This window comes from Zootoca vivipara, chromosome 1 (assembly GCF_965207765.1).
Source record: "Zootoca vivipara chromosome 1, rZooViv2.hap1.1, whole genome shotgun sequence".
In the NCBI taxonomy this organism is placed as follows: domain Eukaryota; kingdom Metazoa; phylum Chordata; class Lepidosauria; order Squamata; family Lacertidae; genus Zootoca; species Zootoca vivipara.
Genome location: NC_142582.1, coordinates 29,658,090 through 29,893,296, shown reverse-complemented (window position 1 = coordinate 29,893,296; position 235,207 = coordinate 29,658,090). Strand labels below are relative to the sequence as shown.

At 41.3% G+C, this 235,207-nt stretch overlaps 2 protein-coding genes across 30 annotated transcripts; one reads left to right on the top strand and one right to left on the bottom strand.

Annotated features, from left to right (window-relative positions):
- Window positions 1–830: 830 nt before the first annotated feature.
- Window positions 831–112,506, bottom strand: CCDC148 (coiled-coil domain containing 148). 4 transcript variants are annotated; one of them, XM_035132036.3, is made up of 15 exons: window positions 112,285–112,506; window positions 77,775–77,837; window positions 76,694–76,815; window positions 71,500–71,603; window positions 70,018–70,091; window positions 68,754–68,908; window positions 68,272–68,367; window positions 67,995–68,176; window positions 52,551–52,689; window positions 49,487–49,693; window positions 34,054–34,194; window positions 28,210–28,328; window positions 16,413–16,530; window positions 2,805–2,945; window positions 831–1,988 (listed from the first exon to the last, which is right to left on the bottom strand). In XM_035132036.3, the coding sequence occupies exons 2-15, from the start codon at window positions 77,827–77,829 to the stop codon at window positions 1,836–1,838; spliced, it is 1,806 nt and encodes a 601-aa protein (XP_034987927.1). In that variant the 5' UTR covers window positions 77,830–77,837; window positions 112,285–112,506; the 3' UTR covers window positions 831–1,835. The 4 variants fall into 4 exon arrangements, with proteins under 4 accessions (XP_034987927.1, XP_034987916.1, XP_060136019.1 ...); XM_035132025.3 differs by lacking the exon at window positions 112,285–112,506 and adding an exon at window positions 111,521–111,610; XM_060280036.2 differs by lacking the exon at window positions 112,285–112,506 and adding an exon at window positions 107,981–108,550.
- On the top strand, window positions 111,790–214,448 carry PKP4 (plakophilin 4). 26 transcript variants are annotated; one of them, XM_060280025.2, is made up of 22 exons: window positions 111,790–112,006; window positions 142,981–143,111; window positions 159,959–160,071; window positions 174,211–174,245; window positions 177,519–177,650; window positions 177,755–177,945; window positions 179,107–179,665; window positions 184,815–185,006; window positions 186,326–186,545; window positions 186,802–186,934; window positions 187,822–188,035; window positions 195,637–195,820; window positions 199,824–199,941; window positions 200,454–200,645; window positions 200,793–200,966; window positions 203,376–203,526; window positions 206,329–206,524; window positions 208,515–208,599; window positions 208,730–208,847; window positions 209,758–209,889; window positions 210,600–210,673; window positions 213,051–214,448. In XM_060280025.2, the coding sequence occupies exons 2-22, from the start codon at window positions 142,986–142,988 to the stop codon at window positions 213,297–213,299; spliced, it is 3,588 nt and encodes a 1,195-aa protein (XP_060136008.1). In that variant the 5' UTR covers window positions 111,790–112,006; window positions 142,981–142,985; the 3' UTR covers window positions 213,300–214,448. The 26 variants fall into 26 exon arrangements, with proteins under 26 accessions (XP_060136008.1, XP_088508025.1, XP_088508017.1 ...); XM_088651899.1 differs by having other exon boundaries at window positions 177,594–177,644; window positions 179,347–179,665; window positions 209,758–209,856; window positions 213,051–213,950; XM_088651891.1 differs by having other exon boundaries at window positions 177,594–177,644; window positions 179,347–179,665; window positions 213,051–213,950.
- The last annotated feature ends 20,759 nt before the right edge of the window (window positions 214,449–235,207 follow it).

The following is a 235,207-nucleotide window of genomic DNA, read 5'->3' as shown; positions in this document are numbered from 1 at the left end:
AAGCACTGAGAAAGCTTAAGGTTCATGAAATTATACCCAGGACCATAAGAGCTGTGTGTTTATAAAAGTGTGTGTGTGTGGAATGGGGGTATTTTTCTCTGCAGGCTCGATAACTCTAACAGAGAAGCTTCCTTCTCACGGTAGAGTTCTTCCCAAAATTCCCCGTAGGGCTTTTCTATACAGTGGAGAACTAGCAAGTCAGAAAATGACTGAGAACAACTGAGTTAAATGGCATGATGTTGACCAGGACTTGGCTGTCAGCACAAACCAGGACAAATTGTGTTCAGTCATCAAGTCTGTTTAACTATGATTAAGCCCTGCTGGGACCTGCAGGGCTGTGCCTCTCAGCTACAATTGAATCCTCTGAGAAAATGGTAGTGCTGGGACTGACATTTGAAATGTGCCTGCACTGAGCTCTACAATTTATTTTTCCAGTCCCTTAAGTGAGGCTGCAAAATTTAGAAACACTGCATCAAAAAGATAGCTGTCACACAGAACCTTATAAAATACATTGTTGCATGGCATGTGTGTGTGTGTGTGTGTGTGTGTGTGTGTGTGTGTGTGTGTCTACATACACACACAAACACACAACTTGCCAAGACAGAACCTGCATCCAGTTCTTAATCCCACAAATAAATTGTTTGAACTGTGGCTAATTGGCAGGCTACAGATTTTATGCACCTTGTTTACATATCTTTCATATGCATGCTGCATAAGGTCTGGGAATGCTTTTAGTGTTATAAAATGAAATGAATTATCAAGTTCACTTTCATCTAGCAGAACAAACAGGGTTCTTTGCTGTGCCATAATAAAGACCCCCATAGCTGAAATGTTCTATCTAATTTTGTAATTTATTCTCAAGGGCTAATTTGCAAAATGAAATTGTTTGGATGATTGGTTTGCAGTAAACATGATGAATCAAATTGTCTGCCACAAGTGGAGTATAAGCTTATATTTCCATTTATAATAATAATCAAGCGAGAATAGGGCATATTGATAAAACTAGAATAGTCTCTCTCTTTTTGAAAAAAATAAAAAATCAAGTTATTCAACATGATGTGGGATACTACTGAGCGGGTGCTGCAAACCATTTTAGATTTTATGTGCAAAGTTTAATAAGCAAGCAAACCCAATCTGGAGGAAATATGCCTCAATAAAGACCTACCAGTAACTACATTTTGCTGTCCCTGTATTGTGGAATGTTCTACATGCAAGATGAAAAAGGACATAGCATTTGCATCTCCATAGATTCCTATTGGCTGGAAAGTTACTTCAAGGATAAAGGAGACATATGGTCAAAGGCAGTCAAAGGCTGCATACAGATGTATAACCCAGACTTTTCTGGTTCAAGTCCAACACTCTACTCCAGGAGTAGCCAATGTGCTACTCTCCAGATATTGTTGGACTTTCACTTCCATTGTCCTTGACTGACATGTGGTCCATTATCATGTGGCAGGTTCCATGTTGGCTACTCCGACTCTACTTCCTATCCCCGAAGCAAATAATTCTGTGGATTCCTACGTGGATGTGTCTCCAGCAGTTTTGCTTTGCAGATTTTCATCTAAAAGGATGATTTCACCTGAAATAATTAGACTTGAAGCTTCAGTAAACTGTGTTGCTAAGAATGTGCTGTTAGCAGAGCAGTGCTCAAGATTGTGGGGGAGTGTTAAAATGGTCTAATGAGCACTTCTTGGCAACACATTTTCACCAACGTGACTCAGCCACAATAACAGAACCCTTCACAACTTAGTATCCAACTTATTTCCTGAATTAAAATAGTTTATTCAAGATTCTTAATAGACTATTCCAAAAGATTCTGAATCTCTGATTAGTGCCTAGTTGTACATTTTAAAGACTACGGACTCCATGTCTTTCCTTGGAAGTTTGGGCGGAGGGATTTTAGGCAAAAGCTGTTGAGCGTAAAGTGTTTTATGTAGTCCAGCTTCTCGGAGAGCTAGCTCCACACGAACCCGGGTGTCGGAAATGATCTGTTAAAAAAGGGGAAAAAGAGGATGTTTGTATATATGAATCTGTAGGTACAGATTTTGAGCGAGTCATCTTGAAAGGAGCAGCTTTAATTCCATTGCCGTTTATTAAAAAGGCAACATATAACATACTAGCCTATCTGGTATTAGCCAAATGTGTATGGATAGTTTTGGATTACAGAAACATATACAACAGAATCTCCATATGACACATATGCCCAGATACTTCTGGGGAGTAGGGCGTGCATCTATTGAACAGCTATTGAACACAAAGGTCCCGAATATAGTGCATGGTAACATGCATTCAACTGTAGGTGCAAATTCAGGGCAGTTAAATCCCAAATCTGCCTTCCAATATCTTATTACAATGTTGTAATGTGCCTGTGTAGACAAATGTACATCTTCTAAGATGGCTGCTGCAGACTAAAAATATTGCAGCAGGCAGGCAACAATGGTGGTCAGAAGGAACTGGTAACAGGGCAAAAAGTCAGCAAGAGCCACAGTAGAGAAAGGTAGTACAGAAAAGTGCCTCCTTGATTTGAATTCGGGTGTTCAGACATCCTTAAACAAACACAAGACTCCAAGCACAGCTTAAATGCAGCTCTAGGGCTGAGCAAATCTGGCCTCATGCAAATGGGTTGACATTCTACCCTCTAACCCAATGAAGACTCCTAAAAATGGGGGGGGGGTCTTTATGTTTCAGATACCTATCTCCCACCTCCAGTGGTTTCCCATACAAAGCATAATTACTCCCTGCATTTAACCTTTTTGCTGTTGGTGTGGATGCGCGCATACACATCAGGCAGGATGGGCAACTACCTGGTCATTAGTGAATGTATGCAACTCAAACAGAGGCTTTAGCAGAACAAATTCTTCTTCTGTTCCAATGCCCATCCGAGCTTTAGATGCCACTGTGTCGGCCATCATTCTTGCAGGGTCAAACTCTGCAACAACAGCAACCTAAGAGAGATGTGGAAATTGTCAGCAGTGCAAATATTTTGTGCGACCCAACCTTAAGATCACACCTTCCTGTTTCCATGCAGTAGGTCCAGCAGACAAAGGACGCACCATTTGATCTTTTTCATCCTTCTTTCCATCTAGTTAGGAAGGTATGTGTGAGGGACAGGGGATATCGCGAAGTCCCTCCCCTCCTGAGTTCAAGCCCGTCCCCGAGCAAAGGGGAAAGCAGGGAGAGTTCCGATTCCAGTGGGGAAGCAGGAAGTCGTGTCCGAGGCTCAGGCAAGGTAGAGGAGCCAGGGTCCCAGGTGGGACAGGAAGGGGCAAGCAAGGGGGGAAGACCCATCCCCCCAACTCCAGAATTACGCAGGAAGAGGAGGGGCAAGAGGATGGGTCTGCCAAAGCTTTTGTGTTGGAGAAAGACGCGCCAAAAGCCATTAGGAGGTTCTGAAACCGACTGACCACATCACTCCGTGTAAATAGCAATGACTTGAGCACTGTAAATACGCAGCACCAATAAAAGAATAAAATGCAGAGCTGCGTGGCGTCGTTACTCTGAAGTAGTCCACTCCGGCCACCGTGACAGCAACCTCCTAATCATTTTTGGGCTACTTTGGAGTTGCCGGGATGAGCGTGTCAGAGGCGGAGAAGTGGCGGCAGATCGCGGAGCAAGCCCAGCTAGAACTGCAGCAGCTGTCGCTGCAGGCGCAGGGAGAATTGAAGGCAGCTAAAGAGGAGACTAAGAAGGTCCAGGACGACCGGCTACAACTTGCGGAACAGGTGAGAGAGCTTCAGGAAAAAGAGCAGCAATTAAGGGCGGTGGCGGTAGACCTCCAAAACAAGCTGGATGCAGAGAAAAACAAGGCGGGAGGGGCACCCCAAGTCCAAGTGCTGCCAGGAAGGAGAGCTGGGACCCTAGTTAGCAAGTTCAATGGAGACCCGAAGGAATTTCAAGGCTTTGAGACTGAGATTGTGTATGCTCTTGAGCTGCACCACGATGAGTTCCCTGATGATGAGCACAGAGTAGCGTTTATTGTGGAGCACCTTACCGGGGCAGCCAGGGAGTGGCTAAGACCGTTAATTGCAACAAGGAATCCTTGCATGAAGAATGTCAAACTATTTCTAGAAGGTTTGAAAACGATGTATTCGTCCGATAGTCATATGGACCAGACTAAGGAGGAACTTCATAATTTACGCCAAGGAAATATGACAGTTCGCGCGTATTGGGCGAAATTCACCATGCTGGTGCACAGATTGGGGTGGGAACTGGGGTCCCCCCCAATGCAAGCGGCGTTCTACTTGGGGTTGCATGAGGAGGTGAAGGATGAGCTCTCGAGAGGTCCAAAGCCCAGTGATATGGATCAGCTGAGCAAAGCGGCTCTGGCGGTGGGGGTGAGACAGGAATCCCGGTGGAGCGACAAACAAGCAACGCGCGCAAAGCGGGCTTGGTTCCCACGGTCGCAGGAGAAACCACTCCCCCAACAACCCTTTCAAGCCACGCCTGGGGCCAGCCAGGACCAGGAACCCATGCAGATTGATAGCGCGCGCGCGCGGGCTTTTCAAACCCCAGCGGCGCCAAGACGCAAGGAGGGAAAGGGCGGGAATTGCTTTCTCTGCAACTCCCCCCAGCATCTCGTCAGAGACTGCCCACATCGCAGGGAGTGGCAAGGAAGGGCGGGAACGGTGGTGCCCTCCCCCACTGACGCAGCACCACAGCAGGGAAACGGGAAAGCCTGGCTGCAGGAGACAAGGGGCAGCAGCCAGGCACAGTCAGCAGACAACAGCCCCAGCCCACCCACCCGCACAGAGAGGAGCAGAGCCAGCCCACCCCTCCCAGAGCAGGAGTGGTTCTAGAAGTCACGCTAACGCTCCCTAATGGCTATCCCCTGACAGTCCTTGCCTTAATTGACAGTGGTGCCTCAGCGAACTTCTTCTCGAGAAACTTTGCAGAAGAGCACCAGATCCAGCTTCTGCAGCTGGATTTTCCCCTTCACGTGGCAACCATTGACGGCAGAGAGCTGCTGGGGGGGGCCATCACTCATCAAACCCCCCCCATGAGAATGACGGTGGGAAGGCACTCAGAGACACTGGCATTCAACGTCACCACCATCTCAGACCCCCCCATCGTCTTGGGCATGAGCTGGCTGGCGCGCCACGACCCCTCCATCAGTTGGCACCAGAGATGCATCACTTTTGGATCGGACTTTTGCCTGGAACATTGCATGCAGCACCAACCAGGGGAGGGGCCTCCGATAGCCACGGTGGCCACCATGCACGTCAAAGGGGGTGAGGCGATACCCAAGCCGTACTGGGACCTGCAGGAGGTCTTCAGCGAAGCGGAGTCCGACCACCTACCCCCACACAGGCCTTTTGACTGCCAGATCAACCTGGTGCCAGGGGCAACTATACCCCCAGCCAAGCTGTACGCCATGTCAGACCAGGAACTGGAGGATCTGCGCGCTTTCATCGACAAGAACCTCAAGCGGGGGTTCATCAGAGAAAGCAAGGCAGCAGGGGGCAGCCCGGTCTTCTGGGTGGACAAGAAAGACACGCAACAGCGCCGCCTGGTGGTGGATTTTAGACGGCTGAATTCGGTGACAGAGCCAGTGGCTTTCCCCATGCCCAGAGTGGATGATCTCCTGACAGCAGCACGCAGGGGCAAGATTTTCACCAAGCTAGACCTGAGGGGGGCGTACAACTTGATCAGGATCCGGGAAGGCGATGAGTGGAAGACCACGATGTTCACGCCTCTCGGCTCTTTTGAATATCTGGTGATGCCCTTCGGTTTGCAAGGGGGCTCAGCATGCTTCCAGGCCTTCATGCACCACGTCCTGGGGTCCCTCCTCTTCAAGAACTGCCTGGTCTTTCTGGATGACATCCTTATCTATTCCAATGACCCAGTGCAGCATGTGAAAGATGTCAGGGAAGTGTTGCAGCGCCTGAAGGAGAACCACCTGTATGTGAAGCTGGAGAAGTGCAAGTTTCACACCAAGGAGGTGGACTTCCTGGGCTACAAGCTGTCAGACAAGGGGCTGGCGATGGACAAGGACAAGGTGCAGGCCATCCTGGACTGGCACAGCCCCAGGACGCGCAAAGATGCCCAACGCCTACTAGGCTTCGCCAACTTCTACAGGAAGTTCATCAAGAACTTCTCTCGCGTTACGGCTCCCATCACTGACTGCCTGAGAGGCAAGCAGAAGTTCAGGTGGACACCAGAGGCGCAAGCAGCGTTCGAAAGCCTCAAGAGGGTGTTCGCCTCGGACCAGAACCTGTTCCACGTGGTCCAGGACGCGCCCCTACGCATTGAGACAGATGCTTCTGAGAAAGCTGTGGGCGCCATTTTGTTGCAACTGGACACCAACAGGGAGTGGAGACCCTGTGCCTTCTTCTCCAGGAAGTTGACACAGCCCGAGCGCAACTACACCGTGTTTGACAAAGAACTTCTTGCGATCCACGCTGCGTTCAAACATTGGAGACACTTCCTGGTGGGCGCCAAGCACCCCATCCAGGTGTGCACAGACCACAAGAACCTGGAGTTCTGGAGAACTGCCAGGGTGCTCAACCAGCGGCAGATACGGTGGGCAGAGTTCTTCTCGAACTTCAACTTCTCCATACACTACATCCCGGGAGAGCAGAACGTCAGGGCGGATGCCCTCTCCCGCAAGCCAGAGTACATGGAGGAGGAGGAGCCACCAGCCCCAAGGCACATTTTCCCCCCGTCGGCATGGTCCTGCGGAGCAGCAGTGGTGAGCGAGGCAGAACTCACAGCACTGACGGCAGCGGATGACTTTGCCAACCGCATCTTCAGAGAACTGAGAGGGGGGAGGGAGCAGGCAAAAGACTTTGCAGAACGCAGAGGGCTGCTTTTCTACAAGGGGGCACTGTACCTGCCCACCACCCAGCTCAGACGTACGGTCCTCAAACAGATGCACGACAACCCAACGGCGGGGCATTTTGGAAGGGACAAGACCACTCACCTAGTCATGAGACACTTCTGGTGGCCAGGGGTGAGGGAAGATGTTCGAGACTATGTACGGGGCTGTGACACCTGCCAGCGGGCAAAGGTGGTCAGAGCAGCGCCACCAGGGTTGCTGGAGCCCTTAGCCACGCCACACAGGCCGTGGGAAGTGCTGTCCATGGACTTCATCACAGATCTGCCTTCTTCCCGGGGTAAGACCGCAGTGTTGGTGGTGGTGGACCTCATGTCCAAAATGTGCCACTTTATACCGTGTGCCAGGGCAGTCTCTGCAGAAGAGACAGCCAAACTGTTTGTTGATCACGTTTTCAGACTGCATGGATTACCTTTAAGGGTTATTTCGGATCGTGGCCGCCAATTTGTTTCCAGGTTCTGGCGGCGGCTCATGAACCTCCTGCAGGTGGAGGTCAGCTTGTCGACGGCTAGACACCCGCAGACCAACGGACAAGCGGAGAGGGTCAACGCCATTCTGCAGCAGTACCTGAGATGCTACGTCAGCCAGAGGCAAACGGACTGGGTGGATCGCCTGCCACTAGCAGAATTTGCCTACAACAATGCAGTGCACGTCTCCACAGGGGTGTCGCCCTTTAAGGCCAATTACGGGCGCGACCTCAGATCTTTCCCAGAGAGGGAGGGGGAGGAGGAGGAGGAGGGCCCACAGGCTGAGGATTGGGCAGAGGAACTGGAGACGGTGCACCAGCAGCTCAGAGAACACTTGGAGAGGGCCAAGGAAGCGTACAAAAAGGGGGCAGATCGCCACAGGCGACTAGGGGAGGTCATCAGGGTGGGGGACAAGGTGTGGTTGTCCTCGGAGGGCCTTCCCACCAGAGGGAGGTGCAAAAAGCTGGCACCCAAAAGGCTGGGCCCCTTCACGGTCACGCAACAGGTCAACCCGGTGGCATACAGGCTGGCACTGCCAGAGGACATGAGGGTGCATCCAGTGTTTCATAGATCGCTGCTGTCGCCGTACAGGGAAAGCAGCAGGCTCCGAGACAGCGAACAAACCCCCGAGGGAGGGGGGGAGAGGGAAGGCAGGGAGCAACTCAATGAGGCCACGGCCATCCTGGATTCAAGGTGGGGGGTGGGGGGACTGGAGTACCTCATGGCATGGGAGGATGCTCCACCGTCCCAGAATGAATGGGTCCCAGCCACTCAGATACAGGAGGAATTCTTGGTGGAAGAATTTCACGCCCTCTTTCCCCACAGACCCAAGCCCTGGCACATGGAAAGGGAGGGGGAGGAGGAGGAGGCACGGGAGAGCAGCTCACCATGGCGCTGGGAAGCGGAGTTTGAGGAACCAGAGGATGAGGTATGGGTGTCACCGAGATCCACCCAGTCAGAGGAAGGAGCAGATTGGCAGAACGTTTTTACCCCCACCAGCTCTGACGCCACGGACTTTTTGGGATTCCCGTCCGCCCAGGCGGAAGGGGGGGGCTCGCAGGACTGGGGGGAGGTATTCACACCAACGGGCTCGGAGAGCACTGAGTTCTTAGGCTTCCAGTCGTCACCGACACATGGGGGGGGCCTGGGGAGGGGTGAAGGAGAGCTTGGGAGGGGGGTGGATGTGAGGGACAGGGGATATCGCGAAGTCCCTCCCCTCCTGAGTTCAAGCCCGTCCCCGAGCAAAGGGGAAAGCAGGGAGAGTTCCGATTCCAGTGGGGAAGCAGGAAGTCGTGTCCGAGGCTCAGGCAAGGTAGAGGAGCCAGGGTCCCAGGTGGGACAGGAAGGGGCAAGCAAGGGGGGAAGACCCATCCCCCCAACTCCAGAATTACGCAGGAAGAGGAGGGGCAAGAGGATGGGTCTGCCAAAGCTTTTGTGTTGGAGAAAGACGCGCCAAAAGCCATTAGGAGGTTCTGAAACCGACTGACCACATCACTCCGTGTAAATAGCAATGACTTGAGCACTGTAAATACGCAGCACCAATAAAAGAATAAAATGCAGAGCTGCGTGGCGTCGTTACTCTGAAGTAGTCCACTCCGGCCACCGTGACAGTATGCAAGAAAACATGTTAAAGCAGAAAAGGAGGAAGACGGTATGTTTGAAGAATGAAAGTTATGGAATTGATAAGGAAGTTCTTTCTTCTAGAAATGTCATTGCTTGTCAGAATAAATCAACCAATGATTTCATACCTACAATGTTCAAGTGTCCCCAAAGCCACATCCAGTTGGTCCAGAAGAATACCATACTTGAGGGTACTGAAAGCTGCTAAGCGGCCCAGAAACACAAACAGGAACAAACCCTTCCTGTTCAACTACCTAGTGTAGATAGTCTTCCTGGGTCAACAAGGCTATCTCAGTCCTGAATATGTGCTGGAAACCAAACTGAAATGCATATAGGTAATAAGTATTATCCAGAAACCTTTGCAGTTGAGGAACTACCACACTCATAAGCACCTTATCCTAAAAAAGAGACTAGCTGGAAATTATCCAGCACAGTGAGATATAAAGGGATTTAACAAGGGCTTTTATATAGAGATCCCATCATGACTAGCATTAAACCCACTGGAACTTCATTCTCTTTCAAGGAAGCATTTACCCCATATTGTACCTATTAGCCAGGCCTCCTCTGGCTACACCTTTAGGTGCCTGGAGGAGCAAGAATGAAGCACAGAAGTGATTGGCTTTACTCCTCCACTCCCTCGCACCACACAAATTGCAAATTATACATAAAAAGCAGCTGGTAATAAAACTATCATCACTGTAGCATCTGTGGGATAACGAGACTCATATAACCAACATGCTTAAGTGTAATTAATGCATGAAGGGGTTGAGATCATAAGAGTAAGCTGTCCTGCCAGGCTTAGCATGGGTTACTCCCCCTCACCTTGGGAGGAACGTATTGTTGTACCTTAGTCTACTTGATGAACTCAGTGGATGAAGAGGCTAAGTTGGTTGCTGCAGCTTAGCCACATGGCTCTCACAAGCCATTCTTGTGTTCCTATACCAATAATTTAGGAACTTTTACCACTTTGGAACTAAACTAAGTTTTATTGCGACTTTACTGACTGGTGTATGGAAAAGCACACGAACCTGACCTTTGGAGACTTTGCAAATAAATGAATTTTTAACTTACTAAACATGTGGTATTTTCCTACACTGGGGGAAGAGGGAAGTTTTGGGACTCACAAGGGCATATTTTTAAAGGTCTAACAGCCTGTATTTCCACACTTTACTTTGCTGCATATTTTGTGATTTTAAATCTCTGTTGAGGTTCTCTCAAGAAAGATTACGGTACTTGCCCCAAGCTTGGATCTTGACATCCAAGGAATTCTCCTTTTATACCTATTTTTTCCTTGAACCAATAGCATCATGGCTGGAATGGATGGAAGCAATATTATATGCAAAGTACTATTTTGATCATGAAATAGGGGGACACCGATTGTACCACTTGGTGATATGCCATTTTTATGACTTTCTATTGGGGAGGGGTGGGGTTATGTTGCTCCCCTCCACAGATTTAAATAACAGAAGGACGTCACAAGGCTGAGTGTGCCACCTTTGCCACTGCTGAACCCAGTGGCCACAATCTTCCATAATCCATGCACTCAAGAGTGTGTTAGAAATGGCTCTATGTGCATATTGATGTACTCGCATAGCTTTCCTCCATGTGAGGTGGGATCCTGGACCACTCCTCGTGTGTAAGAGGACTATGAACACACATTGGCCAGACATATCAGTGGTAGAGACCAGAGGCAGATTTCTGGCAGCGTGACCGGTTCAGTTACACTGGGCATGGAGCCTTAAGAATGCCATAACTGTTAATTAGAATGGAGCTTGAGAGGCAGGGAACACCAAATTTTGGCATCGCACAGGGCGCAGCTGAAATTTGAGACCCCCAATGCCCACCAACTGCAGGAACAAGGCTAGTCCACACAGTCCCATGAGGCCATCAAGTCTTATTTCAGTGCACTGAAATAGTTTTCTGAACCTTCTCTGTAGTGATGGCCCTTTGGCCATTCTGGAAAAAGACGCCTTTGAACTAATTGAACTAATGAAATAATGTAACATAAAGGAAGCCTCATATATCAAACACAAAGAAAAAAAAATCCAAAACTAGCTAGGCAAGCTTTTAAGAGCCAGCTCTTGCAGATTCAGTCACATAGCCGGGATTTGTCCATCCAAAATGGCTTCCGGCTGGAATTTCTGGAAGTTGCTTAAAATTAACTGCACCCACTGGAAAAACTCAATCCTTATTTTGGGTCAACCCACATAGCCATTTCAACTGTGGGGTCTACCAAGAACTGATACTAGCTGTTCTTTATGTGTCCTTGGCATTCCAAAGTAAACATGATTATATAGCAAACATGATGATATAGCAAAACGTAGCTTCCTTTACCTCAGATGGTTCATCTATTCAGATATTTCAGTTATTCATACAACACTAAGGGTGAACAGGGAGCAGCTTTCTGTAAAAGCCCTTTTATCGAATAAAAGTGAACAGGAAAGCAGACTGATGGCAGCTGATAACTTCCCTTTTATGTATGGGTTTTATTTGATGAGTCACTTTAGAGGTTCATAGGATTGAGCATTCACCACAGGAAGGCTGGGGGAAAAGCTAACAAGCAGACTGGCTTAACTCTTTAGCTAAGGCAGCCTTTACCAATCTGCTGTCTTCCTTATGTTTTGAACTACAACTCCCATAAGCCCCAGCCAGCGTGGTGGCATTGGGTGGGGCTGGTGGGAGTTGTGATTCATAGCATCTGGCGGACACCAAGTTGGCAAAGGCCAAGCTAAGGTTTTGCCCATTTCATATCCCTTCCTTCCACATTTATCTTTTTTTATGTTCCTTGGACGCAGAACTAAAGAAATTCTGAATATTAAACGGCAGATAAGCACCTGAAATAAAAGCACCAGAAGGCTTGCATGATTCTCGCTCAGTGCTGCCATACAAACTCACTTCTGCAGCACAAGTCTGCAACAAATTATTGTTTGTTTGCTAGTTTAAAAACGACTTGTTCCCTTTGCATTGTATCCCAAACACTCCTGCAATAATGCCACATCTGAAAGGAGCTACACTGAATATAGAGTAATTTAAAAGATGAGTTGTGGATCTTTTATATGCCTCTGGAACCTGAAAAATAACCTTTTACAAAATCACACCACTTGAGAGGGGTCTTTTATAGTTGCTGTGTGGAGACTAACATCATATAATTTCAACATGCAAACTGACCCTGGATTTGCCAGCCTCAAAACACCAGCTCTGCCTTTCTCCTCAAGATGCACTATGCACCAAATTGCTGAGACAGTTTTTACGCTGCAGAATGTGTTGTCATTCAGTATATGTAGACATAGGCTAATGGTGTTTTTTTGGGGTGGGGGTGGGGGACCCAGCAAGAGCCCTGAGTATAAATCAATCTGAAGTAGAGCACGGTTGCTGACATATCTAATCAAGTGACTAATGCAAGAAAAAACACTGAGGAGCAAGCCAGGGAGCAGCTTGGATGTGGCTTTTTCTTCCGGAAACAGATCCTGTTTGTATCAGTTTGAAGTCGCAGATAAGAGGATGGCATCATGGGGACCAAAACATAGATCAATACTGTAAAGCCTGCCAATTGCAAGGGGACAATGAACAGCAAAGGCACAATTCAGTTGTGACGAAAACTGCAAGTCAATTAACCGGTGAGAATAATAACTGCAGGTTTAAAATGTGGGTTCTTATTGAAGTAGTGTCTTGTGAAAGGATGCTTAGCAGGAAAAGAATTCATTTAAAATTGTCTGTGGTGGTTGTTTCTTTTTATCTAAGCGATGCAGTCAACCTTAAAGCAATTTGTTATGTTTTCGTGAGATATACTGTAGTTTTGTTATACTGCAAATGACCATAATTTTTCCATCTATAAGACGCCCCCATGTATTGTAGTGTTGGGGGGGGACTCCAAATGTATAAGACGCCCCCCTATTTGGGGGGACTCCAAATTAAGAAAACACCCCCTCATCACTACGCATGTATAAGACGAGCCCCAATTTTAAACCTTTTTTTTGGGGTTAAAAAAAACCCTAGGAAAAATACACGGAAAAATATGGTAATTTTAAAAACAAGGGAATGAACACACTATTAGACAAATGGTTCTGTTGGACCACTAGCTTATTGACCAGTGTAACTGATCTAGCACAAGAAGACCCTCCCCGCAACCCTCTGATCTGGCCCTAGAACCCAAGATTCTTCCTAGTACTGCTGCACCTGCAGAAGCCATAGTTGCTGCTGTGCCTGCACATATTCCCTGCCCAAGCATAGTTCAGATGTGCCCTGCAAAATTTTAATAACATGCTCAGAATGGAGGCTAAGCAGTTATCTATTTGGAGGGCAGGACTGCTGTCAGTTCTACCCATGGGATCCCCACAGGGCCTTAGCCAGGACACTCTTTGCCTCCTGGCAAAAAATGGCACTCATAAACTACAACTAGATCAGTATTTAATCAACCACATCCTACGACTTCAAAAGGCAAACCTCATTGGGGGGCGGGGCAGGAATCAAAACCACGCCAATGCTTTTGGCAAATTAACATTTTGCAGCAACTCGCTTGGTGAGTTTCCCCCTACGAGTGGGCTAGGGCCTGATGAATAAACACCTTCCAAAACAAAGAAACAGTGTAATATTTTAAAAAGTGAAAGGCAATTTCAAGCCAAAGCCCATTGATTTCCCACCCTGCCCTGCACAAGACATATTGCAGACCTGGGACAATGTGGTGACTCCAGCTGAAAATAGAAATTGAGTCATGATCTGAAAGGAGTAACACCAAGAAACACATTTACAGTCCAGCAAATTCATAAAAAGGCTGGGGGAAAACCAAACGAGATCTACTTTAACTTGTTTGAAAAAAGATCAGAAAAAATACTCCTGACAAATACAAAAAGAATGCAGTCATCTTAGGTCAGGAAAGAAGAAACTAGGCACTGCATGCTGTTATACACTCAAATGGCTGGAATGAATCTTAACTTCTCCATCCAGCTTTTGAAATATTACAGGGAGGTGGACTTTGTCTGGCTTATTTACAAAAACATTTGTGGTCAAAACAGCAGTCAATGAGCCTGGCCTATTCAGCTCAAAGTAATTTAAGCGGCCAACACTTTCCCAGGTGTAAGTACCCGTAAGTTCACATATAAAAGCGGGATTTATAATAGCTTTGTTACTGATTTATGCTTGTTGAGTTCAGCCTCCATAACTATCTGGTCCACAGTCATATAAACAGGTATGCTGGACCAAGCTCTCTGTATCCCCAGCTGTATGTTATGTTCAACACAGAAATTGTAGTACATTTTCCTGCATCTTCTCGCTTGGTTCACAGTCACAAGTGAAGTGGCAGGCAACTTCCGTCTATTACTAGGCAGTCTCCTACCAATCAGCAACATTATTTTGGTTTCATTTCAATGCACGCCTCCTTGAGAGTAAGTTCCACTGACCGCAGTGGAATTTACTTCTAAGTAAACATTAAGAGAATTGTGCTCTCGGGCATTTAATTCTGGCACAGTTCAAGTAACTGGGTTTACTGGAAGAATGAGAGGAACATGTTTCTTGCAGAGAAGTTAAGCTTCCTACCAGTTATCCTCCTTTTTCAGAAAGTATAAATGCTGCCAAACCAAAATATTAAATTCAAGAACTAACCAAAACTATTAATTGTGTGTTTTAATGCCATTTGCATCTCCACACATCATTCAAGCACTCTGTAGTGACTACAACAAGCTTTCAAACTGTTGGGGTGGAGACTCATTCTGGTTTGAAGTCTCAGCAGTTGCAGAGCAGCACCTGCAACTACAAATGCTCTAGGTGGAAAACCATGCCAAAGGAAATCCTGGGGAACATGTCTGAATTATGCTGGTGACAGCTGAGAGCTAGTACGGCAGTTTAGTATCCGAAGGATGAATAAAATCCATGATGTCAGACTTCCATTTTAGGTGAGAAGAGGGGACGATGCAGAAGTTAATAGGAAATCACAAAATTATTTCCCACCCATACAAATGGTTACGTTAAAAATGACATAATGATGCAAGAATATTGAAAGGCTGGACTAATCTGTGCTGCTGAAAGTTTATGGACATTTTAAAGTTACCTTTCAGCCTTCATTCCTTTTTCCCCACTTTCAACACTGTAAGACTTGCTCCATTAGATAAGATAGATAGATGGACCATAGCTGCCAAGTTATCCCTTTTTTAAAGGGATTTTCCCTTATGCTGAATAGGCTTCCTCGCGAGAAAAGGGAAAACTTGGCAGCTATGAGATGGACACCTGCTATGTTCTCAGACACGTCTCCTCGCTATGTGCCCATATGCCCAACCCCAATTCAATTTCAGACCCAGGTGAGGGGAAATGATTAAAGCCCTCTACCAACCCATTCAAGGCTCCCAATCCATATAAGGGCCCCTTCACTGGCGATTTGTGTAAAAAATTCCTGGCACTTAAAGGCATAGATACAGAGATAATCTGGATTGGTTGAAGGTAGGAGAACATGGTGCAAAACATTCCCTGTCCATTTTATCAAGGTACCATAATTTTTTGTGTAAAGGTAAAGGGTAAAGGGACCCCTGACCCCTGACCATTAGGTCCAGTCGTGACCGACTCTGGGGTTGCGCGCTCATCTCGCATTATTGGCCGAGGGAGCCGGCATATAGCTTCCAGGTCATGTGGCCAGCATGACAAAGCCACTTCTGGCAAACCAGAGCAGCACACGGAAACGCCGTTTACCTTCCCGCTGTAGCGGTTCCTATTTATCTACTTGCATTTTGACGTGTTTTCGAACTGCTAGGTTGGCAGGAGCTGGGACCAAGGAACGGGAGCTCACCCCGTCACAGGGATTCAAACCGCTGACCTTCTGATCAGCAAGCCCTAGGCTCAGTGGTTTAACCCACAGCGCCACCTGGGTCTTTATTTTGGGGGACTCAAAATTAAGAAAATGGGGGGAGATTGCCCCCATGTATAAGACTACCTCCCCCTTTTAACATTATTTTTTAGCAGAAAAACCCTAGTCTTGTACACAGAAAAGTATGGTACTTTCCACTTAGTGGGTAGATACTTATCTACTGCTGCTCTTTCTCATATTAACAAAAAGAAACTGAAAATGTGGGGTGATCATAGTGTGTGGAAATTATCTTCTAGAAAAGCCTATTAGACCCAAAACACATGGTGGAGGGGGGCACACTATGGGTGGAATTCACCTAGCAGACCTCATCAACAGGCTGCCTGAATGACCTGTGGGAACCCCCAGAACAGTACATGGGGTAAGGGTAAGGGGTATCATTCTATCTGGCAAATTGTTCTGCTTGCACAGATGCAATGTCTGTAATGGTGCAGTGCTGAATTCTACCCCAAGACTATTTTTAGATTTCACTGATAACAGCTTCTGCTGCATGCATTAATCTAGCAATGATCATGCACAGATACAAACCAAACAGCGAGTGATGAAACTAAGGTAAAAAGATTGAGAAGCCCCTTTTTCATGTCTTGAGAGACTGCTATTTCAAATTACACATAAAAAGACTCAGGTTATACAATTTAAAAGATACCTGTTGCCTGAGAGCATCAAGACGTCTCTTCCTTTCTTCTTCTTCATGGGCTTCTTTGAGTATTGCTTCTCTTTTCTCCATCAAGCGCTCTTCCAAAAGCTTTTGTCTAAACTGAACTCTTTGAACAGGAAAACATGAAGTCAATGATCTGTCTTCTAATACTATTTAATAGTTTTATGTGGGAACGGATTGGGGGGGGAAATTTAATTCAGTTCACATTTAAAGGAGAACATATCAAATCTGCACTTTTCGAAACAATATGAGAAGCAAAATATGAGCAGGCATCCTTCAAACTTGAATTTTGCGATGTAGTTCTCCAACTAAATCATGTTCACAAGGGGCAATTGCTTGCAAAAATTTGTACATTAGTCAAAACTGAAAACAAAAATATGTGTATTAGGAGAATTGCATACTAAAGTGCTGATGAATTTCTATGACAATTTTTTTTATAAAAAAAATGCTCCAGAAATGGAGAGGAATGAATTTAAGATTTAAAAAATGAGAAATTGGAAGAACCAAGGTTGACAGATCCTTCCAGATCCCTAATTAGGAACAATTAAAATCTTATTCAGAAGCAACAATTGAATCAATACTTTTCTTAGATTTGGGTGTGTAGAGTGAGTGTTCTAAATTTGGTAAAAGGTTCAAAATCACATATGGATGCCGACAATCCCAGATAAATTGTGTGAATGTCAAAATAAATAGCTGATTATTCTATTTGGGCAGCTTTCAACAATTACAGATATAGTTCTTAGTTTCTGAAGTGATTAGTATTCATTGACCTTGCATCACTGTACTAAATTCACTAAGAAGAGCTGAAAGAATGACGGCTGCATCTTCTCAATATTTTTCACATTCTTAATAGCCATTCTTATTGTTTTCTGTTGTAATCTACTTTGTTAGCAATGTCCTGTTTGGAAATGAATCTTGAGACTGATGGAAGTAATGTTAGAAGGATTTTTTTTCAAGATTAACTCTTGACATCTGTAGATCATTACAAAAGCAAGAAACTGACTGTGTACAGATGATTGCTTTTCAGATACATGGATGCAATATTTGGACACCTATCATAGACTGAGGGCTGGCTCATAGCAATAATGTGGTTACAGGTAGGTAGCCGTGTTGGTCTGGATTGAAGTAAAATAAAAAAATTCCTTCAGTAGCACCTTAAAGACCAACTAAGTTTTTATTTTGGTATGAGCTTTCGTGTGCATGCACACTTCTTCAGATACCGTGTTTCCCCCTTTTTAAGACACCGTCTTATTACTTTTTTTTCTCAAAAAACCACAGGGTGGCTTATTTTTGGTGGGATGTCTTACTGGTACCGGTATTTTTATTACGAGTCTGAGGGAAGGGAGGTGTGTGCGTCCCTGGTGCAGCCCTCTCTCCCCGGCCCTGGGATGTTCGCGAAGGGCTGCTCTCTCTCTCCTCCAAGGTGGGGACTCACTTAATAGCAATCTGCTACACTGGAGCTTCTTAAATCTAAACCAGTATAATGGAATCTATCTGTGTGATACAGTCCTAGCAGTAGCCTATACCTAAAGCAAGTAAGGATCTCTACCAGCCAGCTGCCCAAGACTGCAAGACTGTCTGAAGTTCCAACAACATAGCACTTTGCAGTGCTATCACTGATAGCAAAGAAGCTACCTGCTGAGAACAAAGAAGCCAGCTAAGCAGCAATTAAGATTGCTGACTTGGTAAATGGTAGCAATTGAGAAGCAATTGAGCCAGCGAGGTGAGGAAGCACGTGTTGTTAGGACCGGCAGTTTAACTTTTGTGTAAAGCAGCGTTTAGCAGCTCCTTTTAGCAGCTCGCAAACAGCGAAGGAAAAAGTCCTTAATAAATAAATAAAAGTCCCCAAGGCAAGGACTGCGATCCAGACTACTTACAAATCCTTAAAGGGGCAGCTCCACAGACAACCAAGCAGCATAAGGTAGAAAGAAAACTGCAGCAGGATTTTTAAAAGGCTGCTTTATGCCCGGTAAAAGCAATGAGACAACAATCAGACACGGGAGATTCCCGTTAAGAGGAAATCAACGTGCATTGAATGGAAGAGAATTTAGGGAAAGGTGGGGGGAAGCGAGAGGTGGGCTGTGTGTGTGTGTGTGTGTGTGTGTGTGTGTGTGAGAGAGAGAGAGAGAGAGAGAGAGAGAGAGAGACACGCAGGGGGGGGGGAGAGAGACAGACGTGCGCACGGAGGTCTCTCCCTAAAAGGGAAAACAGCCTTTGCATTCTTCAATCGCCCCTCTTTTCTTCCTCGTGCCTTCATCTCCTCCCCACCCCACTTTTCTCCCCTTCACCAAGTAGAGCTTACACAGCTTGGCTAAAAAAATTATTTTTGGATCTTTTTATTTAAAAAAATGCTCTCAGAAACGGGGAAGGGAAATCACAAGGCTTCGGCAGCCAGCAGCTACGGCTGTTCGGTGCATTTTTACAAGCTTTTAAAGGAAATACGTGTCTGTGGAGCGACAGCAAAATGGGGAGAGATTTTTAAGGGGGGAGTTGGCTGGCAGGAGGGGGGTTATTGCTAGTGGGTGAAGGGTCTATCAGTATGTCTTATTTTCGGGGTATGGCTTGTATCGCGCAATTGCTTAGAAATCCTGCTATGGCTTATATAATGACTACGTCTTAAAAAAGGGGAAACACGGTACCATTCTTCAGATACCTGAAGAAGTGTGCATGCACACGAAAGCTCATACCAAAATAAAAACTTAGTTGGTCTTTAAGGTGCTACTGAAGCAATAATGTGGACCAAGTTGTAATCTGATGAAATGGGAGAGCATCTCTGGGCCCCCAGAAGTACAGGATTGTGTGACAAAAGTTGCCAGAAGTTCATGGTTGCGTAACGGGGAGACAAGACACAAGGGCAATCTGAGGACTGCAAACATGTCAGTTGTGTAGGTATGCCTTATACACCTGGAGGAACATCATAATGGCATTGCTTAGCACACTTTTTCGTATGGTCTACAAAGGTTTTCTTATACCCTGAAATAATGTTGTTCCTTCTGCTTCAAAGAAATCTCCCAGTGTGAGAGTGAAGCATAATTAGACCTTTCCTTCCCCCCATGCCAGTTTTAACTAAGTATTATGGTTAAGTAACATTAAAAAAATAAATACCAAGTTGAATAATGAGCTTAGTTTACTGGTTTCAGTATTGCCACCTTTTGAGGCACTGAGAATACACATTCATGTAATTTCCGATAAGCATAATTTCATTAAAATGGCTTACAGATTGTGTCTCATACATATTTAACAGAAAATTTTGGGACCATGTTTATTGTAAGAGCTTTAAAATATCATTATGGACATGTTTATAATATGTACAATATTTCACTAAGAAAGCTCTTCCCTATTTTGACTCAAATAAATATTCATAGAGGTACAGCAAAAGGGAAACGCTGATATCAGTCAAAGAGAAAATGAGAGATTCAAGAAAGCTTTTCCATTGCCATCGCTGATCATTCTGCTTCTGTGGGATGTTCGAGAATTTGGATCAAATGATTAAGACTCCAGTTTTGCATACCTACCTTAATGTATCTCAATCAATTACTGCTGGTTGGGTAACCTTTTCTGTTGAGGGCTATATCTCCTCAACAGAAATACAGAAATGCATGCTGGTAATAGGTAATGCTGAAACCAGCAGTGGGCTGGGGCAGAGCCAAAAAGTGGGCAGAGGCAAGAAGAGTCTGCCATCACTGAGCAGAGACTATGTGGAAGCTGTATAGTCCATTAGGGCAAGCTAAACACCTCTCTATCAACCTCAGTCTTGATTCCTCCAAACCCACCTTCTTGCTTTTTAACAGCCCTTGTAGAAATCAGCAGGGAGGAGGTTAGGAGCAAAAGTAACATTAGTTAGCCCTACCTGCCAATGACTCTAGCTCCACCTACTGCTGACCTCCTTGCCTTTCACTCCACCAGTCCCAATGGGCACCAGCCAACATTGCGAGGAAAGGAAGATCAGAGACTCTTACTAGCAAGAGACAGAAGGAATGGCGAGGCAGCAGCTGCTAGAGTTTGCACCACATATGTGTGCAGCTGCCAAACTGGGTAAGAGTGCCCAGCATGAGCAATGATGTCAGTTTCCATTGCTGCCTCATATCTCCTACATATATGAAATCCATTCCACCACTGCTCAATAACAGTGGTGACTTCTTCCTGCCCCTCGCGTACCACCTTACCAGCTGCTGCTAAGTTCAGCCTCTGCTCCTACCTAATACGATTCATTGTTTCCGAAACTAGATTTTGAAAAATAACCTATTAAACACGTCTGCAATCTCCCCAAAGCAATACATGGGATTACTTAGAACTGTAGTCAATAGTGCCTATTTATGGCTTCTAACACTTTCCTATACTCTTCAATTTGTTAAGAATGTTTGGCAAGTGCATACATCAAAAGGCTGGCGCTTGATGTGATACTATAAGCTGCAGCAATGAAAGAGACTTTGATTTTCTTTGCCCAGAGAGCACTCCCCAGACACAAGGAACAGGGCATTTAGTGCATATACTGCATACTACACTACCATTTACCAGCACAGAAATGTTATGCTTCCTAAGCAGATACCACTATCCCAGATATCATAGCCATCCTACTTACAGAATCAACAGTAACCACTTCCTCTGTGCAATCAGGTAACATTATGAATGCAAGGATAGGTTGACACAAGTCCATTTTGCGTGGAGGATACTCTAATTTGTGAACAAGCCACAGAACTTGATTCAACAGGATTAGATTAGAAAAACCTACTACTGCAACAACCACTTACCATTAGGGTTTTTTTTAATGCAGTTTTATTCTGTATATTCAGGTCCTTTTCAGTTTGAACACCTATCTGCCATTGGCTCATTACTTCTTTATTAGGTAAAAGTTATCTAGGCCATAGCAACATTCTTTATCCAATTTTATAACACTTCTTAGAACTTGTGTGTGTGTGTGTGTGTGTGTGTGTGTGTGTGTGTTAAACCCATAAAAGCAGCAACAGGTGGCTCAAAATATGATTGGAGGAGCAGAGCTGTGGGAGGTCTTTAACCGCATCTCTTATGTATTTCTTCATCTAAAATTGTACATACCCACAGATGTTGTCCGTCCTTCTCAGAGAAATAATTCCCTTGCAGAACTAACAGTAGCTTCTCCACCCCACCCTACCATTGCTTAAGTAAAAACAAAATCCCTAGGAAATCCGATTATTGATCTTCCCAACAACATATCTTGCATGACAGGCTGTTGCCATGCATAGCATAATAAATATTTTAAAATATTATGGATTGAATTTTTAACGTAATTGATTTGGTAAATTAAAGATTACAGGACCGTTTGTACTTCTGTCGTAGAGAAAAAGAAGATCACAACTAAGATATATCCAAAGCACTGATTCAAACCTTGTAACTTGATCTGTGAATATATCATTTCTCACAAACACAAACGCTCAGACTCAGTGAGATCAGGCAGCTACTTGTTCCCTATCTGATTTACAGCCAGCCAGCTGACTAGGGTTGCATAACAATGGAATAATCACTTTAAATCATCATGCTTTCTACTGGTCCTAAGTCACAGTAACTTCTTGCGCACCTTAGACACAACTGAACATTTAGTTATGGAAAATAAAAGTTATATCTCACTTTCTTAAACCTGGCTATTAAATGCCAGCCCAAACAGGGTATTCTTACAGGTATTTGGGGTAAGACTTTGAGGGGACCCTTGGGGGAGAGTGGCTGGGGAGACTCAGCCAGATGGGTGGGGTACAAATAAATTATTATTATTATTATTATTATTATTATTATTATTATTACTGTCAGGTTCTCAATTTTTAAAGGGAAATTCCCTTATGCTGAATAGCCTTCCTCGCGAGAAAAGGGAAAACTTGACAGCTATGTTATCCATACATAGTGGACCCATACATAGCGACCCAGGTGGCGCTGTGGTTAAACCACTGAGCCTAGGGCTTGCCAATCAGAAGGTTGGCGGTTCGAATCCCTGTGACGGGGTGAGCTCCCGTTGCTTGGTCCCAGCTCCTGCCAACCTAGCAGTTCGAAAGCATGTCAAAATGCAAGTAGATAAATAGGAACCGCTACAGCGGGAAGGTAAACGGCGTTTCCATGTGCTGCTCTGGTTTGCCAGAAGCGGCTTTGTCATGCTGGCCACATTACCTGGAAACTATACGCCGGCTCCCTCGGCCAATAATGCGAGATGAGCGCGCAACCCCAGAGTCGGTCACGACTGGACCTAATGGTCAGGGGTCCCTTTACCTTTACCTATGTTATTATTCTCACAATTGTGGGCAGCCCTTGAGATGACCACTCAAATTGGTGCATGCTTGATATAGTTCAAGCACTCATGGGCAACTTCAAAGTCAATGATGGAACAAAGAAAAGAAATAAACTTTCGCCTACATCACACTCACACTGGTATAGGTTTTATGGGTCAAAACTGGCACCTGGAATTGTGTCTAGAAGACAGCATGGAAGCACTGAGGCACTAGTGAGATGTTCTCTTTGCATATTATCCAGCTGAAGAAACATTTCACAATGGAAGTGTCTGGGCAAATGTCATGGGTTTGTCTAGCTCACCACTGCCAATACTAACTGGAAGAGGTTCGCCAAGGTTTCAGGCAGGAGTCTTCCCCCCCACACACCTCAAGATCAACCAGGGATTGATCCTGTGATCTTTTGCATGCAAAACAGTCTCTATGACAAAGCTATGGCCCTTCCTCAAAGTCCATGGTGCACACATAAAGGGCTGGAAGAGATCTTCTTCTTCTTCTTCTTCTTCTCTTCTTCTTCTTCTTCTTCGGCAATCACTCATAGCCGAGTAAGATTGTCTTCCATAAACACGGTTTTAACAATGAGTCCGTAAGTGACAGTGGAGGCCAATTCTGGATCCACACATCCTTCCACAGTGGGGACATTGGTTTCTGGGCGGGAGTTGATCATGGTGTGGATTTGCCAAGTGTGCCTTCCTCTTAAGCATGTTTCTCCCTTGCATCCTGAGTTTGAGTGTCTTCAAAGCCCATGACACCTTTGGGAAAGGCTGTTCTCCAACTGGAGCGCTCACAGGCCAGTGTTTCCCAGTTGTCAGTATTTATACTACTTTTTAAGATTTGCCTTGAGACAGTCTTTAAACCTCTAACTGCCTAGGTAGGTGAAGTGCTCGACATTTTCCAACGTTACACCATTGAGTTGGATTTGTGGTGCTGCAGAGGGGTTATTTTGTACTTGTTGGTGCAGCACTTTGGTTTTTTGGATGTTGAAGATACCCAAGCTTTTTGTTAGCTTCTGCAGAGATATTTAGGATGGTTTGGAGGTCATCCTCTGAGTGTGCGCACACTACGTTGTCATCAGCATACTGAAGCTCTATGACGGAAGTTACGGTAACCTTACTCTTTGCTTTCAGCCTGCTCAGATTGAAGAGCTTTCCATCTGTTCGATATATGATTTCTACTCCAGTGGGGAGTTTACCTTCGACAAAGTGTAGGATCATAGCAATGAAAATAATGAATAGCGTTGGGGCAATAACACACCACTGTTTAACACCTGATCCCACTTTGAGAGCCATTGTTATCGGCGATTGTTGCTGTCATATGTATATGACTAAGGCTTTTGACACTGTAAATCATAATGCCCTGTGATCTGTCCTTCTGAAAATTGGCTGCCCAGATAAATTTGTAAACATCATTCGGCTTGAAGAGAGGCAGGGTCCTGACTCACTTGTGCAGGGTATCAAGAAGGTAACAAACAATGAGAGCTTCCCCACTGCTTAGGAGGGGAAATGGCATGGGAAGTTCAACCTGCCCATAAACTGCTGTGGAAATTAAGAGTGGAATTCAATGCTGTGCTGTTCTATATGCTCTTATTTACTGAAGAAGATATATGACTATATGACTAATGGATGCTTGGCCCAGACTGAATAGAATGGGTGAGAGCCAGTTCTCAAAATATGGAAATTTGTTGCAATCACACAAACTTACTGATCAAGAAACACTTTAAGGTTGAAAACATGAAAAACTAGCCGTGGTTGAACACCATCTGTTATTATTATTTCTACCCACCACCACTGATTTACTTTTATTTTGCTGTACAGCCAGAAAAAAGGCTTCCAATAAAGCTTATAGCTGACACTGATAAGACGGTCCCTGTCCTTGGGTTTATAATCTAAAAAGAAAAGAGGATTGGAAGGTGGGAGGGAGGGAAGTAAAAAAAAAAAAACCAACCCAAATAGGCACTATTTGTTATGTTACGGAGTTCCTGTAACAACCAGCTGGAATGGAAAGAATTCAAGGAGAGGAGTAGTCTCAAGTTGATGGTCTTTCAGGAGAACTGATGGAGAGGACCTACAGTCCCATTTCTTTCCTTTTTCTGTAGCCAGATGGAGTGATCGTTACAAGATCAAACAACCAGCAGTACCCTCCATCCTGTCAGGGTGTAACTTCAGTCACTTATCTTCACCTGGTTCCCCACTATGGCCAGAAGCTGCAAGCTAGAGCCTTATGAAATAAGGAAGCAGAAGTGGCTGTCACTAGCACATTGATTCCTCTGAAAGACAAACCTCTGCACAATATTGCCTATTCTGGCAGCTTCAGGCAGAAGGCAAGACTGGACTTGCAGCAGTCCATAAGAGCAGTCTTATTCAGGCTTGCCAGGTCTTGCAGCTAAGTTGCCAACACTTCATCAGCAGGCCATCGTTGTTCCTATGAATCTAAAGGTGAACCGGTGCAGTCTCGGTTTCATAGTCAGATCAAAATTCAGATAGGAAAGTCTATAGAAAACTGATCTGGACAGTAAGAAGCTAGAAGTTCCACTCAATAGACTTCTCTAAAAATGAAAGGCTTGAAACAGGAAATCACATTAAATATATATGGTATAGTGTATATGGGGTATAGTTAGTGTGATGGCATGGGTCCCACAATTACAACATAACCCTGTCCTGGACCCTTCCCACCCAGTGCTAATAAGCCGGGATAACAAGGACCCAGCTGCTCCAAATGGTATCCTGCCAGACCTGAAGAACAAGGAATTTTCTTTATCCAATGGATTCCTCATTGATTATTTGCATCATTAATGTTATTAACTGCAAACAGGACTTAGTCTTAAGCAACATTAATCTAACTTTGTGATATTAACAATCTTATGAGTGAGTTCAATGGGATTTACTCCCAGATAAGTATGCATAGGATCACAGCCTAGATCCTAGCCCAGAGATAATGCCGACATAGCCTTGCTTTGGCTTATGGGTGGACAGAGAGCAAATCCTTTTAACTGAATCTCACATTCCATTTCCTAACTTATGCGATGGAGTTCCAAAATGGGGAGTTGGCTCTTGGCTTATACTTTCATACATGTACTTTCAAAATGAAATGCAGGTGGGAGAGGAGCTTGTTTTCAATATGGCCTGTGTTTCTTTTGCAATTCCCAAATAATTAGCTTTCAAAATTCCGTAGGAAATCTCCTACAAAGTATCTCATTATATCTTCAAGGCTAGGTTTCATTTTGAAGCTGTGTGGATACTGCACATTCCCCCAGAAACCTGACAAAAGCATAGTTCTGGGTTAAATTCACAGAATTTGTTAATTTAGGGTGCCCATGAAGAGCTTATATGGGGACTGTAGGTACCAAGTGCTGAATTCACATCCATCTCTCATCTAACACTTAAAATACGAATATGAACCAAATCCTCAGATCATGGAAATGTGTGCTTTCCATGTCAGGAGGGAAATGCTTTGACAAGTGAATACTTTAAGCAGAACTGATGCCTCAGAGTAAAGGTTATATAATGTATGGAGCTCAAAGGCAGATCAATGAAGATAAGTTGCCCTGAAGATTCAACATACTTCAAATTTGGAGCTTGGAAGAACTGCAGGTGAATTCTGCAGGTGAATTGCTGAGGGGAAAGTGAATCAAATCTGTCACACTTTTAAAAAAAGAAGAGAGAAAGAGAAAAACAAATAACAGGAATGAAAAGATGAGAGAGAGAGAAAGAGAAAGGTAGAGACTTCAAGAAAAAATAGTTTTAAATAGGTATGAAAGGGGCAAATTGGCATTAGAATAATGTACAGAACAGGCCCTTCCCAACATCATTTATATTGTGAAATCATGATTATTTGTGCTCATGATGCTATCAGGGAAGTCATACACAATCCCGCTTTCAATACTGTCTGTGCCTGCAAAAATTTGAGGTGGTTATGCTGCTTCATATCCTGCAAATTCTTTTTGAAATCTCGAAGGGCAGCTAGAAGGTGATGGTGCGGCGGCAGCCAGGGGAAGCTGTATGTTGCAACACTCAGGTGTGGTGGACACCAATGAAAATTAATGTAGACTGGCTGCCCTGGGTGTGTTAGGAAAGGGGAGCAGCAAACCTAAGAGCGCCTCCTTATGCTATCTACTCAGAAGTAGATACGAGTTCAATCACCACATAGGTGGGTAGAGGATTGCAGGCTTCAACACCATTCACAACCCATAAATGCCTCCTTGTTGTAACCTGCTTAAATTACAGCAATTTAACATATTTATATTAATCAATGACATTAATTTTCAGACACTGATCCCAGCCTGAAGCTTTTGAGCTCTGGATCATTAAGCAAGTATTTCATTCAATTGAAGGGATTACTGAAGACATCTTTTCCCATTCAACATCTAAGTATGAACTGCTGCCATCGCTGTGGTTCTTGGTTTTTATTTTATTTTATGATCACTACAGAAAACATTTAGGCAGCGTGCCTGACCCTTTATTGGCCTTGGGCAAAACCTGCAGATAAAAGTCTCTCAATCCCCAAATGGATTGACAGCCGCAATGAAGGGAAAAAACCACAAGGCATAGTAGTCTAAAGAAAGGGTGAATTATTTCTATAACAAGCAGCTCAGCAAGATGCAACAGAGGAAAGAGGTGGGTTACTATCCAGCATTGCCTTCCAAATAGAGACATTTAATGTTCCTTGCTTGCTGTAAGAATTGTAATAATAAAAAAGAGTTTCAGAAAAGGAGTTAGGCCGCCTTATCAGAGCCACAGGGAAGCTGCAGGGTATCCCTTCCTTTGAATGGAAGCTGACAGAATTTGAAGGCTGATCTCTGCATAGCCTACAATCATGCGGATGCTGTGAGCCAAAAGCTACAGGATAGTTATTGCGGAGAAAAAAGTCTCCTGATTCTGAAGAGAGCTATTGCCAGTTTTCATACTTAGAAAAGGCACTAGAATAGAGGTATGTAACCTGTGGCCACCCCAGATGTCATTGGAACCTGAGAGTCCCCCAACTAGCACATGCAGTGCTTAGAGATCATGAGAGTTGTACTCCAACGATCTCTGGAGAGCCACCTCTGGGCCAGATGAAGCAATGGTCTAATGCATTCACAGGAGGGCAGGAAAAACAAATCAAAATATAAATCATTGCATGGAAAATATGCATGATGGTTGTTTACTTCACAGGAATCCCTACATCACGAGAAGACCTAGCACTGAATTGTCTCAAGTTCATAGCAACAGAAGAAGGGGAAAGTACAAAAGCGAAGAACTACTAACATCACTGCCCTGAGCCCCATTGAGTTCAGGAGAGGTTACCCCCAGGTAAACGTGTATTGGGATGAAAACTAAAAGTCTTTATATTGGGGAGCCATACTAAATAAAAATAATAACAGTTTTAAAAGAAAAAAAAATCAGTAAATAAAACTAAAAAGGATTGCTTTGAGGTTCTTGTTTTTAACAATCCAGCAGTGTATAAATTTAATGAAATAAACAAAACAAAACAAGAATTTTAAAAATTGCTCTCCAACTATGAGTTAATAATCCACATGAGGATTCTGTTTATAACTTTACCTTTTCTTATCTTTAATGACTTGTTGGGCCAATAATTTCTTGAATTCTGCCAAACGCAGAAGATCTTTTGCTTCCAGTTCCTTCCACCTGCGCTGCTTTTCAGCCCAGTACCTTTTCACCTAAGTTTTGAAAGAACACAAAAGGAAATTTGAAAAGGAGGAGGCTTCTATCACTGTGAAAAGGCAATTTTGGTTTCAATAATAACAGTTTTATTTGCCCATAGCAAGATAGCAATTTAAGTGTCCATTCCACATTCTCAAACAGAAGTGGGGGAAACTGGCTTGAGGAATTGCTAGGTCTGGCAGTGTTTGCTATAGCATTCTGCTCTTCCATCCTTTTTTAGGGGCAGGCATTACAGATGGCTTTATCCCTGCAAACATCAAGAAGGAAGCAGGTTATCTTTGATCTAAGTGTTTCACTCCACACATTCAGAAAAGAGCAATATTTAAATAGCAGTAAAACACCTGGAGGTATACCTGCTAGATATGAACATGTGAATGAAAGAGACAAGAAAAGGCAACAAATGCAATGATGGTCCATTTTTGCTTCTCTCTCTCTCTCTCTCTCTCTCTCACACACACACACACACACACACCAGAATAATTGGAAGCAGTTGTCAAAGGAAGCAGAATAAGAAAAACTTGCAGCATTTGAACTATTTGATCAAAACTAGCACCAATGAAAGCAAGAGTCAGTACTATAATATGAGAAGATATATAGAAAACAACTCTACCATATTTCATAGCTGGTAATTTGGCTGTGATGTTTATAGAATGACATTCAACAACTATGGATGTTTGCTCTGAGCAAAGGCTAATTAATAGGACAAGTGCCGCCTCTGCTGTGAAAAAAAAATAAATCAGTCTACACAGAGATAAACCAAAGCTTAATTAAATTGAAAGAACCGATTTTTCTCTTGAATAAACTCAAAGGGGAGGGGGTGGCCAATTTTCCCTGCTCTTTAAAACTCTTCATTTCTATGAAGCAAAGAAATAGCAATCACCCCAAACTTTGTTTCTCCACCTCTGGACTGCCATGGTCTCAATTAAAATACAATTATTAAACAACAATGTGGTGCATTTTCCACATATTTAAATGAAAGCAATACAAAAGTACAGGCCAAATTATAGGATATTAGGTGTTCCTGGGTCAGTGTATTACTTTGGATTTTAGAGGAGGAATTGGCTTCTCTGAGAAGGCAATAGTTGGAAAGTATTGGATTCCTGGAAGCAATGCTTCTTTTAGTGTACATTGTCCACTTGAATGCCCCACCACATCTGTTCACTAATTCACACGTTTTTCAGTGGGTTGGGAGATTTTTCCTTTTAGACTGATGTGGTCAATGGTGCTACACAGAGATGTGTGTTTGTAACCTTGATCTGAATGATAGCACACCTGTGAGCTTTTGCTAATTTGAATAATTGAAGGTAGAGTTTGCTTACTGTAATGTGATTGGGTAATTGACTATTTTGAATTCTGTACTTAAGCTACCCAAATGGTTCATGGGTGTGGTTGTGGTGGTGTATTGTGAAATGAGAGGAAAGGAGTAGAGGAGTGTGTTGTATATAATTGTAAATAAAAGCAAGCAAAGATACTGAAGACGACTTTGTTATTTCGTCGACCCTGCCGCTGTTGCCACTCAGTTGGTGCGTATTTTGCCCAACAGTATTTAGGGTAAAATGAGGATAGATTAATTTTATGATTGTGGAATATGAATTGTAAAGGCTGTTCCCAATTGAAGTTCAGTGAGCAATTTCAACTGATGTCAAGAGATTATTGCATCTGTGTGACTCAACTCTTGGACAAGTGATAACAGCAGAGCTCAGTGCCTCCTCCAATTGATTTTAGTTTTGTGAAGCCAAGAGGTCCTCAACGCTTGTCTGACAGCTGGTCTACATGACCAAAATATACTGATGTGGTACAGTTTTCCTGTAAGACGTGAACTACCGATCCAGACTCTGCACGTGGAAAATGCACCAAAACCCTAAAATGTATTTTATATAATTGACTCTGTACAGTCATACCTCGGTTTAAGTATGCTTCGGTTTGAATACTTTCAGTTTAAGTACTCCACGGAACTGTCTGGAACGGATTAATCCACTTTCCATTACTTTCAATGGGAAAGTTCTCTTCAGGTTAAGTACGCTTCAGGTTAAGTACTCCATGGACCCGTCTGGAACGGATTAATCTACTTTCCATTACTTTCAATGGGAAAGTTTGCTTCAGGTTAAGTACAGATTTCCAGAACCAATTGTGTACTTAAACCGAGGTACCACTGTATTTTGATTCTTTGTATATCGTATTGTTGTTTTATTGCTATGGCCGATGGCTGACGCAAATAAAGATTCATTCATTCATGGAAAATGGGAATGACAAGGTGAATTGGCAGAAAAATGGGGTCTTCTCAAGTAATTATTACCAGGAAGAAATTGCAACTTTGTCAGAATCCTGGGTTCTCGCATAAGGTAAAGGTAAAGGACCCCTTTATATATATGCATGCATTTAATATTCTTAAGAGAAGCAAAACTGTGATTAACTCAAAAAGCATATGATTTACAATATTTACCCTGTAAAAGGAACGGAAGATGCATCATTCAGTGAAAATTAAGATGGCAAATATACATCAATAATTTACAGCCAACAAAATTAATAGCTTCATTAAAGAACACACACACACACACACAAATGAATCCAAATGAATGTGTTAAATGTCTAGGGTGAATTTTAAGTACATAAATAATTCCTTGGTTTTTCCTAGTGTTTTACGAGATCCTAAACAACATGAACATCTCTATCATGTCCATTTTACTGTGAGCCCAGTGGTTGGAGGACTTACTGTAACTATATATTCTGAGGGTTTTCAAAGTCACACTGACTTACACTAGATGGCAGTCTCCACTCTAACTGGGTATCTACTAAATCTACTGGGCTGATTAAATAAAAGTAGGATAAAATGCTGGCCTCAGCATTTCCTTGATGTGGAAGTCAGAGTGCTATCTTACACCATTCTTATGGGTTGATAGGTCCTGTGGCAAGCCTCTGGTGCTAACCTACATTTCAGAGCTGCACATCTCACTAGATTTAAATCTTATCCAGCACCCCATGAGTTTTGTCGCCACTTTCAAATGAAAGCAGGAGACAGTCAACCTCCTTGCAATTATTGATCTCTTTGTTGTTGTTGTTTAGTCGTTTAGTCGTGTCCGACTCTTCGTGACCCCATGGACCATAGCACGCCAGGCACTCCTGTCTTGCACTGCCTCCCGCAGTTTGGTCAAACTCATGTTCGTAGCTTCGAGAACACTGTCCAATCATCTTGTCCTCTGTCGTCCCCTTCTCCTAGTGCCCTCAATCTTTCCCAACATCTTTCAATCTTTCCCAACATTGATCTCTACAAAACTCATGAATCCACAACCTTGTTTGGGAGCTCTGCGTAACATCTTCAGAGTCATGGAGCATTTAAATTATATTTCTTTGCCTCTTTAAATCCTTCTAAGACAGCTATCTTCAGTGAATTAATTCCAGTGAAGCCACTGGAACTACCCAGAACTAGTGGCTTGACGAGCAAATTCAGATGCTATTTTGTACAATTACAGCTTGCATAAGGAAACCTAGCTTGCAGCATTGTTTTTGCTTGTCAAAGTGTTTACTGTTACAATTGCTTCCAAAGCTATCACTTTAAATGCACTTATTTCAATAGATCAAGTCAAATTTATCAGGAAAGCATTTCCTGAAATGATGATAGTTTCAGCAGATTAGCATTTACCAAACAGGGTTGAAATCTAATATAGATTAATTTTAAGTATCATTTTATTTAAGCTATTTTATAGGCATATTAGGATGATAGCAGCAACTCGGTATCTCTGATTACTACCACAGTTGTGCTAAATATCACTGGACATGTTTATGCCTTATAATAAATTCTGTCCTATTGTATTAATTACCTTGTTTTATGCTATATTATCCAAGATATAAATCACGCTCTCTCATAAAATGTTGGTAGGGTCAACAGTCTTTTTGGAATAAACCTGAATAATAATAAAACTCTGGTCAGCATTATATATATTACTACTCCAAACTGTAGCAGCACACCAGCTGTATGTAGCAACATACCCTATTGGTTTGTAATAGATTTTTATGCATTTTTATTGGGTCTACTTAGTTTTCCAAAATGATACATTCTAGACATAATCTGAAAGCATTTTGTGGTACCCTAATATGGTTTGCTGACTTATGGAGTTGTTGCTGTTGACATCGGTTTGTCTCAAAAGACAATGGAGTGTGCTTCCAGAGGTGAAGTCAAACCGCTGGAGAATCACTGCACCTGCTGTGGCTGTTGAGACCAGTAACTCATAACTGCTGCCTCTTGTGTCATTTTTCCTGTGTTAACAGCACTAAAGTGACCTCTATGGAGGTCCTGGGATGCCCAGACGACAAGACCCCCCCCCTTCATTGCTGATGTGGTCCAAATGAAAGCAGAGCAATAGATTTGGCGATCTGGAACCAGCTTGGTTGCAGGAGTTGCTGGAAGGATCTCGTAAAACACTAGTAATAGTAATAGTAATAGTAGTAATGGTTGTAGTAGTAGCAGCAGGGTGCAGGGTGGGGGAGGAAATAGAGCAAAACAAAGATATCCCAGAATGCACACACAAAAGTGCTTGTCCAATGCCTTTGGATCCTAGCCAGGGGAAAATCATATTTAAAGTTCTGTTTGCTAATATACTCTGCCTCTAAAACAGTGGATTTAGAAATGTAAATAAAATAACAGGAGACAACCCTTGCTAGTCTTCCTCTTGTCACATATTTCAAAATGCCTAAAACAAATGAGCTTTACTGAATGGGGGCAACACTTTCCTGCGAAATAATTAGATTCGTCTTGCTTTTCCTCGATAGCCGAATACATTTGTGCAGGAACAAATCATTTGCATGCAGCAAAATGCAGGAGTGATAACATTCATGCAGACCTCGGGAATAGTGATAAAGGTGCTTCTTGTCTGAATGCAGTTACTCTTTTTATTTGTATAAAACACCTGAATAGTACAAGATTGAGCTCTATGTTTTGCCTACTTGTGTTGCTTATGAGGAACTAGGAAGGAAATACATTAAGCTGTACGGTTAAAACCTGGAAAGCTAAGCTAAAGGGCTGCTATTACAAAGTTGTCCCTTTTTAAAAGGTTGCTCCCCCCCCTAATGAACAGGATACTGCTTTGTGAAAACAACTTTTACTTAGTAGCTACAATGCTGAAAATGGAATGCAGTTAAGAAGCAGAACATATACTTCCTATGGTACTCCCCCCTTTTCTCTCTCCTTCCCCAATGTTCAGCAAAATGAATGCTAATTCAGATATACGGAGTAATATCCACTTTTCTTTTCTTCTCTCCCTTATTACAGGCATTGGGCATCAGGCCCGCTGTTCACTGAAGCTGTCTCTGTGATGCTCCAATTGCAGTGTGCAGACATTACATTGTGATGCTTATTTGGTGCATTGCAGCATACCTTGCTGCAGCACTGGGAACCACAGTGGTCTTTGCCACATTAGCTCCTGACAGCAAAATCTGCCAGACATTATTTCCTCCCTGTGACAGTGTAGGAGACACATGCATATGCCTGGAACTGTGCTATTAATAAGAATGGCAATTAAACAAACTTGGTATGATCACAGTAAAAATGGCATGGAGTTTTCAAGCTACAACAAGCCCTGGCAGATCTCCACTAAGCACTCATTAATCTCTGTAATAATGTTAGGGACTGTTTACAAGGGTATAAAGTATCAAGATCAATTAACGCTTTAAATGTATTTAACCGTTTAACACACGCCACATACACACACCGCACACTTTGCATACTTTTTCTTTGTCCTCTGCTCTCTGAAGCATTTCTTTTTCCTTGTGATACTTTTCCTTTTCCTCTTCTTCTTCCTTTCTCCTGGCAGCGATAGCAGCTTCCAGTTGGGAAGCCTCTTCCTGCTGTACACGCCACTGGAGGACCTAAACAAAGATGGGAGATTATGTTCCAGTTCAGTTAACAATAGGTTAAAAAACAGTAACACCCAAGACAGCAGTTTTCTTTTTCTTTTTTTAAAAAATGAATTGGCTTCAGCAATAGCAAATGGCAAGCACTAGGAAATGAAGAGGAAGAGGAGTAGAGTCAACATTTGTTTATTTATTTGATTCTATCCCATCATTTGATCCAAGGTGGCTCTCACAAAATAATACAACAAAGCAGCTTGTGGGCTCCTTCTAACTCCCCTGACGCATAACATTGCTTCAAAGTCCTTCTCTGCCTGGGATGGAGAGGGGAGGATTGGGGCATGATACTTAATGGAGTAAAGGCTTCCTCCTATCAAACCTGACCATTGGCCATGCTGGCTGGGACTGATGGGAGCTGGAGTTCAAAATCATCTGGAGGACCACAGGTTCTCCATCTCTGGTTTAGGGAAATAAGCTAACCTTCAACTGTGGTATGAAGTTGGCTTGTTTCCCTGTACTGTGGTTATGATTAGCTACAGTTTAGGATTTGGATGTAATGCTAAACTGCGGTTAGTTGAAAACAGGAGCAAAAGTTTGAAATCCCTTCATGGCAGATGAGAAGAGGTTTAGTGTTACATCTGAAGCTGGTCAGTGTTGCATCTTGAAACAATAAAAAAGCATGCAAAACCAAAAAGTGTTGGGAGTACACAACAAGAAAGCCTTCCTTTCAAATCTCCTTCAGCTGAGCAAACAAGAATCTGCCTCTAGCCCAAAGTCATATTCATATGCAGGGGTTTAAATTGGTACATGATGCAAATGTAAGACCTTCCTTGAATAGAATACACATTCCAATTTCTCTACTGCGTTCTGTCCTTCCTGTAACATTCATATGCAACACAAATGTGGACTTGTATTCTCATTCTTTGTAAAGTGCCGCACACGTGGATAGTGCTATATTGTTGGCATCCGTCTGTCTCAAGACTCTATGGAGTGTGCCCGTGGGGTGAAGTTAAACTGCTGAAGAATCACAGCGCCTGCTGCGGCTGCTGTAACTCGTAACTGCTGCCTCCTAGTGGCGTAGCGTGCGGGGACTGGGGAAGCCATCATCCTGGGTGCATTTTCAGGAGAGGGGGGCGACCAGGTGCCCCCACAACATGATCCCATTGGAGCCTGGCTCTGGTATGCGAGGGAGCTGATGAGGCATGTTTCCTTGCATCCAGCTGCAGCTCTGCTCCCAGGTCAGGTCTGACCCAGGGGTGGAGTAGAGAAGAGTCGGCAGCAGAGAGCTGCTGCCCCTCTCCTTGGCTGGGCTGCAGCATGCACAGCTCTGCTGCAGCAGAGAGAGGCTGCGATGCGCGCCATGAGCAGTCGCAGCTACTACATACCCAGGTCAAGCCTGATCTGGGGGAGGAGAGCGGCTGCAGAAACGCAAGGCGCCCAGCTGCGGCTACTCCATCTTTGGGTCAAGTCTGACCTGGGGGTGGAGAGAGGCTGTGGCCGTGAGGAAGCTACTGCTTCCTCGTGGCCGGCCCAGCAGCTCTGGCGGAGAGAGGAGAGTGGGTGGCAACATTGCTGCTCACTCTCCTGTACTGGGGTGCATGAGTGAGCCCCCGCACTGCTTTGCGAGGTGAACCGCAGCAGGCTCCTTCCCGTTCTACAATTCAGACATGTAATCAAGACCCAAAACTGAAAAGCCAAGTGTCCTTAGGAAACAACCTACCCATTCAATCAATAAAACTATATTTAATTAAAAGCATGTAGGTATTTAATCCTCCAATTTTGTTTAGTACACCTTTTACTCTAGTCCCCACGACCCTGTTTTAACAATAAAATGCCAACTGAAAACGTAAATAGGCTCATAGAAGGTATGAATCCTTCTTTGTGTTTATTTACTGTTTATAGCTCTGAGTAAATAATATGGAAAATAAGCTGAAGGTCATCAGCAGGATCCTTCATGCAGAACCACCTCTCCGCTAACTTGTAAGATTCAGAGGCAAGCTGCCAGAAACCACTGATAGGAATTTTGCATACCACTTCCCTGGCCCAAAAAGTTCCTTTGAGGTACACAGAAGCTTAAGACTGCATTGTAATAAGCTTCCTGCCTGCCTTCAAGGACTTCCTTAAGCGCTCCAAAAATGTGCACACAGAGCTAACACCTCCGTTGAGCTGAATGGGGAAGCCAGGCGTGTGCAGGAGGGCTATGCACATACCACAAGGTACTCCATACTGTTGGAGAAATCAGATTCTATATTCTGTCATTCCTCCCAATGTTTTATGTTTGGATACATTGAAAGAAGATTCGCCTAACTGTTTTTCTGTCATGGTAATTATTTTCAAGCATCCTTGGCAGTGATCCTCATGCAGCTCTCTCTGCTGAACCGTTAGACATATATTTAGATCAATTTACAGAAGAGCTGTTGTGTAGTTTTTTTAAAGGGTTTATAAAAATGAGATACATGTGGCCTTCCGCCTGTGGAAAAGCACTGTTGAAAAAAATCTACAATAGCTGCTTAGTTACTGTGCAACAAAACTGTACCAGAGGCTAGGCTGTAATTTTTGGAATATATTAAGTTCTTAAACAACTTAGGTAGTAATAAGCAATGACATATTAACATAAATAATCATTAGATAGAATTAGTACACTACTAAAAAAAAAACCCTTCACCTATTCCAAATAATTTCCGTTTCTAAAATTGGGAAGTATTATTTATTCCATTTGATTATGCACTGCATACTAATCATTCACCAGCAAAATAGATTACTGAATGTAACGCCTGCCAATCACAAACTCCCAGAGGAGTAAAGGAATCGAAGAACGCTACAGCAAGACAGATCTTTATTACAATGCGGAGGTTGTAATGGAAACTACACTATAGACAGAGAAATTGCTGCTAAGGATCAATAATCTTTGAAGTTTATTTATAAAAGTATCTTATCTCTTATCACACACCCATGCAGTGTGCATTTACATTCGACCAATGATATACAAACATAGGCATTGTGCAATGTCCAAAGGTAAAGTTTTAAAAGATCAGAGGTTATTTTAAAAGAAAGTTAATAGTATGGGAAACAGCCCTACTAGAAAAATTAACCAATAAGTTGAAACTGACACAGGGACAAATAGAAGAAGACGGCTTTACCCTAGTATGGTTCCCCTTTATCACATACACAGCCCAACAAGACAATGACAAAAATCCAACAACAGCATATGAATCAATATGGTTAACCTGACCCAAAACACTCACCCACCCCACTCACACACAAAACAAAGACCACCACAGCCAACCACAAAGGAACAACCATATCCTAGGCCAACCCCAACATCTCTCACCATCAAAGGAACACAAGTGAAAAGCAGAGAACCTACACAAGCGACGCTGACAAACCCCCCTTATTAAGCTTAATAGAACACTTATTAAGCAAAATAGAAATAGAATAGAAACATTTGTCACTCAACCCCACACCCCACACCCTCCCCCCATCTACTTTCCTTCCCCTCTCCTCACCAATGTCTCAACAAATGAAACTGATTTGTAAAAATGCTAAGAGAGACATTGTATATATCTTTGTAAACCAAGAAAACCCTTAATACAAAAAAAATTAAAGAAAGTTTTTTTTTAATCAGATATGTATACATTAAATCTCCCAGCTTCATTCACAACCCAGTTAAAAATCAACAGAAATGCAGCCCGGTTCTATTCATATTTATTGGGAAGTTAAGTCCCACTGCGTTTAGAATGACAGAGTCCTGAGTGTGTGTGTAGAACCTGGCAGCAAGCCCAAGTACACTTACCAGGAAGGAAGTCCCCCTGAATTTAGTGGGAATCATTTTCAAGTAAACATGCTTAGAATCAAGCTCCAAATCAGCTTATGGGCATTATGGATAAGATTACTACTATTGTGCTGTCTCAATAATTCTTCTATGAAATACTTTGTACAGTATTGCCAGAATTCAGGCACGTAATACAGAGCAGCAAGGTATGCGCTTGAGCGATTTAATGCGCATACAACCCACTTGGGCACAATATAGATTATGATTGTTGGTTGAAACTGTGGAATCAAACGTTAAAATTTACTGCATGTACCGCACTGAAAGAGAATATTTGGAAGATGATATATAGATGGTATTTAACTCCAGTGAAATTATCTAAAATGTATAGAATGAACAATAGAATGTGCTGGAAATGCAAGGAGAGGGAAGGAGATTTTTATCATATGTGGTGGAAGTGCGATAAGGTTAAAGAATTTTGGGAAATGATATATAATGAATTGAAGAAAATCTTTAAATACACTTTTCCCAAAAAACCTGAATTATTTTTGTTAGGAATGATAGGTCAAGAAATTAAAAGAGAAGATAATGTATTATTTTTGTATGCAACAACAGCGGCCAGGACTTTATTAGCCCAAAAATGGAAGACACAGGACTTACCGACGATTGGAGAGTGGCAGACAAAAATGATGGACTATGCAGAACTAGCGAGACTTACTAGCGGGATCCGGAACCAGGGGGAAGCAAAGTTCCTAAAAGACTGGAGTAAATATGTGGACTACCGGGTATATGGAAAAGAACTGTAGAAGCTTAAAAACTCTTGCAGGGTTGAAGTAAATCCTGCGAATTGAATCTAAGGGGAAGAAACAAAGAAACTGCGAGATAAGCTTTGATTAGAAAACCTAATGAGGGGAGGGAGGGAAGTCAAAACAGAGGAATGCATGTTAATGTGTCATTTTGTTATTTGTAAGTTTGGTTGGATGTTTAAATGTGTATTAATTGGAAAATTTAATAAAATGTTATAAAAAAAAGCGCATACAACCCACTAAGGAAGCCCTTGCGCTATCCTGCATTTCGTATTTCTGAGGTTCATGAGAATACAATAACCTGTATGTAGGCAGCAAAAATCATTAGGAAAATGAAGCCATTGTATAAAGTGTAGAGGCTTTCCATGAGAAATGTCAGCACAAGGGAATAAGTGGCTAGAAGTAGTTTTGCTGTTTTTTCTGCCAAGGAGATACCGGTATTGTAATCACCTATTTAAAGCAGATCATCTGCAATGACGTGTGGAATGATAATAATGAAGGAACCAGGATCAAGTGCTATCATTACAGGGAAACGCAGCAGCACAAGCAACAAAATGTGTCAGAATTTCATTACGAGATCCTATTTTCAAGGACAGCTATAATACCCTGATGTTTTTCTAAGTCTCTCTCAGTATAGATTTTTAATACAAATCTTTTGCTTTCTGGGTTTCTAAACAGAATTTGATATTAAAGCAGCTAGTTCAGCCATTTGTAACCTTGAAAAAGCAAGCAAACTCCGGCTTCCATTCAGTCCTGGAATGTGTAAGCAAACATCAATGTACAGTCTTTTTATGCAAACATCTCCAGAACAAACACAATGTGCAGTGCTCTTTAGCTGAACTTTGAGGATGCAGCAACAACAGTTAAAAAAAAGGACATGAACGGAACACAGAGGAACATATACAAGGTGTGACCGGAAAGTTCGGTGAATGATCACAGAAATCGGACAGTGAGAAATATTCGAACATACATACCTTACAGGCCTTCAAAGTAGGCCCCCTCAGATGCAATGCACCATTGACAACCTTCACAGAACTGTTGGAAACTTCTGGAGAAGTCCTCTTTTCGTACTGCTTTCAGTTCTCTCGTCACAGCAGCTTGGACATGTGAAATGTTAGAAAATCTGTGCCCTTTCAGTGCATATTTCACTTTTGGAAAAAGAAAGAAATCTGGTGGGGCCAGACCGGGAGAATATGGAGGGTGGGACAACTTGGTCACCTCAGTAATGATTTCACACGGAATATGCAATCCTTCCGCCAACATTCGGACAGACAAACACTGATCCTGCATCAATAACTCACAAACTCTGTCGACATGAGCTGCCGTTCTGCTAGTCAACGGTCTGCCAGACCGAGGGTCATCTTCGATGGTTTGCCGCCCTTCACGGAAATGCTTAAACCACTCATACACTGTCTTTCGAGTTACAGCTTCATCTCCATACACAATTGTGAGCATTTTGTGGGTTTCCGATGCTGATTTACCCAATTTTAAACAGAATTTCATATTATATTGACTCTCTGCTCATTTTCAATCACAATGCACTGCACTATAAACAGTTACTAAATGCTACCTTGTGAATGTAGGTCTGTCAACAAATGCCGAGACACGTGCACATATGTTAGCTGAGATATGGACGAATGCCTCCCATGTGTCTCCACAAATCTGGCAGTTCCCATTATCACGTACAGGTGTGATTCACCCTACTTTCCGGTCACACCTTGTACATCAGCCAATGAGAGCTCTGGATGGCAAGACTGACGCCATGACAAGCTCCTGGCCACTATCAAAGATGAAGTCTACCTACTGGCCAGACCAAAGGGAGGCACCTAGAGATGGAAGGAAATGTTATACTCAAAAAAGGCTGGCAAAACCATACCCATGCACTCCATGCATTTGTGGGTACCTTTGTATCTACAAGGTTTGACTTTGTGTCTTGCCAACCATCTCACAGCACTGCACTTTTCCTGTTTGTGAAAAACATTCCTTTTCAATTTAAGGTATATGCTCCCAAATACATGCAGAATATTGAATCAACTCAACTGTTAAGAAAAACTGAATAGATTGTCTAATAAGTCATTTCCCCAGTCCAAATTCCATGAGTTCCAAATATATTCATTTTCTTTCCCTAGTTTGTGACAAAAATCAAGTTTGCTGCCAAGATTTCTCCCTTCTTCTCCGCCCCAACTGAATAATTTTTTTTAAAAAAAAACCCCTCTTATTGATACAGGTTCTTATCATAAACAGCATGATTCGTCTTCTAAAAACGCACTTGCTCGTGAAGAATAGAGCCACAATTCTATGGGAACTGAATGTAATCAGAAAACCTGGTTCTGATGATAGCAAAAATGCATCTTACATTTTAAAGCCTTTAGGGTTAAGGGGAGCTGGCTGAGTATGTGGAGGTCTTTTAGCATACCTTGCTGCCATTGAACAAAAATGATTTAGTCAAGCCAGGAGACAAAGGGCTGTGGTGGCAAGATAATAAGAGTAATAATGATACAGAGTGTAATTGTAGTGCTAGAATTGTAATATTACATCTTTATAATTACAATTATGCTTCTCTGGGAAGCAAAATATCACAGGCTGGCAGAGGTTATGCAAGAAATGAAAGCCTGAGTGCTTTCTTCTAATTTTGAGGAATGATTAAATAAAGTTTCAAAAGCTGAAGTCCTTGGACTTTGCATTCGCAACTGGAGAGGAATTTCACAGCTGAAGTAGAAATATCCTCCTTCAACATATATGACGGGAGGAAGGAATATCAGGAGTCGTGGGCTCAGCAGCACAGATGGCCCCCCTGAAAGATGAAACGGCCAGACTGGAGATGTCACAGCATGATTGGAGTGGCAGAAACCTGACACTAGCCCTAACTCCTTTCTGAAATCCACCTGGTGCAACCCTTGTATTCATTTCCTCACCAGATTAAAACCTGGTTATTTACTCAAACTTTTAGTAAATGCTAACCTATCAAGTTTAGGTTTGCAATGACAGCTGTTCACATTTTAAGCTTATTTACTGTGTTATTATTTTATGTGTTTCTAGTTTGTAGCTGGACTTTTTACTTTAATTATTGGTGTATCGTTCCCTGAAATCTTTGGGTAGAAGGTGGGTTATACTGTAGATATTCTAATAAATTAGAGAACATTTCCATAATCAGTTTTCTGAAAGCTGTTAACCTTACTAGTAAAATGAACGCTCAAAGTGGAATGTGTATACAGTAAATACACATACTGTATGTACATATTGCTAAGGTGAACATTCCATTAGTGCAAGGAGTTCTTCTTGGACCATGGTGTGTTCTCCCGCTATGCACCCTCTAAATCTGTTCTCTGTCCCACTATGTACATATATGTACATGCACATACCCCCACCATGGTATGGACTGCAAGTTTTTACTCTTTCTGGTGCAGTATCAGGAAATGGGCTTTACTGTGTAAACATTAAGCGTGCTGTTTCAGTATTAAACAATCCTGATTGTTAAGCTAATATTAAAGCAGTAGGGAAACTGGCTCCCCCACAGCCTGTTTCACAAATGAGATCACATTTTAGCAAGGCGGTGACTGCCAGGAGCAATAAGCTTTGAATGCCAGTTGTAATTAAAAACTTTACTTTCAAATATATTTCACAGTTTATACTTGGTGAAAGGAGGATTTGCAGACTGCACACAGATTGCTTTGCTACACATAGGGGATACTTCTTCATAGTCAGTTAATTATCTGACTAGTGTACACTGCAAGGATGCAAAGTGCACTAAGCATGACTAATTAAGGCAACAAATTGTATGTTATGGCCCAAAAATTTTCATCCCTTTCCAGTTGTGAACAGAAATTGCCCCTATCGTCCATATGCACAATGAAATAAAAATGCTGTTACACCAATGAGGAAAATGAGTTCAGAAAGATTAGTTTCCTCCTTTGTGCTGTGACTCTGATGAGCAGAGATAATATGGAAAAACGGTGGAATTACACTACTCCAGAAATGTGACTGCTCACCAACTTTCTCATAGCAGGTGAAGTTAACCTTCCTCTACTCATGGTCCATCTAGATCACAGGCCGAAAGTATGATTTACAGGCCAGTTAACACGCCTCCTCTGTAATCAACTCCTTTCCCCTATGCATTGCAAGTGAGTCATCTGAACCAAACGCATAAGATACGCTTTTCAAAGTTTCCATTTCACCAAAGCAGAGACTGCTGCCAGTAACCGATGGGGAGAGGACTGAGGCGGCAAGGGGTTGCTGCAGTGTGTGTGCAGCGGCAGAGCCAATCTGACGCTTTTGCCATTGCACCAACACCACATCAACCTTCTTCTCAGTTACCAGCAGTGACCGCAGCACTGGAATGCCAGGCAAGCAATGCCACCTCACCCCACCAGCTGCTAATGTCCTTCAAAACTTCCTCTGGCCCTCTCACTACAAAGAAGGATGACCCCCCCCTTCCCTCACCCATGACTTAACAGTCTGTTGGTCACCTTTACTCAGCATGCAGGGAATTGCTGGCACTGGGCAAACTGTGGCGTTGAGGTTCATCTGAAAGTGGACAGGGTCACAAGTAGTCCTTGGCTAACCATTAGATAAATGTTAATCTTTAGTTGAGGGCAGTTTTTTTAAAAAAAAATTACCTAAACATTTTATTTTATATTCCACAATTCAACAATAACAATTCTAAAAGCCGTTCAAAATAATAAAAATGCAGATGATATTGCCTTCATAAAAGAATCAAAACTATTATTGATTGGATGAAGCTAATATACCATTTATTCCCATGGGACTAAAAAGGGACCAATGTCATCTGGATCTAAGTCTATAACTCTGAAATAAGCTTAGGTATTCCACAAACAAGCTTATTTCTTAGTATTAAAGGAACTTAGCACAAGAAAATGCAACACAGGATAATTTTAGACAACAGCCAGATTGTGTCCACTGAAGTAGTCTAGTTTTTGAGTCTTTACATTAACTTTTCCTTACCAAATAGTAAATATTTGCCTGTTGCAAAGATAATTATTTGTCCTTGACATGTTTACAACTCCTCTAAACAGGCGACCACAAACCACAAGCCTCTCTCCATATCATAAAAACCAAATGCATCTGCACACAAATGTAAACCTGATAATGGCTTCTCTTGTTTACAATGAAAGTTCAGAGCCAAATGTATACTGTACATATTTGTTGAAAGGGGGCAGCCCCAGAGGCTCTTGACATCTAAATATCATATAAATTTTGTCTCATCTGTAAGCCTTAGTCTATTCTGTGCTTTAACATACGCAGGAAGAAGTGGGTCACAAATCAATCACCATCCATTTAATATTTTTCAAAAGAGTCAAATGAGATTATGTCTGCCTCCAGCAAACACAGTACAGGGACTATGGTCAATATGCTTTAACGTTCAGCTGATGGTTAAAGCTGGGGCACAACTAGATTTTAGAGCTAGGATTTTCTAATCCAATGGCAAATGTGGTTTAAAATCCCTCTTACTTTTAGCTTTTCCTAGAAGTAATACAAATCAAGAGACTACTGTTGTTCAACATGAGCCGGCCTAGAAGAAGAGACCTTTGTCTGAGATCCCTTATCAAGTCCCTTTGCAATCCAAAGCAAGGTGAGAGGTGATGGGGTACATGCAGAAAAAAGGCCCTTGTCTTTGGAATACCCTCTCCAGGGAAGATAGCCTGGAGCAAACTCCCGTTGCCTTTGACTTGTCTCTTCCAAGAGGTCTTTTAATCTTGCTTGGCTCTGGCTTTAAATGCCCTTATGCTGAAACCTCACCCTCTTTGGTGGCCATGAAACCAGAAGAGTTATTTCTGCAAGTTTTTTTTGGGGGGGGGGAAGGAATGGGGTTCACAAATTGTTTTGAGGGCAGGGTTGCCACACCAGGCAACTCATTTAAAAAAAGGGAAAGGAAAGGATGGGGACCCAAGCACACACTCTTTTCTACTCTTGCATTCTAGGAAAAAGTGCCGCCAGAGATCCCACCTGCTGAAGGTAACTACCGTACAGCAGGGTTTCCTTCACTCTCCTTCTCATAAAAAACGGCAGCCAGCAGCAGCTTGTAGCACAGAGATAGTGGGTAGGTAGGGGGGTCATCTATGTTTGTTCTGCTGCTTTTTATGTTGATATTTGTTCTGGTTTTATGTTTGCCTGCTATCTGCTATGGGGATCTTATGAAGGGTAGGATAGAAATGTATAAATACATAAATAAAAAGCAGCTTGTTCTACCTTCAAGAAGATGATTTGCTTTTAATTGGGTTTTTAAAGGTCTGCATATAATTAATAGTATTTTAAAAGTCACCTACTGGATAACAACCAATTAGGAATAAAAATATGCTGCTCATTCTCGGGCTAGTTATATACAGTATTCACATGGTGTATGTGGACATTTTGCAATCAGCAACACGTCACAGGTAAACGCCTCCATTATTTCAGAGCTACACCACTGCCTTGCTTGTACTATTTGTGAAGTGTCTTAATCTATTATGTGTAAAGTCTAATACAATCAACATGAAATAAATATGCATTTTGCTATTTCTTAAAGTACCAGTAAGATCTGATTCCATGTTAAGCATTACTTACACGTTCCCATTTGGTTGAAATAGAAAGGAAAAATATTTGTCCTTTAGGCATTACCCGTCTATGTAGTGCAACTATAAGAAATCTGGGTTTCTTTTTTCGCCTTCCAATATAATTAGAAGCGGAGAACAATAAGAAATAACAAGAGACCACAGGAGAGAATTGAGGAGCAAAAGAACAGAAGCAATGGGATAGAATAAGGGAGAAAGTGGTAATGAGAGATTTCTATAATTAAGCCAGTTCATTTACCATAGTTCTTTTTTTAATGTAAACTATAACTTGGAACAAAAAAGAGAGTATAAAGCTGAGACTTAATACAGAAAGTTGGCCTTTCAAACATGCAAGTTGAAAAGGATTTTTCTTGTGAGACATGTATATGGTTCTCCTAGGTATATGCATGTGCAGGTGAATGAACATAACTTTAAAAATATTCCTAAGAAGAAATCACTTGCTAGAAAAATGGATGTAAAAATGGATGTTAAGATTTTGCATTTTACCAAGCAAAGGGTGGGATTCAACTAAGTTGTTGCATTGTACAATGGGACTTCCTGCCTATCCTTCCCCTGCATGCCCCCTAAATCTGGTCTGGAAGGTTGGAGGAACTCCCGAAGTAGGTTTAAGGGGGAACAGAAGAGGGGAACCGAGGCAGAGGGAGAAGAGAGAAGGGGGGGGAGTCCCATTGTGCAAGTCAACTACCGGTATGTTCCCACACATATATGCCATAGTGCTACACTGAATTCCACTCCAAGATTCTACTGCTCTTAACTTTGCCCCCACAGACCCTGTCATATTTCAATCATCATGTATCTGTCATCTCCACCACCCCTGACTATCGACCACCCCAGGGTTGCAATTGTAATATTTATTTATAAAAGAATAAAATGGTGTGTGTGTGTGTGTGTGTGAGAGAGAGAGAGAGAGAGAGAGAGAGAGAGAGAGAGAGAGACGGTGCGCAAGCGGTGCCCATATGGACTGCATGTGCCTCGGCCGCTCTACAGCTGGGGGAAGGCAAGGACCATCTTGTCACCCCCCCCCAGAGTGGAACCCGGACCGGACTGTCCCCTCCGCAGGCTGTTCTTAAGAAAGCTGTAGCATCCTGGTGGAAATCACAATAGCGCTCAGAAAAGCCACACTCTCTAGTCTTCAGTGTGTGGTGGTGGATGGTAGTAATTGTGGAAGAAACTTTACTCTTTCATAAGGCCCAAGCTATTTCTCTCTTACCAAAAACAGCATGAACTAAGTTCTGAGCAGCCCTTCAGATCAGAGGACAGATTGGAGTGTACACAGCCACTATCTTGTTGGCAGATGAAGTAATGGGATAGGGTTGGCTGCCTCTCACAGATTCAACTCTGTGGCTGAAGGAGAGAACAAGGCAATGTTTTTGTTTGCCAGCACTGGAGTGGGGAAGAAGGTTGACTTGCTCCCTACAGTTACAGACCCAACAACAACAACAACAACAACAGGGAAGACAGACAGTAACATCCCAATTTCGTAAAGACTGAATGCGCTTAGGAATGAAAGGGTTACCCAATCCTTACTATGAAGCTGAGCCCTGAAGTTCTTCCGGCTCATTGACAGAACACATCCAGATGTAACAAAATACATTTTAAAAATGTTTCATAGACAAGATTAAAAGGAGTGGGGGAGAGATCAAGGAGTTTATAAGCAGAAGGGGCATCATATGGGCTGAATCAGGAGGTGACTTTGGCAAGGAAGATGTTTTTCAGATCCTGGGAGCAGGAGGCACTAAGAGAGAGTCTTTACAGGAATACCACAATGTTCTCAGGGAGAGAGACAGTTTCTGACAACATGAGTATCTCAACAATTCTATTCTCATTTGCCTTCCTACTTGCCAAATGTGTTGGTTTTGGGGAAACTGCCATATTGCACAATATAACAGATAGTTTGTTTATAAAGATATCCCAGTTTCCCATTGGTGCAATCCAGAAGAAAGCTGCCATATGGTTCTGTTGATTTACCCTATTCGGCTTCCCAAGATGCTCCAAGGATTTGTCCTTGGAGGAATTCAGTTTCATTTTAAACCTCTTGCTGATTTTGATGGAATTAAAAATTCATCCAATAATTTGTTCATGTTAAAATCAATTAAAATGTTCCTTTTTCAAACTTTATTCACTCTTTCACAATCCATGCTCTGTGGGGCAAAGCATGGGTATATAGCAACACAATCTCTTATTATTAATTGTTTATTATGAATTGTTCTACAACAAGTGTAAGGAATCAGTGGCCCTCCTGATGCTGCTGAACCCCAGCTCCTATCATCCCCAGCTAGCATGGCCAATGGGCAGGCATACTGGGAATGGCAGTTCAACAGAATCTGGGAGGCCACAGGTTTCCCATCTCTGTTTTATGAGTTATTATTCCATCTTGGTCTTTGCCTGCCATCACTTTGCCAATCATCTTCAACCCCTCTAGTGCCGAGCTTGTGCGGTAGTGTGCCTGCCAGTTTGGAAACAAAACAGGACCATCCAAAGGCAAGTTAGTGGTTTCTACTTTCTCCGGAGACCAAGTATGAGTGTTCCAGGTTTTGCCCTCACTAGACCCCCATTCTCTCCAATCAGGTTTTGACCCAATCTGCACAATTGCCTAGAGGAAAAGCACAAGGGAAGTACAATATGCTGCTCCATCTCCTCATTCTTGTCATTGCTAGCAAGTTCAAAGAGGCTGCAGAGCTTTGCCAGCCAAGTTCAGGGAACACACATCTCCCTTGCTTCAAAGGGTTGGGAGTTTCCCTGAGCTGTGTCCTATCTTAGCTCACTGGAGACTCTTTTTAGAGTGGGGTGGGGAGCCATTAGGGCTTTCAAATAGTTCTGATATGGATTAAAAAGAAGGAAATTTTGAGGAGCAGTTGGAAACATACTGATAGAGAGACCAGGAAAGGGGGCAAGGAAATGAAGGGAATGTATTATTTTCCACCCCTCCCTCTCAATTCCTTGCAGGGTCCACACCTTCCTATGTGTAAGATGTATAGGGAAATCATTAAGTTTTCATCACATTTTCTTCTGCCATGGAACCGAAAGGTAGTGTAAACGTGTTTCTTCCCATGGGGTCTTATCCAGGTACTGGACAGATCCAGGGCTGCTTACCTTCAGCCAGGTGAAGTGCCTTCAAACCTTGCCCTGGATCCTTTCATTATCAATTTTATTATAGCAGTAACCAAATTAGTAGACACTCTGATGATGTATTGAAAACACATCATTCAGATGAATGCAGGCGAAATGTCAATAAATCAGAACAAAAGCACCCAGGAATTTTGGCAGAGCGGAAGATGTTTATTGCTAACTATCGATTCTGGCTAATCGCGCAGTTGGCAATTGCTAGACTCCCCTTCTTCTAGACATAGGTCAGATTTTCCAAATTAATGTTTGTGTCAAACATTTTTACATTTCATTTCTCTTTTCATTACTTGTCACCAACTTTACTGCTCTGACTATTTGTTCTCTATGGTTATTTCAGTTCTTCACAGGGAGTGTGGAGACAGGAACTACCTTTTGTGACGACATCTTTGCTTCTTTTGGAAGACTACAAGGCAGCCATGGTTCGGCTAAAATCGGGGTGGGTGGGAAATCCCGCCTATTCTGTCACTGGGCCATTTTTTCATCTATCAATTAAACAATTTCTAGGACAGGCACACATCAAATATAATATCCTTTTTTCTCATTACACCTGATTTTAGCTAAAAGGCAGAGAAACCTTTTCTCCCATTGAAACCTTCAGGCATGCCTGTTACTAGGGGGACTTAGCCAACACTATGCCAATATACGAACACAGGACATGATAAATGAAATTAGCAAAAGGAAAACCCATTTATGCGCATGATTCCATAGGCGTGAGTGCAGTTGAAGCAAAACAGATCCATTAATATAATGCCTCAGGAGCAGAAAAGAAATTAAAAACAAATTGTACACAAATGTTCTAAGAAAAACAAATCAAGATGCACCCCCACCCCCCAATGCTCAAGAGGGATGCAATAAAAAAAGTGCAGCCCTGAAGAATAGCTAGACTAGTAACTATGAGTGTGGAGTAATCTATCTCCATTTTAAGAGGTGGGGGGGGGAGTCCATATTATAGCTGCTGCAACGTTTTTTCCTCAAGCAAATATTGAACAATCCAGGATACAGGCAACATAAATGTAATTGGCGGTTGTATAATAGTCTACCTTTTCTTTGAGATCCGCACATATTTCCTGTTGTTTTCTTCTATTATTAGCCAACATAATTTCTGTCTCATGAGCAGCACAAGCTTCTGCGAGAGTCATTACTGCCTTCAGTAAAAAAGCTTTCCTAGCCTCGACCCAGTTGAACATCAAAGCTCTCCACTGATTCCTAGTAAAATGGTAGTGGTCCCAAGCTCTTTCGTGAGCAACCTAGAAATAATAATAAAGGGAAGTCAGGATTATTTTCACCCATATGAAGTAAATCTTTATTCTGAGGTAACTTCAAATAATCATTACAAATGAAAGTATTAGAAGCAAAAATGAAAATTATCTGTGCCCCCGCCATTGAAAACAGCAGAGTACCCTGTCAGGAGTTTCAAGTGCTTGTAGGACTGGCTGATTTGGGCTCGCCAGGGCTGTGCTAAGGAAACTAGCAGCCCAAAGATACGTTTAATAAAAGGTTCCATTCTCAGGTTGGCAAAGGGATGAGAAAAGAGCTACGCACAGAGAACGGAGAGAAAGAATCACCAAAAGACCTCACAATAGGCACTTCTTCTCTTCCCAGAGTAATCTCAGGGATCAATACAATTAGTCGTAAAAAAAAACCTATAAACACAAACTGTGTCACTTTGTAAGAGGAAAAAGCTCAGGCAAAATGCAGCAACAATGTAATGTGACAGCAACTGGTTCGGGAGTAAAAGAGGCCTTAGATGGCAATGAAATTCTCTTGGATTGTCTTGAAGGGGAGGCATTACGTGAACATTTCATTGTTCAGAAATGATTTGATGCTGTTGTGATTTGCTATGAGCTCACAGAGAGAGTTAGGATATAAATCAAAGTCCATACACATAAATTAAGTACCACCTATAATTACAAGGGTCGTAAAATAGCATTGCTGATAGAAATGGAGTCTTATTCTACAATTAAGTCATATTATAAATCATTAATGAAACAAATGGCTATTATGCTGGGCAATTCATATTTCTAAATTTGCTAAAATTCCACTAGACCTGGGTTGGGGAAACCGTGGTTCTTCAGGTGCTGAACTACAAATCCCATCAGCCCTGTCCATTGGCTATGCTGCTTGGGCCTGAAGGAGAGCCACAAGTTCCCTATTCCTGTAACATATGATGGTTAAGATCTATAGTGCCAGGCAGAGAGCAGGATGTTCAAAGGATTCCTTTCTGATTGCAAGCCCCTGTGCTCCTCCTCATCCTGGAAGTTGGGTGATGCAATGCAAGGATCTGCAGATGGACAAGGACAGTGTGGAAGTCCCAATGCATATGGGGAAGTTGTATAGCCAGCATAACAGGAAGGGGAAAGCTAGGGGAGCCTGTTTATCCCCTTCCTTGAACTTCCTTGCAAGTAGGCACGTTGCATCTTAAAACTATCCAGTAGTCATTACCATCACCACCCCTCTCAACACTTACAGCCCCCAGGTGGGAAGGAATCCTGGGCAAGTACTAAAGGAAGTACTAAAAAAAGGACCTCAAGATCACACTGGGTTCCCTTTGCCCTCCTTGGGGGTGCAGGAAACTTGCTTTTATCCACCAAGTTCCCTCTCTGTTTACAAGGGCTAGCTAGTTATTAGAATCCCACCCCAAGTATCTTCTCAATATCTTAAATATTACAAGTAGTCCACCTTCACATGAAGCCAGCAGCACTGCCCTGCGTGGGCCCTGTTTCATTAAACGTTACTTCTTTGTCATTTTTAATTTGCAGAGAATGTTACATCAATACCTATTCAGCAAAAGGGGCGTGTGTGTGTACTGAGATCCATGCGTGCAAATTCATCATCTTATATGACAAGGACAAATCATGCCTGCAAATTATATCACAAAAGTTGTGGGAAATGGCTACACATGCAATTAAAATCAAAAGGAAAAGAGACGCAGAGGATGCTGAAGATGCTTTTAAGATGGGGTATCATCTGGTCTACGGCCAGAAAAGGCAACCAGAACAGGCCCACTGCTGACTCATTGGATCCCAGACTTTGAGTACACAAGCTTCTTCAGATCCTAGTTCAACAAAGAATCTTGAATTCTTGGATTATTACAACAACCTTGCAACGCCTTCATTCATTCCTTCAATTTCATTCATATATATATATATATATATATATATATATATATATATATGGTATTCATAATTTTGAAAGATTATGGGTGGTCACTGTACACGGGAAATTAGGACTCTCTCTGTAGATTGCAAAATATTTACAGCAACAATCCAATATACCAGTACTAACATGGTTAAATAGCCATTATGTGACTTTATATTGGCTGCCACATTTTATGCTACCAGAATGGCAGTTGCTTTCTAGTATATATAGGCTATTTTTATCAGACATATACAGAAATCCACCTCCACAGAAAACATGCTAAACCAAACACTCATTACAATACTGAACTAAGTTGCAAGACGATTTGAGCATGTAACATCAATCTTGGCGTGACTGCACAGGCTGCCAAATTGGTTCCTGGGCCCTATTCAAAGTGCTGGTTTTGACCTATAAAGTCTTAAATTGTTCAGGACCACAATACCTCAAGGACCACCTCTCCTCATATGAACCAAACCCGGACCCTGAATTTATCATCTGAGGTCCATCTTCGTGTAACTTCTCTATGAGACGTCCAAAGGGTGACAACACGAGAACGGGCCTTTTCTGCCGTGGCTCCCCCGCTTGTGGAATGCTCTCCCCAGAGAGGCCCGCTTGGTGCCTTCATTACACATATTTAGGGGCCTGGCAAAAACTTTCCTCTATAACCAGGTCTTGGCCTTTAACCCTCTGTGGTCTTTCAGAAGTGGGATGTTTTTAATGTTGTGAACTGCCCTGAGATCTATGGATAAGGGTGGTATGCAAATTAAATAAATAAATAAGTGTGTGTGTGTGTGTGTGTGTGTGTGTGTGTGTATACTTCTCTTTCCTTTTGGTTTTAATGCATCTATGTGGGGTGTTTATTGTATGGTTGGTTGGAAGTTGCTATGGGTTGCCCTGGGCAAGATTATGCTAACAAATTTAATAAATAATAATAATAACAACTAAACGATCAGTGCTACCACTTACGAGATCTTCCCTAGACTTGTGAGGGAGATGTTTCTGCAGCATATCCAAGTAAAGAGTTCTTCTGCCTTGCATGTCACGAGGGTACTGACTAATGATCACCTGATAAACCCAAAGATCTTCTTCACTCCACTGGAAATTGCTGTGAATTAGAAGAGAACGAAATCAAGCACAATCTGAACCTGAATGCTATTATGTCAGTACACTTCAGTGTGAAGTGACTGGTACAAATGCATTCTGGACTGGGACATGGATCTTTGTAAGTGAAACATACTTAACATTTCAAGAGCAGTGGTGAAAATCTGAAAGCAGGTCCCGCTCCGCTCAATACAAGCATAGCTTTATCTGTTCTGGGGGGACAGTTCTGCAAGTATTTCATGTGGTGGTTTGAAAAATTAGATGTGGGGAGTGCCTATTGGTTAGTGCCTCTGTTATCACCAACACCCATCCTTCCTCCCCCAACCCTTGTGCAGTTTAATTTTTAAAGGAGATGATGAATAACCCACCTGAAGCATGTGGGGAGCGACAAGACCCAAAGCTGTGCCAGTGTGACAAAGCTTGCCCCACACACTATGGCCTCTGTTAAGTAACATCAAAACAAGAGGGGTTCTTTTAGCACTGTGATCTGGGCTTCCTTATTTTTTAAGGATCACAGAAATATAATCTCTCAACAGTGCTTACTATTCAACCATAAAAGCGGAGTTCAACAACAAAACAAACTTCCATGGCCAAACTGCCCTAACACATACTAGCTCAGAGGAAAACAAGCACTGATATAACAAAGGAAACAGCCTGCAGCCAAATAAAACAAAGAATGCTGTATCTAGGAAGGCCTCTGGATACAGAGAGCATCCGCTTTCCCCTGCCATTCCAGGAATTATTGCAAGAGTTACACCCCTTGCAATAGTCACATTTTCAAATAACTCTGTTGCATAAAAGCAAGCAGGAACAGCAAAACAAAATGGAACACACAGCATGAAGAACATTGGCTTCATTTTTATTAAACCTGTCCAATCTTTAGAGACATTTGCTTTTTTTCCCGTCAACTTTTAATTTTTGAGTCAGTGCACAGAAGCAGATTACCCAGTGCAACTGCCCCACCTCTGGCATCATTCCATACCCCTAGGGGTGACTGGAACTTATAGACAGAATGTAGACCTGATTCATATGGTTTTTAAATCGATTATAAAAACTAAGGATATACAAGATCAGGTGTTTGAGTACTGAACTCTATGTATAAGTCCTATTTGCACTTTCCACTTAACATGTGATTTCAAGAAAAGCCCAGAGGAAGAGCCATCTGGGCACAATCCTGCTCATAAACCATGCACAGCCTCCACACAATTTGAGGCAGGCTTGATTAAAGTGATCAGGTTTTACTAGAACCTTCCTAGTCTGCTGATGGAAGACGAATGCACATTCCAAGCAATTTCCCAGAACCTCTTGCTATGACAGTCTATTCTTCAATCCGGAAGAAAACACCAATGGAATGAATGGTTTACTTCCACTAAAAGCCATTTCAGATCAGGGTGTAAGTTATGCTCCCAGTTTTCACACAGCGTCTCATCTTAGTCCACCCTATATTTGTAACTGCAGACCACAAAATTCTAGCTTGCATACTATCTATTGGTGATATCTTCTTACTTCTCATTGGAAGAAGTCTAGATTTGGACCATTTTACAATGACTGCTCTCCCCAAAGCCACTTCCTCTTTCATTTCCAACTTCTGCTTCTGGAAATCAGTAATCCTTATAATAGTGGGAGCCATCATTTACAGAAAGTGAAAAGATTTTCAGCAAGGAAGAAAAATATTTTTGAGCTGGAAAGCTGAAGTAGGCACAAAATGAAGGACTTCAAATCCAGCCACAGCATGCAAGTTATGCACAGTCTGATCCTATGCACGATTGGTCAAAACGAAGTCCAGCTGTGTTCAATGAGACTTATTTTGAGGCAAGCACAGAGAGGACTGCAGCCTGGGGTTATAACACAGAAGCATAAAGATGCGAAGACAGCATTCAGATTAAATGTAAAACAATGGGGCAAACATAACACAAGGGTGCAATTATGATGGTAGGAAGGTTGCCAGAACAGTGTACAGTTTATATGAATCACTCTATATAACATAAAACTTATATATATGAGTTTATTTAACAAAAACCTAACAAAAACTTAAGCTTTGTTTCATATTAGAAAAGAAGCACTTAAAAATATATAGGTCCTTATGCAGGCCGACAACCTATGTCACAGTTCAATTAAAGCAACAGCAGCGGGCACATACCGTGTTTCTCATATTATAAGACATGTCTTATATTTATTTTTTCCCTCAAAAAACACACTATGGCTTATTTTCAAGGGGTGTCTTATTTTTTTCCTCCTCCTCCTGCCGCGGCCCACATTGCTGCTGCGCCTATCACTATGTCTTATTTTTGGGGTATGGCTTATATTCCTTGAATGCTTAAAATCCTGCTATGGCTTAATTTATGGGTATGTCTTAAAATATGAGAAACAGGGTATTATGCTGATACTGTGCGGTTAATGGGGTCACAGATACCCAAGGGTTACGGATAACTTTCCTCCACTTGCCTTTAATTGTTCTCTACATTAGGGACTTTATGGGCCTTTTCAGGCACTGTGCTAACCTCTCGTTTAGCATTATGTGAAGAAGCTTTGGGCCTGCAGGCTCCCCACTCCTTTAATACAGCTGCAAAGGGAGATTGGAACTTTTCACTTCTGCTTTGAAACTAACCAGGCACCTGTATGTACAAGCTCAGGGAACTCTGAAGGTGGGGAGGTGGTAGATTGGGATATACTGGTAAAAAACAAATTTCTTTGCTCAGAAGCACCTGGGTACTTGATTCTAAGTGTACAGAAGACACCCACGCCTTTTCTAGTTCCTGGCTCTGACTGGTGGATCTCAAGATTCTAGTAAAAAACCAAGGATGAAGTCCGGTTTGTGAACAAGATAGTCCCATACCGGTAAATCCTAGCTTGATCCTGGTTTGTTTGAACTAACCAGTGTTTCTCAAAGTTCAGATGTAACAGGAACCCCAGGGTTGTTTAAAAGCACAAGTGAAAGCTTCCAATCTCTTCCTTACAGTTGCACAGGGACAGGGAAAGCACATGACCCCAAGGCATAGCTGTCAAGTTCTCCCCTTTTTAAAGGGAAATTCCCTTATGCTGAATAGGTTTCCACGCGAGAAAAGGGAAAAATTGACAGCTATGCCCCAAGGCTCATTTTGTTTATGCATACAGTGCTAAACCAGGGGTATGCAACCTAAGGCCCATGGGCCGGATTCGGCCCAATCACCTTCTCAATCCAGCCCATGGACGGTCCGGGAATCAGCATGTTTTTATATGAGTAGAATGTGTCCTTTTATTTAAAATGCATCTCTAGGTTATTTGTGGGACCTGCCTGGTGTTTTTACATGAGTAGAATGTGTGCTTTTTATTTAAAATGCATCTCTGGGTTATTTGTGGGGCATAGGAATTCATTCATTTATTCCCCCCAAAATATAGTCCGGCCCACCACATGGTCTGAGGGATGGTGGACTGGCCCACAGCTGAAAAAGGTTGCTGACCCCTGTGCTAAACCATGTGTTAGTGTCTGAACTGGCCTTACATTGTGTAGCTCTGGGTCCAGCTGTATTCTTTTTGTGGGCCTGAAGGGTTCAACATGTTCTCTGCTTCATCCAGACATCTAAAGAGTCTTATTGAGAGCTGAATTACAAAAAATAGTCTCATCACCTTTCTAGCATATAGCAGAATATCTAACCCAGATTAATTTCTACAATGTGCAATGAAAAATATTCAAAATCTTTTAAGATAATGTGAATTTCTGATCTGTTGGATATTGAATTTGGAGAAGTCACAACTGTAACTTTTTAAAGAACATACACCAGTGCCTCGATAAGGTAAAAAGTAAAGGACCCCTGGACGGCTAAATCCAGTCAAATGTGACTATGGGGTGCAGTGCTCATGTCGCTTTCAGCCCGAGGGAGCCGGCATTTGTCCACAGACAGCTTTCCAGATCATGTGGCCAGCATGACTAAACTGCTACTGGCAAATGGAGGACTGTGACAAGTGCTACAGTCCACAGAAACACTGTTTACCTCCCCGCCGCAGCGGTACCTATTTATCTACTTGCACTGGTATGCTTTTGAACTGCTAGGTTGGCAGAAGCTGGGGGAAAGCAACAAGAACTCACCCCGTCACGTGGATTCAAACTGCCGACCTTCTAATTGGCAAGCTGAAATGGCTCAGTGGTTTAGATCACAGCACCACCCGCATCCCCAGTGCCTAGACAGCCACAGCACTGTAGTACATCATGAGAGGATGATGTAATATAAATGAAAATAAATTATCCCTAGGATCATTTCTATCCTAAGGTACTTTTTACAATCCTTTTTTTATTTTAAGCTAGGTATTTGATGTCTGGATTTTGTCTGGGAACAAAATAAAAGAAAAAAAAGTAAGGAAAGGCTGTTCTTCATTACTGATCCAGCAAAAAGGATTTGATAACAAATTATCTTCCAAATATTAAGTATTAGATGGTGCTCAGACATAAGACAACAACACGTACAATGATTGAGAAACTGTATGTCCTTATAGCCTATTGTCTTGGCATTTGTTTATAATGACTAGAATGCATGCTCTGATTAGAACCATTTTTTTCTCCAGAGGTTTCCATTAAAGAGAAAATGTGTGATCCTCCCTCCCCTTTCCAGCATGCACAGCACTTCTCTGTCTCTGACCTTATGAGTGCATCATTGTTGGTAAGATGCACAGCTTTCCCTTTGTAAAGGTTTGGCAAGTCATTGCTGCTGTCACCTCGGCCCTCAGTCTACACAGTTGTCTGCTGTGTTTGCTACCAATGGGCAATGTAAGAATGCAGTGGTGGCTTATTTGTTTTCTGCTTTGCAAAAGTAATGCCACGTTGATGAAGAAGTTCTTTCTTTCTTTCTTTCTTTCTTTCTTTCTTTCTTTCTTTCTTTCTTTCTTTCTTTCTTTTTGAGAACCATCAAATGAAACACCAGAGAAAGTGGGAAGGCCACAAAAGAAGTCAGTCAATTAGAACACAAAGGTGACGCCATTGGAGCAGAGCAGCCTTTAAAGAATAAAAATAGAGTTTCTGTTTTCTGTTCAGAGAGCCATCAAAAGACATACACTTAAGTTCAGCTCCCTTCAGTCTAGATTCGTTTTCTTCACAAAGTATTCAATACACAGAGAGACCAAATAGAACAGGCCATAGGCCAGGGCTAACTTCAAGACAACAAAATACAATCCATCCAAAAGACAGGCTAAAACCAGTTCCTACAGAACTCAAGACATTTTAAGGACTAGAACCACAGTTCCATGCCCCCAATAAGGCCTGCCTTCAACAACAGGAAAGAGGGGTACATAAGATAAAAGGTAAAGGGACCCCTGACCATTAGGTCCAGTCGTGACCGACTCTGGGGTTGCGCGCTCATCTCGCATTATTGGCCGAGGGAGCCGGCGTATAGCTTCCAGGTCATGTGGCCAGCATGACAAAGCCGCTTCTGGCAAACCAGAGCAGCACATGGAAACGCCGTTTACCTTCCCGCTGTAGCGGTTCCTATTTATCTACTTGCATTTTGACGTGCTTTCGAACTGCTAGGTTGGCAGGAGCTGGGACCAAGCAACGGGAGCTCACCCCGTCACAGGGATTCGAACCGCCGACCTTCTGATCAGCAAGCCCTAGGCTCAGTGGTTTAACCACAGCGCCACCTGGGTCCCTATCTAGACAGTGTATCATTAGCCAAGGAACTAACCAGAGCACACTTATTCAGAGGGAATACAAGGAACCACAACAAAGGCAGGACACTCAAAAGATCCAGGGAAGAGAAAGCAAAGTACTTGTCTACTATGAAAACTGACTAACAATGCCATCCTAACCCCTGATTAGCACACTGCTGGAGGTGAGAGGAGTATCCTTCCATTGAACTTCACTGGGCTCCATTCTGAGAAGCCCCTGCTATGCCTACTGAAAGTACACGTGGTTGAGAAGCCACCACCAGGATTTCCACCAGCTGTAGTCTGCACAGGACCCCAAAATGGGGCATTACAGAAGGAGGGTGGAGCAGAGCCAGCCATTGATCTGCTGTATCCAAAGCTGCTCTGTTCTGCTTGAGAAGCTAGATCTGGGCCCTTTGTTGAACCAGTTTAAAGAAGGGGGCGAACCGCCATCTTCCATGTTGGCTGGTCTGAGTGGTAAGGCTTCAGATGCAATAGTGGCCTTGCTCTGTTGAGTGACATGTATCTAACTCTGGAATCACTAATATTGATGTCCCAAATGCAAGCGCTTGTTTTCAGTTTTCAGCCTTCAAAATTGCAATTCTTCAAATTTTGCAATGTAGTTCTCCACTCAAGTAATGTACAGAAAAATGCATACAGTGGTACCTCAGGTTACAAACGCTTCAGGTTACAAACTCCGCTAACCCAGAAATAGTACCTCAGGTTAAGAACTTTGCTTCAGGATGAGAACAGAAATCGTGGCATGGCAGCAGCAGGAGGCCCCATTAGCTAAAGTGGTACCTCAGGTTAAGAACAGTTTCAGGTTAAGAATGGACCTCCGGAACAAATCAAGTTCTTAACCACAGATACCACTGTATATTAAAGTGTGCATAGACATGCATATATCAGTGGATAGGCATACAAAATGTGTTATGTAGAGAAAATATAAATATATGGGGAAATATGCTTTGTGTGTATTATACCAAATTACATACAAAATGTGCACATTAGGAGAAATTTGTACTAAAATGCTGACAAATTTTCATGAGAACTTTAAAAAATGCTAACTTATGCAGAAAGGTGGAGGAATGAACTTAAGATTGGAAATGAGAGAAACTGAAATTGAGAGACTGGCCCAAACCTAGTGGTGATAGAACATATTTGACATCCCTAAGTCTAATTTTTAAATAAAGTCTAAAAATATTAAAAATAGAATAAACATACAAATGTCAGGTGCACAGCTTTTTAAAATACTTGGAAAATCAAAGCTCACATTCAAGAGTAGCCGAAAGGAATAGGAAAATATTCTGCTATGGCAGTTTTCACATACTCTCACTTTAAAACTGAACGTATCAACCTAAAGGGCAGGCCTAATGGCTCTCCAAAGCGAGAGGCTTTACAGGAGCTTCTTTTCAGATCATAATACCAGAAAGCAATATATCTTCCTGGACATAAAGTGCACCGAGAATCATAGCAGTTTCTTTAATTACATTTTAATATATCAAGTGACAGTATTAATTGGGAGCAGATTTAGTGTCAACGCTGAAATGTAATTTGGATCCATACACAATTATAGCTCATCATAATTTTTTTTTAAAGCATGCATCTCAAACCACTGCCAACCCTTTGTTGTCCTCATTGGTTTTAGAGGTTTTCTATTCCAGGGAGTCGTTTGCATAGCCATTGAATGGTGCAGATTGTTATCATTTTTTCAGTATTTGTTATCTAGCCTAAAGCATAGGTCTACTCTTAATGGTGTTGGAGCAGGCTGAGTATTACACCTGAGAAAAGAATCTTTTTGGCCATCCACCCCCTCTTCTCATCCTTGCTGGAGAGGGGACATGTCAGGATGAAGGTTGGTGGTGACTTTCACCAGGGCTTCCTCAAACCTGGTACAGGCCTCAACAAGTGATGTAAGTAGTGAAACAGTTCAGTCTGAAACTAGGTTCTCCACATCCAACCTAGATCACATTACAAAGCTAAACACAGTACTCCCAGACACTTGCTAAAGGAAAACTTGCTATTCTCCTCTGCAAAGGCCTTCAAGCCTGCTTTAAACATACAGTGGTACCTCTACTTACGAATTTAATGTGTTCCAAACGCACATTTGTAAGTAGAAAAAAAATTGTAAGTCGAATCCCATAGGAATGCATTGGGAGAAAAAAATCGTAAGTAGAAAAAATCCTATCTAAAAATTCGTAAGTAGAAAAAATCCTATCTAAACCGCATCCAAGATGGCGGACGGAGCTCCATTCGTAAGTAGAAACATTTGTAAGTAGAGTTATTCGTAAGTAGAGGTACTACTGTATCATGGATGCACACACACACTCCTCCCCCACTGATTTTTCCTTACAAGCGCCCCTCATCCTTTACCATCTTGGCAAATACAGGTTTGGGAGCTCACTTTCGCCACATAACAAGCAGTTCTGCCTAGGGATAGGTAGATGGGTAAGTCCAGTCCATGTTGCTTCCCATGTGTCCATTCACAAGTCCAATCTGTTCCCTTTTCATATTAATCTGAATTCTTTTCTCTCTTTCTTAAAAACACACATTTAGTTGGTATTTTCTTGCATTTGCTGAATTACAACCAACATCATTCCTGGTCATTGGACATGCCTGCTGGGGCTTATGGGAGTTACCATTCAGAAACATCTGGGAGTTCTCCACTCTCAGCTTATTTGGTAGCCTTGCACAACTTATTGTTTCTCGGTCACTACCCTGAGCTGCTTGGCTAAGGGGAAAGATCCAAAAGAAAGAAATGTAGTGTGAAGCTACATTTTAGTAGTGTTAGTAGGGCATTCTTTTCACATCCATCTTTAGGAAACCTATGCCTTGTTTATAAAAGCTGAGCTTCTATATGCTGACTGCAAACTGTCCTGAATCAGGCTAATCCCCATTAAGAATCAAAACGAGAAAGTGCTACCTTAAATAACATGATCTACGTACACACATTGGGAGTTAACCAAAACACCACCACACCAAAAATGTGTTTCAAATATGAAACTTGGCACTTACTTAGAACATAGCTCTCATTTTTCCATTACGGAAAAAAATAATCTACCACCATTATTTGGTTTCAGAACTGAAGCTTGGCAGTGTGCCTATACACAAACACCCGCAGGCAGCTGCTTTATATTTCCTCTGAATCAGATTTACCCCAAGCTAATCCATGGCTTTACACCCTCTAAAGAACATAAAAACCTCCTATGGGAAGTGACCCTCCCCAGACTGTAATCCCCTGCTACCCTCTATAATAGGTAGGACAATGTAAATTTGATGAACCGTTTCAATGAATTTGCAGCCAGACAAACTGCAACAATAACTCCAACTGAGATGTCAGCTTCCCCATATGTCAACCGTGTCATTGTTGATTGCTGTACCAGAAACAGCTAGTTATTGAGCTGGTACAGTAGAATTCCTTGACACAGCCCTGAGTTCAAAGTACTTTAGAAGAGGTATGAATAATTTGGAAGCATCTTAGCTACCAGAGACATCATTTATTACGATGATTTTTTTTTTTCAGAACAGTGATGTCAACAGTGGGCTGATTAAAATGATCATACCTCAGCTAAATAAGCACTGATATGAATGTGCCTAATGAGGGGCATGTTGCCCCCTTTGCTCCTCCTTTTGTGATGGAAGTAAACAAACCAGGATTTTTTCCCCCATTAACTATTGTTTCTCATTTCGTTGGAACCAGCTTTGGAACCAGCCAGGATATTAAGCTATGGCTTGAAGTTGACTTCATATTCCAGTTTGTTTGGAAGCCATTAACCATAGTTTCCTGGTTTGGGAAAATGGGAAACTATAGTTAATGGCAAGTTTCTGGGCTTGTTTGCATGCTCAGACCAAAAGAAGAACAAGAGGCTGTGTGTGCAGCCAAAAGGCTCATTCCTATCTCAGCATATTAAGCCAAGATATGATCATCCAAACACAGCCATCTGTTGACATAGGTTAGTTGCCAACGAAAATTTGGCTTCAAGAGCATAGTCAGTAGCATACTACAAAATTTTTGGTCTTATCCTATGCTCGGCTGTATCTCATCGTTTTGCCCTGGCATTATGATCTAGGCCTACTCTGCTTTGGAGGAAGAGCAGCTGCAGCAGCACTATTGCAATAATGCTGTGAAGAAGCCCTAGCAGAAGGGACTTACATGGTTTGGAAAATTCATGGGAAGAAGTGGGGGCAGGGCTGGGCAAGGACTTTGTAGAAAAACGTCAATTGCTGCCCCCCAAAACCACATGCCCAGCACTCTTTTGTGTGTGTGTGCATGTTCCCCAATCCAGAAAAGAGAAATTGTTATCTTTTCTGCCTGCAAGGTTTAGTGATGCACTATGTCTATTACTTACATTTGGTGTAAATGCAGGATGTTTGATCAAATTGCAAGCCTAGAGGTACCAGAAGATAGCACACCTCGGGGGTTTTATCACCCCAAAGGTTTTATTATATTTTTACTACCATGGGGACACCAGTTGCGTTTTCTCCTCCAAGGCATGAAAATGTCTTCAGCCTTCTGTACTGTAGTAAAATGACAAGAGCCCTTCATTTTTGATATTTTGTGTAATCGGCAACACAGTCCTCTCTGAAAATCAAAGGACATCTCTTGTGGACAGAATGGAGAATCTAAGTAGTCACCCACCCTAAGACCTAAATTTTTAAAAGTCTAAAATGCTATTTAGTCCTACTCAAGCTTTTGTTCTCAGGGTTAAATAATCAAGCTAAAGGGAAAAGAAATTATGAGTATGTGAACCCTGCCCTGAAACCTGACATTCAACCCCTGGATGGTTAAGTCCAGTCAAAGGTGACTATGGGGTGCAGTGCTCATCTTGCTTTTCAGGCTGAGGGAGCTGGCGTTTGTCCACAGACAGCTTTCCAGGTCATGTGGCCAGCATGACTAAACCACTTCTGGCACAACAGAACACTGTGAGAGCACGAAAACGCCGTTTGTCTCCCTGTCTTCCTATTTATCTACTTGCACTGGTATGATTTTGAACTGCTAGGTTGGCAGGAGCTGGGACAGAGCAACGAGAGCTAACCCTGCTGCATGGATTTGAACTGCCAACCTTCTGATTGGCTCAGTGGTTTTGACCACAGCACCACCCGCATCATCCCCATCATCACTCACTGATTTCCTAAATCATGTCTGGAAGTTACACAGGGAGAGCAAATTTCCCTCTGCAGTCACATTCCATCTCATGGAAGGCAACAGAGATAGTGAGAGGGGGCAAAGCTAGTAACCCCCACTCTTACCCTCCCTCCCTTAATCCAGGGAGGACTGTGTTGCACATTATAAGCAGCAGCAAAAATGGTGTGTGGGTGTGTGTATGCTGAAGTTTCAACTTTTTGCCTCTTATTGTAATGGGTGAAGCACCTCTGTCTCCTACACAGTTTTATTCTATTAGGATCTTTTAAAAATACTAATGAAATCACAGTTGAGTGGCTTTTCCACCAGATTAGACTTGGTGCTTTTTATGTCTGACACAGCTTCTCTCTGATTGCAACAGCATCAATTACTCTAAGTAGAATATCATACTCCTTAGCACTATATACTGCTGGTCTTAATGTTATTATCATTACTATTTTGCATTGATATCCATGCAAAACATCTACCAAAATTGCCATCCTATTTACTTTAAAATATATCCTGTCAATTTCAGCTGAACTTCCTCTATTTCAATTGAGGCAGCAATCCTATTCTCACTTACTTGGGGGGTAAGACCCACTGGAATAGACATGTATAGGTTTGCACTGCAAGGCTGTAATCCTAAATATACTTTCCCCTTCATGCCAAGTGAGACTTATTTCCAAGTAATGTACAGGACTGCACTTTTTAATATTCTATTATGTGATGCAATACATAACAGTGCTTTTGTTGTTGTCGTCACAGTACTTAAAAAAGGAGTACACCCAGTGCTTTTTTCAGGGGGTACTCAATGGTACACCTCTTTTGATGTTGATAAAAAGTGTGGCACTTGCTTTATGGTGAGTACCGACACCTATTTTTCTTTTTAAAAAGCACTGAATACACCCCCCAAATCCATCCACTGTATTTGGTATTGGTTTTTTCCCCACTTCTGAAGAAAAATACAGTATGTACTGGAAACCCAGCCAGATGGGAGGGGTATAAATACCGTAATAAAGTAATAGTAGTAGTAGTAGCAGCAGCAGCAGCAGCAGCAGCAGCGGTAGTAGCTGTTTAGAATTCCTATAAAAAACCCAAGTCAGACTGGAGATCTTCAGGAGCTGCTTTTGCAAGTTAAGCTAATCTATGATGACTTCATAATCAGATACTGTAGATACGGTTTTAATTTTGTTTGGCGCTTAACAACTTCCTATGCTTGCTCAAAATCTTCATAAGTTTGTTTTGTTTTGTTTTGTTTTAAGGTTTACTCTGGCTTTTACAAGATGTATGGCTGGGAGACAAAACCTATATGAAACAATTTTTTCGGGAAAATATTTAACATGATAGGTATAAGGCATATTTTAAAAACCCATGAAGCGAACTTTGCCCTGTGTCTGGTGTTTCTTTTCCTTTTTCCACAGCTCCTGTTCACTAACATTTGAAGCAAAGATCTCCCCAATTCCCAAAATATATTTCTTTTTCTTGCGGCAGCTTTCCTTCTGGCAACTTTCAACAGTGACAGAAGCAATGGAATTTCTACATGAAAGCTATAGTGATGTTTTTCCATTGTGTGGATAGCGCAATTAGTAGCTACATGGCACTGGACTTCATGGCATCTGAGTAGAGTCAATTAGTTTTCTGTGCGCTTTTGGTTCCTGTTTGAGAGAGACAATATTGGTTTTGTTGAGCTTCTTAACTGGTGCATCCTCTAAGTCAGCAGTGGGGAAATCTGTGATCTTCCAGATGCTGCAGGCCCACTCTTCCTCACCAGGCCTCCCAAACTGCTTCTTCTTATGCAGTGTGTGTGTGTGTGTGTGTGTGTGTGTGTGTGTGTGTGTGTGTGTCACAGAGAGATAGAGGTAGAACAGAGGGTGTTGTGACTGCAATACGGTGAGCCTGGGGATGGGGGGACCTAGCAGTGAAGCTCAGAAGGAGAAAACCAGGCATGGAGGCATCCAGGGGGAGGAAACTGAAATGAATGAAACCAAAAATGAACAGAATTATGAAAAGGGGAAAGAATTTTTTTTAAAGTAAAGAGAGGGACAGGCCACTACAAGTGATCAGATCTAACTTGTGCTGATGGAGGGAGTCAAAACAGAGATGGGAGTGAAGTGTGTGTGTGTGTGTGTGTGTGTGTGTGTGTGTGTGTACGCACGTTGTGCAGTTCTGCAATGTTGTGCACTTTGCCAATGTTTAACTCTGATCCACTAGCATACAGTCCCTGGCCGATTATCCTGGAAGAAATGGGACTCTTAGCAAAAGAAAGTTTTCCCTGCCCTTGCTCTAAGCCTTCCATGACACCAGGAACATTCACAACCCAGTCCTCTGCTTCACCGTGCAGTGACAGCACGTGAAGTGACATAATGGTTCCAGCACTTATACACAAGGAAACAATGCCTTCCCTTGTTGCGTTTCTGGGATGTGACAGTAACAAGCATGCCGTTTTTTACATCCCGGTTTTGTGTGTGATACTGTACAGCCAAGGCGTCATTTGTAGGAAAGAAATTTACAGTGGAATTACAGAGGTTAAGGAAGGGATGTGAAAGCATACAAAGAGGGTAAGCACATGAAGCTGTCTTACACAGGCAGACCACTAGTTCACCAGCCTTCCCCAATCTAATACATTCCAGAGATTATGACCTACAACTCACACCACCCCAGCCAATGTGGCTAGCAGTCAGGGATTATGGTAACTGTACTCCAAAATATTTAGAGGGCACCATGTTGGAGAAGTCTGGTTGATTCCAAAGGTTTGTGAGTTTTTAAAGTCTGATTACATAAAAGAACAAACCAGAGGCCATATATACATGATTTTGAGGTCAAGCATTATGACTGTGATGGAAGATGTCAAGCATATTACATTGATTGAACACACCAAATATTTAGATAATAAACTGAAAGGGCTTGAACATTTATTGCCATATCATGAAGAAATATTGGAATGTCCTAGGCACTTATTTGAAGACTAAGTGTTCTTCTTAGGACCCTTTTATGGATACAGCCAAGCAGAAATTGTTAATGTCACAATTGCCCTCTTGTCTAAGTGGATATAAAATGCTTTAGTACACAAAAGGCACATGGGATGCATGACCAGAGGCTTTGGTGATGCTCCTAAGGTAGTATAAAGACTCATTTTAGGTGCAAGCCAGCATGCTTTAATTGTTCCAGCAGTCAACTGGTATGCATGTAGGCTATGAAAAAGAACATATTAGAAAACGGGATTTCAAGCTGTTAATTCAATTCATTCTTCATGTTAAAAGGTAAAGGGACCCCTGACCATTAGGTCCAGTCGTGACCGACTCTGGGGTTGCGCGCTCATCTCTCATTATTGGCCGAGGGAGCCGGCGTATAGCTTCCAGGTCATGTGGCCAGCATGACAAAGCCGCTTCTGGCAAACCAGAGCAGCACATGGAAACGCCGTTTACCTTCCCGCTGTAGCGGTTCCTATTTATCTACTTGCATTTTGACGTGCTTTCGAACTGCTAGGTTGGCAGGAGCTGGGACCAAGCAACGGGAGCTCACCCCGTCACAGGGATTCGAACCGCCGACCTTCTGATCAGCAAGCCCTAGGCTCAGTGGTTTAACCACAGCGCCACCTGGGTCCCATTCTTCATGTTGGGGATTATCAAATGCCACCATTCAAAAGGCCACAGAAGTAGTCCTGTTTGTACAACATCAATATAAAAATGTACTCGCAGTTCATATTTGTATTCCAGAAATAGGAGACTGGGGTAGTAGAAATGACAAACTTGCCTAATATTAAAAAGTTATTTGAACTATTATGGTTCAAGTCCCTGAATTTGTGACAGCAACTAAGTCACACTACATTGGATTAGGCTTTTTCCATCATGCCTGCCTCTCTGCATATAAACACAGGATCGTAAAACTGAGAAGACTGCACTTCTTAGTGCAAAGATGCAAAGGTGTAGATTTAATAGTTGTACAGTGGTACCTCGCTAGATGAATGCCTCGCGCAATGAAAAACTCGCTAGACGAAAGCGTCTTGCAATGTTTTTGGTGACTCGCAAGACAAAGTTTTCAATGGCCGCACTTCGCAAGACAAAGTTTTTCGGCGGTCTTTTTTTGTTTTTGTTTTGCCGCGGCAACCCGCGCTTAGCAAGACGAAATTATCGCTAGATGAAGCGACTCGCGCCACGAATTAATTTCGTCTTGCGAGGCACCACTGTATGAGCAACTGATGCAGATTTCTACAAGTAAAATAGTAATAATAATAATTTCAGTATGAATTAGCATATTTACAAAAGCGGGTGTGGAATGAAAGCATTGCATTCATAGCAAACACAAAGGGATTTATCACAGACCATACTTCTGGTGATTTAACCCTCTTGAATATTTCGCTTATTGTTTGAGACAAGGCATTTTAGAAAGAGACAGTTCTCTCAGCTGTGCAAACAGTTACTGACTATTTAATCCCCTAGAGCTGGGCAGAAAGTCAACTATGCATTGTGTTGAACAAAAGAAAAGTAATGTAAATGCGACCCCCCTATCAGAAGACTTCAATACCCAAACCTTTTGCCTAGCCCTTGAAGAAACACAACATCAGATTCTATTACCTTGATATGACTTTTAAGTCTTGATCAATCTCTTGGAACTTCAACCAATATTCATCTGCCAGTTTGTGAAATTCTGTCAACACTGAAGCCTTCAAATCAGGATACGGGCATTCCAAGGCCAATAACTGTGGTGGAATCTCGCAAAAAAGTGCAGGCCTCTCTTCTGAAGAACATGCCAATGCCTACAATAAAAATCAGAAGTCATTAACCAGTAAATTTGGTAGAGTTCTTGTTCATGCAATAAAATTCAAACAAATGAATGTCTTCATATTCTTACTTCATTGGTGCATTCTTCAAGCTCTCGTTCCAAAGCTTCTTTCTCCAGGTTAAGTTTTTTCAAAACTACTTTCTGTTGTTCCTTCACAAATGCAACCTGATTTTGTGAAATATTGTGATATAAAAGCATCATTGTGGCTGGCATTTCTCACTACTTCATACATTCCATTTTTATTCTCCCACCAACCCACTTCAATAAGCTCAGGAAGCTTCTCCCCACCAGCTTTATCTTCACCGTGAGGATCTGCCTCACTTGCCATGCAGATCAGGCTGTGTGTGTTTATATGACTGGCCCAAGGTCAGCTACTGAGCTTTCTGGCAGTGTGGGGATCTGAAGCTGGCCCTCCCAAGGCCCCAGGCCAACACTCTAGCCACCATCCAGACTGGCTCTCCCCAATGGCATAATTCTGTTTAACAGGTTCTGCATTCCTATCTGCAGAACAAGAAAATATGGACATAGGTGACACAAGCAAACAAACAAACCTGTTCCAACACTGCATCTGGGTTAAATTGATATTCTGGGCTTTGGTGGTTGGCCTGCCATTCCAACAGGCGGTACCTTAAATCTTCCCTAAGCTGCCAAATAGGTTGTACTGTGTTTGCTTGGAATGTTTCCAGATCCTTTGACAACTGATACTCTACAATAAATTAAATACAAATTAGGAATGTTGCTTGTGTTTAAGACAATTAATTATTTGTGTGCCTTTTCCAGCAAATTAATTATCTTAATTAAAAAACAACAACAGGCTTGTCAAATAATAAAACAGAGTGAGCACAGTATTCCTGCCTATCCATCTCCTTTTGGTAATCCTGCGGATGGCCATTGGAGGAGGACTCCATCACTCAAAGCTTGTCCAAGTCTCTGTTTGCCACACCGCTTTTCCCCAGGAAAAACAATGGCTGACTGATGAATTGAACCAAATGGCAATTGGGTTTTTTGCAGATTGCTGCTTGTTCTGATTCAGTGGTAAAGAGAGTGTTTTCCAGGGGCATGCTGTGGGGTAAACACAAAACTACTCGGACCCATGCACGGCTGCCGACTTCCAACCCACCAAAGCGAAAGAAATAGCTTGTGTGCACACGCAAGCGTCATTTCCGGTGTACTTCCGGGTCGGAGGAGGCTTCTGCACATGCACACAAGCTATTTCCGGTGCTTTCCAGGTTGGGAGTGTGCCAGAAATAGCGTTTGTGCATGCGCATGGGCACGCACAGCCGCGCGCTCCCCCACCCTCCGGCCCGCCACACAATTGGCGCGGCGGGCATCCGGCCCAAAGCCGGGTACGTTTGGGGACCCCTGCTTTAGTGAGATTTCTGGATTGTAGGAGGTTGGACTAGATAACCCTCAGGATCCCTTCCAACTCTATAATTCTATGATTCTATGAGAAACAGCACTAGAGATGTAGTTTCCCTTAGTTTTTGGCTCGCCTACCCTCTCAACTCCACAGTTATGAGTAACCCAGCCAGATGGGCAGGGTATTAATAATAATAATAATAATTTGTTGTTGTTATTATTATTATTATTATTATTATTATTAAAAAAGACATCTCATCACAGCCAGGGTTTGTTTTCTTCTGTCCAAGCAAAAGCACCCAGGATGACAAACTGAATGGGTTTGGAGGTGACAAAACCTTCCATCTCATAATATTAAGTTACATTATTCATGTGCAATTTTACTTTGAATCCATCAGCATATAAATATTTATAAAGACCTGGCTTAATCAAGAAATAATATGAGAAAGTACTTACTGAAGCCCCACAAGTCCAAAAGCCATTCACTTCCTTCATCAAAGAAGTTTTGTAGTTCAGATTCTAGTTTTTTCCTAAAATGAAGAATTTTGGTTCAGACAGACTCATTTCCTGCATATCCACAGACCAAACAGAAGAAAAAAAGCCAAGGCCAGTCATTCACTTAAATGCAACTTCAAGAAAGTGAACTGAAATATTCACCAATGGATTCCCAGGAACTAGAATAGTATTTCTCAAGTGAAACAGTTCATTTAGTCCACCTAAAATGTTTTCAGTACACTATTTCCAGTGCCAATACCACTTTTTGTACACTGTATCCACCCCCAAAGTTCTCTTTCTCCCTTATTCTTTGAATTGTTTTGGGGTGGGGGCTGATTTATTTCTAGGCCTTATGCCTTCGCCTTACGCCTTGGCCATAATGCTTCTTCTGTATTCACTCCCCATTTTGCTATGCCTTTCGTACACCAGAATCCTGGTACAAAATGCAACAAACCCATATTTGACTCAATCTGGGCCCCTATTGCCAGGTGCACATCTATATTTCATCCTAGTATCTAACTCCTAACTTCTCACATCTAGTATCTTCACTTGTCCTGTATCAACTACCCAGCTTCAACCTCCTGGCTGAAATGGAAGAACATTACCACCTTCTCGCATCCTCTAGCGCCTCCTTTCTTGCCTCGGTACTGAATCAGACCATCCAAAGATTCAATCTAGGTTGTGAAAAGCCTTGTCTGTGCTCAAGTTCCCTTACATGACTTATCAAAAGATGTGTAGGAGCAGTTATAGGACTGAAATGTCAAGGATCCTGTCTCTCTCCTGAACAATATGTTTTGGGAGCAATACAATCTTCTGGCTTATGTTCACTTTCTAGGCTTTTCTGCTCCCCGTCCCACCATAAATCAGTTTTGTTCTCTAGAAGTCTCTTCAGGTGGGAAATCTATCTATAGCCTACTACTATGAACTGCAAGAAGTCTCACTTCCTAGTTCTCAGAATGACCTCGGCCAGCCCAATCTGCTGCTGCAATTTCCAGCACCAACCTGTGCTCAAGTCCATTCTCATATACTGGTGACCCTGTCCTTCGGAAGCATAACATGCTACCCAGGTCCCTCCTTCTCCAAAAGTCATTTCCACTTTTCTGGCTCCTCACAATATCACAGGAACATCGCTGTGGTTGCAGCATTCTATTGCTCTCAATAGTGGTAGACTATTTGCTACAGCAGCCATCCTGTCTCCGTACGCCAATATGTGGTGTCAATCCATTTACTGTCCAGAAGTGGTATGCAAATCAGATCTTCCATCTCCCCTCCCCTACTAATTCTGACATGACAAGATATTTCCATTTGGTATGTTTTCAGAAGGCTAAAATTCACCAACCATTATATGCTCAATTATCTTTTAACAGATACCTGTTAAGCTATGCCTGCTGCACCTTAGCCTTGTACTATCAATTTCTGAATTGCTTGATCAAACTTCCTTACCGGCTTCTATGCAGTCTTTTGTGCTCTGGCCACCACGCTTGGTTATGCCGCTTCTGCAGCATTTGTTCTTTGTTGATTTTTGAAGCGTGTTCAGTCTTTTTAATCTAGGTAGAATTTTTTTATTTAAATATAAGTATAATAAATTTATAATTTTATATAAATATAATATGAGTTCTGCGGCCCTCTAAAATTGTTTCTTCAAAGACAAGGCTCTGGTTGCTCCTGTAGGTCAATGGCTCATGAATAATCAGAACCACAGTTAAATTAAAAGGAAATTTGTTCTAGAAACAAAGGCCATTTATACACTGCCCCACTCTACCTCATGCTGTACCAGCTGCTGCTCTCAGCTTTGCAAATCCAGCCACCAGCTGCCATTCAAGTGTAACACAAAACTCACAAATGTTAGTAATCTAGTCCACTATTTATGTGTAGAAACCAAGAAAGTAATAAGTTACCTGTTCACTCACCACCAATTTATGTTTATTTCAAAGAAAGCCAAAATATTATTTTTAAAGTGCCTATAAATATACCAACACGGTATGTCTTCCAACCAAACACCTAGAACAGTGTAACAAAACAAAACCCAGCAAGTAACCAATAACTAAGCGGTCATGGGTTATAACAGCCTTATCCAACCTTGAGCATTCCAAAGGTTTTGGACTACAGCTCCCATCATCCCTGACTATTGGTCATGATGCCTGGGGCTGATGGGAGTTTTAAGGTCAACATCATCTTTGGGCACCAGGTTGGGGAAAGCTGGCTTAAATATTTCCAGCTTTTCTTTTGGCTCAAATCAAATCAAAACTATAAATCGGGATCCCATCTATAAATTTGCACTTTGACATTTACTGCATGTTAATGGTATAAGTGTGGTTCTGCTGTTTAAACCAAAACCACTGCTTATAATTATTATTATCTAGTTATCTGTTTTATTCCTCTCTTCCTTGGAAATTTATTTTTTGATATTTTATTATATTATGCCAGCTCCTTTCCCCTTGGAAACATCATGTGGAAGCATGTTACTCGGGAAATATGTGGTAATGCATTTGGCATTCAGACCTGTCTATGGGGTGGGAAGCACCATGTAGAGATTGTGCAAAGCTCCCCAAACCATTGCCTTCTACCCAGGAACTTCCTGCAGTGCTGATTTGGCAATTCAGCTATAAAGCAGAAACACAACTCCTCTGCTGGGATCTTTGTGTCCATGCTAAAAGTATGTTCTGCTTTGGCACAAGGATTCTCAGTGTGCTGACGCTGCTGATCTTTCATGCAGACTGTAATGTCTCTGTCTGTAGAGCCGGCAGGGAGGGGATCAGTGACAACTTGCAAGGGAAACAGCGTGAACTGGCATGAGTACTAGAGCTAATTGCAGCAGCCATTGGGAGATGCTTATGGGGACAGCGAAAACACATCCAGTCCTGCACGATATATGCACTTTACAGCTTAAGTAACAAACAGAGCATCTGCAGAAATGACACATTCCAGTTCCAACAAAAGTAGTGTGATGTCATTATTTTCCCCATGGGGGGAAATATTTAGAGCTCTCCATTATCACTGCGACTTGACTATTGCTCTCTCTCTTTTCTATTGCTCTCTCTCTCTTTTCTATACTTCCATGGTTGCTTTAAAATGACACACTCCTTAAAAAAACAACCAGGCACATTTCCCCCCCTACAGCATATGATCCTAGGACTAGCATTATTGTCCTCACACTGGCTGACTAGATGCCTATGGGAAATTCACAAGCAGGATTTGAGGGCAATAATTCTCTTCCACTCGTGATTCATGGCAACTCTTACTCAGAGGTATACAATCTTGGGACACAGTTACATGACTGGCAAAGGCCAAGAACTATGAATGGAAACAGGAAAATACTGTACAATTTGAAGTGTGTCCCTCACCATAGCTCATTCTCTCATCCCACTGGCTAATGCAGAAGAAAAACAGAAAGGCCTAGAAATATGGGGGTATTCTTAAAAAGCCTTCCTAAAGAAGCAGGTATCTGGACACAAATGTTGCCTCTAGCTCCTTCTTTTCTTGCATGTATGAATCAAAAATAATATGTACTTTGCCCCTGCAAGCACAAAACCAACAGAGCCAGCAAATTAAAGTTTCCAGGAAATGGCTTTAGCACACTTACAAAAAAACAAACAGCACTGATGGGGTCAGCGCCATGAAGCACGGTTGCCCATGACGTGCCAGAGACATTTTGGGAGAGACACCATGTGTTTGTTTACTTATTTCAAAAAGCTTTTGATAAAGCCCCTCACCAAAAACTCCAGAGTAAGCTTAGCAGCCATAAAATAAGCGGACAGTTACAGATTAAAGAACAGAAAGCAGAGAATGGTAATAATTTGTCAGTTCTCACAATGGAAGGCCTCTGCTTTTTAACTTGTTCATACATTATCTGGAGTTGGGGCAAGAATTGAGGTGGCCATCTTTGCTAGTGTAAGAGTAGCAAGAACAAAAAAATTGTGAGGATCTCCAAAAGGATCTCTTCATACTGAGTGAATGGGTATTATACTCAATCGAAACAAGTGAAAAGTGATTCAGATGGGGGCAAAAAATCCTAACTTCATATACACACTTCTGTGGTCTGAAGTGGCAGTGACTGACCAGGGAAGAGATTTTGGAATCATGGCAGATCATCCAATGAAAATGTCAGCCAGTGTGCAGCAGCTGTGAAAATGGCACATTCCATAGTAGGGATCAGTAGGAAAGGGATTGAAAATAAAACTGCCAATATCATAATACTGTTATACAAACATATTGTGCAGTTGGAATACTGTTTACAGTTCTGGTTGCCACACTTCAGAAAGGCTTTTGCAGATCTAGAAAAAGTTCAGAAATCAGAATGGTTCTGAGGCAGAAACAAATCAGCAACTGGGGCTTAGTTTACAATAACAGTGAGCAGGTGTAAAAGATTATGCATCATGTGCAGAAAATGGACAGAGGAAGTTTTTCTCCCTCTCTCATAGTATGAGAACCAGGGGACAACTAATGAAGCTGAATGGTGCAAAATTCAGAACAGGCAAAAGAGTACTTTTTCACAAAGCACATGGAATATTCCCCCACCAGTTGTAGTGATAACCACCAATTTAGATGGCTTAAAAATATGTTTAGACAAAGTCACAGAAGAGAATGCTATTGATAGCTACTAGCTATGAACAGTGTTCGAACCTCTCATTGTTCTAGGTGCAGCTTGCGACAACGAATTTCATTAGCGAGAGCAGTTTCTGAGCTCTGGGTGCAGTACTGTGCCTAAGATTTCAGATTAAAACTGCAGAGTGGAAGGAAAGGAGGACCTTTTTCTGCCTCCCCACTTCCAGCTACTCTCTGAAGACTGGAGAGGAGACCCACTTAAGAATATTGGTGGGGTGGGCAGGGGAAGGAACAGACCATGTGAAAAACGAACATAATGTTTTAGCTGCAGTTCATTCACTTTCAGCTTTGCATTCTTGTTATTTAAAAAAAAACACCGTCTAGACATTCCGTTGTTGTGCCCATAACCTAGGTTTAAGGTGCAATTTAGCTCCTAGCTTTTATATCTCAGTTTCTAACACTGGCTATGAAACCTATGTACTGCCTTCAGTATCAGAGTAAGTTTGACTCTATATACCGCTTGCTGAGGAACACAAGTGGGGAGAGGGCTGTTGCACTCAGGTCCTGTTTGCAGTCTTCCCATAAGTAGCTGGTTGACCAGCTTGTGAACAGGATGCTGGGCTAGGTGGGACTCTTCTTATGTTCATATTTCTATCAATTATTTTTACTCTACGACTCAAAAAGTCTTTTCCTGCTCTAACAGCTAACACAGCACCCTCTTAGCAAGCGGGAAGAACCACCTAACTGTAACCCACACATTTTCAAAACCATTGGCATACTCTTAAAAAAAAAGCCACAATTTTGCTGCAGCATATGAAGTCCCTGGGCCAGCCAAGCAGCTCCAGTCTGCAGATTCCCTCTTTCCTAAACCATTCCCAGCACCTACACAGATGTTTGAATGTATTTTGTGCTGTATTGGGACCACCAAAACTGTTGCTATGATGGGATGGTCCTAACATCGGAGGTGTGAGAGTATCTGCTGTGCTTGTAAGACTGTCAGACTTACACTGGCAACCTTGAACCACATTTTTATGTGGCCAGATACCCGGGTACTACGATGGTGACTCACTATTGGGGTAGGGAATGGAAAACCTGTGAGGGATGGAGAATGGAGCAGTGTACCCTGCAAAAGTTCATGGCCAGCTGACAGAAATCCTGAACAGAAGCACTGCACCCTGCAACCATTTGTTGCAGGTCCCACCTGTATGGAAAATACTACAGAATAAAATCAGCTAACAGGGAAATTCTGTACACGTTGACTCAGAACCAAGCCATTTTGAGTTCAACAGAGCTTCCTCCCAAGTTAAGTGTATATAAGATTGCCATCTAAATGTAATGTTTGTGTTCAAAGCAACTCATGAGAACACTGTTCATTTTTCCTTCGGCTATTTGTTCTATTTATAAGAATGATGGTGAATAATTTCACCACCCTAGCCATTATGCTCTGCTGTTGCTACAGTTTAATACAAGGCAGGATCCCATAAGGATGGGAATGTATCTGGTCTGTCAAGGCCTTTCCCCCTGCCCAAGCCTTGTGGGCTACCACCACTTATTAATCGGCTTTGTAAAACCAGTCAAAAAACAGTTTTGCAATTTGCTACTTCCCTGATCACCCAGGGAGAGTAGCAACTGTTCCCAGGTGAGCTGCTGGGTGACAAAATACCCCTCATGCTATTATAGAGCCTTAGATCTAGCCCCCATAGCATTGGGCTTAGCAGCTCTTTGCTAGTATTAAGAGACAGAAACCCTTTCATAGCAGAAGACAACAATGACTAAATCTGTACTATTGCAGCTTTAGATTTAGCACTAAGCCAAACCATAAACACAATGTGTGGCTGCTCAAATCATGTCCACCTCACTCCTGTAAACTAGCCATGAGAGGTAAACTTGGTCCCTTTGCAGTTAGCCATTTAACAGTTAATTCTGCTACCCAATATCTAGCCATCATTATTCACTTTATATATTTTTTCAGTACCTTTACTTATGGACAGCAGAATCTCCTTGTGCATACATCAACCACCAGCTCCTATGACACTTTCCCCCTCAACATCTAAAGTTGCATTCTACATCCATCAGAAATCACAACACTTACCTTTAACAGGATGTTAGCAGATTCCAATTTCTTGGCTTCAGTCATTGCAAGTAGCTGCTCGTAGTCAACAGGTTTATACTTGGAACTCTTAAGGCCATTTTTCATACGAACCACCAAACCTTCTAGTTTAAGCATAAAACAATTCAAACATAAATAAAGTCTCCAGCCGTTATGTGTTTTGAAACACAATGAGAACAAAAGAACTTTCTTTTTTAAAAAACAAAGTTACTCCATTGCAATTATAACAAAACATGAATAGGAAAGACAACACATGACACTTTTTGTTTTTTTCTGAAAAATACAAATAAATATTTCATGCAAGCCACTGTCTCAGTGACCCAATACTTGAACTGAAGTGCCAGGCCTGTGAAGCTAGAGAAATATCAACACTCACCTAAGGAATGAACTGTTACATATTATAGTTCATATACATCTATATCAGTTCAAGGCTTGCAGGCTCAGTATGGACCTCTGCTTGCATGAGGGGAAAACCTAACAGCCATTTGGGTCACTTAGACAGTGGCTTGCATACTTAACTATCTGTTAATTAGAATGTAAAGAATATAGGAAGCTGCCTTATGCTGAATCAGATCTTTGGTCCATCAAGCTCACTACTGTTTACACTGACTAGCAATGACTTTTCCGGATTTCAGGTATGGTTCTCTCCCAACCCTACTTGTAGATGCTGGGGATGGAACCTGGGACCTTCTGCATGCAAAGCAGATGCTGTACACCTAAACTATGGTCCTTCCACTGCTAAACGTTGCAAGAACAGGACTCCTGCCAAACCCCATGATGCCTCTGTTCATCACAGAGAGAAAGAGAGACTGACTGCTGCCACTGTGGGAAGCAAGTATCCACCCACAAAAGTAGAAACAACTTAATCAAGCAATGTCAGATAAGTTTCCTATAAACCAGAGCACAGAATTATAGGATAAATCTCATAAACCATGGACTCCACATAAACTCTATGTAATACCGGTAATCTCTGTGTAACTACTACAGCTGACTAATACTGAGCAAGGCAAGCTGTGACACAAACAATGGAAATGGAACATTGAAATGGATTTTTAAAGTCTACCTATATCGCTACTCCTGGGAGAGGTAGTAAATCCTCGAAGGGCCCTTCCACTCATCTTAACACCTGTTGAACAAAAAGCAAATTATTTATAAGACTGGGAAAATACTTTAGAAAGAGAGAGTCACATTCAAGTGTTTTTTGTATAGGGGCTTCTTTGTCTAGTGCGTTCCCTGTTCATAAAATTCCACTTTGCTCATCATATGAAATGGATTCTAAGGACAAGTAACAAGTATTACAGCAGCCATGTATATATTTTTTAAGGATAAAGCTTATAAAAGTCCAATCAAAGGTAATATTATACTTGCATAATAAAGAGCTGTTTGTTTTAAAATGACTTTCAGTTTGATTCTACTAATATTTCCCGGGCCACAACTCCCACTGAATCCAGAAAGCCATACAGTGGTGCCTCGCTAGACGAAATTAATTTGTTCCACGGGTCTTTTCTTATAGCGAAAAATTCATCTAGCGAATCCCATAGGAATGCATTGAAATTTTTTTGAAATTTTTTTTGCCCATAGGAACGCATTAATTGAATTTCAATGCATTCCTATGGGAAACCGCGATTCGCTAGACGAATTTTTCGTAAAACGCATTCGTCTAGCGAGGTAACCTCTGCTCAAAAAATCCTTTCGTTAAGCAGAAATTTCGTTAAGCAGGGCATTTGTTAAGCGAGGCACCACTGTACTCCCAAGTACATGTGCATACATTCACAACCCTAGTAGCCATGTGGGAATCAAATACTGTGAAGCACAGTAATTTGCACTGATGTTACAATCCAATGCTAAATAAAAGCTACTTATAAAGCTACTTGCACTTGCAAGGAAGCAAGAATGTAAACAAAAGTTTCTCATATCTCATGCTACTAAGGCTATACCACCAACCAGAGACTACTTTCTGCTTGTGGATTTATGAATCTGGGTTTTCTTCAGCTGGATGTGTAGGCGAAACATTGGGTCAAATAATGGTCTGGATGAGGGCTAATAAACTGATCCTTAATCCAGACCAAACAGATACACACCTGGTCAGGAGAGATATTGATGTAACTGAGATTAAGCTGGTTTTGAATGAGGGAGCACTCCTCTTGAAAATCAGTTTGGGAGTGCTCCCGAATCTGGCTTTGCCTCTGGATGTCCAGAGAGTAGCTGTGGCCAAGGGTGTCTATGCAGCTTAGGCTGGTTATTTACCAGCTATTCCCATTCCTAAGAAGATAGATCTAGCCAGAATAACTCATTCATTCACTACACCCAGGTTGTATTACTACACCCTGCCTTTGAAGAGTCTTCAGAACCTTCAGTTTGTACAAAATGCAGCAGCAATGATGCTGGTAGGCATTTGACCATGGGAACATATTGGTCCTCTTCTGTAACAATTTGTTTGCGGATACAATTTTAAGTACTAAAGATTAACCTGTGAAGCCCTATAGGAAATGCATCAGGACTACCTGGAGACAGTCTTCCTGTCTACCAGCCTATTCACTCCCTGAGTTTTACCAGAGAACCCCATCACCAAGTCCTGCCCGGGGCTTAGGCACAATTGGCTGGAACAAGAGAGAGGGCATCCTCAGATTGTGGAATGCGTTATCCCTTGGGCCCCCTTTCTTACTCCCTCTCAACCTATTAGTTTAAAATTCCAGGATATGGCAAGCGTGTAGAAGAGTCAGGCAGACCTTTGTTTTATGTGCCAAGTCCATTTCCATTTTTATGATCTTTTGTTTTTAATTGTTGTAGCTATCCTCAAGCAATGCAAACATAATGGAATGGTGGGGTGTATAACGGTATTTCCTAAAATAAACCATACATTCACTTGTCCATGATTAACTGAAATCAGTGGGGCTTACTGCACTACAGGACTGTATGTACTATAAATGCCATACATTTTGGAACTGAAACTTGAATCAATGCATTTAAAGAGTATGGTCACAATAAACCCCAAACATGTTTGTTTTTTTGCAATTATCTAAATTGCTGGCTTTTGTACATAATATTCTCTAATAACTACCTCTGATCCCACCTAGCTTTAAAAAAAAAATCTCACGTAGATAGTGCCAATGTAAAACAAAGAGAAAGTGACAACTCTCCCACATGCTACAAGTAAAACCCTTATTTGCTAACAGCAAGCCTGCCAACTCCCCTAAAAGGAACAAGATCATATCTCATCTGCATTTGCTAATATATTTAAATAAGCTTTATAGCAAATTCCTCATTGCCAAGGATAGAGACCGAACTAAAATTAATTAGCTGGATTTAGAAAAAAATAATCTTTGGTTAGGCTGGTTTAAAGCTGGCCAGATGGCAAACGGGACCCATTATAATTCTGCAAGTTTAAAGGTTGAGCCAATGAAACAGATGTTCTGTGCTGCTCTATTGTAGGTCATCCTTTATATGCTAATAAGAATATTCAAATATAAAATCTGTGCAATAATTAAATCTTAACTCTACTCAAAACCAACTTTAAATCCCATTTGGATGGGAAAGAGCACAAAGCGACCTCAGAATTCCTTAGAAAGATTAGATGTGAAACGTGTCACACACTCGTGTCTTTCTGCTAGTTTGTCTTTCTTTGCTAGTTGGCAAGCTCCTCACCGACAATGTAACAATAGATGGCTTGCTGTTGACTTGTGTAGATACATTATCCAGTCCTTAGCTGGCGGCAGGAAGAGGAAATTCCAACAGGAAACCTTAAAGGAGTGCTCCCTCACCTGAGTGTTGACCATATTCAGAGTAATTTTTAAAATACCTTGATTGTCACTAAGCATTGCACAAGTATTTTGTGTAAAGAATATGGGTTTTGCTTTCACAGAGAGCTGTGTCGGAGTACAGTGGTACCTCGGTTTACAAACACAATTGGTTCTGGAAGTCTGTACTTAACCTGAAGCGAACTTTCCCATTGAAAGTAATGGAAAGTGGATTAATCTGTTCCAGACGGGTCCGTGGAGTACTCAACCTGAAGCGTACTTAACCCAAGGTATGAGTGTAATTGGTTCCGGAAGTCTGTACTTAACCTGAAGCATACTTAACCTGAAGTGAACTTTCCCATTGAAAGTAATGGAAAGTGGATTAATCCATTCCAGACAGGTCCGAAGAGTACTTAAACTGAAAATACTCAAGCCGAGGCGTACTTAAACCGAGGTATGACTGTAACCTCTATGCTTACAGCAGCATGGGTAGCTGAGTGACAGGCCTGTGATTCAACAATTCAGACATGAAAAGCGGTTCACACTCTTATTAAGTCATGTGACAAAACCAATGGGCAGTATAAATGAAGTTGTTCCATTTGCAAAATGACTTGTGGCTGGTGGCTGCGCAACAGAACTTTCCCTCCCTTGCCTCCTCAGCACACTCCCTGAAGGTGTTCTAGGGATTTTGCCAAGTCTGCCGAGCAGATTGGGGGGGGGGGCATGGGGAAGCGCAGGAAGAGAGAAAGTAGGGGGAGGTCTATGAGCATAAGGACTTCTGTTTGTGCAATGGAACTACTCTGACAGATCCTGGTGAACACTTTCAATGGTTTTTAAAGTCCCTATTAGCAGGGCTTTTTTCACCAGAACTCAGTTCTAGCACCTCTCAGAGGAGCACCATTACGTCATAAGAGAACAAGGGAGGTGTTCATGGTGAGCACCTCTTTTTCTAGATAAATAGCACTGCCTATTAGGAACAAGTTCTCATTATATCAGAGCATCAAACCAGAACTACATGATATGGAGGGTTCATAGATGCTACTAGAAGCACTAGCCCCTGTCTACGTTCCTTCCTTTGTAACATATAATACTGCATAACACATGGCATGACAGCACCACTGAGAGTTCACCCACGAAAAGCTGCAACCACTGAGAAAGTTGAAAGAGAAACAAGCAGCGTAATGTCACCATGTCGGGAATTCGGACAGGACAGAGGAAGTAGTACTACAGGGTGTTGTTTCTGGCAGAAGCCAACATAAAAGGAAAATACTGTATGACTAAAACATGGTCTTTCACTGTGAGCTGCAATCATGATACAGTGCTGTAAGACAAATAAGATAAATAAAGCTGTTTAAGAGGACCATCACTGAAATGCAGCTGGCAAATTTAATTTGGAATTTTGTAAGCATGTGCTTGTGATTCTATATGTAGTATATGTCTGTATAATTCTGGCTGGATTAAAGAATAAATATGCAATACAATGGAACCTCGGTTTTCAAATGTAATCCATTCCGGAAGACCATTTGACTTCTGAAACATTTGAAAACCAAGGCGCAAAGGGCGGTCTGCAAATTTACAGAGAAAATTGAGAAAAATACAGTGGTACCTCAGCGGAAGCCGTTCAACTTCTGAGGTGCGTTTGAAAATGGAAGCATTTACTTCTGGGTTTTTGGCATTTGAGTTCCGATACGTTAGTCAACGGAGACGTTCGAAAACCGAGGTACCACTGTATAGGAAATAGAATACTACAAGTGGGACTTGCAACATAAAGTGACAGTGTGGTGTGGTCCTGCTTATGATTCCAACTGCCAAGCCATGCCTTCTGTCAGGATATTTCCGTTTAGTTCCTTCAACCCAGTTTTGCCACGTATTTCCCTGCCCCTCCTATAAGATACAATCAACATTCTGGGGCCAAGGAACATGCTTAGTTTGCACTTATCTATTTTTAGATTTTTGCCCTCATAGAACTCTTCGATTTTTTTCTACTTCTGAAAACACTGGGTTTCCCCCAAGCATGCTGACACCTCCCTTTTGCTTCTCATTGGTCCCATTTTGGTTACATAGCCATCAAAACTCAGCATCTCCATTTCCACTTACTGCACAAGGGCTGTCAACCTAGCACCCATGAAGGCCTTCATAGGTACACCTAGTGGCCCCAGACTCTGAGCTTTACTTTTTTTAAAAAAGTCTCTAACTCTATAAAGGTAAAAAAGGTAAAGAACGCCTGGACGGTTAAGTTCAGTCAAAGGCGACTATGGGGTTGCAGCACTCATCTTGCTTTCAGGCGGAGGGAGCCAGCGTTTGTCCATACACAGCTTTCCGGGTCATGTGGCCAGCATGACTAAACTGCTTCTGGAGCAACGGAACACCGTGACGGAAACCAGAGCGCACAGAAATGCTGTTTACCTTCCTGCCACACCATTATCTATTTATCTACTTGCACTGGTGTGCTTTCGAACTGCGAGGTTGGCAGGAGCTGGGACAGAGCAATGGGAGCTCACCCCGTTGCGGGGATTTGAACCACTGACCTTCTGATCGGCAAGCCCAAGAGGCTCAGTCGTTTAGACCACGGCACCACCCGCGTCCCGCATTATTCTATAAAGTTATTCTATGATTCTATGAAGCGAAATGTACTCTTCTAAGTAATTTATGTGAAATAAGCCAGTATGGTTGCTCCTTCCTGTCTGTGTTTTTAGCCAATATGTGAAATGAGAGCCATGACTGATGAGAGAGTTATTTGGACACGAGACAATGGGTCTCCCTCGCCTTTAATGCATTTTTCCTGCTTCTGTCTTATTTTCTGGGCAAAAATTAAACAGGTTAAGACTTTTCTCACATTGTTATGGGGAAAGTTTTACCATGACTGCACTCTCTCTCGTTTTGCAGTATGCCCTACTCCACCAATGGCTGCCATTTTGTGTCATGTCACACTCCCAGCACTCCCTCATCATTCAAAAGGGCCCTCTGGCATATGTGATCTCTAGAGAGAGAAAAGTTTAATTGCTGGATTTTAATTAGTGTATGGAAGTGAGAGCTGGACCATAAAGAAGGCTGATCGCCGAAGAATTGATGCTTTTGAATTATGATGATGGAGTCCCATGGACTGCAAGAAGATCAAAACAATCCATTCTTAAGGAAATCAGCTCTGAGTGCTCACTGGAAGGACAGATCCTGAAGCTGAGGCTCCAATACTTTGGCCACCTTATGAGAAGAGAAGACTCCCGGGAAAAGACCCTGATGTTGGGAAATATTGAGGGCACAAGGAGAAGGGGACGACAGAGGACGAGATGGTTGGACAGTGTTCTCGAAGCTACTAACATGAGTCTGACCAAACTGCGGGAGGCAGTGAAAGACAGGAGTGTCTGGCGTGCTCCGGTCCATGGGGTCACAAAGAGTCGGACACGACTAAACAACAAAAATTAGTGCTATCATAATACATTTTGTATTTCAATGATCAGCGAAAACAATTTTGTTTCAAACTTTGGCTGCTGACTTTGAATTTAGTTATTTCAACCCATGTGTGTACGTGCAGCTTTAAACACCGTATGTATACATATTGGAACCCCGATTGGACCAGAGTTACCACGGATGTACATCTGGGTATGCCAATCCTCATTTTACTTATTTGCTGGAGGAAACAGCAGAACAGAAGAACAGAACTGGAGTGCATGCAGCAGATACGTTTGTCACAATAAATGTGGAACTGAGCAAATACTTTCAGGAATTCACCTAAAACATTTTCCTTCCACAAAACAGTTCTTGGTACTGACAGTGAATGGGTTTTCCCCATAAACTTGTGACAGTAATAACGTCCATATGAATTTTAGTTTTTTCCAATTAAGCAACTTGGAGTGGCTTATGGCAAAGCCAACCAAATACAACAATAATTCACACAGTCTCTCAATATATAACATATAAACCCATTTTTAATAATAAGCCTCCTCACCCTCCACTATAACACGTATAATCTTAATTGTAATTACAGCCATATAAGCATGGGATCATGTTTATAAATGACTTCTGTGCTTTGGGAAATGTCACCTTTTATTTTGTAATTTATCTCAAAGCTTGAAGAGACCTTTCCACACATAATGATTAACTTAACTGAGATGTTTAGAACATAAAGAATCTCCCTGATTTCTTATGAAAGAAACAAAGTTCCAGCACGTTTTACTTCTTTAGGTATTTTAAACCCATTGTAAAGAGTTAATTTATACCCAGTTCACCAACAGGACTGAATTCTCTGTTTTAGTCTCAACATGTTTGGTAATAGCTTTAAAGTACCTTTTGGCCCAGCATTAACATACTTTGTTCTTAAACTGTACTTATCTCTCTTCTTTGCAAGATATACTTGAAAGACCATTTTGCTCATAGTCCTAGTAATTTCTCCATTTATGGTACCAAATGTATTTTGCAATTTAATCCTTAAGCAATTCCTTGTAAAGCCCACACTGGCCACAACTTCATTGCAAAGAGTACTTCAGAGGAATTAACTTCTGGTCTGATACAATCTTAAGTAATGATGATTTCATTTAGAATTCACTAGCCTTAGCAAAGAGGCTATAATCATTATCACCAGAGTTCTATCCTACAGAAAACTCAAAACTGAATGAAATTTCATACTTAGCTTCTTTGGTTAGGTTAATCAGTATTAGAATTATTGGCTCTCGTTTTGGATTTTTAATAGACTACTGAAAATCTCACTGCTATACGAAAATGGTAGAAATAAAGGTCCGCTAACAAAAATCTGATCCATTGTTATTATGATATAAATTTGTACGAAAACTTGTTACCAATGCAATGAAAAAGTGCAATACAATCTCTTCTGAAATGCTAACAAGTTCTTACCTACCAAATGTATTTGTTAGGCTACCTTTACATATTAAATCTATCAGTATTTTCTCATATCACTTTAGTTAGGTACCTCATAATACACTATCCTGTTCATTTGCAATCAAGAGTGGGGAAAAAGATGGATTTTCATTGTATGCTTAGCATGATTTAGAGGTGACTGTAGTGCCTAGGAGAAGCTTTCAGATTCAAATCTAGTGCTGCAGGAGTTCTGAGCCAAATCCCTCTGACTCAAACAGTTGTCATAGGGCAAACAGAGGTTAAGCGAGCTCTCCTCTGACGCCAAGTCAGAGTAACAAGACACTTGTTAAAAATGCAGTAAAATGGCTACATTTTACATTAAGTAAAAATGAATATAATAGTGGAAATAACTTTAAAATGCATTATAGCAGGATAATGTGGTTGCAAAATGTGTTACAGCAGTCAAAACTACATACAAAAATGTGTTTACTAGTACATTTTTACCCCAAAAGGCATAAGAATTTTCTTGAGAATTTTTAAAAAAGAAAAATCATTTTTTGGTAGGAATGTGGAATTTAAGACTGGGAAAATGAGATGACAAGAGAACTGAAATTGACAGATTCTTCCATTCCTAGTAGGCTCAGGATGCTGGGAGTATCACACAAATACTTGAACTTATGGTGCAGTAGCTTATAAGGCATGAACATGGGGTTTAAAAATAAAAACCCGGTTTTAAAAAGGAACCTGTCCTATGAATAAGGCGCCCAGTTACCTCACATTCTGTTGTCTTAAAAGAAACCGAGTTCATGCAATCCAGACGGAAATGTGCAATTAAGCACTCACAGGTCAGAAAAGAAGCTAAATTTAAAAGAGACCAACAATCCACATACGCTTATATGTATAATATATGCATGGCGATGGCATTGTTGTAATTATTACTTTTCCCCTCAGAAACGACAGCCATAAAACAGCAGGGCAGGACACTGTGCTGCACATTGTCACTCTTGCATAAATTACAGCAACCTCATAAGCAGGGTCGGATATTAGACTGGCATACTGTACTACACATGAGTAACTTCACATGCGTGACCAAGTCCAATTAGCTAAAAGAAGATCGCCTCCGCTGAAAAAGACAAGCTGAGCAGTGAGTGGGCTACTTCATAGTTTTTTTTGGAGGGGGGGGGGTTTGCTTCAGTCTCTAAGCAATAAAACCCAACATTTAAAGAATAAATAAGACTCATTCAAAGCTTTCTCCAGCTACATCTAACAGACGAAAAGGAAGCAAGACCACTTATACAGTGCCCTAGATCAGGAATGAAGTAGGCATAAATGTAACACTTCAGTTGAACCTATGGCCAATGTTGCTATAAAGTAAAAAAGTAGCTGCAGATGTTGGCCTCCCAGCGGATACTCAAAAACAGGTGAGGTAGGTGGAGGGAAGTAAGTGTGGGAAATGTGACTGTGAATGTGTAGAGATCCCATGCATTGCTCTCAGCTGTGTTGTTATCTTTATGCTTAGAAACAAGAGGTTTTTACCTAATATGAAAGCTGTGACCTTAATAAGGACCTTGGGAGTGAGTCCCGTCTTTCCATCAGTCGAGTTTGCAGCAACAGGCACTGGAAACGACACAAAATAAGGGATAAAGCTGGTTTTACTTTCCATTCAGAAATTAAAACCTCCCAATAAAAACAACCTGGGTTTTACACAGGTTGAAGGCGAAAATGGAAGATGCAGGGGAAGGAAGGGGAGATTCCTATTTATTGTTTTACTGTGGAATCACAATCTCTGCAACAGAAACAGCTGCTTTCCTTTCTTTTTTTTTAAATTTATTTTTATTAAAGGTTTTCTCAGTTTACAAAGACATGGGCAGTGTCTCTCATAGCATTTTTACAGATCAGTTTCAATTGTTGAGACATTGGGGAGGAAAAGGGGGAGAGCGGTAGATAAGGGAAGGGGGTGGGGTAGTGTGACAATGTTTCTAGTTTACTTAAAGTGTGTTGGGGGGGGTTGTCAGCATCGGTTGTGCAGGTTCTTTGTTGTGCATTTGTTTTCCTTTGATGGTGAGAGTTGTTGGGGTTGGCCTAGGATATAGTTTTCTTTTGTGGTTGGCTGTGGTGGTCTGTTTTATGTGAGTAGGGTGGGTGGGTCAGGTTAGCCATATTGATTTGTATGCTGTTGGTGGATTTCTGTCGTTGTCTTGTTGCGCTGTGTATGTGATAAAGGGGAACCATACTGGGGTGAAGCCGTCTTCTTCTATTTGACCCCGTGTCAATTTCAACTTATTGGTTAATTTTTCTAATAGGGCTATTTCCCATACCGTCTGGTACCATTGGTCCATGTTTACTCCTGCCAGGTCTTTCCAGTGTCTGGTTATGGTGTTTCTGGTAGCTGAGAGTAAGTGGGTTATGAGTTCTTTGTGATGTAGGTGGGCATTATTGTCCTGGAAGATGTTTAGCAAGGCCAGTTCTGGGGTAAGTTCTAATGTTTGTTGGGTTATTTTACCTACTTCTCTTACGGTTGTTCTCCAGAATTGTTGGGCTTTGGGGCATTCCCACCACATGTGGAAATATGTGCCTGTTGATGTGCATCCTCTCCAGCATTTTGATGAGGTTCCTGGGCGTATTAGTGCTAGTTTTCGTGGTGTTAGGTACCACCTGTAGATGGTTTTCAGAGTGAGTTCTTTCCTTTTTGCTGATATGGATTTAAATGGGGGTGTAGACCACATTCTGGTCCATTGAGTGGGGTTGATTTCATAGCCTATATCTTCTTCCCATTGTTTTTTTATTGCGTCTGGGGAGTTTGTGGAATTTTGGAGCAGTATTTTATATATTGCAGATACCATCCCTTTGCCGTGACCCTTTGTCGTTAGAAGGAGGTTTTCAAAAGGTGTCAGGGGTCTTGTTGCTGCTGATTTTATTACTGGCTTGTTTAAGAGGGCATGTAATTGGTGTTGTGCTAACCAGGGTATTTGGGTGTCTTCTAGTTTATCCTGTATTTCTCGTGTTGTCAGAGGTATGTTATTTTTATAGAAGTCTGTTAGGCGATATAGGCCTTTGGTTTGCCAAGTTTTAGTTTGGATGTTTTGTGCTGCCTGGTGGAATAATGGATGGTAGACCAGGGGTAGTAGTGGGGATGTGGTTGGGGTTAGTTTGTCCGTTTCTGTTTTCCATGCTTTGAACATGGTTTGTGTGTACCTATTAAGTGTTGTGGGGATCCTTCTTAGTTTGTTTGGGAGGAATGGGTATGCTGTGGTGCTGATATTCTCAATTGTGTCTCTCTCTAAGTGTATCCATTGTTTTGTCTCATCTTCCAGTATATACGGGATTATATGTCGTATTTGATTGGCCCTGTAATATGTTTCTATGTTAGGGATTCCCCATCCTCCTTGTGAGGTGGGGAGGTGCAGGTATTTGGTGCTTATTCTTGGTTTTTTATGTGAGAAGATGAAGGACTGCAGTTTTCTCTGCCATCTGCGGAGTTGAATTGGGGGGATCCAGACTGGGAGGGTTTGGAATAAGTAGGTTAATTTTGGGAGGGTGATCATTTTGATCATTGCTATTTTATCTGAGAGGGTGAAATTCATGTTGTCCCATCTCTTCAGGTCTTTGTTTATTTGTCGCCACAAGGGTTTATAGTTGTGTAGGTATAATTTGTTGAGATTTTTGGTTATTTGTACCCCTAGGTATCTGAACTTGGTGTGGCAGAGTTTTATTTTGGTGATATTAGTGAGTTCTTTCTGGGTGTGGGGAGGAGTGTTGAAGCACATGGCTTCTGATTTCGCAAAGTTTACTCGCAGGCCTGACACCGTTGCGAATGTGTTGAGTAGCTGCTTTCCTTTCTAAGGAAAAGTAGCAGTACTTAAAGCATGCTTTTTTAAAAAAAAAAGGGGGGGGTAGTCAATGCGCTTTATAGCTTGACCCATAGTAGACTGGCAATTGTGCGAGAAATAATTTTCCCCCTTTGTCTTAATCTGGGATGTTATCTCAACAAAAGTTTCCGTGCAGGTGTGGGTGGGTGCGCATGCGTACACACACACACACAATATTTAGATCAGTATAAACTGTAATATTGACCTAACCAGAGAAACCCCTGGAAGCTCCAGAGAAAAAGCCAAACTATATAATCAGCAAAGTGTAGCATGCAGCTCTTACTGAACTATACCACTTCAGATTCACAGCCGAACACTTCACTTCTGTTTTAATATGATGGGTTTCGTTGTTATAGGTGGATTGCTCTAGTGCTATCCTAAGACATTCTGAGAACAGAAACACTGAAAAGGTGGGGTGCAAATTCATGAATAAAGAGCACAATATTCTGCACATATTGTATGTGGGAGAAGGTTTCAAGCCAGGGAGGGTTTTTTTTTTTAAGTATATACAGTGGGACCTTGGTTTAAGAACAGCTTAGTTTATGAACAACTTGGATTAAGAACGCTCCAAACCCAGAAGTAGGTGTTTTGGTTTATGAACTTTGCCTTGGAATAAGAACATGTTCCGCTTCCTGTTGACTGTGTTCCATTTGTAAATTGAGTCCCCCCGCTGCTATGGGAAAGCACGCCTTGGCTTAAGAACGCTTTGGTTTAAGAATGGACTTCCGGAATGGATTAAGTTCGTAAACCAAGGTACCACTGTATACACAACTCTCCCCCCTCACCTGATGTGTGGAGTGTTATAGCGCAGCAAGATTTGTATTATGTGATTCTGCTGGCTGTTTAGCCATGCAATTTTCTAAATCACGATTTGCTGACAATTTGCCACTATCATACAATTATTGGGGGGAGGGGCGGTCTGGCAGTATCATCATAAGCAATTCTCTTAGTGAGTGATGAATAGATCTGCATATTGCAAATGCATCTCTACTTCAAAATGTCAAAACACTTTTAATATACTTTTATTCACTTAATCCCAGGCTTCCTTTTTACAAGATCCAGGGAGAATAGACATTTTAGCTCGCTGCAAGAAAGAAAAAAAGTATAAGCATGTCTCATGGCACTTTAAAGACTAATATAGTGTGCCATCAGCTTTCATGGGTCAGAGCTTATACTACAATATTGACAATCCGCATTTCAGGGCAGTGAAAAGTTTCAAGGGGCAGCACATCCTGGGTGTGTAAAATATATATTTTACAAGCAGAGCATAGTAGAAACAAATATATACTCCTACAACAGATCACATATTCACTACCTCTGAACCAGAGTGCCAGAAACAGCTCCAATGCTTAACAGTATCCAACCTAGGGTGACGCACATCTCCAGACTACGTCCCTCAATTTCATTCCCCCTAAAGTCAAACTTGGCTATAAACTGTTTCACTGTGTCCCCCACCAGCAGCTCTGGGGGGCATCACATTCAAAAGGCTAGAAACAAAAAAGAAACATTGAAGTTCTTTTGTCAAATCCCTAATCCCCACCAGACAATATTTTAGCAAAACCAAAGTGACAGACTCATTCATCATAATCAGAGATGGGCTGAGCTCAAAACAAGTTATCTGTTAGCCTTTAAAGAGCTGCAAAACACTTAGTTGTTTTTGCTTGTCAGAACAAACCTGAGGTGGAGGCAAAATGGTTGTAAATGCAGCTTAGCATGCCAATTGTCTTCAGCAATTTTGGAATTATTGTTTAAGATTAAGGTATACTGGCACCCCAGCCCTACCCCTTCCTTTGCCTACAGCAAAACTGGTGCTTTGTCACATCTTTTAGCTAAATGCAACATTAAAACTTCACTAAAGTATTAAAGCATTAAATGATTCTCCAAAGAAGCGTTAACAAACAGTTTGTCCTTGACTCCTATTTAATCTTCAATAATGAGAAAGTGTAACATAACAAATGGTGAACAAAGCAAAATCAATTTGATTTCTATTTTCAGGTTGATACACATCTAAAAAAAGAATACTGTGATGGTGTTCAGAGTCCCAGCTTGAAGGCTTCATTTCAAACTCAAGGGGTGGAAGCAACTTATAATAAAAATGTCACCCATTTAGATAATGAGTCTCCCTGTAACCCAGCATAAGTGAACTTCTGGTCCAAGAGGCTGATCCAGCTAACTCAGGCTTTTCAAAAGGCCCACCAGCCCCTAAACCAATTTACTAGTGCCATCAATGATGGTATCAGCACAGAGGAGCAGATCAGAGCATTCAGGAAACAGCAAGAAACACTCCAAGCTGTTCTGATGTTCCCTCAAGTGCTAGCAAAAGCCAAATACTTAGGAAGCATGACAGCAGACTTGAATGGTCCTTCCTGTTTCCTGAGAATGCCTATTTCCTGAGTTGAGAGGTTTAAACCTCTCTCTATCCAGCCCAATGCCATGATGGGAAGGATACCCAGCACCCAACTCCTGCTCTTCTAGTGATCCACAAATCAGCAAAGAAGTGGGAGGAGCTTCTGTATGTCATGTGGTGTGTGTGTGTGTGTGTGCGTGCTGAAATGCATCCCTTAGAGGGCAATGAAGCATTCGGACCAATGTACATTAGCTGCTCCTGCTGCAACCCAATGCAGAATCTAGAATTTGAATGCAGATCTGAAAAGAGTCCACCTTCCACATTCTGAAAGGTTTATTAGAGGGCGTGTTCTGAAGAACTTGAGAAAGAGTAAAATAGTAAAGGGACAGCTAAAATTATTTGGGATTAACTACTCACTTTTCTCTTAACTAGTCACTCTCCTAATAACTATTTATATACCTGACACTGCCTCTTTTAGGCCTTCGGAGTATAATAATTCTTTCTAGGTAGCTGAGGGAGAAAAAGAATCTAGGGAATTGATAGCCACCTGGGAAGGACAGCTTACAAATACAAAGGATAAAAATAAAACCAGACACCGAACAGGAGAACACAGAAACGTATGTGCTGCCAAATTAACCATATTGATTCTCATTGTGACCATGTTTTTTCTAGGGACAGTAAGAATATTGCTCCCTCACAGCTGAATTTATTTAGGGTGTGTTATTATTTTATTTCATCTATTTAATATATGTTTATCCTGCCTTTCTACTGTATGTGTACAATGTGGCTTACAGCAGAGAAATTTTAAAAACAAAACATTAAAATAATTATAGATTTATTTTAAAAAAACATACAAAACTTTAAGTAGCCACAGTTATTTAAAAAGTCATGAAACTAGCAGATGGTGATAACATCAGAGAGAAGCTCAGAAAAATAAAATAGTATTTGCCTGGATAAAAAACTAGGAAGGTCTGTGAGTATGTCTAGGGAAGGCGTTCCAGAAAAAGCATGCTATCACAGGAAAGGCTCTGTCCCACCCAGACTGTTTGTTGCCAGCCTAGCTGTGCATGTGGAGGCAGGTGAAAAATCTTCCGAAGAATACATAAGTGACCAGCCAGGTTCGCCTGGAACAAGGTATCTTTATAGATTTAGAACTTTATAGGGGAAGAAACTCCAACACCTGGAAACAAATTGGAAGCCAATGCAAATCCTTGGATAAACTAGTCACTATGTCTCATGTCACTTGAAGTTTCCAAACCTTTTCCAGAGACAGCCCCACATATAATGAATTCATGATTACTGTAACCAGTACATGGGTAGTAATGATGAAGTCATCCTTTTCCAAGAAAGGGCAGAGCTCCTGTACCAGGCAAAATTAGTAAGAAGGCACTTTTTGCAACAGGTGCCCCTCAGGCAACCATTATAAAGGCTGAACCTAAAAGTACCTTGAGCATATTGCACCCATAGCATTCTTGAATTAATATCAGCACCTGTGTGTCTGTGTGTAATAATGTTTTTGTCCGAGTTGGCATGTGTCCTCATCTTTTTAATATATAGACATTTCCTGCTGGTTATACAAGTGCAAACTTGTACAGGCTTTCTGAAAGTGTGTGTGCTTGCTGCTAAACTATGCTAAAAATCCATTGCTATTTTTCATTCTTTAGTCTTTCCAGCTCAATCCTAATCATAGATTATCAGAAAGATGACCCCCTGATTTCAATAGGTCATACTAAAAAGTAGGCCTTAAATGGGTCTTAAGGTGAGGTCATGACACATTTATGGTGGCTACGTTTTTAAAAGGTATGGTTTGTTTGTTTTTAATAGCTGGAATCAACAATACTATTTGGGAGTATATTCTCATGATATATGGAGAATATACATAAAGATGCAAAAGGCACATATAACTCAAATACGCAATGAACTGTTTACTTTCAAACTATGGATGGAATTTAACATGACACTATTCTGAATGTTCCATTTGTGCAAGCCTAACAACTTGCTAGACAGAATGACCCTTGCCTCTGCCGCCTTCTGCGCCCTGTTTTGCGTGTCCTCCAAATTCTACCTGTGGTGCAATGGATTAATGCATCAGGTTGGTGGTTCGAGCCCACCCAGGGACAGCTGTAGGCAGGATCCCTGTACTGCAGGGGGTTGGATTAAAAGACCCTTGGAGTCCCTTCCAACTCTACAGTTCTCTATTATTCAAATCTGAGCCATTTGGGGGGGGTTGTATGTGGAAAACCCTGTTGTGCAATAGAATGAATAGGTTGAATTTTGCCCTATAATTTTGGCATGTGGGGGTGGTACAGCCTTATCTTCAATTGCTCCTTGAACATTCCCTACAGGATACTGTTGCCAATATTGAGTTCTTCGGATTAAACCAAGTATAAATGAATTAATTCATATCTGTAATCTGAAGTAAGAACTACTAAAGTGTTTTGCTGTTTTCTAAAACTTACTAGGCCAGCTTGCTGGAAGGTTGTGGAAGAAGAGATGAGGAAAAACAAAAACAGAAGCAGCACAGCTCTTGGTCAAAACTTAAGCACAGTGTTTAACCTTCAGTTCCTTTTGGTTCCAAATGCACTAAAGGCAGAAGGCTGAACTGGGCTAAACTGGATGGATTCTGTCAGGGGATTGTTGCAGCTACTCCCGAGTAAAGACGCTCCAGTCCGTTCTGTCTTTAAGGGTTTTATTGTGCATACTGTTTACAGTGCAGAGCTAGCAGAAAACATGACCTCCTAGTCACTCGCAGAATCCGGCAATGGCGCTCTTCTGCTCCTGGGCCAGCATAATAGCTTGGGCACCCTGAAACGCCGCCCTCTAAACCTGTGTTTGGGCGCGCGCCTCAATTTGGGCGCCGGAAGTAGCTGTGTTCCCTCTTCCACTTGTTGGCCAGAGCAGTGCAGGGGCTCTGATACCTCGCTGAGCCTTCCCTCCTCCCTTCCGCTTCCTCCTGACCCGCTGCTACCGCTCTCGCTGGGCAAAGTGCTGGTCAGGATGATGGGGGGAGGCTCCCTGTAGGGAGTCCCCCTGACAGATTCCTTATAGGGTTTTAAAATTATGCAACACACTTTGCCTGTGAGCATGATCAAGCAATCTCTGAAATAAAAAAGGAATATTTCACATTAGCTTGTGGGGGTGAGGACGGGATCAGATTACCCAGTTTCAATCACTGTATGCCAGATTTCCATGGCAATACATTAAAGTAAAGAGTGACCTCACTGCAAGTTGTCTCTACGACTGAATAATATGCCATTCTAAAATATCACTTTAGGGCTAAACAGGAATTAAACTGGGTTGGGAATAGAAGGCAAGTAGTTTTTAATATCCTTTAATATAATGTTTAATTTGATAGCTTATTATACTTAACAGAAAATGAAAAGAGTATATAATATTAAAAGTGTAATTTGTAAAGGAGGGGTGATACTAATCCTAATACAGTATCACATTAATTTAATACTGTGCATCTTGTAAAGTTGCAAGCCACTGCTACTATGAATCTCATCTATGTAGTACTGTACTGTATGGCCATTATTAGACCACTTGACCAACTACTTAGTAGGTCAGCACCACATCTTCACCCTATTGTTTACTCACAAGCATTTGATGTTGCATGGTGAGCAGTAACTTTTTCATAGGGCCTGAGGAAAAATAGATCCAGTAGATTAAAATGAATTCTCTTGCATTTGCATGATTCTACATGTCCCCCCCTCCATAACAACAGTATCAAAATACTTTGGCAGACTGCGCAATAAAAATCAAAGATCCCATGCATGCAAACACCACAAAAACATTTATCCAAGGCATGAATCCTCATGGACACAGGATGGCCATAAAAAGGAAAACAAAACTACCAACAAATTGCAGAGCATATATGTGGACAAAGAGATGAACTGTGACATGATTGGGATGTGAGAATCCATAGCAGAAATTATGATAATTCATACAAATCCGTGTTTTTGTACCATGGCAGGGCTGAAAACACCAGATCTGGGATTTTGACAGTCAAGTCAATGGAGACAGATGTGATCTGTGATTTGATGGTGTGCATCGGGAAATGAATAAATTTCCAGAGGATGTTTTACTGGATCCAAGATGTGTGTGTACATGCAACCCTCCCCTCTCTTTCAGACACTCCATTCTTCCTGTCACAAACCACTTCATTTTCCTCCCCCCTCCACTTTCTCCACTTGAGAGAATCTCTCTTCTCACTTCCTCTTTCACCTCTACATGATTTACAAGGCTCAGAGTGGCAGCTCAGTTGGGTATCGATCATGCCTTGAGAATCACATAGATCTGAAGGAGGTAATAGGCAGTTGCTCTTTCAACTCCAAAAGGGGAGAGAGTTCTCATTCTCACCACCTCATGAGAAAGGAAGTAGTGTGTGGTGGTTGGATCTCATGAAGATACCGATAAGTGCTCAAGGATGCCAAGAAGCACCAACAACCCCAGGGAGATACCATCAGGACCATATACCACTCAACAAGCATCATCTTAACTGGCTACAAGTCTGGTCCCAATTCAATGTAAGGTTTTCAACCATTAGACTTAATGGAGTAGATCTCACTGTCTTAGGAAACATCTCTTCCCATTTGATTTCGTATGCCTATTGGGGTCAGCGGGAGAGACTGTGCTGTAAATCCCCATACCAAATGAGGCATAACTATGATCAGACATAGCACATAAGAACAGTAACATAAGCACTGCTTCGTAGTCACATACATTCACCAGTCTTTTCCATCTGAGGAACACTGCATTGTCTCTCATTTTTTAAAGCAGAAAACCACTATTAAAACCTTTAATATGAAGCTGTGTCAAAAAGCTCTATTTTCTTTTGAATTTTTTTTAATTGGTAGCATTTGCTTAGCTTCTTACTAAATATAGGTTTATGCTAGCTATTAAAATAGAGTATAACTTTGCTATGCAATTAAATGGCAACATTATTAAGCTTATTTTTAATCCTTCAAAGACTAAATTTCATATTAGTTGGACATCTATACAAAATTCAAAAGAAACAAAGCCCACTAGTGTTCTTCCTAGTTTAGATGATTATTGAAAAGGTTTGTTGCTTAACATTTCTGCATTACACTTAAGACATCCTGTGCTGTCTGTTCCTTTTGTTCTGGTTTAAGGGTCTGTTAATTGGTCTACCCATTCAAATAATGGAAATGTAAATATATGGATGCAGTGCTCTTGCTATGTTAATTTAAAAGATAATAGTACTGTATAAGCACAGGATGCTGTGAGCAAGGACCAAAACAAGACATCACTCATATGCTTTAAAAATGTACTTCTATCTATTGAACCACCTACATAAGGCCAGGTTTAGGTGCAGAACCATTATACAGTACACTTCTACTGAAGCTCAGATACATACTCCAGTATCAAAACATTTATCATAGAAGTCCTTGTGGAGGATAAGGCTTTCCATGGCCACTAGTCATATTCATAACTGCAAGATTATCTCCAGGAGCAGAAGCAGTTGCTGAAGACCATTGTGTGGGAATAGGTTATTACACTCATACTCTGCTTGTGGGTTTCCCATAAGCTTCAGCTTGTCCACTGTGCAAACAGAATGCTGGACTAGACTGGCCTTTGGACTGATCTAACAGAGGTATTTTTAGGCTCTTATGTCCTGAATCTGACATTTATAGCTTTCAAATATCGGAAGCTGCCCTTTGGTCTCTACTCATGTTTACTTTTGAATTCAATAGAATCTAACACAATGTAGAATTACGACATCCAGTCAGCATTTAAATCCAACCAACTTAATATTTATGGAATTCTTTCAGACAGTATGAATAAGAATTAGTTCATCTCTTTTATGAAATAATAGCACATTATTATGAAATTGGAGGTTCTCACATGGTTTCTCCAGCAAATATCTGTATGGTTCCTTTAGCAAAAAGGAGCACATTTGAAATAAGTAGCTTTTGGTGCAATGAAATTTGAAACAGCCCCCCCCCATTTTTTTTTTAAAAAAGTCTAAATGTCCATTGATAAGAGGAAAGGTTTGAAAGGGAGTATGTGAAAGCAGGAACTGAAGTCACCCATGTCTGCCAAGCTAACTTGAATCAAGCAATTCAGCTGGGGTTTTGTCTTTTTTACAAAACCCCTATACAAACCATTTCTGCTGACCAAATGCATGCATTTCAGAGTTAGACAGTAGCAGACAGTAAGCTTGTCCTTTTCAAAGGGCTTAATTCAGAAAAAGAGAGGAGAAGGATTTTAATTTCAGGCTGCAATACAGTGCACCTTTACTTGGGAGCAACCCCCACTGAACATAAATGGCATAGGACTAGAATGTCTTTTCTTTGGTATTATATATGTATCCTCAAAGAGGAAGAGGCAATCAATAAACCAGCGTTTCTCAACCGCTGTTCCGCGGCACACTAGAGTGCCGCGAGATGCTGGCTGGTGTGCCGCGACGTGCGGCGACGAGAAGGGCGATTTGCATTGTCACGTGCCTGGCGGCCGCCAATATTCAGCACTAACCTGCCAGAAAGCAATATTTCTCCTCCTCTTTCCCAAAGCTCAGTGCAAACGAGCCTGGCAGCCGCCAATACGCAGCGCTGACCCGCCGGAAAGCAGTATTTGGCAAGTGTTTCTTACAGTCATAATTATAATATAGGGCGGCACAGAGTTAAATTTTTTAACTTTTTAAATGGTGGTGTGCCTCGTGATTTTTTTCACGGAACAAGTGTGCCGTGGCCCAAAAAAGGTTGAGAAACACTGCAATAAACAACCTCAGAGCTGCAAGCAGGGTACTTGACCCTTGCTCTTAATCAGATGGACCAACCATGAAGTCAACCTTCAGGGAATTGATCACACCTCGTAACATACTCCCAAAACAGAGTATAAGTTCCCAACTATCAGTTGCTGGAGCAACACAAGAAGCTTTCTCTACTTCTTTGGCCAAGGGACTGTACAGTTATGTACCATCCTATGCACTTTGTGAAGTGTGATTGAAATCTGTGCCAAAACTCTGACCACCAATCATGTATTGTGTCTGTCAGATGCTTGTTTTTGCAGTTCCAGACAGGCAGGGGCAGGAATGACATCCTGCTGTACAAGTGTGCTGAAACTCTGTAAGCTTGCCATAATGTAATTTGGTGCCTTTCATTCAGTTTGGGGTGGGAGGGGGGGGTCACAACAGGCGTAGTCTTAGTGCAAAAAGGGGAAGCTCAACAGCAAGACTCATCAAGTAAAGATAAATGGCTTTTTGCCAAGATATTGAATTTTTGCAGTGGTAATTTTCACAGCTTTCTCCACCAGTAGAATTCAGTTTGGCCAACCTGTTAGCTCCACTTCCTAGTCAGAAAGCAAAAGCACTGATCCCAGTGATATCTATAATGCTGATCACCCACATGTGGATCTTTCTCACACTCTTTACACCACTGAAAATTTAACTGCCTTTTCAAAAGAAAGCTAACCAAGTTTTGGCTTGTTTTGTTTCCAATATATGTAACCTGACCTTCAGCTGACTGATTCCAAACATAACTTTCTTTGTTCCCTATTGCAGAGAGGAGGCACTTTCCAATAATGGTAGGGTGAACAACTATCATTCTTCTGCATTGGCATCCATCAGATAAAATGATTAAATCTACATCAGTCACTAAATGTAAAAGAAATAAAGTCACTGTAACACAAGCCTGCTGTAGAAGTGCAATGCTTCTTGCATGACAAAGAGTCCCTTGACTGTGCCTCAGAATTTGTTTTTGATAAATGGAAAGCAATGCCAAGATGTTTATCTAGCAGCAGCAAGACTATTACCCAGTGCCAATATAATATTCTGCTAACATCATCTGTTAAATTCTATTATCTGTTACAGACTCTCATTTTGGCCCTAAGTGCTTTGGCTAAGATTCTAAGCAAACTTGTATGGAAATAAATTCCATCTATGTCAGTAGGACCAACATCTATGCAGCCAGCAGTAAAAACAGGTTTTCCCATAGTGATCTCCTGTAGATCCATAATCTCCTGTGCAACCAAAACCAATACACAAAGAAAGATAAGGGGGTCTTCTCCCTTTTTTATCTTGCCATGATAGTGGTGGTGCATCACCACACACATACACCATACACTCCATAGTCTGACAGGTGATTTTTGGGTCTGTGTCCCTGGCAGGAGCTGGTTTCACCAACCCTGATGTACAGACGCCACTCCACTGTGATAAACTTCAGGGTTTTGACGAGTAAAAAATAATAATAATTCAATTCTTCCTAAAACTCAGTGGAGCAGAACCAGGTGCATCTGCCCACATTTACTTTATGCAAGATTGGTGGCAATTAATAGAATAGTTGGAAGATGCACATTTTACATACATATAGCCAAGCATATAAAAGAGTGCATACATACAGGATGTTTTTATCCTGTGATTGTTATGAAAATAATTTACTAGACTGAGCAGTGGAGCAGGAAGGAAGTAGTTTTGTATTTTTGTTAAATATATAGAGAAGCAAAGAAGCATATTGGATGTTGCATTATTTTCAGGGAGATACGGGTGAAGTCTAAATCAGGAAGAGCGATTTGGGGGGGGGGGACTGATCCAAACGTTCAGCCTACTATTCAGAGACATCATTCTGCAGAGAGGAAAAAGAATTACAACCATTTTGCCATTCAGTGCAGTAAAGCCAGTGCCTTCAATATTAAGAGAGCGAGCAGCATAGTTCCATTATGAAACAAAAAGAAGACATGTATCTAAATTAAGACAAAATACTACTGAAGCATCTATGCAATGCATTGCTAGGAAATAGTTTTATCTAGACACAGGATTATTTATATATATTTGTGTCATAGTCACAATATTATATTTCGTATCATTTATTTTTCCGTACATTTAGTACTAAAGGCCTTCCCCAAATATATTATTTCTTCAGCACAAATATGCCTGTATTGTATAGGAAGGAGAGGGAGAGATGAGCCGAGGATACATTTAGGAGATGTTAAGATGGAGAAGAGAAAATTAAAAGAGCATAATTGGGAATAGGAACATTATCACACAGAGCCCTTCAGAACAAGACTACCTTGATTCTGCAGTGGCGCTTAATTAGCAACAGTTTGCAACTAGAGGGAAATTAGTACTCGGCATAGTTTAACTCAGTCCTGATTGTGCAAATAGTAGATATTTTAGATGCTCAAGTGGTTTACTTTTTCAAAAGTGGTTTTTCTATGTTGCAGCATTTGATTGGAGGCAAGCAGAGATGCTCTCTGTCTCCTTGCAACAGTGAAGCCCACTTAATGGCTGCGTTCAGGGCCAAACTGGAAGATACAATTACTGTCATGTGTGAATGCATTTCATATATGCTTTAAAGAAATAATAGCAGAGGGGGGCAGGGGGCAAACCTGATCAGGATTGGGAAAGGGGCATGTGAAAAGAGGTGGGGGTGGGGGCTAAACATTTTCCCTGCACCTTGGTCCTAATTTCCAAGCTGTTATTTGTCACAAGAGGAAAGCTACCATTGTCACCAATGCCAGCTTCATCCCCAAGGCAAATAGTTGTTTGAGGGGCAATTTTTTCATCAGGACCATGATGTGGGAGAAATAGCTACCGTAATCCTTCCCCATGTACCAAGGTTCCAATCAGTTTCCTAATGTGCTATTTAATTTTTTTTTAAAGAAACAGACTTGTGGAGAACATCTACATGTCTAGTTTGGTCCTTAGACCAGGCATAGGCAAACTCAGCCCTCCAGGTGTTTTGGGACTACAATTCCCATGATCCCTAGCTAACAGGACCAGTGGTCAGGGATGATGGGAACTGTAGTCCCAAAACATATGGAGGGCTGAGTTTGCTTATGCCAGCCTTAGGCAATCCATTAAACTCTGGTTTGGAAGATCAGAATGACTTGTGGGCTTTCTTGGATGCAGCAGCACTGGTTTGCAGTGTTCCAATTCTAATTTGGACAGAAAGCACTAACCATAGTTTTGGGTACCATAACAAATTCCACCACAAAACAGCAAACTATGCAAAAAACACTCATTTCCAATTATCCAAACTATAGGAGCTGGGGCTTTAGTTACTGGTTCTTTTTTCCTTCCACTGATAAATACCACTACTTTGCTCTTTTTTAAAAAAGAAAAAAGAAGAAGGGATTGGAGTAGGAATTGACTGCGGGATCATTCATCACTAATGCAATGCCATATCTAAACAAACCAGTTAGTGACAGGAGCCCACAAGAAAGCAGCTTTGCAGGGAACCTTTGCTGAAAAGGACTTCCTCATAAGTAAACATTATAGAAGGCTCTGTCGTCATATAACAAACATTATTAAGTGCTGCATGGACTCATCATTTTAATTCTACTGCTGGCTGATTACAGAAAAACACTGTCGCAACAGTGCTAAAAGGTCCTAGTGTAAAAACCACTGAATTCAACTGTTTTGTGGTTGAAACGAAAAAGCAGATCAGGCTCTAATTGTAGATCTCTCTGGGTGATTACTGACTCCAAGTTGTTTAGCAACAAAATTAATTATTTACACATACACAATTATTCTGTTGAAATGAAGAAGAAAACCAGTAGTGGTGCAGGGGTGGGCAATCAAGAGTGGATTTTTGTATGGAAGAAATGTGAGCCCAGTTAAATTCTGGCACTCAAGACTTATTTAGCTCAGAATTCTTTCATTCTAAGGGGATATTTTGCACCTGGTTCTGGTCAGTGGATCTTGGGGTCCTAGTAAAAACCAAAGCAAACCTCAAGTCTGCCAAACCCTGAACTAGAGGAAACAAATAAAGTTTACATTGCAACGTTCTTTCTGCATGCATGGTGTATACATACAGATTTGTATCTCCAAGGCATGCAGGATCTCAGATTTTCAGCTCCTTTCTTATATGGCTCACCTCCTTAGTATTCTATTAATATTCTCAGTGTACCTTTGAGGCACAGCATTAACAGGCAGGTAGGCTGCTTGGTAGGCACATTAATTGCCATCAGAAAGGGTTGCTGTGGACTGTGATTGTTATAATGCTTATCTCCTGCTGCTGATTGAAGCTGGCAATAATGTTAAGTAAGAATTACTTTTCTTGGATCTGAGATGAGAATTAAGAGTTTGATTCCTGCCACCTCCATAAATACACCCACCTTTGGGTGCAGCTGGAAACCTGCATTGTGAAACTGTTGATCTTTAAACTAAAATATGCAGCATCACTAAAAACAGCCTCTTTAGTACCGAACGATTGGCACGCAACCAACATAACTTCAAGTTAAAAAAACTAGATCCAGGAAATTATAGACCTGTCAGCCTAAATTCTGTTTTGTCGGAGTTGATGAAAAGCATTATTAAGACTAGAAGTGGAATCTTATACATATCTCCTCAAAAATAAATCCCATGGAATTTACTCGCAGAAAAGGGGGTGCTGGAGCATATCTAAAACAAACTGGGGGAGGCTTTTATCTCATTCAAAGCAATCACTGCAAGGCAGGAAGGATAGTAGATAGTTGAGGTAGCCCCAACTTGAGCAATACCGGGTATATCATGTGCAGTTATATGTGCTGTTACCTGTGGGTTGCAGGGGTGGGATACTCAGACCTCCACACCCCAATAGATTCAGCTCTCGGGTGAACGCTTGGCAGAGCAAGTTTGTTCATGAATAGCTTCCCTTTTATTAGAAGTAAGGTGACACACACAAAATACAGACATCTCGCAGCAGGGCAGAGCAGCTTATAAACATTTCCTTCCCCTCCAGCGTACGTATACAGAGACATACAACAAACGAGACACACCCAAAAGGACTCAGTCACCTCAGGCAAGTAGCTGAGGTTTCATTACAGGCCCTTTCAAGCAGGGACGAGGAACCTGTGGCTCCATCTTCTATCAGCCCCAGCCAGCATGGCCAATGGTCAGGAGCGATGGGAGTTGGGATTCAGCAGAATCGGGAGGTGCAGACTCCACACCCCTGCCTTAAAGATAGTGCCATGAAAGTTGCACGCCACCTCGAATCTCTGCCGAGTGGTAGCAAGATTGTAGGGGGTTCCAGGTGCTCACCCAGGGTTATTTGTCTGTTGCAGGGTGGATAAAAATCGATGATTTTTTTAAAAAAATCAAAAAAAATCGGATTTTTTTGATTTAAATCAGATTTTTTTTATTTAAATCGATTTTTTTGATTTAAATTGGATTTTTTTAATAAAATGCTTTTTGAGGAAAACATATTACCATCCAAAGGTTATTCCATCATGAAATAAAGATTAGTTTTTTAATTTTGTAGTATAAGGTTGTATATGTTTAATTTTGGGGGTAAATAAATTCCATTAATCCATTCACAATGTCATGCTCTTCCAGAGGTTTTTGTAAGATTATTGGGCAGTTTCTCTGCCTACAAGATATTATCACAGGTGCTTGGTTTACTTTTGCAGTTCTCAAAACTGAATTTGACTCAACAGAGATCACATGCCTCTTCTTCACAGCAAAAATGTTATAACATGAACAGAGTTGAGAAAAAGACCTTAATCCTATTGTTCTACAAACCTATGAATACAGAAGCAACCCCTTCAGTGCTAAGTTTCAAGAAGTTCAGTGAATAGAATAGAAACAATATTTTTCTGATTGTTTGGAGTGGACAGTATTTAAGTTTTTCATGTGTAGGCTGGGCTGACAGTCTAAGTTTCTTAAAATATATATATTTTGTTTTTGTTTAGCCAAATTAGTTAACAAACATGGATGTTTGTTTAAGCAAATAACATTTGCTGAAATGTTATTGTTTCAGTTGAATAAATCTATTTAAATTGTTATTATTAAGGTAATGATTATTTTTCTCCTTCCTAAGTACAACAGTAAAGTTGTCCAAATATGAATGATTAACCTATTAAACTGGGGATAAAAAAACTAATATGAAAAGTTGTTATTCTAGAAATCTTCATCTACTTGCATATTAAAGTTATACCAGCAAGAATTAGTCTTTATGATTTAAATCAACTATGATTTAAATCAAGCCTTACTGACTAGTGATTTAAATCGTGATTTAAATCGTGATTTAAATCAGTTTGATTTAAATCAAATCCACCCTGGTCTGTTGGGGAAATTGAGGCATGGAGGAAGCTAGTGTCTTTAAGAAATATGGTTTATTTCACACATATTTACACCTAACGCCTTCATTGGAGAGGGTGCAGAACATTATATGTGAAGAGTGTCTCTCACTGCTACTCTCATAGCGTCAGCAAGCTCAGATCAAAAGCAGCAATCAATCATGGCTCACTGTCTCAGTGGACTCCTTCAGCCAGCACCGCATAGAGTTCTACCTACTTTTTGTTCCCAGAACACTTTTATATTTCAAAAAGGAAATATATTTCTGTGACATCACGCCTCCCTTCCTGCCATCATCCTGGCAACCTCCCAAATCTCCTGTCTCTGTCCACTCCTCAGAGCAGGGCATGGATAACTTTTTGCATTGTCAATTGCCCTTAAGGGCCCAGTACCTGGCTTCCCATTATTTCTCAATGGCTCTGCATTTAGCTAGCCCAGTCTGGTTGGTTTGCACATAAGGTAACCTATGAATTTCTTTTTTGGCACAGGTCTGCAGCTTGCATTTCCCCCTCATATGCCAACTATTATCTAAATACTACAGTTTATTAATGTCTACCATTCACTAACAGACTCTGGTACCCTAGATTTATCACATTATTCCCTTCTTATACATTCAATATACCCCTGTGTGAAATATTAAACCTCCCAACCTATTTTGACAGGCATAAAACAGAATTGCAAGGCATTGTAGCACTATAGTAGTAAGGTGGCTTGGGGGCTACAGGCAGCCAGCTGCTCAACGAACCAACCCGCAACTGAACAGATTACAGCATTGGTGGAGAACTCTTATGCATGGCATACATGTTTATTCATAAATGCAAGAACCACCTTTTCCTTCATCTTGCTCCTTTTATCCTGATGGAGACATTAGCCCCAGCGCCTGTCTCTCCCCAGCTGTGTGCCCTTTTCTGAATCTGCTTATCAATCTTGTCACACACCCCAATACACAACCCATTTTCAATCTAACCCAGATGACAGTATACTGTATAGGAAAAGCAGTGAGCCAGTGTGCAGTTAGGTGGCCAGAGCACATATGATGCCCTGATCTACTTGGAGAACAGTAGGATTAGAGGAGAAAGATCAGGAAAAAATTTAAGTGCATAGAGGCTAAGTTGTAAACAAATACAAGATGTGAGACAGTAGACATCCATTTGCTGCGTACATGATATGGAAGTTATAGTGGACACCCTAAAGGACAATTTCTATGCTTTTTGGTGCATTAGGCAGTGTAAGTGCCTCAACTTCTCTTAGATGGAAGGCCTTTTTTTACCCTACTTAATAACAGGAACTTAGGTGCGTGCACAAAAAATGTTAACTTTATTAGCGCTCTAAAAAAAATAGTTTTTATATTTCACTTTAATATACATGTGGTTTTTATGCCTGGTTTTTTAACATTATTAGATTGTCTATGGATCAGGAAGTGTACTAGGCATACAATATAAAGGTAAAGGGACCCCTGACCATTAGGTCCAGTCATGACCGACTCTGGGATTGCGCGCTCATCTCGCATTATTGGCCGAGGGAGCCGGCGTATAGCTTCCAGGTCATGTGGCCAGCATGACAAAGCCACTTCTGGCAAACCAGAGCAGCACATGGAAATGCCGTTTACCTTCCCGCTGTAGCGGTTTCTATTTATCTACTTGCATTTTGACGTGCTTTCGAACTGCTAGGTTGGCAGGAGCTGGGACCAAGCAACGGGAGCTCACCCCGTCACAGGGATTCGAACCGCAAACCTTCTGATCAGCAAGCCCTAGGCTCAGTGGTTTAACCACAGCGCCACCTGGGTCCCAGGCATACAATATAGTCCATTACTATTATCCCTACATGTTGCCCTGTGAGAGAATACTAAAGCTGAGACAAAGTGGTGTATAACAACCACAGAATGCAATCAAATGTTATCACAGGCTTCAAATCAAAAGACCACAGCAGAGATCTCAAAGCGATGAGCAACAGATCATTAGAGAAAGTGAGCCATACCAAAGTCTACAATTCCAAGTGAAATTGAGGCAGCTCCTCTCTCATAAAAATGTACACATGCACTAGCACATCCCATGCAAGCAACCTGTATAGCATCTCTCCCTTCCCACTTACTGTCTTCCACTGCAGCTGTCTTCTCACTCTGGAGACAGCCTTTTTTTCTTTTTTCTTTTGGGAAGCAGCTTCCATCTGGGAAGTGTCAGTCTGACAATTAGCATGTGCTGAGTAACTTGCTCTTAAATTAAATGACTGACTAAACTGGGAACTTTGAAGCCTCACAACTTCAGGAAAACTGAATGGATTTTCATCAAGTCAATGATTCCAGTGTAGTTCTTGAAGTTTAGATATCATTTAAGGAATATATATATATATATATATATATGTACAAAAAAGTGGTAAGAAATAGTATCTTGATACCCAAAAGTGTGCATTTTAAACCTGGCCATTCTTCATCATAATTTCCTGAAGTATGACCAGAGAACAGATTTTCCCTTGCCAATGTAGCATACTGATTTGATGATGGAACAGAATTTTATAATGATGCTGGAAAAACCTGCTGCTTGTTATGCACCCACTCCCACAGATGTAAGAGAGCTACATGTCATATAGCACCTATGCACATCAGAATTCAAATATTTGTAATGGAAAATGTATGAAGGTAAGGCTACTATGCCAGGATGCACAGATGATCTTGCTCACATAACACACTTTCAACCATGTACCCACTTGGATGCCATTATTATTATTATTATTATTACCCATTCTTCACTCTAAGGTCCCAGAATTTCACAGCTGCTTACTTTTAATTCTGCTGATTGTATTCATTTTATTGTTCAGTTTTTTGATGCAGTTTTAATTTGTGACTATGAAATTCTGGATATACAGAAGTATATAAATATTTTAAAATAAGTAAATAATAAATAAGTCTGAACAAAGCCTATGAGAACTTAAATAAAGCAGCAACAGTAAAACTAACTACATCTATTGCCTTGTTTATTTGTTTTTATTTGTGGGGTAGAACATCTTCCAAAACAGAACTTTTCCCCCAGTGCTTTTTCTTCCCTGCGGAAAATTTTCCTACCCATAACTTCATTAGTAACAGTGAATGGATGCCAACTGCAAATACAGTACTAAGCAAGTAAAGTAAGCATGCTAAATTAGATTACTCTCTTGGGCACTAGAAAAATCTCTGATGCAAACTGAAAATTATACTATGCAAATTACCCCAGTTCAAAAATTTTCAGGAAACCTACATCACTGACCACCACAGAAAAATTACAAGGGTCGAGAAATGTCCATCTGTTGAACATGCTAACATTTGGAACAAGAAACTGTTGAGTTACAGTCCAAATCTTACTCTTTATTTGCTAAGAAATACAGTGAAGAAGTGGCTGTTTTATCACAACCCACCAACCCAAATTCATTCTGTTCTTATTTTTAAATCAAACTGCAAAATTATGAACACCTTACACACATTTATACAGAATTTTCATTGATTTAAAACAAACTTACTTCCATGAGGAAATACTGTATGTTCATTCCACTTGAACTCTGGCATGCATTCAAAAGAAATATCTGTTACAATTTAATTTAGAAGTTTAAACATTTTTGAACTTTCCATAAGCTTTTTTGAAACAACTATGGAATATTCTGCAATATACTGACAGATAACTGCCCATTGCAAACTGGCATAGGATCTTTAGAAGTGACTGTATGCTGCCTTGGTTATTATATCCATACTTTTACATAAAAGTTAGCTTAGCTTCACACCCAAAAGAAGATGTTTCTAATCATGTAACAAGCTTTTATTTGTGTGCAATAGCATCAGCCCAGGGCATGAGCACAATAGTGTATTATACAAAAATTGGACTCAATCCAGAAGTGGTTACACATTAAAGCTGTAATTAGGCCTGAAGGTCTTTAGCTGGAAGTTTACGATGTAACATCAGCAGCACTAAATGAAATTATAGCCAACCAACAAAATTGAGGATGGAGACCCAGGGGAGGCGGGAAGGGAGGAATCCTATCACATTAACACTCTTATCCTAAAATCATTACTTGCAAGCTAGTCCAATTTATTTCAATAGGACTTAGTTCCATATAATATGTTTAGGGCTGGGTATTAGATGCGGAGTCCACTATAAAAATTTCACTGCAATAGTCTGAGTCGCCTACCATAGTTATGAATGGAAAAAGTGATAACCATGTGAAACTTTTCTACAGTTATCAAACACATACTAGAACATTAATCAGCTATAAAGCCAAGCTCCGTATTCTGAGAACAGGAAACCAATCCATGCTTTTTGTATATTGCATCTTTAAACAAACCCCAAATATACTGGTAGTTCTTTTTTCTTAATCACCTACAGCATAATATTTCAGAAACTCTTAGAAATGGATATGCCACAGAAAGTGAAGCTTCAGAGTTCCTACATTATCAAATTCCATTTTGCTCCTAGATGGTCTTGTGGTATGTAATCTTAAAGACTGTCAGCGATCCAGGAACTGATTTTTGTTGTTGTTGTTCTGTTCTTGCCCTCATAAACTGTGAGAGAAAAGTTTCAGAAGCTGTGTTTAGTGTTAAAGTAGCCATTTGGAATGTCTCCTAAGGAAAATTACAGAGCAGTCCTACACTTCCATTATGCCTGGGGTGGTATATATGCCTCTACGCCTGCAAAACGATGACCACATTCTTATACATGATTAGCCCAGGTGTGAAGAGGAACACACATAAAGTACAAAAACATTTTTTTAACGAAGACCAGCAGGCATCCATCATCACTGGAAACACCACCAGTGTCTAACAATCATGTCCACATGCAGAGGGATGCAATGAACTCACCTCTGGGACATGCTCCCAGCACACACACATCCCACCACAACATACAGAATGATACCAAAGCAAACACAATCCATCAGCACGGGCAACAACATTGGCAAAGCTAGGCTCCAGGGATCCCTACAGATTACATCTTAAATCCGCTTGTAGTACAGTACTCACAACCACTGTTTTGGAGTACAAAACGCAAAGTGGAAGGGGGAAAAAACCTTCAGCACCCACACAGCTCCCAGGATAGGATGTCTCCAGAAGGCACACAGAGCACTCCTGGGACAAAGGTTCAAGGGCCACCCAGGAAAGGGGAAAAAAATATTTTGCCAACCATATAAGAGGATGAGCCAGGACATGCTGAAGTCAATGGGGATATTTTTTATTTTATTTTTTGCACCATCAAAAGGAGTGTGGTCATGGACTGAAGGATTATAGAATATGGCGTAAACATTCTCCTGTCCTCTGCCACCTAACCTCTGCCCATGACTCTACTCCAGATCAGCTATTCTGCCGATGTCTTCAATGGTGGATTGGCTCCACCAGCAGCATGTTCAACTGGTGTTTCTGTGGTATTCAGTCAGCAGATCTATCATGGCAGCAGTATGTTGGTCATCCTCCAGTGTGGAAGGACTTTCACCAAATCACACAACCCCAGATCTCAAGTACAGGATTGCACCCTTATTTAGGGCTGCCATACACCTGGAATGGAATTTCAAAGGCAGAAGTGACGTCCGGGGGGAATATCCGGAAGGCGGCGGTATGTTCTGAATTGAAAAACTGTTCAACAACTTTGGGGTTTGTCTAAAAAAAACTCAACAACTTTTGAGGCGTCATGAAATATGGCAACCCTACTCATTGGCAGTTTCTTACAATAGCATCTTACTCTCTTCCAACTTTTCAGTATCAGCGCTGATCACAGCTGCAACACAAATCTGAAGTTCTAAAGGCACTTTTATCAAATATTTAGGCAGGCAGGTGCCTGGGATTCTTCCAGCCTGTAGTGGTTAGTGCATAACAATTACATTACTGCAGGAGAAAGGCATAAGTGCCAAGTTAAAACCCTGTGCCATAAACACACAGTGTAGCTGCCAACATTCCAGAAATGAGAAGCAGGACATTATTGTATACTTGTAACACACCCTATTCTGACACTAGCTCTCCTCCCTATTGCACATTGCTGAAGGCTCTTTCTTGACTCCTGCATTTCCATTTTTAAAGCTTGTGAATGTTTAATGTTTAATCTCACAATGGATGTGGTTCTATTTAGTATACCGTAGCTGTACCTCAATCACAACTAGCAACAACTAGCATCTCAATAGGATTGAAGGGAAGAATCATCAGGAGGATTGAAAGAAAGCAGTACACTGGCATTTTGTATTTAGACAATCAAGAAAGAATCAGCATTGCTGCAGTCTGGAGGCAATCATATGATTTAAAAACAAAGAGGATGTTATATGAGAATAATAACTGCTCTATAACAACTACTATATATTTTGGGAAGTTGTTTGTTCACGATACATTTAGACATTTCTTAAGATAGATAACACGCTGGTTCCTGAGTTCAAGGAGCAGATTTTAGTCTATGTTTTTATACAAATGGATGTCATTTTGAATCAAGATGGCAGACTGAAGCTTTCAAAACTGCACTGATTTTTTTGGTTTCTTGGAATTCTCGAGAAACACTGGGTATGAAGCTGCTAGTGTTATCCTAGGTTCCCCTGTTCGGTCAACATGGCCTCAAAGGGAACAGAAGCTATGTCAGTTGTGGTGGAGTGTAGTAATTTCCCCTCCCACTGGAGTCAAGGAGAAGGAAAATGAAAAAACCTCCTACCCTGCCCCACTGTCACCACAACTATGAAGGCAGTGGTTTCTCCACCATGGAATATTCTGCACCACTAATATTGGTTTTACACCCTACTCACTTATTAGCTTTAGAGATGAGAAGACGGTAACTTTAAAAACAGCATTGTATGAATGTGGAGCCATTTCTGGCGGGAAATGAGGAGCCCACACGTGCGTGTGTTTGCGCGCGCGCGCAGAAAGAACAACGCAAAGGTTGCCACCCTATGATAATGTCTTGAGGGCAAGCCCCACAGTGGCCATAGGATCCGCCTACGGCGTTTACTCCTTCCTCTTCCAGGTTTTTTTTTTTAATCACATAATAATTCCACTTCCACTCCCACTCCCACCACCCCGGGAAGTCCCAACATCTCTATACACACCCAACGGCCGCCCCTCCCCTGCAAAACGCCCGCCTGGCCTGAAGGAACCGCAGCCTTCCCTTCTTCCACTCCGCTGGGTCTCCTCACAGCATCAGTAACCTTAGCAACCTCAGGCCTCCCCTCCATTGGCCGGTTTGACGCGAGCCGGCGGCCAATGGCGACCCCTCCCGAGGCTCTCTGCTCCAATCGGGGCGAGGCGCAGGGCAGGGCGCCTTGTTGACGTCTAGCTCCGAGAAGGGAGGAGGAGAAGCGAAGGGGCGGGAAGAAGCGGGAGCAGAGAGCCTGCGAGGAGGGAGGAGGAGGAGGAGGAAGAGGAGGAGGAGGTCTCCTCTGTGCTGCTCGGCGGTGGCACATTAGCACCACGATCATGGACACCCCGGGGTAGGGGCCCTTCCCGGCGGGGTGGCTGCGGCCCCTCCGCGCAAGCAGAGACCCAGCGCCGGCGGGGCGCCCCCTTCCCAGCCCAGCCCGCTCCGTCTGAACGCGGTGAGTGGAGGTATCTCAGCCGCTCTGTCTCCGAGGGAGGGAGGGAGGGAGGGAGGGAGGGAAGGCAGCTCAGTATCCAGGGCTGCGGCGGGTGAAGGAAAAGAGGGGCACAGAAACCTGTGTTGGGGTGGGGGGAATCTTCCTGGGTTGGAGGAAGGGACCAAGGAAGGAAATCTCCACTCCCCCGGACCTTTCCCCCCAACCACCTTCCCCTTGTTCTTCTTAAGCTTCTTTCAAAACTCTCCCTCCTTCGCCTCTTCCCTTGGCTCCTGGCTTACCTGCTTCCTCTCCAGCCTGCCTGAGCTCAGATCTCCTGCTCGAAAATTGTTTTGCTCTGCTCTTTTTTTGCCTCCTGCTCGCCTCTTCCTTCCCATCTTACTCTATCCCCTTCACGAAGATCTGCTTTTTGTTTTTTTATTTTCCCCCTCCCAGCACCCCCCTCTCTTACACACACACCAGATTTGCCAAGCTCCATAATTAGTCCCTCCCTTGGTAAAAATGTGTTTCCTCTGCTTCGTTTGGCTCTGCTTAAACTGCCTATCCCTTCCTTGCTTATTCAGCCCCTTTAACGTCCTTAAAAACATCGCTACTCAGTTTTTCTCCTTTCCGTCATCGCCTTCTCCAAAGATCCACTCATTTACCCTCTAAGTAACCTTTCCCGTTGGTTCTCATCCTTTCCCTCTAAACACCTCTGCCCTGCTTGTGATTCCATCCTAAAACATGAGTCTTTCGATTACTCTTCCCTCCTCCTCTCCCCAGAGTGTCCTCCCCCCCATCAGTTTCCCTTCCTTCTCAACCGGCTCCACCTAAATATCCTGCTTTCTCATGTTAACAACTTCCCTTATAGAAATTCCTTCCTCTTTATTACTGATCTCCTTTGCCCTTCCTTGCATAATTAGGCTTCCCATGAATCTACCTTCCTGTATGGTATCTCCGCCCTCAAATACCTATCCCCATCAAGTGTCTTGCTTAATCTCAGTTTTACCCCTTTGCCCTGATAATGTTTTCCCCCTCCAGTATCGCAAAATATCCCCTAAAAACACTCTCAATACATTAGTATTCCCTTTTCTTAACCTCATTTCTTGCTTTCTAAACCTTTGCATTTCCCTCATTAATAGATGATCATTTCCTTAAATAGCTTCCCTTTTTAGTTCTGGCCTCTTCTCAAAGTGAACGTCCTCTGGTTCCTATAAAGCTTTTTATACTCTATTTTACCAGTAATACTGCTTTTCAGTATTCCCCCCCCCTGTACTTTTTCATTCACTGAGCCCCAGTAAAACCCCACGCCCTTGTCTGCCTGAGTTTAAGCCCCTTCAATCCTCCTCTGCCTTTTGCATGTCCTTTAAACCCTTAAATTCCCTGCCCATTCCTTCATCTTTGCTGGAATTCCCCATGTTCTCTTGGTATAAATTTCTTCCTGTTTCTTTAGCCTATTGTATTTAAAAGCGGGGAGGGACAACAATGTCCTATCCCCTTCCTCTTGTTTCCCTGGTTAACCAGCTGCTTTCAACCCCCCCCCCCTTTTCTCTTCCTGGCCCTCTAAATCCTTCCCTCTTAACCTGCAGTCTCCCCTCACTCGACCTCGCCCCCATCTTGTATTTTCTCCCATTTGCTTGTTAGAGCCACATGCAACCAGGCTCGAGGAATGTCTGTGGCGTTCCTGCTTTCTCTTTATCTCTCTTTCTCTTTGCCCTGGGTTTCCTCAGTAGGGGACCCCCAACTACCGGTACTGTCCCTCTGCAGTCACTCTGTAGGGAGAGGGAGGGAGGGGGCAGCGGCAGCGACTGCTTGGTTTTGGCTGCATGTTTGAGGAGTGCGACAGACGGTGGTGGTGTGTGGACGGAAGCTGCTGGCGCTCTGGGCGAATGAGAAGGCAGGTGTGTGCCTGTGTGTGGGAGGGGGACACGTTGTTTGTTCCTGGAGCTTTTAGATAGTGCAGGAATGCATGGAATGCCTCGGAAGCCCGCTGCAACAGATCGCTTCTTGCCCAGCTCTCTGAACAGCCAAAGGTCACTGGACCATCTCTTGAACAGCAAAAAAAGAAAAAGCCCCGTTCTTGCCGCCTTGCTGCAGAGAGAGGAGAAGAAGCAGTAGCTGTACTGCATGCTTTAAGCATGGCATCACACAGGATCAGAGTCTAGTCAGATTCCTCCCCTTGAAGGCTACTTTTGATGGCCCTTCTAATGACTGTTGGTTTGACCTATCCCTGTTGAGCAAGGCAAGAGCTTGCCTTACCCCCTCTCTTTCAAACGTATTTTGTGCCAAGTTATGATTCAGACGTCATTCCGTTCAGTACTGTAGCATTTTGGTACATGACTCAAAGCAGAGCTATGGAAACTGAGGGAAGCCCTGCAGAAAACCAGGTGAGGACCAGAGGGAAAAATGTATTAAAGCTGTGTGGCATTATAAGAAGAATTTTACAACATATTCCACCCCCCTCCCCCCTCCCCATTCTATTCAGTGTGTGAAACTATAATCTAGAGATGTTTTCATATGGAGCATTGGAGGGATAACTGTTTCTTATCAATAGTGAGCTTCATTTACACCCCTATAATGTCGATCAGATTAAAGAACAGAGAGGCAAGTGTTTTACTAGAGATGGGGCAGAGAGGACTGTCTGGTACTGTTAAATTACTGGGCGTGTCAATTACCATTTGGAACAACACAGAATGGCAGCAGGACATAACAATTGCCAGCATGTCTTTCCCCAGATTTATGTCTCGTACCATGTATTAGGTCTATTCATCTATTGAAGCTGCCAAAACCGTTTAACTTGATATTTGTGAGGAGGGGGCTTGGGCTGGTGCAGGGGTGGGGGTGGGGAAGGGAGACAAAACAACATGTTGAAAAGTTTGGAGCACAATGGTTCGGCCATAGGTAAAAGGGAATAATGTGCATGTCTGAACACGATCTAAAAGTAGTTGTTTTCTGTTTCATTTTTCCTCTTCTGCCAGATGAAAAGAAATAATTATTATCCTTAGGTTAAGAAGAAATTGTAGTGGTAGCTGCCAAAGCAAGTCCCAGAGCATTTCACATAGTTGGCTGTTCTGACATGTTTGGGGCAGTTCTTCGAAATAGGAGATGGTGGTTTGGCTATTACTTTTAATTGAAAGTTGCCTGCACAAGAGCATTTTAAAAACTGTAATATACCTTGCTTCAAAACAGATATTGCTGTTGCCCTGATGAAGTGCTTTATATTCAAAGGCGTCAGCCGTCTTGTATGCTGAATGCTATTTTATGAGTGTTGATGTGTGCTTTTTTAACTGTAAAACATACTTTTGAGTTTCAGTGAAATTTAAAACATACACACACACACACACACACACACACCTCTGATGTATTTATTGTAAGCAGCATCCTGTGCATCCTGACTGTCACTTGTTCTGTCCTCACTACTGCTCTGTATTGAGCCCATTAAATACAGCAATGTGTACAGTCAAAACTGGAGTGTTCTTGGGAGATTCCTAGGCACCTAATGCTTTATACATCTTGCATTGACATTGTGCTTCTGAAGGATTGCTTGAATTACCATGTTTGGATGGAGCTTTGTAATTGTTACATAGAATTAATGTGGACCAAATGACAGCACAGTTTTCCTTTCTGAATAAAGGAAGTTGGGTGATATTAAAATAGGATAAAATGCATTTTGAAGATTTCTTATGCAACAGTAATTACCAGTATACTTAAGCACTGTAACTGCTTGATAAATACCTATATTCGTATCCCTCACTCCCAAATGATATTGGCTGCTCGGAACTTCCTTTACTCATTCTCTGGTGGTTCAACAATTTCAGAGCCTGCAAATTTCAAGCTCCCTCCCAAACTTGCTCATCTGCAACCATTCCTAGAATCATCAGAACCCGCTATGTCTCCACCCATTCTCACTGTCTGATTTTGGCACTAGAGTAGCCTCAAATTCTTTCCCCCACCCCTTCCACCTCAGTGCTTTGGTGACACCAGCTGTTTTCTCACAACTACAAGCTTTACCTTTTCTAGATATTACTCCTTTTGCCACCAACCTATTTCCCAGCTATAGAGGATATTTCACCAGGGTGTTTCTTTTTAAATGGCAATCTCTCTCTTTTGTTTAGGTACTGTGTTTCAGATAATAAAGTGAATCCCTGATCTTATGACATATAAAGTATAGCATCTCCTCAAGAATGATTGAATGAAGTGATTTCATATTGTAAGAGCAATCCAATAAGATGTTTTCTGTACTGAGGTGAAACACATTCTGAGGGAATTGCAGTAGAAGTCTGGTGTGAGAAGCCATTCTCTTTATTTTAAATGTCTTAATTATCACAATAGATCTTCATACTTGCAGTATAGGCTTAATAAACCCAATAGGATCACTAAGGTTTTTGTCCTGCCTGGAAATCCTTGTTCACATATTCTGAGTGTAGTGCAACCAGCTATTGAATCAAAGGGCAAAAGTGTTCATGGGGTGAAGGAGCAGGTGGAGGGGGGGGAGTTAGGAGATTGGAGAGGACAAAACAGAATATAAACAACCTCTTACCAGTATTACAGTACTTTTAAAAAGATAGCTGTGCTACCTGGATTATTTGTAATGCAGTAAGCCTGTGATTTATGCACATTTAAAATTAGCTTGGGGAAGTCCTACCTGCCATTGAACTCAATGTGCTTTAGCTTTAGGTGCAATTCCTGGAACGTAACCCCTGTAAATTGTGGGATTGCTGTATTGATTTTTTTTTAAGATTATATACAGGATACTGAAATAACCGCTGTGCCATTTTAAAAAAAATACATTTTCATATGTAGACAGGTTGATCCAATGCATTTTTACTAGGTGGTCTAATGCAAGTATAGGGATTCTTACTCATCTCTGCAGAATCTTGACCTCATTTTCAGCCTCAGGAAAAATAAGGCAAATCATGTCAATAGCTAGATTTGCCCTACATCATACATTTGTAGACTTGCTGCTCAAGAGTGGCCTTTCTGGAGATACATGCAGTGACGGCTGTTCCTTCAAGACTGAGATATATGATCTACATCTACACCTCCAGCTTGGACACTTGGCAACAGGTTGCAATAGCTTCCCAAGAACAGTTGTGATGTGGCTAACAACTTCAACCAATTATTAGTAATAAATAAATGTTTAGCGCCCTTTCCAGCATACTTGTGGAACCATCTTAAGGCCTGCCCAAAAGCCATGGAAGGTGGAAGTGGGGATGGGAGAACATCTGCATTTTTTCTCTGGCTTCAGAGGCACAGAGTGGATTCATGCCAGTGTTTCTAGCCTGGTGCAGGCAGCCACAGTATAATGTGCATTCCATTCCTGGGAGCCAAGGACTGGGCTGTTTCCACTGAATTTGGTGACAAATAGGGATGGATGGGGCAGAGGGAGACAGAAATGGAACAAAAATAGAGGCTAAAGAAATGGGAGGAAAAAAGCAGTAACAGCTAAGGGTACAGAAAAATCTGTACTGGTGCAGAGAGGGAAAGGGGATAAAATTGGATATTGATAGACGTATAGGGTGGTGAAAGAAGAGAGAAATAGGTGAGAGTTGGTACAGTACTTCAGATAAATCTATGGAATGGGGAAATGGGTGCAGAGGGAAAAGGAGAGTTTAGCTTGAGAAGTGGGGATACAGAGGCACCAGAGAAATAGGGGTATGCAGAGATCTTTAAGTAAGCCACAGACTTTGGTTTGTGACAGCTTGTGTTACTTTACAAACTGAGAACCACCAGTTAGTGTGTCCTCCTTTCATGCTGATGTGCAGCGTGTAATGGACCAAAACAATGCATAGATTAATTTTCAAATTTTGGTTCTTGGCAGGGCAGTTTTCTTCAGAAGCAGTTAAAAATCCAGCCACTGACAAGAGCTTCTCCTCCTGAACTGCATTAATATTATTTATGATTAATAATAATCTATAATTAATAGCATTTTCTATTCAGGGATGGCCTCAGCTAAAATTCTGCACAAGGAGTGCTGTTTTCAGTCATTTGAGGCCCTTGGCACATGCTTGGTTTGTCTGTCAGCAAATACAGTAGCCAGCAGAGGATGGGGACAACAGAAATGAGGGTGCACAGGTACCTGGGATAATACAGGATGTTTGCTATGGAAAAAGAGTAGGTAGCTGAGAAATGGGGCTTTAGGGAACCCTCTAGACCAGGCATCCCCAAACTGCGGCCCTCCAGGTGTTTTGGCCTACAACTCCCATGATCCCTAGCTAACAGGACCAGTGGTTGGGGAAGATGGGAATTGTAGTCCAAAACATCTGGAGGGCCGAAGTTTGGGGATGCCTGCTCTAGACAACAGGGGGGGAAACTGGTTGCTGAGAGTGGGGACACAGAACTGGTGGTGAGAGAGAGCATGGAAAGGAGGCTGAGTTCTTAGCTCTTCAGAGAGATGTGTAGCTGTGTAAAGAAAGGAGAAAGCAGGCTGTGAGACACAGAGAAAATTAGGGTGTAAGGGAAAAATAACTTTAAGAAGCTATATATACATGTTGGAATAACAGCCCTTTAAGCTTTTCAGTGGTTAATGCAGTGATACAGTCCTCTTAGAAAGGGAAATATAACTTTGCCCTGAAGGTAATATGAATTGTGTACTTCTGTACCAGAGGGATGTTCTAAGGCAGCTACTGTATGTTGACAGTGTTAAATTGAAAATATCTTTTAAAAATAATTACGTCTTTTGAGGACTGTATAACACATACATACCGCTTTGTTATAGTGGAAAGCTTTAACCACCTAACACAGGGTAAGGAACTTGTGCCCCCCCCCCCGAAGTTGCTGAACTGCAGCTCCCATCATCCCTGAACATTGGCCCTAACGCTTGGTGATGATGGCAGCTGTACCCTCCAGATGGTTTAGCCTACTAGCTTGGGGAAGATTGGTCTAGATCAGGCATCCCCAAACTTTAGCCCTCCAGATGATTTGGACTACAATTCCCATCTTCCCCGACCACTGGTCCTCTTAGCTAGGGATCATGGGAGTTGTAGGCCAAAACATCTGGAGGGCTAAAGTTTGGGGGTGCCTGGTCTAGATCCTGACCAAGAAACGGCCATTTGTTACTGTACCTTTGTGGCATGGCAGCCCTAAGGGAAAAATAGGTCAAGAATATATCTGTTATTCCAGATATTGCCTTGAATTAACCAGCCAATTACATGGCCACAGGTTTCTAGCTCTTTTGGATTGTTGCCAGCAAGGTGGAATACCAGACAAATATGAGAAACTTTCATTGGATGTCTGAGTAGTTCCTTCTGTATACAGTGGTACCTCGGTTGTCAAATTTAATCCATTCCAGAAGACTGTTCGACTTCCGAAACGTTCGACAACCGAGGCACAATGGACAGTTGGCAAATTCCATTGAGAAAATGGAGAAATGCGCCTTGGAAGTGCTTTCGAAAACGGAAGCATTCACTTCCAGGTTTTTAGCATTTGAAAACAGAAATGTTCAGCTTCCGAAGCGTTCAGCAACTGAGGTACCACTGTATATAAATAATGTCTGTAACTGGCAATGCAGTAATATGCCTCCTCCTTAATAAATCCCATTGTGTTAAATGGGACTTATTCACAAACAAGAAGGTATCGGATTGTGGCATCTGACTTCTATTTTTGACAGTGTTTTAGCTGTTGAGTTGGAAAACCCTTAACAATAGAAGCAGTTACCCTAGCCAGCGAATAACTGGCAGACATTTTGGCAATTTCATAGTCCAAATTCTAACTTCTTCCTCTGGTTACGCTTGGAGTTGGTTCTTATGCCATCCTGGGGGAGTGTTTGTCACTTTCATGTAGTGAATTTTCACACAGCTTCAATAATCCATGTAATAATAAAATCATTGGGAGGGGGGAGGGAACGGCTTCTCACCACAACAGTGCCACTTCTCCCAAGGCTCTGTACAATTTCAGCATTACCTAAGTTATTGGTGTAGCATGGGAGCTACGGTATCTTGCAGGAACAAGCATATCACTAAAGCAACGTAAGAGTTATCCCTATGTCTGCTGTCCTGTGCAGAATGTTTACATTACAAAGACTGAAGGATCATAAATTCTAGATCAGGTAATATTACTCTGATTACATAGCAAAGCATTCGTGACATTCATATGTGCACTCGTGGTTGCTGTACTATCTCAAATTTTCGTTTTTATTGGACAAATTGTGTGTATGCACTACTGAAATGAGATACCTAAGTTTAGAGTTGCATAGAAGGCTTTTTCATGTTTGACTAATAAGGGCAGATCCGATATAGTAACCCTTGTAAAATGTAGACTGAAATTGTGTTTACATACAGTTGAGAAGTTTGTTGGAAATTTTTTTTGGTAAATCTAACACACAAGCTTCATAAAACAAGCTTTATTGAAATAAGAGGGAAGTGGCTCAGGAAGTGTCAATTCTAAGTTCACTACCCCCTTTTCAGCAACTGGTCCCATTGCCACTGAAATGATCTTCCTTCCAGTCCCAGTTGAGAATTAGTATTTACATTTTGCTGCTAAGAATATTTTGTAGCCATCAGTAGAACTTTTGTTCTCCTCTCCTCTGAATACATAGGGGTTGTGTGGTTATCCAAAGCTTGAAGTAAATGTCTATGTGCATGCGCACACACATACAGTAATGAAATAATACTTGTATGGATTAGCTGCATAGTTTCTTCTAAAAATATCAAGTAACTTTCCCTCTAAAATTTAAGTGATTTCCTCAGAAAAGCTTTGACAACTTTGAATACTATCTGTGGGCCAAACTACACAAGAACCAAGAGATCTTCTAGATCACTTGACATTGTAATTTCCTTTTTTACAGCAGGCTGGGGTGCATGGATCTGATTTTGGTGATCAGAGCAATGGTACTGAGGGATGAGTATTTAACCTTGCTCTGTTTCCCCCTGCACAGTGTTAGCAGTTTCAGGGTAGGAGATGGAAGGGAAAACCCTATGAGCAGAAGGGTTTAGAAACCTCCTTAGTGCTGCTGCTTTGATCAGAACCAGAAACTCCCACAGCTACAAAGTAAAAATGCCATGCGATCCCATCACTGATTTCCTGTATCTTACGAAATTTAGCCATAACAATCCAATTGATTATAATTATGTTTCAAGTAAATAGGAGTATGACTGCAGCCTTGCTTTCTTGGTACAGGTTATGAATGTATAATGAACTTTTATGACCAGCTCTGTAGGATGACTTTTCTGAAATTAAAGAAAAATGTACGGTATTTTGTCAATCCAGTTTTAGGAATAGCTTTGGGGTTTTTTCAGGTTAGAGTTTTGTTTGTTGTTCTTGGAGCAAATATATTTTTCTAGGTTCATTGATTTAGTAAGAAGTTGTTTGCAGATAAAAAATATAGAATTCTGCCTGCAGCCAAATTTGGTTAAGCTGACTACAAGTTGAAGAATCTATTTTTATCTAATTCAGCCAAATTTGACTTAAGTGAAAAATGGTTCTACATCGGTGGTAACATCCTAGGATCATACCGTCTTTGCTAGGCAGGACACTCTGGTCTGCTTGACAGAACAGTTCAATAGTAGAAGGGAAGGACAAATAAAATTTGCCAGCCATAAGTGTTGCCAATGGCATACTCTGGGTCAGTCAAGAAATTCACCATGGGGCTTTGCCAGACTAGCATCTCTAATCTCTTAACCATGGTTAAATTACTGGGCATATGGCACAAGACCATAAACTTCCACCATTGCCAATCTCCTTTCTGATGTGAATTTCCTATGCCATTTTTAACCATGGTTAAGCATGACACAAGCAGTTAACAGTAACTTGGGTTCCCTCTTAACCCAAGTTTTTAGCCATGATTAACATAAAATCCAAAGTAGTGTTAACTACTGTTGTCATGCTTAGCTTTTGTTGACATTAGTGTTAATATCAACCTAGAAATTAGTTAGAACTTAGAACCTGCGGAAGACTTGTGCCATGTAGGGGAGAAACTTGCTTACAATGTCTTAACTGTAGGTAAAACTCAGTGTTACATCTGTACAAGCTGTATGTCTTAAAATACATCTGTTTGAGGTCACTGAGGATTTTCTTGTTTATTGAACTCTCCAAAAGAATGACAGTGCTACGGTACTTACGGTATTCCTAATAGTCTAGAATACTTTGCATTTTCATATATGTTCTCTGCAATAATTAACCAATTGCTGCTTTCTTTGTTCAAAAAAGGCAGCAGTTCTTTGAGAGGCTGGTAGTATTTGTCCAGATGTCAAGTGAAAAAAGCTATGACTGAAGCAGTTGACCTTCTGCCTCCACCTCTATGCTCATGCATTAACTAACATTTAAAAGTTGTGCTTGACATAAACACTGAATCTTTGCTGCCAATTCCTGGCTCAACTGCCTTCCCAAACAGAGCCCTCATATAACAAAATGCTCTAAATGCTACAACCAAGAAGTGGCCTGATTGCCAGTGACTCCTAGCTTTTCCTCAGTTTTTAATATGCATATAATTTTGATGGCTGTGCAAGTTGACAACCTCAGGATAATACTGATAATATGAAAGACTTAAAGTGTTAGGAAACACTTTCTAGACTACGTGTATGCTTTTTGTCTTTTGCAGGCATCATATTGCAGACTTTCTAAATATGACTTCAGAACGGTGTTAGAAAGTCAGATATATAAGCTAGGGGCTAAATGGCTCCTTGCAGTTTACAAAACGGAATGCCTAATTGCCATTTTTGGGCAAGACGGTCCTAAAGTCTTATTTTTCAAATGAAGGAAAGACTGTGATTGTTTATCAGATTGTTTATCGGTTAAACATCTGGCTAGTGACAACCTTGAGCTAGGTTAAGAATGTTGGGAACTTAAAGAAGAAAAGTCTCTTGATCCAGGGAAAGTCCACAAATATAGTGGCCTATTCCTGCCTCTTTTTCTTAATGGTGAACGGACCATTCATAACCTAAGAATATTCTTCACAACTGTGAGCAGGGCAGTGGGGTGGGGTAAGTAAAGACAAGCTACAACAATTGACTATAATGTTGTTCACTGCTCCTGCTCAGGCTGCAGTGCACACACACACACAAAATAGTTATTGAAATTCATTCTGATTGTGCAGATAAAATATAACCGATATAATTCTACAGGATGTGGTATCAGTGCGTGAAAATAGCCCAGATCCAATGATCCTCAGGCATGTACCTCCAATTGGTGAATATGTCAGGCGCCATCTTTGCACCAGAGCATCTTTGCATGGTCGCAAGTGGCCAATAGCCAGGTGCAAAATGTGCCCGGTGCCTGGCTAATTTTGAACACTGCTTCAGAATTAACAAGGCCTAGAAGAGCACTTGGAGCAGTTTTGATGAAAGCTGAGATTCCTAGGAATGAGAGAGAGTAACTGCAAACCACACTTGCACTAGTATAGTCCTGGCTATCAAACTGAGTGCTCTATGTTAGAAGACTCACTTTGTCTTAAAGTTTAAGTCTCTCATTCTAAGCCTACTGGCTTGTAAATCCCATTACATTTCTAGGTAAATGTGTCGAAGGTGTATTACAATTCTCAGTGCAAGTAAGAAAACCTATTAAGAGAGCATTGGAGGTAGGTGCTTATGTTGGAAAGGACACACTTCTATGGTTGATTGGTATGAGGCCTCTTAAACGTTTTCAGAAAAAGACAGAGTGTTTTAAGTTCCATTGAATCTAATAGTGCAATCTTGTGTGTGCTTGCTCAGCAGTCAGTCTCACCAAGTTGAATGGGACTTACTATGTAGTGTTCATGGAATTGCAGCCCAAGTAGGTTCTGTCTGTAAATCTAGCTTATAAAACTAACAATGCCACTTCAGAGCATTATTGAAGATAGGAACTAAGTATAACCTCTCTACAGCAAGCCTTCCTAGCAGTCATGGAGACAACACTGTTCCCTATACTGTAACTGCTTTTGTTTTTGTTTTCTTTATTACATATGTTCATCTTTTTAGATAATTAAGATTCTTTGGATTATAATTCTTAAGTGGGTTCTGTTTCATACTGAGGTTTTGTTTGTACTTAACCTGTATAGATGTGATGCTTAGTAACGGATTTTGCAGTTCTGCTGCTGTATTTAGAGAGAGCCTGGTTGCTTAGTTACCTTTTTTTTCTTATGTGGAAAGCCGCCCAACAACAAAAATATAGATTCGGTTACAACTGTAAGTACTCAATATTTATCTGTATCACAAAAGTACCCTGGGATATCACATGCATTTTTCTAGCACCAGGTATTAGCTAGACATGTACTAAATGGCAGTCTTGTATTGCAATTTAAAAGGCAAGTTTTAGCTGATTGTAGAGAGAGGATACCAATATATGTGAGGGTGAGAGTACCACAGATAGAATGAAACGTTTCAAAGGTGATTTAAAAAACTTGTGAAATGCTTCATTTTGGTTACCTAAAGGTAAAGGGAACCCTGACCATTAGCTCCAGTTGCAGAAGACTCTGGGGTTCCGGTGCTCATCTCGCTTTATGGGCCGAGGGAGCCAGCGTACAGCTTCCGGGTCATGTGGCCAGCATGACTAAGCCGCTTCTGGCGAACCAGAGCAGCGCATGGAAACACCGTTTACCTTCCCGCCAGAGTGGTACCTATTTATCTACTTGCACTTTCACATGCTTTCGAACTGCTAGGTTGGCAGGAGCAGGGACCGAGCAACGGGAGCTCACCCCATCGCTGCAATTTGAACCGCTGACCTTCTGATTGGCAAGCCCTAGGCTCTGTGGTTTAACCCACAGCGCCACCCGCTACCTAGTTGCCAGCAATATAGATGTTACAGATCCAATAGAGCCTGTCCATTTGCCAGTCCAGGGAGTATGACTTGCCAATATAAGACAATAGTCATTTATCAGTCTAGATTATGTTCTGTATTTCTTAGTGAGCCTTTAATTTTACCGTGTTAAGAGTCTGAATAGCTATTACAAACCAGAGCATTCTACTCCTGTGATTTAGTGTGTTGTGTAAATTATCTTTTTCATTGTTCCCATGATATGAAACATACCAGACTGGATGTTAATTTTATTAGCAGAATTTCCACACTGAGCTGTAACAAAACTATACAGTACTACCACTGAATGTGTAGCTAAAAGAGCGTATTAAAATAGATTGCTTTTTGAGTTCTTTTACATGATAGCTTCTAAAATGTACTTTTCCATATTTTTTACCAATATTGATTAACTTCGATAAATAAATTGCAAATCTTGAATAATGTGTGCTTCAGTTCCATAAATCAGGAGTTGCCAACCTGTGGCCCATGAAGGCCTTCATTGGTACCTTGTTTTAAGTCTCTCGCCCTCCTAGAAGGAAAGTTACAAAGCAAAATGTGCAGGTACCCTTCTAAGCAATTTCTGTGAAAAAAATCAGCCTCTTGGAGCTTTCTACCAGTGTTTTTAGTCAATGAATGAAGTCAGAGCTGTGATTGATGAGTTGAGGGAGTTTTTTGGACACCAGGCGATAGAAATCCTCAGGGTTGTGAAGTTTGCTATTTTGTCCTCCTTTTCCTACCTCGATCTTATTTGCTGATCCTTGGAATCTCTGTAGTTTGTCCTTCCTTTTCCTTAGCACATTTCTTCTGTGGTAGGCTCTTCTGAAATCAGGCAGTTACTAGAATTCACAGAAAATAAGTGGGGGCAGATGTTAAAGAATTCCCCACAAAGGGCAAATATCAAAACTTTGCAAAGAGGCATCTTTCCTGATGTTCAGGAGCTAAAGACCAGGCAGTCATTAAAAATTCACTGTCTAGTTAACTTGCAGTACAATAGTATATTTGTCTACTCAGAAGTAAGTCCCTGTGTTTAATGGGGCTTACTCCTAAGTGGCTGGGGAAACCCAGCCAGATGGGCGGGGTATAAATAATAAAATTATTATTACTATTATTGTTGTTAGTGGGTGCAAGATGTCAGCATAGAGTTGTATTGGGAATAAAAGGGTTAATGGCTATATGGCAGGGTGGGCAGAAATTCAACAGAATTGCATAAGCTTTTTCTGTTATGGAAATGCAATTATGGGGAAAGCTTCACCATGACAGATCTCTTCTCTAATTTTGTGTTATGTCATGCCTCTTACGACAGCCATGTTGTGACTGGTGCACACAACACTCTTAAAATTAAAAATGTGCCCACTGGTCCAAAATGGTTGATGACCCTTGCCATACATAGAGACAGACCAGTTTTTTCAACAAGTTTTGTTCTCTTTTTTTTTTGTAGAAAGCTAGTCTATATAGGTAGTCACAAGTATGTCCTCGGTTTCTGCAAATCAATGCTAGTTCTGTGAGCATAGACAAGCTCACCCACGAATATAATGGAAGACTAATTAACAACTTCTCTGTAGGTTGAAGTTCTAGTGTTTCCCAAACTCAGCAGACCAGGCATGGCCAAACCTGGCCCGCCAGCTGTTTTGGGACTACACTTCCCATCATCCCTGACCACTGGGCCTGTTAGCTCAGGATGATGGGAGTTGTAGTCCCAAAACAGCTGGAGGGCCAAGTTTGGCCATGCCTGCAGTAGACAGGACTGACTACTGCCAACTGCTATTAAACAAAAATCTGGTTGTGTCCCCCATTCTTACGAGGATTCACTGAGTAAAATTTTTCAAAGCATCTTTATATTATGCATAGTAAGTGTATTAATCGGAGAAAATAAGATTAATAATGACTATTTATTATTTAGTTCTGTGCCCAACTACCATAGAAAGAAAAGTTGCATTGTTAAACCATATTTATTCCTAATTTTTGTTTGGTGGGAATGAACCTGTTGAATTGGGCTGCAGCCCCCACTTCATTAGAGTGAATTCAGGAAGAAAGGAAAGGATGGTATTTAAGGACACATATTGCTTCCCTCTTAGATTTGATGCTAATGTTTGTTAACTTACACAGCAAGTGAGCTATAAGGGGCTAAATCTTCAGAGGAACAAGGATGTCCTATTTCTAAAACAGATCATAATCAATGTGTAATGAAGCATAATATATCAAACCTTGCTACCCCCTTCCCCCGCCCAAAAGCAAACATTAGATTGTGAATATATCATGTTGTACAAAAGAATTCTAATGGACAACTTAATTTTCCCTGGCTGTAAAAATGAATCTGATACTAAATTAAATCCAAACATCTTGCGTGTTTTGCTTCGGTAGTTTAAGATAGAAGTTATTTTGAGTTATTCTTGAGTACCTAGTAACACTTGGAAAGTATGATAAATTAATACCACTCGGGTATTATAATAAAAAACAATATTAGATTTTCAACTTTAGTCTGCAGTTTTAAGATCTCATGCGAGGTTTTGTTTTTTTCCATTAATATAAAAGTGCAGACTCCTTACTTGTCTGATTGTTCTTATTGTAATAATTCTAATCATAACAGTAAAGAGAGAAAAACAAATCTTTATGCAATTATCACCAGAATTTGTTTCATACGTTGCATATTATTTTGCTCAGGCAGATAATAGTGATAAGACTACAACAGATCATGACAAAAATAATAAATATTTTCTCCTTATTACTCCCGACAATAAGGGAGTGTGTTATGTACATTATTTCAGTATGTATTTTTTTTAAGTGCTCCATTTTTCACAATTGTCTACCTGTCTTCCTTCTCTGACTCTTATTACGTTTGTGAGTCTGGTCACATGCTCAAGTTCTCACAAGCCATTCACTCAATGGAGAAAATATTATTATTAATTCTATTCATTACCTGCTAGTTTACATTTGCTGAAAACTGCACAGTGAAGCTGCCCGATACATCTCTGTGCGGAGGGTGTCCCACAACTTGGGAACTGCCACAGAGAATGCCTTTTCTCAGGCCAGCCCCCCTCCCCACTGAAAACTCTGAATGGAGTGGAACACCCAAGAGGTCTCCCTCTGCTGATCTTGGTACCCACGTGGAAGATCTGTAGGGAAGGAGGCAGTCTTTCGGGTATTTAGGGCTTAAGTTGTTTTAGGGTGTTGAACACTAACAGGAGCACCTTGAATTGGGCCCGGAAACAAACCGGCAAGCACTGCAGCTGTTCTAAAACAAGGGTTATATAATATCTAAATAGATCTCCAGCCAGTAACCTGGTTGCTGCATTTTAGATCAATTGAAGTTTCTGAGTCCTTCAAGGGCAGTTCCACATACAATAATACAATCTGAAGGTTTGGGTCAGCATGGAGTGCCTTGGTTCTGTCCAAAGGGGTCCTTCAATGATGAACCAGCCAGAACTGCGAAAAGGTACTTGTAGCCACCTGAGCCTCTATTGACAGTATTGAATCCAGGCTGATGACCTGATGTTTCCAGGGGAGTATGGCCTCAACCAGAACAGGCCTTCTTCCCACCTCCTCAACATGGGAACTCTGGACACACAACGTAATTTAGCTGTTCCATCAGGAGCTTATAACCATATAGGCTGCAGTCAGTAAATGAATAATAATTTCAAATTCTCAAACAAAACTGGGTTTGACGTAACATAATTAAAAACTGGGTCATGGTGGTATCATATAATCCTATTGAGGCCAGCTAGAGTCATAGGCTAGAGTAATTGAATACAAAGTCCTATAGCATGTGCAGAGAACTTTGGGGGAGGGGGGTGATTTGTGCTACCACTGTTGCAGGCCTTACACTTAGAAAAGGGTGTTGGGGCAACCACTCCTCTTTTTTGCCTTTGTGCTAGACTTTTTGCAGAGGATGCTAGTAGTGCCTGCCAGTGCCTAGCTAAGGATAAGCTACGGAAAAGGATACCGTAGTTTTTACACACAAAAACACACACTGTGTTCTGTACATTTCCTGGAGGAAGTACTGTACATTTTCCTCTCCCTGAGCATGCCTTCCCTAAACTTATTTGCAATTCACATAAAGCAAGTGGAACGTATGTTCCAGGAAATATAGTTCTTCTTATGAGAACAAGAGAGCTAATATTTTAAACAATATTTTAATATTATAAAGGGGTGGGGAAAGCTGTACCTTTTTTTAAAAAAGAGTACATTACAGCTCAGAGGGGAAGACGTGAAAGGAAGGGAGATAGTAACTTCTATAATTTATGAACAGTCTTTTGTGCCTACACTGATAAAATTGCTACCACCTACACAAGAAGACAGGAAATCACTGATCATATGAAAGCAGCTGTATAGTCTAGTCTTATTGTGACTAAGGCAGTAGAAGTGCCCAACCTACATTCTCTTATTACATGGAAGTACAGAAATAGTTTCATCATACTATCTTCAATACTCTCTTCTCTTTCTGATTTCTAATGGGAATATTACCATAGAACTTGCTGTCCAGCTTCCTTTCCTTTTTTCTCTTCCCTCCCTGCCTTTCTCAAACTTAAGTACCCACTGCTAGAAGCTTGGGGCCATAGGAAGGCATGAATAAATTTTCATGTTATTTCCCCACGTTTCTCAGAGTGTACATCACAGTGAAAACCTAATTTCAAGGTGGAGGTGGTGGCGTAGGAAGAGGCAGAAGTGACAGGGTTTGAAAGGGAAGCTGAAGAGTTCAGTAATCAATTGAAGCTGTATGCATGTGGTGAGACAGCATGTGGATTTTGGATTATCAGGACAGGGGTGCTCAGTTAGGTTTCTATATGAGGTGCTGTATAGCAGTTCAAGAAAGACAGAGGGCCTTCTTGGTAGTGGCGCCCAACCTGTGGACTGCCTTCCAATCACATGTCAAGAAGATAAATAACTATACAAGTTTTAGAAGACACCTGAAGGCAGCCCTGTATTTTTTATGTTTTAAATGTTTGATGTTTTATTATGCTTTTATATTTGTTGGAAGCCACCCAGTCAGATGGGCAGGGTATTATTATTATTATTATTATTATTATTATTATTAAGAAAGGGGAAATATGACTTCATAAAAAAGAAAATTTTTACCTTATAGCATAGTATTTGATCCTACAAAGCACAATCCTGATATTCTTCATCGTAGCATCATTACTTTCACTGCTCATGTAAAATGGGTCCTCAGCACCTATTTTCCCCCCTAGTCATTAATCTATGACAGGGGTCAGCAAACTTTCAGCAGGGGGCCGGTCCACTGTCCCTTAGACCTTGTGGGGGGCCGGACTATATATATTTTTTGGAGGGGAGGGAATGAACAAATTCCTATGCCCCACAAATAACTCAGAGATGCATTTTAAATAAAAGCACACATTCTACTCATGTAAATACCTGCTGATTCCCGAACTGTCCGCAGGCCAGATTTAGAAGGCGATTGGGCTGGATCCGGTCCCCGGGCCTTAGTTTGCCTACCCATGAACTAGCAGTGGTGTCCAAACTTTTTTCAAAGAGGGCCAGATTTGATGAAGTGAAGGGTCATGAGGGCCGACCAAAGTGTTTAACCTTTTTTAAGGATTGAAGTTGTTGAGGTTTTTTAAGGATTTTACCCCAGCAAATAAACTGCTGCAGGAGCCGAATTTAACCGACTGACGGGCCGAATTAGGCCCCCAAAATGGACTGCAGAAACATACAAAGCTTGCTAATGCAAGAGCAGTAGTACTTGAGTCACAAGTTCCCATGTGTCTTTTTCCTAGCATGTTCATGTGGTTCCTGCTGCAGATGTGTGTACCTTAGGAGGAGCAGATGTTCTTTCTCAGCTTTCGTTAATGTAGTTACTCAGTATGCTAATAATTGCTTAAGGTATGCTCTTAAAAGTGTGTTTTAATCCCTTCTTGTGTACTTGTTCTCCTACCCTGTAATGTGCTTTCTTGCCACTCGTTTACTCGTCAGACCAAAATCCATTATACAGTGGAACAGCGACATTTACTTAGAGCCACAGGTGAATGGATGTTTGTCACTGCATAATTTTATCTGTTACTTAGCTTCTATTTAGAGCATGCAGTAGTAAGCAGTAAATTGCATCCACCTGAGCATGAGTCAAAAATATTCTATGTGCATTCCAGCTGCAAAAGGCTGTTCCTTCAGTTTAGTATTTGGGCTGAGCTTGTTATCTAAAATCACTTCCTTTCAAAAAAGAAAATTGTCATTTTTAATATGTATCACGAAAATCCTGATCCAGAGGTTTTGCACTTGTGTAATTTATGGTTTGTAGCGATGCACTATCTTTATTTTTAAAAACAACATTGCAATAGATACATTTATTTTTTTCACAATTTACTAGCACTATAAATCACTTCAGCAATGAATTAGAGAAAGTACAATAATCAGAACAAGCAGGCTATAATTATCACATGTCAACTCAACTACCAATGTTATATGGAACAAATGAAGGTGAAATTTTCTTACTAAAACAAGCCTCAGTGAGCCTTTAGGGCATGCAGGGCCTTACATCACCCCTTGCCAGAAAGTGCTCTCTTTTTTCTTTTCTAACTATTCATGCATTGCAGAATGTGAATGTGCTAAGCTGAAAGTCACCTTTCTGATTAGTCCATAGGGGCACTTAAAAAAAATAGTAATGCTATGGGGACGGAAAGACATTTCATGTAGGCTGTACATTTTGGCCTACATCTTAACTAGAAGACATGCTCTTGAGAGCTTGCCAATAGACAGAAACTTGCTTAATACCGGTAGTAATAGTAATTTAGCCACTTTGTACTCTCTTTGTACAAGAGAGTATAATTAATGCACTTCATGTATGTTGCTATTTTAAAAAATGGTTCAGTTTAAAACAGTGATCTTCTGTGAACAGTTTTAAGCTATGATAGAATATTATTATTATTTATTGAACTTATAACAGAATAACAGAAATGTAGAGTTGGAAGGGACCATAGGGGTCATCTAGTCCAGGGGTCAGCAAATGTTTTCAGCAGGGGGCTGGTCCACTGTCCCTCAGACCTTGTGGGGGGGAGGACTATATTTTGGGGGGGGAATGCCCCACAAATAACCCAGAGATCCATTTTAAATAAAAACACACATTCTACTCATGTAAAAACACGCTGATTCCCAGACCATCCATGGGCCGGATTTAGAAGGAGATTGGGCCGGATCCAGCCCCCTAGACTTAGTTTGCCTACCCATGATCTAGTCCAACCCTCAGTGATGCAGTAGCCTTTTGCCCTTCATGGGACTTGAACCCACAACCCTGAGGTTAACAGTCTCATGCTTTGCTGACTGATGCTTTAAACAAAACACAGCTCACAACATCTAGCACATTTTCCAGCTGCTAGCTTTATGTTGCAGTCTTATGCACGCTTATTAGGGAGTAAGCCCCATTGAACTGCTTCCCAGAACACCTCCACCCAACCACTTGGCTCAGTGGCCATGCTTCAAATGCAAGTGAGAACACTTTTAAAATGGCAGAAGCAGTAAGACAAATTAAGATTTTGAGATAAATATTTGAGAGAGGCAAAAAGCAATCACATTTATGACATCATTGAAAGCTGTTTTAACGTCTGCCATCTAATCTGCATGGCAGAAGTAGATCCCTTCCAAATTCAGAGGAAGGTTTGCATGTGGAGTAGGTTCTCCAACAGCAGAAGACAGGACTGAAATGCAGCCAGATAAATCATTTGCATTTCCTTATTGAGGATATGAATGGATGAAACACAATTAAAAACGGAAAAGTAAAGCAGATGCTTCCCTTAGTCAAGCCTATTGAGTCACAGGTTTGTATTCTGCTGCAACATTTAGCGCTCATGTGGCCTATGAAAGTAGAAATCAATTGCAGTTATTCTGCATTGGAGGATTAGTCTCCCCTACTCTACTTCTTGCCAACAAAGGTCCGTATAGTTAAAGCTATGGTTTTCCCAGTAGTGATGTATGGAAGTGAGAGCTGGACCATCAAGAAAGCTGATCACCGAAGAATTGATGCTTTTGAATTATGGTGCTGAAGGAGACTCTTGAGAGTCCCATGGACTGCAAGAAGATCAAACCTGTCCATTCTTAAGGAAATCAGCCCTGAGTGCTCACTGGAAGGACAGATCCTGAGCTGAGGCTCCAATACTTTGGCCACCTCATGAGAAGAGAAGACTCCCTGGAAAAGACCCTGATGTTGGGAAAGATGGAGGGCGCAAGGAGAAGGGGATGACAGAGGACGAGATGGCTGGACAGTGTTCTTGAAGCTACAAACATGAGTCTGACCAAACTGTGGGAGGCAGTGGAAGACAGGAGTGCCTGGCGTGCTCTGGTCCATGGGGTCACGAAGAGTCGGACACGACTAAACGACTAAACAACAACACTTTACTTCTGTACTGTATAAGGCATAATGAGGCCATTTCCTTTCTGAATATCCATTTTTTAAATGACTTAAAGTGCATAGACTAAGGATAGCATTTCAAATTAAGCAGTAAGCTGAATTAAGACAGTTTTCAAATGGGTATCTGAAAATGTGAGCCCAAAGCAATGCTTTCTAAAGAATCTATAACGACTGAGATGATATCATGGTCATCTTGTTGTGTCACAGCTTGTTGTAGCTGTCTGGTGAAAGATTGTTACCAAGACACTTGTGACAAAGAAGAAGGTTGTTCATATCTTGCCTGAAAGTCTTGATCGACATCAAATCAAGTTAGTACTTGCTGTGGTTGGGACAACAATAACACCACCACCTTGTTTGGAAAGAAGTTCTCAGCAAAGGGTCTTCTTTCCAGGTTTATTTTTTTCAGGGACATAGCTAGCTTCCTCTCATTAGTACTATGCCTGTGGAAGTACTAGACTAGAGGAGGCTACTAGAAGCAGTAGCTTTCCCGGATACTGCTGTGCAGGCCAAAGAACTTTTGATATGCTGTTCCTTATTATTAAGAATGTTTAGTGCTCTCAAATAATTAATCCATAGACAAAGGAAGTGGTCTTCTGACTTGGGTTGGGAAGCTTCACACTACCAGGTGGGTATTGTATAGGTCCACCCGCTGGAAGAGGCAGAAAATGGCATCCTTTCCCCAGATTTGGGCTTCTCCCCTTCCTGTAGAGTGCAGTCCCATTTTTTGCCTTGCTTGAAGTTGAACGTAATTTTCAACGGCTGCTCTGGCTCAGCAAAATTAAAGTAGGGGAAAAAACAGCACACTGCATTCAAAGTAGTAGAGTAGAGGGCACTTAGCATGCTTTTTTGTGGCTAACCGCTTAAATAAAATATAGCACTATCTTCTCTCACTGGTTACATTTAGACATAAAAATAATGCATTAAAACCACTCTGGGATTGGCACATCTGTTGGAGCTCCGGATTTTCAGAATGGCTGGGAGGTGTCAGCTCAAGGATGCGTAAAGTTATTCTGGTTATGGAAGGGAACACTTTTTCATGGATATGCATGTTTTTGGCTAAGCCTGTGGTTTTAATTTTGGTATTCCAAGTGTGGAAAATCTAGAGAGTCCAGCCAAGATGGCGGCGGTAGTGGAAGCACCGTTCGAGCTTCGCATCAGTATTGTATTATTTTACTAGTGTTTTATTATCCTTTTAATCGAAAGAAGGACTGACAGCTGAAGAAAACCTGCAGCTGAGTGAGTAGAACTCCCTAAAGGAACATAACAAGGCTAAGATAAACTCCCGGGAGAAAAACCAAATTGCTAACCTGATAAGGGTCTGGCAAGGCCTTGGGAGCTACTCCCTTTCTGCTGAGACCGACTCACGGAGGGCCCTACGATAAACTCCGAAGGTGGTGAGGAAGAGCTGTGGCTACGGCTTCAGCCAGTGAAATTTATTGCTCCATTCTACCTCCCCCGGCCCCCCTTGTATGGCCCCCCTTGCCGGCTGTTAACATCTAAAGACTCCGAAGATTCTAAATCTACTAGGCCGTGTGTGCGGGGAAGCTAGAGGGCACAATTCGGAGGAACAAAGAGTGCTTCCCACTCTCGCTGTTGAAGTATCCCCTCCCTAGTACAACTGCAACTGTGAGCAAAAAACCCACAGAAGAGCTGATAGTCTTTCGTCTTGGCAAGAATTTTTTACATGCAGCATTTTATATATTTTATTGTTGACGCCGGCTCCAACGATAAAAAATTGTGGATTGACGTCGTTTTAGTTTCTGTGTGTGTGTGTGCAACTAAGCACGCTTTTAGAAGGAAAGTTTATGGGGATGGAGTGGAGGCTGTGAACCCATTAGCCTACCGTTCCAGCAAGCTGTGAAAGATTGCCTCATTTGTTATCTTCCTATTTCAAAGGCATTGATAAACTCCTTGTAAGCCCCAGTTCTACAGCTCCTCCCCTCGGTGATTTTTAATTCTTATTTTAAAGGAATTGGCTTTTAACTCTTGCTAGCTATGGGTCATGGGAAACGTTTGAGAGAACTTGAAGAACCTTTGTTGCTCCCAAAACCAAAATTAAAAAGGACTGACAGACACCTGGGGAAAAGAGGGAATGACCAAATAGACCACCATGCCGGGGTGGAAACCTACAATCGCTTCCTCCCGCTAGAAGGCCTTGAACTATCCCCTACAGCGATGGTCCAGTGTTCCTCCAAATCAAAGACCCAATCGAACTCTCCGAGTAAAGGGAACAAAACCCCTCTGAAAGGAGGAACAGCCCCTGACCTGATGGATTGCCCTAGATGCGAACAGCTACACTTGGTTATTCAAACTCTCCACTATATTTTCAAAAAAATGGATGAGATATCTCTCCAATTATCAAATCTCCAGAAAGTGGAAAAATCTGACTTAAAAACATCCGAACTAAAAACATTTCAAAACTCGTCCATCGTTAAAAAGTCTTCGGCTCTCCATCCCCTCTTAGTTAAAACGGAGGCGAGAAAACACAAATATCACCTTAATCCTCAATTAAATAAACAAGCACTAGTCCTACAACCTAAGAAAATCTGCCTTTTCACCCGGGCTGAAACAGGAAAATGGCTCAGCTTAGAAGGGGCTAAAGAATGCCTCAGTAAAATCCTAAAGATCAAGAACCAACAAATAGACATACATGCGGTCCTGCCCCTGGTACAGCAGGACGGCTTCCTCAAGGTGATTTTGGCTTTTCATTCGCCAAAGATCCCCTCCATCATCGTACGTCGGAAAAAGGACCTGATTATGGCTGGCATTATTCCAACGAGGGTGTTTGTGGATAAAATGATCAAACCCTTATTATGCAGAGTAGCTGATGGCACGCCCCAAAGTACAGACTGCCCTGACACACTTGATAAAGATGCCGCTTTACATCTTCCCCATCCAATTTCAACACCCCCTTGTCCACTTAATGAACCTTCACCTGTACCTGATATCCTACAAACTTCCTTGGACGAAAGCGCGCTCATCATTTCTTTTGGCGAACTCCCGTGGGATGAACAAGTAGAAACAATTCAAAGACTCGATGCGCTTAAATCGCAGCTTTTACGTGTCCATGATAAAGTAAAGGTCAAAAATAAGCTGATTCCATCATCGTCGACAGAAGCAGAGGACCTCCTTCAATTCAGCCCCGTGCCTAAATCCAAATGTCTTCAGCAGGCTCTATCGCGCCGGGCAACATCGACACTATGCCCTGATCTGCATGACGGACCCTCAACATCAGCCTTAATAAATTTTGACCCACTCCCCCCGACGGACTCAGCGAAGGACGAAGTCTTGGCCCCCCAGCAAGAGCTAAATTCCACCTCGACACACTCATCCATGCCGACCTTAGAATCCTCACCCTCTCCGGATAGAACAACACCCAACCAGCAAATGAGACCTCGAAGAAACCTTTCCATAATATCTGATCCTATAGTTGACCCCCGACCACCTCAACCACTATGGGAAGGAATTCCCTTAGTACAAGATATGAGGTCGGATCTGATTGAAGACCCGATGGGTCGTATAAACAAAATTATCCAAATTCCAAATGACAATTCTAATAGAGATCCTGTCTTTGCCGATTTAACCTCCATCTCCTTGAGTAATGCTCCTCTACGCTCTCCAACTTCTTCAGAATCACAGACTATTTTAGGACAAGGAGCTACCTCTAGCGGAACAAGCATGCCAACTTTACAGCCAAACCGTCCTAATACGGTTACCACTTTGGGATGCCCATCTCTGTCATCCTCCCAAAGTAAAATAACAGATTTTTTTGCAACTGCAACTCCCTCCACTAAAGAACCTCTCTTGTATCCGAATTGACTGCTAAATAGCCGGACTAGAAAATCCCCCCTGGCATTTTTATGTTGGAATATTGCAGGATGGAGGGGGAAAAAATTAGATCCTGAATTTTTGAAGTTTATAAATTTATTTCAGATAATACTCCTGCAAGAAACCTGGGAAGAGGAGGCAATTGATATAAATGGCTACGATCTCATTTCACTCCCAGCCTGCCCCTCCCTTAAAGGCGGACGCCCTAGAGGCGGTTTGTTGATTGCCATTTCTCTTAAATTGCAGGCCAAATTTACACTTGTCCAGTCACTACCCCCTTATGCCATCACAGGCCTGATTTCCGGGGGGGGGGGGAATTTGAGTTACTAATTACAAATGTTTATCTCCCTCCTGGAGGCCAAATAGCGGACCTCCATTCTAAATGGGAAATGCTTGAAGAGCACTTAATTCTTTGTTACACCAAGTACCCAAATACACCTTCAGTACTGGGAGGTGATTTTAATGCTCGTACGGCTGCAAACTGGGAGGCATTGAGTAAGGCTAAGTGGTGGGTTACTCCTGGCCACCAAAATCTGGATCTATCCCTCTATGTACAGAGGCGGTCAAAAGATAACAGAGTGAATGAAGCGGGTGTCCTTTTATACCAAATGATAATTCGTTTAAATCTAATCATTTTAAATGGTAACTGCCCTCCGGATATCCCCGGTGAATTCACCCACCTGAGCGCATTTACAAACAGTGTGCTAGATTACTTCATAGTTTCCAAAGACTTACTTTCAAATCCTTTTTATTTTAAAATAGAAAATGTCCAACTGAGTGACCACCTCCCGTTGGTTGCCAAACTTTCAATGGATTGGCACCCGGTAGAGGCTACACATCCCACACATATAGGATTAAATGCTGCAGCACAAGTGAAAGGAATAAAATGGTCTCCAACTCAGGCCCAAAAATATATGGAACTTTTCCAAAAAGAGATAGTTCAATCTCACATTGCCTCAAATCTAGACTCATATGGACATGACAAAATCATTAATGTATTTTCTTTGTTTATGGAAGATCTCACATCCTTCTTCACAGTACCGGCCCACCGAGTTAACCGGACCCAATACAAGACTGGTGCTCCCTGGTTTAACTCGCAATGCAAACAAGCTAGACAGCACCTCTGCACTATCTACAATGAGTATAAACTCTCTGGCGCCCTAGTATTACCCCCGAATTATCAACAAGCCAAAACTGCATACAAGCAGGCTCAGAAAATAGCCAAGCGTAAGTGGCAGCAAAATCGCTGGCAAGCGCTAATAGTCGCCTCCAGATCCCAAAACTCACAACAGTTCTGGCACCTCATTAATAGAAGATCTAAAAAGTACCCCTTAACAGTCATCCCTGCCCGTTTGGGAACTATTTTTAAGGAAATATTTTGCGCTAACAGAAACCAAGACCTATACGTTTGATGATCTGTTTGAACACCTCCCTATTTGGCCTGCCACTGAGCCGGATGAAATTTTGGATTTAATCGCTAAACTTAAGATCGGCAAAGCCCCCGGGCCCGATCTGGTCCCGGCGGAAGCCATAAAACTCCATCCTGCTTGGTGGGCAAAAATCCTTGCTATTACTTTTGATGCCATCAACGCAACTGGACTTGTACCCAAAACATGGAAGGATGCAATTATAATTCCAATTTACAAAAAAGGTTCCCCAGCTGATCCGGGGAACTATAGAAACATCAGTCTTTTGTCAATAATTGGGAAAATATATGCACGCTTCCTGTTAACCAGACTTGTCCAATGGTCTGACGAAAAACAACTGATAGGCCCTGAACAAGCAGGATTTAGACCAAATCACTCAACTACCGATCATGTATTAGTTTTGTACCATCTAGCTCAAAAATATACTTTTCCAACTCGAGGTCAACTTTGCGCGGCCTTTATAGATCTCAAAGCCGCGTTTGATAGTATTCCCAGAAGGCTACTTTGGGAAAAATTGGCACGCTGGGGAATTGATAGGAGGTTATTATGGCTAATGATTCAACTTCACGAAGGGTCGGCTGCCAGGGTGAGAATAACCCCTGCCGGCGACCTCACAAATACTGTACCCATCAACAGAGGAGTCCGGCAAGGGTGTATCTTAGCCCCTCTTCTTTTCAATTAATTCATTAGCGATATGAGGGCACCCTTAGCTGAATCCCAAATAACCATCCACGCCCCACGCCTTGCAAACTACCGCTGCCCACTATTACTTTACGCAGACGATGCAGTTCTCCTCTCTTTTTCGAGAATTGGCCTTAGGAGGGCACTCAAAATTTTTGCTTCATATTGTAAATCCAATTTTCTCACCATAAACCAATCTAAATCCAAAGTTTTAATTTTTTCCAAAAGTCGAAAATCATATAAGTGGGAACTAGACGGGAAACCTATCGAACAGGTTTTTAAATTTCAATACCTAGGAGTTTATCTCCAACACAATATGGGCTGGAAAGCACATATTGCATATACCCTAAATAAGGCCAAAGCCCTTTCTTTCGCGCTTTTGCGCTTTTTCTTCTCTGACGGGGCTCTCCACGTTCCATCCGCCTTGAAGGTATTTAACAACAAAGTGATCGCGACAATGACCTATGCCGCCCCACTATGGGGGGCCGCAGTAAATTTAAGGCCTTTGGAGGTAATCCAAAATCAATTCATGAGACGTCTATTAAAACTGCCTCAGTGTGTCAGTAATTCAGCCATTCGCTTAGAATTAAAAATCTCCTCTCTAGAAACTATTTTCTGGAGGCGTATTCTATGCTATTGGCTGTCTCTGTGGTACAGGCTTCCGAATCGTTATCTGATCCAATGTCTTTGGCGAGACGAGTTTCCTAGTCCCTGGGCAAAAACGATCCATACTAAAATTGTGTCCTATGGACTGTCCCCTTCGGACTTGTTGAAACTAGACCTTGCCACAGCTAAAAGAACCCTCAAGCAAAAACTAGAGGAGATGGACCTCCAGCAAAATGTCATAATGGGAAGTGGTTCCTGTTCACCATCGAACCTCGGCATAGTGCCCTCCCCGCAGATTCCATCTTATTTGACATCCCTATCAGTCGCAGCCCATAGGTTTGCCTTTATTAAGGCAAGATTTAATGTCTTTCCTTCCAATGTTGTGAATAATAGGTTCTCGAAAGGCCAGAGTTCAGTTCTGTGTGCATGTGACAACAGATCCATTGAATCCCTCCATCATATATTATTCTGTTGCCCCTTGCACATGGTCCCTCGGACCAGATTTTTATCCCCCTTAATATCTGAAACTTTGGATAAGACTTCGGAATCCCAGTTAACATATCTGTTACAGGATAATGAGCCAAGTAGATCACTCCTTGTAGCTAGATACCTGATTGCAGTTCTATCCTACAAGAGGAAAAATGGGTTACTTTATGATTATTGATTTTTTGCCCTAATGTTTGATCTATAGTGGTGACCAGATGATCTAAGTGATATTTTTTACCTTGTAATTGTAATTTTATAATATTTATAGGGATAGGATTTTTATGAATGGAATTGATTTTGTTTACTTTTGTTTTGTTTTGTTCTGTTGTACGATGTACATTGTTTTGTGTTGATATCTTGATATGGGCCTATGGCCGTAATAATAAAAGTATTGTGGAAAATCTATTGTGTCCCAAACAGGGAATGATTATGTCAAAAGCTTTGAATCAGTTTTCTGCAAAGGGTCTGAACAGCAAAGCACCAACGCTTCCAACAGGCTTAGCATCAAAAGATGCATACATGTAGTCCTTAAAATGGCAAATAAAATTTATTGTTGAAAAGTACAGAATTAAATTAGCAGTTCCTGCATTTGGTTCTTAAAGTTAGCTGCTGTTATTCAAGGCATTCTCATAATACTGTCCTTTTGTTCCTGAAAATATTCATTCAGTACTTTATACTCGTCAAAAGGCAAACAAAATTTACGGATCATTAAGAACTACATTTAAACTAATAGGTTTATATAGCAGAAATGATTCAAACATACATTGTGTACCTTATGCTGGTCATGTCACTACTTTGCGCAAGCTGCGTAACCTTACTGGGGAAAGTATGAAGAAAGGTAGCAAATGTTAATTGACTTGTTGAATGCCTTCCATAAAAAGGCATACTAAACAGATGAAGACTGGGAGCTTGGAAAATACATACCTTGGGGCATATGATAAAATATGGTATTTAGAAGTAATCCAAATGCTCTTACAGGCTTACAAGTCACCACTTGCCTGGTAGTCTGTGGAAACAAACTCTTATGGGCAGTGAAGGGGTTTGTTGCTTTTTTTGTAAATAGTGTGTTGTGATTTCTTTTTGGACTATTGACATGTAAAAGAGGTGCATATGGTTTAGATGTAGCGGTTAATTGCATTTGTGAACAGCGTTTGAAATTAGCCAGGCGCCCAGTCACATTTTGCGACTTGGCAACCGGCCTTTTTTGACTGGATGGAGATGTCCAGGTGCCACGCTTGGCACCCAGTCGTGCTCCCCTGTGGATTGCCTGCTTCACCCCGTAGCAAAAAGAATGTGTGTGTGTGTGTTGCTGGTCTGGTAGCAGGGCAGCAGCAAAAAACAAAGTGCCTTGACATTTTGTTTTGGCACCCACAAACTAGGTCCCAGGAGCCACATGGCTCCTAGCATTCCTATCCCAGTTTCTAACACTACTGTACTTACAAGACTAATGTGTTGCAAAACGTATCTGCAACATATTTGATCACATGGTGATCAAATGCGCAAAATGTGAAATGTGGTTCTTATTTGGAAGGAAGGTTCCCCCATTCTACTTCCTTTCTTCGCCAAACCTTTATCAGGCGTTACAAATTTTTGTTGTTTAGTCGTGTCCGACTCTTCGTGACCCCATGGACCATAGCACGCCAGGCACTCCTGTCTTCCACTGCCTCCCACAGTTTGGTCAGACACATGTTGGTAGCTTCGAGAACACTGTCCAACCATCTCGTCCTCTGTCGTCCGCTTCTCCTTGTGCCCTCAATCTTTCCCAACATCAGGGTCTTTTCCAGGAAGTCTTCTCTTCTCATGCGGTGGCCAAAGTACTGGAGCCTCAGCTTCAGGATCTGTCCTTCCAGTGAGCACTTGGGGCTGATTTCCTTAAGAACGGATAGGTTTGATCTTCTTGCCGTCCATGGGACTCTCAAGAGTCTCCTCCAGCACCATAATTCAAGACCATCATAAAACATCCATATATAAAATTTTAAGGTATATACAAATAAACAGCCATCTAAGAATATGTAATAACGAGGATTTTCATTGGAATTTCTTCCCGCTAAATAGTGCCATTCACCACTCTTAAGAGATACTATTGATAACAGCTCAGCCACCTTTACAGATACTTCCGGGTTAATGTCAGACAGATAGAATGGTGCAATGAAAATATCAGATTCTATTTCTGTGTGAGGAGTTTTGTAATAAAAAAAAACCTTGTAAAAAAACTTGCTTGAAAAGTAAAGCAAGTAGGGATCTTCTTACAGTGATCCCTCATCTCCTGTCTACTTTCCTTTTTTGTGTGGTTCATAGAATCATACAATTGTAGAGTTGAAAGGGACCCGAGGGTCATCTACTCCAGCCCCCTGCTCTATGATGTCTACACATGATAATCCCAAAACATAGCTGGCAGACTGCCTGGGTATGTCCATACGAAACAGATACTGTACTCCTGGTGTCATTAAAAACATCACAAGTAGTTGATATGCACTGGGTTAGCAGAATGGATTCATAGTCTCAGGTAAGTACTATATCAGCCACTCTAAAAGTAGATGGCAGAGAAGTATTTCTGACATAGCTGAGATACAGATTTTAATGGGGAAATCATTTTAACAATTATTACCATGTTACTGGTTATTTGGCCATTTTTACAGCTGCATTTTCTAAAATGTTTTGTTATGTATGTAACTTTCCTGTTTGTCTTTAAAGAAGAGGTATACTTAAGGGTAGAACATTATTTTCAAGACCACATCTTTCCTGTAAGCAGCTCTCCCTAGCTCTTTGATATTACTTTAGGGGAGAAGCGTATGCTTGAGGTGAGAAGTATCTCCCAGAAATTTTAGGCATATGTAATGCTTTAGTGCACAAGCGGCGATGAATGAATTGAACAGATAACCATCCAATGTCAAACTGATTTTTTTCCCCAGACAATATGCCAGCTCCTGAGCAGACATCTTTGGAAGAAGGACTGCAACAGACCACCCAGGAATCTTCTACAAGTCCGGGCATGGAGACAGAGGCTACTGCCACCACTATTCTAGCTTCTGTAAAAGAACAGGTATTGGGTGTTTTTTTTAAAGAAATCTGTATATATATATCTGAAGCTTCGTATATGGGTGGGTTTGAGTTTCCCAAGCCCAGATATTAAATATTAAGCACTCTGGGCTGTCTTGCTGCCACTTCGAGATATAATGGTTGCTTCCTCTTTTTTTCAGGCTGAGCAACATTTCGCTTTGTCCCATTGCAGGGTGGATTTGATTTAAATCAAGTCGATTTAAATCTTGATTTAAATCACTAGTCAGTAAGACTTGATTTAAATCATATATTTTTTACAGAAAGTCTCATTCTTGCTGGTATAATCTTAATATTTACAACCAGAGGAACGTTTCAATTTTGGAATAATAAATTTTCAGATTAGTTTTTACAGTTATATCAAAAATTACTGATTTGGTTATACTATTAGAAATACATAGACAGATAATTATGAAATTATGATGAGGTTAAATAAGTTAACTGTTTATATTTGGACAACTTTTCTGCTGTACTTTATTGGAAGGAGGAAAAATAATCATTTCCTTAATAACAATTTTAAACAAATTATTTAACTAAAACAATAACATTATAGCATATGTATCCATGTTTGTTAACTGATGTGGTTAAATGGGTTTGTTTGTTTTTTAAAAAAACAACCTTAGACTGAGTTTTAGCGCACATGAAAAACTTAAAACAAATCCTTATTTCCTGATGAATAGCCTTTGGACTATAATGTAAATTAAATAGAAAACTATATTTAGGGGGGGGGGAATCCTCCGAAAGCATTTTATTTTAAAAATCCGATTTAAATTTTAAAAAATCAATTAAAAAATATTTTAAAACAAAAATCATTTATTTTTATTCACCCATGTCCCACTGTAATAAATTTCACTGGGAAATATTTTGTACGGTAGTAGTAGCAGCAGACTGTGTTGGGCATTGACACAGGAGATTCAGGTTGAGACTCCCAATAAAGCTTTCAAGTTTGCTTGATGACCTTGGGTGAGGCTCAGGCCAACTGAAGTGTTGTCATGAAAGATAATTGGAAAGTACTTTGCATCATAGCTGCCAAGTTCTCCCTTTTTTTAAGGGAAATTCCCTTATGCTGAATAGGCTTCCTCGCGAGAAAAGGGAAAACTTGGCAGCTATGCTTTCAATACTGTAAATTCCTATACAAATGATTTCATATGATGCTTGAGTGGTACTTGACAATGCCTAGTCAAAAAAAGAAAAACCGGGGGGGGGAGGATAGTGGAGTCCAGGGACAATGAAATGTAGTATTGCTGTTGTAATATGAACTATCTCAAGGTTCCGCTCCATTCTTCTGAATGAAACGTCTCTTTCTGAGAATGAACGACTCCACATTGAACCAGCTCAAACATAGTCATAGTATAGTGGTTATTGTTGGGCTAGGACCTAGGTTAGGGTGAAAGGCCTATCTGACGGGCTACTGTGAAGATATGATGAAGCAGGAGACCCATTATATGCTACCTTGAACTACTTGGAGGAAAAGCAGGATATGAACATGGTATAGGAATAAAATAATATACATCCCTAAGGACCAAGTCAGGATAGGAACCTGCAAACGTATTTGCAGACATACATCTACATATAAGAGGAAGTCTCCTTTCTGCACTGAGAAGTAAACTTTTATACCTTTTATGTATATCTGCAAAGCCTTGATGAGTACGATTTGCTTATGGGAGCCTCATTTCCTTAACGGATATTAAAGCTTTTTGAGCCAGAAGTCATCGTTCAAGTGATGTGATTTGCTATCGGAACAAGAGTATTGTTGTCATCTAGTTTCTCAGTCTTTGGCACAGAACAGGCGTGAAGCACCTTCGGCCTAGGGGCTGGATGTGGCCCTCCAGGCCTTTGTATCAGGTCCTCAGGGCTCTGTCCAGGCTCTGCCCCTCCCCAAGCCACACCCCTTTCCAGTCCTGCTCCACACTCCCCTGAGAATGCTTTTGTATGCCAGGACTGTTTCCTTGAACTGTGATCATGCCTCTTGCTTGCATGGCTGGAGTGATGAGTGGGGTGCTTCTCTATGTAGAAAAAGCTGGTTTCTGCATGACTGGACTGTAGTCTACTGAGCAGTTGTATTACAGTCCTCTAGCCCTTCCTACAATGCCATATGCTGCCCCCCAAAGGTTGCTGAGCCGGGAATGTGGCCCTTTGGCTGAAGAAGGTTCCCCATCCTATGACGGTGCTGTGTGTTTGTGTTTTCATGTAACCCTCCCCCCAAAATTAAATATCGTTCAGCATTACTGCAGTTGATATACCAGAAGTTATCTAGTTATTAATGTATCAAAGCTGCAGTGAGTTTCCCCCCCAAATATATTTATTGGTTTTATAAAACTGAGAAAGAAAGAAAAAACATATAAAACAAAAAAGTACAAAAATACAAAAAAATCACATAAAACACAAAATTACAAAATAGAAAAAGAAAAACAACAACCATATTTATCATTCATGTATCCTAACATTGTTGACTTCCTTAAGTCCCTCCTTTCTGCTTTTCATTGTATATCATCCTTAGTAATTTCTATATCATGATATATGATATGACAAAGCTGCAGTGAGTTTTAACAATGTCATGTAGAACTTGGTTTCATTATCCTTACAGACTCCCGCTGCCTGCAGCTGAGAGTCACACCATTCACAAAAGAAGTGAGTTTGCATTAGAGTTTCAGTGTAAAGCATGTTGAAATTCCCATGAGGTGCTATAAACCACAAGGAGAGATTTAGAAATACTTTATAAAATCAAAAAGAATGTTTAGAATAGTTTGGCAGAACTTATTTGGAGAAGTCAGAAGGATTCTTACTTTGTGTCCTGCTTTTACAACGGAGGAAAGCCGCCAGGGCTTTTGGAAATATTGATGAGGATGATAAAGCATGTCAGGATGACGCTAGAGAGCATGCCAGTAAATCCAAGCACAATGTGAGGTGGTGTCAGCAGGACTTGACAATCATGCAAGGATCCTGAAGTTTATAATATCTTCCTATTACACATGAAAACTTGAGTGAAAAAGCCTTATTTCCTTGTCATTCTGAAACAAACCTGCTAGTCAGACTTCCCTGTAAGAAGATAGTGGAACACATAATAGAACCTCCTAGGTGCTTACAGATTAGTTGACAATTGATTTTCAGTCATCAGTAGTTATGTATAAGGGGTAATTATGACAGAGCAATATGGTTTTCTTTCATGCTAATGCATTCTGGAAGGCAGGAATGCAGTTAATGTATTTATTATCTGCAAGGCTTTTGACCTAGTTGAATATGACATGGCCATAAGAACGTTTGAGGAATGTGCAGTAGAAAAGAAACTTCCATATGATGGACATGCAGTTGATTGTAAAAAGGCATTATGGAAGATTGTGATATTTATTAGTTACTATTATACCAAACCCTTCCTCTAAAGAGCTTTGAAGTGGCTTAAATGTATGACTCTCAAGATTCCTAATCTGCAGTAAAACTTTACAACATCTGGTAGTGTTAAGGGTGAAAAGTTCAGTAATCATCTTAGTATCTTGAATGGCCTACATGCTACACCAACTATTCTTATTTGTGTTATAATGGCATGCCTGAACATGCCTTTTATGACACTGCTTAATGCAGGAATGGTGATGATCAGCGCTACCTTTTCTTACCTGTGTCTCACAATAATGTATTAGAATCACTTCGTGACTTCCCCTTCCCTTTGGTACAATTTCTTTGTATGTCTAGTTATGGCAAGTCCGGTTTTCCCAGGTTTCACTAAATCCTTGCGCCATATTATTATTTGTATAGAACATAGATGGGCAACTGTTTTGCCCTGAAGGACCGAATGGATTGGTGGGTGAATGGTCAGGGTCACATCCTAGAAGCATGACTGGAGGCAATAGAGCATAGCTTCAACCTCTTCTCCTCAATTGCTGGATCAGATGAAAGATCTGGGAGCAGGATGGTTGCCTTCCATGTGCATCAGGATGTAAGTTGCATTGCGTTGCCTTGGTGAGAAAAAGCAACCAATAAATTAAATAAACAATAATGGTGATAATAATAATAATAATAATAATAATAATAATAATAATAATAATAATAATAATAAGGCCTAGGACAACAGCAGGTCCCCCTCACCATCCTGACCTGATGGTTCCTAGGTGCTGGCAGTAATGGTTCTCCAAAAGTGCCTTTGACCTTGGCCTCCTCCCGCTGTCTGGCATCACTGCAGCTCCCCGGCATGACTCACTGTTCAGGTAATGATCTCTTCACTTCCCTCCATCGCCATTGCCTCTATTGGTCTTCAATGTGCATTCTCCCCCTCCTAGCATCTTGTGAGCATGTGCCCTAGAAAGATGTGGCAGACCCACAGAGCCCTTAGTTGCTGGGCAGAGACTCACCACCTGGTTCTTGGCTTCATTGGTTCCAGGTGCTGGCCTGTCTTTTAATTGGCTTCAGGTAGTGGTGGAGTCATGTGCTTTCAATCCTGAGGACCCCCAGTAGCCTCTAGGTCAGGCATCCCCAAACTTCGGCCCTCCAGATGTTTTGGACTACAATCCCCATCATCCCTGACCACTGGTCCTGTTAGCTAGGGATCGTGGGAGTTGTAGGCCAAAACATCTGGAGGGCCGCAGTTTGGGGATGCCTGCTCTAGGTTCTCCTTGTCCTGCCAGTCCTAGCGCCCCCTGCCACACCGTGACATTCAGCCCCTTATGAAATGGGAGCATACTTTTATGCCAGCCAGCGAGCATGTAACATTGCTTTTCCCTCATATGCCCCCTAAGGCCCGCCCTACTCTAGAAGACACAAGGCCTTCACCTCCTTGTACTGGGGAAGTAACAGAGGGAAATTTAGCAGTGGGTTGACACAAGTGTGGTTGGTAGAGAAAGCAGTCTTTCAATGATAGGGAAAAATCATCAGCTAGGAATATCTGGACCTGCTGACGTGTGTTGTATAACAGAACAGATTTCACAGTAAAAGCAAGCACCACCACTGCCTCTTGTTGATATCGGAGCACCATCATTACCACTCGTTAGTAAGGAACTTGAAGGTGCAGACTAGATTGGTATTTAATTCCTAAATGTCACATCCTTGCTGGATACTTTTCCTTGATGTGCAAAATATTGCAGACTATTGATTTTTGACACTCAAATGTACCCCACTTTGGCTACGATCCTAGCTTCACTTATCTGGGAGCAAGTCCCATTGAATCAAATAGGACTGACTTCAGAATAGACATAGTTAGGATCGTGCTGTTGGTCATGTTCAACCTGATCCTATTAATGTTAACTTGGAAGTAAATCACTCCATTCACTCAGTAGGGCTCTTCCCACATAGGTGTGCATAATCCACATGTCTATTCAGAAACAAGTCCCATTGAATTCAATACCACTTATTCCCTGGATTAGATTGCAGCCTAAGATATAAAACAATTGCTTCTTATTAACCTGTTGAGAGGAGCCTATTGGGTTCACCAGGAGCAGTGTAATTGCTTTGAAAAGTGTTTAGGTAATTGAAAGTACTGGTAGATACTGGCTATTATTGAATACGATTTTTTAAAGATTAGTGTTAAAACCTGTCCTTGGTATAGAGCAGGCTTCCTCAACCTTGGCCCTCCAGATGTTTTGAGACTGCAATTCCAATCATCCCTGACCACTGGTCCTGCTAGCTAGGGATCATGGGAGTTGTAGGCCAAAAACATCTGAAGGGCCGAGGTTGAGGAAGCCTGGTATAAAGACTATCATCTTGAATAAATGTATTTTAACTGAGTTACTGGGAAGTGGAACTCTTCTCCATTTATAATGCAAGTTTCAAAATAGTAGCCAGTAGTCCCAGATTGTGCACTTGAGGCACATGAGTGAGTTAAAAAGATAAATGGGGATCCTTGTCGCTTCCTTGGAAGGGAAAGAATCAAGGGCATTAAGAAATTGCTTGCAGTTTTTGAATATTCAGTCTTCTATTGAGATTGCTATGCCAGTGTTGGTAATTAAACACTCTTCCTGTATGGCAGAGAGCCCAGAGCTGAATGTTTTCCAATATAATTATGTACTTCAGCTCAAACTGAGGCTTCAGTGTTGTTTGTGCTTGCCTCTTGAACTTCCCTTTATTGCAGTTAATAATTCTTATTTACAGTGGACTTCTATTTGCAAAATAATTAAGGCTGCCACACCTTAACTATTTAAACCAACTTTAAAGGTGTTTATGTCAATTTTTTTTTTGAAAAAATCTAAGCACAGTTGTTGTTGTTTTAAAATGAGTATGGTCGAGCAGGGAGAATGGAGATGCAAACTGAACATGAGAATAAAATTCTAAAATAAGACTTGGAATTGCTTCAGGGTAGATCTATGAAATCCACCTTTCTCTTGCCACACAATAAGCCTAGCTCTTGTCTTAATCAAAGTGAGCTTATAGGAGAGGGGCTTAAAGCAATATATTGTTTGGTTTGGTTTGTTTGTTTACCTTGAATGTAATAAGGCTGTCAACCGGCATGCAACAGGATAACTACAAAAAATAATTCCAGAATAAAAGCCAGGTTTAGCCAGTGAAAGGAGAAACAAAAGTCCTGTGGCATCATAAAGACTGAGAATGTCATTATGGTATGAATTTTCATGAAGCAGTTGTCTTACTTTATAAGATGCATGAAGACAATGGCAAATAATGTTTATACACACACCCATACCCACTACTCGTTCCTAATGGACATGGATGACGGTTTAACTATTTTGGCTTTGTATTTAAATTAGTATATTTTTGTATGAAAAACTTGCACCTCTTATGAGCAGGAAAGTTGATATAGCCGCAATAATGACTTTCAGGGTTATAATTTTGTTTTTTTGAAATAGACAGCTAGGAATTGCTGCTGGGAATGAAATTATAGATCTGTGGGATGACTGCTTCTATGCATATGTAAATACTACGGTATCAGCAAATGAGCTGTTGAATTGGCAAGCTGAAATGAATGATGCCTGTTGGGGCATTGTGTTCCTGTTTATCATAAAGGAAAAGCTTTGCTCTGACTATAGCAGCTTATTCTGAATGCAAAAACAAAAAAAACCAATACATCTTTTTTCAAGGTTTTTTTGGCACTGAAGAAAAATTCCAGCCTCCTCTGATTCATTCTCATTCTTTCTGTGTGGGGGCGGGGGTGCGTATGTAGAAAGGTATTGTGAGTGTACTGAGTTGCTAGCTCTGTAGCTTCACGAACAATGACTATCAAGTTTTTTTCCCCTGATGACTTTGATGCATCTTTACTAGACTACTATTGATGGGAAAAGGCCGGTTGCTTATTAAATACTTCCTGTTGATATTGTAGGACAGATTCATATTCAGGACTGGAGGAGAGAGCCTGCAGCAGGTTCCAGGCTGTGATCTCAAAAGAATGGTACCAGACCATTATCATTTCTCATTATGTACCCTACACAACTACCTCTTCGTAAAAAATAATTGTAAATCAAACTTAACTTCATGAACCAATATCAGGGTATTAATATTAACACACTACTATTAATGTATTGATTAGGTTTTGGTTATGCTTGCTATAATTAATGAAAAATAGCTCAATATTGATTGGAGTGCTTGATATAAAGTTCTATAGAATTTTGAATAATTTTTTTAAAAAACTTTTGCATTATGGCCACCATAATGTGTAAACTGGTCCATGTTTGGTGGGTGTCAACAGCTGAGTCACGGGTTGCTTTGCTTATTTTGCTTAGCTCCATTGAAAGCACTCTTCTGACTAGGGAGCACTGATATAGAATTCCCTGGTATTGGCTGTTTCCCAAGCAAGAGATCCTTTTTGTTTTGGTGCCTCGAGACAAATTTCATAGTGTTGTGATGGTGTATATAGGTGTATATAAACAAATACAGCTAGGAGAAAAGTAGTATACCGAACACGCAGTTATTTAAATATTGATCCAGGTAACGGCTCTGAACAAAATGGCGCTTGTAGCCATTCCACAGACTGTCTCAGTAGGGAGAGATGAGAAGCAGGGCTCATTCCATCAGCTTTGCCGAAAGACCAGCTCTCTGAGGCACCTCCTTTCCCTGAACTGTCACTATTAAGAAAAAGAGGTGGGAATAGGTTGATATATATGTGAACTATCCCTGGATAAAGTAACTTTTCTTTTTTAAGTTCTCAACATTCTTAACCTAGCTCAAAGTTATCATCTGAAAATGTCAGATGTTTAACTGATAATCAATTGAAAAATAGGACTTCAGGGCCCTCTTGCCCCAAAATGGCAACTAAGCATTCTGTTTTGGCAAATGCAACCTTGGTTTAAGGAGCCATGTCTCCAGACTAATCATGATAGCAGCATGGCAGGGAAAAAAAGGACTGGGGAGGAGGAAAATGGCTGCAAGCTCATCTCCTAGGGCCTGCGTATTAGCACTAGGCCAAAGTTTCGCTTAGTGTGATGTGCAAAGAACACCATAGTTTTATAAAACTATTTCAACAAACAATAGTTATAATGAACCATGGTTTGTCTTCGTTAGGGTGTCAAAACAAGCAGGGGCTAATTTGAACAGAAGAACAATTGGCAAACTCTGGTAATCCCTACCAATTCTAATCCCATGGAATGTGCCCTCAAAGATGTACAAACTGTTTTTAATTTATATAAGGAATTGGTCAAATAAACTTCGTTAGAGATCCCTTGGCCCCACCCCCCCCATAAAACTGGTAACTTTCCTTGGGAAATTAAATATTCACAAAATACCATACTTTTCTGTGTATAAGGCTAGGTTTTTTTACTCTAAAATAATGTTTAAAAATGGGGGTCGTCTTATACACGGAGGTCATCTTCCCCCATTTTCATAAATTTGAGTCTCCAAAAATAGGGGTCGTGTTATACGGGTGTGTGTGTGTTATACACGAAAAAATACGGTATGTTAATAAATAGATCTAGCAAACCTGCTTAGAGGCATCTGCAGAAAGTTGCCCCTGACCTTTGTCAGTCTCAGTTAAAAGGAAAGAATTCCAAACTATTATTGAAGTTTCCTTCTGTTGGTAAGAGAGACGAATACTCAGTCTATTGATATTTGGAATCATATGAATTAGATTAGCCCCCTTCAAAATTGTAACAAAGATCAGATTATATTGGACAAACAGGCCAAACCCTACGCCAAAGGATAAATGGACATAAATCCGACATCAGGAATCACAAGACAGAGAAACCAGTAGGAGAACACTTCAATCTCCTAGGACATTCTATACAAGATCTCAAAGCAGCTGTTTTATTACAGGAAAATTTCAGAAACAGACTGGAAAGGGAAGTTGCTGAATTGCAACTAATTAACAAGCTGAAAACCATGGAGCCACCTGGAATGAACAGAGACATAGGATTCTTATCTCCTTATACATGATCAAGCTTTCCTTAGCACCTCAGCCCTTGCTCCCCCCCAAGACCAATTGCAGTCATTAACAGTCGTTAAGTCATCAACAGGTTTACCACTTGTATCAGCCCATCACCCATTCCCATCACCCCCACCCCCCACCCTCTGAATATACATAAGGGTCTGGTTACTTCTGTTTCAGTGTATCTGATGAAGTGTGCATGCACACGAAAGCTCATACCAAAATAAAAACTTAGTTGGTCCTTAAGGTGCTACTGAAGGAATTTTTTTATTTTGTTTTGACTCAGAGCAACACTGCTACCTACCTGTAACCAGATTATAAGTGTAATTGTACAGGTCAGAAGAACAGTAGAAGTGTATTTTTTAAGACATTGCAGACTTCCTAGATCAATCTGAGTACTTGGTGATTTCCTCTTGGAGTATAGCAGGATGAGCAAATAAGAAGAAGAGGCTATCGATCTTGAATTTATTTCCTATCTGAAACCATTTGACTTATTTTGCTTACCAGAAACTTGGCTTATAAATATTTATACTGCCCATCTGTGAGGTTTTAGGATACTGCCTCTCTCAGCTTTTAAAGTATGCAAGTGTAGTTGTGGGAGAGACTGTTCTCATTTCTGCAGATATTCAGATGTACTGTACACAAAATACTTAAAAAATTAACAAATAATGGGCATAAATAAACTGTTAGGGAAAAATACTTCAAGGATTTATTGATTTCCCTTAAATCAATAAATCACCAAGTCAAGAATGTTTTGAGCAAGTACTATTGTATATTGAGAAAGCATACAAAGACCAGATATTTTGTTGTTTGGGGATGTTAATGTGTAGGGATAATGAATGAATGAGTAACCACAATCCTTTTAGTACAAATGATACAAATTTATTAGGGGAACCTCAACCCTGGGGTCTGAATGTGACCCTCCAGTCCCCTCTGTCTGGCCCTTGTGACTCTCTACAGGACACAACTCTTGCTGATCCTGCCCCTTGCCCTCCTGGAGTACTTCTCATGAGTAGAATGTGCCCTTGGACCATGATGATACCTTTTATTTGCCTGGATGGAGACTACAGGTGTGAATAGAAACCTATAGGCATCTGTTACATTGCTTAGATCAGGCATCCCCAAACTGCGGCCCTCCAGATGTTGTGGCCTACAACTCCCATGATCCCTAGCTAAGAGGACCAGTGGTAAGGGATGATGGGAATTGTAGTACATTACATCTGAAGGGCCGAAGTTTGGGGATACCTGGCTTAGGTGGATAAAACAAAAACCAATTTTGTATATTTCTCCAACAATGCGAGCCGAGTTGACTACATTCTTGTTTTGTTCAACGTTGTTTCTGAGGTAAAAAATTTAAGGGTCAAGTTCCTAGTGATCATCTTTCACAGAGGCACTGACGTGGGCTTCAGATTGATGTCACTCGCCCCATCATGTGTGCGCAATGTGATATGACATCATGCGTGTGCCACTTGCCCGCTGCCACCCACTGCTTTGCCTCTACTAGCTCTCTGGCACTGCCACAGAGACTGGGCCGGGGCCTCCATTGGAGCCCGCTGTGGCCATGGATATGTCCTGTGGAGCTGGTGCTTATGTTGCACCATGTGACATCACACACGCGGCACGTTGGGTTGCCTGGCTGGGCACCCACAATGGAAATTTTGTGGATGCTAAGAGATAACGCCCCCCCCCCGACTGAGATGGTGCCCATTATCTTTGCAACAAGGAGCAGCAACACGTGAGCTCCCATTGCTGTGTCCCAGCTCCTGCCAACCTAGCAGTTCAAAAGCACGCCAGTGCGAGTAGATAAATAGGTACTGCTGCGGTGGGAAGGTAAATGGCATTTCCGTGCACTGTCACAGTGTCCTGCTGCTCCAGTAGCACTTTAGTCACACTGGCTGCATGACCCAGAAAACTGTCTTTGGACAAACTCATAGTCAAATTTTACTGGACTTAACCATCCGGCGTCCTTTACCTTTATATTGAAGAAAGGTATCCTGCATGGTTATTGTCTGTGCAAGGTGATGGGTTTAAGAGATGACTTTATAAATAATGGCCCATTTAACCTGGCATATTGAACCATACCTGTGATTTCGTGTGAATGAGCAGCATGCTAGTGCACACTGCTCAAAAGTTTGCACTTTGCCCCTTTCCTGTTCCTGCTGCATCGGGGAGGAACCAGACTAGGGAGGTTCTGGTTTGTCATTATGTACAAACCTGGGCCTATGACTTGTTTCTCTCCAAATAAACTGTTTTTTTGTTTCTGTTTGTGGTTTGTATGGAGAAAAACAAACCATGAACCCAGGTTTGCATGCAATAACATCCTGCGTGACGTGGGAGATGTGAGACATGGTATTTTGAGCAGTGTGCACCAACACATGAAGGGGGTTGTGGGAGGATTTTTGTGTGGACAAATGCTCATGTATATCCAGATTTAATAAACTGAGATCATCTGAACAACAGCCATACTGGTTACTTGCAGAAAGAGGTCCATCACACTCTTGAATGTTATGAGCTTGACCTGTAAATATTTATGCCAACATACTGTAGCAAGCAACATTTGTCTGGGTATAATTATTCTAAGTGTACGTTAGTGAAAAGACTTTACAAACCCATTTAACTCTAATTTGCTTCCTTCAGTAGCACCTTAAAGACCAACTAAGTTTTTATTTTGGTATGAGCTTTCGTGTGTATGCACACTTCTTCAGATACAGATACAGTGTGCATGCACACGAAAGCTCATACCAAAATAAAAACTTAGTTGGTCTTTAAGGTGCTACTGAAGGAATTTTTTTTTATTTTGCTTCGACTCAGACCAACACGGCTACCTACCTGTAACTCTAATTTGCTTGTTATCCTAATTATTCCTAGGGTTCTGATTAGTTAGGTATGTTTTAGTGTGGGATGTCTTTACTGCTGCTTTCAAATTCATGAGATTTGAGTTATGTTCTTATCCTGTTGTCTTATAGATAAGTTGCTTTGATCACTTTCTCCTTCCAGTAATATGCAACTTTCCTTTGTAGACTAGCCACATTTTTTTAACAGAGATCTTGAATTCAAGTTGCATCTCTTCACAGTAGTTTTAAAAACGTTTTACTAGTACTGGAACTGCTACTGATTACTTATATGTAACCCAGTGCCAACTTTTTTTTAAGGATGAGGAATTGAGGCAGAAGCTGATAGAATCACTTTCGATTTGCACAGGCTAATAGAGGCCAATCTGTTCTCTCCGTGTTGTGCACATTCTTATAATCAAATTTTCTGCCATAGTGATAGATGCAAGCTTGTGCTTGCCTATCTGGTGTACAGTGTGCCATAGACACATTAGAATATCAGTGGTACAGCAGTGAGGAAAGCATTGCCATGAACACTGAAACAAATATTGGCTTTCAGGCTTCATGAAGTGATAAACACTGCTGTCTTTCCGGCTGGTCCAAATATTAGTTCTGTAAGTAAAGGTAAATTAAGTGTGCTGTAGATTTTGCAATCTTGTTTCGAATTCGCAGCTCCTGGAAGACCAAGCTAAGCAATATATAGGGAAAACGAAACATTGGCTTCCTACTTTTTAAATGTAGATGCTTGAACGTTGTGCAGATACCTCTTAAGTATGTATTTTTTTCAGTTTTCAATTTAACAATAATAATCTTTGTCTTTACCTTTAATCGTCCCTTATAATTGTATCCTTCATTTTGACTTCCCTCCACTCCTTCTCTGGTTACATAGAGAAATCGTTTTATTAAACCACTCCCCCCCCCCTTGACATCTTTCTATTATCATTCTATCTACTTTCCCCAAAAAATCACATTTTAACTGCTTGGTTTTATATTAATCCTGCTAATGCATTTAATTGTTTACAATAATTCTTTAAATAAAGGAAACTTGCCCATTCTTCAATGTCTGGAAAAATCTGGACATATGGCAAACCGTATCAGAAGTGGTGATTTTGGCGATTTTGGGGGGAGGGATCTCTAAAACTTCTTTTTTTTTATATCGCAAAACAAAACTCTCAACAAGTTTGGCCAAAAAAAAGCTCAACAACATGAATACATGGCCACTGTATTTTAGATACCAGGGGCTTATGCAAGTAATCATCATTTTAATGGTTGACATTCTAACATCCATTAAATTTATTTTATGGATGGCTGTTACATGATGTATAATGGATGTTTGTTTGTTCTGAAGTCTGACCTTGTCTATAAATGCCAGTAAAAAGATTTAAACCCTTCAACACAAATGATATACTCAACACCATTTTATTGTGTGTGTGTATGAAGCTTATTAGAGGATTAATTGGAGTCATTAACATTCATTTTCCTTCTGATGGAAGTTTACAGCAAGATAACTTTACTGTCATATGTTAACATCACTGAACTTTACATATGTGAATCTGTCCATTTTCTAAAAAGATAGGAGATTGAGGTATTTCATCTGGGCTCCTTTTAGATGTCTGGTAGAAAAGTTTGGAAACCAAAATATTCCTGGAAGCCAACACAAAATTTCTAGGTGTTTGGGCAATTAGATGTCTTGGATTTTTCTAGTCTTGGGGGCTATTTCTTGTGGAAGAAAAGGAGGGGAAGTATTTTACCATTGGGTCATCTCCCGCTTGGATTACTGCAATGCGCTCTGCGTGGGGCTACCTTTGAAGGTGACCCGGAAACTGCAACTAATCCAGAATGCGGCAGCTAGACTGGTGACTGGGAGTGGCCGCCGGGACCACATAACACCGGTCCTGAGAGATCTACACTGGCTCCCAGTACGTTTCTGAGCACAATTCAGTGTTGGTGTTGCCCTTTAAAGCCCTAAACTGCCTCGGTCCTGTATACCTGAAGGAGCGTCTCTACCCTCACCGTTCAGCCCAGACACTGAGATCCAGCGCCGAGGGCTTTCTGGCGGTTCCCTCATTGCCATAGCTGTCAAGTTTTCCCTCTTCTCGCGAGGAAGCCTATTCAGCATAAGGGAATTTCCCTTTAAAAAAAGGGAGAACTTGACAGCTATGCTCATTGCGAGAAGTGAGGTTACAGGGAACCAGACAGAGGGCCTTCTCAGTAGCAGCACCCACCCTGTGAAACGCCCTTCCATCAGATGTCAAGGAAATAAGCAGCTATCTTAATTGTAAAAGACATCTGAAGGCAGCCCTGTTTAGGGAAGTTTTTAATATTTAATGCTGTATTGTTTTAATATTCAATTGGCAGCCGCCCAGAGTGACTGGGGAGAATCAGCCAGATGGGCGGGGAATAAATAATAAATTATTATTATTATTATTATTAAAGAATAATTGACTGTTCTGTTTGTGTCAAGTAAATAACATATGTAGCTCCATGAACTCTTTTGGTTCAACACACTTTGCTCTAACCCAAGGACAAACAGATCTCATTCTTATAGTAATCACCACCCCTTTAGTTTGCCCAGATCTGTGAAGGCTGTTGGGAATTAACCAGCTGTCATATTGACTTTTCTAAACTTGGGTGGCTTTTACAGCCTCCTTCTTACATCTCTCCTCAACTTTTGAAATAAAATGATGTGGTTTAAGCTTAATAATCAACCGAGGAGCAAGCAAACTAATAAGCAGATTTATCCTAGAAATCAGAACAGAAACGTGACTGGACTAAAAAGGCAGACGAAAGGACGTTCTAACCAATACTGACTTGGCACAGATATTGAATTGCCAGATGGACTTGGCTTCCAAATGTTGATTCTCAGCTGGCACAGACTATTGGCAGCATGCATCCAAGTTGGCCAGTCCAAACAAGACAGATAGCTCTGTTAGAAAAACTTAGGTGTAGGCTTTTTTAATACATGATAATCGACAGCAGAAGGCAAGCTGGGGCAACGGCGCTCACCTGACCTCCACTCAGTTGTGTCACTGCTACTTACCACTGCAAGTACATTGTGATGACCTCCCCTTCTACCTCCCTGTAAGCAGCAACAGTGAAAGGATGAGAGGTTAGGTGAGCACTTCTGACACACCTATGAGGATAGTATTACAGTCCACGTGTGGCGGAAGAGCTACCTCTACAACAAGGCTGGGAAACCTGTGGGCCTTAGATGTTGCTGGAATACATACAACTCCCTTAATCCCTGACCTTTGGCCAAGCTGGCTAGGGCTGATGGGAACTGGAGCCCAACAATATCTAGATGACAGCAGGTTAGCACTCCTGCTCCAGAATTTGTTTGAAGTTGTACTTAAAAGGTGATTTGTAAAACGGGTTCAGTACTGAATGTGATCCAGGGAATGAAGCTCCATTAGCAGTGTTGGCCAGCAGAACATCTGGTGGAATTCAAAGTGAAACACAGGGGCTATAGAAAAATTGACTCAGAACCTGCTTGGCCATGTGCAAGTACCCTAATAATTTAAGTAACTGCCCCGCAAATTTTTGGGAATCTTCTGCTTTTGATTATTGGTTTTGTTTCTACACTACTCCTATAAGTTTGAAGAGCAAACTTCCAAAATGACAAGACACTTGCAAATGGAGTTGAGTATTTTATGCAGAGTTTTTTTATTTAAAAAATCGCAATGTCTTTTTCTAACATTACCTCAAAATTGATTTGTAGTAGCAGGAACTGGTGGTATAAATTTATGGGAGAAAAACGTATAGTCACACAATTTTCGGTTGCGTTGAGGTATGTTATTTATAGCATCTAGGGCAGGCACCCCCAAACTTCGGCCCTCCAGATGTTTTGGACTACAATTCCCATCTTCCCCGACCACTGGTCCTGTTAGCTAGGGATCATGGGAGTTGTAGGCCAGAAACATCTGGAGGGCCGCAGTTTGGGGATGCCTGATCTAGGGTAAAGGAAACCCCAAATCATCCTAATTCATTTATTGAGCTCCACAAGGGGGAGGGGGAGAAAAAGAGAGGTAGTTGAGTGGCACATGGAAACTGTATTTGCAAACATGCATTCCTGAGATGGATGGATTATGGAAGTCTCCTCATCTTGGGAAACAGGAATGAGCAGCTGATGTACGTATAAGGAGAATGCTTTTTCCAAAACCTCTACTGTTGACACCGTTAAGCAGCCTGTGACTTGGCCTGCACAGAGGTGAACATGTTAAGGCTATAATTCAGCCCTTTCTTATCATTTCAAAGTGTGACCCTTATTTAAGGAACTAGTTTCCAACTTGGCCTGTGAACCTTTTGCACAGAGGCTGCCATATTTCTTCACTTGTAAAACACCTCTCTCCAGTGATGATGGCAGTGAATCATAAACTGCTTTCAAGCCATAAAAACTTGGTATGTGTACCTTGGCACATTCAGCTGTATGCTAAAGTTACATTAATCCTACTAGGCCATATTTTTCAGTAACTAAGCACCCTCAAGCTAACTTTTGAGGAGCCTTTAAGGAGTAGTAAGCAAGTCCTTGCTCGTGGATATGTACTGTTTTTTCAGATGACTTACCAGTACTAATAGGAAAAGGGGTTTTGTTTCTCATTTTTAGTTCACTTTAATTCCTTCATTGGTGTGGACCAATATATTTCTTTTATCCTACCAGCAGCACTTTTAAAAATATATATATAATTTTAAAATTCTTTTTTTTAATTACAGGAGCTCCAGTTTCAAAGGCTCACCAGAGAGCTTGAGGTGGAAAGGCAGATTGTTGCCAGTCAGTTAGAAAGATGCAGGCTTGGAGCAGAATCACCGAGCATTGCAAGCACAAGGTACACATCCCGGAGTCTTTAATTTCCAAACTGTCATTTATGTACTTGCAACAAACATTTATTTCATCACACTTTTGTGTAATCTCAGATTCTCTTTGAATGCATGAGCATCGTATTTGTCACCGATTGATGTTACAGTTATTTTTGCGAATGGCTACTTGAGATTCATGGATTTTATCAGTGATTTTTTTGTATTTGAAAAATGTTTAGGGTACTCTTATTTTTCTATTCATATTGAAATACTGCCCCTCAATGAGGCCAAACTTAGATTCACAAAATGTTTAAGGGTATGCGTTGTCGTTCCCCAGGAAAAAAGCACTGGATTTTATACTGTAGGACCTTTGGTTGCTTGATTACTCTCCAGATGGTCAACCCAACGAATAATGAATGTATGCTTGATTGGCTGCAGTTAACCATTTATGGAGTAGTAACTTTCCGCTGTGTGCAGGTTCCTGTTTAGTAAGCTGATCATCAGAATCCTTTTACGTGTGAGAATTTTACCATTCCTCTCCCCTAGATTTCTGATTTATAGGCTCAGATACATTAGTAAAATACATTTTGACACTTTTCTTGGTATCCCTTTGTGAAGAGGACTATGGTACTGGCACTGTGTTTACATCACAGCAACCTCGCTATCATCAACTTGGGTTCTCATGAGTTTAGAACGTATTTATTGCTTTCATGGTGCTTTCCATGTATTCCTGTTGTTCCTATCTGGGATTAGCTTGATAACTAGTGTTTTAGCTATAATGCAATATTGCACTTTATACCTATCAACATCTGCAACAAACAAGTGATACTGATTATTCTTGTTTAATAGGTGGCTGTCCAGATAATTAAGGTAATAGAGGTTTAGGAAAAATCGTTAGCAGGAAAATTAAATCAATTTTTCATGCATGTATTTTATGTAACCTGTCAAAAATTCAGAAGCAGCTATTTTTCTAGCCAAGCACCTAGCTACTCATGAGTGGCAAGATTTCCATAATCACTGGAAAGAGTGGCACAATGTAGAGGAGTTTTAAAAAGAAATGAAGGGCTGAAATGTTCAGGTTTAGGTTTGATAACTGAGCAGCTGGCACAGAACCAAAATAGTCCAACATGCACAAGTCCCCTGCCCACTATTCCTTTCATTACACATGTGATCTCTGTGTTTTCAGTCAATGGAGTTACTAAGTGTGTAAGAGCCTGAAAAGCATCTTAAAATGATGTCCACACACAGGACAGATGATAAATATGCATAAACAACACCATATTTTGTTCAGTTGTATTGCATGTGAAATTAGTGGAGATAATGGTGACATTTGGATGATCACCTTGGTACTTAATAAGCAGAGAAATGAATGAGCCTTTTGCCTACGCATGCAGTCCCTTCATCCCTCCTTTTCTGTGAGCTGCAGTTATAACAATATGTTTCTAATTGGTTGCAGTTTCCTGCTTCATACAAACTGGGAAACTATGGTTACCAGCTCCAGAATAAGCCAGGATGTCAAATCATGTCCAAAATTTGATTTAATATTAAACCAACTTCAAATCATGGCTTCATATCCTAGCTTGCTCCAGAGCAGATAATTATAGTTTCCTGGTTCAGACAAAATAAGAAATTATGGTTAGAGGCTTCCTGGTTTAATTGCAATTGACATGAATGGTCTGTTGGAATGGGCAAAACACTTGTTTATATCTAGACTTATTAAGCATAAATAATCACCTGAACTGGGTCACTGTCCATAAATTTTTGTCTTCTTGTTAGCATATTCCATGTCTTCTACACCATTTGATGGCATTAATCTGTAAGAGCGTTTGAAAAATCACTTGTCAATTTGTCAATATTTTCCTATAATACAGTAAGTAATGGAAGGAACAGACTGGAGGGAAACCGTTAAGTGAGATGTATCTTGGAAATTTGTCAGCAGCAATTTGGCTCTAAATCTTGTTGGTCAACATTTTCTCCAGGATGAGTGCTTGCTAGGCTGTATGCATCTAATATACTTTTCTAGCTCTGGCGCATCTTTTGCATTGGGGGGGGGGGACTCACTACCACATAGTTTGAGATTTATATTTGAAAGGCAAAGGGGCCCCTGACCGTCAGGTCCAGTCGTGTCTGACTCTGGGGTTGCGGCGCTCATCTCGCTCTATAGGCCGAGGGAGTCGGCGTTTGTCCGCAGACAGCTTCCGGGTCATGTGGCCAGCATGACAAAGCTGCTTCTGGCGAACCAGAGCAGCGCACGGAAACGCCCTTTAACTTTCCGCCGGAGCGGTCTCTATTTATCTACTTGCACTTTGATGTGCTTTCGAACTACTAGGTTGGCAGGAGCTGGGACCGAGCAACTGGAGCTCACCCCGTTGCAGGGATTCGAACCGCCGACCTTCTGATCAGCAAGCCCTAGACTCTGTGGTTTAACCCACAGCACCACCTGGGTCACTTTATATATTTGTAGGAAGATGAATAAATAACACGAAGGGTTCTTTTACTATTTCAAATGCATACTGTGGATTGGGCAGTTCCTTAAATGTTCTCATCCCCACCAAATCAGTCCTAAACGCTTAGAACGGTTGCCTACAAAAAGAAACAGCCTGTCTTGGTTAGAAGCGTATGCGGGGGCCTTCAGGGCCAGATGTCTCCGGAAGCTGGAATCTGCTGGAGCAAATGCCTCCTTAGTTACAATTTGAAGCGAAACACAGCATCACAATGCAATCAAACAGTACGTCTCATAAACTAGCTTGTAGGAGGTACTACTTCACACTGATGTAGTGAAGTAGTACCTCCTATAACTTTAAAAGAGGATTGGACAGATGGAGGATAAGGCTATGTTATTCCTCCAGTGTCCGAGGTAGTATGCTGGAAATCACTAGTGTGGGAGCGTTCTGTTGCACCTATTTCCTACTTGGAGCTTTTCCATAGGCACCTGGCTGGGCTTTTAGTCCAACCCAGCAGAGTTCTTTCTTATTTCATTCTTAGTAAGCAGCATGGCAAATTGTGCTACACGCTCTTTGCAAACTGCTTAACTGATCACAACTGATTCACAACACCCATTCTGTTTGGTAGGCCTCGCTCTCAAGGATGTATTGTATACCACCCTTCATCCAAAACACAGAAACATTTTAATTACTTTCATGGAACCTGTGTTTAAGACATTCAGTGGTATGCTTGAAATCAAAGGCAAATTTGATGCACAACTATCGGGGAACTCGTTCTTTTGCTACATTGCCTTTTAAATATGTTCAAATGACAGTTAGTTTTCTGGGTGTGAGTAGATGCTGTACAGCAGCCTTCCTCAACCTGGTGACCTCCAGATGGTTTGACCGGCAACTCCCATCGTCCCTGATCAAGATGGTTGTAGCTGATGGAGGTTGTAGTACAGCAACATCCGAAGAGCTACTGATTGAGGAAGGCTGCTCTAAATAGTATCATACAGTGGTAGAAACAACTTTTGAGATCGGCTGTGTATAAAGGGAATTAGGTAACACAACAGGTTGCAGTGAAGAACCAGAGAATCCGTATTCTTCTTTGCCAGCTAGCATTAAACATCGCTTCTGAAATGTCTCAACTTATGGCTCAGTCATTTGACCCACTCTTCCATTACAGTCACTCGAGCCTCTAATTCTCCCCCAGTGAATTAAGCAAGTGCTGGCAAGGAAGCAATAGCAGTGTCCAAAGGCACCCTTTGCACCTCATCAGCCACAGTTCTAAATAATTACCGAGTGTGAGATTGCAGCACTAGTTTTTAAACTCTATTGTAGCCCTCGTTCAGTCACTAAACATGTTTTTATTTGTAATGCATTTCTAAAATAGATATAGTCAGGCTTCCTCAAACTCCCATGATCCCTAGCTAGCAGGACCAGTGGCCAGGGATGATGGGACTTGTAGTCTCAAAACATTTGGAGGGCCGAGTTTGAGGAAACCTGGATATAGTCATAAGAGCTTTGGTTATACCTTTGCTCGGTTTCTGATGCACTGCTCCCCCCCCCCCAGCGCATTTCTCAAATCTTGAATTTGGCAACTAAGCAGGTGTCCATGCATCTGCTTACAATAGGCCAGGTCCTCTGAGGCTCTTCTTGCTAGGACACTTCACAGCTCACATCCCCTTCCCCTGGCTTTCACTCTGCTGTGGTATGGAGGAGTCAAGAAACAGTAGGCATTTTGCCTTCTTTGAACCTCAGCAGAAGCAAGAGACCCTATTGCGCCTTTTCCATGTGCCAGAGGGAAAGGGGTTTGCAGCAAGTCCTGGATACTAAGCCAAGCAAATTTCTGTGGACTATTGCTTTTCCTGAGTTGCTTCATATTTTATAAATGTGAATCATATATGAATCTTATATAAATTAATAATATTTCAGCAGCTGTATTTGAACTTCAGCTCCTGAAAGTTAATGTACTTTAACTCTTGAAGATAGTGACCATAACTATTTGCTGCTGTATGCATCAGGCATACAAAATATGTACAAACAGCTACAAAACAGGCGGCCAGGGACTGTTCTTGTTCATCAGTGCTTACGTTGCATATACACGTATTAGGAGTGGAAGAATCAGAGCATAGGAAACTTTTGACTAAAGGCTAGACTTTTGCTTAACGCCTAAATGCTACCTGTGCTGCAACCTTTGGGGCTGATAAATAGTAGGCTCGCATCCAAACACCCTGTTACAGCCAGGTTTGAGCATGATGATTGCTCTTCTTATCACCCAGTTACCCTTTCCTTCAAACTAATATTCAGTGTCGTTCTGTATGTGGATGTTCAATTTTTAGTCCTTTTGGCTAATGGCCACCTTCCACAAAATGTTTCTTAATTCCCCTTTTACAGCCGCCTATGGTCTGTTGCATACATCAGCAAAGCACTGCTCACTCACAAATAGTGAGGTCTGGAAAAATCCTAGGCAGTTTAGGTCTTAGTATGTCTGAAGTAGCTTATTATGTCACCACCACCACCACACTTTATTCTCTTCCAACTCTGAACATTCCTCAGAGAAGCCCCTTTTTGACCTTTCTTGGACGATGTCATGCTTTATTGGATTCCACTGTGCCAATGAAGCCGTTTCACTTCCCTTTTCTGTATCTTGTGATTTAATGTCACTTTGTCCTCAGCGCCTGCTATCCTTTCCCTGAACTCAAGTCTCCCAGCAACCCCAGATTTGTAAAGGAGTAGTTAGATTGGTTTTGGAGCCAGCTTTCAAGCCTTCCCTCTCTGAAACTTCCCCATGTTTCATCGATGGTTGGATTGAAATGCAACCAACCAACCGGGTGGCGCTGTGGTCTAAACCACTGAGCCTAGGGCTTGCTGATGGGAAGGTCGTCGGTTCGAATCCCTGCGATGGGGTGAGCTCCAGTTGCTCGGTCCCTGCTCCTGCCAACCTAGCAGTTCGAAAGCATGTCAAAGTGCAAGTAGATAAATAGGGACCGCTCCGGCAGGAAGGTAAACGGCGTTTCCGTGCACTGCTCTGGCTCGCCAGAAGCGGCTTAGTCATGCTGGCTACATGACCCGGAAGCTGTACGTCGGCTCCCTCGGCCAGTAAAGCGAGATGAGCGCCGCAACCCCAGAGTCGTCCATGACTGGACCTAACAGTCAGGGGTACCTACCTTTACACAAAGACACAATACATGTTCTTAGCTAATATCAGAAAAAGGTTGTCTCTTAAGTCAAGTGTGCTGGTCACAGATTGAAATATAAAGTCTTGTATGAAAGTCTTGTATGAAAGCTTCTAGTTATTATTATTATTATTATTATTATTATTATTATTATTATTATTATGCTGCTTGCTTTAAAAGAGGAAGTATAGGAAGAGTACAATAAACAGCCAGCCAGTTCCAGCCAGTGAATACTGGAGAAGTACATCTCTAGAAGTGCAGTTTATTTGGAGCAGTTCACTGAAGCAGAGCTCTTGAAGCAGCCATTTTTAATTACCTCTACTCATTGCCATTCTGTTCACAAACATTTTATGCCACAAGTCAATTTCCTCTGGGATGTAAAAATCCAAATTGTAATGGTCCCCACCAGCTGGAATTAAAAATGTATATCTAAATCTCCTGTAGAGCATTTATGCTTTAGGTAATTTACCCAGTGTTCCTATTAAACTGAAGCATTCAAGCTGGCTGCAACAAACCTAATACTGTGGCATTATGAAGAATTCAGACTGAATAGCTTCCAAAACTAGTGGGGTAGTTTATTTTGTTATTTGTAGCCGATCATTTCTTGTTCCACACCAATAAAAACAGAACATTGTTTTGATTTATATTGGAAGTAAAGAACTCCTGCAGTAGGCCAGTGAAGTGTTAAACTCAATAAATTGAGTATTTGGAAAGTTCCAAAAACTGAATACCTCAGCTGTCTGTGTGTGTATTGGTTGAAACAGTTCTAGCCAGACATTCATCATATTTAGCTGAATGTTTGACATACCTGAATGTATACCTTAATGCAGTGGGGTTTGGTCCAGTGAATATACCCATCAGCTGAATATCGTCATCCTGTTGAAAATTATTTTGTTTGTTGTTGTTTATTTGTTTATTTGTTTTTGTTGTTGTTACTGTTATTTATTAAATTTGTATACCACCCTTCATCTGAACATGACAGAGTGGTTCACAACACAAAACACAGTCTACAATACAATACAAAATGAAAACACAGTCTACGATACAATACAAAGCCAATAACCCTTCTGCCCCTACAAACAGATTTAAAAAGCCATAGGCTGTTTAATCAGCCAAAGGTCTGGTTATGGACAAATGTTTTTGCCTGGCACCTAAAGACATGGGGAGAAAAGGCCAAACCATGAAGGCTTTTTAGACAGACTAATGCATATCACAATATATAGGTCCTATGCTTCTATAAATCTGCATAAAGAACTTCCCCACAGCACAGGGCCTCTATATTGAGCTATGCATCATGGACCAGGGTTGCATAGATTTATTGATTTGAAATGCTTCTAGCCCAGCCTTCAAGATTCCAGAGCAGTGTGCATATACTAAAATAAATGTTAAAAATATAATGCAATTAAAGCTAAAAATACCATCATCATAAAATAATACTAATAACAACCTAGATAAACAAAGCAGTACAAATAACAAAATCTCAAACGTTAAAATGCCTGGGCAAATAAGTGAATTTTGACATGGCACCAAAATGAATGTGATGCTTTGCACCAGTTGTACCATTACAAGGAAGGTTGTCCAAAGACGGGGCACCACCACAGAGAAGGTTGTGCCACCACAGAGGAGGCTGATGCATAACAAACTTCACCCAGAGACACAGAAAGCTAGTATAGGGCGAGGTGCTCCTTCAAGTATTTGGGTGCCAATTCATTTAAGGCTTCAAAGGTAAGCTACCAGAACCTTGAATGAACTTGGAAGCAAACAGACACCTTAGTAAGGAGGAGCATCCTGGACCAGCCCAATGGGGAATCCCCTTAAGGGATCTTAGAGGGCAACACTTTCTGTACAGGGGCCCAGTCAGGGGCTGATAGCCAAAACTTGTAGCTTGGCGTTGTACTGGATTCAACATGGTCACTGAATGCTCAGGGGAACTCAGTGGGATGGAGTGCCTTTCAACCAGCTTCAGCAGCTACGACCATTTCTGGACAGGAGTAGTTTTGCCACAGTTATCCGCACTCTAGTAACTTCCCAAAGGGATTGCTATGGGGCTACTCTTGAAGACAACCCCGAAAGCTTCAATTAGTGCAAAATGTGGCAGCAGGACATTAAGTGGTATAGTTGGAAGGAATCATAACATCACTTCCGAAAGATCTACAGTACATGGCAGCCCCAAGTGAGTTGGAAGGGTACAGGAGCAGGCAGAAATGATGACATACACAAACTGGTGTTGGATTAAATTAGGCCACAATTTTATTAATCACAGTGCAAAAGGTTTGGCACAGGCATTGGCCATGACTCCACATGATCAACAACCCAGTGCACCTGCTGGTTGATGAACTGTAGTTTGACAGCTGGGGTTGACCGTTGTTGAGGTTCACCATGGCGTGAACTGCTTGTGGCAGAGCATATCCAGTCACTGGTGAGAGGCATTGTGGTTTGATGCCCAAGCATACCTTCCTTTTCACTAGACACTTTGAACCGTCTGAACGATTCCAGCCCCTCCTTTCCATACAATGGTACCTCTGGTTACGAACTTAATTCGTTCCGGAGGTCCGTTCTTAACCTGAAACGGTTCTTGACCTGAGGTACCACTTTAACTAATGGGGCCTCCCACTGCCGCCACGCGATTTCTCTTCTCATCCTGAGGTAAAGTTCTTAACCCAAGGTACTACTTCCAGGTAACCCGAAGTGTTTGTAACCCGAGGTGTTTGTAAACCAAGGTACCACTGTATTTCTTTTCTGACTGGGTCATTGTTCTGTGGCTACTGAACATGCTCAACCCTCTCTGGGCTGTTTTGGGATTTCCCCCTGTAGGGATTTTTGGGGCCATTTTTTATTTCTATTTCTGCAAACCTTTGGCCTCCCCCACAGGCTGCAGTGCCTCTCTCTTGGTTGCAAATTGTGCCATTTTAGACAGCACTTACCCTTGAACTTTGTAAATAGAGGAAGTGATATTTGTTCATATTCCATCGTGTAGTAACAATAAAAATTACTTTCCCTATCAATTCAGCAATCTAGATACCATGTGAGTACTGAGGTAATTTTGAACATCCTTTGGAAATTCTCTTTTTAATATGTCTATTAAAATATTTTTGCCGATTTTCAGAATTAATTGGTTGTGTCTTTAGTATTAAATGGGATGTGTTTGTCTAAGAAATTTTGTTCATTTTCTAAAGGTTAATGAGGTGTTCTTTATTATATATGCCTTTCCCACTGTCATCCCAGCCCCGAAGCCTGCCATTGTACTGTAATCCATCTAAATGTATTTTAGCATACACATCCCATTTGTTTTATACAGTATTCATTAAGTGACTGTTGCATTTATTACATTTTTATATGAATTACATAAGCTGTTTTTTCCAATCTGTGAGTTTTATGGGGCGGAAGAGGAAGAAAGGGGCAGCTGTTAGTCTTCAAAATAGGCTTGTTTTTATCATCAGGGACAGGCATTTGATGGGCTGCCTAAGCAAACATTATAGCTGTGGTTTTCAGTTTATGGGTTAGGACCTACAAGGGGTTGTGTCATGACCTAAGATTGTACCATTCCACTAGTTCTGAAGCTGGAAAGCCTGTAATGTGTGCCCCCCCCCCCCAATCTTGGTAGAATCCAGCTACATTGGTCACAGTCCAACATGGCCAATGATAAGTTCCCCATCCCTTTTTTTAAAAGGGTCTTTTTTCAGAGAAGAATGGGAGATGAGGTTAAAGGAGACAACGTGAAAAACAATGGACACATTATTATTATTTTAAATAAAGAGGATCTCATGTTGTACTTGGGGGTGGACGGTGTTCCTGGATTTGAAAATGACTGTTCTGTATAGCAAATGAGTCAGCAAATGAAATGACCTGGTCCATCATCCCCTTGCCTCTGTATTTAATATGGCAACCTTTCAGAAATAAATCTTATAGGAACACTTTTTGTGATGCAACTGCTAGAAATTCTGTCACACTGTGCAATGATAGAAGGTCATGCTTTACTCAGTTAACAAGGCCCATCTGGAGTGTAGGTGTTGATGGGCTTAGAGCAGAACTACACAGCTAAAAGAAAAAGAAAAACTTTGAATATTCCCACAGTACAAAATCAAAACTAGTAGTCCCATGCTTGCCTACTATATAGGTAATAAACTGATTCTTTTCACTTTAGCTGGGCTGTCCCAAGTTGTCCCTGCGTCCAAGCTGTCCCGTGTGTCCCTGGGTCACTGCGCATGTCCCCCAGGGACACAGGGATTGGACAGCAGAGACAACCAGGGACACAGGGATTGGACGCGCGCGCTCTCCCCACCCCCCCCACCCCTCTGCCAACCGCTGCTCCCGGCCGGACAAGCACCTCACTGCAGTTGCGCTGAAGCGTGAGGAGGAGAAGGCTGCCTTCCCCCCCTCCTACCCTCCCCGGCCACCGGCGACTAGCAGCAAGTCCCCCCACCCCTCTGCCTACCATTTCGTCGGCGGAACTGCCTCCGTCAAGGGACGGTGCCCCCACCCACCCACTCAGCCAGCCCAGCCGCCCAACACCATGCGCTCCTCGGGACGCAGATCGCTGTGCCTCTGACAAAGCCGTCTTGAAGGCAGGGAGGGTCGCCGTGGATGTAGTCGGGATGGTGCCGCCGCCCGCCGGGTTCACAATGGGGCGAAAGCGGGTGACTGCTCCTGGGAAAGTCAGCGTCTCAGGGTGTGAAGGAGGGAGGGAGGCTCATCCCCCCAAGACAAAACAAACTTCGCTGTCGTACTGGAGGTGGGGGAAGAGAGACACCTTTCTCCCATGAGCGCGGCTCCCCTCAAGTGCAGAAAAGATACCCGCTCCGTTGCCACCGTCCCAGAAAGCCCCCGTTTGCCTTTGTAATTGTTATCGCCACTCATTATGGTAGTACCTTACAGTATTTGTCTCAAGCCTCACGCACTGATGAGGTTTGGAAGCCCCGCCTAGGAGCAGGCAGGACCCTGCCCGCTTCTCCCCCGCCCTCTGCCCCGCCCAACCCTCTCTTGATTTCAACCTCCCAACCAGCACCCGCGCGCGCACGCTCCCGTGTCCTGCTCCGAGATTTCAAGTAAGGATTCAGTGAGATGGGTTACGGAGCAGCGTGCGCGCCTGCGCGGAAACGCCGATTCCCTCCGCTCTCACTCTTCCCCCAACCTCCCAACCAGCAGCCGCGCGCGCACGCTCTCACATATCCTCTAGCGCCCGTTTTCTAAACGGGCTGAACAACACTAGTATAGGTAATAAACTGATTCTTTTCACTTTAGCTGGGCATAGCTTGGGTCGGCTGGCACTCTTGTCTGCTGAATCGGTTAGTAAATATACCAGCGAATAAATGCTTGCACACCTTTTAATACAAACCATGCCAATCCATGTCTGTTGAGTTACACAGAGTCTCAGACCGTTTGATGCATCACTGCCTCCTTATATGGCAGTCATACCCCATGCACATAATGAGTGAAAAATACTGTTGGGCACATGGCAATCAAATTCTGATATCTGGTTGCCTTTCCTTAGTGGTTGGGATACCTGTGGACTAGGGACTAGGGGCAGTAGGAGATGTGCACCTTTCTCCCACCCCCCGTTTTTGCTGGAAACATATCCCCGTGCATCAAATTTTACGATACACCTTCTGTTGTGTAAACAAGATGACACCACTTCAGATATGGCATTCTCACATTCTCCCCCTCATATTTGTCCATCTGCAACTTCACAATTTATTTATAAATAAAGAGCAAGAAAACAGGAAATCTGAGAGGAAGGAGAGGGTGATAAGCCATCAGAGGGACATCTCTGCTGGAAATGTAACAGTTTGGCATAGCTTTGGCCCATTCCTTGCGTACCTGAGATCCTTTGGCTGCTCCTTCAGACACCACACATCTTCCTGAATTTGATCTGTAACTATACAGGGTAATTTGTTCAGCACCAATGACTGTGTTTGAAAGACAAAAGGCCTCAGTTAATGAGAGTTTTTTTGTTCGTTCATTTTGGGTGCATATAATTAAGCTACAGATGCCACATTTCAGTTAGCAGCTAGTATTGCAATTGTAATAGCATTCTTATTCAGAAATGCTTAACTGCACAGCAGTCTTGTGAGCTGCCATTTTGGGGGGGAACATGTGGTGGATACCGTAGATGATTTATGAACATAGTAATAAATGGGAAATGGAGTGAAGATTTCTTGTTTGCTGGCTTTTTGTCATCCAAAATAGGAAAGTGAGCTCAGGGCTTGGCTCCAGGTTTGAGTGCAAAGTGCCCTCTCTCTCACACATGGCCCCCTCAGGTGTACCCAGCAGTGGTGGTCGCAAAAACACTCCAAAGGAAGGTGGAAGCTGTCATTTAATTTTAAAATTGACATTTTTATTGAGTTAACGTATATGACAATACAAGCAATAGAAGACAAAGTGTTTCATAAAGCAACGGCGACGTATAGATCTATTCTTATACCTTGGTGGTTAAAGTTTTGCAAGCAAAAGTTAGTTGCTTTTACTATATTATTTAGTATCTAAACCAATATAATGACTCCCTTAAAGCTGCCATTTGGATTTCCCACTTTTCTCCAGAATGCTCACTCCAGAGAGCTGAGGGAAATTATAGTGGTAACTCTCTGACCCAGCCGCATATGCCCTGAAATCCTGCCCATGTAGAGCTGCACAAAAATACTTATATATGAACTTTCCCATCCCAATTTTACTGGGTAAGAATCTCTATCTTGAAGGGCTTACACCCAATGAATGTGTTTGTGAAAGGACCGATAGTTCACCATAGGACATGCACCTGACCAGCAGGGTGGCTATGAATCAGGCCTGTGAGCATTAGAATGTATGCACACATATGGCCATTTTGCACATCAATGTCAGAAATCAACCTACTGCATTCAGTGCGTAGTTTGCCATGGATCTGAATGGCAGAAAATAAATTGGCACAAATTTAGATGATGTGCAGTCTTTTTCTTGGATCCATCTTAAAACAGCTATTTTTATTCTGCATCTTCTCACTAGATCTTTCAGATATTGGTTAAGCCCATCAAAAAATATTTGAGTAGGTAGTGATGAAGATTCATATCTATAGGTATTATCGATCTACTGGAGAGGCTGTGACCATTCTTTCTCGTTAGTTTCCTTGACAATTCCAGAAATGCCCTGGATGGAAGTGATAATTTAGACTGAAAGTGCTGTAATGCTGTGCCAAAGAATTCTCCTAGTAAATGTTACCAAGGCATTTATATTAGGCAGAGTTAGCTTTTATATTGGAGATTTGACTTCTAATCTTAATGCAGTTAACAGAAGTGAGCAGAAATTCTCCACATTGCCTTTCATTCTGTTCTTATTAGTGCCTTCCTTGTGGAAAGTTTCGTATTGAATGTATATAAAAGAGTAGCACATTTGTATGGATTTATGCATGAGAAAGTGCGGCACCAAAATATTTTCTTGCACTGACTGCCAGTCTGTAAATAAAGTCAAAATAAATTAAGTGGTTTTCTTTCTAATTTTACTTTGACGTGTAAATAAATCTAAACATTTAATGTGATTATTTTCATCTGTGTATGTTATGTATGTAGTTTGATACGTATTGTCATCTGAGCGAAACTGATTTTGAAATTGGATTCTTTAAAAGCATAATTGTAGTAACAAAAGCTTCTAGTATAAAGAGTAAACACATTTACATAAATGAATCACATTCGTGCAGTGAAAATTTTTATTACATAAATTGTTTTGAATTATTCAGCATGCCAAAGAGAAGGAATACTTCTTTTTTTAAAATAAAATAAAATAGCTGATGCAAAATATGGGTTGTAATCTGCCTTTAATTGAAATTGAAAGACCATTAAAGGCGCTTAACTTTAGAATGATGGTTTATAATTTATTGCTGCATTCCTAACACTGTGTTAATTTTGCACAAACAATGAATATAAGTGATACAGCTGATGACACACCAGACCTGTTGTTCTGCACATGTTTGAGTGTGCATCTAGACTCTGGGTGAGCAGGTGTCTTCATTTGCTTCATTGGAGATTGCTTCAATAAGGTGTGCATGATTTTGTCATCAGCTGTTCTTAATGAAGAATCCCTTTCAACCAAGGTTGCATCTTCTACATTTCCCTTGATTGCAAAGGATTGCTGGTTTGAGTTACTGGCTCTGTGGCATCAGTTCTGTTTCGTATTATGCACACATGTGGAGAGGCATCCCCAATAGGCCCGTAAGGTTCAACGTATGCAGGCAATGTTGTGGGTAATTTTGGGGATGGAATGGGAGGTCATTGTGGGCCTGCCAAACCTGCATCCAGTCATCTCGCTTCAGTTACTGTGTGTAAGGGGTGTCTCATAATTTGACTGAGTGAAAGAGAAGAACTGAATGCAGATAGGGGAGGTGCACAGAGACCTGCCATTCCCCAGCCGCCCTTAAGCACTTATCTGTGAGCATATACCAAGGACATAGAAGAGAGAAATCGTACTCTTCTGAACTCTAGTGGGACCCACGGCCACCCACCAATAGGTTGCTGATTGTGCTACATGTTTATAAAACAAAAGGGGCGGGGAAAACATTTGAAAGGAATTGAAGACATTGTGTTTCTTTTCTTTTCTATAGCTCTACTGAAAAGTCGTTTCCCTGGAGATCTGCAGGTACAGTTGTCTTGCATGTTTGGTGTATTTTATGAGTTTTTATATTATACTAAATGCAAAATCTTATATACCGTATTTGAAAAATACGGTGTGTGTGTGTGTGTGTATCGGTTTTTTTTTTAATAAACTACTTTTAAAAATTCAAAACTTCCTTTTACCAAAAATGTTCTTCTGATATATCTTGCAGTGACATACGGTACTTGCAAGGCTTACTTTTTACAGATTACTTGCAATATATATTAAAGTGATCACAGTCTATTGTCCGCTTGCAGTTTGCAAACGTGTGGGCCATTTCATGTGACTTCTTATCCTTACAGTTCTCTTGTGTAGAGGGGAAAAAACCCGTACAGTATACTCAGTATACACCTTCATCTGTGATGACTGCTTAGGTGTCTATTCCATTGTTTGTACATGGCATCACAATTTGTAAATGTGAACGCAAGAATATATGATAGCCTTAGCATTGTTGTTGCTATGTCAGTTAAATTAAACGGTGTTCTCCTTGTATGGTTTATCTGCCTACAAATGTTCTATTATCGAACTATCATTCTAAGTATATATATAATGCCGTGATTTTCAAACTGTATTCCTAGAAAATCAGTAATGGAAGATAAGCTACATGAAAAGCATTATGCCAATATTGAATATTCTCCAATGTGTGTCATATTCATGGTTTCATAGCGCACTCTTAGCTTGTGGGGCTAAGAGCTTGCTTGGTACCACTCAAGAACTTAGTGTGTGCATCAGAACGTGCCCCAGAATCCTGTGAAACATGCAGGAGTTCCTTTGCAGACACACCAGTGCATAAATGGTACCTTGTGGGGTAGGATGCTTAAAATCCACAGTTGTGACATGGATCAGTAGCCTGGGCTACCTTATTGTCTTACTCTGTCTCTGATAAAAAATTCTTTACTTCTGCTGTTTTTCATTTGTCCCTTACTACTTTTTGTTCATTTTTCTTACATTTAATTGGTTTTCCTTGCTCTTTTATTATTTCTGTTTTTAGCCACCTTAAACTGCACGAAGAAATGTGGGATATAAGTGTTTTCGATAAATAAAAATAAATGCTGTAATAAAACTCTTTGCTAGTATGTGGCTTTACCGAAACCCTTATACAATGTTTTCCAGCTAAACAAAATTGTGGTTATTGTAGCACACCTAAGACTTCTGATGGTTTTTCTCCCTTTTAAATACGTAGTCATGTCCTACGACAAATAGTGTTGAAAGACACTTCACAAATGGTTTTCTATGCAGTGTGGGAGACTGCTGACCTGGAAAACAAACACAAGTGGAAAGTTTACTTGGAATGGGTCTTTAAAATTAGTTATATGGTACTTTTATTTGGCAGGCACATTTTGAGTTAATTTACAGGGTGAACATGCTTTATTTTAAAATTTATTAAATTAAAATGCTCTTCCTTCATGGATCTAAATGTTATTGGCTCTTCTTTCTTAGTAGCTGGACTTATTAGGTCAAAACTATAATCCTAGTGCACAACTTCAGGATTATTTGACATTGATGTACAACTGAGATGTCCCTAACTTTGCATTCTCCATTCATTGTAAGGAATATTTGCTGGCTATCTTGCCCCCTTTTCATGTTTTTAAACTCCAAAACTAATTAAAATTAGTTGCACCAAGCTGTGCAATTATGGGAACAATCTAGCAACAACAAAGAAGCCCACCCCAAAACTCTAATCCACTTTAACTCCATTCTCATTCATTTCCATGGCTCCCTGGTGCAGAAGTCTTCAAATGCCTTTCATGTAAGAGACTTGGAAAGCTTCCAGTTCTAGGTTTCTTCCTCCAGCCCTGATAAATCACCTTCAGAATTCGTGAAAAGTTATTATTTCTTTCAGTTCCTGAAACGTTATTATTTCTTTAGTTCAGAGATAGGCAGGAAGCATGTTGGGGTTTGTTGGAAGATCACGGTTATTTGCAGTATACCAGCAATAACCTCTGCCTCCCAGTTGTATGCATATATGTATTCACCTCATTTTAATAATCACAACAACCTTATATGGCAGGTTAGGTTGAGAGACCGTGACTGGCCCAAGGCTCCCCAGTGAATATTTGAACCATAAGTTTGAGGAGCTTGTCCTTCTTGCCAAGCTGCAAATTTAATATTAAATTTCTGAGTCGCAGCTGCCCCATCTCAGATTCCCTAAATCATCCATCAGCTGTGGAAAGAAAGTGAAGAGAAGCCCTCATGTGAAGATGTAGCAAGTAGGAAGGATTTCATGTCGTTTCATGTTCCTCAGTCGTGGGACATTTTTGTTTAAAAGAACTGCACAAATTCTGTTTTGAAAAGACCTGGCTTGTAAAGGAAATTCACCCTAAAACCCTTTAAGTACAGTAAATTACAGCTGTACTTTGGATCTCAAACGTCTTGGCTCCTGAACAAATCAGCTCCCAAACAATAGAAGTGAGTGTTCTGGTTTTCGAACAATTTTCAGAAGCCAAACATCCAGCACAGATTCCGCGGCTTCTGATTGGCTGCAGGATGCTCCTGGAGCCAATCGGAAGCTGCGCCTTAGTTTTCAGCTGGTTCCGGGAGTCAAATGCATTCTGTTCGAGAACCAAGGTATGACTGCAAAAGAAATTAAGGGCTATATATATAGGTTAGTGGTAGTGCATCAGCCTTGCCTACACAGTGTCCCAGGTTCAATCTCCACACAGGGCTGAGAGAAACCGCTGCCTAAAATTCTGGAGAGCTGGGGTTTCATCAGGGAAGACAGTACTAAACTAGATGGACCAATGGTCTGAGTCCTTATAGGGCAGCTTCCTATGCTCCTAAGTTACTGGATGGGATTTCGTAGCAAGATAGGCTAATTCATATAGGAATCAGTTCCTGAATGTAAATTTGATCCCTTCTGGTATCTTTTCAATCATGCTTTGCCTTTCAAGCCTCAGATTCCTTTTCTTTTCTTATATAAAAAAGTATATTTGTTTTATGCTTAAAGTTCAAGAATGAATATCACAGCTGACAATATGTTCTTCAGTTAACAGCTTCAGAATTTTCCTCCTTAGGAAGTGTGTACTGTTGAGCTTTCAAAACTGACAAGAAAACACCACCTCCACAAATGGTCTTTTCCTTTATGTCTTTCTCAGAGTTGAATGTTCATATACAAAGCTATTACTCTTGCACAATTGTCTAAAATTGCTTTGCAGGTGGTATGTAGAATAGAACTGAGCAGAAATGGTGAAGCTGTACCAGGTTGCAGATGCGTATAGATGTAGATATTATTATTGACTAACAAAACTCTGCTTTCAGATTTGCCAAACACAGGTGTAAATAAACTCAGAGCATCTGAGAGTGTTCATATTGCTTCTTATCATGTTGGAACAGAGCCAGAACAAGGGAATCTCTACTCACCAGAGCAAACATCGCTCCATGAAAGTGAGGGTCTGTTATATACATTTTAAATAAACTGAGATTTATCAATCTAGTCTTGTTTTTATTCCTAACTGTGTTGATAACTTCAGCTTCGTTGTGCTTTTTATCTTTAGGATCAGTGGGTAACTCTAGGAGTTCGACACAGATGAATTCTTATTCTGACAGTGGATACCAGGAAGTAAGCAGTTTTCACAACAGCCAGAACCTGATAAAGGGAGAGAACAGACAGCAACATTCCTTTATCGGAGCAAATAATAACCATTTGGTGAGAAGCTCAAGGGCTGAAGGACAGGCTTTGGTTCAGGTACATGTAGCTCCAAAAATATATTCAAGAAAAGCTGGTGAAATAAATAAATATGCTAATATAGATATGGTGTAAAAGTAATATAAATAGGAATGTAATACCCAATACAATAATTTACTTACCTTGATAAATCATTTGTATTCTGCATCTTCAACCACAACAGTCCTCTGACAGGCTTAAAATTATATAAGAATAAATTTTAAAAACTATTTATTTATTTATTTCATTTCATTATTTCTTTATCGCATTTATCTTCCAATGATCTCATCAAAACAGCGGGGGGGGGGGGTTTAAAAGAAAACACAATTCAAAAGCAAACAGCACTTCTATAAATGGCATAAGATAATACTAAATAATGGAACAAAGCTTCAAGGTCATCCTTCCCTTCTAAACATTTGTGGTTGAGGGACAAGCCACCAGCATTTAGTTCCACTTTCCAAGAATCCTTGGTTGCCATTACATGTTATTACTGGGTCATATGCCAGGATTTTTAGAAAGGTGAACTAAATGCTAGCAACATTCTCTCAGTTACACAGGAGGAGAAAATGGGAGGGCATGGAAGCCCAAGACCTAATTCCAGCTTTTGTAGAATGACATTGGGCTATGCAGTGTTAATGGTAACTTATTTATTAGGCTTGTTAATAAGACATGAAAAAAGTGAAGACTAAATGGAGAAAATAGTTCTATAGGATTTTGGTGACACATTTGCTGTTTTAAAAAAAAAAGCAGCAAAGTGGAACATTAAGATTAAAGCTATATCTATACTACAACATTTAAGCCCAATCCAAAGGATGTTACTCTTTTGGCCTCTCAAGGAACTCTGGAAATTGTTTGGTTGCGGGTGCCAAACAGGATTCTCTTTAAGAATCTTGTTCTTTAAGAATGCATTCTTACATTCAGATAAGTTACAATAGATAAACTTCCTTTAAAACATTTTAGGCACAATCCAGCAAACATTAAGCATTTTAAGTCCCACTGATTTCAGTGCAGAGACTGAAAAGTGCAGTTCTATGCATATCTGTTCAACTTTCCGTTTTAAAATCAAAGGGACTTAACTCTAGTGCAAATGCACCCGCAAGGGAATTTCCAAGTGAAAATGTTGATCTTTACACTGGTTGATGACCCTGTGCACCAAAATGATACGTGGTTCCTTTTGAACAGGCATCCTCAAACATAGCTGCCAACCGAGCCATGAGACGCGTAAGTTCTGTTCCATCGAGGGCGCAGTCTCCCTCATATGTGACCACTGCAGGCGTTTCTCCTTCAAGGGGATCACTCAGAACTTCTTTAGGGAGTGGCTATGGCTCGCCATCTGTTACTGAGTCGAGATCTCTTAATTCTAATGTGTTTTCATCTACAACATTGCCTGTACAACGAGCAGCATCTCCGTTTACTACACAGAGGCCAGCTTCGCCTATCGCAGTGCGCAGAGTTGGCTCGGTAACATCCAGGCAGTCGTCCAACCCCAATGGAGGAACTCCCCAGTACCAGCCTGCTGTCAGAGTTGGGTCACCTCTTACGCTAAATGACACACAGACAAGAGTGGGCTCTCCACCCCAAACCCAAGTTGGATCTTCATCGCCAAAACGTTCTGGGATGACCGCTGTTCCACAACATCTGGGGACAACGTTACAACGGACACTTCATGATATCGAGCAATATGCACAGCAGTACGATATATATGAAAAAATGGTCCCACCCCGTCCAGATAGCCTTACAGGTTAGTAAAAAGGTAAAGACACAACTTAAAACTTTGCGCGAACCTGTAAATACAATGAATTGCATTGTTGGCAAGAGGAGCTGTAATATGCCATTACTGATGCTTGAAATGCTGTTATAGGCACAGTGCCTGCACGTGAGGAATCTGCACAGGACCAACAACACAATGCAGGATTTTATGACTGCATTTTAAACCAGGATATTTTTTCAAAGGGTAGGAATCGGGTGTTAGGTGTCGCTGAAAAGCTTATTGACACCACTGAAAGGAAGGACTGGAGTTGCTGCTTTGAATCCGTTTGTAGTTCCTCAGACTTGTTTCAGTAGATATTTTCGGAATTAATAGTTTCATTTCTCATCACAAAGAATGAAATGTTATACTGTGGAGGCTTAGCAGTTTTATTTTATTTTTAATTTGTTTCTGTTGAAAGATTTTCATGGATAGCCACAAGAACCTATAGAGTCTCTGTTTTCAGTTCGTAGAGTCCTTTCTACAGGTCAGTTACATTCGGTGTGAAACGCTGCTGTCATAGGCATTTTGAGGTTGAGGGGGAGCGCGAAGTGTGGAGAGGGGGAGAAAAAGAAGGGGGGCGGATAATGATATTTCATTCTTTTGCATAGCGTTATGTGCAGAGTTGTGTCAGCGCCAGGTGGGCAGGTTCTTTCTTTGTTTTTGCTGACAATGCAAGAGGTTGGAGAACCCAGAATAAGGTTGGTTGCATTCAGTTGATTGCCGTGAGCTTGGTTTGTGTGTGAGAGGGGGAGGGATGTTATTCAGATGAAAACAGTGAGCTTCGGTTATTCCGTATTTTCTACACAGTTTTTAAATGCACAGAAAAGAATATACTTAATGCCTTAACATTAGGGACCCAGGTGGCGTTGTGGGTTAAATCACAGAGTCTAGGGCTTGGTGATCAGAAGGTCGGCGGTTCGAATCCCTGCAACGGGGTGAGCTCCCGTTGCTTGGTCCCAGCTCCTGCCCACCTAGCAGTTCGAAAGCACGTCAAAGTGCAAGTAGATAAATAGGGACCGCTCCGGCGGGAAGGTAAACGGTGTTTCCGTGTGCTGCTCTGGTTCACCAGAAGCAGCTTTGTCATGCTGGCCACATGACCCGGAAGCTGTCTGCGGACAAACGCCGGCTCCCTCGGCCTATAGAGCGAGATGAGCGCCGCAACCCCAGAGTCGGACACGACTGGACCTGATGGTCAGGGGCCCCTTTACCCTTTACCTAATGCCTTAACAAAATGATTGCTTATGGGCACAAGTGCTCTACTGTATACACAACAATTTCAGCTGCCTGCAAGATCTTCATTTGGATGGAGGGATCCATTTCATCCCCATAGGAGTGAGTGGGTGTGCACATTCGGCCACTCCACCCAGATGACTGATGAAGACAGGAGCACATGCAGGTGGTTGGGTGGGGATTTAGGAAGTATTCACCACTTTGTTTAGCCTGCAGGGTCTAAACGTGCACAACGTGCATTAGATTGTGACGTATGAATAATAAGTACAAATGAAATAACCACCATGGATTGCTATTTCATTTTAAAATTTGTTCCCAGGTGATATGAATGAATTTAAGCTACCTCTATTCAACTTGGAGGCAAACAGTGCCATGAATATCCCTGTCAAAATTGTTCTTGCATTTGAAAAAAGCAAGTATTGGGCCTGAAACATATGAAAACTACCTATACCGTTGATATCACTGCATAATTACCGTATATGCCGGTGTATAAGGTGACTGGGCGTATAAGACAACCCCCTACTTTTCCAGTCAAAATATAGAGTTTGGGATATACTTAACGTAATGAGTATTTCCCAAACTTCCAACGCACACCAAATAAAAATATTCTGTATCTCTTCCAGGCACCGAGGTGAGCAGGGGGGGAGAGAGAGAGTAAGCGGCTGCCGCTTTTTTTCCCTGCAGGGAGGAGGGAGGAAACCCCTGTGCATCCCCTGCACGGAAAGAAAGCGGCAGTCACTTACACGGCAGTCACTGCATATGGCAGGATGTGGCCGCGGCCGTTTTTTAGCTTCCCTCCCCCCATATGCGGCGACCGCAGATCTTATACGCCGAAATATACGGTACTGCTGTTTATGTGTTCCTGACTCCCTCTGTGCAGTACTTGAAGGGATTTGTATTTCCTTATTACTTCTGGGCACACAAGCAATTAATCATTAAACAATTCAGAGGCAGATTCAGTATAGGTATCAGGTTTTCATATATCACGTAAGCTGTGACTGACCACATATAATATGGAAAAAAATAGGGAGCAAGCAAGAGAAACACACTTTGTTTAATGACAGGAAGTGCAAGTAACAACTGCTTGCTTGAAATTTAGTTCTCGCTTTTGTCAAATGTAGCTAGTGCATTTCAAAATATGAAAAAAGACCTCATGCATTATGCCAATGATTTTGAAGTAGAACAGTGCTGCCTGTATATTTCCCATACAGCAAAGTCCTAATGCCTCGATTAAAAGTGCCTTAACAACAAATATTTAGATGCCAATCTACTTGAAAGGGTGCTGAAAGCTTTTACTTAATATGTTTAAGAATGCTATGCCAAGCAGCTAAATATGAATGACTTTTTAATCAGTCTTTTGATATCGCAGTCCTGATTCTTCTAGTTTATTCATAGTGAAGATGGAGTAGTATAATTTTCAAGCCTTTCAAAACACAAAGCCTTTTAAATTATTCTTAGAAAGATTTTGCTAGCTTCCATTTCTTAAATATTGTTAATCTTTACACAATATCCATAACCTCAGTGGTTGCCACTGTGGTCCTAAACCCTTGCACCAGCGCAATGGCTTGTGAATATGGCACATGATGTTATTATGACATTGCACTGTTGTTGAAATCAGTCCTGACAAAACCAGGAGCAATTGAGAAAGAAAGGAAGAAATATTGTATTACTTAATAGGACAAACAGATGGAAGGCTGAAGGTTTAACAACATATCTGAACCAGTTGTTGTTACCCTATTACAATTCAGCAAAGAACAAATATTGACATTTGCAAATATCATGGCTAATAGCTCAATCAGGTTGTCTTCTCACACATTGCCTTAGTTTTTTTAAATAAAAAAACCTTACATCTGCTTATACAGTGGTACCTCTGGTTATGAACTTAATTTGTTCCGGAGGTCCGTTCTTAACCTGAGACCGTTCTTAACCTGAGGTACCACTTTAGCTAATGGGCCTCTTGCCCTCGCTGTGCCGCTACTGCTGCGCGATTTCTGTTCTCATCGTGAGGTAAAGTTCTTAACCCGAGGTGCTACTTCCGGGTTAGTGGCGTCTGTAACCCGAAGTGTTTGTAACTCAAGGTGTAACCCGAGGTATAGCAAATGTAACTAGAATAGATTCTTCGCTAAATGACTGTTGTGATTTTTAAGAGCCAATGCAGCTTTGTATGCAGCCTCAGACCAGACAGACAGCAAACCAGGTTCTTATGTCATAGGGTTGATATGTTGTACAACTGCTGATATTTCGTGAAGCACGCACTGACAGCATACTTGGATCACTGGACAGCCCCACTAAATCCTCATTTTTAATTAGCAACAGGTTACCAATCACTGTGTTATTTGGAAGCTGAAGGCTAATGTGTACAGTGGTACCTCGACTTATGAAGGCGATCCATTCCACGGCGCTCTTCGGAAGTCGAATCCTTCGTAAGTCGAAGCGTCCATTTTGCACATGTGCAAAGCGTGGTTTTGCGTATGCGCAGAACGCGCACGCGGTGAAAATACTTCCAGGTTAGCGGACTTCGGAAGTCGAGGTACCACTGTATGTGCATATAAGCTGACTTGTACTGCACATGATCTTGCCTTTTGGATAGTTCAGATCTATAGGACAGGGTGAATACCGCTTTTGTAGGTTCACGGTACCTCCATCATTTTGGATTAGAAGAGAGAAGTATTGATGACACTCTCTGAATCTCTTGATCTCTCCCAGTACTGTACTTTCAGGTGTCTTCAATATAAGTGATTTTAGCCCCTAAAAGGCACATGTCCCTTTAATTCAGTTCCTCCTACACCACAGGGTCTCTTAAGCTGCAAGGTAGATTGTTTCATCACACTTTAAAGAAAGGAAGATTTTGTTGCTGGAGGCTAAGCTAGTACAACCCCCTCGCAGTTTAAATGATTGGCAGCTGACTGACAGGCTTTGCTCTTGCCATATGTGGCCCTACATTAAATGAAATTGTTCACAGGTGGTACAAAATGACCATTATGGGCCTGACCCAAACCTTTTGCAGCATCCACAACATTTCCCAGAGCACAGTAAATAAGGTGTAAGAGACCAAGGCCTTCTGCAAATTTTCTTCCATTGTCGCATGTTTTAGAAATGGTTGTTGCAATTATACAAACTATAGCACAGAGGCTTCAAAATACCATAATCTTCTGTCGCCTTGAACAATGTGTGCAGTTCTAGCTGCCACTTTTTAACAAAGAAACTATAGAGCTGGTAAAAGGCAAGAAATAAGAATACAAAAATCATTAGGCTTGTAGATAAGCTACAAGGAGAGGTTTAAATTGGAATTTTTCACTTTAGATGGAAAATAAAAGATAGGATAACTGAAAGAGGAAGATAAGATCCCAAATCATGCATAAAAACGTGGATGCTCTGTTCAAAAACATGTGACTGAGTGGGCCTGGAGTGAAGTTATTGTAAGGCAAAGGCATCTTGAAGCACATTTTGATTTCCCCCACTCACTTTCTTATGCACAGAATAATTTCGTTGGAGGCCTTGTTAGGAACAGGTGAGACCAGGCCTGGACTAGCCATCTGGCGGTTCTGGTAAAGGCCAGAGAGACCAATGTGCTCAAAAGCCAAGGGGGTGATCTTTGTGAAAACAAAACACAAACCAATAACCCTGTGCCCGCCTACTCCCCCCCCCCTTTGCTCTTGAACGGGACAGGGAGAACGGCAATAGAGATAGGTGCCACCTATCTCTGAAGAGATCTGTTTTGAAATACAGATTAACATATATATTAATTTCTTCCTTGATAGAATTTTAGCCTGCGATTAGAAGATGAGATATACATATGTGTGGGAGAGTCACGTGCGTAGTTGGAGCCTAAAAGATCGCAACATGAAAATGCAGATTTGTTTGTGAAGATTGCAGTTGCCACATACTCAAATTTCCCTTTTCTGTCTAGGCTTGAGGAGTTCATATGCTAGTCAGCACAGCCAACTTGGTCAAGAGCTGCGTTCAGCGGTGTCTCCTGATCTGCACATCACCCCTATATATGAAGGTAGAGCCTATTACAGTCCAGTGTACCACAGTCCAAATCATGGAACAGCTGATGTACCCCAAGGATCCCAAACAGCGTTATATCGAACTGGATCTGGTAAGCGTGAAATCCCTGTTGTCCCCAAATCTAAATTGGCTACAAGAATATGGGGAACTATTTTATCGCCCCGTGTTCGTTGGAGAATAATATGAAATAATAATATGAATATAATAATATGAAATAATATGACAACATGTACTTGGAAACAATAAAGTTTAGAAAAAGGAAACTCCAATTCATAAACTCCCTCCCCCCCCAGATTTGGCAGGGGTGTGTGTGTGTGTGTGTGCTAAAGGACACAGCTATCGGCCTGCCTTCTCTATCTGGAAGGAAGTTGGGTAGGTCCAGAAGTGCACAGATGCTTGAAGGAGCATCTGGTTAGATGGGAATATTGCACTCATAGAGGGAGCAATCAGCACACACATCACCTGCCACTGTAAAGGGGCCATAAGACTTACCTCTGCTATAGGCAATTTTTTAAAAATAGCCTTGAACATCACATACCGTCCAATTCGGCCTACCCTCCCTTAGAGTAGGTAACAGGGCTATTAATTTACAAGATCCTTAGTTTTGGCAGCTAAAATCAAATCCCTTTATTTCTTCTACATGCTTATTTTAAGAAAAGCATTAAAAACATTTTTTTAAAAAAAATACTTCTAAATGTGCCATCCATTTAGCTGCTCTGTATTATTTGTCACCTTTATAACTGACCCCGTCAGTTCAGAATTGAGTAATAATGCATTGAAATAAGAAACTGAAAATCCCATCAGTATTCAAATCATGGCCAAATTCCATCAGCATTAAAATTAAGCTATCAAAGTAACATACAGTGGAACTGCTAAAATTAAAACACTAGGGTTTGGATCCTAGCTAACTAATTCCCCATTCCCTCTTTGTCCCTGCGGCCACTTGTGCTGTTTGAAAGGCCTCTCTGGAAGGTAGGAACCCCCCCCCCCTGGACAATATGCAATGGGACATGGCTAGCTGCTGCAGGGAGAGAAACTAGCCCAAAGGACTTAAGCCCAAAATGGGACTCCAAGAAGTCTTGTATGCTGTATCCCACCCCCCAACTCCCACCTGCCATTATGGAAGAAGCGGTGTGCAGCTTCTCTTCTTTGAACTTCCTTAAGTATGGTATCTTAGATCCAAGCCAATCTAGACCCCAGTCCGTCTGTCCCCCGCCATGCCAGGTTAAAGAAAAGCATATTCCATTGCTTCCGAAAGGTTTTATTGAGTTTCGGAAGGAAGGAGATCAGATAATAAATCTGTGCGCCTGTGGTCTGTCTGCATACGGACACACAACAACACATATGGACACGCAACAACACACATGGACACACAACAACAACAATCTTGATCTTTATTTTATGTTCCAGGTGTTGGAAATCTACAAAGGTCATCCAGTCAGCGTAGCACTCTTACATACCAAAGAAATAATTATGCTCTGAACACAACAGCTACCTACGCAGAACCCTACAGGTCACTTCATTATCGGCTCTCTGAGTCGAGCTACAACAGGATGCAGCACCATGCACCTCCTGCTGATGATGGCACCACAAGATCTCCATCCATAGACAGCATCCAGAAAGATCCCAGGCAAGCATACCTCATCCTTTAAGGAATAAGCCATAGTTGCCATAGCAAAATAATTCTAAATCGATTCTTGTTACTTAGACTTTCCATTGCTAATCTTTGAGATTGTGTTTAGTTCACCATTGGAAATTTAGCTGCACAAATCTTTGTAAAATATTGTCAGCGGGTGGACTGGGTTAACTCATTGCAGGCTGAAAATGTTATATATATAACACACACGAATTCACACTTTCCTTTGAACTCTGCTTATCTAATGAAGAGAATTTGCATGGCGGGATCCAGAATTGCCTGAGGTCATCCACATGCTTCAGCATCAGTTCCCATCAGTTCAAGCCAATGCTGCAGCCTACCTACAGCACCTGTGTTTTGGAGATAACAAAATAAAAACCGAGGTACGCTATAGATGCCTTCTTGAAAAAAAACCCTCAGTGAAGAACATTGTAGAGCAATGTTAAATTTTGAACGTTTCCATCAAATTGTTACCTATTGATAAACTTACACTGCAAACGCAGGTTCATGCTTCTAGGGTTTTACTGTATATTGAGAGTGAAAATGCTGGGTCATCTTTTTGACTGCTTCCTTTAAATTTTGATTTCTATGCACACTTGCTTGGAAGCAAGTCCCTTTGACCTCAGCGGAACTTTATTCTGGGTAAATATTTGGATAAACAGAAGCTGAATCCTGAAATACAAAGGTGTAATTATGACCCAAGTTCTCATGTCTTGAAGGTGGGGGGCCCTTTTTGTCAGAGACGTTATGTTTCAATTATTGTAAACCACCCTGGGATCTTGGAGGAGGAAGAGAAATTATAACACAAGGCCTAGCTAATGGTGTTTTATAAATCATTTTATTCTGCAGCTATTTAAAAAATAATGTTTCTGTTTAACAAGCAATTAGCAGAAAAATCATGAGAATTTATTATGTTTTCTAATAAACTTTGCATATGTGAAACGGAGGGGAACAGTGCTTTATGACTTGAATTTTGGGGAGTGTGCTTCCCTGTATTACTGGTCACGTTGTTGTTGTTGTCTTCACAGGATAGCTATGTTACTCATTGTTACTTAATAGATATATCACTTTGTTCACATTTCTCCTGTATTCAATTATATTCTGTTCTGTAAGAAAGAACCTAAGGGTCATATCCAACACTGCTGTTCTGCTAGCCCATCAGACTCTCTCCTGTGCAACAGAACTTTATCCTCTCCCCTGAAGCCCACCGCACACCCTCAGAATCTGCTCTCTTTGTGTATTAATGGAATCTGGTCCACGTACTTTCTAGGTATGTAGGTTAGGAGGAATCAAACATCTGGTTGACCTGTTGGACCACAGAGTCATTGAAGTTCAAAAAAATGCTTGCGGTGCATTGCGGAATCTGGTGTACGGAAAGTCGACAGATGAAAATAAAATAGCAATGAAAAACGTCGGAGGGATCCCTGCACTTTTACGATTGCTAAGAAAATCCATTGATGCAGAAGTAAGAGAACTTGTCACAGGTAAAGTTTCAATAGATAGGAAATAAATGGCATTTAGTCAGGTGAAATGTTTCTGTGTACAAGAAGAGGTTTTACTTTGAAATAACTTGAAAAGGTATCTAGTTGCATGAACCTTTGCATGTCTATTCAGAAGGGTGTCACATTTATTTATGTGAGACCTACTGTGGTAAATGTGTCTAGTACAGGAGCCTTAAAACCTTCATGCAGGCCTTTGGGGTTGCAGCTACACACAAACACCCCAATAGACTTCTTGTTACAGAATTTATTTTGTCACCTGCAGAGTAGTCCTGCCTCATGACATTTTTCAAACAACAACTTGTCCTAGGCAGAATATTTGGTTTGGTTTGGGGACATTCTACTACTTCAAGATATATTGAAATTCAGCTTGTGATGGAAAAACGTTCCTCCAAAATAATTTGTGTGAGGACTTTTAAATAATGTGTCTGGGTAAGTGCGTCCTCCATATATGTACTGAACAACTTATATTGCCATATATTGGCAATATAAGGTGTTCAGTACATCTGACAATGCACAGTTGTTCTGAGAAATTTCTTTGAATGTCTTCTGCTAGAGTGGATAAATTAATCTGTAGTACTCTTAGCTCCCATAGCTTGTTTTAAAGATTATTTTGACCCCTCAGGCAGTTAATACTTTCACATTTGGAACGCTCATTCATAAGGATTCATTATATTATTGAGTCTCACAGTAGCAGTGTAATATTAGGCTTCTATTGTGAATGACTTTATAAGTTGTTTCATGGTGATATAACATTTTTCGTAATTAGATTACTTTTTTATTTTCATCAAATGATTTCCTGAAGAATGTAGTCACCTTGACTAAAAAGAAAAAGAAAACTACAGTTCCGTGGTGTTGCACATGTCCGTAGGGGGAAGGCCAACTCCCTGAATTCAACAGTATATTTCTGCTAATTGAATTTTGCTAAATTTGAGAACGCTGTGTGCTTGAGTCCTGTGATATTCCACATTCCAGACGCACATCTTTCTCAACTCACTTTAGATGCCGCTGTTGCTCAAAGACCATCTTGACTATGACTTTATATAAATAGAATCCCCTCTGAAGTGGAAAAAAAATCTCCTTGACTTCTAATGCACACACACAAGTACTGTATGTCATTGGATAATGTTGTGATCTACTGAAGTTTCAGAAAACTGCTACAAGTGTTAGAAAGTTTTCAGCACATATGACAAAGTGTGAATTACACATTAGGCATTTAGCCAAATGAACTGCTGGGATGTTTATGTAACTAAATTGTAAGGAGCAGGGGCTGTGAATGCAAGTAGTAAATAAGACCAGACTTCCCTCCCTTCGTCTCTCCTCCACCCACATCACTGCAAAATACCTCTGCCTGCTCCCTCTGTGGAGACAGCTCCTAGTTCAGTGGGTCCTGGTGCTTCAAGTCTCATCAACATGGAGGTGAGCTTGTGAAGGGATCCAGTAAGTTCTTCCACAGCTCCCAGGCTTGGTGGCTGTTGCTCAGCAGACTAGCAGCCTCTTTCTCAGAATAGAAGGCAGAGACTTTGTTTAGGGTAGGAAGCACGCTAAAAGTCATCTGTGCCTGGCAGGTAGTCCTGATTTTTATTGGGTGGGGGGCTGTGATGAAAGCCAAGCAGAGGCTGTTTGCATCTTTCATCCCAGCCTAACGTATCTGACCTGTCATCTCAGAGGTTGCTGATTCATGCTTAGCCTCTAAAGTTCGCCAATGTGCCCACTACCCCTCCACATTTCTTGCAAGGCTCAAGCACTCTAGAGGTTTCTGCCTGGGCAACCCATTACCTTAGGGCAGGGTTTCCCAAACTTTGATCTCCAGCTGTTTGGGGACTACAATTCCCATCATCCCTGACCACTGGTCTTGCTAGCTAGGGGTGGTGGGAGTTGTAGTCCAAAAACAGCTGGAGACCCAAGTTTGGGAAACCCTGCCTTAGGGCACAGTGCTGCTTTCTTCCCAGGCCCCTTTTTTTGGAGGGGGGGCAAAAGTATGCAAGCATTCTTTTCAGTTAGCCGAGCAAGATCATCAAATCACAGCTTATACTGATAAATAAGTGCCATATTGGTTATTTGCTGAAAATGCTGTGATTTCAACCCAATTCAGATATTTCAATCATAGCATAGGGCCGTTGGACCAGTGTGGCTGGCAGTTTATTATGTATGGCGTGCAAACTTCACAGGGGAAAAAAGCTGTTATCTGCTCACCTCATGGGGTGTGTGCTGTTTTATTACCATTTCCCCCTTTCATTTATATCCCACCTTTCCATTGTTTTGCAACCCCAGATGGCATACGTGTAGTTCCCAGGTGATGGCCCAGCAACACAATGACCAAACCGAGCCCTCCGTAGCTTCAGCTTCATGTGCCTACAGACTGTATCCTGGGATCACCAGTGCTTCTGCACTTTATGTATACCACCAAACGAATGGTTACAGCTGCTAACTCCAAGAGCCCAAATCACATGGGGTGTGTGGTTCTAGACACTACCACCTCTTAAGGGTGTTTCTCTCACTATGCACATAAAATAAAAACAACAACTGCACAATTGTGGCAGGCTATAGTGAAGGTCCTCATGTTTTTTTGCCCATGTCATTCCTGTTAGGGAAGTTCTCCCTCAACTTGCTTTGGTATCTGAAACAATCATGATGGGAAAATAGATACACAATACTAGTTCCGAGGAAGAGATGGCCATTGCCTTGCTACTAAGAGTCTTGCAATACTCGGGTGTTTCTCAAAGCTGCTTATCTGTAATTGTCACTTTCACATTACTTTTAGCTGTAGGGGCTCTTTGTGTCGGAAATCCATACCGCAGAAAGATGGTATTTGACTAAACGTTTTAATATTTTAGGTTTGACCTATAATCTCTGCTGCAGAATCACAAAGTTAGTGCATAGTCTTGGTTTCTGTGTTGCTGACATGGAAGAATAACCTGTACATTTCTCGACTTCTTCAAACAGCTTTATTCTGCCTAAGGGTGTTTTGTGTTTATTTCTTTGGAATCTCATTTTTCATGAGTTATACTCTCCATCACTAAAACCTGGTGTGATTTATTACTTTTGAAATTACAGAGGCAGTTAACAGACCTTATGTTGGACACAAACACTTTATATTCATTCTTAGTACTTCTACATACATTTAAATTCTTAATACCCCATACTTTACATTTGGGGTGGTGCAATCTAAAGCAAGTTATGCATGCCTAAGGCATAGAATCAGTTATTAGCTGTGCTTGGGTAACACTGATTCCACAGATAATTAGGCATGCTTCACTTTTCTCTGGATTGCACCTATGCCCCCCCCCCCACATTCATGAGCCAAGCACGGTTGCTAGAGAATATCAAGAAAGCACACACCATGCACGCAACAATTATGCGTATGAAGAGGAGAGGAGGGAACCGCTGATTCAAATTCTGATGCCGCCACTAAATGGCTTGTTAAAATGGATCCAGGACACTTTAGGCCTTTGGTATCTTGGTAGAATAGCCTCTGACAAACATGCTAAAATTGCTGCCGGGAATCTTTTTGTATTGTGCCATTTGTTTCACTAGGAAGTTTTTGGAGTAGCAAGAAAAAGAAAAAAAGAAAGCATTTAATTTTATATAGATATCATTGTGTTTAACTGAACACAATTGAGTATTCCGCCATTGCAAGCATTTCTGCTTGAAAGATGTTTTGGTTTGTGTTGATAGTTCTGAGCCAGTTGTGAATGGGATAAGAAGATCTTCCTCATCTAATAAATTGCTCAAAGTGCAGATGCGCTGGTCAATCCATTCTAGCCACATTACTGATTTGTGTTAAATGCATGGTAATAAATTGCCCCAGTAGAAAGATCACACACAAGTAAATGGGTCAAACATTCACCTTTGTGTAATTATTCATCATCCATGGTCAGTAGTGAGTACAGTAGGTGACACCCTAGTTACTATTGTCAGAGGCCAATAAGTGGTTGTAACTATGCCTTCTCAAATCTGGTAAGGCATCTTTTCCTGTCCGTAAGTCAGCTCAGCTGCTGATCAGTTGACAAAAACACCTTTTAAATAATAAACATTTTAAAACTAATGCTTATATGGCTACCAGCAGTGGTAGAGGGGGGCTTGCAAACAACTTCTGAGTAACATGGTTGGTAAGGTAGATTTGTTGCCACACCTAGCATTGTTTAAATACAGCATTACTTTGAGGGAAGAACAACTTTATATAAAAGCAAACACTTCATTACTATGTTCAAAACTGAAGTGCAATCCTTGTGGATTCCCCTCCCTCCCCCCAAAAAATCTGTATTCAAAATGCCTAGTGGCCAATAAATGCCTGCACTTAATTGTGGAGAAAAGATATATGATGTTCTCAAGCATTACCTTCAAATCTTGGAAATTAATTTTTCATCTTCTGGAGTTGCAATTACACAATATTACTGACAGGGTTTTTTGCGGGGGGAGGTTGTATCCTACATGCTTTTATTTTATCTGATTTATGTGCTGCTTTTACTTTGTTACCTAAACTGAGTCCTAGAGATGGACTAGAATGCTATACATTAAATAGCACAATGCCAAATCTTGGAAGAGATGCTATAAAGCATTTACCATAACATAGAGAGATGAATGAGGTGTAAAATTAGAAACCAGAATAGCGGCTTTACTAGTTCACCAAAAATAAAATATTTATAGAAACTCAAACAGTTAAAAAGAAATAAGGTATGACTATAAGCATCCATCTTTTAAAACTGCCCTTGCTGTCGGCTGTAAGCGCTCTTGTTTCTTCATTGAAATGAACCCCATTCTTCTCCCTGGCAGCTATTGGCTGAATTGTAATGTCATGGAACGCTTCTAAACTTTCTAATGCAAAGATGGTAAACCTATGTCCCTCCATCAGCCCCAGCCAATGTGGTCAATGGTCAAAGGTTTCCCATCCCTATTCTACTGATAAGAAATTAAACTATCAGTACATTAAAAGTTACAGTTTTGGAGCACTTAATATAAGATCTTACTGATGAAATTGGGTGCAGTTCTCATCTCAAGCCACGTGTACTCACTTTGGATGTGTTTTTTCACAACTCCATATGATGGATGCTTGGTTGTGGAATGAAAGATCTGTATCTGGTGTGTAATCTGTCATTTAAAGCTGGACTAGAGGTACCCAGCAAGTCTTCACTGTTTGCATTTTAAAGGAGGAAAATACATTCACATTATTGATTGTTTCTACACTAATACAGCCATTGTTGAAATCCCAAATAGTGTTTTCTGTGCACACAAGACTTGCATGTGGAATGCCTTGTAATGTGGTATGGAAACCTGGCAATTGTATTTCTTGTTTCCTAGTACTGTAGTACTAATTGGAACAAAGTCTCCAGATTCCTGTGTTTTGAATGTGTAGGAGTTGATTGGGTAGACCACGTATGCTTGTCATTAGCAAATTGTTTGGGACTAATTTTCTTAACTTCTAGGTGATGAAAGGGCTTTTCTTTCCCTAGCAAACACCTTGCCCTTCAGCATATTATTATTTTCCCTCAATTAGGCAACATTTGGCAGATAACAAGATACAAATCTTAATTCTTTCAAGCAAGCAATCAGCTCATATTGACACTGAGCTAGGCAAGTCAGGCGACCTTGCAGTGTGGGCTGATCAATCATAAATTCCTATACAATCAGCAGAGCACACAATATTTATATTTTGTAACCACTGACCTGTAAATAGTTGCGTGTCATGAAAGTGTGTTCCCTGAAAATAGTAACAAAAATATAATGCCAGTATTTTAGTAGGCAAATAAGCAAATTGGGAGAGACTGGACTGGAATGAATTTGTACATACTGAATTTGCCACACAGAGGTAGCATGGTTTGGAGCAGGCACAGGCAAACTTGGCCCTCCAGATGTTTTGGGACTACAACTCCCATGATCCCTAGCTAACAGGACCAGTGGTCAGGGATGATGGGAATTGTAGTCCCAAAACATCTGGAGGGTCGAGTTTGCCTATGCCTCGTTTGGAGGATCAGAAACAACCCGTGTGCTTCCAAGCACCTTCATTCCTCTAAAGTACAGCTCACCTCTCTGTTGCCTGTTTAGCGTTAAACATAGGTTGCCATGACAACCAAATAGTCAAGCTGTGTTCAGCCATAAATGAAGGTCTCTTGGGATACTAAGAACCAGAAGCAGCTTTCTGCTTGGTTTTTGTTTCTGTTCTGTTATTGTATTTTGTGTGGTCCCCTACTCAGGTCTAAGGTGGGGTTAACATGCAGGTGAAAGTGATGGTTAGTTGATTAAGGACCCTGTGTGAGAGGCAGGGAAGAGAGCATCTCCTAGGGTGGGAGGATGGGAGAAGAAAGAGAAGCTCCCAGGTGAGAGCTAGAAGGGATCACCTTTCTCTGGGTGGGATTTACCTGTGAAAGAGGACTTCATATGCTTTCTCTTCTCTCTCTCTCTCTCCTTCTTCTTCTTTTCTTTTCTTTGTATTTGTTTATTATTATTATTTATTATGAAAAGTCTTAATAAAATCTTATTCAAAAGAAGAATAACTTCAAGCAGAGTTCCACTTACTGAGCTTTCCCAGTTCCTCCTTCACTCTGTGTTCGCTAAAAAATGCTCCTGAGAATTGGTATCATCCAGACGTCCGATGATACAGTGTGTGCAGCTTCAGGGGAGAAATCAACTGTGGGAAACATCTCTTGCATAAGCTTTAAATGCATTACATAGGAACTACAGGCAGTGTTCAGCTAACTAGCTGCTCCTTTTCCTTACCAGGGAAGAGTTGTTTATTCTTCTTGATGAGTTGAGGGACATCACTTCTGTGTACACTTTTTTTTTTTTGCAACAGTAGTTCTGTAACCTCATGCAAGATGAACCCGTTATGATTATTATTTTATATGCCCAATTATTTGGAAGGTAGCAATTCAATACAACCCCGAGTCTCTTGCTAATAAAATATTCTGAATCAGAAATGCCTCATAGTTTGTGAGCCACTCTTAATGTATTCTGTATTTCAGTTATGGTGGGAAGTTTCTGCTGATTTCACACACTTTAGAATGTAAATACAACATTGTAGAATAAATCATCCTGGCTTGTCTCGATATGTATAATGTAGACTTCATTTTGCTTGAAGTTTGAGGTGCCCTGTACATTGGGATCTGGTTGGATTTTATTTGTTAACTGTAACAGTGCAATCCTATAGCTGCCCACGCAGAAGTAAAATAGAGTAAAATAGGTTAAATGGAGCTTTCTCTCAGGTCAGTGGGAAAAGGATTGCAGCTGAAGTTTCATCACACAAATGGTCTGGTCTGCTGTCTGCCTGCTACCTTTCAAAGTACTGCTTTTGTTTTATAAACGTGTCAGTGACTTTGCCCCTTCCTACTAGGGATACTTATTCCTCCCTTATGTTCTGTCATGATAACTTAAGGTCCATGTGCCAAGCTGAAAAATGAGAGAAGGGGGGGGGAGATGTTGCTTATTATACTGCTGTCTTTTATGCTATGGAGTATTTGGTTTTTATTTCTTTTAAATGTGCTGTGTTTTAACTTGCTGTTACCACAATTATATGGTAAAGTTTGCAAGTTGAACCTAATGGTTCTAGCCATAAAATAATACTTGATGGATCTTTTCCCCCTCCACAGGCGTTCTCTGGAACTTGTCTTCATGTGATGCAGTAAAGATGACAATCATTCGAGATGCTCTTTCAACGCTAACAAACACTGTGATAGTTCCTCATTCGGGGTGGAATAATTCTTCCTTTGATGATGATCATAAAATTAAATTCCAGACTTCTCTAGTTCTACGCAATACAACAGGATGCCTAAGGTAAATTGCTGTGTTTGTAGTAGTAATCTTAAAACAGCAATTTCTTATGTGGCCTTTGTAAACTAATCATTTCTTCCATCCAAGCTAATATGCTTTGCTTTTGCATAATGAAAAGAAGCAGACATGCAGATTTATATCCAAGGGCATGTTGTTTTATGATTGTGTGCTTTCTGTGTTTGTATTAAATGCTAATTATAGGGTTAAGTTGTGAGTTGCTTTGATGTCAAGTCATTTCTGAAGGCAGCCCTGTTTAGGGAGGCTTTTAATGTTTAATTGTTTTATTTCATTTTTCTGTTGTAAGCCGCCCAGAGTGGCTGGGGAAACCCAGCCAAATGGGTGGGGTATAAATAATATATTATTATTATTATTATTATTATTATTATTATTATTATTATTATTATTATTCTAGCAATTTAATCTTTAAGTTATTAGCTGGTCACTACTGTGGTTCAGGCCATTCTATTGGTGTAAGCTTGAAAGAGTTATTGCAGAGTACACACATCAAAATCATCTAATGATAATTGCTGGTATCGAAGGAGCTACCAAAGGCCCAATTGGGTTGCTTCCCTTTTTCTTTAATCAGCAGCATCTTCCTCCTGTGCCCTATCCTGAGATGCTTTTTATAAGTCCCATCAGTTTCAGGTGTAATTTGTCACATGGTGTTAAGGGCTGCTGTTCAAGAAGCACAATTCAAAAGCCCTCTTAGGCACCAGAACTAGTTGATTGGTTCTTTGATTTAGGCCACTCTGATTGAAGTCCAAATGAAATTCAACAAATGGCCAGAGCAACTCACTTAAAAACAAAAGACCAAGCTGAAACAGCCCATTCCATTTCTCTGCTCAATCTTTGGGAGATTTCTCGTAAGTCTGTTGAGGAAGGGGTTGTGACACACATCTGCCCTATTGGTACAGCTCTTTTCAGTGGTCATTTCCCCCCGTAAGATGTCCTAGAGAGGGCAATGTTCCAGTGAGTGCTGGCCTCCATCCCCCATCAAGAGTGTTTTACAGTAATGTAACATTGGGGCATTCTGGAGGAGAAACTGGCTGCCAGGTAAGAGGAGCTCCACTGCTTTAAAAAACAAACAAACAGTATCCTTCTTTCCAAAGTAAGAGTTCCACTACAACCTTCCATCTAATCCCCTCCAAACAACTGTGGCTTTTTCCATTAAATAATGGCTAAGGAAGCTTAACAGTGGTGTCGGAATTGACAATTTGCCAACAAACCAGAATCAGAAATCATGATTTGGAGTGACTATAATTGGTGTGATCTGTAAATTGACAAAACCTTTTGCATCCTGGTCATCATCTTGGCCAATAAATTATTCCTATTCCTATTCCTATTTATTGCTCTGTCCCCAGAAGCCACTGTTTCAGGAGATTAGCGTGCTGAGCAGGCATAAAAATGAAAGCAGAGAAGCAGCTCTAAAGCAGGGCTTGCCTGTAATTTTGGAAGGTCATACCATGGTTTGGTTCTAAACTATGGTTTGGTGTGGTGTCCAAATTGAATCATAGGTTTATTGAAACAATCCCTGAAATAAGTTTTTAAAGTAGCTCATGATCTCAATAGGGCTCTGTCTTGGTTCAGTCCTGCTTTTGGTCAGACTTGGCTTGCAGGGATTCAAGGTTAAGGTCAGCAGTAAGGAACTCAGCAAAGCAGTATGATCCATGAATGACCAATATAGCCAGCTGATGAAGTCGTTGGCTCAGTAAGGGAAACGTCAAAAAGGATATTGTGTCCAGGATGCAAGCCAGGATCATCCTTAGCCATGTAAACTGTGAAGCCTTGTTTATCAAATCGTAATACTGTAGAAGCAGTGGCTAGAAAGGAACGCAGAGCATCACCAGGTCATGTTGCATTTCTGACAACATCTGGAGCTGTAGGGTGCATATATTAACTTACTTAATAGGACAGTTGTTGAAAATGGGGATGTACAGTGGTGCCTCGACTTACGAAGGTGATCCGTTCCACGGCGCTCTTCGTAAGTCAAAACCTTTGGTTGTTGAAGCGTCCATTGTGTGCATGCACAAAGTGTGATTTTTGCGCTTTGCGCATAACGTGTGGCGAAAAGACTTCCGGGTTTGCTGACTTCGTATGTGAAAACCTTCGGAAGTCGAGGCATTTGGATGTCGAGGTACCACTGTGCTAGAACAGCGTTTGATGGATTGCACCTTTTAATGGATACATTTAGATCTTTTTCACTCTTTATGTACGTAGAGACAAATCTGGATTTGTCACCAAGTTTACTCAGGAGCCCATCATGGCTCTGTGAGAAATGCATCTGTATAATGTACATTCTGGCAAACGTGCATTTCTCACATTCACATCTTATTTAGGTGTCCATTTATAACACGTCGGCTAAAAATGTAGTGACCTTTTAAACCACAATATGCAACCAGGAGTCAGTTGGTTGGCAAGTGTGAAGAATAAGCAGAGACTAGTCAGGGACTGCAAGGACAGAAGGCAGGATTTGAATTTAAAATGGTCATGTTAGATTAGGTCTGAAAACAAGATAGATTCATAAAGATGCGGACGTAAATCCAGAACAGCCTTCTCCAGCCTGGTGCCCTCCACAACATTTGGACGGCAGCCTTACCATCAGTCGCAACAAGTCGTATTCCAAATCATCTGGTGGTCACCAAATTGGGGAGGCAAACCTACGGTAGATTATGATAAATCACTTCACCAAAAAGTGAGATAAATTGAAGAGCAGCCAAGAGCTCATAAAAGCACAGTTTAATTAAAAAATAGCCCTTGCTTTTAGAAATACAAAATATACATTCTCTTGCATATACATTGGGTTGTTTCATACAATGTTGTCTGTTTCGTGCAAGGACATCTGCATAACTTAACAGGACCACTGCATAACAGGACCATATAATCCATGCTTTTCCAGATGTCTCTCCTTCAACAACTACTTGCTGCTACTCCCACAACTTCAACCTGCACCCTAGTCTGTGCTGCTCCACCATGCTTCCTGCTGTATTTCTTCACAAACCCCATTGCCTTGTCTAAGATATTCACATGGGCTGTGAGCCAATAACAGCAACAACAAAAAATAAGCATCACCCAAAGAATACCATGTCTAGTTTTGCATACAACATTTTAAAAACATAGACAACAAAAGGGGTGTGTTTTGATTTATTTATTTTCAGGTGGTGGAATCGGGGAGAACTTGCTCAATGTTAGTTTTTTAGCTTCCTTGGCCTTGGGAGGGTTGTAAACATACAAGAATCTTTCTGGCAGCAGCTGTTCAGTGTGGCCTGGACCCATCCCAGATTAGACCACACTATGGCAGACATTGCCAAATGGATTGGCGTTAAGCAGCAACAAGTAGGTTTTTTTGCAGGCTTTAGTGCAGCATGTGGGTCATTTATTGCCAACCACATATCTGGGTAAGAGATTTTTCTGAGCAATAAGGATTGACTGAGAACTGATATAGGCAGTGCTTTCCCCCCTCCCCCCTTTAACCCAGGGTTATTTTTAGTCACTGAGTGGTCTGGGGAAATGAATCATTGAGGACCCCACTCAGATTTCTGTGTTTAGCCCTAACAAGTACACATAAAGGTACGGTATATATTTAATCTGCAGAGAAAACTCGCCACATTTTTTTTTAAGCAAGCAGTAGGTTATAGATAGTATTACACTGGGAAAAATAGATTTCTCTGTCATAATCCTGATATCTTTCGGGTCCTCTCTCTCAACAATCTATTCTTTATACCAACGAATATACAGTAATGAGGGGCATTCTGCTGCAACACTGTTTCGATAGCTGCCCTGTTAACTGAAAATGTCATTATGAAACACACACACACAGTATTATCTGGAATACACTGAGTTGAACTCTGACATGTGTTTGCACTTCATCAGAGAATTATATCATCGTCTTATCTAAGCAGCTTTCCATATGCAGACAATTGGCTGCATGTCTCTGATAATAAGAATACCAAACTACATAGTGTTTATTAATATGCATCACCATTCTGATTCTGTTTTTATGCCTTAGGAATCTAAGCTCTGCAGGAGAAGAGGCACGGAAACAAATGAGATCTTGTGAAGGGCTGGTTGATTCATTGTTATATGTGATCCATACATGTGTGAACACTTCAGATTATGACAGCAAGGTGATTAGATCTTTTATCAACATTTTCTCTTTGTTATCAGGAGAGTGGTCTGGTTTGGGCTGTAATTCATTTATACCATTGTAGTGACAGAGTTGTTATGCTTTTGTGCCACTGAATGTTGTTGAAGCATGCAAATTAATGCTGCCTTTCTAAGCAAAACCTGGAACTGTGAAATGATGAAAACAAGGATGGGTTTTATCTTCCAGATCTTTCTAGTTTCTTCCTCCTCCCTTGTAGTATTTCTGAAGGTTCAGTGTTTAAATTGTTGCTCACTTACTCAATCTTGGGTGGGCGCAATTCTCGTTGACTTGGAGAGGTTCACTGTGACGAGACAAAGTTTGATAACCTTTACACTGGACCAACGTATAGAGGGATGACTAAAAGACTCTTCATGGTTAAAAATTAGCTGATCCCTATTTCCTCTGATATCCCTTCAAAAGTTTAATTCATCCTTTAAATGTATATTCCCAAATGTATTTCACTACAGAATCTCTCCTCTGTTTGGCTTGCAGACAGTGGAAAACTGTGTGTGCACACTAAGAAACCTTTCCTACCGTCTCGAGCTTGAAGTGCCTCAAGCCCGCCTTCTGGGTATAAATGAGTTGGATGACTTTTTGGGGAAGGAATCGCCCAGCAAAGATTCAGAGCCAAGCTGCTGGGGGAAAAAGAAGAAGAAGAAGAAGAAAACTTCACAGGAGGACCAGGTTGGTTCCTCCTCATTCTCCATGGCTTATCTCTTACAGGAACCAGTATATTAGAGGATACCGCATAGCAGGATGTTTTAAACAATCCTGTTTGGATTTGGCTTAAAAGACTGAGCTCATATATAATAAGTGCATTATCTTTCACAGTGGGATGGAGTTGGCCCAATACCAGGATTGTCAAAGTCTCCTAAAGGTGTGGAAATGCTGTGGCATCCTTCCGTAGTGAAACCATATCTGACTCTTCTAGCTGAAAGCTCCAACCCTGCTACTTTGGAAGGTTCTGCAGGATCTCTCCAGAATCTTTCTGCAGGCAACTGGAAGGTATTGTATGAAACTTGAAGCTTTTGCTACTTCATCCTTGCAGTGTTTTTTGCAACAACACCGATGCTCTAGTGGAGAGCCAATGGCAACATCCCGTATCCAACATTTTGCAGGCCATTTTATCCAGGAAATGTACTTCAGGTCACAGTATCTCATATGAACTATTTGTAAAGTTGACCAATTCACAAACAAAAAAGTAAGATGGTATTCAACCTTAGTTTAGACCCATTGAAATTAATGGACAAAAGTTGGCCATGTTCATTCATTTCAGCAGTGCTACCTTGAGTAGAACTTAGTGGAATACTGTCCATAAGTCATGCATATAGACCAGTGGATATTACTCTGCCCATCAAACAGAAGATAAAGTGCATTTGGTCCCGACTCATTACATGCACTGACATCTCAACAATACCTTAGAATTATGTGGCACAATTATTCTTTTATGTATGGAGTCTAGGAACAGTGTGCCCAGGCCATCCTTACTGATAGTGGCGTGTGGAAGGGAGGTGGAGCATCACTCTTCATTGTATTTTACCTGATGCAGCTGTACAAATATATTTTTTCATTCTATTTGAAGACAATGACAGCATTTGGACACAATGTTAAGTTATGTTTTAGTGTTATACAAGAACGAGCCATCTCACGCCAGCAAGCTCCATCGTTCTTTTTCCATTTCTGGCACAGAAGCTAGTTTCACAGAATATAAGGTTTGAAGCCGGTCTGCTTCAACAAACTACACTTGAGGCTACTAATCACAATTTGTCCAGGATTAGCTATCATGAGAGTCAGTGTGGTGTAGTGGTTAAGAGCGGTGGACTCGTAATCTGGTGAACCGGGTTCGCGTCCCCGCTCCTCCACATGCAGCTGCTGGGTGACCTTGGGCTAGTGAGTCACACTTCTCTGAAGTCTCTCAGTCTCACTCATCTCACAGAGTGTTTGATGTGGGGGAGGAAGGGAAATGAGAATGTTAGCTGCTTTGAGACTCCTTCGGGTAGTAATAAAGCAGGATATCAAATCCGAACTCTTCTTCTTCTATCATGACAAGCTACAGTTAATCTGAAATGTTTGGATGATGCTAACATTACTTTGTGTTATTTGCTGTAATCTTAGCCTCTCTGTGCTAACAGAGCAAGACATAAAGAAGAGTAAAATGAGAAATAAAATGGGAGGAAAATCTTCCATACTGCACAAGGGTGAGAGGGCAGACAATCACATTGTATTTTTTCTTATTGAAGAAGAGTATTTTTTTTCTACCTTGAATGTGGAATAAAAATTTCCAGGAAAAATGTAGGGGAAAGTTAAGAATGTTAAGGGTGGGAATCAATTAAATAGTCTTGCTAACTGAAGGACTTCTGCTAGTGCAGTGGGGCTCCCCCCCCCCAAGCACCCTCTCCTCAGTTGGCGGGAGGTGGGCGTCATGAAAACCCTCAGAACAGCATGTGGGGAGAGGGAGGTTTTTTTCCATCTGGCAAACAGAAAAGCTTGCACTAACATTATGATTGTCGTAGCACTACATTGAATTCCTCCCTTGCTATTGTATGAAGTAATGGCATTTTTAATATTTAACTTGAGCTCTGCTCCCCCAGTTCGTACATCTATTCACCGTACAGCCACAGTAGCACAAAGTGGAATGCTTTTGGGGATGAACATTACCGGTACCAACATGCTACTGTTGCACTGAGGGTTTCTTACCAGTGCATAACTGGGGTGGGGTGAGGAGTAAAATCCTTAGCCTCACTTTTAAAATAAATAAATAAATTGTTGAGTACAAAATCTCCAAATATTCTGAATCCAGCATTTTCTGTAAGCCGTGCAAAGAAAGGTCACAGCTTAATTAAATTAGCTGAAGCACAGATAGGTTTATCAGCAAATAGGAGATTAATTGCTGTTCACAAATAGGTTTTATCACTATATACTCCTGCTTACTATATGCACAGCTGGTATACTGTAAAAGCACCACCCTGCATACCTTAAATCGCTTTTCTTTATTCACCAAAGGGATAATAATAATAATAATAAACCTCAAATTGTTTAAAGTGACATACGGTACTGCCTTAGAAGTTCCAGCAGGTGATTTCCTTTTAAAGGAAACAAACATTTTGTCCTTCCCCACCATAAAATGTTACTGCATATTTAATAGCTATTAAAGCAGTTATAATACCATTTAACATATTTAGTCTAATTCATCTCTTTCTGTGGCTCATAATGAAAACTCTTCAAATGTGAGGTTGATGCCAAACCCACACTTAAGTTAATGTGAGTAGGGTACATAGTTCCATTTTGTGGTTTGGACAGCACCCACTAATTTGTATTAAAATTCGCACATGGCGAAAGAAAGGTTGGCTATATTGGTTTTTAAAAATAAAAAAATGTACATGTTTTAAAGTAATTTTTCATTTTTGTCTGTAGTTTGCGGCCTATATTCGAGCTGCTGTCAGAAAGGAGAAAGGGCTTCCGATTCTCGTGGAACTGCTGAGAATGGACAATGACAGAGTTGTTTCTTCTGTGGCAACAGCTTTGAGAAACATGGCATTAGATGTCCGCAACAAGGAGCTTATTGGTAAGTAATGAGGGACACTTAACTAAGTAGGATGTCCATATGAGAAACACTGTATGTTTTTTAAAAATTGGTTTTGGAATTTCTTGTAGCCTTATCCAGCACTGCAGCTCAGCCATCACAGGGGATCTCAGTGAGCGAAAGACATCTAGTCAGGGGTGAATGGAGGGCAGGGGGAGGAAGTAAAAGTCCCATTGCGCCAGCGTAACACCACTGGTACTGCCCTGGAAACAACCCTCTGTCTCAATAGCAAGCAGTCACTGGAAAATGGAACCTTTTCAGACAGGAAGTTATATCTGCAAAGCTCAATTGAAAATGAAATTCTTCATCTTTGGTGTAAAGTCATAACCTTCTCAAGATTCATTATGCTGGTGATGAGTTCTGACAGGCTCCAAACATATTCTTCCCTTGGAGATCAAGAGTGTTTTCAAATTTATTTTTAGAAGCTTTCTTTCCTCCTGCCATAATGTATGTTTCTGTCAAAATGTGGATATGGGTAGGTAGGTGTTTATATAGATGACATGGCCAATTTCCTGCAGATGATTAATTCGGCAGCCCTCTCTCCTCCATCTGGGTTTTCTGTTGTAAAAGTCAGAGTAATATTGATGGGTGTAGCTTAGACCATTGGTTCTAAAACTCTGTGCACAGGCACCGGGGAAAGAGCTGTGGTAGTCCACTCAGAACAGCTCCCTGTTTGAGCACTTTGTGGTAAACCATTAGCAGATCTGCTATCAGAAAGCAGTTCCCAGGCATTAAAAGTGTAATGATTGAGCCTTTCTGAAGTTCACTTTCATGGGCCAACACAGCAGTATAATATGCCAACAAAACAAAAAGTTGTAAGAGGCATTCATCATACCACTTAAGGATTAAAAGCTATGATTATTTGGGGGTTTATGTAATAATAATCCCATCTGGCCGGGTTCCCCCAGCCACTCTTCCAACAAAATGCTAAATTCCAGAAATCCATCAAACAGCTTCCCTAAACATATAAACCCAGACCCACTTGCACAGACTTCAGGACCCACATGACTGAAAATACTGTCCTAGTGTATGCTATCAGGGCCAAGCTACACATGATCTGAATTGGATTGGATCAGTATTATCCCTGCTGTGAAGGCACCCCTGCTCCAATTAAAATTCTCTATGAGTGGTTTTTTAAAGTATTTTAAAAATTCCATCAGGAACCCATCTACATCATGTGTGATTCAGTCCTCTCTTCAGCCAGGACAACACTTCAGTAAAAGAAAGAAAAAAAAGGAGCTTGATTAACATCTAGGTGAATTGTGCAAACTCACAAACCAGCTACAGAATTCTCTGCAATCTCACCAGACAAATAAAAGGGGAAATGGTTCCCTGAAGATGTGGTTGTGTTTCCTGTGTTTTATCATCTGGCCTCAGCTACATATCTATTTCTAAGAGTCTAGTGAGGTGTTGACGTGATTGAGATTATTTTAATCTAACAAAATCAGTGCATTCAGAGGTCTATGTCTCAGAAGCCGATGGCCCCAAACCAAAGTTATTACACAACGTTTTGCAAAGGGGAGTTGCAATCCATGTCACAAACTGGGAGAGAAATTAATATTCCTAAGTGAATGGGCCATTTCTTTGCTTATGCACCGTTCCACTCATATTTACACAAAATGTTTTTAAATTGTACATTGATACAAGTATGCAATGGAGTAGCATTTCTTCTTTGGTTATAAATCAGAATTTGTCTGTAGGTGCTCAACTAGAGCAGAGAATTAATGCCTTCCTCATATTACTTACCTGCTAGCTATCATTTATATACAAATATACTTCCAGTTTTTGTGTTACAGGGCCACTGAATTATCACCGCAGCCCAAACCAGGGCCTTTAGTGTACCATAGCTTTAGGATACTTTTTCTTTGTTTTACTGTTTGTTAAATTTCACTGAACACCAATCCCACAATCTTAGGAACTGATTTTTCTCTCCTATATGCGTATTTCCTGCTTTCGTACATACTAAATACTGGCCAAATTCTCATACGTTGCTAAACCATGATTTAGCTTTACCTAAATGACTCTGCTTAGTTCATCTTCATAACCCACCAGTTTGAAGCCGGCTAGTAATTAAAGCTACCAGTCAGGCTTTTAACACAGCAAGCTAGAATTCTCTGAAACTAAAACTCGACTCTGCTGGTTCATCTTCCACCCTCGTGGGAGGAAAGGGAGAGAAGCATTTAAGCCCAACTCTTCACTTGGGCTCATTCATGTAGCCCTAAATTATGGCTTAGCGTCTTACTCAAATGCAGCCTCTAACTTCTCACATCCCATTGGTTCAAAGTTCTGCTTGAAAGAAAGAAGGGGGTGGGGAAATCCGTGTGCCTTGGTGAAATATTTATTGTGTTTCTATAAACCACAGATTGCTAGAAACGAGAGCAATTAATTTGATTGTGTTGTGTTCTCTCTCTCTCTTTACTATAAAATGGCTCAGCTAAAACAAGCTTATCCAAAATAAATACATAGATTTGTATATGTCTGTGTACTTGGGCATGTTGCCACAATCATTTTAATCACTTTTTGTTCTAATCCAGCAAAAGAAGGCAATATATTTTTAATTTGAAAAATGACACTGCAGTACCTTGCTGCCACTGCATAGCAAAGGGATTTCTTTTTTTATGAAGTTGATTTAAAAAATAATAACAATCCTCCCCACACGCCCCAGAGTGCTTCTGGATTTGTAAGTCTCCTTGTAGTGTTTCTACGCAGTGTGTTTTTCTATGTGATGCTAAAAATACCTTAGAACAGTGCAAAGTTCCTGTATGGGCTTCTTTTCCTCCCCAGGTAAATACGCTATGCGAGACCTGGTAAATCGCCTTCCCGGAGGCAATGGGCCAAACATTCTCTCTGATGAAACTGTGGCAGCAATCTGCTGTGCTTTGCATGAGGTCACCAGCAAAAACATGGAGAATGCCAAAGCTCTGGCTGACACAGGAGGAATAGAAAAACTGGTGAACATAACAAAAGGAAGAGGTGACAGGCAAGTGAAACATTAGAAAGTCTCAAGCGAAAAATCCTCTGATAAGAGGAACTTATAAAAATTTGCTGTCTACACAAAGAGTATTTATTTATGCATTCTTGTTTTACTTAATAAGTTGACCAGCCTCATAGAGTTTGTTCAGCACAGGAGGAGAGACCTTGGCATTTATTCTGTGTGATTTTTCTAAAATCCACACTGTGCCTGCCAGCTTCCTTATTATGTATAATTTTTGTGTGTGCAAATTTTTGCAAACCATCCCTAAACCAAAATCTATGTGAATTTAGAGTAAGTGTCCCAAGTTTTCATAAAACTAAGGTGTCTTTATAGATTTGATATACCTATACAGATGCAATTTTAGCAAGTCCAGGAAACAGTCTATTTTTCTGGAGTTTTCACAAGTCAAATAACCTCCTTTGGAGTTTTTTTTTAATGCTACATTGTATGAAATGAAAATATGCTGTTGGTGTCTTAAGGTCACATTAAAAACCAAATAAGTTGCGCTTCATTAATCTGTCTCCAAAACCTTCTGCAACAAAACTATTACCTTCAAGCACAATGACTTGGATCTAAAGGCATATGAGTGTAAGTCCACTCATATAATGAGACATTCCTATATACCCCCCCCCATTACAGTTCCCTGAAGAGCTGTTCCTGAAAATCAGGGAATTCACCAGAATGGTGTGGAATACAGCCTAAGGGCATAGCTGCCAAGTTATCCCTTTTTTAAAGGGATTTTCCCTTATGCTGAATAGGCTTCCTCGCGAGAAAAGGGAAAACTTGGCAGCTATGCCTAAGGGAAGAATAGGTGGAAAGCAGAAGGGCACCTTGAATGGTGAGAAGTGCCTTGCCCTTGCATAAGATCCAAGCTAATGGTCCCAAGGCAGGTGGTCAACTTTCTACCTCCACTGTTAAGAGGCAATATGCCTCTGATTACCAGTTACTGGCAATTGCAGGTGAGGAGAATGCTGTTGTGTTCAGGTGTGTTTAGGTCTTGCTTTTGGGTTTCCCATGGGCAACTGCTGCTGGACTAGATAGACCTTTAGCCTGATCTATCAATTTTTTTAAAATGTTCTTAACAATTACAAGAATAAGGAAAACAGCAGATTAATTAATGGTGCCATGTCCAAGTTCCAAAGCATTTAGGTAAAACAAAACAAAATGAAATAAATAGGTCTTTACAAAAGGGAAAATATGACTTACTTCAAGGGAAGAAATTTCACACTTTAAGGGTGCCTCATATATAACAATCTAAACGCAAGTTTATCAGGATCGACTCCGCTTTAAAGCAGGTATAAAATGTAATCAGAAGTGTACTTCTGCTAACAAATGGTCACTCACACTTTGTACCATTTTACATTTCCGAGCCAGCTTTCAAGGGCAGCTCCACAATAAAGCTCATTTCAGTAATCTAATACAGAAACATACCCAAAGTATGAATGTCTTCTAGCAGCAGGCCCATTTCACATGGCTATCTGTGTTGTTAAAAAGCATTCCAGGCCACAGCTGCTGCTTCCTCAACATCCAGGAATGGTGCTGAGTTCATGGGTACTCTCAAACTGCAAACCTAATCCTTACAGGGGGAATGCATAGCCAGCCCCCAGCCCCAATGCATACCGTATTTTCATCCATCTGGGCAATTAAATGATCCAACATTGTCACATATCTCTTTGCCTGCATTGAATTTGCTAATTTGTCCTAATCCAGTCCATCACTGATTTTGAGCACTCATTCAGAGAAATCACCATCACACCTGGATCCAAAAAAAGAACAAACAAAACTGGGTGTCATCAATATATCAGTGACACCAGACTTCAAATACCCAGATTACTTCACCCAGTAGTTTCATGTAAATGTTTAATAGCATGGTAAATAATACTCAGAGCTGTGGAACCCTACAAAATAATTCTCATGAGAAGAAGCAATTCTGTTTGTGTTGTATGTGCATGTCTAGTAATATTGTACACTAAACATAAACTTTTTTTCTTCTCAGGTCATCACTGAAGGTTGTCAAGGCAGCAGCCCAGGTGCTGAACACATTATGGCAATATCGTGATCTCCGCAGCATTTACAAGAAGGTAACACATAAAAGCTGTTCATACAAAAATTACTATTCATCAAGATGCAATTCCACAATGAAATCTAAACTAGTTCTTCTAATGAAATGTCATTCATTTTTCATATGACCTCCTTTTTCTTGTTCCACAGGATGGTTGGAATCAAAATCATTTTATTACCCCAGTGTCAACACTTGAGCGTGACAGATTCAAGTCACATCCCTCCTTGTCTACAACGAATCAACAAATGTCGCCTATCATTCAGTCCGGTCAGTTAATAAACCTTTCCCTTTGTATGTGGCCAGATTAGATGTTAATTTCCCCGATCAGCTCTTGTTCACTCCTTTCAAAAACCTTTGGAGGCTCATTCTCAGTTTTTTACTTCAAGCATATTCTTCTCATATATAGTTGAAGCCATCGGACTGGTTTTTGGTATGACAGAATTCAATGAACAGCCTATACATTTTTAACTGGGTATTCCACCCTCCACAGCACTTAGGCCTCTGTGATGTACAAAGAGATGATATTTGCAACCAGGCCTAAACAGTATTAATTTAAGAAGATAGGGTCTCCCATGGAAGGCGGTGGCTACTGTAGTTCATGGTGAGGAAAAAGCTTCCCTGCACGTTAGCTGAGCAAACCCCCTTGCCCCTCTGGCTCTCTCGGGGAAAGATCCTCTTCTGGCTCTGGGATAGGTCTCCTCCCAAACCAGAAGGACTCTCCAGGGTACTCCCAATTTACACGATTCCGTGTATGTGCATTTGGGTCTGGAACGTAACCCCAGTGTAAATGGGGTTTACACTGCATATCAGGGCAGCTAAATGGGGTTTGCCTGCATATCAGGGGTGGGGGGTGGGAAGGGAATAACAGGCCCATATAGCTACTGTATCCTAAAAACATAGATTTATACACATTGCCTGGCTCTCCACAATCTTGGCCAAACACTCTAATGAACATTGACTCTCAACTTTTAAGGTGTTGCAGCTCTTCTAGAGATTCTATATGAATGTTTTAAGGAATTACATTTATTGCCACTTTTTCTACATGCCTGAAAGCCTATTATTACAAAGCATTTGCAAAGAACCCTCTACTTTTTCCTAACCCTTTTGTCTGGCACTGATTTTCTCTCTCCCCGTCTCTTTCCCTCTCCTTTCTTCTCTTTCCCCTTCTTTTCCCCAGTTGGAAGCACATCTTCATCACCAGCGCTATTAGGAATTAGAGACCCTCGTTCCGAATATGATAGGACCCAAACTTCTATGCAGTATTACAATAGCCAAGGTGATGGGATTGCACATAAAGATATGTATACTGGTAAGGGACCAGTGAGATGTAAAATGAAGGCTTGGTACATAATTTTTAAACTTTTCGCTTACAAAAAAAAGCATGTTCTGAATAAGAAAAAACCAACATGTCATGCAGCGAAAGCAAAGAGGGTCAGATCATATTCATAGTAGCAATAGAATAAAATCAAAAAGTAATGAGTGTTATTCAAGCACACATTTAAATCTGTCTGTAAAATATTTTACTGCATACTACTTTTCAAGAAACACACGCTTATCTTATGAATGCTGGCAAAAAACATTTCACTGCATCTCAGGTTATAACCCAAATTCAGCAGCAAGCAATTCTCGCTAAGGGACTCCCTGCCTCCTTCCTTTCATCTTCCTTCTGTTGTGAAGCATAGCATCATTATACAGCCGAGATGTCTGAGGAGGGGGTGGAACCTGCAAGTCAGGTTTCGGCAGAGAGAAGCACAAATTATATGCATCCAAATAAACTACTGGAGACAAATGTGCTCCATGAGGCTGGATATCCAGGTGTCTGTTTCTAGAGGTGGTTGTTGTGGTCAGAACCTGACCTTGCTCTTGCAGCCTTCCCCCAGGGTGGGGAATACTGGGATCCTTTATTGAAATGTATCATACAGTTCTGTTCCTCTTTCACCGAAGTGTGAAAGTCAGCCCAGCATGACACCTGAGCAAATCAAATATTGCTTTTAATACTCTGTTGCCGTTTTCCCACAGGGTCCAGCAAGCCTTCGCCAATTTATATCAGTTCCTATTCTTCACCAGCAAGAGACCAAAATAGGCGTCTGCAGGTAATAGCTGAAATCTTAATTTAAAAGATGGCCATATTGATCACCAGGAGGGAGTGCATTTTCCTTTAACCTAATGGCTCTTAAACCATTTTCATTGATGGATTCCTGCTGCCTAAAGTAACTTTCTAACTTCAGGCAATGATCTCAGAATGCTACGGTGCCTTGATTATGATTCTCAACACTGCAGCTGCAGTGCAGTAGTAAAAGCAAGGCTCCATCTTATCCCATTCCATACAAATCTTCTGTTGGAATATTATTTTTTCTAATTTCTGTGAAATAAAACTGCAGCGTATTACACAACCTTCCGCATTTCCCTTTTAATATACCCTTTTGGATCACCCTTTCCCCACCACAGGCCTGTACAACTTGTAACCTATTAAGCTGCTGAACCTGGCAGCCCACCACCAGATTCAATAAACTTCCTATTATGCTGCGTGCCTGGGGCTGCGTGAACTACCAGGAGGAATGTTAGATACCTGTCAAATGTGGCTAGTGAGCCCTGTTCATCTTGGTGGGTCACCAGTTGTGCAGCCCTGCTGTCTCCCACCTATCTTCAGTGTCTAGTGGCCACGTGGGCTTTGCTAGTTTGTTTGCACCAAATTCTTTGAAATACCCAATCTCATCAGATTTATGGTAGAACCCAATCTCTTGCACTCGCAGAAGAGCGCTTTTCATCCTGCAAAGGTAACTGCTAACAGAAGTGGAAAGGAGGCAATTTTTGCCACTTCTCCCTCTCCCCTGCATCCCCTAGCAGTTCCCGAAAATCAGCTCTAGAGAGTTGGGGGATTCACCAGAACAAGGTGGAAAGTGGTGCTCTGTGTGTGTGTGTGTGTGTGTGTGTGTGTGTGTGTGTGTGTGTACGTGTACCTATATATATCCCCTTGCCTTCTGTTAGCAGGCACCTATGCTGGATCAAAAGTATTTCAGCAAGTGTAAAGACCCTAGTTGGATTCCTCCCTGAGACTCCAGACTGCTCACAAGTTTACGGCTTTATTCATTTCAGTAATAGGATTTCTCAAGAGATAAGCACAAAGGAATGGGCAACTGATGCAAGAAAATATGGAGAAGTCAAAGTTATATTCCTGGGTGTGGTTTTTGTTTGTTTGTTTGTTTAAAGAACTATCCAGCAAAATGAAAAATGTAAAGTGAACATTTGTGTCAAGGATCTATAACAAGTGCTAGACAGGAACTGAACAAAGGACACAGGGTTACACCATAGTGGCATGCAAAACATCTTCAGGCTGTAAATCTATAAGCAACATTTGCAAATTATGTGCTGTGATAAATGCAAATGAATCGTTTCCTCACCCAGGAATAACTAATTATGCATTCTTAAAGAAGTGCAAGTGTTTAGGGATGTAAAATTAGAAAGTCAACAGCACAACAAGAATTGCAATTAGGAAAGAATGAAAAAAGGCCAAAGAAATAAACAACAGCATAAGTATCTTTACCAAGAGGAGGCTGATGAAGTGCCACAGCAGCAAGAGCCCCTGATGTAAGAGCTGGGGAAACAACGGATCAGCTTGATTGGGAGTCCTTTACACCTGTCTTCACTCCTAAAAGTTTGTTCAGATGTTGACATAATATTTGTAAGAATTGGGAAGACTCAGAGGACAGAATAGGAAAGAGCATCATATTCTTAAGATACCTTGGGCATAATCAGAATTGCAGAAAAAATAAAATTGTACCAAGAAATGGGAATTCATCCTCTTTTACATTGCAACATAGGCCATACTAGTTGTAGAACAATTGGGGATTATACAACGGAGCCTGCAACAAAATGTTGCAGTGTGGTATATAGGAAACCAGGCAGAGGGCCTTCTCGGTAGTGGCACCCACCCCGTGGAATGCCCTCCCACCAGAGGTCAAAGAGAATAACAATCACCAGACCTTTAGAAGGCATCTCAAGGCAGTCCTGTTTAGGGAAGCTTTTAATGTTTGATGGATTTCTGTATTTTAATATTTTGTTGGAAGCCGCCCAGAGTGGCTGGGGGAACCTGGCCAGATGGGCGGGGTATAAATAATAAATAATAATAATAATAATAATAATAATAATTATTATTATTATTATTATTATTATTATTTCCTTTCCTGGGGGCCAGAAACCTAGATAGCTACAGTATGTCCTTTTCCAGACTACTACATTTATTTCCACACACACACACACACATCCCCACTCCCACTCCCCAATGGAAATATGGGTCTGAAAGAGACTAATGAACATATAGTTTGAGAATGGTTTTACAAAAGGCTTTCTTTCTGTGTGCAAAAATGTTGCCACACATCTCATGCTCATGTGAGTGGGTAAATTGCTACTACAGCTATGCATAGATGAACTAATGTATTTTTCCTTCCCTTCTTTTTGCTTTTTCAACAGCATCAGCAGTTGTACTACAGTCAAGATGATTCCAACAGAAAGAACTATGATGCATACAGGTTATATTTGCAGTCTCCGCATAGCTATGAGGACCCATATTTTGATGACCGAGTTCACTTCCCATCTGCTACAGATTACACAACACAGTATGGACTGAAATCAGCCACAAACTATGTAGACTTCTATTCCACCAGACGACCTTCCTATAGAGCAGAACAATACCCTGGGTCACCTGACTCATGGGTGTAGCATTAGAAAATCACGAACAGAAACATATCTTTCTAACTTTTTTTGAAAAGCGATTGAGTTATGGGTTTGCTGTTTTGAGGGGGAAATGTGGAAGTGAATTGCAAAGAAGGAAACAAGGAAGAGGTTGGGTTTTTCCCCCCCTAGAGGGGATTATCTTTGAAGATGGGAGAAAATTTGGAAGAGGAAATTGGAAAGGGAGAACTTTTGCTCTGTTTAGATGTTAGATCTAATTACTTGTAGTTCCTATAGTCTGGTGAAGGTGTGGGCAATGTGACGAAAGGTTTGAGAATTGAGGGGAAACGGCTTTGGGAAATGTGTAGGTCAGAACAAATTACAGATGATTTTTTTTAAAAAGAAAAAGAAAATGTGAATAAGAGTCCTGTTCTCATAGTTTGTACAGAAAAAAAATATGGATGCCCTTCTTGTTTTACTGCTGTTACTAAATGTCAAGGTTATATGCTATCATGTCTTGTAAATTTCTTTTCAGTTGGTGTAAATATGGAAACGCCACATTGGTTGGAAGTGCCATCATTTGTAATGCCGTGCGTCATTTTAAAACTGATTTCAAAAGCTGACATCTTTTAAAGAGGGGGGGGGGAAGAGAGAGCATACAAGGAAATGTTATAAATAAATATCATTTTGTTTTTAAAATGAATGGTGTAATTTTGAAGCACAAACCTCCGGTCCAGTATATCTGCACTTTTCTTATCCCTTGCCTCATGCACAGAGTACTTCACTGCCATTTTTTATGCCTACGGGGGGGAGGGGAAATAAATGTGAACATCTCATCCATGGAAAGTAGATCCCTGCTCATTCTTCATTCTTTTCTGTGTTTACTGTTAAGGAACAAATACAACAGATCTGTATGCTCATTGTGAGTTGTAAAATCAGGTATATATATATATATATATATATATATATATATATATATATATATATATATATCCAAGCATTTCTACCATTTTCTCATTTTTGTGAAGTTCATCTATTTCTTATTTGTCAAGCTGGCATACCAAAACATAAAATTATGCACTTTCTTGTCTTCATTTCCACAGTACTCATGAACCCAGTACCTTTCACAGTTTATATCCCTTTGAAAAAAATTTGAAAAGACGCAGAATAAAGTAGATATGAATTCCTTTTACAGAATATTTTTGTAAGTAATCTGTCCAGCTGGCTCACATCCCTCTTGATTTATTGTGCTTTCATAACTGAGCATTAATTAATTGCATTCATTTTCCTCCTGGCCCGTTGATAATTGCTAAATATTTAGACCACAATACTCATTAACTTGGGTGTATTTAAATTGCTTTGCCTGCATCTGTTTGTTAGTGTTATTCGATAGGTGGAACCCATGAAAGCCTTTAAAAGCGCGGGGGGGGTGCACCAAGAGATAAAACGTATATTATTCTCAGGCTTGCAAGGGGGTAATTATCAGCTCTCCACCTGTTCTTATTTATTTATTTATTAACAATACTTGTATTCTTCCCCATAATCTCTGAGACATCACTGTTGTAGAGCACACCAGTCTTTAACACAAGTAGAAAACAGCAAATTCAGTTTATATTACACCTTAATTTCATGGGAACTCAAAGTGGCACTGGCAGTTTCCCACCCAGATACTGACCACACCTAGACCTCCAATAGCATCAGCAGGTTGCCTCAACCTGTGTCTTCGGGCCAAGCCTTTTGTATCTGTTTTTGGCATGACAAAGGTACCTTTCTGCGGAATGCTTTGCTCCAAAGGTTGATTATTTCAGAAGATAACTCCACATATACGTCGTTGCTGGGTTTTTTTCCTGGATGCTAGCTTCTTGAATTGCTGCCTTCCGTATGAAGGTCCAAGATAAAACCTGTGGCTCCGCCACATGGCTTGCTTCACCTCCAAAAGATGCACCTCCTATATTGCTAGACAACTGTGTCATTTTTTGACCTGGCCAACAATAACACGATTCTCGGTGCCATTTACCAGAGAGCAGCCAGAGGTATTATTACATGTGCTTGCACGCTGGGGCATTATGGAACATAGGAAACTGCCTTATACTGAATCATACCATTGGTCCATCAGGGTCAGTACTTTCTGCACTGCCTCGCAAGGTCCCTCTGCGGTTTTCAGGCTGGGCTCTCCCCCAGCCCTACCTGCAGATGCCAGACATTGAACCTGAGACCTCCAGTGTAGAAAGCAGATGCTCTCCCTCTGCATCTGATACTCTGAGCTAGTGTTTCTCAAACTTTGGCCCCCAGCTGTGGTTGGACCACAACTCCCATCATCCATAGCTAGCAGGTCAGGGCTGATGGGAGTTGTAGTCCAACAACAGCTGGGGACCAAAGTTTGAGAAATGCTGCATTGAGCTATGGTCCTTCCTGAGTTCAGAATATGAGAATCTCTGAGACACTTCAAAGTTTGAGAAAAACACGGTAGATTACTAATTCTGGGAGAATGTTTTTGGGGAAATTGAATTCTGGCCAGGGCTGATGGGGGTTGCAATTGAAAACATCTGGATGATGTCAGGTTGCCAATAAATGAGCTGAAGGGTGCTAGGGCATTTTATTCATTTATAATATAGCAGCATTAAATATCCTTACGCTTTTGGTCACAAGTCTAATGTTTACACTTATTCTTGGGGTACTTTTAAGACGAGGGTTTTACAAGTGTCAAGAACACTGAACCAACATCTCTTAACACCTATAAGCCATGTGGAGACTGCCAGTTACCATTCTGATCACATTAGGCCAGCATCATCAGCAAAAGTGATGCTGCCAAAATCAATGAGTTGCTTGTAACCCCCATATAGCTTGATTGGTGGGGGGAGGGGAAGCAGCCTTATAGATTTGGCATGCTGTTCCATCAGGGAGCCTCTCCAGATATTTCTCCTTTTTTGGTGAAAAAACTGCTGGGCCTGTTGCCCTCAATCTGTTCTGTCGTGTTTCAGCATTTGCTTACTTTGTGTGTGTCTGTCTCCTCTTCCCCCCCCCCCCAACTTGGTCTCATAATTTATGTACTTTCTAGATTATGGAGCTTTAATTATGCAAATGAAATGTAATGGCGAGTTTCAATTTATTCCTGTTTGGCATGTTTTATCCCCCCTCTTTTCTTTCCTTTTAATTAATGCAGGATTAATGTCAGGTCAGCAAGTTAAGCTTGCAAGTGGAAGTTGACCTCGCCAGTGGGAACAATTACACTGATGAAAAGGAGTTGCTTGAGCTTGACAGCCTTTGGAGTGGGGAGACGCTCCTTTGGAAATTAGGATGTTAGGATGGTAAAAGGCAATTTTGTGCATTTACAGTGAAATTATGTGGTGGAAATATGGTGCAGGGGTGTGTGAACTAGCCAACATTTGGAGGCTTCCAGAGGAAGGGCCTTTCACAACTGCAAGAAGACCTTTCTTTGTAACTTCATGACGTAGACTTAATAGACAAAGTGTTATAGACAAACGTTCTCTCTTACACAACTCTCTGTCTGCTGTAAGCCATAGCCATGCTGAATTAAAATAATGTATTTGCCTGCCCTGAATTGCACTGAAAAGATTTGATTGCATAATCCTCTGTTGCTATGGAAGGTCAGAACTACACATCGTTGGAGAAACATGGTTGTTTCCAAGAAACATACAGTAGGCTCCGTATTTCCTCCTCTTTCTCCTGCTAATACTTATTTGTAAAATATATACCCCATCCATCACTAAACAATCATAGGACGGGTCACAATGACCTAAGCTACAAGAACCCAAACAATAAACATTAAAACAAAACAAAAACTACAGTTCCATCTGCCACCACAGTATAGACCAGGGGTCACCAACTTGGCACCTATGGGTGCCATGGTGCCTGTGAAGGCTTTCATTGGTAACCCCACACAAGGCTCCTAGACTCAATGCTTGCTTGCTTGCTTGCTTGCTTGCTTGCTTGCTTGCTTGCTTGCTTGCTTGCTTGCTTGCTTGCAAGCACATGTGGTCCTCCTAGGAGAAAAGTCATGAAGCAAAATTTGTACCCTTCTAAACCATTTATGTGAAATGAAAAAACCTCGCTGCTTCTGCTGTCATTGTTTTTAAACCAATGAATGAAGTTGGAGCTGTTATTGATAAGTTTGGATACTGGCAATAGGAATCTCTGGGATCCTGAAGAGCTACTGTTTCTCCCTCCCCTTTTCCTGCTTCTGTCTTTTTTTCTTTTTCTTTTTTTTTGGACCTTGGATACACCCATTTTCTGCTTGGTGTGTGTGTGTGTGTGTAGCAGTTTGCAGGCAGCTACTTGAGAGGCTTTTTTAAAAAAATGTGTGTTGGGGTGGGGAGAAATTCAAGCAGGTATCACATTCTGCTGAAGAAACACAGCATATCTAGCTAGACTTTATTTTGTGCTCTAGACATCCTTCCCAGATCCTCCTTTGGTCTGGGCAGAAGCTATTTTTGTTTCTCTAAATATGCTGGGTGATACCCAGTGGTGATGTCCCACTTGTACCAGTCATACTTCCCCTTCTGCTCTTTCCCTCCAGGAGCCCCCCCCCAAAAAAAAACCTGCTCTGGGGTGTGCTGCAGCGGGGCAGAACAAAAGGGCAAATCCCATTGTGTGAACATTGAGATGACCTTAGATCTTGCCCATTGCATTTACCTTGCACTAACTTTATTTGCATGCCTCATCTATATATGCTCAGTAATTGTACATTTTTCTTTTGATGGGGAGCATCTACAGTTCAAAGATCTAGAGGACACATTTTAGAGCCAGCAGTATAAATGCTGAAGGATTTTTCCATGTAACGTAATCTCTCTCTCTCTCAGTTTTAATACATCTCTAGTTTGTTAGCAGGAGTCTGTAGCAGCCAGCTAAATGTAAACACCTGCCAAGTCATGAATACTTCCAAATAATGTTAAAGTATCTTCTATATTTTTATCTGAGCAAAACCTATTCAGTTTCAGTAAAGTCCCTGGAAGTTTTCCAAGCCTGCCAAGCTCAGTAGGTTTTCTGTATTAGGCTGTTTGGGGCATGTTTTAAAAAGAAATAGAAGAAAGAAAAGAGGCTGTTGTTTCACTAAAATAAATGAAGGATGCACTATTACTAATATAATGGAGAAAGCCGAACTAGAGGGCTTAAAAGTTAAATAAAAAGAACAGCATTCTTATATGCAACATCCTATTAACTTTTTGTAATTTAAATCTTGAGTTCTCAGGTGGTGGGGGTGGCTTATTTTAATATATTTCCATCTGCTACCCTGCCTTGAACTGACTTTTTCAGGCGCTTCATAGCAAAATAATGTGTCTTCTGCATTGGCTTTTGCATTGAAATTTTAATGTTATGGCAGAACCACTTAACTTAAAATATGGGCCTTGATAGCAATCTACATACTTTTTCATTATGGCCAGTAAGGGTTTTACAACATCAACAAGTAATCACTTGTTCTTCAAAAAAAAAAAAAATCACAAACTGAATAGAGAGCATTGGCAAAGGTCTCAAACTTTGCATCACACTGCAGTTATTATGTGAGCTTTCATGCAGTCTTGAGAATTGGCCTAGGTCTTTTGACCTGGGTGTTAAAAAGGGAAGAGTGGGCATTTTGTGCATTGCAATATTGTACAACACATAGTGGCTGGGTCTGAAGAGTTGGCAAAGGAACAAAGTTAACATATTGTATATGGGGACAATTGCAGCTAGAAGTAATTGTGAGATATTGGAGTCAAGTGGGAAGATCAGATGCGGCAACTCACAGTGAGAATGAGCAGGTGTGTCTAAAAGGTGGGGGCTATGTTATCTGCTGATTTTATCAGCTTGCTGTTTGCAGTGAAGGCTGCTTCGCACAAACTTGCACCCCACATCTACCTAGGAACAAACATAGGAAGCTTCCTTGTACTTGCATTCTCCCCAACGCACATCAAAAATTTGATTATTGTTCTGTTTAGATGCATGAAGTCAGATGGCATTAGCAAAACTACTCACCTTCCCTTTACCTGACAAAGGGAGCAATTATGAGAGTCAAAATCTGTCTACATAAAGCTGATAACATTCCTATTGTTGGCGTGGAATCAAAGGCCACTTCAGGCAGATAGAAGTTATTGCTTTCCTTGTCTACCCACAAACCATATCCCTTTTTCCCCCAAATTAAAAAAAAAGAAAAAAAGAAATTTGACCAGTCTAATTGGATGTGTTATACAGTGCAAGAATATAAAGAAACTCTCACCAAAATAGTATGGAATAAGCTTTTATTTTAAAAATAAAATCCATCTAACCCAGTGTTGTCTACTCTGGCAGCAGCTCTCCAGAACTTCCAGCAGGCTATTCTGCTTTGGTCTGATCCTAGAAACTGCATCTAGAGCTCCTGCATGCAAGGCTTCTTGCCTTGTCTAACCTGCTTGTGGAAACATGTTTCAGCACAAAGAAACTAAAAGCATTGGGGGCCAAAAGCATTGGTACATGGGGGATACACATTGCATTCAGTAATGCATGCAAAACCAAACCAAAACCACCCTATGATACCAGTGATTTTTTCTGGGGGTACTCAAGGGTACATAATACCAACACACACACCCCGAATGTTAAAAGCATGGCACTTACTGTAACATCTTGAGGGTACCAATGCCTTTACCTATTGTGTACAAAATGGCCAGTTTTCTTTAGGATGCTTGTAGCAAGCCGGTAAGAATTTTTACTCTTCAGCTATTATATTGCTAAGTGTTCTCCAACGTATTATAAAGTAGAAATATGTGAATGTAAGGATAAATCAAGTTGATTTCTCTCCCAATAACTACAAAAACCAGATGAGAGTAGATTTATCTAGGGGACGTTCAGGCTTCTGACAGTGCTTTAATTACAGATTCTATGTCCATTAATCAGGGATTGACTGAAAGACTCTGGAAGTATATACACCGTTAAGAATGTCCTTCTACAAAATATCTAAACTTACTACTTAAATCAAGCAAATCCCTTGTGGACAGATAAGAATGAAACAAGTTCAGGATAAAGATTTCCCTGCCAAAGCTACTAAACGTATTTTGATTTATCTCTTATGTTCACAGGGGTCAACTTCAAGGGCTTTGTTGTTCTGTATTTTAAGCTGAAAGAGAACCGCTGTGGATTTGTGGTGGAAAGTTTAAGCCGAAGGGGTGGGGTGCATACACACACACATAAATATACAGTGTAAGTTCTATTGTGAGTTAGGACTCTGCTAGATTGGTAAAGAAAAAGCGATTTATATGCGTTGTATATGCGATATAACACTGTGCCACCAGATGGCGAAGTGGAGTCTCGTTTTTCCCCTACTGGATTTCCCTGTCAAAATTTACAGCACGTTTAACTGAATCGTTTCTTCGATGTATCTAGAATAGATCCAGCCTCAGTGAGAGATCAGAGATCAGACTCTGCACATATATAAGTTCCACCATGATCGCTTGTGTATAATGGCACGAACTAATACTTAAGCCTAAAATTCTTATTAAAACATTAATACTATCCTGCTCCTTCACTTCCTATCTATGTTGCCCAAAAGTTGGCAGGGACAGGTGAAAGCAGCACAGGTATGGTAGGATGAAGAAGGGAGCTTAAGATTCTGTCTTGTGGAAGCCTAAGAGGATGGTGATTCCCTGGGCCATTCTGTATTAAGTGATCCTATTTTCTTTACCTCATGTCATCCAATTGTCTTAATATTTTATACACCTGATGAATGATCAAAACGTAATTTTTAAATTAAAAAAAAATTATTCTCATCCCGTTTATGAGTTATGAGGGTTTGAAATTTCAAAAAATTGACCATTTTGACCTTGCAGATGACACAAAAACCTTAAAAGCTCAGCCCAGAATGGAGATATGTCAAAACTAAAACATCAATCTTTTCAGAACTTCATGGGCTTTAATATGATCGGCATCCTTTAAATTTACCGTAAGTTACAAAATTGAATTTGTTAAAAAAGTTATTAAAATTTTCGCCCAAAAAATATGTAATGATCATTTAAAGAGCTACCTGCAAATTTCCATCTCAGGAGCTCAATGGAATAACATTTTTTAAAATGTAGATACATGTCTGCCTTATTGGGTTTTATTTAGCATAAATGGATCTTCTTGGGAGTGAAATATTAGACAATAAACAAGACTTCAAACTGTATATCAGTTACTTCAGGCATTTCTTTAGAAAGTTATTCAATTAAAAGGTATCTGAAAAGCTAGTTGGGCTTTTCTTTTAAAAATGCGTTCCATAATACCAAAACTTAAGTTTTGATCATTTAACAAGTGTGCTACTTATTTTTTAAAAAAAAGGTAAAAAAAAGTTGGATCACTTGATATATGGAATGACACCCCTCCCTCCCCTTTATTTAGCCCCACTTTTCCTCAGGTGCCAACAAGTGTGCTAAATATTAAGAAAAGTTGGATGACATGAGGTAAAAAAGCTGGATGACTTGAAATATGGAATCACACTCCTCCCTCCCCTTTCTTTAGCCCATTTTCCTCAGGCACCATGTGAGGGATGCTCTCATTTCCGCTTATGTAATCAGTTCCTAGGTCAAGAGGAAGTCCCAGAAGAGGGAACTTCCTGTAGGGGTGAGAGGGAAGAGGAAGCCAGTGTGGACCTGAAGGCCAAGGAGGAAGCTGGTCTCCTTGCCTGCTATAAAGCTGTTCATGTTTTGAGTTCACCTGAAGTGTCCGAGGTCTGTTTCTGAGAAAGGCAGCCCTGCTGGGCAGAACCACAATCCCTGCTTACAAAGCCAGTGAGGCAGAAGTGGGAGATGCCATAGTAAGTCTGGTTAAGATTATTGTGCACCAGTTTTCAAAATATTTTTGCTTATATAAAAAACCGCTGGGCTGTGGGGGAGGGGGAGTTGTATTTTTCACGGCACTTGTTGGGTTCCACACACACACACACAGTGGGACCCCAACATGTTATTTTATGTTGTGAACTGCCCTGGGATCCACTGATAAAGGGGGAGGCATGCAAATTTAATCAATAACAGCAACAACACTCTCAAAAATATGTTCTGGTCTCCCAACCCTCTGGGAGCAAATTTTGCAGGTGTGCTCTCAGTGTGCTTTGCTGTACGAGTGAAAGTGCATTGCACAAGTATTGGGTGCAACCCAAAGACTTCCAGCTTTTGCTCCTGTGCTTTTAACAGCAGTATGACACCCAAAAATTTGACAGAAAAATTGTGATTGGTTGTAGCTTTTCTTGCTTAATTTCCTTCTGCTTTTGGTGCTCTGAAGGAGAGGCCTTCCAGAGAAGGAGGGGCACTTCTCAAAAGCTGGTTCTCTAGTACTAGAGGTTCCCCCCCCCGAATTTTCCTGGGCATCTCCCTGTATTGTCTTTCTGATACCAAGCAAAATACCTTTTTATTTTCCCTGCTGTCTCTTCCCCTCACCAATATTTAAATTTGACTTCTTTTATTCTTTTAGTCAGTTGTTCCGAGAATATAATTAAAAAGCAATGCAAGCATATTTATAGTAAGTAAATCTAAATTAATGAATAGTACATAAATGTCAGACTGCTGAGAGAAGGTCCAGAAGCAGGGCCAGATTTTTTTATATATATAAAAAAACATGGCCGCCTCACTTGTTGCTGACAGTCTTCTTTTTTTCCCTTTGCCCTTTGACAAGACTGTTCTGTTGTTCTTTTTTTAATGTTTCCAGAGATAGTTGAAGTTGGCGAGGGAGCAATTGCACTGGTGCTGGTGGCTGAGCCATTTACATTAGCTAATTGCACACAATCAAATGATGAAACCTCAGCAGAATAAAATGAGATTTCATTTTAAAGTAGCAGAAGCTTTGGTTAAGCTGTCAGAAGGGGAGGAAGGTGGGGGGGGGAGTCTCTCTAATTGTGCCTTTGCTCTGTTTAGTGACAGTTGCTAATTGGGAGACCAAGTGACCAGGTAGAGCTTTGCATCTTGCTGTTTCTCCTTAGGCAAAATATGGATATTATACTGTTTTTATTAAGCCTCACTTGGCATCTGGAAAAGCAGTATAAGCAGGAGTAAACTTCTTTACATGCTTTCTTGGGAGAAAGTGCCACTGAAACAGATGGGGCTACTTCTGAGTATGGGTGGGTGGGGGTTCAGTTTGCAGTTATAGGCGAGTCTGCCTAATTCACACTGTCTGAAAGAATACATTAACTGAAATACACAGACATGCTTTGAAATCCACACTCCTCCCGGTTTTGCAATATGCCTTGCCAGCTAAGTAAAAAATGCTTATATTGTATCAGTGAAAGTAGCAAATTGGGGAAATTGCTTTGCAAAAATGGGCTTATTAGAGGAAATTTCATTTATTAGGGTAAATTTGCACTGAATTATTATTTATTTATTTTTGCAAACTGATGTGAAAATGTGGATAACTGAACTTAAGAGTGGAAAAATGAGAAACCATAACTGACAGATCAACTCATCGCTACTTCTGAGTAAATGTTCATGTGATTGAGCTGTCAGTCCCTTTCACTGCTCCAATGAAGGCAAGTGGGGAAGGTCTTTAGGTCTGTGGTAGAGCACATGCTTTGCATGCAAATCATAGAATCGTAGAATTGGAAGGGACCCTGAGGGTCATCTAGTCCAACCCCCCACAATGCAAGTATTCTGCCCACGGCCTATCCCTGGGTGGGCTTAAACAACCAAATCTCTGGTTAACAACCAGATGCATTGTCCCATTGCTCCACCTTAGCATCTCCAGGTAGGGCTGAGAAGAAAGGCTCCCAGCCCCACGTAAATAAATCCTAGAAAGCCCCTGTCAGTCAGTATAGCCCAGGGGTGGGGGGCACATGGCACTCCAGATATTGTTGAATTCCATCTCCAATGTCGCAGCCAACATGGCAGTGAATCATGGATGATGAGAGCAACATCTGGAAAGCTACACATTCCCCATCACTGGTGTAGACGGTGTAATACCAATGCCTTAATATCGTCAACAAAGCAATAAAACATTATTAATCGGTTTATTATATATTCACAAAGCTGGTTGATCAAGACTTATGGTATTATGTAATCTCTCACAAAAGAGAACTCTGAGGCTATATCGGTACCACAAACCTAAAATGGTTTTCTAGTCATTCCCTCTGGCCATATGGACAGTAACCCTGTCAGCATCCTCAACTATAATTCCAAGGGTTCTTTGGGGGAAATAATGCCAGTTAGACAAATAGAAAATCAATATACGTTTGTTGCCTATATATCTCCTAAGGGGTCATGTTTGATTATGTCAGACTCAATAAATATTGCTCATGACATTAATAGTAACACTGAGATCACTGTCATTCAGCCACGGGGCTTTGGAGATTTCAAGTGCCTCTGTTGCTGCTAGGATAATGCTTTCTCTGAGGCAGAGCTGGGAACATGTCTCGGTTTAAATGTTTGTTAGACTCCATCTCCCATCTACCGCAGCCATCATGCCAGCAGATGGGAATGATAGGAGCTGTTGTCCAACTTTATTTGGCGGGCCAGAGTTTGCCTACTCTGTCTTAAAGGCTCTGAATCTTCTGCATGGATGCAACATTGTGCCAGCATGTGGAAGAATAAGAGGAGTGCATCCTTTTTTCTTAACCACCACGAGGCAGTTATTTGTTTGCACTACAGCAGCTAAAAACAGCCCTTTTCAGATCCAAATGCCAATAAATCTGACTCATTCGGCCTTTTTCCTGGCTACAACAGTTTCAAGAAGTGGGTTTTTCAAACAACCACAGGCTTGGGCTTACATAGTTACTATGGCCAAGATCCAAAGAAAAGATGGGAGGAAGGAAAAGAGAATGGAATGCACAGCTGAAAGTTTGCTTGCTGCTTTCACTGCAACAAGCCACTTACTAAACTGTACTAAGATTGTGTCTTCGGCATAAGAACCCATGTAGAGATGTCAGCAAGCAAAACCCCAGCAAAACAAAACACACAAACAGAGAAAGAGGAGAAACCTGTTATCTTGTTTAGGTGTGATATATATTTTAATAAAGAATTACCGTACAAACCTTTGAAGAGAATTTTACAAAGAACACACAGGAAAGGGGAGGAAAGCTGGAAATCAAATAAAAATATTGAAAAAATAAAGTAAGACACAAGCTATGGAACCTGGTAAACCTAGCAGAACGCAAATGCAGCATAATTACTAAGAAATTTAATCACATATGGTGAAAGATGAGAAGTCGTTCATTTCTCTCTCGAACTATGAAGCAGAACGTAATAAAATTAGAGGGAATTGGCAAATCAAGAAGTTGTAATAAAACAATTACAGGAAACAGGAAGAATTATCTGGCTTCCAATGATGCCTAACTGAACTCAAGAATGAGAGTAGGACTATTTGCTCAGGGAGGGCACTGTATTTCAGTCCACAGAATGCTTATGGCTTTCAGTGGTCCCAGCTCAAAAGGTGGTGAGAGCAATCCTTATATTTTTCTTCAGCAAAATTTATATAATGTACTGCTTGACTGTACGGAAACCCCTAAGCAGTTTACAAAAATGTAAAATAAAACACTGACATTTAAAACAACAACAGGTACTGTATTTAAGATGATCAAAATCAACAGTAGCTAAAATGAAAAACAAAAACACATGTAACTTCTGAATCTGGATAGATTTTCCTGGGGGAAAATGTTTTAAGCAAGCATTGAAAAGTGTACAGCAAAAGTGCCTGCCTGGCATCAGTAAGAAGGGTGTTCTAAAGTATAGGTGCTGCCACACTAAAAGATTTATATCTTACAATGTGGAATGGGTATTATGTGAGCACCTATAACACTACCAGTCCTCTAAATGGAAGTGGACCTTGGTAGCTCAGCCAGTAGAGCATAATAATAATAATATTATAATTTATTATTTATACCCCGCCCATTTGGCCGGGTTCCCCCAGCCACTCTGGGCGGCTTCCAACAAAATGTTAAAATACAGAAATCCATCAGACATTAAAAGCTTCCCTGAACAGGGCTGCCTTGAGATGCCTTCTAAAGGTCTGGTAGTTGTTGTTCTCTTTGACCTCTAGTGGGAGAGCATTCCACAGGGTGGGTGCCACTACCGAGAAGGCCCTCTGCCTGGTTCCCTGTAACTTGGCTTCTCGTAGCGAGGGAACCGCCAGAAGGCCCTCGGCGCTGGACCTCAGTGTCCGGGCAGAACGATGGGGGAGGAGACGCTCTTTATATTGAGTTAGACCAGTGTCTACATTGACCAGAAGCAGCTTTTCCGGGTTTTAGATGGATTTTTTTTCTAGCTCTACCTGGAAATGCCTGTTAGCATATGGAGTTTATCTGCAACTGCGGACATTAACTTTATTGGAGTACACCTTTAATTAGAAAGGATTCAAAGGAGCTTAAAGCAGAAAAATATTTCCATCTTTGCATATATAAAGAGTTATGAGAGCTGAGATCTGCAAGAGAATAATTGTGTGCTCCTTTCACTTCAATTCAATAGAAAGGGAATACCAGGAGGCAGCTACCTTTTGGCTCCTAAAGGCGATCAGAACACTGAGATACTTCAGCATTGATTTTAACCCTACAGTAAATACTACCAGAGAAGCATCTACACTAGTCAATATTAGGGCTCTTTAAAGTTGTGCTAATGACATCTTCTAAGAGTAGAGCCACTAGGCTACCTTTACGCTATGCTAGTAAATGCCACTGTCTGCTATTCAGATTGGAACAGGATGTGATCATTAAGTTGGCCTGTTTTTGTTTTAAGTACTGTAGACTAGTTGTCAGTGGTTGTTGAATGGCAAACACTAAAATCTAAGCATGCCTCTGTGTTTCCAAAGCAAAAATCTAACTGATTAAGTTTACTCGAGAAATGTAATTTTCAGTATGATGAGTTGATAAAAAGATTGACTTCTTGTACCAATTACGGGAATGCAAATTATAGAAACAAGGCTTGAAATACTTTGTTGATTAATTTATAAAACTTACAAAAAATGCAAGAAAATAGAATACAGTAATGGAATAGAGGGCCATTTTAAGTGAATGTCTTGACTTCTGGCAATACTAACCCAAAGGCCTTCATGGTTTCAGACCTAAAAAATGTGTGTTGTGTTATTTTCCACAGTCACAGAGGCAGATAAATATGTTTGATTTATGACTGCAGCATATCATTTTGCAAATGGGCTAACTGAATTTGAAAACCGCTTCATTAAAAATATATATATATTTAAAAAGCACATGGATAGTTGCTGTTGGAACTTGACCTAAAATATGTTGACCTTTATCCCAATCCTGTTGTTTAACCCAGTATGTCTCAAAATATGAAATATGGCTACTGCTTCTTATCTTCTGCAACATAAAGTCAACAACTGGTTAAAGCTATTGAGTTGGTGCGTCTCTTGCCATGGCATTGTAGCAGCTGTATTATTTGAGCTGAATTATTCCTGATTCCTCAAAAGCACAAATGTGTTAAGGGATTACCTCCTCCCCACATTCCCCATAGCTACCAGAATTTATGAATAACATTTTATTTTTGTGTGCAACACTTTTGGAGTTGGGAGTGCAGTCACATATTTCAGCACAGTGAAATTCCCACATTTTGACTGTTGGTTGAATGCTAATTTAGATAATATTTTCATAATCCTTGTCTTATGATTTACTACTTTCCATCAAGCTGTTTGCTTATTATAAAAAATCCTCCAAAATAGTAACGAATTGTCTGGGAATATCAACATACCAAGTGCATACCTTCTGGGAGACATTTGTTTAACTTCTTAGCAATGTAAGCATGTGTTTGTTTATAATATTAATAGGCAGCTATTCTGTTACTTTACATTTTATACTGCAAATGATTGGCTTGCAGTTTTGTTCCCCCAAGCATTAAGATATTTATTTTTGCAATACTGAAACACCTTTTGTCACTAAAGAAAAGATATCTCATATATACCCAGTACTCCAGAGCGCAGTTCCAGCACCTCTCAGGTGGGCACCATTGCAGGCTAGCGCTTTTCCCACCCGCTTCTTGCCTTTATGTACTTCTGAGAAACCCAAAACGAACTTTTCTCAAAACGAAAGCTAGGCAATGTGTGTATGTGAATCTTCTCTGTTTTTTTAGAACTATGGCTCCACCTAACTCCTAGCCACTCCTAGCCGCAATTGGTTAAAGCTATGGGGCGGGGCCAATTTGTATTTCCTTTTCTTTGATTCGTCTCCTGTGTAGCAGCAGCAGGCTTTAAGCTGTCCAGCCAGGTATAAGGGCCCTTCCGAGCTGCCCTAGCCACCTACCAAAATCTAATAGAACAAGGGAGGTGGGGGAGAATTTATTTGACCTGCACCAGAACCAGGGGCAAGCCCCAAACCAGCTAGGGAGACACCTTGTGGCGGTTTTTAGCACCTCTGTGGGCAGTGAACATGGCTGTTGTCAGGGGGGAATTTTGCAAAATGTCAGGGAAAACCCGGATGTGTGGCAACGTGATGGAAAAAGCAGCGGAAGCAGCTTTTGGTGTTTTACTTTTTTACGGCAACGCTAGAGCAGTCTGTGTAGAGGGCATGCCTGGTTTTTATCAGAGGAGTGAAAAAGGGGGAGAAGCATTTGCTGCTCTTAAAAGCGCAGTGAAAGGAACTTCAGTGGAGCTACTGCAGTGTGCTCTGTGAGCAAGGTGAGGAGATGACCCTTGGAATCACTGTTCCATCACTGGGCCATCTTGTTTGTGAGTTCTGGAAGACCTGCTCCCTGCCTTGCAAGCCTTTTCTCACTCCAGATGCAAAAGCTGAGGCTTCTAAAGAGAATATTGGGCTGGGGTATTGTTTAGGGAGCTTTGTTGCTGCTGTTGTTTTTTTGTACAGGTATTTTGGATAATACGATCTATGTGGAAATTGTTCAGTTGGTTATGTATTTTTTTGATGTTTTGTTTATTGTCTATGGCTACATTTGTTATGTTTGCAGTTAAGGTTTTTATATATTGTGAGCCGCCTTTAGCATGGTTTCAACCTTGGAAAGGCAGTATGCAAATAAAATGATTTATTAATTGATTGGCTGCTCCATGGAAAGAAACACAACTACTATTCTGTTTCTGTGGTGCTGTGGTGCTGAGCATGATACTCTTGAGAGGAGAGGGGGTTGGAAGTCTTTAAAGGTTTCTGAGCAGGAAACAAACGTACATGTCAAATGCCTGAGAAGCCTTGAAGAAGAGGAAACAAAGAGGGCGGAACAACAGTGTGACAACAGTGTGACAACAGTGATAGAAATATGTAGAAGTCTGGGTGTTATTCAATCCAGACAAGTTCCTGGATATTTTCACACAACTGAAAACTGGGGGGGGGGAGGCACTGCTTTGCTCCACTCTCCTTTACATGACATGAATACAGCTTTGTCAAGAATGCTCTTTTGAAACTCACACCAGGACACTGAATTCTGCCAGCTAGACAATTGTTTTCTTTCTACTTGAACACATGAAACTACTGATTTCCTTTTGTACAACAATACTTCCTTACCTGCACCCTACCCAAACTTCAACCTGCACCCTACCCAAATCATGGAATCTTAGAGTTGGAAGGGACCCCAAGGGTCATCTAGTCCAAATCTTATCTAAAGGGTTGGGGAAGGAAACCCCTATAACAGATTTAAGATGTGCACAGACAGGGAGACCGGGGTGTGTGTGTGTGTGTGTGTGTGTGACCTGTTAAGCAAGGGGAAATCCTTGCACTGACTGGACCATGGTTTTGCTCTGCTTAGCTTAGCAGATACAACATGACAGATACAAAGCACACTTAAACCATTTTAATATTCATGGCTTCCCCCAAAGAATCCTAGGAACTGTCATTTGTTGATGGGAGTTGTTAGGAGACTCTTCAACTATAGTCCTCAGGATTATTTGGGGGAAGCCATCACAGTTAATGTGTTAAAAGAGTGCTTTAAATGTACATTGTGGATGTGACACCAGAGCTACACCAGTGGCGTTGTTCCACAAACTGCTGTGCAGCACTTGGCAGAAGACACTGCACCAGCAGCATCTTCATTCTTAGACAAAATATTGTGCAGACCTTAAGCTAGCACATATCTTGAGAGCCTTTTGCAAACAGAAACACCTCTGAATTTCAGTTCTCTTTTTCTCCGCACACGAAGGTAAAGTCGGTCTGCATGAGGAAAAGGTCTTCCACTCACCGAAGGGCATCTCTGTCTCCAATCCTGTTATGTTTCATTTGAACCTTAGTCTTTTCACTGCCTGCTGTTCTGTATATTTCTGGATGCAGAATGTGTTCTTCCATTGATCTTTATCTGTATGTTAAAACAAGGAAGGTTAATTAACACCTTCCATTATCTGTGTTACTTTTTAATTGCCCAATTAATCAGTGATGTATCAAACACAATACAACTGAGGTTTTAAAGTGCCACAAGACTCTTAACACATTGATTGTGCCATAAGCTTTCGTGGGATTAAAGTCAACTTCATCAGATACACAACCAAGGTGTGAGGAACCTTTTTCAGTCTGGGGAACACATTCCCTTCTAGGCAGTTTTCCCAGGGCCAAATGCCAGGGGTGGGCAGGGCCAGAGGCAAATGTGGACAGAGAAAATAATTTTACCTCTGTACAATAGCCTCTTTTCTACATAGAGGATAGACAAGGGTGTGTGAGCCTAAGCCAAAGGTATCATCAGAGTTCAAGGGCACATTTCCACCGGGGGGGGGGGGGGCAAGTCAAGGAATGTGTGAAGAAGGACCAGTGAGGTGTGGACTTGGGAGGCGATATGGCCTGGGGAAAGGCCTGAGGGCTAGATGAAGAGACCTGAAGGGCCATTTACGTGCAGATGGTGTTGGGGCGGGATTGTAAGCAGTGAAGTCAGAAAGAAATGCAATGCAAAGAGTTATCAACAGGAACAACTACTTTAAAGTTTAATGGTAGCCATTCACAAAGCAGTGTGGGCCAAAGCCAAGGTTTTTGTGTTAATTGGCAGCACTGCTTGGTTGATGATCACTGCTGAGCTGTAATGTAAACGCCACCATCTCTTCTTTTTTTGCATTCAATTTCCCTCTGACCTCACTGCTTCTTACATCTCACAAAAACTTGTGCCGCCATAAATTTGTTACAGTCTTTTAAGGTGCCACAAGACTCTTTGATGGTTTTGCTGCATCTAACATGACCATAATGCGAGTCTCTTGGCAAAGCTTTGCAAAACAAAACAACGGTTTCAACAAAGTCCAGAGAAGCTATTTTAAAAATTCCCTTACAACAACTCAGCCGTGATACGTCCTGGTGCCCAGGGGAGTGGCAAGACCGTGTCATTACTTGCCTTCATTTTTCTGACTCCATGGAATAAAGGCAACTAACTGCTGTTACACCAAATGAGGCATTGAACCTAAAAAGTATTAGGCACCAGACACAGAGTATTCTAAATAAGATAAACAAAACACTTGAAATTGCCAGGGGACGTTTTGTTAAGTGTCATTCTTTATTCCAATCACCATCACCACATAATTGGTATCAGTTTGTGAAGAGGTGCCAAACTGCAATGAGCAAGTACTATTTGTGTGTTGCTGTGTGCAGTATAAGAATGGATGAACCTATATTAAACGTATAGGTATGTGGGGTTTTTTTTATAAAAAAAAAGTCCAGCAAAATACTTGGAAGCAGTTCCATAGCTGCCCTCCATCAGTGCCGGATTTATGTATCAGCTAAACAAGCTATAGCTTAGGGCCCCACTCTCTTGGGGCCCCCAAAAAAGTTAAAGATAAAAACCTGGATGTACATTTCCAAAATATAAGATACATACAGCAACAGTGTTTTGTGTTGTGTAGGCTCCTATGATGTAAGTAATAGAACCCGCCTGCTAGCCTGCTCCCTAAAATATCACTGGTTCGCTCATTTCTATACAGTATATAGGGTGCCTACATTCTGCATGTGCAAATGGCTTTAGATACCTATCAGGTCCATAAATTATCATATAGAATATATTCAACACAAAAAACAGTGACAATTTGTTGTTGACAAAGGACAGCTAGACATATAAAGGGCCCCATTACCTTCAGTAGCTTAGGGCCTCATCAAATCTAAATCCGGCCCTGCCCTCCATATACAGTACCTAGGAGTTGTAGGAACAAACTGGAGGTTTAATCGCTCTCTCTGTTTTTATTTATATAGAGATTTCTATCCTGTCCTTCTAGTGCCTGTGTGCTATGATGCAGCTCTTCCTTTCACTGCTGACCCAGAACGTAAAAGCCATGTCGTGGCAAGGAGACAGCTGCCCATTATTCAGAAAAGGGCTGAGAGCAACTGAACTTTTGCACACAGGCCAACAAGCAGACCCCAGTCAGTGACAGCCAGCTTTTGAACACCTAGTCCAAGGTGAATTTATAATCTTCTTTGCCATCTGTATTTGAGATGCTTTTCGTTGTGAGGAGCTAAATCTTTTTCTTTTCTTTTTCTTTTTGCTGTACAGCTTTTGTGCGTCTTTGCTTTTGGCAAAACGGATCCTTGCTTCCTTTCAACATCTAGAGTTTAGAAAGCAACAGGACTCTAAATTAAATATATGCTTAAAGCTTTGTCCTATGCATGTTTACTCAGAAGCAAGTCCCATTGTGTTCGGTGGAGCTTATTCTCTAGTATTTTTTTTTAAGATTGCAGCCTTTAAAACAGTTTTTTTAAAAAAATCATAAAATTATATACTGTATATGCTGCCTTTGGGCACCCAAGGTGATTCACAATATCATAGAAAACCAAATAGAACAGAAAATAATATAGTGCAACTGACTTTCGGGGTTGGTGTGTTGTGCGACAAGCACACAGAGTGCAATGAGATTGTGTGTGTTTTTTTTGGGGGGAGGCTCGGTTAATTTCATTGTACACAGGTTGTATTATTATTATTATTAGATACAAACAAAGGCAGCACATTAACAACTATTAAAAAGGTAAGCTAAAAAACCAGATTGGGGAAGCACTTATTTAACAAAAAAGTAGATTTTGAAAGCTGTTTAAATATTATACCCTCTTCTGAGACGAGGGTGTTAGACATTTTGGGAGCCACCACAGAAAAGTCTCTTCCTTGAACCTGTCAATCAGTTTGACCACATAGGTGGGCACATGAGCAAGGTCTTTGTGCCTGGACAGGTTCTTAAAAGTGCAGGTAATCACACATAGTTTCTGTGTTCCTGGAGTACACTTACTTTTTGTCCCTATGTGCTGCAGTACAGGAAATTATCTTTTACATAGATAACCCTTCCATGCAGAACAACTCTCTGTATTCCCAGAATTCACTTCTGTCTGTGACAATTGTACGCATGCCAATTTTGTTTAGTATATATTCAAGGTGACACCGTGCTAGGAGCCAGAATCCTGTTACATGTACATATTTTGAAACAGACGATACATACATTAGTTGCATGCTAGAGTTTATGTGTTATTTATTCCAGAGGAAACCAAATTTCCATGTTAAAAAAACCTTGGTCGCACAAAGCAGGCCAGTTTATCACTTGGCCTTCTCATATTAACAACACTCTAGATCACATTTTTATTTATTGAGGGTCATTACCAGAGAGGTAACAAGGCAGAGGTTTATCTAACATTAATTTATATGTGCTTCCATTTACTGAGAAGCTGATTTCTTTAAATATAGTGTTCCTGGCATAGTTTGCCAGAAGGGGTGGCAGTGAAGGGGATAATAGAAACAGAGACAGATTACTGCTAATTAAATGTAAAGACCTTGCTGGCAGCTACCTTTCATGCACATCTGTTTTTATCCTATGCATGAGGCAAAACGTAACATATTGCATAAGAGAGAGAGGTGGAATTGTAGTATTGTTCTTATTCCTGCCACATATACCTTCACTGTAATGTAATCTGTGTGCTACCTATAAGTAATCATGTAGCATTCAGGGGAAACTTACTGTTCTGATTCTGCTGGCTCCTACTCCTACATATCCATGGTCTCTTGTGAAAACACTGCAAAATATTCAATGAGTACATGAGGAGAAACATGTTTGCATGTTTAACCTCTGGTTAAGAACTTAATTTGTTCCGGAGGTCCGTTCATGACCTGAAACTGTTCTTAACCTGAAGCACCACTTTAGCTAATGGGGCCTCCTGCTGCCGCCACGCCACTGGAGTACGATTTCTGCTCTCATCCTGAAGCAAAGTTCTTAACCTGAGGTACTATTTCTGGGTTAGCGGAGTTTGTAACCTGAAGCATTTGTAACCCGAGGTACCACTGTATAGGGAAGATCAACAAAGAATCAAAATAGAGATAATAGCCATTTTGACATCAGTTGACGTAAGAGGTGCACAGTGATAATATTGTTCATAAAAAAATAGTTTTATAGTAACATGCTCACATTCAATAGCTTAAGCACATTATCTCATACTTGATCAATTGAAGAGCACTGTTCCATCAGATCTAAATTCGTTCCGATACAAAATAAGCAAAATCCAAGCTGCTAAAAAGCCCGTACTGACTTGGTTCTTCCCACTGCTTATACCTCATAATTTTTAATCACCAAAATCTTCCACATTCATTGATCAATGGTTGGAACATATCAGTCTTCCTGTTCTTAACACGTGTCATCCCAAAAGCATTGCAATGGGATTTGTTTGTAGTTCAGCTCCCATAACTTCTTTAATAATTTGATTTATCTTTTTTCCAAAATTATTTAATCAGACTATAGTCCCACCATATATAAACATAGTACATTTGGAGCTGTTGCTTGTTCAGTATCTCTCCAATATTTTAGGAAACATTTTTAACCACTTGACTCTTGTATAATACCTCCTTTGAATTATTTTATAGAAACTCCCCTTCAGATTTATACTTTTTACATTGTTTGCTCCTGGTACACATAAAGAATTCCAAGTTTCATATGATACAGTGAGATTGAATTTCTTATCTCTGTTATGTTTTGTAAAGCAAATACAGTACTGACATTATCTGTGTCTAAGCTCTTGTTAAACTTAAGAGAACAGACCTTTTAGTTATCCAAAGGATAATAATTCTTCAACCATGTAGGATTCTTACTTATAGCTACCCCACTGATGCAGGTGCCTAACCTGGAAGGAGCACTTCAGTGCACCTGTTAAACTGCCA

Coding starts and splice junctions, on each gene's coding strand:
- PKP4 (XM_060280025.2), top strand. CDS start 142,986: ATGCCAGCTCCTGAGCAGACATCTTTGGAAGAAGGACTGCAACAGACC. Junction 203,527..206,328: donor CCGCAACAAGGAGCTTATTG/GTAAGTAATGAG, acceptor TTTCCTCCCCAG/GTAAATACGCTATGCGAGAC. Junction 206,525..208,514: donor ACAAAAGGAAGAGGTGACAG/GCAAGTGAAACA, acceptor TTTTCTTCTCAG/GTCATCACTGAAGGTTGTCA.
- CCDC148 (XM_060280036.2), bottom strand. CDS start 108,026: ATGCCAGAGTTCAAGTGGAATGAACATACAGTATTTCCTCATGGAA. Junction 68,177..68,271: donor TTGAAGAATGCACCAATGAA/GTAAGAATATGA, acceptor TTTTTATTGTAG/GCATTGGCATGTTCTTCAGA. Junction 1,989..2,804: donor ATACATTCACTAATGACCAG/GTAGTTGCCCAT, acceptor CTTTTTTAACAG/ATCATTTCCGACACCCGGGT.